Source organism: Oncorhynchus clarkii, chromosome 4, assembly GCF_045791955.1.
Source record: "Oncorhynchus clarkii lewisi isolate Uvic-CL-2024 chromosome 4, UVic_Ocla_1.0, whole genome shotgun sequence".
In the NCBI taxonomy this organism is placed as follows: Eukaryota; Metazoa; Chordata; class Actinopteri; order Salmoniformes; family Salmonidae; genus Oncorhynchus; species Oncorhynchus clarkii.
The window spans coordinates 65,124,545-65,375,042 of NC_092150.1; the positions used below are offsets into that span (position 1 = coordinate 65,124,545).

General features: G+C 43.9%; 5 protein-coding genes and 1 non-coding gene across 23 annotated transcripts; 1 reads left to right on the top strand and 5 right to left on the bottom strand.

The window, feature by feature from the left end:
* Positions 1-44,675: 44,675 nt before the first annotated feature.
* Positions 44,676-51,619, bottom strand: LOC139407781 (vestigial-like family member 2a). 2 transcript variants are annotated; one of them, XM_071151641.1, is made up of 4 exons: positions 51,368-51,619; positions 49,362-49,632; positions 48,167-48,640; positions 44,676-47,692 (listed from the first exon to the last, which is right to left on the bottom strand). In XM_071151641.1, the coding sequence occupies exons 1-4, from the start codon at positions 51,452-51,454 to the stop codon at positions 47,649-47,651; spliced, it is 876 nt and encodes a 291-aa protein (XP_071007742.1). In that variant the 5' UTR covers positions 51,455-51,619; the 3' UTR covers positions 44,676-47,648. The 2 variants fall into 2 exon arrangements, with proteins under 2 accessions (XP_071007742.1, XP_071007743.1); XM_071151642.1 differs by having other exon boundaries at positions 44,676-47,548; positions 51,368-51,583.
* A 6,854-nt stretch (positions 51,620-58,473) lies between these two features.
* Positions 58,474-61,290, bottom strand: LOC139408030 (mucin-2-like). The gene is made up of 2 exons (XM_071151860.1): positions 60,161-61,290; positions 58,474-59,863 (listed from the first exon to the last, which is right to left on the bottom strand). Exons 1-2 carry the CDS (start codon positions 61,288-61,290, stop codon positions 58,474-58,476), a joined length of 2,520 nt encoding a protein of 839 aa, XP_071007961.1.
* A 23,017-nt stretch (positions 61,291-84,307) lies between these two features.
* Positions 84,308-90,566, bottom strand: LOC139408031 (regulatory factor X, 6). Its single transcript, XM_071151861.1, has 19 exons — positions 90,377-90,566; positions 89,770-89,923; positions 89,494-89,617; positions 89,289-89,350; positions 89,113-89,190; positions 88,997-89,024; positions 88,712-88,819; positions 88,506-88,583; positions 88,311-88,424; positions 88,161-88,210; positions 87,850-88,009; positions 87,333-87,474; positions 87,133-87,242; positions 86,932-87,049; positions 86,183-86,305; positions 85,796-86,005; positions 85,082-85,600; positions 84,640-84,852; positions 84,308-84,480 (listed from the first exon to the last, which is right to left on the bottom strand). Exons 1-19 carry the CDS (start codon positions 90,564-90,566, stop codon positions 84,308-84,310), a joined length of 2,754 nt encoding a protein of 917 aa, XP_071007962.1.
* Positions 90,567-99,928: 9,362 nt separating this feature from the next.
* On the top strand, positions 99,929-107,707 carry LOC139407783 (tudor domain containing 15). The gene is made up of 4 exons (XM_071151643.1): positions 99,929-99,960; positions 100,926-106,996; positions 107,178-107,236; positions 107,571-107,707. The coding sequence occupies exons 1-3, from the start codon at positions 99,929-99,931 to the stop codon at positions 107,189-107,191; spliced, it is 6,117 nt and encodes a 2,038-aa protein (XP_071007744.1). The 3' UTR covers positions 107,192-107,236; positions 107,571-107,707.
* A 1,195-nt stretch (positions 107,708-108,902) lies between these two features.
* On the bottom strand, positions 108,903-108,985 carry trnal-cag (transfer RNA leucine (anticodon CAG)). The gene has a single exon. It is a non-coding gene; the product is annotated as a tRNA-Leu (tRNA).
* A 4,496-nt stretch (positions 108,986-113,481) lies between these two features.
* On the bottom strand, positions 113,482-238,201 carry LOC139407142 (afadin-like). Of its 17 annotated transcripts, none has more exons than XM_071150596.1 (35): positions 237,885-238,197; positions 184,044-184,239; positions 183,365-183,477; positions 181,813-181,967; positions 181,505-181,665; positions 177,734-177,891; positions 176,754-176,841; positions 176,359-176,517; positions 175,295-175,339; positions 174,341-174,435; positions 173,961-174,214; positions 169,849-169,918; positions 166,424-166,515; positions 166,140-166,201; positions 162,595-162,800; positions 160,921-160,941; positions 158,170-158,315; positions 156,520-156,614; positions 155,942-156,207; positions 155,519-155,662; positions 154,860-155,058; positions 154,440-154,543; positions 151,754-151,834; positions 133,420-133,485; positions 133,199-133,272; positions 131,903-132,021; positions 131,101-131,301; positions 127,783-127,874; positions 127,032-127,220; positions 125,694-126,854; positions 122,716-122,748; positions 121,122-121,256; positions 118,980-119,283; positions 115,399-115,483; positions 113,482-115,213 (listed from the first exon to the last, which is right to left on the bottom strand). In XM_071150596.1, exons 1-35 carry the CDS (start codon positions 237,984-237,986, stop codon positions 115,057-115,059), a joined length of 5,628 nt encoding a protein of 1,875 aa, XP_071006697.1. In that variant the 5' UTR covers positions 237,987-238,197; the 3' UTR covers positions 113,482-115,056. The 17 variants fall into 17 exon arrangements, with proteins under 17 accessions (XP_071006697.1, XP_071006708.1, XP_071006701.1 ...); XM_071150599.1 differs by having other exon boundaries at positions 114,843-115,213; positions 119,187-119,283; XM_071150592.1 differs by having other exon boundaries at positions 114,843-115,213; positions 118,761-119,283.
* Between the last annotated feature and the right edge of the window lie 12,297 nt (positions 238,202-250,498).

The following is a 250,498-nucleotide window of genomic DNA, read 5'->3' on the forward strand; positions in this document are numbered from 1 at the left end:
TCTTTACTGTAAAGTAGGACTACTTTACTGTAAGGGCCATCTCCAAATTGTCCCCCTGCTGCTCTCTTGCCAAAGACAGAGAAGTTATACGCTGTCACACTACCACACAGTCACAGTACTGGCCTCTCAGGGGAGATGGTGAGGAGAGGCTGTGGGACTCCCCTAGGCCTGGGCCTGCTGCTAGCTGCAACAAACACATGTTAACACGTCCCCATTAAACACTTCCACAATCACATGGGCTCATATCACACATGTCCTGAACCATAAACTTTTATGGGTTTGATAATGGCAAATGCAGCTGGAGCTTAGGCTTACTACCAGCATAGATCAAATCGAGCAGAGTTAATCACTAGCTAGGCTGGAACTAAGTGCTGAGACCACAGGCACATAATGTGGTACAGTTACCAGATTATGCAATAATGAGTTAAAAAGGGAGGAAGCATCAAGATAGGCAGACTCATAAGGCTCTGGTCCGACTGCCTTAATGCTGTGGTCTATTGTTTATTAGTCATGTAGTTTATCACCTTGCTGTATCTTCCTTTTCTTTTTTTCACTTTTTTTTCCTTTTGCTTAAACAGCAGGCGATCTTACATATTGTGTCTTTAATGTTGATCTTTGGTCCATAAATTGAATAGTGGAACTATAGCTCATCCGAGTGGAATTTCTGTGCACTGCAGGTTAGTCACATTGCACAGTAGGCACAGTAGAGACACAGATGAAAAGGGGTCGTGTCATAATATTTGGTGGAGATGCAGAGTGATCGACAGCAAATCGGTCATTTTTTTAATGTCCCTATTACAGCACTGGGCCTGAAAATAGTTTGTGTTTATTTTGAGGTCACTCTGGAGTAGGCCTATGTGACTTTCCGTATTGAAAGGCATAGACTTTCCCTTTTTCTTTACAGAACCATTTCAAGTGTCACCCATTACAATTGCTGTGTAAATCAAACAGACTTCTGAAAGCGGTATCTGGAAATTCACTATCTGCAATTGATTGAATCCCTTTGGATAAAATAATCAAATGGCCTTCTAAGCTGAACAAAAATATGGATAGAATATAGCAGCCTGCAGATGGCACTGTTGATTAGGAAGGGATCGCATGCTCTTTTTTTATACAGGGACTAAGACCCATTGGCGACTACACTGAGTGTACAAAACATTAGGACCACCGGAAATTGCTGCTGACATTGACAATAGCTTATATTGAACCTCAATGATATATTAATCCAAGGTTAGAAACAAGTTTTTATAAAAGGGAGAAACCTGGAAAAATAGCAAGTAATCATTGGTGCACTAGAACAGACTCAAGGACAGAGATAATAGATCTGGCTATAATGTACAGCACATCTTATGAAAGAAAGGCCATCAGGCTTATGGTTCCTTTCCTTTGGCCTCAAAGTTTTCATTTTATTTCCAAATGACACGGACCTACAATATACAGTGAATGTGTTCACAGGGCACAGGCGAGATCTTGACCATTCCGCATGCACCTAAGTGAAGCTTCAATGTTGACATTTTTCCACAAACATTGTCCTCTAACAAGCAGCAGGTATTTCCATGACTTGATCGTTGTGGACAAGCTCCCTGCGCTTGGTACATAGCAAACATATAAAAGGGCAGGGACACAGAGAACAGCTTGGAGATGCTTCCCACCGGGCACAGACGTCAGATCAAGGTTTCATTTTGATTCACATTTGGTTGAGTTGTCAACTGCCGTGAATTTAATGAGAAATACAAAAATAATTTCACCACGTCATTGGATTTAGGTGAAAAGTTGGGTGGGAAAAAATGACGAAATTCCCTTACGTTGATTACTTTTTTCAAATCCGTTCAGTTTTTCACGTTCATTCAACGTCATCACATTGATTTTCTTTGTTGAAATGACGTGTAAACAACATTGATTCAACCAGTTTTTGCCCAGTGGGTTTGCATTAAAATGTCACACCCTTCCCGCAACTTAACTTATTTACATACCAGCTCATGTTACACTTACTGCCTATCAGGCAGTGTGTTGTAGAGCCATTGCCAATAAGGCTTTCGTTCAACTTAAAAATTGTGATTTTCTATCACTGATGATCTAAATAGTGTATTTCCACATACAAAAGGAAAGAGGGACTCAAATATTCTTTAGATTATATCCCTGCAATTACAGATGAATGGTCCTCACTCCACTCCAATTTACACCAAGCCACAAGCAATAGCTTACTGCATATTCACCATTGTCCTAAAACTATTGCCAGCTGCATGCAAATTCACAAATAAATATAAATACTGTGACTTTTCCTTTACATTAGATTAAATCAAGGTTGGTTATCTTTTCATGTGTGAGATTTTGTTTTACATGTCTTGTGCACTCTAATCTATTCTTAATGTTATGACTCAGAGCAGAAATGGTGGGTGAAATGAAGAACGTACAATTATTATTTTATTTCACTATTCTAACACTAGATCTTCATAGGCCTTGTTTAAACTCCATACAATTTTAGAGAATACACAAGTCTGTATTGTTGTAGTTTGTAAAGTTCAAGGTCACCAATGTCTATCTCATAAGGACAAATGTACAATAGTACTTTTTTCCAAGGTTTCAGTAGAGAGGAGAGTGCACTTCACCATTCAAGACTTGTGCTAAATCAATATCCAATTTTCAGACCACAATTTAAAATATCTCTTTTAATAAAAAATAAAGGTTGATGCTTTCTTTGCAAAGGTCTCGCTAAAGGTTCCATTTAATTTTGATAATACAATTCCACAACACAAAATGAATTGTATGCAACGGTCTGTTGTTTTATTTGTTTGGACAGATTGTTAGAATTTGTTTATATATTAAGATGTTGACCCAGGAGAAACTGATTGACTTGTTCACTTGTAAAGTTGTTTACAAATCTCTTCCCCGACATTTTGACCTGTTTTTGTGTGGCTTAATTCGTGTGAAAAGACAAACATTTTTGTGCAACTTCAGTCATGTGAAAATACATTTTTGGGGGGCAAACTTTGGAACTATCTCTTTAAAGTTATTAGAGCTGTTCTAGGATTAAGGTATTTCATTCATTTCAGACACACTTTTTTGTGTGTCCCACAATGTGTCCCACATTGATTTATATATAGATTTTAGAAAATGTGTTAACAACCCAATATTGTTCATCAACCAGGTTGTCACCAAAATAATTACACATAGTTATATATTTTTCTTATTTAATATGTTTTTTAAATGTTTTTATTTTTTACATTTAACCTTTATTTAACTAGGCAAGTCAGTTAAGAACAAATTCTTATTTACAATGACGGCCTACTAGGGAACAGTGGGTTAACTGCCTTGTTCAGGGGCAGAACGACAGATTTTTACTTTGTCAGCTCGAGAATTCCATCCAGCAACCTTTCGGTTACTGGCCCAACTCTCTAACCACTAGGCTACCTGCCGCCCCAAATTAATGGGTTGGGTGTTATTAATGCTTATAATGTTTTCTATGCTTGTTTTCACTTAACACTTTGGGATACAGGTATTTTTTAGTGTAGGCAACAGTAGGCCTACACAATTTTCTTCATAATGCATTTAATACAAGGCTCCACTTTTTCGTGTGCATTACACCATTTCTTTCATAATGCATTTAAAACAAGGCTATGTCAGATTTTATGAGGGTTGCCAGATTGGAGAAAAAAGCTTTATTTGTCTGTTTTTTTTGTGGTATCGATGAAGGTATTTGATTGGCGAATGGGGATACATTTTTATGATGGGAAATTATAATACACACACACAGACACAAACACTTACACACACTCACTTTGTTTGTACTCATGTTGTCATATATTCATTAACTCACTAAATGTTTGTAGTTTGCATGTCTCAGTAATGATTAAATAGATTTAGCTTTTGGATATATTTGGCATTTTTATACATATTCTGTATTTCCACTGAAGAAATAATTACTTAATCAACACACTACTGTAAATAAATGGACACTACCTGTTATAAAATGGGATTTGCTCTCCATAAATAAATGGTGAGAATTACTCAGTCTGAAGCCATTCAGCCATGGGTTTCACAGCCCTATAATAATGTTAATAATAACAAAGTTATATCAGCTTAAAAATTGTTTATTTACAACCTATGGGGTATAACATGTTGGGAATAGTGGGATAGGAGAGTCTGAAATTAATTCAATACCGTAATACTAAACTATTTTCAATATCAGCAGCAATTTTCAGTGAGAAATGCTCAGTCTGAAGCCATTCGGCTGTGTGTTTCACAGCCCTATAACCCCTAACGTGAGTACAGTCTTCGCCAATGAGAACCAAGAGGGGTCCTGACTGGGAAAATCCTACATCCATCTCATTAGATCAGAACAGGTTGGTTCAACAGTGATTCATATTACTGGTTTGCATCCTAAAAAAAGGGATAGTTGTGTTTTGCTGCATAACACTTACATTATTTGTCTACTCATATGATGTGGATCAGTCAGTTTATTAGATATTTAAGCTTCTGTAACAAAATAACACCATGGTTATAATAACACTTTAAACAGGTAGTTTGTAAATGTGTAGAATGTGTTTCCTTTGGGTCCACATTGGTAAATTAACTTGTGTAAATTAGACAGTCACAGGGGATTTTCTTCGGAATAACTGGTCAGAGCATAGCACTTTCCATTCACCTTCAGGCAACTTTGATGTAAGGCTTGATCACACCTGTAGTGACAACTTCTAACCATTACGCCCATTGTTGCTTATCCATTGTTCACTAGATATCTCCATGTAATTACACCCAACACAATGTTGAAAAACAGAATGCTTCCCACCACTAGATCACAGAACTAGACTTGGGCTGGATGTGATCCCAATGCTGCCACCAATGTAGCAAAAGAAAGTGAATGCTGCAACAGGGACTCTAACCAGGGCTCATACGTGGCAAAGTAAACTCTAATGGCCGTTGCCGTGAAAACCTAGTAGGCCTATGGGCAGAGGCAGTAGGCCTAAAATGCTGGCTATGCCTTGTTAGTTGTTACAATAGCCTAAGTATAGACTAAGTATGATTGACACAACATAATAATCATCATGAAACGGCCTTGGAAGTGCCATACTGTAGGTGGAAGCCAACATAAGTTATTTTACATGAGCCTGTTTAACTGGATTGATATGGCTTAATTGATCATAGTTCAGACTCGTGATAGTTGCAAATACCATTCAGTTGCACCGGGGGAAATGAAACCAAACAGATCTTCTGTTTCCCCACATGTATTGATGAATTAATTTCCCATCATGAAAATGTATCCCCATTCCCCAATCAAATACCTTCATCGATACCACAAAAAAAACATACAAATACAGCATTTTATTCCAATCTGGCAACCCTCATAAAATCTGACATAGGACCAGTATCCCAAAGTATTAAGTGAAAAAAAGCATAAAAAAACAGCATTAGCCCATTATCAGAAACCATCACTCCTGTGTTCCAAAGGCACGTTGTAACGCTCGTCCTCTTCTTCTGACGAGGAGTAAGAGATATCGGACCAATACGCAGCGTGGTAAGTGTCCATAACGTTACTTTATTTACAAGAACACTAAACTACAAAATAACAACGTGAAATACCGAAACAAACTAAACAGTCCCGTGTGGCACAAACACTAACACGGAAAACAATCACCCACAACTCGAAAGTGAAACCAGGCTACCTAAGTGTGGTTCTCAATCAGGGACAATGATTGACAGCTGCCTCTGATTGAGTAACATACCAGGCCAAACACAGAAAACATAGAAAAAGGAACATAGACAACCCACCCAACTCACGCCCTGACCATACTAAAACAAAGACATAACAACAGAACTAAGGTCAGAATGTGACAGTACCCCCCCCCCCCCCCCCCCCCAAAGGTGCGGATTCCGGCCGCAAAACCTGAACCTATAGGGGAGGGTCTGGGTGGGTGTCTGTCCGTGGTGGCGGCTCTGGCGCGGGACGTGGACCCCACTCCACCATAGTCTTTCTCTGCCTCTTTAACCGCCTCCGTGGTCTCTTTAGAGCGGTGACGCTCGCTGCCGACCTCGGACTGGAGACCCAAGCCACGGGTCCCGAATGGACGGGAGAGTCCGGCAGCACCGGACGGACGGGAGATTCCGGCAGCACCGGACGGACGGGAGATTCCGGCAGCACCGGACGGGCGGGTGACTCTGGCAGCTCAGGACAGACGGGCGACTCTGGCAGCACAGGACAGACGGGCGACTCTGGCAGCACAGGACAGACGGGCGACTCTGGCAGCACAGGACAGACGGGCGACTCTGGCAGCACAGGACAGACGGGCGACTCTGGCAGCACAGGACAGACGGGCGACTCTGGCAGCACAGGACAGACGGGCGACTCTGGCAGCACAGGACAGACGGGCGACTCTGGCAGCTCAGGACAGACGGGAGACTCTGGCAGCTCAGGACAGACGGGAGACTCTGGCAGCTCAGGACAGACGGGAGACTCTGGCAGCTCAGGACAGACGGGAGACTCTGGCAGCTCAGGACAGACGGGAGACTCTGGCAGCTCAGGACAGACGGGAGACTCTGGCAGCTCAGGACAGACGGGAGACTCTGGCAGCTCAGGACTGACGGGAGACTCTGGAAGCTCAGGACAGACGGGAGAATCTGTAGGGAGGAGACGGAGAGACAGCCTGGTGCGGGGGGCTACCACTGGAGGGCTGGTGCGTGGAGGTGGCACCGGAAAGACCGGACCGTGAAGGCGCACTGGAGGTCTCGAGCACCGAGCCTGCCCAACCCTACCTGGCTGAATGCTCCCCGTAGCCAGGCCAGTGCGGTGAGGTGGAATAGCCCGTACTGGGCTGTGCTGGCGAACCTGGGGACACCATGCGTAGGGCTGGTGCCATGTACCCTGGCCCGAGGAGACGCACTGGAGACCAGATGCGCTGAGCCGGCTTCATGGCACCTGGCTCGATGCCCACTCTAGCCCGGCCGATACGAGGCGCTGCTATGTACCGCACCGGGCTATGCCTGCGCACCGGGGACACTGTACGCCTCACAGCATCACGGTGCTTGCCCAGTCCCTCTCTCTCCATGGTAAGCACTCCCCGTTTGCCTCCCCCCCCCGGACATTTTTGGGCTGCCTCTCGGGCTTCCAACCACGCTGCCGTACTGCCTCCTCATAGCACCGCCTCTGGGGCGGCGATACTCTCCAGCCTGTGCCCAGGGTCCCTTTCCGTACAGAATCTCCTCCCATGTCCAGGAGTCCTGAGATCGCTGCTGCTGCCCGTTACCACGCTGCTTGGTCCTTTGGTGGTGGGTGATTCTGTACCGGCTTTCCTCTTCTAAAGAGGAGTAGCAAGGATCGGACCAATACGCAGCGTGGTAAGTGTCCATAACGTTACTTTATTTACAAGAACACTAAACTACAAAATAACAACGTGAAATTCCGAAACAAACGAAACAGTCCCGTGTGGCACAAACACTAACACGGAAAACAATCACCCACAACTCGAAAGTGAAATCAGGCTACCTAAGTGTGGTTCTCAATCAGGGACAATGATTGACAGCTGTCTCTGATTGAGAACCATACCAGGCCAAACACAGAAATTCCAAAACATAGAAAAAGGAACATAGACAACCCTCAACTCACACCCTGACCATACTAAAACAAAGACATAACAACAGAACTAAGGTCAGAACGTGACACACGTTGTATTACCTAATCCAAGTTTCTAATTTTAAAAGGCTAATTGATCATTAGAAAACCCTCTTGCAATTATGTTAGCACAGCTAAAAACTGTTGTCCTGATTAAAGAAGCAATAAAACTGGCCTTCTTTAGACTAGTTGAGTATCTGGAGCATCAGCATTTGTGGATTTGATTACAGGCTCAAAATGGCCAGAAACAAAGAACTTTCTTCTGAAACTCGTCAGTCTATTCTTGTTCCGAGAAATGAAGGCTATTCCATGCAAGAAATTGCCAAAAACTGAAGATCTCGTACAGCGCTGTGTATTACTCCCTTCACAGAACAGCACAAACTGGCTCTAACCAGAATAGAAAGAGGAGTGGGAGGCCCCAATGCACAACTGAGCAAGAGAACAAGTACATTAGAGTGTCTAGTTTGAGAAACAGACTCCTCACAAGTCCTTAACTGGAAGCTTCATTAAATGGTACCCGCAAAACACCAGTCTCAACGTCAACAGTTAAGAGGTGACTTTGGGATGCTGGCCTTCTAGGCAGAGTTGCAAAGAAAAAGCCATATCTCAGACTGGCCAATACAAATAAAGGATTAAGATGGGCAAAAGAACACAGACACTGGACAGAGGAAGATTGGAAAAAAGTGTTATGGACAGACAAATCCAAGTTTGAGGTGTTCGGATCACAAAGAAGAACATTTGTGAGATGCAGAAAAAATGAAGATGCCTGAGGAGTGTTTCATGTCATCTGTCAAGCCTGGTGGAGGCGATGTGATGGTCTGGGGGTGCTTTGGTGGTGGTAAAGTGTGATATTTGTACAGGGTAAAAGGGGTCTTGAAGAAAGAAGGCTAACACTCCATTTTGCAACACCATGCCATACCCTGTGGACGGCGCTTAATTGGAGCCAGTTTCCCCCTACAATGCGACAATGACCAGAAGCACAGCTCCAAACTATTCAAGAACTGTTTAAGGAAGAAGCAATCAGCTGGTATTCTGTCGATAATGGAATGGCCAGCACAGTCACCGGATCTCAACCCTATTGAGCTGTTGTGGGAGCAGTTTGACCGTGTGGTACGTACCAATCCAACTGGTCGGAGGTATTTCAGGAAGCATGGGGGGAAATCTCTTCAGATTACCTCAACAAATTAACAACTAGAATGCCAAAGGTCTGCAAGGCTGTAATTGCTGCAAGTGGATGATTCTTTGACGAAAGCAAAGTTTGAAGGACAAAATGATTATTTCAATTATAAATCATTATTTATAATCTTGTCAACGTCTTGACTATATTTCCTATTCATTTTGCAACTAATTTCATGGAAGTTTTCATGGAAAACAAGAACAAGTGACCCCAAACTTTTGTGGGACACAAAAAAAGACAATGTAGAACACCTTTGCCCAAAATGCATTGTTCAAATAACTTTCATAAGATTGTTCCGAAGTTTGCCCCCAAAAATGTATTTTCGTAGGAATTAAGTCGCACAGAAATGTGTGTATTTTTACACAAATTAAGCCACACAAAAACTCACAAAATCTGCTAAAATACTTTTTGTACATATTTGCACAAATTGTGTGAGAATGTGTTGGTCATTCCTATAGGAATGATGAGAACCATGATGAGATACAGCATACTGAATGTTCTTGACTTGTGGGTACCTTTGTGTCTAAGATTTTACACTAGGCTGAGCTTTTTCTTACCCTTGGGTACAGTCCACACCCAGTGCTTGGTAGGTGAAATATATTTTTGTTACATAAAGAAATCCCCATCTTTTGAAATCTTAGAAGAAATATCGTCAAATCTAATTACAGTATAATTGTATTCATACTGCTAAACTAACTTTAGCTACCTATAAATCCCAAATCCAAACTATTTGATAGCAAACGGTTTATCTCACATTCCACTTGGGAATAGCGAAAGGCTATTTGCCCTATAAATGGTATGCCATGGAAAAATATTATGGCACAAAACATGCAAGGCAGAAACATGCATTGACAAACAAACCATGAATAAAGACCAGAATACTACGTCATATCACAAACCACTTGCCCGTCAAGAAGAGAACTGTCCAGTGCCTCTGAATTCGTATTTTTCCATGTACTTGGTACATTGTTACATTGAGCACATTTTCCCCTTAATTAACAAGAAGATTGCAGACATAGCTGCAATATATCAGTTCTCTGAAAACAAAGATGGAATGCTGTTGAGACCTTGGTTGTTATGTCTCTTTCTACCACAGATGTGACTGGCAGTGGTTGAAACACAAAGGCTGGCTATAACATAACATAGCTTCTTGACAGGAGGATTTATGGTGTGACTCGCTGGTTTTGAGCTACAGTCATTTCCCCCAGTCTTTGCTGGACCTGGCTGAGCGGGGCTCACGTCTCTGATAGGGTAATTGGTTTAGCCTTGCCATTATTCCTGTAGTCACAGAGTTCTCTCATAAACCTAACTCCCACATTATCTCTGTTTTAGACACAGATGAGTTGAGTGGGCATGCAAAAGCTGGGTGGCAGAAGAAATATTTTACATCTTGGGGTCCCCAATTTGTCATAAATTTTTTTTTTTTTTAATTGTCATATCATACTATTGAAGCATCACACACTCACCTTGATTTCAAAATCTGCAGAAAAATGTACCCATGCAGCATAGGAGGCTGGTGGGAGTAGCTATAGGAAGAGGGGCTCATTGTAAATGGCTAGAATGGAATAAATGGAACTGTATCAAACATATAAAAAATATGGAAACCCTGCTTGTCTCCGTTCTATCAATTCCATCCCAGACATTACAATGAGCTCGTCCTCCTATAGCTCTTCCCACCAGCCTCCACTGCCATGCAGCTATTTGACCAGATCATAGCAGCAGTGGTGTGTATTCATGGATGCCAAGGAAAGCCAGGCTTCACCAAAAATTGTAAAAATAAAAAAAAGTAAAACAATTTATCTTTCGCCTCTGTGTTTCATAATTTTCCTTCAATTCGCAAGAGTCTGAATGTATACTGAACAAAAAGATGGTCCCATGTTTCATAAGCTGAAATAAAACTTACCAGACATTTTCCATATGCACAAAAATCGCATTTCTCTCAAATTTTCTTAACACATATCATTGTTAGTGAGCTTTTTCCTTTGCCAAGATAATCCATCCACCTGACAGGTCTAGCATATCAAGAAGCTGATAAAACAGCATGATAATTACACAGGCTCACCTTGTGCAGGGGACAACAAAAGGCCACTCTAAAATGTGCAGTTTTCTCACACAACACAATGCCACAGATGTCTTATGGTTTGAAGGAGAGTGCAATTGGCATACTAATTGCATGAATGTCCACCAGAGTTGTTGCCAGATAATTGAATGTTAATTTCTCTATCATAAGCCACCTCCGTCTTGTTAGAGAATTTGGCAGCATGTCTAACCGGCCTCACAACCACAGACCATGTGTAACCACGCCAGCCCAGGACCTCCACATCCAGCTTCTTCACCTGCGGGATCATCTGAGACCAACCACCCGAACAGCTGATGAAACTGTGGGTTTGCACAACCGAGAAATTTCTGCAAAAACTAAGAAACCGTCCCAGGGAAGCTATTCTACGTGCTTGTCGTCCTTACCAAGGTGTTGACCGACTTCAGTGGGCAAATGCTCACTTTTGATGTCCACGTTGGAGAAATGCAGTGGTGGAAAAACAACTCAATTGACATTCTTGAGTAAAAGCAAAGATACCTTAATAGAAAATGACTAAAATAAAAGTCATCCAGTAAAATACTACTTGAGTAAAAGTCTAAAAGTATTGGTTTTAAATATACTTAAGTATCAAAAGAAAATGTATAAATCGTTTCAAATTCCTTATATTAAGCAAACCAGGCGGCACCATTTTCTTTTTTAAATTTAGCCAGGGTCACACTTCAACACAAATATAATTTACAAACAAAGCATGTGTTTAGTGAGTCCGCCAGTAGTGATGACCAGGGACATTCTCTTGATAAGTGTGTGAATTGGACCATTTTCCTGTCCTGCTAAGCAATGAAAACATAACAAATACTTTTGGGTGTCAGGGAAAATGTATGGCGTAAAAATAACATTATTTTCTTTAAGAATGTAGTGAAGTAAAAGTCAAAATTGTCAAACATATAAATAGCAAAGTAAAGTACAGATACCCAAAACAACTACTTAAGTAGTACTTTCAAGTATTTTTACTTAAGTACAGTACACCACTGGAAAATTGTGCTTTTTATGGATTAATCCCGGTTTCAACTGTACCAAGAAGTCGACGAACGTTGTGAACAGAGTGCCCCATGGTGGCGGTACGGATATGGTATGGGCAGGCATAAGCTATGGACAACGAAACACAATTACATTTTATTGATGGCAATTTGAATGCACAAAGATACCGTGACGAGATCCTGAGACTGTTCTGACCTGTATTTCCTTTGTTTTGTATTTATTTAGTATGGTCAGGGCGTGAGTTGGGTGGGCAGTCTGTTTGTTTTTCTATGTTTTGGGTTATTTCTATGTTTCGGCCTAGTATGGTTCTCAATCAGAGGCAGGTGTCATTAGTTGTCTCTGATTGAGAATCATACTTAGGTAGCCTGGGTTTCACTGTGTGTTTGTGGGTGATTGTTCCTGTCTCTGTGTTTGCACCAGATAGGACTGTTTTGGGTTTTCACGTTGCTTGTTTTTGTAGTGTTTATCCTTTTTGTCATTAAACATGAATCAACATAATCACACTGCTTTTTGGTCCGCCTCTACTTCACCCGAAGAGAACCGTTACAGAGACTCATTGTCGTGCCATTCATCCGCCGCCATCACCTCATGTTTCAGCATGGTAATGCAGGGCCCCATGTCACAAGGATCTATACACAATTCCTGGAAGCTGAAAATCTCACCCATTGAGCATGTTTGGCATGCTCTGGATCAATGTATATGACAGCGTGTTCCAGTTCCAGCCAATATCCAGCAACTTCTCAAAGCCATTGAAGAGGAATGGGACAACATCCACAGGCCAAAATCAACAGCTTTATCAACTCTATTCAAAGGAGATGCGTCATGCTGCATGAGGCAAATGGTGGTCTCACCAGATACTGACTGGTTTTCTGATCCACGTCCCTACCTTATTTTAAGGTATCTGTGGCCAACAAATGCATATCTGTATTCCCAGTCATATGAACTAACAGGATTATAGGGCATACAACACAATTATCACAACACATAGGTTGTAATGTGGCTTTTATTTTTGCTAGATTGGCTTCCCCAGTGATTTTACCCACACACCGCTACTGCATAGCAGGGATCTGTGAACAATCGCACACTACCCGCTAAGTCCCCTTGACTGAAAATGAAAATATTTCCACTTGGTAAGTGCTTGTTACATAAACCACCATACTGTGGAATTCAAGTCAGAACTGTAAGCTAAATCTTTCATTTGGATTTAGACTCACAGAATGAATACTGTTAAAGTATCTATTCTATCATCAAGACTGTGCTTGTCCTGTGTTTTGTTAGGTTTGGAATCAAACAGGATAGTAAAATTACACAATGAAGAAAAGGTACATTTTTACAAAGTACAAGACACATGTAAGTGATGTAATACATACAGCATCACATGGGTGATTAGGAATAACCCACTGGATATAGACGTCGGTTAAACTAATGTGAATTCAATGTGAAATCAACAAAAAAGGTCACCATGTCATTGGATTTAGGTTAAAGGTTTGGTGGGGAAAAAAACGAAATGCCCTTACATTGATGACTTTTTGCAAATCCAATCAGTTTTCCACGTTGATTCAACATCATCACATAGATTTTTGGGGTTGAAATAACGTGGAAACAATGTTGATTCATGTCACGCCCTAGCCATAGAGAGGCTTTTTATTCTCTATTTTGGTTAGGCCAGGGTGTGGCTAGGGTGGGCATTCTATGTTCTTTTTTCTATGTTTTGTATTTCTTTGTCTTTGCCTCGTATGGTTCTCAATCAGGGACAGCTGTCTATCGTTGTCTCTGATCGAGAACCATACTTAGGTACCCTTTTCCCCCACCTGTTTTGTGGGAAGTTAACTTTGTAGTTGTTCAGGGCACATAGCCATGCTGCACCTTGGTCCAGTCCTTCAGCCAGCTGTGACAATTCAACCAGTTTTTGCACAGTGGGAAGGTACTGATTGTCAGTATTATTGGTGCTGTTCTGTCGTGCAACTTTCCTCTCTGTTTGGACTTTCAGATGGGGGCTTTTTAAAAGCCTATAGGAGGAGAGGACACTGTCTTCTAGGGATGAAAGGGATGCAGGGAACAATGCTACTGTATGCTTTCATGCACTCCCGCTTCCATCTTTGAACTCAGCCTTTTACTGAAGCAATAGATTTTATACCATTTCTATGGTTGAATGTGGAAAAGACGAAGGAAAGATTTTGTGTTAACCACTAAAAGGATTGAGATGAGGACGAGTGAGCTGACAGAGACAGACTGAGGGTAGTCTGTCCCATTCTTAGCAGCAGCTATTCATGGCATATTGTAGCCCCTAAAATCAGTGTTCCAACAATGCTATATTGGCTTGTGCGATATGGATGTGAGATATAAGTAAACTTCTGACTTGTATTATTGCATGATCAAGACAATATACTAAAGAAATATGTTGAATCCATGTAGTTGTAGATCAATAAACTCTTCAGAAATTCATTCTCTGTTCATTTCCAGCATCAATCTGTGTAGAGATTGCCAGATGCTCCATCCCAAATGGCATCCTATTCCCTATGTAATGTACTGGTCAAAAGTAGTGCTCCACATAGGGAATAGGGCTCCATTTGGGAGTAGCCACCAAAGAGAGGTATTACTGCAGCCGAATACTGCTCAGGTTTCAGATTTCTTGAATGTTTTAATTTCAGACTGAAAACGGGCAAAGGCCTCTACTGGCAACAAAGACATTCCATAAAGAAGCTATTGCTTCTTTAATTACAGTGATGCTAACGTCGCTCACATGGATTCCATTGGTAAAAATAAGTGGATTTTTTATTTATCCCAGACCTGTGTATAGCCTGTATTATGTGCCACAATAAAGTGCATCCTCCTTTAGAGACATTGTTGTTCAGATGGGACCATCGGAGAGTTTATAAACTGCTAGCCCCAGCACACCTGCACTGCATTCCACCAATTGAGTACCTTTTGGGTAGTGTAACTTTGTCCAAATAAACATTTTATCTCACCAAATTCTTACATTCAGTCATAAAGATCACATGTTCACAAACCCAATCTCAAAATAAAATGCCAACCCATGGCGTAACTACAGCAATGGCTTGACGTTTTAATTACGCCATGTGGTGCCATATCTTAGCTGTCAGTCAAACTCTGCAAAAGTAAAACTAAAACTTATGGTTGAAGTTAGGGTTAAACTTAAGTTTAGGCATCAATTCCAATTGGTTAAGTTCAGGGTTAAGGTTTGGGAAAAGCTTTTAAAAAAAGAGTATCTAGCACTGGGATTGAGCACACAACACTCAGATTGTCACAAGGGGAACTTAAATGCAAATCCCCCATCCTCCATATACAACATCCTTCGAAGCCGCAAGCCTACTAGATGGTAATAGGTGCAAACTTGCCCCTAATGAACAGTATTTATAGGTTGCACCTCCATCATTTGATCGTGTCATTGTTATGAATGTTCTCCAAGCCGCCCACTTCCGCCAGCGCAATAGTGCCCTAAAGTCATGATAAGCCCAGTCATTCTTGTTGGAGACTAACAACTGTTTAGTCTAAATTACACCACAGTGCCTGGAAGTAGTAGTCAAATGGTAGGGATGTCCTTGTCTCATCGCACTCCTGTTGCGGGCCGGGCGCAGTGCACACTAACCAAGGTTGCCAGGTGCACAGTGTTTCCTCCGACACATTGGTGCGGCTGGCTTCCGGGTTGGATGCGCGCTGTGTTAAGAAGCAGTGTGGCTTGGTTGGGTTGTGTTTCGGAGGATGCATGACTTTCAACCTTCGTCTCTCCCGAGCACGTACGGGAGTTGTAGCGATGAGACAAGATAGTAGCAACTAAACAATTGGATACCACGAAATTGGGGAGAAAAAAGGGGTACATGTATTTATTTTTTAACCATGTTGTAAAATTTACTTAGACAGATGGCAATTGGCTAGCAAAGTTCATAAAAAATTGCATTTCTAGCTAACGTTAGCTTGTCCTCCCCTCAAGCTAAGCTAACTAACTAATGTTATACTGCATCTAAAAATCAATCTGGCGACATCAAAATTATGACACAAGGTTTTCCTTCTAATTATGTGCTTCCTTTTGAACAGCAATAGTAATGCACTTTTGCATAAATCTTAATCAGCGCTTATTGACAATGCATTAAGTAGAATTCTCAGATGGGCATCAGTCCAAAATTAACGTTCAAAACAATATTGTGATAAAACATGCAAACCATGAATAGCTTCCACATTTCGCCAGGTCCAAATGTAATCATTTACCTTCAGAATCTGCAACTCCAGGCGTATTCCATAAGAGAATGGGCTTCATGTTCAACTTAATAAAAAACATGTTTTCCCATCGCAAGAGGTCAAATACAAATACAACTATAGTAAGTGCCTATTAAGTGTTGAATAAAGTAACAGAGTTGACCGAAACAGGGTTGATGATTTCATCTTAAATCCCCTTGTGACCGGGGTAATGCATTCAGTTGTCCAACTGACTAGGTATTCCCCTTTCCCTTAATGGAAGCTGCTTGTGTTTAATAGTCTGGCTATCTATGGGTAACAGGTTTGACTTGTTATGCTCGACACGCTCAGTTTTCCACCACAAAACACCAGGAAATGGCCAAAAAGAGTAGAACGAGCTCACCTACTTGTACACTATGATTCAGCTATTAGGTGTTCAATGTTTCTTTAGATAAAAAATACTTGGAAAATGAATAGTTTGACCATATTAAAATTGGTTCAGAGTTCAGTTCACTATCAGGTATGAATCACTTATCACATGAAATAAATGATCTTCTGATATGACTTCGTCAAAGCTTCAGAATAACTACGTACTTACAATGATGGAGAAAACTTGAAGAAATGTGAGATAAGTGGGTTAAAATCTTACTAGAAGTCACAGAGGGTGTACAGAGAAACATGGCACTTGTCTTTATTCATATTAAAAAAAATCAAATTCATTCAATTTTTCATGGGGTCTATACAAAAGGCACTTTATTTAATATACAGGCTTTTAAAATTCAATACTGGTGTGCAAAAGGCACTCTTTTCGTGGATTGACCGAGTAGCACTCCGAGACAGGAGGCAATAAGCGACTAGAAGTTTGAGGGATATGGAACTTTTACTCACCCAAGAGTACAAACCCACACACTGGACATGAAGGCATGTTGATCATTACCGTCTAGCCACACAGATCCACTTGTTCAGGTTTCTTAATTACAAAGCTATGATTGAAGAGAAAAACTCAAAAGAGAACATATTTTCACTTGTTGGACTGAGCAGCAGTTTTTTCTTTGACCCAAGGCCTGACATTATCTAACCAAAATGGTGTTTCTGATGCCAGTTCATGACGGAAAATAGTTTAAATACTTTTCCATCTCCTCTTTAAAAGCCATTATATTTCACAATGATAAAAAAAACTGTTTTCAGAGGGTTCCCATGTATACTGTAATTGCTTTACTGTCAAATGAGACCATTCATTCTAAGAATGTTGCCCTCCCAACAGACAAAATCAATTACCCTCTACTAGCTCTGACTTTGCTGATAGCTACTTTAATGAAAAATGTAATAGCTATGACTGATATGTGTTTGTCCCACCTAGTTATTTTAAAAGGTGCACTATACAGAAATCGCTCCACCATTTCCTGGTTGTTAAATTCTAATAGTTGGCCTAATTTCAGTTTACGTAACAAAACAAGTAGGTATAGTGTACAGAATTATTGTGTCATCTAAACCGCTGTGTAGTATATTTTCCATAACCAAAAATAGATATTTCTGCTGTTTTAAGCTGGTGTACAAAGCCAAAAGTAAAAGACGCAAAAAACAAAGCTTAGGAACGGGATGCATAGAAATAGCACACATAGAACAGATCTACAGCTTCTTAGACTTGATTTCAAAGTGAATGACAGATCTAGAACTCACATTTCTATGTGAATTTGGTTGGGTCGCCCAAAAAGTTACATATTGCAGCTTTAAGACTAATGTACTAACTTTAAGTAGCTATGGAAAAGAGTGTCTGCTAAATGACTAAAATGTCAATGTAAATAGCAGACGAAGGTAGAAGGGCAGCCCTGTTGTTTGATGTTGTGGATCTGTTTGGGATAGAATACTTCATACAATCAAAATATACTTCTGGAACTACTGAACGTTTTCATAAATTGCCCTTGATTGGAGCCAATAAAGCCTGATCACTCAAAATATCTTCAGGACCAATCTAAGGCAGATACGTGATTACATCCCACTGGGCACACCACATCATTTCAACGTGGATAGTTGGGTAATATTTGGTTGAGACGTTGAACCTTTATTCACCCACTCAAAAATAATTCCCAATGTGTTATCACTGTGCTTTCAACCATCTAAAAGCACATCCAAATTCCAATGGAAAAATAATGTCTGATTTTTGGTTTAGTCGTCACCCAAATGTCTATCATTGTGCTTTCAACCATTTAAAACCACAGCAAAGTTCAAATGGGCATGCAAATGTCAGATATTTTGTTTATTAATACAACAGATTTGTTATAACTGTGCTTTAGAACCAAATGACCTGGATTGCAGTTGAGATTATATTAAAAGTACACGGTGTAAATGATCAATGCCGTTCGAGATTCTGCACAGATTATTACAGCAATTGTGAAGATGTCCACAGACCTGCAACGACCTATCCTATGCACTCTGTCATTTTTTTAATTGAATATTAAAACATACAATCTACTTGCAGTGAAGCCGCTAGACATTTACATTACATTTAGTCATCTAACAGACTCCCATCCAGAGCGACCCACAGAAGCAACCAGGGTCAAAGCCCTGCCCAAGGGCACATGGACAGATCTCTCACAAGCTCAAAAACGGGGAACTGAACCAGCCACCAGCCCAAGCTCCCAACCGCCAGGCCACCAGTCCTCAAAGATCCCTTCCACAATTATCTGAGAGCTGCCCCTCAACCATCCGAGATTCCTCCCAATGCTATCATGAACATGCACGCTATATATGATTAGATAAGAAGAAATTGATAGTTACCGTAACCTCAAAATGTGGCCAAGGATGCTACTAATTTTAAGGTTAAAGTAACATTGAATTGTGTTTGGTTGACAATGCAACAAAATATTAACATTTAAAGGAGATGTATCTACTGCTTGGATAGTTCCTTCTGAGCCACTGGCTTAATCCAATTCTATAACATATACTTTTGGTTGAGTTGGAATCCAACATTTAATTAGTTAACTTGTCTACGATTTAATAGGCTATTTATTGTATGTCAAAAGTGATACTGAATTATGTTTGGGTGTCAACGCAACCAAATATCAACAGTATCTTCTGCTTGGATCATCTATTCCACTGACTTAGTCTGGACATAATTACAGTTTGTCTACAAATTAATAATTGATTTGTTAAATTCAAATTTCCATCTCATACATAAATCTAAGTTAAAGAATAAATTAACTAAATCAAATCAAACTTTAAATACCTGTCATCTGCGTGAGACAATAAAGTGTATTCTCCTTCAGAGACATTGTTCTTTTGATGGGACCATGGGAGTTTAAATACTGCTAGCCCAAGCACACCTGTACACATCACTTCCTGTTGAATGCAGAATGAGGTAGAACTTGGTTTGTTGTTTTGGAAAGTTTGAAAGTCTATTGACAAGTTTCTTAGTAGCTAGCTACCTTTTGAGTTTGGATCCAGCGACGCAATTGGCATCAGTTGCTGGGCCTGCTACGATCTGTCCAGTGATCCTGCCGACCAAGGCCGGGTCTGAGGAGTTGTTTGGCGTAGCAGCTAGCCTAGCTGCCTATCAAGCTAGCAAGGTTTTCTTGAGTGCTTGAACACAACCCACGACCAGGTTAGCCATTGTGGCTGGGATATTCCCTGCGACCTGCCCTGTCTGGAACTGCGCGGAGTAACAGAGTAACCTATGTTACTACCGTGACAAAGACAAGTGGTGTCGCTCCATCACAGATGAAGGATCTTTTAAACTAACAATGTGTTTTGTCCAAATACTGGTGGAGTCAACTAATACAATAATGTACCTGAAGAACAGTCTTCAGTTCTCCCAGGGTCAGCTCTGTGAGTTTAAACAGGAGAATGGCAAGATGAGTCATTGAGAGAGGACTTCAGTTCTGTATGTGAATCCATGATAACAATGACGGAGAAATCTGATTACCTGAGGGACAGTCAAGGCGGAAGAACATAGTTGTGGACGGAATTGCAGAACCGTGCTTCTACACCTGCATTGCTTGCTGTTTGGGGTTTTAGGCTGGGTTTCTGTACAGCACTTTGTGATATCAGCTGATGTAAGAAGGGCTATATAAATACATTTGATTTAAATCTCCACATGAGACCTGGATGGAGTTGGAGGACATAGTGAGGGAAATGACCTCGGAGAAACTGAAGATGGACCACAGGAAGACTGAGTTGGAGTGCGCCCACAGAACTGGAAAACCCACAGCCGGGCCCACGTGACAGGCCCAGGCCAATAGTGATCAAGTTCCTAAGGTTCAAGGACAAGTTAACTGGAAAGAGACAATAACTTGAGAGGAACATATATATTCCTCAACGAGAACTATCTGGAAGCTGTGCACCAGAAGAGGAAAGAATTTATCCCAGCCATGAAAGCTGCCAGAGCGCATTGGGACATTACTTACATCCGCTATGACAGGTTCATTATCCACCCTCCCTCCCAAAAGCCTGGAAAAGATGAGAGAGCTAAACCCAGGGTTGAGTAGTAACAGATTAAATGTAAGGGATTACAAAAAAACGGTAGCTGTAATCTGTTACATTACCAGCTAAAATATTGTAATCAGATTACAGATACTTTTGAAAAAAGGTGCAAGTTTAAGTTTGTTCCACGTGAGTGAGTCTGACCACAAGTTAGAGACCATTATGATGACACACCAAATGAGTTTGATGGATCGCGGGAAAAGAGCAGGATGAGGCCTGTGTAGGCTACAGTCCAATATATATCTTTCAATAGTGTGACTGCTGTCGGCATCTAAAGATTATCCAACTTGAATAAATTCTTGGAGGTAAGGATGACAGCAGTGGTGTAGTCTACGGCGATACGGATATAACTTATTATTGATACCTACATAGCGCATTGATGTGAGTCTGTCACGACTCCCACCGAAGGTGGCTCCCCTGCCTGTTCGGGCGGCGCTCGGCGGTCGTCGTCGCCGGTCTACTGGCCGCCACCGATCCCCTTTTCCTTTTCTGTTTTTTTGGTCTTATTGGTTGCACCTGTCTCTTATTTTGTTTCTTGATTTATGTCTATTTAAGCCTGTTAGGCCTGCCTATTTTTGTGCGGGATTGTTTTTCTGTCAGTCAGGTTGCGCGTGCTGTGTTCCTGCCCGTTTGTGCCCTGTGTTGGGTTGGGTTGGGCTGGGCTGGGCTGGGCTATTTTCTGTCGATTTTTCGCCCTTTGTTTTGGGTATCCTAATAAAGTTGGTTTCCCCAGTAACCTCTGCTCTCTGCATTTGACTCTGCACCCACCACTCCAGGCGTTTGTGACCAAATCACACTGCTGCTCTCTCATTTAGCTAATTGTGCCTTACGGATTGTGGTTGTTGTGGATGGCTGTTCACAAATCTAAATATGTATTTGAACCCAATAATGGTTGAATTCAATAAGTTTAAGCTGCCTATCAATCATTGTTTTTGAAACCAGTGGACAGCCAGTGAAAAATGTGCTCTTCCAACAGCTGCATAATGTGGATCCCAGCCTATGGAATAAAAGTGGGGCTTTAATTGACCATGCAAATTCATTCTCCTAAAAAATAAAATCAATGGACACAATCAAACTCACACACTTTTGATAAACAAAGGGGCAATCTGTAGCTGCTACATCAATTTTTGGACTTACAAATTATATACAGTGCCTTCGGGAAAGTATTCAGACCCCTTGACTTTTTCCACATTTTGTTACGTTACAGCCTTATTCTATAATGGCTTAAAATAATGCTTCATAATGACAAAGCGAAACACATTTATAGACATTTTTGCTAATTTAAAAATAAAATAAAAAACAGAAATACATTATTTACATATGTATTCAGACCATTTTCTATGAGACTCGAAATTGAGCTCAGGTGCATCCTGTTTCTATTGACCATCCTTGAGATGTTTCTACAACTTGATTGGAGTCCACCTGGGGTAAATGTAATTGATTGGACATGATTTGGAAAGGCACACACCTGTCTGCTTAAGGTCCCACAGTTGACAGCGCATGTCAGAGCAAAAACAAGCCATGAGGTCGAAGGAATTGTCCGTAGAGCTCCAAGACAGGATTTTGTCGAGGCACAGACCTAGGGAAGGGTATCAAAACATGTCTGCAGCATTGAAGATCCCCAACACAGTGGCCTCCATCACCACCAAGACTCTTCCTAGAGCTGGCCGCCCAGGCAAACTGAGCAATCGTGGGAGAAACTCTTTGGCCTGAATGCCAAGTGTCACGTCTGGAGGAAACCTGGCACCATCCCTACGGTGAAGCATGGTGGTGGCAGCATCAGGGGCTGGGAGACTAATAAGGAACGAGGCAAAGATGAACAGAGAAAAGTACAGAGAGATCCTTGATGAAAACCTGCTCCAGAGCGCTCAGGACCTCAGACTTGGGTTGAATGTTCACCTTCCAACAGTACAATGACACAGTCAAGACAATGCAGGACTGGCTTCGGGACAAGTTTCTGAATGTCCTTGAGTAGCCCGAACTTGAACCTGATTGAACAACTCTGGAGAGACCTGAAAATAGCGGTGCAGCAATGCTCCCCATCTAGCCTGACAGTGCTTGAAAGGATCTGCAGAGAGGAATGTGAGAAAATACAGGTGTGCCAAGCTTGTAGCGTCATACCCAAGAAGACTCAATGCTATAATCGCTGCCAAAGGTGCTTCAACAAAAAAAGGGTCTGAATACTTATGTAAATGTGTTTTTTTATTTGTAATAAATTAGCCAAAATGTTTTTTTAAATGGTTTTGCTTTGTCATTATGGGGTATTGTGTGTAGATTGATGAGGGGAAAAAAACAAATGTAATACATTTTAGAATAAGGCTGTAAAGTAACAAAATCTGGAATACAGTGGGGCAAAAAGTATTTAGTCAGCCACCAATTGTGCAAGTTCTCCCACTTAAAAATATGAGAGAGGCCTGTCATTTCCATCATAGGTACACTTCAACTATGACAGACAAAATTAGAAGAAAAAAAATCCAGAAAATCACATTGTAGGATTTTTTATGAATTTATTTGCAAATTATGGTGGAAAATAAGTATTTGGTCATCTACAAACAAGCAAGATTTCTGGCTCTCACAGACCTGTAACTTCTTCTTTAAGAGGCTCCTCTGTCCTCCACTCGTTACCTGTATTAATGGCACCTGTTTGAACTTGTTATCAGTATAAAAGACACCTGTCCACAACCTCAAACAGTCACACTCCAAACTCCACTATGGCCAAGACCAAAGAGCTGTCAAAGGACACCAGAAACAAAATTGTAGACCTGCACCAGGCTGGGAAGACTGAATCTGCAATAGGTAAGCAGCTTGGTTTGAAGAAATCAACTGTGGGAGCAATTGTTAGGAAATGGAAGACATACAAGACCACTGATAATCTCCCTCGATCTGAGGCTCTACGCAAGATCTCACCCCGTGGGGTCAAAATGATCACAAGAACGGTGAGCAAAAATCCCAGAACCACACGGGGGGACCTAGTGAATGACCTGCAGAGAGCTGGGACCAAAGTAATTGAAGATGAAACGTGGCTGGGTCTTTCAGCATGACAATGATCCCAAACACACCGCCCGGGCAACGAAGGAGTGGCTTCGTAAGAAGCATTTCAAGGTCCTGGAGTGGCCTAGCTAGTCTCCAGATCTCAACCCCATAGAAAATCTTTGGAGGGAGTTGAAAGTCTGTGTTGCCCAGCAACAGCCACAAAACATCACTGCTCTGAATACTTTCCAAAGTTTTCTGTATATATCCATTGATTCTTGAAGAATATAATTTATAAATGCCTCATGAGCTTAGTTCCATTGTCACACTCCATGAGAACCCAAAATATAAGCTTGTTTTTCTCCAATGTTTGTAAAAAGTGCAAATGTAAACAAACACTATATGGCTATATGGCCTCATAACATGGTTAAAATGTTGATATCATGGATGGTCAGTCCATTGAGAGCTCTGTCTATTAATCTGAGAGTGGTTACATTTCTCCAGTCCCATCCCTCAGCTTTTTTACCAACACAGATGTGGGCGACCGTTTTCTTTTTGTTTCATCTGTAGATTTGCCCTTTAAACAGCTGCATATTATCAAGATATCAAAGTGTCACCAACTAAAAGGTAAACAATAGGCCTATGGCAAATACAGCATGTGGCATACATTTCTTACATGTACTGTAAATATCACTTTACAGTAGTGCTCAAAGCACGCCATTCCATGAGAGCAGCATTTGTTTTTCAACTGGAATCAATGAGCCCAATCAGTCCTCCATGACAACAGAATCATAAACAACAGAGTAGGGCTGGCTAATAAGTCTTTAGTTTTAGGCTCAGGTAAAACAATTTGGTTAATCTACACTTTCATGTTTCCAAGTTGTATTCTTGAAGATCGAGGAGATAAAATTTATTGGAATGACTGGAATTCTGATAGATTTGGTTTTTAACGTAAAGATATAATATTTTACTCATGTATGACAGTTGGGTACTTTTTCCACCACTCCCTACCAGGGTGTTTACAAAAACTACAGGAACAAGATCATCCACATGTATTGATCACCATTCCCATTGGATGCAGTGATCGCAATATAGTGGCTAGATCCAGGAAAGCCAAACTTCCGAAGGCTGGGCCCAAAATAATGTGTAAGAGATCATACAAAGGATTTTGCTGGGACTCTGATGTGGACGATGTTAAAAATATTTGTTGGTCTGATGTGATTAATAAGGAGCGTCCACACGCTGCACTTGACTCATTTATGAAGTTGCTTCTTCAAATTATTGATAAACATGCACCTGTTAAGAAATTGACTGTTAGAACTGTCACACCCTGATCTGTTTCACCTGTATTTGTGATTGTCTCCACCTCCTCCAGGTGTCGCACATCTTCCCCATTATCCCCTGTGTATTTATACCTGTGTTCTCTGTTTGTCTGTTGCCAGTTAATTTAGTTTGTCAAGCCTACCAGCATTTTCCCCTTGCTCCTGTCTGTTTCTAGTTCCTGCTTTCTAGCTTTCCTGGCTTTGACCATTCTGCCTGCCCTGACCCTGAGCCTGCCTGCCGTTCTGTACCTTTTGGACTCTGATCTGGATTACTGACCTCTGCCTGCCCTTGACCTGTCGTTTTGCCTGCCCCCTGTTCTATTAATAAACTTGTGTTACTTCGGCACTGTCTGCATCTGGGTCTTCCCTAAAACGTGATAAGAACTGTTAAGGCTCCGTGGATTGATAAGGAATTGCAAAAACGTATGGCTGAAAGAGATTGGGCAAAAGGAGTGGCTAATAAGTCTGACTGGCTGACTTTGAGAAACGATATGACTGAACTCAACAAAAAGAAGAAGCAACTGAATTATGAAGCCAAGATCAATTATATAAACTTTGGAGTACATTAAATGAAATTATGGGCAGAAAGACATTCTACTACATCTTTCAACGAATCAGATTACTTATCCATCCCAAAACCATTTGATGTCGCATATTATTTTAATGATTACTTCATTGGCAAAGTGGGCAAACCTAGGCAGGAAATGGCAACAACGAACAGTGAGCCATCGTACGCATGGATAAAAAAACTAATTATGAAAGAAAAACATTGCAAGTTTGAGTTTTGTAAAGTTAGTGTGGGAGAGGTGGATTTTGTAAATCAATCAATAATGACAAACCTCCTGGCATTGACAATTTAGATGGAAATCTACTGAGGATGGTAGCTGACTCTATAGCCACTCCTATCTGTCATATATTTAATGTGAGCCTAGAGGAAAGTCTTTGTCCTCGGGCCTGGAGGGAAGCCAAAGTCATTCCGCTACCCAAGAGTGGTAAAGGGGCCTTTACTGGTTCTAACAGCAGACTAGAGATGAAACGGTATGAACATTTCATATCACGATTATAGTGACCGAAATTATCACTGTTATCAGTATTATCGCGGTATTGTTAAAATGTGTGGAAATGTTCAAAAAGTACTGATAGACACACTGAAATCATTTCACCAAGTTTTATATTGAAAACAACAAATAAAATTAGCAGCACTATGCACTTTTTGTGTGAATAAACATTAAAATAATAATAACCTTGAAGATGGCACCATGTGGCCATGAGAGGTAAAAGTTTCCCCAGTGCAGGTTTAAATGAACACAACCTTAAGTAAGCAAATCAAATAAACAAACAACCAATACAATTAGCAGCACTCACTTTGTAGTGAGGCACGGCAACCTTCATCAGCCTCAGACAGCCAGGCCTCTCAACAAATTGAAATGGCATCATGTCCTTTGCCATGTAATATGAAAGGGCTGCAGTGAGATTTTGATGTGGGTGCATCAGCAGCCTGCCTTTTAAATGCTTGCTCGAGTGTCTATGTCACAACTGTAGATGAGTAGGGACAAGCACGCTCACTCTGTAAACAAAGGGATAGCAAATGTATTATTATTATTATTAGTGTTGTTACATTATAATTATTCTTATTCACTTAGACTGTGTGTGTATCTTCAGTGTTGCATTTAAGTATATGCAATGCAATACTTCATACAATCAAAATATACTTCTGGAACTACCGAAAGTTTTCAGAAATTCCCCCTGATAAATATTTGTATGAGACATTGAAACTTTATTCACCCACTCAGAAAGACAGGCAAAAGTTGAATTTCCAATGTGTTATCACTATTCTTTCAACCATCTAAAAGCGCATCCATATTTCAATGGAAAAACAATGTCTGGTTTTTGGTTTAGTTGTCAGCCAAATGTTTATCACTGCCCTTTCAACCATTTAAAAGTACAGCAAAGTTCAAATGGGCATACAATGTCAGATATTTTGTTTATTTATACAACAGATTTGTAACGACTCTCGTGGGTTGAAGAAGGAGACCAAGGTGCAGCGTTGTAGGCGTTCATGATTTTTAATAAACAGAACACCGCAACAAAATAACAAAGTAGAAAAAATGAAAGCGCACAGTTCTGTCAGGCAACAAAACAGCTAAACAGAAAATAACTACCCACAAAACACAGGTGGGAAAAAGGCTGCCTAAGTATGATTCCCAATCAGAGACAACGATAGACAGCTGTCCCTGATTGAGAACCAAACCCGGCCAAAACGTATAAATAAAGAAACTAGAATGCCCACCCTGTGACAAGATTCATGTGTTATCACTATGCTTCATCAGAACCAAATCACCTGGATTTCAGTTGAGATTACATGAAAAGTACATGGTTCAAGTGATCAATGTCGTTCAAGATTCTGCACAGATTATTACAGCAATTGCGAAGATCTCCACAGATCTGCAACCAGTGGTGTAAAGTAGTTAAGTAAAAAATACTTAAGTACTACTCGTTTTTTGGGTACTTTACTATCTATACTTTTGACAACTTTTACTTTACTACATTCCTAAAGAAAATTATGTACTTTTTACTTCATACATTTTCCTTGACACCCAAAAGTACTCGTTACATTTTGAATGCTTAGCAGGACAGGGAAATTGTCTAATTCACACACTTACTGTATCAAGAGAACATCGCTGGTCATCCCTACTGCCTCTGATCTGGCCAACTCACTAAACAGAGGCTTTGTTTGTAAATGATGTCTGAGTGTTGGAGTGTGCCCCTGGCTATCTGTAAATAAACATAGAAAGCAAGAAGATGGTGCCATCTATATTGCTTAATATAAGGAATTTGAAATTAGCTCATACTTTTACTTGATACTTAAGTATATTTTAGCAATTACATTTACTTTTGATACTTAAGTATACTTAAAACCAAATACTTTTACTCAAGTAGAATTTTACTGGGTGACTTTCATTTTTACTTGAGTCATTTTCCATTAAGGTATCTTTACTTTTACTCAAGTATGACAATTGGGTACTTTTCCCACCATTGCCTGCAATGACCTATGCATGCTACAGTATCTTGAACATGCATGCTTTATATGATTACATACGAAGTAATGTATAGTTACAGTAACCTCAAAATGTGGCCATGCATGTGTTACTAATTTTAAGGTTGAATATTACATTCGTTTGTAAGATAGCCTTAACTTTAGTCTATATACTGTATTACAAAAGTAATTTTGAATTGTGTTTGGTTGACAATGCAACCAAATATTAACATTTAAAGGAGATGTATCTACTGCTTGGATAGTTCCATCTGAGCCACTGGCTTAATCCCATTATTTTATTTGTTATTGAATTGGAGACTTGACTCCAACATATCATTTGTTCACTTGTTGACAAGTTGATAGGCTATTTATTGTGTCAAAAAAGTATATAGAATTATTTTGGGGTGTCAACGCAACCAAATATCAACATTTGAATGAGCTGTATCTTCTCCATCGATCTTCTGTTCCACTGACTTAGTCTGGATTTAATTCCAGTTTGTCTACAAATGAATCATTTATATTTTAAAACGTCTTAGATGTAATAGCAAAATGTAGATTTCCGCCTAAATAGACAAGCCCAAAAGTAACTGCTATTCATGTGTAATTACATGATTCTGACATTCCAAAACGTGGTATATTTAGAAAGAAGACACCGGAGGAAATGAACAGGAGATAGAGGTTATAGTTCAGAATACACAAGATCAAGCACACACAGTTTTTTTATTTTTTTATTTTGAAAGTATTCTTTCATTGACAAGCTATAACTGAATTATTGATGCCCAGAGCTGGAAACACATCAGATCGCTTCCACAACATGTGAACAATATCAGAAAAAAATGGGATTGATGGACCTAACAACTAGAAATGGACAGATGTTTTAGTAAGTGGTGTCAGGTATGGTCACCCAACGTTTCCAAGTGTCCCGAAACCTGTCAAAAGTGGCATAAATTAGATAATTCTAGTGCTAATACATATTTGCAATCCCTAAATGCTATTTTTTCAGTATAAAAACAATTTCTACCATATCATCCTCACTCAAACATTGTGGTGGTGTTATGGGGTAGACACCCTCATGATCTGTGGAGTCCCGGCTTTCGGTGTGAATCAACGTCTTCCGTGTTAATTTCATTTATGCTTCACAACGCTAAAAGAAATGGAGCTAAAAGCCTTCTTGAAATGAAGTCATTGGCTCGGCCTGCTGTTATACATTCGTATGCCCATAAATGGTAGTAAATCACACTGAAGTTTTTAGGGCACAGATCAATAGCCAAGATACTCAGCTTTCCGCAAACACTCTGCTTTTGCAGATATGGGCTACCGTTCTCATACCAGACTGAATTTAATAAAAATCTAATAGGGTCCCCAAATATGGGGACTTTACATTTAAGAGGTTTTAAATTCACGTCTCCATCTCAACCACACATCTAAGTTAAAGAATAGGACTAAGTCAAAACTTTAAATGTACTTTAAATAAAGTTTGACTTGATTTAGTCCTATTCAAATAATATATAGACATTAATAGCATCATTGATGATAAATGAGTGATAAATATGGTCATTTAATTTGCTCTGTTAAACCTTCCCTTTGGAATGACTTTGATATCAACAGTGAATCTATTTCATTTTTAAGTGGAGATCTCTCAACAATCATTCTCACTATAGCACATTGGCCGAAGTCAGTGACAAATATCCTATATCAGCAGATTTGGGATTGGTTAAAACCCTGGACGGGAGACCAAAGGCTAGCTGTAGATAGATCAGTTCTCCACTAGGAGGTGCTGCCCAAACTATTGTTTTTTTTCTGATAGTGGCTATAACTTTAAAGATCTGATGTTGTTTTAAAGTTAGAAATTCAACATGTTTTATACAAGGTTTGTCTGTTGAAATGTGGTTACTATTATGACATAATCCTGTGATTGGAAGTTATTTACTTTTTCTGATAGTGGCTATAACTTTAAAGATCTGATGTTGTTTTAAAGTTAGAAATTCAACATGTTTTATACAAGGTTTGTCTGTTGAAATGTGGTTACTATTATGACATAATCCTGTGATTGAAAGTTATTTACTTTTTCTGATAGTGGCTATAACTTTAAAGATCTGATGTTGTTTTAAAGTTAGAAATTCAACATGTTTTATACAAGGTTTGTCTGTTGAACTGTGGTTACTATTATGACATAATCCTGTGATTGGAAGTTATTTACTTTTTCTGATAGTGGCTATAACTTTAAAGATCTGATGTTGTTTTAAAGTTAGAAATTCAACATGTTTTATACAAGGTTTGTCTGTTGAACTGTGGTTACTATTATGATATAATCCTGTGATTGGAAGTTATTTACTTTTTCTGAAGCCAATGTATTTTCCTCGTAAATTCCGAGTCACAATACGTTGACAAATTAAGTTGAAACAACGTCGATTCAACCAGTTTGTGCCCAGTGGAATAGTACTTACTTCTGATAAATTAATTTTTATAAGTAAGTACAAACAACTGAAAGCAAACTTGCTCAGTACCCCATATATAAATGTTTTAGTAAGTACAGTGACAACTATCCCCTTCACACTGTATATCAACCTTCAGACAATCAAATAAACTGCGAGAGAGAGGGATCAACAATCTGTCCCTGGCTCAGAAGGCCCTCAGAGTTCAACTGCCCCATTACCCAAGGCTCCAGAGTGTCCCATTGTTGCAAAAGACAACACATCGTGGCAGAGCCCAGCACAGCTGTCCAAGCTGTAAGAGAATACCCGGCCACACTAAAACACAGCATCAATCTCCAGGAAGCTGACAAGCGCTATGCCCACCTGTTCATCAGAGCTGACCGCGGCCCAGCAGTGTCCTGGCCAGCATCGAGCCTGTGTGTGTCACAACCAGTAGCATGTCAGCGTCAACCCTGGTCCCTGTGTTGTCATCCCCCTTCACCACGTTTGCCCCGTCGCTATAGTGCCAACCTGCACGGCTCTGTCACAGAAGTTGTTGCAGATAACAGCCAACATAGCTCACACAGGATATCCTTTGTCTTACATGAGATATGACCCCACCGGATCATGTTTTTGATATGTTATGTGTCACTTATAAAAATGTTCATTTATAAATCTTAACTTGGAATGAAAAGTTTAGCAGGCTGTTGATATAGTTCCTGAACTAGAAATTCACAGCTAATCGAGTCCCATGTTTGTAGCTAAGATGGTAAGATGGTTTTCCTGAATGGGCCCAACAGCAAGACTTAAAATCCCTATGGAGTATGAATGAAGACTATAAATCCAGTAGCATACAATACCAGGGAGCTGCCCAGTAACAGCTGACAGAGTGGGGAGTGACTGTGCTGCATGGTTTAGGTTGACATTAAAAATCACATTGAATCAGCGTCCCTGATCCCCCTGCCCATAAACCATAAACTCTGTGTACAAGACGTAACATCACGTATATGTTTCCTATGTACCACAGGAGGTACTGTATGTGCAACACTGATATTGAGTTACACATGCAGGATCTTAATTTGATCACTCTTTTGTTGGTGAGAATTTTCTTGTAAAGCAGGAAACTTGTAGTGTATTGGAGTTTGAAAAAGGCTTCTAAAGTTTGCAGTTTCCACTTTGAAATGTCATACTTTATTTGCCCTAATGAAAAAATGTATCAACCCCAACAAAAATGTCCATTAATTGTAATCCACATAATAATTAACATTTCATGTTGCCGCAGGATTATTTTTCTTCTGTAGTAAAATGGTTCAAATTAACATCCTACATCTCTTGTCTTTACATCATATACCATACATGTGTTCAAGAGCTTGGGACTAGAAGGTTTTTTATCTGCATTTTTAACGAACGTGCCATTCGTAGTGCACATAGGCACTAAACAAAACAATATCCCACAATGCAGGTGGGAAAAGGAACACACTAAGTATGATCCCCAATTAGAGGCAACGATAATCAGCTGCCTCCAATTGGGAACCATACTCACACACCAACATAGAACTATAATCACTAGAAAAAAAACCTAGTCACGCTCTGACCTATTACACCATAGAGAACCCTGAGGGCTCTCTATGGTCAGGGCGTGCCAGTTATTGACATAGCCTTGACCTGTTCAATGTTCTCTACCTACATAGTACTCTAAATACCCCAATTCATGTTGTTAAGTTCTAAAAAATACTATATAAAAATTGCTGACACCATTCAAACCAATGAGGATTCTGAACGTTGAAGACATTTATCTCAGAATCATCTTTTTGCAGATATAACCTTATAGTCCCAAGCTCTTAAATCTTTCTTGCACTAAACAAACGTGTCAGTTGTTTTTATGCTCTTTACTCTACATATCAAATCTATGTAATAATTTGCTCTTCTGACTATTACTGCTCTCATATTGAGGGCAATCATCTACATCTGTAATTTTGGCATTCAGATATGTTCTCCTCAAATAAACCCCTAACAAACAAAGACAAATCCACTTTAAACTACTCTATTCTAGTCTAACATCCCAGACCTTCTCTGTTCTACTTGTTTCTATCAGTCACCTGTCAGGCTCTATCCTTGCTCTCAGCACACCTCACCTTCACACCTCACCTTCATACCTCACTTTCACGCCTCACCTTCACACCACACTTTCACACCTCACCTTCACACCTCATTGTCACACCTCACTTTCACACCTCGCCTTCACACCTCACCTTCACACCTCACCTTCACACCTCACCTTCACACCTCACTTTCACACCTCACCTTCACACCTCACTTTCACATCTCACCTTCACACCTCACCTTCACACCTCACCTTCACACCTCACCTTCACACCTCACCAATCTCTTCTCATCCCCTACTCTTTCTGCCCCGTCTCTGCTCTTTTGTTCCCCCTCCCTCTTTTTCGCTCTGACTGTTGAGCTCCCCGCCCCAACCCCCCATCCCTTCCCAAAGCCCCCCACCCCAGGGGCACAACACTAATGGTAGAGGGGCTTGGACCTAGGCTCTTAAGGGTGCCAGAGCAGGAAGTTGGGGGGTTTCATGTTACCTGGCCAGGTAAGACCATGTTTGTTTACCATTATCACAGCAAGTCCGGAGGTCATGGGACATGAAAAAGTGCGGTGACTTTGGAGAGTGAAGAATTGTTGACATTTGGAATAGCTGATACCTAATCCTGGCATTGTGTGGGATCCAGCACTCTAGCTCCCCGGCTCTCAACATTCCTCACCCACCATGGACAGACAGTGCAAGTCTAAAGGTGTGGCAGAGGCCCTTTTTTCTGTCTGTGTTCCGCTATGGTTCTCACACCTACAACAACACCAACATGCATGCACACACTTACACACGCACACAAACACATGGTTTGTTTCTTGAACATGACTTAATTACAGCAACAAACAGAAATCAACATGTTGTTCCTCACATATCTATGTCGGAGTGCTCCAGTAGCATGGCAAACTTCCATTCCCATCATGTGTTCAGTTCAAAGTCAATTGTTGCACACAGTTTATTCCTAAATGGAACCATGTCTGTCTGACAAGGTCTACCTCTTTAAGAAGGGAGATGTACCACTACTCTCAAGACGCATAGTTCAAAGAAAATGGTGCCCTGTGCAGACGCAGGGTCCATCATCTTAAAAATAAAGTGATTGAAATTGATGGGAACAATTTATCCTACAGATATGACTTGACACAGACATTTTGGCGGAGGGAGCCCTTCCAGAGGCCAAGCTTTCACTGCCCCTGAGAGTTTCTGGAACAGCTGGGCCGGAGGACGTGGTGGCTGCTCCCCTGTAGCATGGCACACTGGACGGATGGGGCCACAGAGTCTCGTAAATCAGGCCGACCAAGAGGGTACTGTAGTGCCGGCCATCTTGGACCCTCTCACGCCATCTGAACTGCTGCCCTGTTTGTGCCTGATGTCACCGAACTAACAGAGCGAGGTACAAGTGTGTTATTTCGGGGCTCCATCCCTTGATGTGCTAAGTATGGTAGTGTGTGCTTCTCTGTCCTTGGAGGCGGTGAGTATAAGTAGAGATGGTCAGAATGCACCGAGGGGGTGTATGAAATAGGAGCACTGCACAGTATAAGCTCAACTCTGCACATATGAGTATGATTTATGTAACCAGCTGCTTCTCTATGAAAACCAGAGTTTTCCATCTCAATCTGCCATCTTCATTTGCAGGAATGAAGTGGCCCTTTAATCCCGGGGCTCAATGAGTGGCACATCACTTTGAAAGCTGCCTCAAACGTTATCCCACTGGGCAGTTGTCCTCTGTATACATACATTTTAAAAGGGAAGTAATCTCACCAAGCAGGGGAATTCAATCTGAGCTCTAGGAATAGTGAAAAACTGAGTTTAAATGTAGTTGGCTAAGGTGTATGTAAACTTCCGACTTCAACTGTACATAAATACATTTATACAGTACACACATTCAAACATAACATACACAGATAAATAAATACAAAAAAAAGAACAAAAACAAAGAAACAGGAGGCATTTGAACCCAGTCTGGCACAAAGAGAAGATTATACACAATCTATATACACATGTACCATTTACCACATAGAGGCTAAATATTTGTGCAATTTAATTATAGGTAGCCCTTTGTCTTTTATTCCAGGCTTTATCGAAATATTCTGCAAACAGATATACACAATGGAAACATATCAGTTTCTCCTCATCGCTCAGCCACGTAATGGGAGGTTATATCTGGTGTGCTTTCTGGAATAAGAGCAAGCGTATGTCGTTGTAGAAAGGGCAACAGAGGACAAAATGAGTTTCATTCTCCATTTCTTTGAGGTGACAATAGTTACATAGGCTTTTCCTCTTGCATTTCACCTCAATACCGACTTGTTTCAATATGCAGAGGCAAGATCCCTGATCTTACCTGTTTCAAACAGCAGAGGCAATATCCCTGATCTTACCTGTTTCAAACAGCAGAGGCAATATCCCTGATCTCAAATCAAATCAAAATGCATTAGTCACACGCGCCAAATACAACAGGTGTATTTCACCTTACCGTGAAATTCTTACCGTGAAATGCTTTCTAACGAGCCCCTAACTAACAACACAGTTAAAACAAATGGATAAGAATAAGAAACAAAAGTAACAAGTAATTAAATAGCAGCAGTAAAATAACAATAGCGAGACTATATACAGGGGGGTACCGGCACAGAGTCAATGTGCTTAGAAGCCTCTTGGACCTAGACTTGGCGCTCCGGTACCGCTTGCCGTGCAGGAGCAGAGAGAACAGTCTATGACTAGGGTGGCTGGAGTCTTTGACAATTTTTAGGGCCTTCCTCTGACACCACCTGGTATAGAGGTCCTGGATGACAGGAAGCTTGGCCCCAGTGATGTACTGGGCCATTCACACTACCCTCTGTAGTGCCTTGCGGTCGGCGGCCGAGCAGTTGCTATACCAGGCAGTGATGCAACCAGTCTGGATACTCTCGATGGTGCAGCTGTAGAACCTTTTGAGGATCTGAGGACCCATGCCAAATCCTTTCAGTCTCCCGAGAGGGAATAGATTTTGTCGTGCCCTCTTCACGACTGTCTTGGTGTGCTTGGACCATGTTAGTTTGTTGGTGATGTGGACTGTTGGTGATGTGGCCTGTTCCTGAGAAAGCAGTATATCGTTCGAGTCGGGCAAAAAAATTGATTCTGCCAGTCCGTGGTGAGTGATCACAGTCCTGATGTCCAGAAGTTATTTTCGGTCATAAGAGACGGTAGCGGCAACATTATGTACAAAATAAGTAAAAAAATAAGTTACAAAAAATGCGAATAAACGAACAAAAAACACAATCTGGTGAAGACACGTAAAACGTCTGCCTTCTTCTCCGGCGCCATCTTATCTGAGCACACAGCGATCTCTTGCTTTTAGGTAGGTTATACATAATATGTCTCTCACACACAAATTCACCCTTATTCAAACAAAAGGTTCTCAATTTGGGGGCCTCCCGGGTGGCGCAGTGGTTAAGGGCTGTGCCATCAGAGTCCCTGGGTTCGCGCCCAGGCTCTGTCGTAACCGTCCGCGACCGGGAGGTCCGTGGGGTTAGGGAGGGCTTGCTCGGTAGGGGTGTCCTTGTCTCATCGTGCACCAGCGACTCCTGTGGCGGGCTGGGCGCAGTGTACGCTAACCAAGGTGGCCAGGTGCACGGTGTTTCCTCCGGCGCATTGGTGCGGCTGGCTTCCGGTTTGGATGTGCGCTGTGTTAAGAAGCAGTGCGGCTTGGTTGGGTTGTGTATCAGAGGACGCATGACTTTCAACCTTCGTCTCTCCCGAGCCCGTACGGGAGTTGTAGCGATGAGACAAGATACAACAATTGGATACCATGAAATTGGGGAGAAAAAGGGGTAAAATAAAAAAAAAAGGTTCTCAATTTGGGTTTATGAATAATCTCCTCCACCCATTTTCTTCATATTGCATCCACAGTTATGATCAGTTATGTCTCCCTTAATTTGGTTTTCGTACAGATGTTGCTGGATAAATGAACAAGACATGACGATTCCTTCCCATTGTTAGGACTGTTAAACAATTCAGACATTCCTGCTGAATAGTCCAGAACAGGACACGTCTGATACAGTTTGGAATACATAGCATAACTAATATCTCTTGAGTGTTTTTGTTTTCCATAAGAGCTCTACTTGCTGATTCGGCCAGGGCAGATGGTCCGTATAGAAAGGCAATATGTTCATCAATAAAGAGACCCAAATATTTATAATTGCTAGTAAATTCAAGAATGTCTTCACCAAAACACAACGGAAAAACACTTCTCTTAGTACCTGCTTTTCTAAAATACATTATCTGTGTTTTTGTCTGGTCGATCATGAGTCTCCATCTTTAACACCAATTGACTGTATGTTTTCCAAGAACATTTAATTTATCAAGCAACAGACAGCTTTGGCTGTAAAGTATTGGCCAGCGATCACCACAGATATTTTTCAACTCTCCCTCCTTTCTCTTCTCTCCTTTAATGTCCCGCATTTCTGGTCAGTAATTGCAGATTTGTATTTATTGTGGATGCCCATTAGCTGCTGCCTTGGCTCTTCCTGAGGTCCAGCAAAATGAAGGTAGTTACACATTTTAAAAACATTACAATACATTACAATAAATTCAGAACAGATTTCACAACATATTGTGTGACAACATGACCATACATTTTGTGATTTGCTAATGTAGGTCGGTCAATTACTTTGTTGATGCATGTATTTCACCAAGGGGCTCCAGTTCCAGAGAAACTCTTTGTGTTTATGTGTAAATTCACATTTAGTTAGTCTCTCTTACGGTATACACTCCACGGGGGACGGTGACAGTCGTTGTTGGCTAAAGTGGGAAGTTATGGAGAGGAGACGATGGAAAAGCTAAATAAAGCTATGGAACAAAACCAGTGACTTCTTCCTCTGGCGACGGGTGGAAAGTGGATAACTTTGTGGCTGAAGTTCACAGCTCTGAAGTTTTTACTCTGCCATTGGCTGTTGGACTTGAAAGTGTGTTTTCTCTTTTCCCCCGTCCATTGTTTTAGACTCGTGTGTCCATCAAAACTCTTACACAAAGGTGCGTTAACAAATACTCTCTCCAATGTCAACAATTTCTCGTTGAGGCCTCATTCATGGTACAAGATCTTCTCTTACCTTCCAGTGACATTTTTTTCAGTCGTTTGTAACCACAGACTTTGTTTCTCCCACCCAGAGGACTGTAGCAAGCGTATTAGATATGCGAAGAATTCCCAGAACAAGACATGACGATTCCTTCCCATTGTTAGGAGTGTTCCAGCCCAGTTAACATGCAAACAGTGAGTGCTGCAGTGAAATAGGATATTCTCACTTAACACAGGTTTACTCCAAACTTCATAAATCAGTGCTGAGACGGAAGTGAAGTTCACTGGCTGAAAAGTAAAAGTAAACACTTCTCTCCCACAGATTTTGAGTTCTTCAGTCTGTTTTTTCAAGTCCATCTAGAAATGTAACTTCTATATTGATGAAATATATGCGTTGTGTGTAGGCACGACAGAGTGGGCAAAAGCTTCTGTACGCACTCTAAAACAAATCTTTATTGGGTCTTCGATAATAAAAACATGTGTAATGTTTAGAAATGTAATTCCACTGTGATGTTCTAGAGTTAGTAGGTTGTACATGATGAAATACATGCCTTCAGATCTACGTGAGTTCAAAATGGCATCAGCTCCTACACTCTGAAAAGAAACGTTTCCTGGAGTTTGCTTTAGGCCTTCTTAAAATTGAAGCTGTGGAGTAACTCCCCTATAATGGATCCTCGAAGAACCTTTTGTGGTTCATTTTTTTAACTACCCCCTACCTTCCCGTTATTATTATTATTAATAATATGCATAACAACAATAACACTATTTTAGTTGTCAGTGTTTATTATGATTTTAGTGGCAAAGCAGAATTTAAAAAAAATCTCAATATGAAGTAAACTCCCAGCAGAGCCCCAAGTCCAATGGGTTTATCCTCTGGCGTGTTGATGTTAATGTGATGATGTTCTCCGTATCCACAGCCAGAATGATTTTCATCAGAGGTGGAAGAAGGTGGAAGTCTGTGAATCTCAAAAATATTAATTATACAGATGTTTATACAGATGTTTAACAAATTATACAGATGTTTAACATGCTCACAACAGTATTCATACCTTTGTTTTTGTGGTGAATGTGAATGAAAAAAACTGTTTGAAGATTGGTATTTAAAACTATACACCTACCTCGTCCGTAATGTAGAGGCCTATGTGATTTTCATTGAAGAGGTAAGGGAGGAGGATGGTACATGTGATTTGCATAACATACCAACACTAATTGAAATACCTTTGTGTACCTCCTTGTCTCTCTCCCTGCAGACACAAACAAGAAAAGTGAGCAGTTCAGTCATCTGCACCCAATACATCTAGCCTTCAACATGTTCTTATAGCATGCATATTCTTACCTCTTTGTTGATTGATATCCATTGAATTGTGTCCAGTAGTCCCCCACAGACCAGTTGACTAAAATGGTTTGGATGCTGTTATTTCAGAAACATCCTCTATCCACCCTGAGACATGGAATGTCAGTTTGAGGTCAAACTTAAGACAATACAGATCATCCAGAGTCTTGGTATCATCGTGCACCAGCGACTCCTGTGGCGGGCTGGGCGCAGTGTACGCTAACCAAGGTGGCCAGGTGCACGGTGTTTCCTCCGGCGCATTGGTGCGGCTGGCTTCCGGTTTGGATGTGCGCTGTGTTAAGAAGCAGTGCGGCTTGGTTGGGTTGTGTATCAGAGGACGCATGACTTTCAACCTTCGTCTCTCCCGAGCCCGTACGGGAGTTGTAGCGATGAGACAAGATACAACAATTGGATACCATGAAATTGGGGAGAAAAAGGGGTAAAATAAAAAAAAAAGGTTCTCAATTTGGGTTTATGAATAATCTCCTCCACCCATTTTCTTCATATTGCATCCACAGTTATGATCAGTTATGTCTCCCTTAATTTGGTTTTCGTACAGATGTTGCTGGATAAATGAACAAGACATGACGATTCCTTCCCATTGTTAGGACTGTTAAACAATTCAGACATTCCTGCTGAATAGTCCAGAACAGGACACGTCTGATACAGTTTGGAATACATAGCATAACTAATATCTCTTGAGTGTTTTTGTTTTCCATAAGAGCTCTACTTGCTGATTCGGCCAGGGCAGATGGTCCGTATAGAAAGGCAATATGTTCATCAATAAAGAGACCCAAATATTTATAATTGCTAGTAAATTCAAGAATGTCTTCACCAAAACACAACGGAAAAACACTTCTCTTAGTACCTGCTTTTCTAAAATACATTATCTGTGTTTTTGTCTGGTCGATCATGAGTCTCCATCTTTAACACCAATTGACTGTATGTTTTCCAAGAACATTTAATTTATCAAGCAACAGACAGCTTTGGCTGTAAAGTATTGGCCAGCGATCACCACAGATATTTTTCAACTCTCCCTCCTTTCTCTTCTCTCCTTTAATGTCCCGCATTTCTGGTCAGTAATTGCAGATTTGTATTTATTGTGGATGCCCATTAGCTGCTGCCTTGGCTCTTCCTGAGGTCCAGCAAAATGAAGGTAGTTACACATTTTAAAAACATTACAATACATTACAATAAATTCAGAACAGATTTCACAACATATTGTGTGACAACATGACCATACATTTTGTGATTTGCTAATGTAGGTCGGTCAATTACTTTGTTGATGCATGTATTTCACCAAGGGGCTCCAGTTCCAGAGAAACTCTTTGTGTTTATGTGTAAATTCACATTTAGTTAGTCTCTCTTACGGTATACACTCCACGGGGGACGGTGACAGTCGTTGTTGGCTAAAGTGGGAAGTTATGGAGAGGAGACGATGGAAAAGCTAAATAAAGCTATGGAACAAAACCAGTGACTTCTTCCTCTGGCGACGGGTGGAAAGTGGATAACTTTGTGGCTGAAGTTCACAGCTCTGAAGTTTTTACTCTGCCATTGGCTGTTGGACTTGAAAGTGTGTTTTCTCTTTTCCCCCGTCCATTGTTTTAGACTCGTGTGTCCATCAAAACTCTTACACAAAGGTGCGTTAACAAATACTCTCTCCAATGTCAACAATTTCTCGTTGAGGCCTCATTCATGGTACAAGATCTTCTCTTACCTTCCAGTGACATTTTTTTCAGTCGTTTGTAACCACAGACTTTGTTTCTCCCACCCAGAGGACTGTAGCAAGCGTATTAGATATGCGAAGAATTCCCAGAACAAGACATGACGATTCCTTCCCATTGTTAGGAGTGTTCCAGCCCAGTTAACATGCAAACAGTGAGTGCTGCAGTGAAATAGGATATTCTCACTTAACACAGGTTTACTCCAAACTTCATAAATCAGTGCTGAGACGGAAGTGAAGTTCACTGGCTGAAAAGTAAAAGTAAACACTTCTCTCCCACAGATTTTGAGTTCTTCAGTCTGTTTTTTCAAGTCCATCTAGAAATGTAACTTCTATATTGATGAAATATATGCGTTGTGTGTAGGCACGACAGAGTGGGCAAAAGCTTCTGTACGCACTCTAAAACAAATCTTTATTGGGTCTTCGATAATAAAAACATGTGTAATGTTTAGAAATGTAATTCCACTGTGATGTTCTAGAGTTAGTAGGTTGTACATGATGAAATACATGCCTTCAGATCTACGTGAGTTCAAAATGGCATCAGCTCCTACACTCTGAAAAGAAACGTTTCCTGGAGTTTGCTTTAGGCCTTCTTAAAATTGAAGCTGTGGAGTAACTCCCCTATAATGGATCCTCGAAGAACCTTTTGTGGTTCATTTTTTTAACTACCCCCTACCTTCCCGTTATTATTATTATTAATAATATGCATAACAACAATAACACTATTTTAGTTGTCAGTGTTTATTATGATTTTAGTGGCAAAGCAGAATTTAAAAAAAATCTCAATATGAAGTAAACTCCCAGCAGAGCCCCAAGTCCAATGGGTTTATCCTCTGGCGTGTTGATGTTAATGTGATGATGTTCTCCGTATCCACAGCCAGAATGATTTTCATCAGAGGTGGAAGAAGGTGGAAGTCTGTGAATCTCAAAAATATTAATTATACAGATGTTTATACAGATGTTTAACAAATTATACAGATGTTTAACATGCTCACAACAGTATTCATACCTTTGTTTTTGTGGTGAATGTGAATGAAAAAAACTGTTTGAAGATTGGTATTTAAAACTATACACCTACCTCGTCCGTAATGTAGAGGCCTATGTGATTTTCATTGAAGAGGTAAGGGAGGAGGATGGTACATGTGATTTGCATAACATACCAACACTAATTGAAATACCTTTGTGTACCTCCTTGTCTCTCTCCCTGCAGACACAAACAAGAAAAGTGAGCAGTTCAGTCATCTGCACCCAATACATCTAGCCTTCAACATGTTCTTATAGCATGCATATTCTTACCTCTTTGTTGATTGATATCCATTGAATTGTGTCCAGTAGTCCCCCACAGACCAGTTGACTAAAATGGTTTGGATGATCTTTTATTTGCTGTTATTTCAGAAACATCCTCTATCCACCCTGAGACATGGAATGTCAGTTTGAGGTCAAACTTAAGACAATACAGATCATCCAGAGTCTTGGTAACCACTCTAGCTATGTGGTACGTAGGTGGATATGCTGAATTGCTGGCTTTAAAATACATTCCAAATCAATAGCAGCCTAAATTAAATATTCACCTAAAAGCATGTTTTAAAAACAGTTTGCTCCATAGCACCATCAGGGGGTTTGTCCTTTTTCAGCATGATGCTCCTGTGTTGACATGGTTCCAAGTTCGCATTTGTAGCGCTTATGTTGACTAATGAGAAAAATGCCAATGGCCATGGTGTGAGAATCGCCAGCCATGTGGCACATGTGGATGGTCTGAATGTCATCCAGAGCTGCTCTACAGCTCCAGCATTCGTGTGGTTGGCATTCCTCTACAACTAGGGAGAGGCGGTATCACACAAACTCCAACATCCGACTCCTTTGTTCAATGGTGGTGAGAGGGCCAAGTAGCAGGCATTACAACAGTGATGCTATGACAGAGGCCCCAGGGTAATAACTGGCCCACCAGGAGGTTTTGTCTGGCCCTTGACATTAATTAATTTCATGAGCAAATCATCCTCCCTAGCAATTTGTATCATCAACGTTTTTTAATACAAAAGTGAGCTCACAGACACAGATGAAGACGTACTGTAGAAATCATCAACCTTGTTAATTATTGAGATATATTGTTTCTCATGTTGTCAATAGTTGTCTTTTGGCCTGTGACCTTTTCAACGGCCCACTAATTCATATGGTTGACCATCAGTGCATTACAGAGGTCCATGATTGATTTTTCCTTTCTTTCATAAACAGCCTCCATGAATTAATTTGAACCGTTGACAGCAGCTCGTCCATCAATTTTTTATTTATTTCACCTTTATTTGATGGATTCCTGAGCCATGAAGAAAGACAAAGAAAGAAACAGAGGCTAAAGAGATGACATGCTATAACGGTGGTCATGAGGGCTCCTCGCAAAACAAGATGAACGGAGTTGAAAATAAAACATTACTGCGCGTAGCACATTACCAGTATCTCAGGTGGTACATGTAAGTGATCCTGTCTTGAGTTTGGGGAGAGACCGAGCCATAAACTCTACCCAAGGCTGAATGTGACTTGATTAACATTAGTCTGGAACGCTGCCGCTGCAAAGAGAGAACTGACTGTGGCAATGCGAGCATGGCATTGCGTGTGATGGTGAAGCTGAGGCTGTGTGATAGACAGTACTTGACTTGGGCAGGAGCTCACCGGAGCTGAGTACCGGCACCTCCAATGCTTGAGCTCCTGTTCCCCTTACGGAATATTAGCTCAAAAGTATTGCGGAGCTCCTGCATCTAAATATAAACAGTAGCTGCACTCAAAATGAGTACATGCACCAATTTCAGTAAAAGTCAAGCATTGGCGATAGATCACACTATGCCTAATTCATGGACTAAATAAAAAACATAATGCCTTCTGCCATTTAGCCTGGCATGTGTTTAGAATCATATTTCAACTCTCGGAGGTTATATTACAAGGCAAGCCTCGCTCCAACTGTGGAGGATGGAATATCCCAGATGCACTTTTTAATTCTGAGGGTAATGATATTCTCAAACAAATGTAAATAGTGACAATGGTTTATTTGCATGGTTGTGACAAACCACTACAGGTTTATGTAATTTTAAGCACACAGGCTAAACTGATATGTGTTGATGTATACCTTCTATATTGGCAAGCACAAGTAAACTGTCCACAGTGTAGGTGCACATTTTATGAGACCATAGTGAGAAGGCCAGTGTAGGAACATTTTCTTACTTGAGTATGTATGCATATGATAGCCTATCAATCACTGTAGAAGTGATGTACTTATTTGCATATTGAAGAAGCCTAAAGTAATTAATATGCACAGTGATCCAAATGTCTTATGGTAGGCAGTGGCGAGTTTTCATGGACGCCAAGGGAAGCTAGGCTTCCCCAAATACTTGACCTAGAAGAAAAAAAAATAATAATAATTTTAATCTCTCTGTGTTTTCATAATTGTCGGTCAATTCGCAAGTGGCTGAATCTCACCGGAGAAATCATCCGAGAGAGGGAAACTGCGCAGTTCTGTCTCAGTATGTGTAGATCATGTATCTGATTCTGTTTGGAACAAAAGAGTATGACATGTTGCCGCACTAGCATTTGATTGATTGATGCCAGTAAGCAGTTGGCCTCCCTTGATAATTAAAAAATATATATATTAGCCAATCAGCTTTGAACTGAGCTCAACTGTGGGTTGTCCTGGCACTGCAAAATGCCCCCCAAGGGAGGCCAGTTCGGATTTGGCTTCACACCAATCAAATCACATCCTAAGCTAAACATCTTCATTGTCAGAAAAACGTGTCTGTTTCTGGTCTGCTTGTGTTGATGTCCTGCAGTAGCTAGCTTGCTAAATTGTCGCTTTTCCTAAGCCATGGGTGGAGATGGGGATTTGGACTGGTGGTTTTGACTAAATTCTCTGTACAGGCCAATGATTATGATGGCAATTCTGATCTAACCATAAATTAATATATTTTGTCACTGGCCTGAGACGATTGAAGTTCAATATGTAGTCTAGTAGGCTCACATTAACTAGCTAGCTAACTTAGCTGGTTCATTTTTGACTATGCGAGGAAGTTAGGCTAGCAAACATTTTAGCTAGGTAGCCTATGAAAACTAAAAGCATACTGTATGACAGAGCCATAGACCGTTCAACCAGTCTACAAGTAGTATGAGTCAACTTTTCTTTTTTCTTTTTTTAAACTTGGACACGCACACAGACAGAAATTAGTACCATGGACATAATATTTAGCAACATTGATTGGATTAAATTGTTTTTGGTATCTTTAAGTTTGTTTTCAGTGTACTAAACTAAGCATATATAGCTTTGCTGATTTGATGTTTAAATGCTTAAATTGAGATGATGCTGGAATAGCGGAGGCAGTGCTCCTGTTGTCTTTGTGCTGACTTGCGGTAACTCCGTGGTAGCTCATTGTCCCGCAGAGGCTGAAGGTCACGCACAGTGACAACTGGAGCCAGATCACACACTCCATAAATGGTGTTTTTAGGATAATGTTAATGACAGCTCCGCTCGATCTCTATAGCAACCAACAATTTCCGAGTTCTTGCCTTCAGTTTATGCGTTAACCTCACAAATATACCTAATAGAGACACGAAAGGCTATCGAGTGTCCCGTCGCATGTTCCGAGAACCAGCCTGCTCGCACGCTTTGCAACAGGTCCGAGTCAGACACGTGGTGCCGACGGCATGGGAACAAGACTCGCGTTTTCCATATGAACAGTTCTGGGTGGCACACTCAAACAAAACATTGGTCTGTTATTGCCTACACACCAATCTGTTATGCTATGCCCTTTTTTCATAGTAGGTTATATATCCCATTTAAACAAGCAATTGTTTTTACCCATGATGTCGCTGAATAGCCCACACTTTGATGTTAGGCTACCAATAACAATTATGTTATAAGAACACACACACTAATAGATTTAAAATGCATCAATCATTTTCCACTTAGCCTAGATGCAGTAATGAATTGACCCAAACACTGCATGTGGCCTATTTTTACCTGCCAATTGCACGGTGTCCCCATTAACTGCTAAAAACAAAAATGTCTCTGAGAATATTCCTTTGTTAGAGGTTCTCCGGGGAGTGAGAGACCCTCCACCTCTCTCTTGTCATTCATCACTTTTGTCAGAAGCTGATATTAATCTACAGCTGTCCAGTGCTAAACTGAAACACAACCAAGAAAGGGAACACATGACGGCAGCCTCACACATTATTTTTGTTTGAATTTGTTGGAAAGGTCTTTTCTTTCCCCTATGTCCTTTTCAGCCCCCTGATTCTTATGACCGTTCCATTGCCTTTTCTCCCTCCGATCATTAAGTTCTGTGTTAATTGTGGCCTGTTTGTATGTAGCCTTTTGTATGTCTTCGAGGAGAAAAGTATGTCCTTGGAGAAAATAGAGACGGTGTTGAATATAGTGAAAGAAATATCCCTGGCCTCTTACATTTGAATATTTCAGTCATTTAGCGGACACTCTTATTTAGTGACGCACAGTTGGAGCATTCATCTTAAGATAGCTAGGTGGGACAACCACATATCACAATCACAGTCCATTTTTCCTTAATAAAGTAGCTCTTCTCATGAACATCTTAGTTGAATGTTCTTGAATAGTACTCTTCCAGACAAGGTCAAATACTATTCTGTACAAATACTTCATAGACTTTTGCTGGTGTTCGGTATTGAATGCCCTTTAGAAATATGTCTTTACATTGACAAGTTGAAGCATCAGCATTCAGTATCTTCAAGAGAATGATTTAAGGTTAATGCAAACCCCAGTACACTGACAATGCATTAGTGGAAGTTAAAAATGGAACACCTAAAGGAAAAGTCCACCCCAAAACTATCTTTTGGAATTTGTTTCATTAGTCCATTGTTGTCATATGATGCAAAACACAGCATCACATGATGCAAGTTACATCATAGGGGATGATTTCTGTATTTTGAAGGTTACGTATCTTGAGAACTTGATTGCTGACAAGTAAAACATTTTTTGTCAACAATGGACTAATGAAACAAATAGCAAAAGTTTGGGGGTGGCATTTTCCTTTAAGTTGTGCTTGCAGATGGCTGAACAATATCTATTTTGTACACATTATATCATTGACGAGATTAACCAGAACTCACATCATCAAACAGGATAGTTTTCAAATGAACTGTCTATGAAATTGTGTATTCTATAGACTACGCATTTTATCTCTAAAGTTGAGTTTTAATCACATTGTCCCATTGCTTTATAATTACAGGCTGAGGCATACAACACATTGACATTACATTACAACTGTATCAAGAAAAAATACTTTAAAAAGGTCAATATATTAATATGTTCACAATACAATATACCATGGATAATGACTGTTTGATTTTGACTTTGCTTTATACCTGGGATGACTGAAAACCAATGGGGAATAAGTACATAAAGATCACATATACTGTAGCACTGCCCAGATATGGCACACAGACATACATAGCACAGTTGTGCGTGTCCACTTCTGCTACCTCCTGTCCACCCCGCACCTCAAAATCACCAGTCAAACCAGTTGTTCCCTGTGGGTCGAGGTCCAGATTTGACAAAATGCTCAATTTCTGAAGTCCAGAGCCCCTGGTCAAACACTGTGCAGTGACACTACAGTTGTGTGTGTCCGTTGAGTACTGAAACAGTTGTCGTTGACAGCTGCTGGGGAGCAAGACAGAGTCAAATGGCTTCAAATAGCCGCTGCTCACTTCAGTCATGTTAGAGAATGCTCCTCTTTCTTGCTCCTCACCTTTCATATATATATATATATAAAAAAAACACAATAGCAAATAGTGTTTTTCCAGTCTTCGAGTATGCTCTCGTCAAATCTATTTTTTTACTTTCCAGTTTCACTCTTTTTTTCTTTTTCAACAAGTGTCCTCTTTGGAGGAAAGTGTTCAGTCTTGGCCAGATAACATTTTGTCAGTCACACCACAGAGCATTTCTGGCAAGCTGTCCAGCAAGTCCTGCATGGTTTTGATTCTCTCCCTTGTCCACTGCATTTCCAGCAGAGAGTATCCGAGTAATTTCAGCTGAGGATGTTTCCGCCACTGAAGGTGTAGCGTCGAGCTGCAAGTGAGATTAGAATCTGTTACAGAAAATGTCTGTCAATATCATACAGTGCAGAGAAACACAGAGGCCAGCTCGGGCCTGGGAGGGCAGCAGAGCTTTAAAACCAGTACAAGTCCTTGCTCTTATCCTGGACCTGCAGACCTGAGAGGAAAGAGAGAAAAAAGAGAGAAAAGAAAAGGGAGGGCAAGAGAAGGATTAGGAAGAGGGAGACCAAATGGCTTATATGTAGAAGCAGGAAGCCCTTAAAGCAGAAAAGTGTAAAAGCATATTGCCTCCCAGGAGAAAGAAGAGACAGAGAACTCGACCTGTTAAACCCATAAATACGTTGTCTTTCTTAGTGTTGGAGAGTGGCCTTGACAAGACAACTGTTTCCCCCCGGGGAGAACAAAACCCTGCATAATGTTATGAATGTAAGCATAACCCCGGGGTAAAGCGTCACACCGTTCCTGAACTTTTGCATTGAATTAATTGTAGAGCGTACAATAGTAGTCATGAATGTTTGAGGAAAATGAAATTATGCAGGCTACTCTGAAGTGCACTTGGAATAGCTAGTCCTTTATGAAGAGTTTAACAATGCATATTGTGTGCTGTTGTTGTTATCGCTATTGTTAATACCTGCATCCACATTGAGGCCGATGCTCTGGCTGATATCTGCCCCTGCCCCTGTGAACGCCCCAGTCCAGGCCGAGCTGGCTGATTCGCTCTTCCCAATGTCACACGGTGAGGCACTGGGTCCGGGGACAGTGGATGGAGGGAGCCGGTGCGGCCGGACAGAGGGCACCAGCAGAGAACTGTAGCGGGGGTCAAAGTGCGTGCCGTAGACTTCGTGCATGCTGGGTCGAGGGTAGGGGGAGCCCTGGGTGCCGATGGCCCCACCGAGTGAGTAAGAATGGTGGTGGTGTGAGTGGTGCCAGGGCTCTGGGGTGGCCTGGTGGAGGTGGCTGTGTAGCGAGGCAGAGGAGTAGGGGTCCCCAGGGAAGGGTATGTCTGAGTAGGAGGATCCTAAGGCACTGCTCAGGGACGAGGGCTGGTACGCACTGTTCCAGAAGGATGGGGGGAAACTCCTCTGGCTCATCGGGAATAATCCATCTGGGAATCCACAGACACATTGAAATGCTCAATCACAGATCAATGAATGTATCTGTGGGTGAGGATCAATAAGCCAGTTCTGAGAATATGGCTACATAAAAAGCGACTAGGATCATTCAATTATCAATTCATTTGAAAGGATGAAATAAAGGAAAACATTATGAAAAAAAGATGCATGGATAAATATTGTTGTTGTCAGTTATTCCTGAAGGTTGATTAAAATTGGAGAATGGTTGGCTATATAATATTGGTCATATAATTACATTTTAAATTAATTCATTAAGGGAGTAATATGCAACAGAACAAATTATAGTTTACCAAACCCTCACTACAAATTCTCCTACAATATAGTGAGTAAGTCTGAGCCCTACATTACACAGAACAGCGTGTTATTATTTTCAACTGCCTTTCCATCAATGTTGTTTTACTTTGTGATTCCGTTGCGATTTTGATCCAACACAAATGAGAGTGAATGACTGCAGACTGAAACTGAAAATATGGGAGAAAAACAGAGGATTCGTTGATTTGTTCCAAAAATCCAGTTTAAAATTAAGTGTATTTGAGTAAGATGTGAACACAATAATATTTTTTTTTTAATAATAATTTTAAAACGAACTTGCATGCAAGACATACATACAAGTCATTGTGATGAAATGAAACCGCGTGGACAGGTGTTTGGAGTGGTTCCGTGATCCTCTCCTTGAGGTGGATGTAGACCTACCTCGTGCAGACTTGTTGCTAGCCGACCCGTGGACGTAGCTGGTTGGCTGGCTGAGGGCCCGGCTGAAGTGCTCGTCCACCACGGAGCTGATGTCCCCGTGGAAGTAGGTGAAAAGCACGCATCGCGAGTTCAGGTACTCGGCCTCCGGAGGGTGATCCTTCTCTCGCGCGCAGTCTTCCTCCTTTATCGTCGGCCCAGGGAGATTTGAGAACGAGCTGCCCCCGCTGATGCTCTCTTGCGCTTCTTGCATTTTGGAATAAAATGCCAATTTCTGAAACATCCGATAAAAACGTCAGAATTGAATAGCCTTGACACGCATTTGATACGAATTCCTATCAAGGCATCAAGTTACCAATTATCAATTTGAATTTCACCTGCACATAATCATTTGGTGGGTCACGGCCAGGCATTACCAAAGGCTACCCTGGAGAAATTAGGGTTAAGTACCTTGCTCAAGGGCACATCAACATATTTTTCAACTTGTCGGCTCAGGGATTGTCCAACAGTCATGCAATCGCGTTATATTGTGGCATCTGTGCGCTTTTTAGGCTATATTCAAAATGGCAGGTACTTAATAAGTTTATTATCCTCTCCTCATTCATAGGCCTACTCAAAGAGGAGGCAGTGGTTGGATTCAAGAACAAAGCTATTCAATTTAAATAATTAATTTCTTAATTATGAACCTTCAAATCAAATCAAATTGTATTTGTCACATACAACACGTTAATGCTTACTTACGAGCCCTTTCCCAACATTGCAGAGTAAGAACAGTTAGATGTATTTTTTAAATGAAATAGTAACACAATAAAACCACAATAACGGGACTATATACAATGAGTATAGTTGAGGTAATTGAGGTAATATGTACATGTAGGTAGGGGTAAAAGTGACTTAGGCAATCAGGAGAGATAATTAACAGAGTAGCACCAACATATGTGAGCTTTGGAGCGTGCCGAAGTGAATCCCAGTATTCCCTTTTCTCTCTGCACACTACATTTAAAGAAGACGTTCGCACTATTTGACATTTGAAAACCAGCTCTCTGTGCAAACAAAGATCTGAATTTGTATATTGACTGTGAGAGGTTTTAAGAAAGTGGCACAGCTTTAAGAGGGCCTTAGCACCAATGCACGTCTGGAAACCGAATATCCCAAACGCCTTACAGGTTCTTGTGCATGCACAAGCAGCATTCATTTAATTTACAGATATGTATCACAGGACGTGCGCCAACGATATCGTTACCAGAGCAATAATTAAATTTTATGTAGAAAAGTGGACACGTCCAGACAAAATCATTATTATGAATGTAAAAAGTCATAAATTACAGCCTACAGATTACAACAATAAAATAATAATAATTGTACTTGACGAACGATTAATAAAAGTTGCGAACATAGCCTAAGCCTAAACTCTATTAATGACCCATAAGTATTTTGTATTGATTGGTTAATAAAGTTAATAAAGGCCTTGGCCTTTTCAATCTACATATTTGAATAAGCCTATCTAACCCATAACCTACAGATTGCAAAATATCCTAATTGAAATAGCAATAGATGACGCAATCAAATTCAGTAGCCTAAACGGAAAAGTATGCAATAGCCTGAGTGATTCGATTTTGCAGGACAAGACGGAGGGAGAGCGATAGCCTAAGCAACTAAAACAAAACAAAAATATATATGTTATCAACTAAAAATATTATCACGCAAATTAGGTAGGCTTCTGAATAACAATGCAAGGAGGAATGGCTATCATTATTCATTAAGGAAACGTCAATCAAAAGTAAGGCTAAGTTCCTCTTAAATAGGTGTAACTGTAGGTAAGGAGGACTATTGTTTCCACAATCGACTGAAGGCTGTCATGCAGAATCATTTTGTGAGTGGACAATGCCAAAATACAGATAAATCAAATGATTTATTATAATGCGCAATTCAAGTTTTTCATCAAAGTCTGACAAAACTTTCCCTGAACCAAATCTGCCAGTAGTTTAAACAACACATCAATAACGTACCTGGTGATGATATGGGCTATACGCTGCGGCAAAATAAGGCTGGGGTGGTGGACCATACACTTGATACATAACATCCAAGCAGCTCATGGCTAAAAAAGCGAATTCTCACGGATAGTAACTTGACGGAATAAGCAAAATCTTCATTGGAGATTGTAGACGGGGAGAGGTTAAAGTAACTTGGAACGTTGGAGAGCGGCGTTTCTATCCCAATTGCGCTGCGCGTCCTGCCTTCGGTCTTTACGCACCGTCAGTGCCACAGGAACGCGTGGCGGCAAAAGTAAAGACATTACACAGCCAGCCGTTTTGACGTGTCTCTGGACGAGCCTGCATCCGACCAATGAGGGAACAAAAGCACTTCACAACCAGGTGTATTTTATCCAAAGTCTGCAATAAACCTTTCGTTACTGCCATGAGCTGCGTGATGCTAAATTAAGAACAATGGAGCCCTGCCAGATAGGTCACTTACTGGAGAGTTTAGTAACACCCAAAATGTTGACTGTAGTCTAATGTCATCCTGATATCAACTGTTACCTGTAATTCATTCCTTTGATATGCACCTGCATGTTACCTGTATATAATCTTTATTACAGACCAATATGTTCATTTCATACATGTTATGTTTCATTTGTAGTCCAAGTACATTGTCCACATTTTGGTAAATAACATGCACTTGATGTCAATCATTTCGAAACCTAAACCTTTTGAAAAGTACATTTTCGAATACTTTTACAGTTTGATGGGCCCTGGATAGGAAACCTTGAAGCATCAAGCTTCATGGGTCTGTGGTATGCCGTATAGGTCTATTAATAACACTATTTTATGTCCTTTGCAAATGGAGACTTTAAAGATAATCCCTCAGTGTATATCAGGACATGCATCCTATACAACACCTGTAGTCAATTGGGACAGTAAATTGATTCACCCAAATTCCACCCCCGAGTACAATAAGACTCTGAAATGTCAATATAAGGAATGTAACATAATTATGTTTTGTAGTGTTAATTAATTATGTAAACAGATTAAATACATGAAGGAGAGGAATGCAGGACTCCAACCCCGCACTGTGCCACAATCCCTAGGTGGCCTGCCAGATTCCAAGGCCAGAGGTCAAACAGTTTGGTCACAATTTGTGTCGGGGTCGGAGTGCATTACATAGTTTGAATGATAAGAATCAACAACCACCTGTTTCTCATCAAATATTGGGAGGTAGACATTTTTATCTAACTTAAAGTACAAATTAACTCTATCCATTTCCAATGACAGTTATTGCCAGGCACATCCTTGATTTTATTAGGAATCTGTCTGGAATGTTTGGTATTCCTGTCCTCTGTAAACGCTTGGTGGATTCAGGTTCCTTCAACCAGCTCTAGCCAGAGAGATGGAGGAGGTCACACATTTAGATCATTTCACAACAAACAATAATGGCACTGGATTGAAGGCGCTAACATTATAGAAATGCTGCTCTGGTCTATTGTGAGACAGGTAATGACAATTCATATGCAAATACTCTCTCTGCTTTCATGGTCATTGTGGGCGTGGACAAATGTTTTCCCCACCCTAATTATTTATTTAACCTTTTCAACAATTGAAGGGACACAAACCTATTTAAAAATTCCTACAAAATTGTCTGATGCTGGACAAATCCCATAAAGGAAATACAAGGTAAAGATGATTCTAGCCCTTTGATGGCTAGTTGGATAAGAGAGCGTCTTTGCACCCAATTATCCTTGTTGGCTGTGGCAGAAATATGACCATGGGGGAAACTCAGCCCTGTGCTGTGACAGGGAGAACCAGGCCCCTTACACATCAGCCCTCTTTAACACACAATTAACAGCTCAGCTCTGATTTCAGATGAAATCTGGCTCCCAGCATCACTGCATGGTTGGAAGTAACACTCTGGTTACAGCAGTGGAATGAATGCATGCAACACATGCTGACTTTACACTTCGTTCAGACCCGCAGCGTCATTGCATTTTGGTAAACCAGAAATACATTCATTTCCAAAGGAATTCTGTGTTTGCCTTGCAGCAGTGCGTTCTGTGTGGTGCATTAGTTCCTATTTATCCAATGCATAAAATGGTATGCATAGACTTGTCCGAAATAGTAGCAAAAGGTGAATGTTGAACTTTTGTTGCGCACATATCCACACATTTTTGGGGATTACATCATGAAACAAGTTTGATTGCAGAATGTATTACATTGTTAGCATTGTCTCAGGTCTACAAACAAAGTACTCTGCATTTTTAGAAGGGCTGATTATTCCAGCACTTATTTAACTTATTCATACGCTCATCATCTTTGTTGGTATCATAGTCGTCATCATCTTCATCAATATTTCAAATCTTTAACAGTTCACCAATTTTATTACATTCAAATGTCCTCGCTGGATTTTGTGAGAGGGCCTATAATTAAGCAATAATGCACGACGCAACACAGAGTGCCTGGATACATCCCTTAGCCGTGGTATAATGACAAAGGCCGACCACAGACCCCTGAGGTGCCTTATTGCTATTATAAACTAGTTACCAACGTAATTAGAGCAGTAAAAATAAATGTTTTGTAATACCCGTGGTATATGGTCTGATATACCACGGCTGTCAGCCAGTCAGAATTCAGGGCTCGAACCACCTACTTAATAATGTGATTTTTAGTGAGCTAAATGATTGACTTGAGAATTCACTGGCGGTAGTGAAATGGTCAGTAAAGACAGACAGGCATATTGTAAAGGGAACATTTAGGTGAAAGGGGAACATAAAGGTCTTCGACCATGATAAATGTATCTCCTTTCCTGCGCATTATACTCACTCAGAGCTCAGCGCAACCACACCTGTCAGTCAGATAACATTACCATTTGCAATAACTCTCCATTTCGGATGTAACAGCTCAGAAACAATGAGGTGGTTTTATTTAGTGTAACTCGACATGGTTTGTATTTCAACACAAATCGTTTTTTAGACAAGAAACGGGAGGTAAGTGTAAACTCCAGGCTAATAGGAGCTAACTCGCCAAGACAACAGCACATTCAACACATCTAATGGTGGTAGAGAAGGGGTGGAAAGGAGGGGAGGTGGAGTGCACTTCACAGACTGCTTTTATTTCTTGTTGTGTTCAACACGGGAGCTGCCTAGACCAAGACTCAAGTCTAAAATCATTATTTGGTCCCCTGATGGAGAGGAATCATTGGCCCTGGCCTTCCATTTAGGCCAGAGGTAATCTGCCTGGGTCCTGCCAAGGCTACTGCCAGGAGGGGTGTGGGTGAGGGAATGAACGGGGTGGCACACAAAGGCATTACCAGAGCAAGTCTGAAGTGATGGAGGAACGCAAACGTGCTTAACGTAGTGGCTGAATGAGGGTGGGGTAGGAGGCATTCTGCAAAATGATGACTGAATATATTGGTAGGATAGGCTTTTTCAGGTGTTTACAGTGTTAACCTAATGTCCAGTGTGTCCAATGTTTTAGTCCCAGCAATTAAACATTCATTATGAATTTTAAAAGTATTATTGTCACTACCTAGCTATTTCAGGAGCTCTACAAAAACATTTGCATACTTACAAATCAATAAACATGTTAACGCCTCCTCAAACTGCTAATATAGCTGTTTTCATATTTGACAACTGACTCCTTAAACCGAATGAAGAGGAAGGTCATTGGTAACAAACCGCTGTCATGACATGACTTCCATGTTGTCTATGAGGAAGGATCATTGATCATCATTGAGTTTGTGGTCTTCTGTTCAGTGTGAACCCCTGCACACCATGTGACTACAGCAACTGTTTTAGAGGTGGGAGTTCCAGTGTGAAATGTGAAACAGAGAGTGTCTGTTTCAGGAGGGATATTGTGACACCTGTCCCCAGCCACACAGCCACACAAGGCCCAGCAGCGCATGAGCATAGAACAGGCACAGATTCCTCCAAGAGGTCACTAAAACCAGAAGGGAAATAGGTCCTGCACTCATTATGGGGGTGCTTCGAAAATTACACAAGGTTCAGGGGTCATAGGTCAAATCCTAGGTGGTATACCATGGCTCTTTTGTTTGAGCTAATGATCATTTAAAATGTAATGGTCAAGAAGAAAAGAAACCCCACTGCCGTTTCTAATTACAGCACTTCATCTTCTTAACATGAGGCCTGCTACATCAGGGCCGGCAATATTATGACAATTAGGAAGCAGTGGGCCTGCAGTGTGTCTGATTGATTTGGCAGGGCTGTGACTATGTAGCACGACATGGCATAAGATAAGCGTGATACGCACAGTAGAGCCCCAGCAGCCCCTTCTCGTGGCAGAGACACCTGTTGCTAGTATTACTGCGATGAAGTCGTGGTTCGGCCTTGGGAGGAAATGTGGATATCCAAACACTCTTTAATGGCGGGAGCAGGGAGCATCAGCTGTGGAGCTTACATTTACACTGACTCCATTCATCCACCCCATTCATTCCTTTGGACACGCCTGACATGAGTCTAATAGAATTTATTGAAAAACTACCAGGGGTGACTGAGCCAAGCCAATGCAAGCTATGAGAGGAAATGGTATGGAAACAATGTTGATTCAACCAATGTGTGCCCAGTGGGTTGCATGTAAACAAAAATAATTAAAAAAAACTATGTTTTGTTAAAGGAACTGTAAATAGAAAGTCCAAATTAATAAATATTTATCAAATAATAATTGTTATTTCATGATCAGCCTTTCATTAGACTTTCACCAGGGACTCGATTAAATCAGATCTGCTTTAGCATTGCATTTGTTTTGGTGGTGTGGTGTCTGAGGTGGAACTGAGTTCGAGCTGTCAAATCCACAAGCGGCTCCTTGCATTACCTTATCGCGGACATTATTCCATTGGACCACTTGCTTTAATAATCCTACAAATCCCATGTAACCGCGTTAGAAGTAGGCAATTCTGAAAATCTTTCCTCATTTATGCTTTTCGACAGCAGAAATAAGGACCAGCTGGCTATGATGGTCTATATTTTGTTTAGGTTAATGGTTTTACATTTGAGAGTCATTAGTCTATTTCTATCATTGACAGGGCCTACACTTTCTATCACCATTTTGAATGCAGTAGGGATAATGAGGAGGGGAGTGGTTTGTGACACACAACAGGAGCCACTCACCGATTTTTCAGCGCATACCTCAGTCACACCTCCAACACTGCCAAAACATCTGCTATGTGGATGTCAGCCAATGCGGTTTAATGCTCTATCTGATTGAATCGAGCCCTAGATTGCTAATTATTATTTTCAACTACATTTTTACAATCAACTAATCATAGAGAAACTATGATTTCACATTGGTCATTATGTAAAAATGTCCAAACAAGAAAACCCCTGTACTTCATTTCTTGAAGCCAAAAGGTACTTTCAGTGTTATTCAAACTTCCAAAAACTCCATTTAGAATTCAATAGAAATGATTATCAAACCAGGGAAAGCAAGGCCAGCCATTTCAATTAATATTTGAATAACTGTTCTGGGCAGTGATGTTTGGTTCTGAAAGGACCCTGTCCATGCCTATCTAGCAGAAAACCTTGACAATACAGGGACTGTTTACTTACTGGTTTAGTGTTAAAATGGGTCTCTTATGTGAGGCATGATGACAATACGCCACCGTAGACACTGATTGAAAAATGCAATAGAGAAATAATTTTATCCGAGATTCATATGATACGACTGATTCTCAATTTTAGAGAATACAATTTGTTCCATAACTGTTTCATAAGGTAAAGCTAAAGGGCGTATTACTATTAAAGGGATAGTTCACCCAAATTACAAAAAAAAAAAAAATTCAACTTTGTTGAGCCACACAATCAATTTGAGATAATTTAGGAAGACGTGATGCATGACAAATTCCTAATATAGGTACCATGACTTGCATTGAATTTGTGCCACAATTGCTAAAGCATTTGAAAAATATATATATGTCTCTGGGATACAAAACAGGGTAAGGAAACCAATATGTAATTTTGTATTTTGAGTGAAATATTCCTTTAACCCTCTGTACTGTGTGTGTGTGTGTGTCTGATGGCTCACGGAAGCCCCCTCTGCAAGTTCGCCACTTGAACTTGTTTGCCACTCGAAAGGTAAATAGGATAAAAATATTTCCTGGCCATCCAAGTGGTGCCATGCCAAGTTGGCGAGGGTTCAGCCTAGTGGTGGGGAAGGGAGGGGAGGGGCGTGGCAAATGTGTAAAATTGCCCCTTCCACAGAAACTCGCCTAACAACAACCAAATATCACGTCACATCACCCGGCTCCTGTTGCATATTGAAGTTGTATATTTTCCTGCCAGTTTTATGGGTGAGGTACATTTATAACCCAGGGTGAGGATGAGGTTGAAAGAGGTGGTGTGCGGGTGACCAGGGGGCATTTGGGGAGTAGTCTGGAAGAAATCGAGGAGAAAGATATTAGAGCCACATTTTCACAAGGGCAAGAAATTCCCCTCGCCTCAAATGTGTTTTGTTTTGGCTCCGGGCCCTGCCCCTTGTCATAACCCTGGCAGTCACTGCACATCCTATTTCTGGCAGGGACCTGGATACAGAGAGGGGAGAGCCCATTAGCAGTTAAAATTAGGACGGCCTGGTTGTAACAACACACACTCACCTCTAACAAAGACGTGGCTGGGATGGAGGAGTGCTGGGGCCGAGTGTCATGGTCATGTGCCATCCATCAGTACTGAGTCCTGTGATTCAAGAGACAGCTGGAGGCACCGGGCTGGGAATGGGAGGGGCAGAGGGAGTGTGAGGTGGAGGGTGTGCGTGTGTGTATATGGGTGTGCGGGGTAGGGGGGGGGGGGGGGGGGGTAGTGAGTGTTTGAGTTTGTGGTATCGGGGAGTAGTGAGTGTGGGTGTGAGGGGTAGGGGGGTGTTGTGAGTGTGAGGGGTAGCAGGGTGTAGTGAGTGTGGGTGTGAGGGGTAGCGGGGTGTAGTGAGTGTGGGTGTGAGGGGTAGCGGGGTGTAGTGAGTGTGGGTGTGAGGGGTAGCGGGGTGTAGTGAGTGTGAGTCTGAGTCTGAGGGGTAGCGGGGTGTAGTGAGTGTGAGTGTGAGGGGTAGCGGGGTGTAGTGAGTGTGGGTGTGAGGGGTAGCGGGGTGTAGTGAGTGTGAGGGGTAGCGGGGTGTAGTCAGTGTGGGTGTGTGGGGTAGCGGGGTGTAGTGAGTGTGGGTGTGAGGGGTAGCGGGGTGTAGTGAGTGTGAGTGTGAGGGGTAGCGGGGTGTAGTGAGTGTGGGTGTGAGGGGTAGCTGGGTGTAGTGAGTGTGGGTGTGTGGGGTAGCAGGGTGTAGTGAGTGTGGGTGTGAGGGGTAGCGGGGTGTAGTGAGTGTGGGTGTGAGGGGTAGCTGGGTGTAGTGAGTGTGAGGGGTAGCGGGGTGTAGTGAGTGTGGGTGTGAGGGGTAGCGGGATGTAGTGAGTGTGAGTCTGAGTCTGAGGGGTAGCGGGGTGTAGTGAGTGTGAGTGTGAGGGGTAGCGGGGTGTAGTGAGTGTGGGTGTGAGGGGTAGCGGGTGTAGTGAGTGTGAGTGTGAGGGGTAGCGGGGTGTATTGAGTGTGGGTGTGTGGGGTAGCGGGGTGTAGTGAGTGTGGGTGTGAGGGGTAGCGGGGTGTAGTGAGTGTGGGTGTGAGGGGTAGCTGGGTGTAGTGAGTGTGGGTGTGAGGGGTAGCGGGGTGTAGTGAGTGTGAGTCTGAGTCTGAGGGGTAGCGGGGTGTAGTGAGTGTGAGTGTGAGGGGTAGCGGGGTGTAGTGAGTGTGGGTGTGAGGGGTAGCGGGGTGTAGTGAGTGTGAGTCTGAGTCTGGGGTAAGCGGGGTGTAGTGAGTGTGAGTGTGAGGGGTAGCGGGGTGTAGTGAGTGTGGGTGTGAGGGGTAGCGGGGTGTAGTGAGTGTGAGTGTGAGGGGTAGCGGGGTGTAGTGAGTGTGGGTGTGTGGGGTAGCGGGGTGTAGTGAGTGTGGGTGTGAGGGGTAGCGGGGTGTAGTGAGTGTGAGTGTGAGGGGTAGCGTGGTGTAGTGAGTGTGGGTGTGAGGGGTAGCTGGGTGTAGTGAGTGTGGGTGTTTGGGGTAGCGGGGTGTAGTGAGTGTGGGTGTGAGGGGTAGCGGGGTGTAGTGAGTGTGGGTGTGAGGGGTAGCTGGGTGTAGTGAGTGTGGGTGTGAGGGGTAGCAGGGTGTAGTGAGTGTGAGTGTGAGGGGTAGCGGGGTGTAGTGAGTGTGGGTGTGAGGGGTAGCTGGGTGTAGTGAGTGTGGGTGTGAGGGGTAGCGGGTTGTAGTGAGTGTGGGTGTGAGGGGTAGCTGGGTGTAGTGAGTGTGGGTGTGAGGGGTAGCGGGGTGTAGCGAGTGTGGGTGTGAGGGGTAGCGAGGTGTAGTGAGTGAGGGTGTGAGGGGTAACAGGGTGTAGTGAGTGTGGGTGTGAGGGGTAGCAGGGTGTAGTGAGGGGTAGCGGGGTGTAGTGAGTGTGAGTGTGAGGGGTAGCGGGGTGTAGTGAGTGTGAGGGTTAGCGGGGTGTAGTGAGTGTGAGTGTGAGGGGTAGCTGGGTGTATTGAGTGTGGGTGTGAGGGTGTGAGGGGTAGCAGGGTGCCGTGAGTGTGGGTGTGAGGGGTAGCGGGGTGTAGTGAGGGTGGGTGTGAGGGGTAGCGGGGTGTAGTGAGTGTGGGTGTGAGGGGTAGCGGGGTGTAGTGAGTGTGGGTGTGAGGGGTAGCGGGGTGTAGTGAGGGTGGGTGTGAGGGGTAGCGGGGTGTAGTGAGTGTGGGTGTGAGGGGTAGCGGGGTGTAGTGAGTGTGAGTGTGAGGGTTAGCGGGGTGTAGTGAGTGTGGGTGTGAGGGGTAGCGGGGTGTAGTGAGTGTGGGTGTGAGGGGTAGCTGGGTGTAGTGGGTGTGAGGGTGTGAGGGGTAGCGGGGTGTAGTGAGTGTGGGTGTGTGGGGTAGCGGGGTGTAGTGAGGGTGGGTGTGAGGGGTAGCGGGGTGTAGTGAGTTTGGGTGTGAGGGGTGTAGTGAGTGTGAGTGTGAGGGTTAGCGGGGTGTAGTGAGTGTGGCTGTGAGGGGTAGCGGGGTGTAGTGAGTGTGGGTGTGAGGGATAGCTGGGTGTAGTGAGTGTGGGTGTGAGGGTGTGAGGGGTAGCGAGGTGTAGTGGGTGTGGGTGTGAGGGGTAGCGGGGTGTAGTGAGCGTGGGTGTGAGGGTGTGAGGGGTAGCAGGGTGTAGTGGGTGTGAGGGTGTGAGGGGTAACAGGGTGTAGTGAGTGTGGGTGTGAGGGGTAGCAGGGTGTAGTGAGGGGTAGCGGGGTGTAGTGAGTGTGGGTGTGAGGGGTAGCGGGGTGTAGTGAGTGTGAGGGTTAGCGGGGTGTAGTGAGTGTGGGTGTGAGGGGTAGTGGGATGTAGTGAGTGTGAGTCTGAGTCTGAGGGGTAGCGGGGTGTAGTGAGTGTGAGTGTGAGGGGTAGCGGGGTGTAGTGAGTGTGGGTGTGAGGGGTAGCGGGGTGTAGTGAGTGTGAGTGTGAGGGGTAGCGGGGTGTATTGAGTGTGGGTGTGTGGAGTAGCGGGGTGTAGTGAGTGTGGGTGTGAGGGGTAGCGGGGTGTAGTGAGTGTGGGTGTGAGGGGTAGCTGGGTGTAGTGAGTGTGGGTGTGAGGGTGTGAGGGGTAGCGGGGTGTAGTGGGTGTGAGGGGTAGTGAGTGTGGGTGTGGGGTAGCGGGGTGTAGTGAGTGTGGGTGTGAGGGTGTGAGGGATAGCGGGGTGTAGTGGGTGTGAGGGGTAGTGAGTGTGGGTGTGGGGTAGCGGGGTGTAGTGAGTGTGGGTGTGAGGGGTAGCGGGGTGAAGTGAGTGTGGGTGTGAGGGGTAGCGGGGTGTAGTGAGCGTGGGTGTGAGGTTGTGAGGGGTAGCGGGGTGTAGTGGGTGTGAGGGGTAGTGAGTGTGGGGTAGCGGGGTGTAGTGAGTGTGGGTGTGAGGGGTAGCGGGGTGTAGTGCATGTGGGTGTGAGGAGTAGCGGGGTGTAGTTAGTGTGGTTGTGAGGGTAGCACGGTGTAGTGAATGTGGGTGCGTGCAGGATGCAGCAGGGTCTTTCTGTGTGTAGTACTTGTGGTCGGGGAGCTCTTTGTAGTGGTTTGCTGAGTCAATTGGATAACATTGGGTACTTTGTAGGCGTCTGGCTATGGCCCTCTGGCCTCTCTGGACTCTGAAACACAGCCATGGCCAATCAGATATGACTTGGCCCAAATGGCACGGTATACCAGTGGACCCCACATCACTGACTGATTACACCATGACTGCTAGTGTCAGTGTCTCAGAGTGGATACAGTTATCTGTGTGTCAATCGTTACATGCTTTGCCTTTCCTATGACAGATTTCATTCATTGCAAAATCATTAGGAATTTTGGCTGCCGTTTATGCCGTTCATGCCTTCATAAGCACAATACAGCTACAGTTGTAGGATCTTAATTCGATCACTATTTTGTTGCACTAAACATGGTTATATTAACAGTATTGCACTTTTCATTTAGCCTACACTGTAATAACAAATCCTGTTGTTTTTACAGCAACTTACTGGCAGCCAGTTACGTGTGGTTTAACAGTACATTTATTTTGAATTGATCCTTTTTTCATAGGTCTCTGGCTGCCATTGGAAAAACAACATGATTTCTTTACAGGGTACCTTCGGCCAGCTAATAGCCTAACCACCAATCAAGCAACATTGTGGACTAAATGTTCAAATCCTGTTGCTGCAGGATTATTTTGGTCAAATTAGCATCCTACACCTGTACCAGCAAATGTTCATCTTTTTGTGAGGAAAATATCTGCATGGACAAGGATAGATGGAGAGATCTTTCCTCTCTGGCTTCAGAGACGAAATACTAACAATTAAACACAATACAACAGGACTGATTTGATTGGTTGTGCGTACCAAACGGGCAGGCTTGTCCTTGCACTCTGAACCCTCCATTGTGGCCCTCATTTCAACACCTCTTTTATCCTGGGCCATTAGGAGCAGAAGACAGCATACCTAGATGGAAGGAGAAGAGAATCGCTCTCTCTTCAATGTGTCCCTAGGTTAGCATTCAGGGATAACTTTTAAAAAGCACTTATTATTAAAAGGTCCAATTTCAATATCAAATCATTTCTGGGTAACAATGAAGTATCCTACTGTGATTGTTTTGAATTAAAATGGTCATAAAGAAACAAAAAAAGAGCAATTTCTCAAACAAACATTTTGCTAGGGCTGTCTGGGAGTGGTTTGAGTGGGGAGGGGAAAACTGAAAATTAGCTGTTATTGCTGTTGGTATATTAAGTCATTTATAGCATGGTGATGTCAACATGGAAGGCCAAAACTCCCTCCCACCAAAACAGGCTCAAATTTCAGGCAGTCTTTTCAGACAGCTTTTACGTTAAAAGGGCATTATCATATTTTTCACAATTTCACGGTATTATTCCAATCTCTCATAGTGTGGAATGTACATATAAAACACAGGAAATTATGTTTTTGACTGTACAGGCCTTTAAGTGGAATCTAACTTAAGTTGAAACCCATTTATAAAACTATTATTTACCAGTTGAAGGGAAAGTCCTCGGACACAATATTATTATGATGATGTGTCTGGGAAATAGACAGGTTTTCAAATAATGCTGCAAATCCTACAAAAGTGGTTAATTTAATAACAAATTGGTATGAGCTTACTTGCATGGTAAAAAATAAAAGGTTATTCAACTGATCCCCCAAAAAACGTTTTCAGAATTAGAGTAGTTGTTTGACCTTTGTTATGATTCTGTAGATGTTCATATGATATGGGACTGTATGGTCTGACAACAGATTTATAAATGGGTGTCTTAATGCCCATAGAATTGAAGAAGGCCACTGGTAATCCATGTACTGGAATGTGGGCTGGGCTCCATCAGTTCGGTCACACTTGTGACTTATTTATAGGGGCCATCGTGGACTGATGAGGCAAGCCCACTTCTGACTGATCCCTCTAGAGAGCTGAAGGACTGAAGAGCCATATACATTTATTCACTGTTATGTGAAGATACAAGGATATACAGTAAGTAAAACATGGAACATACTGTATTATATTATAACACTCTGTTTTCCAGCCCTGACCCGAACTGGGTTCAGATCAAACCCCAGGCCTGCGTGGGACAGACAGGGATGATAATGAACACAGCCAGGGGAAAAAATGGGAAAATATGAAAGACAGCTGTTGACAGCGAAATCAGATGAACAAAAAAGCAAGTGTAAGGGACGTTGCACCAGAGCGTTGCACACTGGGCCCTTTTCACAGCCGCCCTGGTCTGGGTGGTGACAGAAGCAGCTGGCGCGTCTTTCTTGCCCTTCTCTGTCGGTCATTCATTTCCCACAAAGGCCCCCAGTGACAGCTCCCTCATAGTGACCATACTTGGAAACGAGGTGCAAGAAAGACATGGGGAGAATGGAATACACAACTTGGGTTCACAACAACATGTGCATAACAGCTACTCCCCTTGTACAGCATGGCACCATCTAAGCCCACAATCTACACGGAGCAAAAATAAGTCAACTTTGTTCAAATATTAAACTATTATACATTTGAATGTGAAGGGTAATTATGTAGTGTAACGGTCTCATTCATCAAACTGTACATGTTATTGCCTACTTTTAGTAGGCCTGCATGTTCACTGAAATGTTTGCTCAATTAATTTGATAATTCATTCTTTACTTGAATTATGAATTTCATATGAATAGTGAGGACACTGTCCAAGGATTTAAATAATCAAGGTTTTACTTTCACCATGAACTCATATATTTTGGAAAATTTGATCTATGTATAATACTTTTGTATGTACATTTCAGATTAAATGCATATTTTAATATACTAACAGTTAGAGAAATATTGCACTGACCTAATGTTGAGAATATTCTGACATTCTATTTGCATTAGGCTATACTCTAAGACTAAGAAGAAATATCCATCATTCATAAGCTCGTCTCCCAGCTATGTAAATTAGATATGTTAATGTATGGTTTCTTTCATCACATTAAGTGCAAACCAAGCATGTCATCTATGTCTACCTAGGTCTCTGTTTACGATGAGAGTGTGCCAGGCATTCAGACGATATGAAAATATACACTACAGGAAGCATCCCAGGCATCTCTCATAACAAGCTGCAGAAACTCTCTAAAGCATCGCTGCTATGTTCTGGGGAATTTTGAGAATCTTAAGCTTAAACCACCATGCCTCCCAGCCTTCAGCAGGACCTACGGGGTTACGGGGATCAGATCCGCCTAGCAGTCCACTCTCACAATTAGAATTTTACTCTATCAGTACAGTAGCTGCTTGTGTGTGGTCTCTCTCCCCCTGTAGAGGGGCAAATCTCCCCCATCTCCCTGTTCCACTTAACACTCCCCATATGGGTCCTGAAGGGTGGACGGGTGGCTTAAGATTCCCTTAAATGATGGGTTGGAGGAATGGGTTAGCAAAATGGTAATGATTGTCAAATCTGTGTTTTACTGTGGGAAATGCTTAAGAATAATGGTCCGGTATGGCTCCCCTCTAAGAAATGTTAGCAGTAGTTATGCCTTGAGTATTAAACAGTGCTGCATTTGCAGGATGATGTTCTGAAATTACACACATTCCTGACTCCTGTGGTGGACACAGCTTGTAAACAAGGAATTTAAGTAGTGTGTTTTAATTCAGGGACGACAGGGAAAATTGACGATGTATTTCAGTTGCGTTAAGGAATGGATCTAGATAACCTTGTTCTTTAAAGAGTGATTGGATCTATGCTGCTACTTCTATAATTATCAGGCATGTCAGTTTATGTAACCAACTGGAGAATCCTCATGTTACCACTTCATTTCATACAGTACTTAGTAAATAAATAAGCCACATCCATACTTATGGAAAACGAATCACCAAACCACCAGGGCTTATCATCCATCACCTTTAAGTGCTAAAGCGACTGGAAATCAGAGAGAAATGTGGCAACAAACTATCCCCCCTATATGTCACAATGACAAGTCGTAACTCTTGATATGATTCCTCGGACTTGATCGGGTTTCGTTTCAATATTTAGAAAATCCCTTTTATGCCAGTGCCTTGGGTCCTGTGACGAGCAGGGCCATCATCTTGCAGTTTTTCAGGATGAGGTCAGTCTTTTTCTTTGTGCAGGCGGTCTGCCAATTTCTCGACACCTGCCTTAAAAGTGACAGCTCTATGGGGCAGCCCCATGAATCAACGGTCATGTGGCCTCCTCTCAGTGGTCCTGGACAGTTACCAAGTTAGAAACAGCCCTGTAACCCTATTAGGACAGCTGACAAAGAGCATGAAGAAACAGACTGAAGGCTGAAGGGGGACACAGTGTATGTGTTTTGAGGAGGGGGGTGTTGGTGGGTGGACGGTTATTTGGAGGTCGAGGTCAGAAAAGGGCTTGAAGGGGCGCATGGAGATTGTGAAATAAGAACGAGGGATGTGCTGACCTTTTGGGAACAAATGAGTAGCCTGTCCTCATGAGCGAAAAAATTACTTTTTGATGACTGCTTATTCTGTAGTGCTTGCAGGATTGTGCTTTTCCAGACATGTAATTGAAAATTAAAGACTCATTTCCCCCCAATAGAACCCTATTAAAACATACCAAGTTAATTTGCTGTGGCCCAGAATATAGGTTACTGGGATTCTGGTGCAATGTCATTGCAAATATTTACATAAAATAATGAGAACAACCCTTAATACACTCATAATTACATACAGCTTTTTTTAGATTATCAAGGACCGTCAACATTCCATTTACAGTGGCCCAAACTGTCCTTGATTAGCAGGATGGTTACCTCAGATAAAAAGATAAAGAGAGATGGGCCAATACATTCCAGTTGCCTGGGGAAAGGCAGACAGGACTTGTTGAAGAATATATTACAGTTGCTCTGGGGGCAGTCTGAAGTATTCATCTATTAGAAGTCACACAGGTCATTCATCCTGGCGCTATAAAACATGTCATTATGCAGGCCAAAATACAGCGATTGAAACACATTGTTCACATTTTTAGCTTTGCTCCTTTTTAAATACTGGAGTTTTTTGTTATTAGCCAGCGTCTCAGTATCGTTGCCCCAGCATCTCCTTAATTAAACATACTCTCATATCTGCTAATTAAGAATCATTCAGCCTCTTTCAGTGTCCAGGTGGAAAGAAAGGGACTCTTTTCCTATTTTCTTTTGCAGCGCTACATTTTTCCACCATCACCAAAGACTTAATTGAATGCTCATATAATGCTAGCGCCTTGAGGTGACACAAGGACCCGGGGAGGGAGGGCATGCTTAGTGATGAAAAGATCCACACAGGTCCTAGGAGACATTTCATAAATTGGCTCGTTAAAGAGGAGAAAGATCAGCATGTTACATATTCCTCTTATTCACATAGAAACACAGGCAGGTGCAAATAGAAAACAATCAAATCCCTCGGCTGTTTGTACACAGACTAGGCACTCAATGGACTTCTGTCATGTTCAATTGTCAATTGGTGGAGAAAAAAAAAAATCCCTGTAGCTGGGAGGAGAATGTTCACCATGGATGGAGAAAACGATGTACTCCTCAGTCCCCAAGGCCATTGGCTCATTTTCTGGGAATGAGGGAGGAGAGGTGAGGTGCCAAACAATGTGAACCTTAGAAAATCAGGGGAGGGTAACGATGACAGACAAGAGCGTATGGGATTATTAAATATAATGCAGGAAGGAAACACTGACTAGGTCCCAATGTATGTGTAAAGGGAGGTGGACAAAAGAGAGACCTTAGAAATACAACACGGGGACACAAAAGGTTGGATGGAGCACCTTATTTTCTCCTGGCAGTCTCTAAGCAACTTATAATAGAAGGTCAGACCAAGAAAGGTGGAGGGAGAAGTCAATAAAGTAACATCTCTAAATACAATCAAACACAAACACAGGAAATAGGTAGATGCGAGGACAAGAATAATTCCCTCAGTGTGCCGAGGGTATAGAAATCCCAATTTCATCAACATTGAGCATAATTCAATTTAGATTGAATTAAATTCATGCCATGTTGAATGTGTGTATGTATAAACCAAACGACAAAGAATAGATTCAGCATATTACAAACCCATTCAACATAGTAGGAATGAAATGTACAATGGCATTGATATGCTATGCGATTTTACAGTATTTTGTCCCACAGAAGTAGTAGAACCATAATTCTTCAGGGTAAGACTGCAGAGATAGTTATTGTGCTGCATGCCTTACCTCTAGCCTCCAGGCTGGCCCTGAGAGTGTCATATAACTTCTCTACCCATTTGAAGGGGGCTGCATAAAGGAGGTTCTTGGTAGAACAACAAGGCTGTGTTTCTGTAAGAGAAGCACAGGGTTCTTCTTCTTTTTGGATGTTGTATAGAAATGTGTATTGTTTGCTCAAGGACAACCCCCCCCCCCAAATTTGTTTTACAAATAAATAAACAAATAAGTTACAAATTGAATTCTCCAATTTCATCGTTAAATTCCGTATGAGCCTTGATGTCAGTGTTACATTGAGTGTCTGCTCTGGTGGAGATACAAGTATGAATAAATTAGCCCAGTGAGCCCTCCTCCCTCATCCCCTCAACAAAGCCAGTCCACACCTGGCCATTTCTCCAGACACACATGTCCTAAAGCCACTGAACCTCATCTGGGCTGCCATAGAGACTGGGGGGTGTCCTCACAAAAGCATCACATTGAAATGGACCAGTCATGCTTTAGGCCTGTGTGAGGGAAGAGGAGCATAAAGGAAGCAAATTATTAATTTGACTTCAATGACGTCTCGGACAGACACGGATAAAGAGGATATAGGCAGACACTGAACATAAAACACAGGTCGGAAGGGATACATCATAATCGTTTACTAATATCAAATAGAGGCAGCTCTATTAATGTAATACTTTTGTTTGTAATAATTTCCAGTGTAGTAACGGTTGTACATTTATAGGAAAACAGCTGACAATAAATGTGCTATATTAACAATTATAATTTGTCCCTAAAACGTCTTTCAAGGTTGAAATTTAGCAGGAAAGAAAACGGTCAAAAACCCCTGATCTAAATAGCTTTTATATAGTGGTCGTTAATAAATAAGTCCGCTTGCAGTCTAATTAAATGTAGTGTCTCAATAAGTGTCTTTCACAACTCGCTGATAATAGACAAACACACGTAGACTTCATGTACAACATGAACATGAAGCCTCTGCTTTTCAGGATCACGAGGGAAATGAACACATGCCATGACAAGCAGGCACATAAGAAAGGGGTTTATATACACTCAATTGAACTCATATTTCCGTTTTAAATCGGCCCAGTAATTCCTTAAGAGCCACAATCTGTAAGATTGTAAGACCATCAAACAGTGGGCTTCCAACCACAACAATGGAGGAAATGCATGAAATGAAAATGTTTGTAGGTGTCCTCTGGAAATTCAGTGCATCAACGGGAGAACACTTTCGTACAGGAAGTGCATAGCAGCTCACAATAATTGAAAGCCTCCTCTGTTAAATCGCTGTCATAAAAAGTTTGAAATGGGTCAAACACGGGTCGGGTCGTTCACAATAAGAGAAAAATGGTGTCTTAATTCACTCCACCCTATAATCATTGTTGTTAAAGTTTAAAGTGAAGAGTAAGAGAAGAGTGAATGGGGAATAATAACTTTGGGGAATAATCAAGGCCGTGATGTACAGTACAGAACGCAGTGAGAAGATTTTAAAGCCACCTTTGTCATCTGGAATAGAACCATTGTAATCCACCCAACCCTGTTTTGACTTCTACTTGACCAGCAACTTCTTTAGAACACTCTCTCTCTGAGACGGAATATTTTGCACTGTACTTCACAAACCCTTCACTTGACCCATGGGGCTTTGAGCGTAGAAATATAATGATTTCTTTCTATTTCTACGGTTCTGAATGTGTAATGTACAGTATGCAATGTGTAGACACCAACCTGTAACCCATGGTCCACACATGTGATCTGTGTGTTTCACGTTATTCTACACTTAGAAAATAGAAAGACCTTTAAAACGCTTGCCACCATAGTAATAATACACATTTTACACTGAAGAGGTAAAAGGTATTTAGCAATACTGTGTTACAACAGAAATAGAATCCCTGCACATCTACAGAATGGTACAAGCTCAGCCGGTAGAAATGGAAATCAAAGATTGATGTATGTTTGTATACCATGCAACTGAAGAGTAGGAGAGCAGTGTTCATGTCCCTTCAGTGAGAGCCTGATACTTTCCTAATACCCAACAAGCTAGTGATCATTTACTGATCAGACAGGAAAGCTCACACATACACACACACACGCACACGCACACACACACACACACACACACACGCACACACGCACACACACACACACACACACACACACACACACACACACACACACACACACACACACACACACACACACACACACACACACACACACACACACACACACACACACACACACACACACACACACAGGTCCAGTACCATTTGCAACGGCCAAATCAGGTGTTTGCAAGCCAGCGCAAGACATAACATGGCACGACTCAAGACGTTTATCTATCCTAAAATGTAACTAATGTTGGTTACAACAAATAACTTAGAAAGAATAAATTGGATCAGTTGTACGATACAATAGCGCAGCAGAGCATATGACTCGGTCAGGCAAAGAAGTAAAGAGGAAGGTTTTAAAGAACCAACAACTGTGTTTGAGTTTCTAATAGACAATTTACCTTGAAATTCTGCTACATGTAAGCGTGCAATGTCGAAAGCGTCCATACAAAAAGCTATAATTAAAGTGTACGTTTACCGTACATTTTGGCCACTGCCTTTGAAAAAGAACAGAATGAGCGACTGACTGACAAGGCCCTACGCTATTCAGTTCAGACTGAGACTTATTTTCCCCTGATGGTATTCCAGCACCCTCTACTTGAAACATACAAGAGCATGACCGAATAAAGACACTATTCAAAAAGAGGGCACAAAGTGCGTCAATAAAATGTTTGTATTATAGGCTATACAACTCCAGCGATTGACAATGCCGCAGACGTTCGTTAACTTTGGTAAGTCTATGAGCCATGTTAAGTTAGTGCCTGTGCTGTTTAACCTGCGATTACAACATCAAGATCACATTCAGATGCAAATTTGTCATGTGCACCGAATACAACAGGTGTAGTAGACCTTACAGTGAAATACTTACTTACAGGCTCTAACCAACAGTGCAAAAAAAGGTATGAAGTGAACAATAGATAAGTAAATAAATAAAAACAAGAGGAATAAAACAGTGAAAAATAACAGTAGTGAGGCTATATACAGTAGTGAGGCTATATACAGTAGTGAGACTATATACAGTAGTGAGGCTATATACAGTAGTGAGACTATATACAGTAGTGAGGCTATATACAGTAGTGAGACTATATACAGTAGTGAGGCTATATACAGTAGTAAGGCTATATACAGTAGTGAGGCTATAACAGTAGTGAGGCTATATACAGTAGTGAGACTATATACAGTAGTGAGGCTAAATACAGTAGTGAGGCTATATACAGTAGTGAGGCTATATACAGTAGTGAGACTATATACAGTAGTGAAACTATATACAGTAGTGAGGCTATATACAGTAGTGAGACTATATACAGTAGTGAGACTAGAACAGTAGTGAGGCTATATACAGTAGTGAGGCTATAACAGTAGTGAGGCTATATACAGTATTGAGGCTATAACAGTTGTGAGGCTAAATACAGTAGTGAGGCTATAAGAGTAGTGAGGCTATATACAGTAGTGAGGCTATATACAGTAGTGAGGCTGTAACAGTAGTGAGGTTATAACAGTAGTGAGGCTAAATACAGTAGTGAGGCTAAATACAGTAGTGAGGCTATATATGGTAGTGAGACTATATACAGTAGTGAGGCTATATGCAGTAGTGAGACTATATACAGTAGTGAGACTATATACAGTAGTGAGACTATATACAGTAGTGAGGCTATATACAGTAGTGAGGCTAAATACAGTAGTGAGGCTATATACAGTAGTGAGGCTATATACAGTAGTGAGGCTATAACAGTAGTGAGGCTATAACAGTAATGAGGCTATATACAGTAGTGAGGCTATAACAGTAGTGAGGCTATAACAGTAGTGAGGCTATATACAGTAGTTAGGCTATAACAGTAGTGAGGCTATATACAGTAGTGAGGCTATAACAGTAGTGAGGCTATATACAGTAGTGAGGCTATAACAGTAGTGAGGCTATATACAGTATTGAGGCTATAACAGTAGTGAGGCTAAATACAGTAGTGAGGCTATAATAGTAGTGAGACTATATACAGTAGTGAGGCTATATACAGTAGTGAGGCTATAACCGTAGTGAGGTTATAAAAGTAGTGAGGCTAAATACAGTAGTGAGACTATATACAGTAGTGAGACTATATACAATAGTGAGACTATATACAGTAGTGAGGCTATAACAGTAGTGAGGCTATATACAGTAGTGAGACGATATACAGTAGTGGGGCTTTATACAGTAGTGAGACTATATACAGTAGTGAGGCTATAACAGTAGTGAGGTTATATACAGTAGTGAGGCTATATACAGTAGTGAGGCTATAACAGTAGTGAGGCTATATACAGTAGTGAGGCTATATACAGTAGTGAGGCCATATACAGTAGTGAGGCTATAACAGTAGTGGGGTTATATACAGTAGTGAGGCTATAACAGTAGTGAGGCTATATACAGTAGTGAACTATATACAGTAGTGAGGCTATATACAGTAGTGAGGCCATATACAGTAGTGAGGCTATAACAGTAGTGAGGTTATATACAGTAGTGAACTATATACAGTAGTGAGGCTATATACAGTAGTGAGGCTATAACAGTAGTGAGGTTATAACGGTAGTGAGGCTATAACGGTAGTTAGGCTATATACAGTAGTGAGGCTATAACAGTAGTGAGGCTATAACAGTAGTGAGGCTATAACAGTAGTGAGGCTATATACAGTAGTGAGGCTATAACAGTAGTGAGGCTATAACAGTAGTGAGGCTATATACAGTAGTGAGGCTATATACAGTAGAGAGGCTATATACAGTAGTGAGGCTATATACAGTACTGAGCCTATAACAGTAGTGAGGCTATAACAGTAGTGAGGCTATATACAGTAGTGAGGCTATAACAGTAGTGAGGCTATATACATTAGTGAGGCTATAACAGTAGTGAGGCTATAACAGTAGTGAGACTATAACAGTGGTGAAGCTATAACAGTAGTGAGACTATAACAGTGGTGAAGCTATAACAGTAGTGAGGCTATATACAGTAGTGAGGCTCTAACAGTAGTGAGGCTATAACAGTAGTGAGGCCATATACAGTAGTGAGGTTATAACAGTAGTGAGGCTATATACAGTAGTGAGGCTATATACAGTAGTGAGGCCATATACAGTAGTGAGGCTATAACAGTAGTGAGGCTATATACAGTAGTGAGGCTATAATAGTAGTGAGGCTATAACAGTAGTGAGACTATATACAGTAGTGAGGCTATATGCAGTAGTGAGACTATATACAGTAGTGAGACTATATACAGTAGTGAGACTATATACAGTAGTGAGGCTATATACAGTAGTGAGGCTAAATACAGTAGTGAGGCTATATACAGTAGTGAGGCTATATACAGTAGTGAGGCTATAACAGTAGTGAGGCTATAACAGTAATGAGGCTATATACAGTAGTGAGGCTATAACAGTAGTGAGGCTATAACAGTAGTGAGGCTATATACAGTAGTTAGGCTATAACAGTAGTGAGGCTATATACAGTAGTGAGGCTATAACAGTAGTGAGGCTATATACAGTAGTGAGGCTATAACAGTAGTGAGGCTATATACAGTATTGAGGCTATAACAGTAGTGAGGCTAAATACAGTAGTGAGGCTATAATAGTAGTGAGACTATATACAGTAGTGAGGCTATATACAGTAGTGAGGCTATAACCGTAGTGAGGTTATAAAAGTAGTGAGGCTAAATACAGTAGTGAGACTATATACAGTAGTGAGACTATATACAATAGTGAGACTATATACAGTAGTGAGGCTATAACAGTAGTGAGGCTATATACAGTAGTGAGACGATATACAGTAGTGGGGCTTTATACAGTAGTGAGACTATATACAGTAGTGAGGCTATAACAGTAGTGAGGTTATATACAGTAGTGAGGCTATATACAGTAGTGAGGCTATAACAGTAGTGAGGCTATATACAGTAGTGAGGCTATATACAGTAGTGAGGCCATATACAGTAGTGAGGCTATAACAGTAGTGGGGTTATATACAGTAGTGAGGCTATAACAGTAGTGAGGCTATATACAGTAGTGAACTATATACAGTAGTGAGGCTATATACAGTAGTGAGGCCATATACAGTAGTGAGGCTATAACAGTAGTGAGGTTATATACAGTAGTGAACTATATACAGTAGTGAGGCTATATACAGTAGTGAGGCTATAACAGTAGTGAGGTTATAACGGTAGTGAGGCTATAACGGTAGTTAGGCTATATACAGTAGTGAGGCTATAACAGTAGTGAGGCTATAACAGTAGTGAGGCTATAACAGTAGTGAGGCTATATACAGTAGTGAGGCTATAACAGTAGTGAGGCTATAACAGTAGTGAGGCTATATACAGTAGTGAGGCTATATACAGTAGAGAGGCTATATACAGTAGTGAGGCTATATACAGTACTGAGCCTATAACAGTAGTGAGGCTATAACAGTAGTGAGGCTATATACAGTAGTGAGGCTATAACAGTAGTGAGGCTATATACATTAGTGAGGCTATAACAGTAGTGAGGCTATAACAGTAGTGAGACTATAACAGTGGTGAAGCTATAACAGTAGTGAGACTATAACAGTGGTGAAGCTATAACAGTAGTGAGGCTATATACAGTAGTGAGGCTCTAACAGTAGTGAGGCTATAACAGTAGTGAGGCCATATACAGTAGTGAGGTTATAACAGTAGTGAGGCTATATACAGTAGTGAGGCTATATACAGTAGTGAGGCCATATACAGTAGTGAGGCTATAACAGTAGTGAGGCTATATACAGTAGTGAGGCTATAATAGTAGTGAGGCTATAACAGTAGTGAGACTATATACAGTAGTGAGGCTATATACAGTACTGAGCCTATAACAGTAGTGAGGCTATAACAGTAGTGAGGCTATATACAGTAGTGAGGCTATATACAGTAGTGAGGCTATAACAGTAGTGAGGCTATAACAGTAGTGAGGCTATATACAGTAGTGAGGCTATATACAGTAGAGAGGCTATATACAGTAGTGAGGCTATATACAGTACTGAGCCTATAACAGTAGTGAGGCTATAACAGTAGTGAGGCTATATACAGTAGTGAGGCTATAACAGTAGTGAGGCTATATACATTAGTGAGGCTATAACAGTAGTGAGGCTATAACAGTAGTGAGACTATAACAGTGGTGAAGCTATAACAGTAGTGAGACTATAACAGTGGTGAAGCTATAACAGTAGTGAGGCTATATACAGTAGTGAGGCTCTAACAGTAGTGAGGCTATAACAGTAGTGAGGCCATATACAGTAGTGAGGTTATAACAGTAGTGAGGCTATATACAGTAGTGAGGCTATATACAGTAGTGAGGCCATATACAGTAGTGAGGCTATAACAGTAGTGAGGCTATATACAGTAGTGAGGCTATAATAGTAGTGAGGCTATAACAGTAGTGAGACTATATACAGTAGTGAGGCTATATACAGTACTGAGCCTATAACAGTAGTGAGGCTATAACAGTAGTGAGGCTATATACAGTAGTGAGGCTATAACAGTAGTGAGGCTATATACATTAGTGAGGCTATAACAGTAGTGAGGCTATAACAGTAGTGAGGCTATATACAGTAGTGAGGCTATAACAGTAGTGAGACTATAACAGTGGTGAAGCTATAACAGTAGTGAGGCTATATACAGTAGTGAGGCTCTAACAGTAGTGAGGCTATAACAGTAGTGAGGCCATATACAGTAGTGAGGTTATAACAGTAGTGAGGCTATATACAGTAGTGAGGCTATATACAGTAGTGAGGCTATAACAGTAGTGAGGCTATATACAGTAGTGAGGCTATATACAGTAGTGAGGCTGTAATAGTAGTGAGGCTATAACAGTAGTGAGACTATATACAGTAGTGAGGCTATAACAGTAGTGAGGCTATAACAGTAGTAAGACTATATACAGTAGTGAGACTATAACAGTATTGAGCCTATAACAGTAGTGAGGCTATATACAGTAGTGAGGCTATAACAGTATTGAGGCTATAACAGTAGTGAGGCTATATACAGTAGTGAGGCTATAATAGTAGTGAGGCTATAACAGTAGTAAGACTATATACAGTAGTGAGGCTATAACAGTATTGAGGCTATAACAGTAGTGAGGCTATAACAGTAGTGAGGCTATATACATTAGTGAGGCTATAACAGTAGTGAGGCTATATACAGTAGTGAGGCTATATACAGTAGTGAGGCTATATACATTAGTGAGGCTATAACAGTAGTGAGGCTATATACAGTAGTGAGGCTATAACAGTAGTGAGGTTATAACAGTAGTGAGGCTATATACATTGGTGAGGCTATAACAGTAGTGAGGCTATATACAGTAGTGAGGCTATCTACAGTAGCGAGGCTATAACAGTAGTGAGGTTATAACAGTAGTGAGGCTATATACATTAGTGAGGCTATAACAGTAGTGAGGTTATATACAGTAGTGAGGCTATAACAGTTGTCAGGCTGTAACAGTAGTGAGGCTATAACAGTAGTGAGGCTATATATAGTAGTGAGGCTATATACAGTAGTGAGGCTATATACAGTAGTGAGGCTATATACAGTAGCGAGGCTACATACAGGCACCGGTTAGTCGGGCTGATTGAGGTAGTATGTACATGTAGATATGGTTAAAGTGACTATGCATATATGATAAACAGAGAGTAGCAGCAGCTACAAGAGGGGTTGGGGGGGGCACACAATGCAAATAGTCCGGCTAGCCATTTGATTACCTGTTCAGGAGTCTTATGGCTTGAGGGTAAATACTGTTGAGAATACTTTTTGTCCTAGACTTGGCACTCCGGTACCGCTTGCCATGCGGTAATAGAGAGAACAGTCTATGATTGGGGTGGCTGGGGTCTTTGACAATATTTAGGGCCTTCCTCTGACACCACCTAGTGTAGAGGTCCTGGATGGCAGGCAGCTTAGCCCCAGTGATGTACTGGGCCGTTCGCACTGCCCTCCTTAGTGCCTTGCGGTTGGAGGCCGAGGATCTGAGGACACCATGCCAAAACTTTTTCATTTCCTGAGGGGGATTAGGCTTTGTCGTGCCCTCTTCAAGATTGTCTTGGTGTGTTGTCGTGCCCTCTTCAAGACTGTCTTGGTGTGTTGTCGTGCCCTCTTCAAGACTGTCTTGGTGTGTTTGGACCATTCTAGTTTGTTGGTGATGTGGACACCAAGGAACTTGAAGCTCTCAACCTGCTCCACTACAGCCCCGTTGATGAGAATGGGGTGTGCTCGGTCATCCTTTTCCTGTAATCCACAATCATCTCCTTAGACTTGGTTACGTTGAGGGATAGGTTGTTATTCTGGCACCACCCGGCCAGGTCTCTGACTTCCTCCTTATAGGCTGTCTCGTCGTTGTCGGTGATCAGGCTGTTGTGTCATCTGCAAACTTAATGATGGTGTTGGAGTCGTACCTGGCCATGCAGTCGTGGATGAACAGGGAGAACGGGAGGGGACTGAGCACGCACCCCTGGTGGGCTCCAGTGTTGAGGATCAGCGTGGCAGATGTGTTGCTACCTACCCTCATCACCTGGGGGTGGCCCGTCATGAAGTCCAGGATCCAGTTGCAGAGGGAGAAGTTTAGTCCCAGGATCCTTAGCTTAGTGATGAGCTTTGAGGGCACTGTGGTGTTGAACGCTGAGCTGTAGTCAATGAATAGCATTCTCACATAGGTGTTCCTTTTGTCCATTTGGGAAAGGGCAGAGTGCAATAGAGATTGAAGTGTGGAGTGCAATAGAGATTGCATTATCTGTGGATCTGATTTCTTATAAGCTTCCGGAGAGTCCCGCACCTTGAAAGCGGCAACTCTACCCTGTAGCTCAGTGCGAATGTTGCCTGTAATCCATGGCTTCTGGTTGGGGTATGTATGTACAGTCACTGTGGGGACAACGTCCTCGATGCACTTATTGATAAAGCCAGTGACTGATGTGGTGTACTCCTCAATGCCATCGGAAGAATCCCGGAACATGTTCCAGTCTGTGATAGCAAAACAGTCCTGTAGTTTAGCATCTGACCACTTTTTTATAGACCGAGTCACTGGTGTTTCCTGCTTTAATTTTTGCTTGTAAGCAGGAATCAGGAGGATAGAGTTGTGGTTGGATTTACCAAATGGAGGGAGAGGGAGAGCTTTGTACGAGTCTCTGTGTGTGGAGTACAGGTGATCTCGATTTCTTTTCCCTCTGGTTGCACATTTAACATGTTGATAGAAATTAGGTAGAACCGAACACCAGCTTACTCTTAGTATTTCACAGCTCAATAATTCATACAACGTTGATTAACATTTGAATTGTGTCTGGGTGACAGAGAGGTGTAAAGGCATGCTTGAATGATGGATGTTAATGGCAGATGAGCACAGAAAAATACATGAAAAGGCTAGCCTCCATCATGACAACAAAAGACTGACAATAACAATATGCCAAGGGGCATATGGAAACCCACAGTCATTATACACTTGTTATCTTCTTCACTGCTTTGTATTCTCACATACAAAACAACGACAATCAGGCCCTATTTCATATAATCATAATGGACTGTTAAAGCTCAGTTCATTATATTGCACTTGGCAAGGAAAGCATAAATTATAGTCACAGGCTAACAATAGCAACGTCACTCCAGGGTCTTTTATGTTGGATTTTCTATGAGGGATAGGAGTCTGGTGTATTTAATGGTCTTTCCTTTCATGTGACTGACTGAATATAGGCAGACAAACCGTGTGTGTGTGTGTGTGTGTGTGTGTGTGTGTGTGTGTGTGTGTGTGTGTGTGTGTGTGTATATATGTGTCTGTCAGTGACAAAGAGGGATTGTGCTTCCTTTAAGATTGTCTGGGTTAGTTATAGGAAAGGAGCTCTCCATCACGCTCATATACAGTCAATTAAAATGTTGTGGTTAGGCATTTTGCCAGTCACATAGCTGCCAAACTCAAACACTGTACTGTATACATAACCATATCTGTTTTTTGGTTGCCAAACTTCATCATACACTTCATCTATCAATCCATTTAATAAAAAAATGATCATAATTTGCAATCATGTCACTATTGAGCCAAATTGGCACACACTGACACAACAGCCGCGGCTTTCAAAGGCCTTCAATGTTTGTCCTCTTGTTGTTGGAAACTCTCACTATTGCTTCGGAGATGAGCCGCAGTGATTCAGAGTTCCTGTGCCAGAATATGCAGCGAGATTCCCCCAGATATTTACCACCAATGAGAGAAATTCCTACAATATCTGATGCTGCTCTCCAGATACAGCCACACTGACCTGCTGCTCGCTCAGGGTTAAGACGCACACAGTTGTGGAATTCTTGGACCTCGCGTTAGTCAAAACCCATAAACTGATCGACAACATCTCACAGGACTGTGGGCAACAGTGAACAGAGAAAATGACACCGGTATCCATTCACATTCACTATGATGCACTTTCAAATCAAAGGGATTCCTTTTCGTACAAATCATTAGGTTCTTAAAAACATGACAAAATACTGATGGCTGGATAGGAAAATAAATAGGTAAATACAGTATACACACATGGTAGAATAGGAGCTCACTCGTGACAACACATGGCACAAAACCATGCATCAACCAAAGTTTCCAGAAAAGGTACTAATGCCACAAGGGGTTGGGGTGAAACAAACAAACAATTGCTTCCCATTTCCGTCACTACCAATTTAAGGTTCTAGGGTTATTGCTCTGTAATCTCGTCGTTCCCAGAGGTTAAATTCCAGCAGGGACCTGGGAGACCAGTGTATGGTTAATATATAGAGTAAGCAGGACCGGCTCCAGGCATAAGCGACATAAGTGGTCGCATAGGGCCGGTAGGGGGCTCCAACCCCCCAAAAAATGTATTTTTACTTTTAGGAACTCAGTCAGGGTCTCCTTACTGTTGAGAGTTAGAATGGTAGAATACACAAGGTGCAAGTTCGAATTTATTTTGTGCATCAGCAGTTTTTCTGTTTTGTCCGTCACTGAAAGTCACTCAATGTCAGCTAACAATTTTTAGATTGGTAAGTTCGTCTAGCCAGTTATCTAAACTTGCCGTAATCATGGCGGAATACCGACCAGGCACGCAGGGCACTTCCTAAGGGGCGCTGACCTCCAGGGGGCCCCCATTGATTTTGTTAGTTCCTCTCACTCAGATAGTATTAACATGGTATAAGCCTTGGCATAATTGATAGAATGCAGGAAAATCCCTTGAAAACTGGCAAAATTAGTAAAACTGCATGACATTTGTTATAAAATTGCCACATTTTCTCTCCACCCCATGGCAAAATGTGTAATACTGGAGAAAACGTGCTTCAAAATGGCAACATTTTCTCTATGCCACATGGCAAAATGTGTAATGTTGTTCTCCATAATGACTTAAACTAACAGCAGGCCGGGACTTTGGGAGGAAGGCCCTAAGAGTGTGACAGGAGGTTTAGACATCAAATCCCAGGACTATCTCTACATCGGTCAGGTTTTTAACTGATGACTTTGAAGTTCAGTTTCTCTCCCTGAGGATCAACATCACTGATGGTGTCTTTGTTCATCATTCAGTGTAATTACACACTGAGTGTACCAAACATTAGGAACACCGTCCTAATATCGAGGTGCTCTCCTTTTGCCTTCAGAACAGCCTCAGTTCATCGGGACATGGACTCTACAAGGTGTCGAAAGCGTACCAAAGGGAATGCTGGTCCATGTTGACTCCAATGCTTCCCACAGTCGTGTCAAGTTGGCTGGATGTCCTTTGGGTGGAGGACCATTACTTGACACACATGGGAAACTGTTGAGCATGAAAAACCCAGCAGCATTGCAGTTCTTGAGACACTCAAAGAAACTGGTGCGCCTGGCATCTACTACCATACCCCATTCAAAGGCACTTATTTTGTCTCGCCCATTCACCCTCTGAATGAGACATATCCACAATCCCTGTCTCAATTGTCTCAAGGCTTTAAAATCTTGCTTTAACCTGTCTCCACATCTACACTGATTGAAGTGGATTTAACTGGTGACATCAGTAAGGGATCACTGCTTTCACCTGGTCAGTCTGTCATGGAAAGAGCTGGTGTGTATAATCAAACAATCACATCAAGATAGAACAACATAACTGTTTTGGATTTATAGTAAGTGTGATCTATTTGATTTATTTGGTTATAGTGATAGTAAAAATATTGATAAGATATTTGGAAATCAATATCTGAAATGTGATCATTTTCAACAGCTAACTCGTTTGTTTACATGAAATCCATAAAGTACAGCAGATATTTTCCCACCCGTTATTTAGTAACATGTTAACAAAGCTGTTGGTTGGCATGCCTATTTAACCTCTGTTTATCCAGATACAGCACAGTTTAGTAATAACAGATTTAGTGGGGACAATGAAAACAGAAATGGATGTGAAAGGGGTATTTTTGACACTTTACTGCCATCATATGGACACTTCTGAACCTACACATAACTACTCAAGGAGATTCATCATTCAAGACAAACACCACATCATCATTTTCACAGACAGGGGAATAAGACAGTGGCAGAGATCTTGTTGAATGAAAGATTATTTTGTTTTTACTAATAGCAAAAAAAGGAGTAGCAGGTAAAAATGTAAGAAATGATTGTTTTGTGTTTAGCTGCAAATACAGATTGGTGAATGATCCCATTCAACAAAAGCTTAATCATTGGCAGTACAGGACACCTCTGAATATTGTTCTAACAGAGGCTCCAGCCGGCGGTTGTGTGCTTTGCACTCGCTACAGAAACACTCATTAAGGCACAACACAAAGACAAGATGCCAGTCAGAGTCCCATAGCGCTTTCCAATCTAACCTCCTACATTACAATGTTGCTAAAGGTGTCCGCTCACTGTTCTTCCCAACACTGACATCTCAAGTGGCTAAAACATATTAATGCTACCGGTACAGTTGATATTGTGATAAAACGGCAGCTTCCTGTTTGGCCGTTGTTTATCCTTTACTACTGATATCCTTATCTCCAACAATCACTTTACTGAGCTTGTGTGTCTGGGAAGATATGAGTAAAAAGCTCATTAAAGTACATAATAATCACTCTTCTGCATTGAAGGCAGAATGTAGAGGTGAACAGTACGAGGACGGAGATTATGTTTGGAATACATCCTAGTCAGACCCCTTTTTAAAATAAATATCCCGTAGAAATAAGCTTGCTTTTGTTGCACCATGATAGAATACCAACTGTCTGGATGAAGTCAGCAAAACAGACATTTGATTCGACAGTATGAATAACCTGTAGAGGTATAAAGTCACAAAAACACATTGCATACAAAATGATATCTGAGGTGACTTGGGGGACTATGGGGCCTGCAAGCAGCACTATGATGTCATGTTAGAGGAGTGTGACGACGTGACGCTCTGACGTACAACAGTAAATCCACCAGACAGAGTGATGCCTGGTGTGCCTTACACATCACTGGGTCTCTCAGTCTTTGGCTCACCTGGGCTACATATGGAGACTCACCGCCTAATGCAAAGTTCTGGTTAAACATTGTCCCAAAGTTTGCGTTCAACCTTCTGTTGTTTTTACACTAAAGGCCCCGCAACTGTTGGGAGGCATTATTGACTTTGTAATTAAACTGTGTTAACGTTGGGAATTTTGTAATCATTACATTTCAAGCCATCTGTTCCTGTCCATGGGCTGAAATGGATTTTCCCCCTGAGTAGCTAAAGGATAAGGCTGATAGGTGGGTAATGTTATCATTCATTTTGCTTTGTTTATTCATGTTGTGGAAACAAATGCTGAATAGTCTACATTAATCCATAGCCTGCGAGTGTACGTATCAACTCCATACATTTAAATAAAGTCTATCGCTTTGAAATGATGTCATTTCGCCACACAAATGCCCTGGTCAATCTAATGTTACTGATTATGGTTTTATTAGCTTCCATCTGCTCCAAGACTAACAAAGCTGAATTTGGACAACCTGCGGGTGAATAAAACAATCTCTGTTTCTCTAAAGGGTCACTATGTATAAACAGCTTGATCCTGCTGTGGGTCATACATGTCTATTGGTTCTAGTTTCTGGTCAACACCTTTATCCAACCATATCTCCCTCCATTGTACAATGGTGAAATCACATAATCACATAATCACAGATAAAGCTCAACTTTGATCCGCTGCTTTCTACAATTGTGTTTCCGGACTGTAATCTTTCTTTCCTCGCCTGGTGTGGGCCCAGTTTACCAATTAAAAGGACTGTTTATTCAGAGTTTTGACACTGGGGGCTTTGAATTGTGAGATAAGAGAGACTGTTCTGTTGGATGTATTGACGACCAGCCAAACTGCCTGAAGGAGCACATGAAAGCGACCTCACAAAGTGTCTCTTTCTGCCTCTCTCTCGACATGTTGATGTGTTAGTTAAACAATAAGTTCATGTTATTCAATACATTTGAATTGAAAACAACAATCATTTCTAAGTTCCTACCTCTCATTCGGCCATATACAGATAAGTACAAGTTTACATTTCAGACATTAATATTACACCGTAATAGGCTATAAAGGCAACTCAAATAAATAACATGTTTTTTTTATTTTTTACTTGTCATAATCAATCAAACCTGTCTTGCAGGTTTGACTGATTATGCCTCCAACAATTTCAAATTTGACATTACTCGCTTTATTCTACAGGTATTTATTTACATGTTAACTTACAAAGTCTCCTCTGGCCACATTAAGATGAACAGGAACAGATTGAATTATATTAAAATGGTTGAATTGCAAATTATTAATTAATTCAGTTCAATAAAATATTTCACTGAACATTGAACAGCTGAGGCCTTCATCAATTTACAAAATATATATTGGCTACACAGTGTGGGGGGAGTAGTGAACTATATGTAGTTCAACTAGAAATGTAACTACATTTTGCAGTAGCTTGGTGGTAGTTGAACTAAATTCTAATCGTGGTGTTTTTCATAGTTCATATGGGTGAGGTAGGCCATCATATGGGTGAAGTAGGCCATCATATGGGTGAGGTAGGCCATCATATGGGTGAAGTAGGCCATCATATGGGTGAGGTAGGCCATCATATGGGTGAAGTAGGCCATCATATGGGTGAAGTAGGCCATCATATGGGTGAAGTAAGCCATCATATGGGTGAAGTAGGCCATCATATGGGTGAGGTAGGCCATCATATGGGTGAAGTAGGCCATCATATGGGTGAGGTAGGCCATCATATGGGTGAAGTAGGCCATCATATGGGTGAAGTAGGCCATCATATGGGTGAAGTAGGCCATCATATGGGTGAAGTAGGCCATCATATGGGTGAAGTTTTTTGCCATCAGACCTTCCTAATTCTCACTTGAAACAGTTTTTGTGTTTAATAGGCTAAAATAAACATTATCTTAAAATCTTACTACAGAGTGATATGTCAAGCAATTTATAGTCTATGATATTTCAGAATTAGATATAACTATTGATCACAAAGTAGTCTGGATGTAGTGAACTACTTTTTGAAAGTAACATTTTCTTAAGGGTAGCTTTAGTGTATCTTCACTTCTTCCAGTATGAAGTAATTGGTAACTTGGTAAACTACATTTTCAGAGTAGTTTCCCCAACGCTAAGGCTACACAAGAGAGATACACTGAGCATATTTCTGTCTGTGATCTGCGTCACTGTTTACAGTGACTGAGTGGTGTGGGAGGAGCTTGAGGAGTGTTGGTGGTGGAAGGGACAGTCACGGCTCACGTTCCTCCTCCACTAGACCCCATGAACACAGTGTTGATGGGGGGCAGCGATGACATCATGTCCCGTACCTCAGATGGTGCCCGGTGAGGAAGCAGTGCATCCTGGGAGTGGAACTGGGCAGGACCTCCGTACATGCAGGGTGCAGAGACCGAGGAGGGGAGGGTAGGAGCTACAGCAGAGAGAAAACAAGTAAACGAAATAGTATCTTTAAAAAAAAAAAACATTTTCTGTCATTTACTACAATCATTCTTGTCTTGCATTCATTGTTTCATCCATTGCTACAGATTGAACATTGGAGTTCCCTATCAATCCATAATTTGTCACTGACCTCCAGGTGTGTGGGAGCCCAGTGAGTCAGACTCGGTGTAGTATGGCCCAGCCGTCTTCCTGCCCGTGTCATCCAGGATGTTGAGGGGGTCGTGTACTTCACCGTACACTGGGACTGAGCGGATACTGCTCACACTGCTGATAACTGACACATGCTGGTCTATCATGGAACCCAGCCTCTGGCTATCCAGGTAGTTACTGTTTCCGTAGTACCCTGAAAAACAGAGAGGTTCCTCTATGAGTAGAATACACATTTATGGTTCAACTTGTTTTTTTATTTACAATAATTCTTATTGTTAGGGCCCTTAATTATTTCTGACCAGGTGACGTGACCATGTGATCTAACCTTGATGAACTGACTAGTGAGGCCACGAAGTCTAGAAAAACTCAGGGCCCATTTTCTGATAATTCAATGGAGAAGACGTAGGTGTAGTCATTCATACCATTGTGTCCTGTTGCTGAGTAGGCAGACTCCTGACAGCCACTACTGTTTAACCCACTCCCATCAAAGTTGTATCCTACAGAGTCCAGTAGCTCAACCCCCTGAGTCTCCATCCCAGGATCAGGGACTGTGCTGTAATTGGAGGTGTGTCTGGAGCTGTAGGGGGACACTGCACAGCTGCTGTTGAAGTAGTCTTTGGCCAGGTGCTGTTCACTGAAGGACGGGTAGTGGCTGCTGTCAGAGCGGGTGAGGTAGGCAGTGGCCTGGGCGTGTGTCTGGGGCCTGAACACAGCCTGGTAGTTGGAGGTGGTGGGGTAGTAGCTGGGGCTGCTGGGAGGGAGGCTCTGGTACATGGTATCTGGGAAGGCTTGGCAGGAGATGTGGGGCTGGATGGTGGTGCAGGCGCTCTGGGGTCTGATGGCCATGGTGCCCTGGTTGATGACACTGCCCCTGTTCACCATGGCTGGGGAGATGGGAGGGGTCATCAGAGGGCCACTGTTCTGGGAAAAGTCCATTTGTCCTGGGGGCACAGAGGAAAGATTTTAGACAACACAATAGGTAGGATCCTTTACTACAAATGAGCAGTTGTCACACAAGTTTACATTTTATGTTAAACCAATGAAAGTATGAACAAAGCTAACATACAACGGGGATAAATTAAATTCAGAAACAAGTGACAAAATGAGTCATGTCACCCTTAAAAACATATTTGCACCTGATAGGCAGAATCCATCGGTTTCAGAGCCCTGGTAGATGGCCATGTTTGCTCCCGGAGCCTGCTGATGATTGGCTGACAGGGTCATGTATGCGTGTTCTGAGAGGGACTCGTTCTTCACAGACAGATCACTGGACACCGCACTGGGCTTGTTACGGTTGGCCAGGAAACAGGAGCTGGGGGAGGCAGTGAATGCCGCCTTGCTGGCATCTGAAAATAATCATAACAACGCACCTCAATGATCCTACTTCCTCCATTATTTCTCTGTACTGCTCCATAAAAACTGATAGTATTAATATGAAACGCAATAACAACTTACTAATGAAAAAGAACAATCAGAGTTATACATATAATTAGATAGTCTATGTATGTTATGTAATTGCTTACCTGCATTTCCCATGTACTTATCTAGGAGATTCTGAAGGTCTTGTTCTTTGTTGTTGTTGAATTGTGTCTCAATAGCCAGTAGGATATACTCATCCAGCAGCATGCGGATGAGATGGAACGAACCTGGGATAATAAAAAACACATCTCTTACTGTCCTAGTTCCCCACCAGAAATCTAATCTGGTTTTGATGTCACTATCATGACTTGATACTCAGCCAATCGCTAACAGCCTTCACCTTACAAACTGTGACAAGGCTCCAAAGGCTATTCTGTGCACAAATTTGCAGGTGCTGAGGGTTTGACCTGACCAGCTCCAGAGATCTGCTTTCCCGTAGGCTTTCATCTCACCAGGCATGCTGTTTGACTTGTAGGGTCATGTGATTCTCCCCCAGTCTGTTTGACTTGTGTTTGGTGATAGAGCCGCCAAATGGGGGTGAGGAAGGTGCATGGGAGAGGTCTGTCTTCAAACACAGTGCACGCAACCGATTGATAATGCTTTCTTTACTTGGGGCCAGGCCATTATAATTTATGGCTCATTGTAGCATTCTGTTCAGAGCCGGCCGAAAAGATACATGTGTTTGCGTCTGACGTAGTGACGGACCGTGTATCATTTAGACTCAGTAGTAATGGGAGAGTCTGAATTTAAAATACAAATAGAGAAGTTTGACAGCATTTCCTACATGTTGTAGTTGTTACATGGATATACAGGTTACCAGGGGAACTGTTAGAGGGACGTAGTAATTTCTTACCAAAACTGGTGGCGTTGTTCAATGTGAGGTTGTGCATAACACGTGCTCCAAAGAAACTCCACTTGAGGAGGAAGTCCTGAGCTCGCTTCTTTATGAACCGTCCGTTCTGCTTCCCAGGCTGGAGAGAAAGGAACAAACAGATTGGATGTCAACATCCAATCTGACAACCCCAATCTTAGATCTGAATTGGGGACAACGTACCTTAATGACCTTCTGCTCCACAACAGTGTCCAGCCACTCGATAAAGGATTCTACTGTGGCATTTTTCTTCAGTAGGTCTTTCAGCTCTTGGAACACTGTTATTGAGTCATCTAGCAAACATGATGAGAAAGCAAATTAACATTGTTTACAGGAATGAACCTGGCAGGGTTTTCCATGTACAATGCAAATGTTCTACTCACATTCAGAGTAGAGGTCAGAGTCTTGGTCTCCACTTGAGATGGTGAGAAGGGCTTGTGACCCTATGCTGTTCAAATCCACTTTATCTATATCCACCACCATTGAGTTCACCACATTCTGGTCAAAAAGAGCTGGTCTTGCAATCTGTTGTAAGAAAAGAAAATGACCAAAATAACCAAAATCAATCTGTTTCGTCGAAGTTCAGCGGTATAGTGTGCTTAAAATGTAAAGGTAATTTCAAATTGAGCCGACATATGCAGCGTTTACCGTAATTGCAGTCTCCGCAAGCGCGGAAACATTGCAACATTGCCTTTACATTTCTATCATGCCATAACGCCGACATTCAGTGCTACAGACTGAATCAAGCCCTAGGACGTCCAGTTTATATATACAATTTCAATTTCTTAAGAGTCATAATAAGATATGCGATATAGATACATTTGAGACACTTTTAAATGTCTTTGTAAAGTTAACACAATGATATTTATATTCCTCCCGTGCTGTAATACAGTGCTTTACCTGGGCAAGGTGTAAGAAGGAGGTCTGACGTTTTAGAGAGGACACAAATCTGCGTGCGATCTGGAGCTTCTTCTCTGAGAGGCATTCTGGGAGGTTTTCCAGAGAAGACACCATCCAGTGTTCCCAGTGCTTGGCAAAGTTACGGATGTCTGCCAGGAGACTGCAAACAGGACAATCTTTATACACAACAATACATCACCCGGAGAGACGGCAGCATCTTATTTCCGTTAATTTCATACACCATAAACCTTACAGCAAATCTGGTGTTTAGATGAGCAAAATACGAATGATGAAAGATGAAAATACTCTACCTTTCAGGCATCTCCTGCATCGTAGCAGGGATCAGGACATCTGTCAGAACCTGAAAAACACCAAATGGATAGTACAACCTGTCCAGTTGAGGTAGGAGTCCTTCAACAACTAATGAGGATGCTGCTCTATGATTCTGGAAAAACACCCACCTTATATAGTATAGAGTCACACACACAGAAGATGTCCACGATAATGGTGTTCTCCAGCAGGGGTAAGAGGTGGTCGGGCATTCCTTGCCAGAAATGCATCAGGAAATTCTGTATCTGAAACATTGTAAATAGAATCAGGAGACAATTCGTCAGATGTGGCTACAACATCTTATGTCTTGTTTTGGTATAGAATACCTCTTCGAAGTTGACATTGATGGCATTGTCCAGGATGCACTGACAATGTGTTTTGTACATCACGATGAGCGTGTCCACCTATTGGACATGTGAAGATAATCCATAATGGTTACAGGTGTTTTTGCAGAGGATACTGTACTGTATGTAATCAGCAAATCTTGATGGCAAAAGAAAGTTGAAATACTGATGAAAATAATACAACAAACCTTCTCTTTAGAGATGGAACTTTGAAGCACTAGATGCTGTGGACTTGGGAATTCTGGAAGCAAAGTTCCTGTTTTGGAACTGAGGGAGTATTTCCGAGTGAACCCTCCCTATTAAATAGAGGAATATCAAACTGTATCAATATTTTGACCTTGTAGTCATGACTAGTCATGTAGTCATGACTACAGTTTGAATGAATTAGATAACATGATTCATGTCTGTAATATCTCACATAAAAATGCATTAAAAAAAAATATATATATTTTAAATATATATGTCAATCTTACCTCATTGTTGAGTTTGCTCCCTGAAAATCTACAATCAGATATGAAATCAGACTGACATTAAATCCCATACTATCACAACAATTCCAAACATTTGACTTATTCTAGAATGATCTTACCTCGTCAAGCCTTTTCCTGAGTACACCAAGTTATAATAGGCACTGCTCTCTTTGATGCCAATCCCATAATAATGATATCTGTTAAATATCAACAAAATTAAGCATTTTATATTGAGACCGATCAGATCACTACAACAAGAAATCTTTTGAAAATAATATTTTCCACTATATCTTACTTTGAATGACCTCGGGTCCCAAGTCTTCTTGTTGTAAGAAGTGGAAATTTCTGCCTAATTGTCTAATATGCACAGAGAACGATACAAAAAAAACATAATAGCTTATTCCACCACAATTATTACTATGTTGTACTTACAGTATCTATAACATCTACCACGACCTATCCAGCCCACCACCTCAACTACAAGACATTACTCATCTCACCTTGCCAAATGTAGCAGCACAGGCTGGATCCAGTTTCTCCTTCCTACAGAAGTCTAGGTAGTGAGCATACAGGATGCAACGCGGCAGACAAACCCCTTCACAAACAGTGTAGTTTTCATCCAGCCTAGGGAACAAGCAGTCACAGAAATCCATGTAAAATCAATCACCAACAAGAAAAGAAACATTAACATTTGTAAGAAGGATTGTTATTATACAAGTGCATCACATCACAAGCTATATTATAGATTTCCATAGGTTGTGACTTTGGAACACTACCATTGAAGGGTCAAATGAGTCTGTTTCTTCTTGTCCTTGATGATCTGAGTGATGCTTTTCCTCGGGGTCGTCTGGTTGAAAGCCAAATCTTTAGAATACTCCAGGAGGTCCTGGTCCTCCTCAGAAGATGGGGTCTCATTGCTGTCATCTGCTTCTGACAGGGTTGTGGGGGAGAAAACTGTCATGAGGTGAAATATATATTTGAGTAGTTCAGGGCCATGACATCTTTCCAGATTGGTAGGTGGCTAAATTAACCATACAATTAGAAATAAGTACTCCCTATACAGGATTTTCAACACTCTTCAAAATTAACATAGCAGAGAAAATTGTATTTTTGTTCAACTGGGTCAGATTGAGTAGATTGTTTTTATGTGGTAAATAATACATTATTTTATTCTATCCTACCTATAAAAAAAATGAAAGAAGTATATTTTAGTGCAGGTATATTTAAAAAAAAAAAATCCTACAATTTAATGCAGCACAAACTGTATTAGTTGACATCGACAAATATGGCTCTTGTTTTGGATGTTATTCTTGTATGACTCTTGGGTGAAGAGGGAACCTCTCAGTCTATGTGTAGGCCTATTAATCTGACTTTATTCCTCACCTGATTTAATTCCCAAATCACCTTCCTCGTCAAACTTTGAGATTGAATGTCCATGGAAAGCACTGCGTAATTTTTCGTTAGATAAGGTGAGCTCCTCGGATGCACTGCAGAAATTATTGGTTGATGGTGAATGAACATGAAGAAATTGTCCATCCTGGATCGGGCTTCCTGTATTCCGTTTCATAGGCATGTTAAATGCAAAATAAAAAGTGAAAGTAAAAGAAAACAAATGAAAAATAGTTTAAATTAAACATTTAAATGCATGTGTTAGAAAATGTACACATTATCTTCAGGATGGGAACTATCCTATCCTCACAAATAAAATCCCCCAAATAAATTACTTTTCCCCCAATTTGATCCTCTCATAATAGGACAAGGAAACTGCCCACACTGCAAGGTCAAACGTTTTCTTTTGCCATTTTCTCTTGGAATAAGATAATAAAAAATATTTTCTTGTAATAGAAAAGGTAAAGTGCAGTTCTGTAGTCTCTCTTACTCTGATACTACCTTCCAGAGTCAATTAAACCTGTGCTGTGGTTTAACACCGACGTCACACTGGTGATTGCCTAGGTATTCATTTATCATATTTGCAGAGGACGGGGGGCTGATTCAGACGATCAATGATTAACTAAAAAAACATAATCTCTCCTTGGTCTGCTGTAGCCTAGGTTTGCACTCAGCCAGCCCAGCCTACCAGGGCGTCATGGCATAAGCAGATATGTTTTCTATAACTAGTAGGCCTCATTGAAAATGATAGAACGTACAGCAGTGTATTTGTCTACACATAATTATGATTTCCCATAGGCATATGCGAAATACCTAAATGCAACAGGTTCGGAGCAACAAGCAGGCCGCCCTAAACACATAAATTAGGCCTAGTTGTCCAAGGCAGGGTAATTATGGCAATTGCTACGCAGAAATGTCCCCCTCTAGTGTAGACAAGCCATTCGTTTTTCCTTTTGCGCTTAAATGATATCTGAACACAAGAAATATGTTTCTAATCTGAAATGTCATGAAATACCATAGAATTGTATCTACTATTTTCAAGGCAAAATCTCATCTCATTTCTCTAAGGGGAGAAAGTTCTAAATTGCTCGATGCAGCAGGTGGCAGGAAGTTAGATTTTTCTCCATCCTTTTTACGGTCACGGCTGTTGGCTGCTGCTCCGAAGTTGGATGTGTCTTCATTGAAATGAAGGTACAGTAATTTCTAACAACAAAAACGTGGCAGCCACGTGTTATTTGTCACTGAATTATCTTGTTTATTTTAGCTACCTGTCACCTTCCATGTGTAGTAGTTGTGTAATTTAGCTAGCTCGCTCATTTCCATGCGGAGAATGGCTAACGTTTGCTCGCTAGCTAGCTAGTGAATGAAATGGGAAGGTGTCTCAAGCACAGACAGAAATGTTTTACAGTAACTATAGTCTAAGCTTTTAATAGTAGCTAAATTCGTAGCCATATCTAAAGTAATGTTTGACTTTAGGAATTACATTCGATGTGTTAGTTGGTTAGTTCTACTGCTCATCATGACACGCATGTGAGGTCGATGTGTAGCACCAGCTAACGTTTACACTACATTACCAAAAGTATGTGGACACCTGCTCGTCGAACATCTCATTCCAAAATCATTGGCATTAATATGGAGTTTGTCCCCCGTTTGCTGCTATAACAGCCTCCACTCTTGTGGGGAGGCTTTCCACTAATGTTGGACACAGTAGACTATTTTCATTTTTTTTCTATTATAGTACATTGGATGCCTGTCATTCATATTCCATTCACCCAGTTCAATGTAACATCGATAGGTGTAGGGTACTTACTACATGATGCTCTAATTTTCCCTATACTCATATTGAGGTTCCTATAACCTAGCAGAGCACATAAGCGGAGTTGATTAAAATCCCCTCTCGGTGGTGCGCACTGCTCTGGTGCCCCATGTCCTTTCCTACAGCTCCGCTAAAAACTACTCCACACTTAGGGACGACAACTCCCGCTCCAAATTCGATCCATTCATTCAAATCACAATTTAACCAACAGCCATCTATTTGTTGTGACTACCTGGACCTAACAATTGTTTTACGTATTGAAACCAAACCATATGGATTTGAATGACGAGTATTTTGAATAAACATGAAAATGTGAATGTAAGAAGTGAACATAATTTCAAATAGGCTATATGTCATGTTTAACAGCATACAAACACTCTAAATAGGTCAGGCTCCCTGTCTGGCTCCTAAGTAGAAACATTTATTATTTAGGCTATATTATTTCAACAGGTCAAGACAGAAAGCCACAGCGTTTAAACGTTTTATTAAATCATTCTAGTTTATATATTGCGCATATAGGCTGTTTGCGCGTATAAACTGTGACTTAAAATTGCGCGTATAGGCTGTGACTTAAAATTGCGCATATAGGCTGTGACTTAGAATGAAATAAAAATGACTTATTAGTGCCTTTTGAATTCATTTTTAGAAACACGAGTTTGGGCAGTCTGCGGCTTCAGGCTCATGACAGTGCCTGGAGAACCAGCCAGCAGCAGAGAATGTCCTCTCCACATTTACAGAGCCTCTGGGAATGCTAAACACATTTTTGTCCACCCTAGCCAGGCTGGGCAGAGTTTTTTTGTTGTTGTTGTTGGTAGGCCTAAAGGTTTTTAGGCAAAATTACCTAATCAAAACAGAAAGTTCCCACATTCAAAGAACATGCCAGATCTATTGGGCCAACATCAATTGTATAGGTAATAGATCGAAAATGAAGAATGTTTGAGATCTGATTTTTAGTTTATAAATACTTTACTACAATGACACACTTAGTTATCTCTCATTCCTTTCTTTTAGCATGTGCAAGTAGTAAGTACACCATCATACTTTTGGGATCCTTGTCTTTTCAGATTCCACAATGATTCTTTAGTTGTGGACACTACATAACGGCACTCCATCTCTTGCTCTCTGGCCTCATCTTTGTAAGTTACCTTGATTTAGCACCTGTGTGTTTTATTAGTTTCTTAATAAAAATATATAGCGAACTCCATTACAGTAGCAAAAGCAAGGGGCTGTAGCAGCACACAAGTAGACTACAAATGCATGCTGGGGGTGGGCACTCCCTAAGCTCTTGAAGTGAATTCTACTGGAGCGAAATTGGAGTGGGCGAGAAGGCAACATAGGTACGCACAGGTCGAGATAAGACTTTGAGGTGACACATTCAATACCGCCTTGCACACTCTTGCCTGCATCTAGGTGATCTTGAGTGTAATCATTAGTCCAACAGTTGCAAACGAGAGTTACTATTGTACAAATTCAGATATGTTTATCCCCGTTTCGTTCTGTTTGCTTCCATTTAAGAAACATTTTTTAACAGAATCGGCGGAATGAATACACCCCTGATCACTCGTTAACACAGTTCACTTTCATAGCTGCCATGTTGTATTCCTTCTCATGTCTATGCACTCTCCTCTCACCTTTTCCCTTCGTTTGTGGACCTCAATGCACAACACATCAGCTGTATGTGACCAGGTGGAAAAAAACTTTCCAAACCATATCATAACCCCTACACACATAGTTGCCCTACATAGTTGTCACCATATTAGCTAAAGTAATGTCATAGTCAACATAGCTAATAGAACTAATGTGTTAGTAAACCCGCTGCAATCATGCAGTAACGTTAGTGTATAGTCAGTAGGCACTTTAACAGTTACACCGGCAGGCCCCGATGGCAAAAAAATAGTAAAGCCAAAGGCTTACCTTGGAAGAGTTGCACTGTTGTGTTGGATAGTCATAGCCAGCTAGCTAACATAGCATCCCTCTGTTTGAGCAGGCTAAACTAGCTAGCTGCATTTGCTAGCTACTGGTAAGTAAATTAAACTGGAAGTGAAACAAAATTAAATCTCTTGCTTCTCCATTTTTGAGTAAATACATTTGTTGAAAACTGTTAAACTATTGTCTTTCTCTCTTTGAGACAACTACTCACCACATTTTATGCACTGCAATGCTAGCTTTCTGTAGCTTATGCTTTAGTACTAGATTAATTCTCTGATCCTTTGATTGGGTGGACAACATGTCAGTTCATACTGCAAGTGCTCTGATAGGTTGGAGGATGTTCTCCGGAAGTTGTCATAATTATTGTATAAGTATGGAAGGGGGTGAGAACCTTGAGCCTCCTAGGTTATATATTGAAACCAATGTACCCAGAAGAAGATGGAAGCTAGCTGTCCCCCGGCTACACCATGGTGCTACCCTACAGAGTACTGTTGAGGCTACTGTCATGACGTTGGTCTTGGGGCTAGGTTTATGACAGTCATAAATACCTCTTTTCCCCTTTTTCCTCTCTCTACCCTACTGATGTTACATTTGCAAAACCCATGGTTAACATAGAGATTCTGGGAACATCAGAAGGTGGGGGGGGAAATTAACTATATTCTGGTAATCTGACCAGAATATAAAGCGTGAATGGTATGAACTTTGAACTCTTATTCACTACAGAAGTGATACCTCCTAGCCGTTGAGTTAGCAACAGCCGCTGCAAACGAGGGTTAGGAAGGAACAGATAGAGTATCCCGTCTACCACACAACGACGTTACTACAACGTATTCAATTTACCAGCAGAGACATTCTTCGAAGGACTCGGTCGGACAACACGGCCTTCCATCTACCACCAACTTACCGAATCGCAGCTGAGTAAATATTTATTGCATTTTCCTTTTCCAAATGGGCAGTAATTTAGAATACATAAGATGTTGTATTTACGATAGCACAGCTTCGCCCGTTGTACCTCAGTCTTCCAGCTCTTTCACTCAAACCCAGCCCCCTTTTTTTTGTGTAACCAGCTGTCATATCTGTTCCGCCCGCTAGGGACGTTTTCCTTTATGACGTAATTTGGAATCAAGTTATGATTTAAGTATGTGTAATTCTGTGTGATTAGTTAAGTATTTAGTAAATAAATAATTAAACCCAATTTTGTATTGCTGATTCAACTTGTTAGCCAGGGTTCGTGCAGATATCTGAAAGTTGTAAATTCTTGGTTGAGACTGAATTAAGATGCCGATTAATATTGATTGCTATTGATGTAAAATATTACTAGGTCTTTGAGAGTTTATTTGGAAGATAACAGCTCTATAAATATTATTTTTTTGGTGCCCGACTCTCTAGTTAATTACATTTACATGATTAGCTCAATCAGGTAATATTAATTACGGAGGAATTATTTTATAGAATAGCATGTCATATCACTTAATCCGGCATAGCCAAAGACACGACAGTACTGTAGACTTTAATTTCAAATTATTTGGTGACGTGAATATATTTAGTATAGCTTTACCTAAAAAGGATAACTTTTAAAATGTTTTACAGTTATGAAATTCACTGAGGATGGTCCTGCTCCTCTGAGGAGCCTCCACTGGTTGAAACATTGCTGCAGAGATTTGCTTCGATTCAGCCACGAGCATTAGTGAGGTTGGGAACTGATGTTGGGCGATTAGGCCTGGCTCGCAGTCGGCTTTCCAATTCATCCCAAAGGTGTTTGATGGAGTTGAGACCAGGGCTCTGTGCAGGCTAGAACAAGTTCTTCCACACCGATCTCGACAATCCATTTCTGCATGAATCTCGCTTTGTGCACGGGGGCATTGTCATGCGGAAACAGTAAAGGGCCTTCCCCAAACTGTTGCCACAAAGTTGGAAGCACAGAATTGTCTAGAATGTAATTGTATGCTGTAGCGTTAAGATTTCCCTTCACTGGAACTAAGGGTCTAACCCGAACCATGAAAAACAGCCCCAGACCATTATTCCTCCTCCACCAAACTTTATAGTTGGCACTATGCATTGGGGCAGGTAGTGTCTCCTGGCATCCGCCAAACCCAGATTTGTCTGTCGGACTGCCAGATGAAGTGTGATTCATCACTCCAAAAGAACGCATTTCCACTGCTTCAGTCCAATGGCGGCGAGCTTTACACCACTCCAACTGACGCTTGGCATTGCTTATGGTGATCTTAGGCTTGTGTGCGGCTGCTCGGCCATGGAAACTCATTCCATGAAGCTCCCGACGAACAGTGCTGACGTCGTTTCCAGAAGCAGTTTCGAACTTGATAGTGAGTGTTGCAACCGAGGACAGACGATCTTTACATGCAACGCACTCAGAGGTCCCATTCAGTGAGCTTGTGTGGCCTGCCACTTCGCGGCTGAGCCATTTTTGCTATTAGACATTTCCACTTCACATTTCCACTTTACAATAACAGCACTTACAGTTGACCGGGCAAGCTCTAGCAGGGCAGAAATTTGACGAACTGACTAATTGGAAATGTGGCATCCTATGATGGTGCCATGTTTGAAAGTCACTGAGCTCTTCAGTAAGACCATTCTACTTCCAGTGCGTGTCTATGGAGATTGCATGGCTGTGTTCTTGATTGTTTACACCTGTCAGCAATGGGTGTGGCTGAAATAGCCGAATCCACTCATTTGAAGAGGTGTCCATATACTTTTGTATACAGTGCACTCAAAGTATTTTCCACATTTTGTTACGTTACAGCCGTATTCTAAAATGGATTAAATAAAAACAATTCCTCAATCTACACACAATACCCCATAATGACGAAGCAAAAAATATATAGTACGGTACCAGTCAAGTTTGGACACACCTACTCATTCAAGGGTTTTTAATTTGTACTATTTTCTACATTGTAAAATAATAGTGAAGACATCAAAACTATGAAATAACACATGGAATCCTGTATTAACCAATTTTTTTTTATTTTAGATCCTTCAAAGTAGCAACCCTTTGCTTTGACCGCTTTGCACACAATTTATATCCTCTCAACCACCTTAACCTGGAATGCTTTTCCAACGGTCTTGAAGGAGTTCCCACATGCTGAGCACCCTTTGGATGCTTTTCCTTCACTCAGCGGTCCAACTCTTCCCAATCCATCTCAATTGGGTTGAGATCGGGTTATTGTGGAGGACAGATCATCTGATGCAGCACTCCATCACTCTCCTCCTTGGTCAAATCGCCCTTACACAGCCTGGAGGTGTGTTGGGTCATTGTCCTGTTGAAAAACAAATTATAGTCCCACTAAGCGCAAACCAGATGGGATGGTGTATCGCTGCAGAATGCTGTGGTAGCCACGCTGGTTAAGGGTGCCTTGAATTCTAAATAAATCAGTGTCACCAGCAAGGCACCATCACACCTCTTCCTCCATGCTTCACGTTGGGAACCACATATGCAGAGATCATCCATTCACCTACTCTGCATCTCATAAAGACACGCCGGTTGGAACCAAAAATCTCATATTTGGAATCATCAGACCAAAGGACAGATTTCCACCAGTCTATTGTCCATTGCTCGTGTTTCTTGGCCCAAGCAAGTCTCTTTTTATTGGTGTCTTTTTAGATGTGGTTTCTTTTCAGCAATTTGACCATGATGGCCTGATTTCATGCAGTCTCCTCTGAACAGTTGACGTTGAGATGTCTGTTACTTGAACTCTGTGTAGCATTTATTTGGGCTGCAATCTGAGGTGCAGTTAACTCTAATGAGCTTATCCTTTGCAGCAGAGGTAACTCTGGGTCTTCTTTTCCTGTGGCGGTCCTCATGAGAGCCAGTTTCATCATAGCGCTTGATGGTTTTTGCGACTACACTTGAAGAAACTTTCAAAGTTCTTGAAATGTTCCGGATTGACTGACCTTCATGTCTTAAAGTAATGATGGACTGTTTCTCTTTGCTTATTTGAGCTGTTCTTGCCATAATTTGGACTTGTTATTTTACCAAATAGGGCTATCTTCTGTATACCACCCCTACCATGTCACAACACAACTGATTAGCTCAAACGCATTAAGAAGGAAAGAAATTCCACAAATGAACTTTTACCAAGGTGCCGTAGGTGTCCTGGAGGGCAGGACACCCCAGGTGATGTTGTGCAGACAGCACCACCCTCTGGAGAACCCTGCGGTTGTGGGCGGTGCAGTTGCCGTAGCAGGCGATGATACAGCCCGACCCATGAAGGCTCTCAATTGTGCGTCTGTAAAAGTTTGAGGGTTTTAGGTGACAAGCCAAATGTTGTTGCGTCGTCTTCACCCCACTGTCTGTGTGGGTGGACTATTTCAGTTTGTCAGTGATGTGTACCTTGAGGAACTGAACTTTCCACCTTCTCCACTGTTGTCCCATTTGTGGATAGGGGGGGTGTGCTCCCTCAGCTGTTTCCTGAAGGCCACGATCATCTCTTTTGTTTTGTTGACGTTGAGATGTAATTTTCCTGACGCCACACTCCAAGAGCCCTCACCTCCTCCCTGTTATTCTGTCTCGTTATTGTGGGTAATCAAGCCTACTACTGTTGTTTGCAAACTTGGTGATTGAGTTGGAGGTGTGCATGGCCATGCAGTCATGGGTGAACAGGGAGTACAGGAGGGGCCTGAGCACCATTGTGGGGCCCCAGTGTTGAGGATCAGCGACGTGGAATGTTGTTTCCTACCTTCACCACCTGGGGGCGGCCTGAAAGGAAGGCCAGAACCTAATTGCACAGGGTGGGGTTGAGACCCAGAGAGATCCTTGATGAAAACCTACTCCAGAGCGCTCAGGACCTCGGACTGACGAAGGTTCACCTTCCAACAGGACAACGACCCTAAGTGCACAGCCAAGACAATGCAGGAGTGGCTTCGGGACAAGTCTCCGAATGTCCTTGAGTGGCCCAGCCAGAGCCCGGACTTGAAACCGATCGACCGTCTCTGGAGAATGGGAGAAACTCCCCAAATACATGTGTGCCAAGCATGTAGCGTCATACCCGAGAAGACTCGAGGCTAATCGCTGCCAAAGGTGCTTCAACAAAGTACTGAGTAAAGGGTCTGAATACTTGTGATATTTCATTTTTTAAATTTGCAAGCTTTTCTGAAAACCTGTTTTTGCATGGTCATTATGGGGTATTGTGTGTGTGTGTGTGGCTTGATGAGGGGAAAACATAATTTTATCAATTTTAGAATAAGGCTGTAACATAACACGTGGAAAAAAATCGAGGGGTCTGAATACTCTCCGAATGCACTGTGTATCGAACTAGCTAGATAATGGCAGCTATCTAAGTGGCTAAATCATTTGCTGTAAATGCATGCATCTTCGGGTCTGACTTGTTCATTCTAAGCACAATGCACCCCCTTAGTAGCTACACACATTTTGTAGACTTATTAGCTACATCATCCTAGACTAATTAACCAAACAGAAGTGTTATGCATTTTCTAAATAAAGTTTTTCCTCCTAGTCACTCGGGATATTGCTCCGCTTCATGATGAACCCCCTCTGTGATCAAGTGAATTTTAGCTAGCTGAAGACTTTAAGGTAAGATTACTATTTTTATTGAGAACCTGGTTAACTAAATGGTAGCATAATTTCAGGGTATATCTATGTTTGATGAGTTGAAGTGCATGCCTAGTTGTATTAGTATAAATTCTGGAATGGCATATTCAATATGCTATTTTTCCTCAAAGAAGGCTGACAGCCACATTTTAGCCTCTTCCTTGATTTGATATTATGTATAATAATTTAATGTTTTTGTTTGTTTTCTTTTAGGAAGGTTCCGCTCTCTGTCGCAATGTTGTTGAGAATGACTTCAGAAAATAGAAAGTATGTAGAAAGTGATTGAACAATACCCATATTAGCCTACATTATGATGTAGATGCAAATGCTGAGATATAGTTAATGATGCCAACCACCGTGGTATGACATAATATAACCAAGCACTGAATTTATATCATTAGGGCAAGAGCACGCGCATACACACACGCATGGGTTTTAGGTCACAAGCTTGTTGAAGTATAAAGAGGGTCGTGAAAGTGCATTCGTCTTTTCAATTCAAGCATATGCAGTCTTGACTCTGACCCTCTCAATACAGATGGGCTACATGTCCTGAACTTGCGATTTTTAAGCATTTGTGTAAAGATTGTCTTCCACAACTTATTGTGGTGATTGGTGACACCTTTGATGTGACATGAAAAAGATTAAAAGAGTTGTAAATAGACACAATGTCGAGTAAATGGTGTAGGGATGCAGTTTGAGTGTTTAAGGATTAGCGAGTTGGATTATAACGCTATCCAATAAAGTGTATTTGTAAGCACAACCCTAATTTCTTATGACTGGAGTAAATGTAATAATCATGGTTTAGAATGTAATAATTGTTCAAAGTGTCTCATTAAACGGCCCTGCACACACATTGTCATCATAGTAGAGTATTCATCAAAGCCATGGTATACATTAGTAAATCCATTGTAATATTTTACCTCATGTTAACTCGTTTCATTATGAATAGCTCAAACATCAACAACAAAAAAAGTAAGATTATGATTTATTATAGTTAACTCCTCAGGGATCCCCTTTCATCTCACCACCAGTTTTACCTACAACCATAATTCACATATTTACAGCTGAACTATAATACTCAAAATGTATGTGCTGTTGGTTATGTTTTGATATAGATGTAGGTCTTACATAAAATACTAGAATCAAGACCAGTTACAAAAAAAATCACAATTAGGCCTAAGCATCAATAAATATTCCAAACACGTAAGTAATAAAGGCTATTTTTGTTCCAGACCTCGGGATGATTCAAGTCTTCCTGCACCATGTGCTCTGTGGCCTGTGGACCTACAGTTAACGCATGTGAGCTGCAACCCAGGGGATACACTGGTGCACTTTCAGGGCCAATATCTCACAATATGTGAACTGGACTATAACATACTGCAAGTGGAAATACAGAATGCACAGAAAAAACAGATGGCGGTGGAAGTGGGGGAGTTCTGTTTGGTAGAGGATGTCCTATCTACCCGGTGGTACAGAGGAAGGGTTCAGAACAAACAGAAAGAATTGTTTGACGTGTTCCTCATAGACCATGGGAATGTTCTGAGTGTTGATGCCAGCCATTTGGCCACAGCTTTGGATGAGCTCTTCATGCTTCCTCCCAAAATCATCTGTGGTTTCTTTGCAAATGTGTTACCATTGAGAGAAAATTGGGATTCTTTTTCAGAGACGTATTTTGCTTCCTTGATTGGAAGTCATGTCAAAGGATACATCCAAGCCTTTCTTCCTCACAAAGTCCTCATACTAGAAGCCCCAGATATCAACAAGGATCTCTTTAGGCTGAACTTAGGGAAACACATGGACACAGACACATTCCTTCTCTTGGTGGAATTGTTGACAGAGGTACCACTCAAGCAGAGCATTGAACCTGTCCCAGATCTACTGATTGAAAAGCAAGGTGGACAAGAATTCTCATTCAAATCATCCAGCTTGAAGGGTTTTGAGGATATTCTGTCATTTTCAGGCCCTAAGTTGACCACTGGCAAAAAAGTGAGGGTTAGGGTAACCGCTGCAGTGAACCCTGTTACATTCTACTGTCAAATGACAAGTATGGCAAAAGATCTGAAACGGATGTCAGACAAATTGGCATTGTCCTGTGAGTCCAAGAGCAAAGACCCCAGTCTACAGCCAGCAGAAAATATGGGCTTGCTTTGCTCAGTCAAAGGAAAAGATGAGAAGTGGCATAGAGGCTTTGTGCAGTTTCTCCCTGTAAACTCTAAAGTAAGAGTATTGTTTGTTGATTACGGATTTTGTGAGTCTGTGAAAATTGAGAATGTCCTCCAGCTTCCACTAGATTTTCTCTCAACACCAATCATGGCATTCCCGTGCGCTCTTTCCTGCCTGAATGGACAAGATAAGGCAGTGAAGATCCAGCAGCTGACTTGCTTCAAGAAAGGATTGCTGGGTGGAGTATTAGATGTTGAAATCAATGGCTTTGACAAAGAGCAGAATCTCTATTCGGTCACAGTGCTCAGTGCTGAAGACTATGCAGCTGTTGAGGCAGGGCCAATTCAAGATGTCCCTGGACAAAGGGAGTGTGACTTTGTTCTTGAAAGTGAGCCTGCTTTCCCTCTAAATGGCTACCTGTATTATGAGACCGCAATAATCCAAGCAATGGATAATTCAGTCATTGTTGAGGAAATGCAAGAGGACTCTGTGTTTGAAGGATACGTGGAGCATGTCCTGAATCCAGGTGCGTTCTGGTTGAGAACACAGAAACGCAACAAAGACTTTGAAGAGATGATGGAGAACATGGCCAAGCACTTCAGCCAAGTCCAATTGGATGAAGAAATTCTGGAGAATCCAGAGCCTGGTGCACTTTGCTGTGCAATGTATGAGCTGGATATGCATTACTACAGAGCAATGGTGACAGACACTCTTGACAATGGAGCTGAAGTATTTTTCATTGATTTTGGAAATACAGAAAAGGTACCACGCATGTGCATCAAGCAGATCCCGGACAAGTTTGCTATTGAACCAGCATTTGCCCTGAGTTGTTCTCTGGTGAATGTCATGCCTTTCGACGATGTATGGACGATCTCTGCAACCGACTACTTCCGACGAGCAGTCTCCAGCAAAACTCTCCTTGTGCATGTTGTCCACATAAGGAAAGATCTATATGTGGTTGATTTGTATGAGCTTGAAAACAACTCATCACAAAGAGCATCAAAGAGCATCACAGAGCTCTTGACCACAACAAATCATGCAGAATTTTGGAAATACACTCCTTCGGCGCCTGTGATACCTAAGAGCGAGATGGAGAAGAAAATGATGAAACCGAAGACCGGTAAAAAAGGACAAGTTCATACAAATGGATCAAGCACAAGTGGAATTACAAGGAAACCTCCCAAAGAGACATGGGAAATTTCTGAATTGTTTGGCTGTGAAAAGAAACCTGAAAGCCCGAAGTCAAGCACCCTAAAAGACAAGGCACCAGCGGTGAAATTCAAAGCACAGACATTCAAGCCCGGAAGTGAGCTAGTTGTGCGATGCTCTCACGTCAACACACCCTCAGATTTTTGGTGCCAGCTGGAAAGCAAGATCCCCAACTTGGAGGACATGATGGAAGCGATTCAGCGGTATTACCAAGCACACACACTTCCTGTGCAGTTAAATGATTCCTGTTGTGTTACCAAATCTAAAGATGACGGCAGATGGTATAGGGCCTGCATTATAGGAGCACAGAGAGATGAAGTTGAAATTATATTTGTGGACTACGGGATTATATCAAAAGAGAGCGTGCACAATCTTCAAGCAATAGTGCCAGAATTCCTTGATCTTGAGGGGCAAGCATTTAGATGTAGCCTTTACAACTTGATTGAACCTGCAAAGGGCAGTGATAGTGATTGGGGCAGAGAGGCATGCGATTTACTGAAGTACTTCGCTCAAGGCCAGTCAGTGAAGTTGACATGCTATATACACGCTCAACTGTATGTGAAAAACAAGGGCCTGTGCAATGTTGTCGACCTCCACAACACTCAACAGAATGCAACAAAGAAGCTTGTGGAAAAAGGTCTTGCAAGAGAAGTGCAAACCCCTATGCAGCTTATGCCATCAGTATGCCCAGACTCTTTTGTCCATTCTTCCTTCAACTTGAGATGTGGAAGTGAAGAGCAAGTCTGTGTCACTCATGTGTGCAGTCCATGGGAGATGTATTGCCAGTTGGACAGAAATACTGAAATGATCGACAACTTGATGGAGAAAGTCGCCACAGAAAGTAAAGAAATACTGCGTGCCAACTCTGGGCCTGATATCGGAAAACTTTGCCTGGCAAAATATTACGGTGATGGCAAATGGTACAGGGGTGTGGCTTGCCCTGTTCAATCTACTACGCTGCTTCTAAATGTGTTTTTTGTGGACTATGGAAACATGCATATTGTTGAAAAAAACAATGCTGTATCTATTCCCAGACATTCAGCAGATTTACTGTTCACTCCCATGCAGGCATTAAGATGCAGTCTCTCTCAAATCCCGAAAGAGGACAACTTTGCAGATGTCAACAAATGGCTAGAGAAATCCATTCTCAACAAGCCACTTAGAGCTGTCGTTGCAGGAAAGAATGAGGATGGGACAGTCTTTTTCGATCTGTTTGATGGAGGCATAAACATCAATGAGAAAGTCAAGGAGCTCATTGCAAGTCAAAAACCAAAGGAGGAGAAAAGCAGTAGACCTGTGACTGGTCATGAAGGACACAAAGAACAAACGAAGAACAACATTGGAAAAACTCAAGCGGGACAGCATCTGAAACCCACACGCAAGGGCAGCCAACATCACCAACATCAAAATAAGAAGTCTTCAAATGCTCAAAAAGCAAACCCACCAAAGCGTCCTGATGCCCAGCAAGATTGGAAAGGGCAAAGTGAAAGAATCGCTCAGTTCAAATCTGAGGAAAGCACAGAAGGAAAAACGGATCAACATGTAGACCGTTCCTCCAAACTCACAGGAACCGTTTGCTCTGTCCAATTGCCAAAACTTTCACAACTACCCTCCAATCCCAAAATAAAGTCTGGATTCCGAGGTCTGGGGTTTGTTTCCCATATCAATACCTTCGACAGCTTTTTTATCCAAATGCAAGATGATGAACAATCCATTCTGAAAATGAGAGAAGACCTCAACACTGAGCTGTTTAAAGAAACCATGGGGAACAGCACATTGGACTTCAGAAGGAATAACCTTGTTGCTGCTGAATATGAAGAGGATGGTGCACTTTACCGTGCAGTTGTGACAGATAATGCGTCTAATGACCATTTCAAGGTGGAGTTTGTTGACTATGGAAATACAGCCACTGTGACTAAGGACAAAATGTACACTCTGACAAGTGTTTTTTTGTCGCAACATAGACTAAGCATACCCTGTTCATTGCTAAACAGTGGCTCTTATAAAAGTGATGCCTCTTTCACTGATGCAGTAATGGGAAAACCTCTCATGGTTGAAATTGTCAGTCGTTTTGGGACACAGTGGGAGGTTAACGTTGAGATCCAACAGGACAACCCAACACTTGACAATGATGTGACTGAAAATGAACAGGTCCAAGCTTTGTGTGCAAGCCTAGTTGACACAGTTAAAAAGCAAACAAGAGTAACCATCAAGGACAATAGCCGGTCCAATACACATTCTGAGAGGGTTATGTTCACTGCTCAAGGTGAAAAGGTCTTGCAGAATGTGTCCCTAAGGCCCTCGCCAACTAGGCACAAACATGACATTTGCAAACACCAGGACTCCAATCAACTCCAATCAACAACGTTTGGACCATCTATGGAGGCCGTGAAGGATATGGCCATTCCACCACAGGATATAAGAGCCGGACAGGCAGAGAGTGGGACATTGTTGTCCATCTTGGAGAATGGAGATCTATATCTAAGACTCCACAGCACCACAGAACAGTTTACTGTACTTGAGAATCTCATAGTTGAACATTTGTCTAAGTGCAAAGTCATGTCTGAGAAGAATGTCAAAGAAGGACTTCAATGTTTGGCAAAATCAACCAAAGATGACCAGTGGCACAGAGCAGTTGTACGGCATGCTTCTAATGACCAAGGAAAATGCGTTGTGTTCCTTGTGGATCATGGCACTGCAGAGGACGTCCCAATGGGCTGCATCAAAGACCTCTGTAATGACCTCAAGCAAACTCCTGTGCAAGCAGTCTTGTGCAAGTGGAATAGCCCGGGCCACCCTATCAGCGACGCTTATGAGATATTGAAGAAAACTCTGAAACAAATGGTAGGCAAGGATGTAAAACTGATGTTTGTGTCCTACTCTGAAGCTGATAACTTGTGGATGGTCGAAATCATGATAAATGGACTGTTCCTTGTTCAGCAAATGAAGACTGCAACTTCTGAATTTACTGAAGAAAGACCAATCCCCACAAAGACTCAAACTGTAACCCCAAAAGAGAAAAACTCCAACTTGGACAACAGTCCCCAGAGGTTCTTCCTTTCCCCAGTGAACATGGATCTGGGATACTCCGGCTTTGCAGCTGCAGTCACCACACCAAGTGAATTCTACATTGTTCTGGAAGATTTGCTTCTCATCATGAACAATGTGTCTACGATTCTTGAGGATCTTCCAAAGGAGCTGTTGCCATTGCATGAAGAACACCTAATTCCAGGGTCATGCTGCCTTGTGAGGTCTGATAGTAAGAACAAATGGTGCCGAGCTGAAATCGTCCATTCCGATAGCACAGTGGTTGTGATCAATTTGGTTGACTATGGCCATTGTGTGGACATGCCGTACAAAGATTGGTCTGAGCTGAGAAGACTTCCTGACCAGTTGACCAGGCTACCAAAGGTCACGTATCCATGCACTTTGAGAGGAGTAAAATCAGTCGAGGGGCAATGGACAGATGAAGCAGTTGTTTTCTTTCAAGAGTGCATCTGTAAGAAAAACCTTCAAATATACTTCAGGCAGTACATTTCTGAAGCACACTGGGAGGTGGACATTGTAGCAGATGGCGTTCACGTGGCTAAAGACCTGGTTGATGCTGGCCATGCAGAATACATCGACATCATGCTTGGACTGAGATTTCAAGAACAACGCCACATCAGAGCCCCTGAACAGAAAGAAGGCATGAGTCGTGCAGAGAGAACATCCAAAGTGGAACCGGAAATGACACCACTTAGGACGAACAAATTCCTGAGAAGACTGAATGAAGAACTAGAACTCGATGGACACACTTCAAGTGAGGCTGCCTTCCATGGGCAAGGATTTGAAAAAGCAAGCGAGAAGACAGCCCGTGCTACTGAGTACCCTGATGGCCAAGGAGCAGAGATGATGACACACTGTAGCACAATGACTGGAACAAGACATTGTAAGTACTTTCACCTGCTAATTTTTTTTGTTCTGCATGTTGGGTAAGACATTTTAAATGTAACTTGGTGTAGGCCTAATTACAATTGTATCTTTGAACCCTCTGTTTTACTATTAAATGCAAGGGAATACATTAAATATTATAATTAATCCCCCCCCCGCCTCCATTCTACATTTCACAGGTGCCCTGATGTGACTACTGGTTAGTTGTGACTACCAGTGAGACGCTACTCCATATCAGGTAATCACACTATAAATAAGATGTATTTTATGACAGGTCTTAACCAAAAACATGTATTAAGCTGGTGTATTTGCTTGATTAGTTCTACTAATTTCCAGAGTGGTGCAGTGGTCTAGGCACTGCATCTCAGTGCTAGAGGTGTCATAAAGACCCTGGTTCATTTCCAGGCTGTATCACAACCGGCCGTGATTGGGAGTCCCATAGGGCTGCGCACAATTGGCAAAGCGTTGTCCGGGGTAGGGTTTTACGGGGGTAGGTTAAATAAATAAAAAACATTTGACTGTTTAGGTCCATACCAACATTGACATTCCATAGTACTATTTTTATCACAAAGGTTGTGTGACAAGCGCGTGAAGAGGAGCAAAGGACTACAACACTATTCCAGACATTTTCGTTCAGAAAGACTAAATGCACGACAAGCCATCATGCTTCTGATGATTGGAATTTTCTCTTGGGTCAAGATTAATGCAGCAGTTATAATCCTCTATATTCTATTTTTCTACACATGGTTGTATTTATATCAGTGGTTCACATTTAAGGATGGCTTAAGTTATCTAAATTAAGATTTCAGTATGACATCTCCTTTTTGCAGTATATCTGAAAGAAAATCAAATGTGTTGCAACAGATTTGCTTTTGGACTGATACAGTTTAGGCCTAGATTCAACCAGATTAAATGTTAAACAGTGATAGATGATACCTTGCACAGCTGATGTTTTGGTGGTGTCAGAGGTGTAATTGAAATGGAGCTGTCAAATCGGTGAGCTGCTGCTCTTGTAATCTTTGTCATGAAGCTACACCCGTTCCACTCGCTTTAAAGTTCAACATGAGAAAGTGTAGACTATATAGAAATAATCACTCAAATTTGAAAATCATTAAACAAAATGAGGATTTCTATCAGCCTCATTGAGGTGTAGATTACACCTCACATCCCAGTGTTTGAAGTTGTGGACAAGGCTGCATGGGATTTCTCATAATGACTGTGTAGCCAATGGCAATGTCCGCTTTAAGTATAATGGCGGGAGCTGCTTGTGGATTTGACAGCTCTAGCGCAGTTCCACCTCCGACACTTCTGATAGAATCTGGCCCTTAGTCTTGATATTTGTGGATAATAAATAACTGAAGTGGAATGCCTGCCTTTTGCTTATGAAACAATATGGTTTGGATATTTGCATAGTTGTTGACAATGTTTTTAAAGGTTGAGTTGCATACCTTTTTCAAGCATTTTCCAGCAGTTATACATTATAAAATGTAGGCAACAATCTTCTAAAATGTTATGACTACTGACTAGTCAAGTTTGTGATTTGATAGGCCTACTTTTTTTTATTTGGTTTTGATGCCACATCTGTCTTTACAGTATAGTTTGTACTGTAATCGATGTTATTTCTGTGGCAAATAACATGTATGCCTTTGACAGAAGAACCTTACAAATTTAAATAATTGTTGCAAGTAACATGTTTGTCTTTGAGAAAGAACCTTACTCATTTAAATAATTGATACCATTTCATCTTATTTTAGTTATTTGTTAGAGATGACACAGTTGGTTGTGAATAATTCAATAAAGAATCCACACGTATAACAATCGTTCATTAAACAAATGCTTTGCACATTTAAAAGCCGTCATGTGAATGTTTTCAGGACACTACACTTGAACACATAAAAATATGCTGTCAGAAGTGGGATTCGAACCCACGCCTCCAGGGGAGACTGCGACCTGAACGCAGCGCCTTAGACCGCTCGGCCATCCTGACATGTAAGGAAATATTGACTTGAGACCACTAATATTGTAATAACAATATACACACGCTATAGCTTGTTGACATTTGTATGCTGTTTTTCATTTTTATGAGAGGCTAATAAATTGCTGTCTAAAAATTACGTGCAATCGTAAGATGTTCTCGTGCAGACTTCCTTGTTAGCATTACATTAGCAGACATTGACATCAGCAATTCGTGTTATCTGGATGTGGCTAATTTCAGCGCAGTTTGCCCATTTTAACTGCGCATTTGGTGGCCAGTTCATTTCAACCATAGATTGATCATTATGTGGGTGCAACGTAGCATCTCGTGCAAGGCATCTATTCTGTTTGCTAGTGCTAGCGCCGTCTACGTATTCGACTGCTACATTGTTTCTCTACTGCTGCTAGCCCGGGAAGGGTGTAATTGCAGCCCGCAATTCGGGGCGTTTTGTAAATGGGCGTTTCTTGATATCAAGTTATACCCATTGATGCTCGCTATTGTAGAGGGAGCTTCTCGGAGTTTGAGTGTTTGTGGAGAACCGAAACAAAATCAATAGTTTTGTATTATGGTTGGCGGACTGCGGTCCAAATGGATGATAGTTCTGATGGTATGGGTGGGTTTGTTGGGCTTCCAAATGGCACAGCTGTCTAAGGCACTGCAGCTCTGTGCTAGAGGCGTCACTATAAACCCTGGTTTGATCATGTGCTGTATCACAACTGGCCGTGATCGGGAGTCCGATAGGGCAGCGCACAATAGGCCCAGCGTCATTAGGGTTTGGCTGGGGTAGGCTGTCATTGGGCCTAGGTAAATAAAGGTTAAACGTGTTTAATTTAAACAAAATGTTGATAGTCAAGGACCTGGATGGTCTGTTGCAAAATGAAAAATAATGGCCCTGCTATAAGCGCTACTGACTGCAGTGGGACTTCTAGTGAAGAGGGCGAAGGTATTGAATAACAAAAGTAATGATGTGTCAGAGCGGAATGGTGTTGGATGCGACCACATGGTCTCATCTACACCATATTCTATTAACCAATGCTGTAAAGAGAGGTGAAGTAACATTAGCCAGTTCAACTGGACAGGGTGGTGGTTGTGCTACATTCACAAGGGAAAGTCTTGTATATCGTAATATACCTGTCCCATCTGAATACGAATGTGTGATGATGGAAATCTGCAGTGCAGGTAGTAATAATAGGTTGCAACATTTTTACAACCCTTGTCAACTATCTGTATCGATGTTTGATGAAATATCAGGAGGGTTGGACTTTCTTCAGCAAAGATGGCTGACAAAAATACTATGACGGAAGCAAATGTAAGGGATTATAACGTCATAACGAATCATGCAAAAAATGTACAGTTGACAGGTTTATATTAGTTACTGTAGAGACAAACAAATTATGCATTTTTTAAATCAAAGTTCATTTATGAAAATCGCGATTTAGCAAGCTAGCTGACTAGCTAACATTAGCCTGATAACGTTAGCTGACTAGCTTTATGCGTGTTGTGACATGTATGAAATTGTAATTCTGGTTATTTAATGTTTTAGGGACTCCTGAAATAACTAGCAAACTAGGCTGCCGTCTTGTGAAACAGTGGATGTAAAGAATCTAGCTAGTTAAAGCATTTACTGCTAATTGAATGTACACATTTGTAAGCTTGTCTTGCTGATATTTGCCATGCAGATAGATGAAATAACGTAGCTAGCTATGTTCTTGCTTATTGTGCAGTGGAGGATAAAATTACCTGTATGCCTATGGATCTAGCCGATCTGTGTATGGACCCAAACGTTTGGTATACAAATTAGTTCAGAACCTAGCTATGAACCACAGCTATCATAGCCAGTTGTATCAATTTAAAAACAGGCTGAATGAGTAGAATATAATAGCTTTGTGCCAAGGATGCAAGTCGTATATACATGTAGTTATTACCATGCATGAGATCCCCACATTGTAGCCTGTACATTTAACATATTCACTGATCATGTACTCTACCTTGGCAAATAAAGGTGCAGTTCAGGTATGAATGTCTGACATTATTTTTCAGTCATATTCAATACCAGGAGTATCAAATTCCAGTCTTTGAATGATGCTGTGTCTGCATGTATGTATTACAATTATACACTTCAACAGTGTTTACCAATCTTGGTCCTGGGACATCAATGGTTCCACATTGTAACTAATAGACTAGAAACAGGATTTAACTAGTTAAAGGCTGATTTGTAATTCACCTATTTTATTTAACTAAGCAAGTCAGTTAAGAACAAATTCTTATTTTCAATGACGGCCTAGGAACAGTGGGTTCACTGCCTGTTCAGGGGAAGAACAACAGATTTGTACCTTGTCAGCTCGGGGATCTGAACTTTCAAACTTTCGGTTATGAGTCCAACGCTCTAACCACTAGGCTACCCTAGTATAATTGTAAAAACAGTACACTACACTTCCTATGCATAGAGATTACTGGGAAGCTGTTATCAGATAGCTTAGCTAGCTAATTAATATTAACGTTTCTGAAGAGTACAAGCTTTCAAGATAGCATAACAAATGCCATGAGGCTCATTAGTAGTTGCTAGTTTAAAGGAAATCATTCTGCTTGCTTAGTGAGTACCACTGCCTCCCGATTTGCCTCATACCTGGCGTGAACTAGGGACCTCTGCCTCACAAATTCGTGACTGCCCTCTAGTGTCTTAGCCGATCGCACCATCTCAAAATTTAGCTGATGAGGGCCTCGTGAGTGACACAGCGTCACTACAGCCCCGGGTTCGATACCAAGCTGTGACCGGGAGACCCATGAGGTGCACAATTGGCCTAGCCTCGGCCGGGTTTTCCTTGCCCCATCGTACTTTAGCGACTCCTTGTGGCGGGCCCGGCACCTGCAAGCTGACCTTTGTCACCAGTTGGACGATGTTTCCTCCGATACATTGGTGCAGCTGGCTTCCGGGTTAAGCGAGCAGTGTTGTCAATGAGCAGTCCATCTTGCCAGGGTCATGTTTTGAAGGACGCATGGCTCTCTCCCGAGTCCGTAGGGGAGTTGCAGAAATGGGACAAGACTAACTATCAATTGGACACAATGCCACCTATGTGTCAAGCTGAGGGAGCGTGCAATTGGTATGCTGACTGCAAGAATGTCCAACAGAGCTGTTGCCAGATAATTTAATATTAATTTCTCTACCATACGCCACCTCCAATTTCTTTTTAGAGAATTTGGCAGTAAGTTCAACTGGCTTCACAACCATGCGTAACCACACCAGTCCAGGACTTCCACATCTGGCTCCTCCTGCAAGATCATCTGAGACCAGCCACCCAGACAGCTGGTGAAACTGTGGGTTTGCACAAAATGTCAGAAACTGTCTTGGGTGTACTCGTCGTCCTCACTCGGGTCTTGACCTGACTGCAGTTCAGCGTCGTAGCCGACTTCTGTGGGCAAATGCTCACCGATGGCTACCAGTATACTGAGGTCATCGTTGTGAACAGGGTGGTGGTGGGGTTATGCAGTGGTGGAAAAAGTACCATACTTGAGTAAAAGTAAAGATACCTTAATTTTAAATGACTCAAGTGAATGTCACACAACAAAATACTACTTGAGTGAAAGTCAAAAGTATTTGTTTTAAATATACATAAGTATCAAAAGTAAATGTAATTGCAAAAAAGTGATACTATGTAATTTCACATTCTTTATATTAAACATACCAGACAGCACATTTTTTTTAATTTACAGATGGCACACTCCAACACATTGTGTTTAGTGAGTCTGCCATATCAGAGGCACTAGGGGTGACCAGGGATGTTACCTTAGATGTGAGTGAATTTAACCATTTTCCTGTCATTCTAAGCATTCAAAATGCAACAAGTACTTTTGGGTGTCAGGGAAAATGTATGGAGTAAAAAGTACATTATTTTCTTTAGTAAAAACTACACCACTGGGGTTATGGTATGGGCAGGCATAAGCTACGGAGAACGAACCATTTCATTTTATCAATGGCAAAGTGTGGTGAGATCCTAAAGCCCATTGTCATGCAATTCATCCCCCACCATCACTTCGTTTCAGCATGAAAATGCACAGCCCCATGTTGCAAGGGTCTGTACACAATTCCTGGAAACTGAAATTATCCCAGTTCTTCCATTGTCTGCATACTCACCAGACATGTCACCCACGTGAGCATATTTGGGATGCTCTGGATCGATGTGTACTACAGCGTGTTCCAGTTTCCACCAATATCCAGTAATTTTGCACAGCCATTGAAGAGGAGTTTGAAAACATTCCACAGGCCACATTCAACAGCCTGATCATGTCTATGTGAAGATGTCGCACTGCACGAGGTAAATGGTGGTTCTTTGACCCACAGGCCTTCCTTTTTTTAAAGGTATTTGTGACCAACAGATGTGCATCCGTCTTCCCAGTCATGTGAAATCCATAGATTAGGGCCTAACACATTTAATTCCTGTAACTCAGTAAAATCTTGACATTTCTGTCACATTATTTATTTCTATACAGATTTGAACACAGTTCCAGCATTTTGTAAAATCTGTATTTATTCATGATTTACAAAAGGCTCAAGCAAAACAATTTAAATTATTAAAATGTGTAACCTAAAATGAGAAACAAAGTTGAATACAGTCTTCGAAGCTGAAACAGGATATTGCCACCGTTACTTTATGCACAATTAAAGTTAAGTGAAATCTGGCACATGTTCTCCTGAAAATAATATTTACACAAGATGGATCAAAAAGCTGTGAATGAAGAGATGTAGGGGTTTAAGACTGGAGAGATTTACTTCATGTAAATAGCATACTGCCCAAATCCTTCAAATAATAGTTTCCTACAGTAGCCTTATAGATCCAAATGTATTCCATGTTTTATAGATTTAACAGAAGGCTCAAACATTTTAAATAAACAAAATCTGTGCAAGTACATTACATAAGGTTCAAACAATGTTCCTACTTTTGATTTGAAATGACAGTGAAGTAATTTCCCTCATACTGGTGATGTATACAACTTGTCAAATTTCACAACTCTGCAAATGACTATTCAATTCAAAGAAAATCAATACTAAAAAGTGGGGGGAATAGAAAACATTAAAAAAACTGTTAACACCCCCATTGACAGCGAGAATCAAAAGATATGAGTTAATTGTTTTTTCATCACACTTCTATAAAGTCTGAACTGTCCATTTCTGAAGATGAACACCAAATGAGAGAGTTGCTACTATTACGAAGTATAACTTCTGTTTGGAACGAGAGAGATATTTACAGTGTGTGTGTGTGTGTGCACTCAAGTGGACCCCCAGTAGGACCCAGTAAACCAGTTTATATATGTGGAAGTCATAGTGAAGACATAGCATCTTCCAGTAATAGCTGGAGCAAAACTAAACCCACATTCTAAGGAATGAAGAACAGTGTATCACAAACAAGAATGGACAACATTACTCCATTTGAATCACTGAGTCACAGGAGGTTGGTGGCACCTTAATTGGGGAGGACGGGATCATGGTAATGGCTGGAGCGGAATTAGTATCAATATATCAAACAAGTTTTCCATGTGTTTGATGCCATTCCATTTGCTCAGTTCCAGCCATTTATGAGCCGTCCTCCCCTCAGCAGCCCACTGCGTATAAGAAGTTTAACTAAAATGATTAGTCTGGTATGGAAAGCCTGGGCCTTTATTTAAACAAGGAGAAATTAAAAGTGTGAAAAATGTAATGCAGAAGGAGCATAAAATACCATAAAATATTCCACATTACAGTAAGCTATTACATTTTTTTTTTAAATAAGCAAAACTTTTCATCCCTAACCCAATAATCATTTTACAAACAAAAATATATCCCCCCCTTCACATGACTTCAAATGTGTCTTACTAGTATAATTAAAACGTTTTACAGTGGTTTATTTTAATATATCTTCGACAGTTTAAGAGGGAAATTAAGCAAATAAATGTCTCTCCTATTGCAATGATACATTTAAATTGTACGTAATGGTCCAGTTATTAAATAAAAAAAACAAAAAAGGAGAGTCACTGGGAAACAAAACCTGTCTCTCTTTCTCGTTGCCGAGTTGGGGCTTGGCGGTCTGTCTTGCCAAGGCTCCAGTCTACTACTTTGTATTGAGTTCATTTTCCAGCTCCATGAGTTTCCGTGAGGCCTTGACTTTGTTAGACACCTCCTTCCCTTGGGAAAAGAGCCGCTGGCGCTCCTTGAAGGTCATACTCTCTGGCGCTTCTCCAGTTAAAGTGTTTTCCTGTTCTTGACCACTGCAACGAGAAAAATCACCACAATATGACTACCACATATACTGTACCACGTTGTGAGTTCTCAGAATTCCTACACGACAATGTCTCAAGTTTCTGATGGTCCTTCATTCAGGCGTTTCTTTTTTAGGAGGCTGACCCAGTTGAATGTTCTGTTTATGAAGAGAGAGATGCATGGCAGGCCTCACCCTTTTGTCCACTTCTCTCGCAGGTCCTTGTAACCTTCTTCTGATCCTACAACCCCGGTTGTGTTTCCAGTGTATGAATGAAATCCTGTATGAATTAATTCATTGGGGAAATAGAGCACATTAGTTAATAATTCATTTCGTTTTAGTACCATGTTGGCTGGTAAACCCAAAGCGTGATTTAAAAAGATGCCGGGTACAAACATGTGTATAGAACCGCTTTCCATGAACTATTTATTGACTGGGATTCATTTACCTGCGTCAGGACACAAAGAGTACTGCACGGCAATGTGAAGTTGTTGTGACGTAACACTGTCAACTGTAAATCGTTGCCAAGTCACAATCCAGGCTATAACTTGATTTATCTGTACCCAGCAACTTTTCAGTCAACTTCAAATTCTACAACAAACCAAGCTTTTTTCCACAGACCAAAACAAGCCGTTGGGACTAGATTAGCTGACTGAATAGCGTTAGTGCATTCCAAGGCACGCCTGAAGCAGCAGGGTCTGTGAAACAAGTGTGTGGGATCAAAGGTGGAGGTCAACCATTAAGGCATGTAGCACCCGAGGTAAACGGTCATCAAGCCTGTTATGCCAAAACCGACTTAAAAACCGCTGGATGATCGGTAGGAGCTCACCAAAGCCACAGGGGCCTGAATGAGGACCGATTTGATGTCCTAACTGGATTTCTTACTTCTAACCGAACATCACTGACCCACAGGTGACCTCTACCTCTGACCCACAGTAGGCATTAATCAGTAGGCTCACGTGTCCATGTGTCTGTCAGGGCCATGCCAGTGGCGGGTTGGGGCTGGCGTCTCACACTAACCCAGAACTCCCACCAATAGAATCTGACTGGTTGTGTTCCAACAAATGGTGTGTGTGTGTGTAAGCACAACCAGAATCCAAAAGCATGTTGATTATGTTTTCTTTAGTTTTAAATGGAATGAAACTGGGGATAACAGGGCAGACACAAACACATTGACTTGTGTGAACCGAGGCAGGACTCCACTGGCATGGTCAAGTTCTTCTGGTGCAGAACCGGCTCTCAGTCTACAGACTAGTTGATAAGTTAGTACTTATCCAAGGTCTGTCCCCTGAGCTAAAACAACACCTTATGAACCCTCCAATAACAAACACTAAAGAAAGGGCCTCTGATGGTTTGTGGATTTCATTCTTTTAGTAAGCCAAATGTAAGCTTATACAGAACAGTACTTTGGCATCAGATGTAATGTAAGTCAACCAAAGGTCTTTCTATATTCTAGAGCCATGGATAATGTGTTCCTTTCATTCAAAAAAGGCGAGCACAAATACCCTTAACTCCAACAATTCAGTTAGATTTTGCTGATATTCTTTTACGATAAAGTGGAGCAGGAGGTGGAATCTGAGCAGTCTCAAAACATCTAGATATCTTATCTATCAGAGAGCTGGGTTGCCCTTCACCTTGATGCTGCCAGTGGATTGTGGTAAACAGAGGGAGCCAGTGATTCAAGTGGAGACCGGTTACCTGAACCACGGCATGGCCTCGGAGGGAAGCAGCAGCATTAGACACTGACACACAGACAGAGACACGGCAGGCAGACAGACAGACAGAGACACGACAGACAGACAGAGACACGGCAGACAGACGGCAGACAGAGACACGGCAGACAGACGGCAGACAGACAGAGACACGGCAGACAGACGGCAGACAGACAGACACACGGCAGACAGACAGACACACGGCAGACAGACAGACACACGGCAGACAGACAGGAGGCCTGGCAGTCAGAGGCATGGCAGACAGACAGAGAGATAGAGAGACCGAGACAGGGCAGAATCAGGAACAGTCATAGCAGCCAAAAAGAGGAGTGAACAGAATACATGAGTGTTGAAAGGAGGAGAGCAAAGCAGCAGAGGCAGTAAATAGCAATGGATCTCATCAGGCCGATTGGAATGAAGCTAGGATTCAGCGGGGGCGGGTTGCAGGTTTTGTTGATGTGAGATTATAGCAAGGTTAGTGATTGGTCCCTCAATTTGAGTGAGGAATGCAACACATTAACAACAGGCCCACCACACATCATCCATACTGGGTAGGGCAGGGGCACTGGTGCTGTGACATGCAGGGTGACATTCACTGAGCCTCTTGACTAAGACTGTGTTGCATTACTGCCATCTTTTGTCCATGGCTGTTTAAAGTGTTCACATCGGAGGGCTTGCGTTCACATTTTCTTTAAGAACACTTATAAACATGGTCTCTAAAATAGAAAGGCATAATCCTGTGATTGTCAATGGTGGATATCATTAGTTACTAACAGCATTTCTACTTAAGAAATATCTTATTAGTTCCTCAAACTACAGTAGACTATGTTATGGCTCACAATGAAACACTGAAAATGTATTGTATTTAGAGTATGATAATACTAATAGACTTTTGAATGCCCTTCTCACCAAGAGACTTAAATTATTGTGGTTTGTTGACCAAAAATGCACAGACTATCCCTAAAATGTCAAGCAAAGTTTATCTTGAAAGAACTTTTGCCAGGTTCCAGCAATAGAAGACAATAACTGAAAGTTGACACTTCTGCCAGTAGGGGTCACTAAAGGCTTTAAAACAGAATATATTGTGCCACAGATTTAAACCATAGAACTAGATTATAGTGAAGTAGTACTACTGCTCAGTAATCTAATGAGTGATTGATTGGTTTGGAGCCCTGACAGACCTTTAAACAGCCACAGACAAATGCAATGGCTCACTCAACAGATCTTTTCCCCTTTGCCAAGTGAACCTGAGGAGAGTTGCTCCTCTCAGGTCCCATCACAGAGTCAATGTGATAAATAAGAAGCCAGTGGCTCAGTGTTCCTTAATGCCAATCCCACCCCCAAGCAGCTGTGGGGCCCGCGGCAGGGCTGGGCAGGCAGGTCACCACCACAGCAAAACCAAACACATGGGTGAGCGAGGGGCGGCAACACCAACAGTACTATGATTGGATATCTGGAGTGCGATCACGGCGAATCACGGGTTGGTTTATCGATTGCTTTTACTTGCTAGAAGGATGATTGGAGGTAGAGGAACGGGTGAGGACAGGAAATACAAACAAAACGGAATCTGATTTGCTAGTGGAGGAGTGGAATTTCCAACAACCTATAACAAACTGATGGGAGATGGCTGGAGAAATAACAAATTACAAGTTGATTGGCAACTACAATACAGATCTACTGGATTGTCGAGAGACAGAGAGGAAGGGAGAAGGGAAAAGGAAGCCAGAATGACTCTACTGAAAAAAACAGGAACACAAAAATATTTTTTTTAAAAACATGAGTGAATGAGAGATCTGGAGAGGGAGGCGTATGGGAGGGCGTGTCCTCTCTCCTCTCCGTGTCTACCTTTAGAGTTGCCTGTCGGGATGAAGCTGAGGCTGGGTTTGATGGGAGGGGGAGGGGGCTGCCCTGCAGTACTGTTGGCATTGACAGCCGGCGGCTGGAATGAGCTGGACAGAAAGATCCCATCAGACAGAGGGCGGGGCTTGCGCGCAGGCGGCTGCGGCTTGTGCGCGGGCGGGAGGTCACCATAGGACTTTCTGGTGGCGGAGAGCTTAACCTGACCTGCAGCGTCCTCCTCCTCCTCCTCGTCATTGTACGAGACAAACTTGGCAGTGTACAAGGCGTCAGGGGAGACGACCTGGGTTTTGAGGTAGGAAGTGTTTCTCTGAGGCGGGGGTGGTGGAGCGTTAGTGGCAGTGGTTGCGGGGGATGCAGTGGGAGGGGGGGGCTGAGGCTGGTAGTCCCTGGGGAGGGGAGGTCTGTACAGACCAGGCTCGTCAGGGGTCAGCAGCTTGCGCTCGGCCTCTTCGTGCTGCCGGCGCCGCCCTTCCTCCAGACGTGTGTAGTACTCCTCCTCCTGCCTCCTCTAAGGGAATGGGAAGAGCCTGTTAGTGTGGCCAAGGCATGGCTGACTGTCTTGGACTGACACATTCTGCTGGAGGGAGGATCCCATGGCCACAAGACAGCCAGAGAAGTCCGCCACTTCCTTATCTGTTCACTATGTGTTTGTGTATGTCTGTGTGTGTGTGTGTGTGTGTAATGTGCGGGGGAGGCTACTCTGTGTGTTGTGTTCTGGGTACTTCATGTGCTGTTTTTCATCTCCTCTACACGCTGTGTTGAGAACCGCCATCGGCGAGATAACAGGTACTTTTTTGACAGCTTGGGGCAGTTTGAAGCGGTTTGGGTTAGACTACAGTCAAGTGATTCGATAGGCTTGAACTCAAGGACTTTTAGAGGGGTTCTATGGTTTTAGCTCTGGAAAAGGGACCAGCTAGTAACAGAGATTGGTTGGCTCTGGTTTCTGTACATGGATCCCCTGGGTTAGTGTGTGGTATGGTGGGTAGGTAGGTATATGACGTCGATGAGAGGATGGTGATGTGTTGTACTCTGGTATGGCCACAGCGAGGGTGGGGCATTCCAACAGCAGTTCCAAAGCAGTGCCTGATGAAATGACAAATGGCTTCCAACAAACGTAGGATTCCATAAACAACCGGACATAGACAACAACAAGTGACTCCCATGCTTTTTGGGGGTAGGAGGGTTACATGCATCCATTCATAACATTACATAACACAGAGGAAGGGGACCATCTTGAGAACATGCCGTTAGGACATCGTTGTCATGATTACAGAGCTTTAGATTACCAGTGGTCTGAGGATGACTCACAGGAAAACAACTAAATCAATGGTCACACAGTGAAAACAAAATGGCGCTGGGATGTTGTAACATTGTCACACAAGGTCAGATGACTGGATGCTGATGCTCTCAGACCACTGGTGATTCAACATCCCCATTACTGACTGGGACTGAGGACAGGAAACACTCAGTGCTCCAAAACCACACTTGGCCCCTGACAGACCAAACACCACCAGGCATCATTAAGATAAGTGAGCATTCTGTCTGGCTGTGGGCTCTCTGACCCAATACTACTTCTCCTGTACACAGAACACTGAATACTACCTCCATCACTACTCGACTGGAGTCCTAAAAACCCAGCCAGACAGTCCCCTCCACAGTTCTCTGATTGGTTCATTGTAGTGTTCACAATTCTTCATACAGGATCACTTACAGCTCTGTGGAGAGTGACCAGGAACAGTAGAAACCTTGAAAAAGCTGGTAATGTTAGCAGATTATAAAAATGGCCGCCGCCTCAGTTGCCCCTCTACACCCCCTGAAGGGAAGTGGTCCCCACAGATGGGTCTTTACTTTCCACTGTATAATTGTTCTCTTATGCTGGTGGGCTGTTCTGTTTAGGCACGACTCCTTTTTCATGAGGTAAACTACAATTAGCTGGGCAGATCCCCACGGGGTAATACTTTAATTACAGTGCAGCTTAGTCTCTGAAGTCTCTCTCTGGGTTTACACTCCGTTACTCTGATGTCCTCTGCTTCCGATTTGGCTGTGGCTTTCTGCTTTAATCTGCTCTGCTGGCAATGACATCAATCCTTTACAAAAACTTAACTAGCGTCAAAATTGTTTTTACAAAAAACAATGAAACACAGCTGCATTGGGATTCCATTGAGATCTATCAGATTCATATAAAATATTAAACAATAATCTTATTACAGTCTGACTGAACAGAAATCACTTTCATAGAAATGTATCATATTTTGTCAGAACCCGTCTAACCAGCTGTGTGTTAGCGAACTGCTGAGAGGACTGTGTAGTGTACACGGTCCAATGGGTCCCGTCAGGGAGGTGTACCTTCTCATCGACCTCTCGTCTGGCCCTCTCCTCCTCTCTCCAGCGTCTCTCCTCCTCCTGCTTGGCCCGGTCCTCCGCCTCGCGCTTACGGATCTCCTCCAGCTGCTGCTTCCTCCGCCTCTCCTCATCCTGCAACTACACACACACACACACACACACACACACACACCATTCAGCACCGTGTGCACGGCCCGGGGAGTCGTCCTACAGTCTATGATCTCCTAAAAGGTGTGTTAAATCGAACCGTTTCATATAGTAGACCCAAATGTGTTATACATAAGTGTTATTCGAGGCCCTGCTCTCTAAGGTGAAAAGGTGGAAGTACAACTTAGTAACAAAAACTATCCTCAGATCTCCAACTGAAGCAAACCTACCGATGCGCTCGTCACACTGTCCTACCTTGAGTTCACGTTAATCCAGTCAGCTCGTGTTTCCTCAGTCCGTCACAGCTCAACGGTAAAGCTCTAATGTCTGCACCTACACACGTCTATACACAGGCTCATTCAGCAGATTGGCCCCCTGTCAGGGGCATCGGGTTTCCAGACAAGGGCCCGTTGTGTTGAAAACGTCTAGGTCTAGATATTGTGGGGGAATGCTCTGTATGCTTAGTTAAACGTCTAGTGGGGGGAGGGGGGGGATTTCCACTCTGCCACAGGATAGGTCGTCTGTGTTGAGAGAAGCAGTGTGCACTGCAGACAGGCACATGGCGACAGCTGGACATGCAGAATGAATGACAACAACGTGCAGCAACAACAAACAACAACGGCATGGCAGAGTGGAGCAGAGGAGTGTCCACTTTGTTTTCACTGATGTCATGATGGCCAAACAACAGACTGGAAGTCAATCACCAGATGAAACATGACTACAGACGGACAGAAGAAAACACTGTGCAACTTCCCCAATGAGAGAGGAGGAGAGATGCTACCGCATTCAGGCTGAGCACAAGCATTGTTCACACACAGTTGGATGACTGGAATGAAGTGGACTGACACCCAACACGGTGCAATGATGGTTATGCCCCACATGCAGGTGACCGCTGCTGGGGAGGGTCTTCCACCATGCACAGACAGCAGGCCAGGCAGCTCCCTGCTCTGAAACAACAGCTGCATGGTACTGAGCCTCCCTGGAACAAATACTTTATTTAACCATGCCCCAGTTAGTTTTACATTCATTTTTTTTATAGGTGAGATTAGTGTGTCCTACTGACTTTCTTTTTCTTTCTGGGAATTGTTTTAATCAATGATGATGATTTATCTTACGAGGCATTATTATTTGATATCGTCTTTAAATGAGCCCTGACCAAAATAATTAGTGTGGCTGTGTGGCCTTGGGCTCTCACAGAGACCAAGTTAGATCACTGTTCCACAGATCGACAGGGTCCCCAACAGCCAATGAGAATCGCAGGATGACTTCCCCGTGGCTACTCTAGAGCCAAGAGTGGCACCTCCAACTTCCCGAACCCGCCCCACGAGCACAGCAGCCGGCCCCCAGGCCTGATGAGGGAGGGCAGAGAATGAAGGAGAGGAAACACAGGTGGAGCCCAAGACAAGTAAGAAAGGAGAAAGGAGGGAGAATGCGTAAAGATAGAACGTACCAAGTCTAGAACAGAGATTGCTGGGACAGCAGTCTGCTGCGGAAGAAGAGGAAATCAAAGAGAGAGAAAACAGAGGAGGATAGGAACGTGGGATAAAGAGAGAAAACAGAGGAGGATAGGAACGTGGGATAAAGAGAGAAAACAGAGGAGGATAGGAACGTGGGATAAAGAGAGAGAAAACAGAGGAGGATAGGAACGTGGGATAAAGAGAGAGAAAACAGAGGAGGATAGGAACGTGGGATAAAGAGAGAGAAAACAGAGGAGGATAGGAACGTGGGATAAAGAGAGAGAAAACAGAGGAGGATAGGAACGTGGGATAAAGAGAGAGAAAACAGAGGAGGATAGGAACGTGGGATAAAGAGAGAGAAAACAGAGGAGGATAGGAACGTGGGATAAAGAGAGAGAAAACAGAGGAGGATAGGAACGTGGGATAAAGAGAGAGAAAACAGAGGAGGATAGGAACGTGGGATAAAGAGAGAGAAAACAGAGGAGGATAGGAACGTGGGATAAAGAGAGAGAAAACAGAGGAGGATAGGAACGTGGGATAAAGAGAGAGAAAACAGAGGAGGATAGGAACGTGGGATAAAGAGAGAGAAAACAGAGGAGGATAGGAACGTGGGATAAAGAGAGAGAAAACAGAGGAGGATAGGAACGTGGGATAAAGAGAGAAAACAGAGGAGGATAGGAACGTGGGATAAAGAGAGAAAACAGAGGAGGATAGGAACGTGGGATAAAGAGAGAAAACAGAGGAGGATAGGAACGTGGGATAAAGAGAGAAAACAGAGGAGGATAGGAACGTGGGATAAAGAGAGAGAAAACAGAGGAGGATAGGAACGTGGGATAAAGAGAGAAAACAGAGGAGGATAGGAAATGGGATAAAGAGAGAGAAAACAGAGGAGGATAGGAACGTGGGATAAAGAGAGAGAAAACAGAGGAGGATAGGAACGTGGGATAAAGAGAGAGAAAACAGAGGAGGATAGGAACGTGGGATAAAGAGAGAGAAAACAGAGGAGGATAGGAAATGGGATAAAGAGAGAAAACAGAGGAGGATAGGAACGTGGGATAAAGAGAGAAAACAGAGGAGGATAGGAACGTGGGATAAAGAGAGAGAAAACAGAGGAGGATAGGAACGTGGGATAAAGAGAGAGAAAACAGAGGAGGATAGGAAATGGGATAAAGAGAGAAAACAGAGGAGGATAGGAACGTGGGATAAAGAGAGAGAAAACAGAGGAGGATAGGAACGCGGGATAAAGAGAGAAAACAGAGGAGGATAGGAACGTGGGATAAAGAGAGAGAAAACAGAGGAGGATAGGAACGTGGGATAAAGAGAGAAAACAGAGGAGGATAGGAACGTGGGATAAAGAGAGAAAACAGAGGAGGATAGGAACGTGGGATAAAGAGAGAGAAAACAGAGGAGGATAGGAACGTGGGATAAAGAGAGAAAACAGAGGAGGATAGGAACGTGGGATAAAGAGAGAGAAAACAGAGGAGGATAGGAACGTGGGATAAAGAGAGAGAAAACAGAGGAGGATAGGAAATGGGATAAAGAGAGTGAGTAAATAGAGATTAAAAAAAGAGGAGGAGGGGGACATAGAAGAAGAAGGTGAAAACATTGCTAGGGGTTTTAGAGGCAGCAGTGATGTGGTGCCAGGAACATTCCTCCCCAGTATGGGGCTGATTACAGCCAGCGGTGAATGTACGGCACACTTCCCCTCAGACCGATAACGCTCCACATCGCTCCGTCCGATTCCTCGCATGGAGCCCCCCCACCCCCCCCCCCTGAGATGCCAGAGCCTAGATGGCAGGGACTCAGAAGAATGTTGCTCACTACTTAAGGAAACTTCCTGGAGTCTCACTAAACAGAGACAGTAATGTTGTAACAGTTACTAATGAGGAGTAATATACTAGAGGGGCCTCGCTGGTTTATGTTCATCTGTGCTGTTGTCTGAGGAGACCAGGGACATTAACCCTAGTTAGATGACGTTTTACTCGATTCAAGTCACTGTTTTCTTGCCGAATGTAACACTTTCTGATGGCCATCCTGTTAGACCAGGAGATGAATCATTTCCAAATGGCCATAATATTGAAAAAAACAAAAACAATTTCTACTTTTCCATGTAGGTTTGTTGTGTGTCCGGCATCCTGCCCCTCCCTCTCTTGCAGCCAGTTGAGAACAGCAGCTCAGCTTAGCATGTGGCAAAGCAATGAGCATAAGCATGTTGCAGGTGCACACTGCAAAACATTCATTGTAGCTAGCTACTTAATGGGAGTTCCTCAGGGGAATTCCATATCCTACTCTGTACCCATTGAAGGGATACTTTAGGATAATGGAAATGAAGCCCTTTCTCTACTTTACAGAGTCGGATGAACTCATGCATACTGTTTTTGTGATCTGCATCCAGTATGTTGGAAGTTCGAGGCAGTTTCGCAGGCTTATGCTAACTAGCGTTAGCGCAATGACTGGATGTCTATGGTATCTACTAGCATGCTGACAGTTACCATAGACTTCCAGTCATTGCGCTAACGCCAGTTAGAAATTGTTATCCATTGAGCTAACACTTGTTAGCAACTCCCTTCAAACTGCACGCAGAGACCACGAGTTCATCTGACGGTGGAGAAGTAGATAAAGGACTTCATTGCCAAAATTCTGAAGTATCCCTTTAAGACCAGTTCCATTTCCTATCTTCCCACTGCCCTGCTTGGCCCATGGCTGGCCCTTCCTTGGCATGAGAAATGTCATGCCCTGTGAGTCAAGTGGCTCAAAATGTTCAGAGAGCTCAGGAATTTATAAATGGGTCTACTGTAATCAATGATGAGTCTGTGAATCTAATGATCTCAGCACTGAACATCTTGGGCCACAAGTCTTCCTCCATACACCTTACCTCCCTGATGTTCTGTATGATTCTCTATAGCACAGCGTACCTTCTCCATGTTCTCCAGTGTGCTACACTAGACCCCTGCTCTCCAGGGCAGCTCACCCTTGCTCTCTTCTCCGCCTCCAGCCGCTGCATGATCATCATGGAGTCCACGTCCTCGTCGTCATCCTCCTCATCTTCCTCATCACTCTGTTTGGACTCCTGCAGTCTCTTCTGGAACTGCCACTCCAGCATCAGCTTCCTGAGCCGGTCGCTCTCCTCGGCCGTACGCTCCGGCTTAGCCTGCAGGTCCTGGATCTCCCTGTCCAGCAGGTCTACGATGTGCAGCTGCTGCTGCTTCTCCAGCTTCTCCCGGGCGTCTCTCTTCCAGGGGTCTGGGGACAGGCTGTCGCTGGAGGACAGCGCCGCCTTGCTGATGGTGATGTACTGTAGGTCCCGGCGCTCGATGGTGCGGGGCTGCTGCTGGGGGAGCAGCTCTCTGATCACTGTGTCCATTGGGTTACCCTGAGGGGGCAGGGTCGTCGCTCTGGGCAGAGTGGACAGTTTCTCGGGCCTGGGGGGCTGCTGCTGCTGGGCCTGCTGTTGGCCCTGGGGGGGGAAGTAGGGCAAGGGCACCTGCTGCATTGGCATGGGGGACTGGGGAGGGGGCATCTGATAGTGCTGTGTGGGAGGGGGGAGTGTTCCCCCATGTTGGTTGTTGTTGTTGTGGGCTACAGGCATGGATGGGTTACGGACCTGTCCCAGCTTCCTCTCCTGTTCCCTCCTCTTCCTCTCCCTCTCCTCCTCTAACCGAGCCTTCTCCTTCTCGTACCAGCGCTGCTGCTCCTCTCGCTTCTTGCGGTCGGCGGCTGCTGCCTGCTGCTGGGAGGCCGAGGGAGGGGGGGGTAGGGGCAGGTCGGGCTGGGAATCAAAGTCCTGGTAGTGTACAGGGGGCGGTGGAGGGGGTGGGAGGTCTGTGCGTGTGGCCTGAGCCACGGGGCCTGGGTGCGGGGCGATGGGGCCAGGGGTCTTCCAGCGTCCTGGGCCACTCTTGTGGTTGCTCTGGGTCTTGTTGGAGGAGTAGTTGAGGTGCTCCTGGCTGGAGGTGGAGGACTCCACGGAGGAGGAGACCTGGTGGTGGTTGACCCAGTGTTCCCCACTGCCCCGCTGGTAGTCAGCCTCTCTCTGCTGCTGCTGCAGGTGGACCAGGTCCTCAGGACGCAGGGGGGCTGGAGGGTAGCCCCCTGGGAGGTCACACAGCTCCTCCTGAGAGTGGCCCATCCGCTGAGAGGACAGACACAGCAATCACATACACAAACATTAACACAGTGCAAGAGCAGCACAGCACTTTTACACCTAGTACATGTATAAATTAGCAACATGCAGGTATAGTATGTCATATTATGAGAGATGCTATTCAGACAAAACATTTCTGCATGATTCCTTTGCTTGTGTGCCCACCTGTATGGCGATGCTGCTGTTGTGGTGGTCTTCCATGGAGCCAGGAGGGCCCCTGTCGTCAGTGTATAACTGCCCCGCAGCCGGGCCCATCCGGTCTGTAGACTTGGAGGCTGGGATGGTGAAGTATTCCCTGGGGTAGGTCTGAGTGGGGATTGGGTAGGCCTCGGGACGAGGTGGAGAGGGCTCGTCCTATAGAAAAAGGGGACTACGATTAGAACACGCACTACGGTTGGCTAAGAGACGTCGGATAAACTAGACCAAACGCTCGTGGCCACGGTGCAGATTTCCGGCATCAGTGTTATTAACGGTAGCATATGGCGGTGGGGTCCTGTGCTCAGGGAGACCATTGTTTGTTGACAGGATAAGAATGTTGGAGAGGCAGCACACGAACACCACAGCTGGGTAGCTCATCAGTGATAGTGGTTGGAGAGCTGATGAGGATTTATTACAGGGGGAACAATAGATAAAGCTATTTTCAGTTACACTGGAACGTTGTGATTTTACCACCGATAATGACTCTTAGTAATCTTGGTTATTGTTTTGATTGTGAGAGCTGAGAAGAACAGATCGAACACAGGGAACGCTGCAATAATGTCACTGTCCTGTCCTACTCTTGTGTGACATGTCCAGTTGTGTGACTGGTAATGTCTTGGTGTGGTCTGGTCTCATAACTGAGACCGAGTAGACCTTCCTCAGGGAGATATGTTACGGCGACATTCCTCTGACTGGTGGTGTTGCTGTGGTTACTCACATCAGCACACAGGTTGCCCGTGGAGACGGAGGTGATCTTTGTCCCAGGTCCTCCTGGGTAGACGGTATTTCCTCCTGGACTCTGACTCTGGTCTGGAGGAAAAACACCAGGTAGTCAGAGCTGAGCAGACACTAACTCAGTGGACACACACACGCACACACTACTCCAGTGATCACCCGTCACCAGCAAGTTGACATTTATTGTCATGAATCTTGCCATGGAGGCAGAACTTAGTGATTTCCGCTAGATGGGCCATTTGCTTTTTGGTCTTAATATAAGGTTAGGCATTAGGGTTATTAAGGTTAGGTTTAAAAATGAGATTATGACTTTGTGGCTGTGCTAGCTAGTGACCACTCTGCAGAGCTGCCTCCAGGGAAAGACATGACAATAAATGCCAACCTGACATTCGCCATCTCTTGCCCTGGAGCGCTATGGGGTTTGGAGGTTTTTGTTCCAACCCAGCACAAAAGGTCCATGTGTTGGAGTTTATTTGAAAAGTGTAAGTAGGAAATTGCATGCATTTTTATGATTACAGAGAAGGTGGCCAAGTTTCAATTAATACTTTCCAGTTAATCATATTTCATGGCTTTTAGAAAGGGCTCACAGAGCTTGTTTTTCCACTCACAGCTGTCCCCCAGTGTTAGCTATGACAAGATATTAATGAGACAGACAAATTTAAGTGCCTTGAGTTTTATTTGCGTGTTCTACAGTCCTGTAAAGATAGTGGCTGACTGGGACAGGCAATGTAACATCCAAAAAGATCCTTTTGAAACATTCTCTGTAAGGCTAACTTTCATCAAGGTTTTATATGGTTTATAATTGGATTCGCTTTTCTTTATCAGTATCAGTGTTATGATATCCGTAACATCCATAACAGATATGGATGTGATGGACATCGACGTATCATATCTTAAGCTCCAGAAGCTTGTGCATTCACCACGTCGTGTGCTCGTTCTGGGACGTAATTCATCAGACATTTACTGAAGCAATTGGTGATATCTTGAAAATGTGTTCTAGCTAAGATTATTTTGGAAAATGTATGCTGAAATGCATTTCTCACACATGGCAGTATAGTGTCTTCTTCCAATGAAATCCCCCAAAATACATAGACTTAATCCAGTGTCCAGAAAAGTCAATATACAGTACCAGTCAAAAGTTGGGTCACACCTACTCATTCCAGGGTTTTTCTTTATTTTGACTATTTTCTACATTGTAGAATAGAAGTGAAGACATCAAAACTATTAAACAACACATATGGAATCATGTAGTAACCAAAAAAAGTGTAATACAAATATATTTTAGATTCTTCAAAGTAGCCACTTTGCCTTGATGACAGCTTTGCACACTTGGCATTCTCTCAACCAGCTTCATGTGGTAGTCACCTGGAATGCATTTCAATTAACAGGTGTGCCTTGTTAAAAGTGAATATGTAGAATTTCTGTCCTTAATGCATTTGAGACAACCAGTTGTGTTGTGACAGGGTAGTATACAGAAGATGGCCCTATTTGGTAAAAATATTAAAGAGACTTGCTTGGGCCAAGAAACATGAGCAATGAACATTAGACCAGTGGAAATCTCTCCTTTGGTGTGATGTGTCCAAGTTTGAGATTTTTGGTTCTAACCGCCGTATCTTTGTAAGACGCAGAGTAGGTGAACGCATGTGTAGTTCCCACCGTGAAGCATGGAGGTGGTGGTGGGTGTGATGGTGCTTTGCTGGTGACACAGTCTGATTTATTTAGAATTCAAGGCACACTTAACCAGCATGGCTACCAGAGCATTCTACAGTGATACACCATCCAATCTGGTTTGCGCTTAGTGGGACTATATCATTTCCTTTTCAACAGGACAATGACCCAACACACCTCCGGGCTGTGTAAGGGTTATTTGACCAAGAAGGAGAGTGATGAGTGCTGCATTAGATCACCCGACCTCAACCCAATTGAGATTGTTTGGGATGAGTTGGACTGCAGACTGAAGGAAAAGCAGCCAACAAGCGCTCAGCATATATGGGAACTCCCTCAAGACTGTTGAAAAAGCATTCCAGGTTAATCTGGTTGAGAGAATTCTAAGAGTGCACAAAGCTGTCAAAGGAAAAGGGTGGCTACTTTGAAGAATCTAAAATCTACAATATATTTAGATTTGTTTACCACTTTTTGGGTTACTACCTGATTCCATGTGTTATTTCCTAGTTGTAATGTCTTCACTATTATTCTACAATGTAGAAAAAATCAAATAAAGAAAAACCTTGAATGAGTAGGTGTCCACACTTTTGACTGGTACTGTATATAAAGATAGAAAATGACCTGTTATGGTGTGGTGTCTGGCCTTGTATAAGGCTACCTGTAATTACTCAATCCTAAAGTACTATGCCAGGGGTGTCAAACATACGGATCCGGCCCGCTAGGGAGTCCAATCCAGCCCGAGGGGGGTTTGAGTAAAAATGTAAAACATTTAACTGAAACAAACTCAATATACTTTAAAATGACTAAACCAAATGGAAACTCTTTAGGATTGATAATGGACCTACATATACATACAGTTTCTTGACTGTCCAGCTCGCTAATAATCACAAAACAGCCAGGGAGCATCCACAATTCCAGAAATGATTGACAGAGGACTATGCATTGCAAATATTGACGACAAGGAAATACAACCAATTTTCAGTGCGGCCCTCCGGACCTCGTTGCCCCCCGGGGAAAGAAAAGAGTCGGACACCCCTGTACTATGCCTTTTGCGGACATTTTAAAGACGTTCCAAATGACAACACGTTATGATAGAGTCGGATCAAGAAATCTTGTAGATTTGAATGTCTATTTCAGACTCTTAATGTCCACAACGGAGGGTGTAACATCCATAAGGGCTGCTTTTCCTCTCTAAAGTAATAATAGAAATGACAATATTCATTTTATTGTTTTTGTGTTCAGCCAAGCCTTTCCTTCGAAATGGCAATCCATGATTTGACCTAAAACAAACAAAGACTTTAGCTAATATGTTCAGTCTCCCCAAAATGCCATTTCAAGTAACATCCATAATACTTCTTATTTGCTTAATTTCTCCAACACGTGATTATATATATATATATATATATATATATAATATATATTTTCTTCTTCTCCAAACCACAAAATATAAATAACACAAAGAAAAACATACAACAGGTCAATATTAACAAGTCCAGTTTTTGGGGTATGCACTCCTTCCAATGGGTGCTATACTCACACAGCAAAAGTTACAGTTCTATTTTGTGAGACAGAATGGACCCCTTAATTTAGCATGTAAATCTAATGTCCATAACGCTGGAATCGCCCATCTACTCACTGGCCACGTTGGGGCTGGAGCGGTGGTCGGCCCGGTTCTTCAGTAGTCTCTCCTCCCCGCTCAACTTCTTTGGTTCTGGGTAGGCCTGCCAGTCACCCTGGGGGCTCTCTGGAGAGCCGTTCTGGACTGAGTTGTTGTACAGTTCAAAGCCTTCACTCTTTGGTCTCAGTTTACCGTTCTTATCACGTCCTCCTTGTAACGCTGAGAGGAAAAGGAGGAAAATCATTTTTTATTTAACTAGGCAAGACAGTTAAGAACATATTCTTATTTACAATGACGGCTTAGGAACAGTGGGTTAACTGCCTTGTTCAGGGGCAGAACGACAGATTTTTACCTTGTCAGCTCGGGATTCGATCTAGATTCCAGCAACCTTTCGGTTACTGGCCCAATTTGTCTACCCGTCGCCCCTTAATGAGCCAACCATAGCAGACAGTACATGTACAATGGACATTGTTAACTATCAGTCACAGTCTCAGTACAAACACTAGCCAGCCAGCCAACGCCCCATAAACTACAACCGTCTCGCTCCAATACCACAGAAGTCTAGAGGCTGAATGTTGAAAACAAAACAAAGTAGACTTTTGCTTCTGACATTTCATGGAATCTGGAGCCCACAAACCCTCATTATCTACTTAGTCAAACCTCGGCTTTCCTCTGACTCTAGACCGTTACAGGGAACAAGGAGGGACATTGTCTGCACCCGAAATGGCCACCTATTCCCTATATAGTGAATTACTTTTTTACCTGCGCCCTATGGACCATAGTTACCAGCAGTGCCCCCGTTGTCCTAGCAGACCCTTACCTCTGGGCATCATAGGAGAAGGCTGGTTGAGGAGTGTGGCCAGGCCGTGGTAAATAGCACCCTGTTTGGCCACTTCCAGTGTCACCACAGAGCCTGTCCTCGTCATTAACTCTGCAGCCCTGAGAAGAGATATTAATGGGATTCAGAATTCATTGGACTGGGAAGATGATTGAATGCAACAGAACAAAGCAAATATGCCAAAGTTCTAGTTTTTCATCATGGCAGTACCAAGGACTGATGTTTATGAGACTTCCATTGTCCATTGGCAGACCAGGAGTTAACAGTACTGTATCAGGAATGGCATTCTCCATACGCAATAGTTATTTAGAAGAAGTTCATTTCCCAACAGTTTTCGACTGTCTGTTTGGTGCTCAAGCCTTGTGGTTAATCATTGGCAGACACACACACACAAACAAACTTCTCAAAGCAATCAATAAATCCAAGACTTGGACCAGATTCTGTTGTCAGTTTACAAGCAGATATAAAAGTGTGCTTTTAAATCAACGTGGCAATTCAATTTTAAAAGTCCCATTTTTCCCCCCTACGAGAATAGACAACAATGTTATAGATTGAGCACTGAGCCTCAACTGTTTTGGCATTTGGAAACCAAAATAAAATGTCCAAAAGGTTTGTGTGTGTTTGTCTGAAAGGGTATCGTTTCTATGGTGGGTGCTTATATTTATCCTATGTACAAGTATGTGTCACACTCATGTGTGAAATTGAATTTGGATTTTTTTTTTCATATCCCAACTCTCCCCGAGACACCCTCAGAGAGTGGGGTACCGGTCAGGGTCAGCCTTTACCAAGCAATTAGGGTTCAAGTGCCTTGCCCAAGGGCACAGACAGAGTTTTCCCCTTGTCGGCTCGGTGATTCGAACTAGCGACCTTTCAGTTACTGGGCCAAAGCGCTAACCCAACGCTCTAACTAATCTGAGAGAGGTGTGAACCAAGGATAAGCTATTCATTACTACTAGACCCAACATAAACATAGTGGAGGTCATTGTAAGTCAGTGCACTGTAGATAGTCTCTGCTTGTTCTACGTGATTGAGCTAATTTCCTTCTATGGTGTGACTGCTGCTACTGAAAGAGCTCTTTGTATCAAATTGGCCTTGATGTACCCTATCGGTTTCATCTTGGTTTCTCCACTCTTCAGAGCTTTATATGGATAACAACAGCAGGACATTACGTGTCCTGTTTCACTCCTAAACCCAGGTTGTTCTGTACACAAGGTCCAATTGGTGTTGTGTTGGGGAGTGACCCGGGGCGAGGTGGGTCAGGGAAGTTTGAGGCATTACCTCTCCTGGGAGAGGCCCACCAGGCTGCGGCCGTCCACACTCAGCAGCTGGTCCCCTGCAGCCAGACGACCGTCCTAAACACACAAAAACAAATGTAACACGCACACAGAAACACACAGAGTAGGGAGGGGGAAGGAGAGAGAAGTCATATTATAGCAACATTGTGAGTCAATCTAGATGAGGTCATTCTGTATGGAGTCGGCATGATCTAAAACCCTCACCACTTCAGCCGCACCTCCCTTCACAACAGACTTGATGTAGATCCCGAGCTTGTCCTGTCCAGCACCCTTGAGAAAGACAGACAGAAGGGAACACATCACTTTACAAGCCAGACAGTCTGAACACGTGGCCCATAGTGTTCTGTTGTAACGAACGTTACTGTGGAGCGGATGCTGATCAGCTGACCTGGTAGAACATTATTTACACTAAACAGAGACCATTTAGTGTTAACGTAGCAGCACAATTCCTCAATAAATCACACAGCTACTGTAGCTGTGGAGGCATCTGTCTGCAGTGAACTGCCAACTAAATTAAACTATTAATCTGGAGACTAGAGACCCTGAGCAGGACAATTTATATTAAAATCGACAAAAACAAACATGGTACTAATAATGAGGCAACATGAGACGAGGCCAAAGGTGGCTTGACATGATCCATACCATCTGCTGTTCTGACTAGCCCCTTCAACCAGTTCAGGTTCCCTTTCAGCGTCGCCACATTTATAACACAGGAAAACTACAAGGGGATCCCCCGAATCCCTCTGCCCAAACTAAAATAAATTACTTCCTACTAGTTACAACCGGTTAACCTAAATCATTTCACTAGCATCCAATTGAAAAATAATCCTAGAACACAGTCGTGGCCAAAAGTTTTGAGAATGACACAAATATTAATTTCCAAAGTTTTCTGCTTCAATGTCTTTAGATATTTTTGTCAGATGTTAATATGGAATTCTGAAGTATAATTACAAGCATTTCATAAGTGTCAAATGCTTTTATTGACAATTACATGAAGTTGATGCAAAGAGTCAATATTTTCAGTGTTGACCCTTCTTTTTCAAGACCTCTGCAATCCGCCCTGGCATGCTGTCAATTAACTTCTGGGTCACATCCTGACTGATGGCAGCCCATTCTTGCATAATCAATGCTTGGAGTTTGTCAGAATTTGTGGGTTTTTGTTTGCCCACCCGCCTCTTGAGGATTGACCACAAATTCAATGGGATTAAGGTCTGTGGGGTTTCCTGGCCATACCCAAAATATTGATGTTTTGTTCCCCGAGCCACTTAGTTATCACTTCTGCCTTATGGCGAGGTGCTCCATCATGATGGAAAGGGCGTTGTTCATCACCAAAATGTTCCTGGATGGTTGGGAGAAGTTGCTCTCGGAGGATGTGTTGGTACCATTTTTTATTCATGGCTGTGTGTGTTCTTAGGCAAAATTGTGAGTGAACTCACTCCCTTGGCTGAGAAGCAACCCCACACATGAATGGTCTCAGGATGCTTTACTGTTGGCATGACACAGGACTGATGGTAGCGCTCACCTTGTCTTCTCCGGACAAGCTTTTTTCCCGGATGCCCCAAACAATCAGAAAGGGGATTCAGAGAAAATTACTTTACCCCAGTCTTCAGGCAATCGAAAAGGGGATTCATCAGATAAAATTACTTTACCCAAGTCCTCAAGCAATCGGAAAGGGGATTCAGAGAAAATAACTTTACCCCAGTCCTCAGCAGTCCAATCCCTGTACCTTTTGCAGAATATCAGTCTGTCCCTGAATGTTTTTCCTGGAGAGAAGTGGCTTCTTTGCTGCCCTTCTTGACACCAGGCCATCCTCCAAAAGTCTTCGCCTCACTGTGCTTGCAGATGCACTCACACCTGCCTGCTGCCATTCCTGAGCAAGCTCTGTACTGGGGTTGCCCCGATCCCGCAGCTGAATCAACTTTAGGAGACGGTCCTGGCGCTTGCTGGACTTTCTTGGGCGTCCTGAAGCCTTCTCCACAACAATTGAACCGCTCTCCTTGAAGTTCTTGATGATCCGATAAATGGTTGATTTAGGTGCAATCTTACTGGTAGCAATATCCTTGCCTGTGAAGCCCTTTCTGTGCAAAGCAATGATGACGGCATGTGTTTCCTTGCAGATAACCATGGTTGACAGAGGAAGAACAATGACTCGAAGCACCACCCTCCTCTTGAAGCTTCCAGTCTGTTATTCAAACTCAATCAGCATGACAGAGTGATCTCCAGCCATGTCAGCTGGTCCTTTTGTGGCAGGGCTAAAATGCGGTGGAAATGTTTTTGGGGGAATTCAGTTAATTTGCATGGCAAAGAGGGACTTTGCAATTAATTGCAATTCATCTGATCACTCTTCATAACATTCTGGAGTATATGCAAATTTCCATCATACAAACTGAGTCAGCAGACTTTGTGAAAATGTACATTTGTGTCATTCTCAACACTTTTGGCCACGACTGTAGTGTGGAAGAACTCCTGAGAGTCAGTGTTTTATGAGAGTGGACTAAAACTGTATCTACCATGATGAAAAAGGTATTGTCCCATGGCTGAGCTCTCAAAAAGGTAACTAACTACCCAATATGGCATGCCCAGACGGGCAAGATTTCAGTTAGCCGGTAATAGCCAGCTTTTGTCCATAATTGTTTTGTTTTTTAAAGCTGATAAATAAAATTGCCATCGGCCAATTGTCCAGTAAATAACAAAAAAATCTCATTGCGTAATAATGCTTTTTAGGCTATTCCTTGATAGAAATACCAGTCGATGTAAATACATTTGACTATTCAAGCTTATCGGCCTATAGGTTAATTTTCATAATTTTGTGGAATTAAATTGGCACGTTTACAGTATATTCGTTATGCATCTCATTTATCACGCGTACAGCATACAGATACAGAGCCTTCGAATTGAAAATCTGCCAGACCGGGCAAGAGCTGCTGCAGCATTGTGGCGCTTTCAAGACAACTAGGAACTCGGAAAGGTCAAATCATGACGTCAGTGATCTTCAGGTCGGAAAGTCTGAGCTCTAGAAAGAGGCCCGAGTTAGAGTTCCAAGTTGGATGAACATTCAAGAGTTTTTTTCTCCAGTCGAAGCTAGTTTCTCCCCCCCCCCCCCAGTACCTCGTTGACTTGAACGCACTGAAGTCTGAGATTTCCGAGTTCCCAGTTGTTTTGAACGCGGCAATTACAAAATTAAGGCAGGCTTCATCAGCTGCAATGAGTTGGAGGCAGTATGAATTTAGTTAACTGTCTCCACCCGGCACAGCCAGAAGAGGACTGGCCATCCCACATATGCTCTCTCTAATTCTCTCTTTCTTTCTCTCTCTCGGAGGACCTGAGCCCTAGGATCATGCCCCAGGAATACCTGACATGATGACTCCTTGCTGTCCCCAGTCCACCTGACTGTGCTGCTGCTCCAGTTTCAACTGTTCTGCCTTATTATTATTCGACCATGCTGGTCATTTATGAACATTTGAACATCTTGACCATGTTTTGTTATAATCTCCACCCGGCACAGCCAGAAGAGGAATGGCCACCCCACATAGCCTGGTTCCTCTCTAGGTTTCTTCCTAGGTTTTGGCCTTTCTAGGGAGTTTTTCCTAGCCACCGTGCTTCTACACCTGCATTGCTTGCTGTTTGGGGTTTTAGGCTGGGTTTCTGTACAGCACTTTGAGATATCAGCTGATGTACGAAGGGCTATATAAATAAATTTGATTTGATTTGTTTCCCCGCTAATTGCATTACGGAATGAACATTTGTGCATCGCCTACTTACTGCCTTGTGCGCATTGCTGCGCTTAACATTTGAAGCTAAATGTTGTGATCGGTTGCATCAGGCCTTTTGGCTGGATACATTTGGGATCTATCGTCCCACAACTGTCCCAGAGTCTGTTTGGAATAGGCTATTTCGTTCTCGACAAGCTGACCAATAGAATAGGTAGCCTAAACTTTTCTACTATAGTAGATTGACATAAGCTAGTGATTTTGCTTTTTGTTACTCGTCTTGTTGGCTGAGGAAAAGTACATCTGGACAGTTATAACATATTTAAGCGCATGTTCAAAGTGCACATCAGAATTTTGTAAAAGGACCGCACATTGTTGCATCAGCGAAATGCATGTTCTGTTAATATGAATTACCACATTCTAAATGTGATTCCTGTCATTCTGAGCACGGTGGGTGGACGCCCTAATCAGGCCCAATGCTTACGGGTCTGGTAAATGTATCAAATGTCCAGTAAATTAAAATGTTGTCGGTCAAATGTCCGGCATCAAATTTTCCTAAAGGAAATCCTGGGCCAGAGCCAGCTGTAATATTGGGGGTATATCCGGTAGAGATCACATTGAGCTGCCTGGAACAGTACGGTCTTGTTCAATGTAATATCATCTCCAAATAACACGAGAGCCCTGTTCACATGGATCTACGGCCCAATAATACCAGACAATTGTAAAAAAAAAAGAGCTTTCACCTGTACAAACACAGCAGGCTAGATAATAGATACAAACACAGCAGGCTAGATAATAGATACAAACACAGCAGGCTAGATAATAGATACAGGCGGTGCTCTAACCCGAGAACCCCACCGAAAACAATTGCGCCTTACGAACTTTGTGTAACACAATTCAACAACACGCTTGTCGTCTGAAGGAACCTACGCAACAGATATCAAATGAGCTTGACTGAGAGAACTTGGGAGTGTGTGTTGAGAACAATGTTAGTCTCTGAAGTAAAACATTAACTCCTTCATTCAATTCAAGGGAACCAGTACCAGAGAGACAACAGCCAGACCAGGGAGGGCGATCACAGCACTGCTCTCCTCCATGGTCAACAACACATTCCTCTAGCTGCAGCAGATAGCCACCGCCACACAGCACAGCCTGCCAGGGGGTCCTGCTCTTCCACAGCACCAGTTCCACACTACCTTATTACTTCCTCCCCTATTCAAGTGTAGTGACTCACAACAAGACCCTCGACATTAGAGTCTGCGCAGTAACACCTCGACGCTGGTCAACATAAAGGATGTGTGGTGGGCCCTAGTGATCTCCTATCAGAGAGAATAGCATGGGATTGTGAGCAGAGATGACCTTCAGCGGGAGGTGCTAACAATACACATGTCAAACACGAGAACCAGGATTGGACCGGGATTGGACCAGTAAAAGCCACCCATGTGTGGGCCCATTGGCCGTCTCACACGAAGGCTGCTGTGGATGCGACACGCTGTTGTTTTAAGTATAATGTGTGGTGGTCAGCTGAGAAAGGCTGGCGGTCGACACTGAAGCTAGCTAGGAGAGAGGTTTGGACAGTCGCCTGCTGTCTGAACATCTGTTTATTCCTCAAAGCGTTTGATGGGCATTGTGAAGAGCTGCCAAAACAACCACTGAAATGTAAACCAGAGAGGATTTGACTGTCACACTCCTTAAATTGATGCCTTATTTGGATGCTAATGCAAAGAATGTAAAGACAGAGGATCTGAAGAGCAGAGAGAGAGAAAGAGGGAGCGAGATCTGTGGTTAAGGAAGCCTAGCACAGTATTCAGCCACAGTAGCGGTGAGGAAACGCAGAAACAGAATCCGCCTGAGAAAGCCTGGCTATTTACACCACAATAGACCATCAGAAGCACCCACCCAGCCCTCCACTACCCATTACCCCAACTGTTGTCTACGTCTTAATTGAAAGGAAAAAAACAAAAACCAGCAGACACTTATTGCAGGGGTGTCGAACTCATTCCATGGAGGGCCCTCCATGGAATGAGTTCGACACCCCTGCAATAAAAGAGATACCTTCAGATAGAGTAAATACGTCAATCTGTTCAGTCTTCAGTTCAGTCTGGCACTGTGGTGGAAGTCGCTAATCTGGCGTAGGTGTGTGTGTTTGATTATGAACAGTGCAGACACTGGAGCTGTGGCATGGACTCCTCCTAGAGGGATGTCACCTGAGCCAGGAGGGGGACATTCCAGAGGGCCACCCGTCCTCCTGGGGCACCCAATGGTCCCACTCAAACACAAGAGGGGGTCCCCTTACACAGGTCAGGACTACTGGCCCTCTGCCAGGCTGATACAGATTTCATGTTTATTGTCCTACAAGAGGAACATCTTACTACAGCTCACATTTGGAGGGGGACAGGAGACTGGGTTTAGTGCGAGAACCAGGGTGCCAGTCAGAAGTTACTGCCACAGGGGACAAACAAACCTGGGAATGTGTGTACGCGTGTGTCTGAATACTTTTGACCCCACTGCATTTCCCCATGAAACAATGCCACTTTTATATGTTTACATGCCCTACATTACTCATCTCATATGTATATTCTGTACTCTATACCATCCACTGCATCTTGCCTGTGCCGTTCTGTACCATCACTCATTCATATATTTTTTTTATGTACATATTCTTATTCATTCCTTCACACTTGTGTGCATACGGTAATTGTTGTGAAATTGTTAGGTTAGATTACTCGTTGGTTATTACTGCATTGTCGGAACTAGAAGCACAAGCATTTCGCTACACTCGCATTAACATCTGCTAACCATGTGTATGTGACCAATAACATGGATCCCACCTCTGTTCTCGATTAAGGCCTTTACATAAAGGAGTGATGTGAGGGAAATGGGAGTTCTAACCGACAGAGAGAGAGACAGATGGATTTCAAATGGCTATATTCAAACGGTTTAATTTGATCCTGAGTGTAGGTTATTTCCCTGACATCTGGAATCAAGGATTTATAGCCCCAATCTTTAAGAACGGAGATACATTTGACCTTAACAATTACAGAGGCATGTGTGTGAACAGTAACCCGGGGAAGGTTTTCTGTAGCATTATAAATGTAAGAGTTCACGCAGGGCAACCTATGCCATTAAAAACAAGTATTCAAATTTAATTAAAATGTGTCATTGAACCAATTGCACTTTATGACAGGTCCACTTGCAAAACAAGATTTCACCCAATGGGATAAACACCCCATTGAAACCCTGCATGCAGAGTTCTGTAAGATTATCCTACATGTCCAGAGGAAAACTACAAACAATGCATGTAGGGCAGAATTAGGCCAATAACCACGAATAATAATTTTTAAAAAGAGCAATTAAGGGGGGATCACGTGACCCTTGAACGAGATGGCCGCATGAACTAAGAGCTCCGCACAAGTAGTTTCCAATTCCTAATCTTACCTCCACTCCAAGTTCACACTCATTTAGCTTTAGTAAGAAAAAGTCATGGCGGCTACAAAAGGCGACACTACATGTGACATTTTTACCCGGACTCGAGTATTAGCGACGGAAAAAGCCTCCAAGAAGAAGCTAGCTTCAGAAAAAACTAGCGCCATTAGCCAGGAGCAAGAGAACCCGCTCCCCCACGAGGCACAACGAATGCCAACCTCGCACTCTGTCGAAGACATCCTTTCTGAGTTGAGATCCCAACGTACAGAACTAAACACCAAATTAGATGCCATTAACTCTCAGCTCAGTGCGATAGGGGGCAAGGTGACAATCCTGGAAAACGCTTTGCCTGACATCAACAACAAGAACCATAAACGCCTGGACGAGGCAGAGGGGCGAATCCTATCCATGGAAAACTTATTGACAGATGCCATGGAAACAATAGCATACGCTAAAAAGAAAATCGAGCATCTGGAAGAGAAAACAGAGGACCTGGAAAACAGGGGGCGAAGGAATAATTGTGTTCTATTCAATCTGGGCGAAAAAGAAGAGGGAAACATGCCACTGATCCGCTACCTGCAAGACAAACTTCCCGAGTGGCTCCACCTGCCCACCGACAGGCCCATAGAACTCGAGAGAGCTCACCGAGCACTGAGGCCCCCACCAGCAGCCGGACAACCAGCGCGCCCAATCACCATACGTTTCCTGAGACTCACCGACAAGGAACGAGTCCTACTGGCGGCGAAAAACAACACCATCACAGTGGGAAACACCAAACTCGCTTTACACCAGGACCTGTCAGCTGGAATACGCCGAAAGCGCCGAGAATTTGACGAAGTGAAGAAATACTCAATTGACCGAGGCATCTTCAGGGGATTCAAATACCCAAACGAGCTCAGGATTCTTCACCAAGGAGCCTTGCGACACTTCAAAACTCCCGAAGAGGCAAAACGTTTTTTGAAAGACAATCCTGGCCAATGAGAAACAGACCAATGACTAAATGCGATTAATGCCATTACTAAAGGAGGTAAGACGACATATAGCCGATATCCAGAGATCCACCCCCTAAATGTCATTATAGCCGTCCAATTTATATTTATTGTCCTTTAACTGAGAGGGATGGGCTGTATAGCCTAACCTAGGCCTACTAATGTTTCAGCCTACTTTTATTTCCCTGTTTTTTGTTGTTGTTGCTATTATTACCTGGGGTTCCCTATGTCCCTTGGGGGAGGTATATGTAGGCTGGGCTATTGATTTTTATTTTTCTCCCCTCTTTTACTGTGGTCTGGACGAGGGCAACTGTGTTATTTACTCAATGCGGGGTGGTGAGGATGAGGCATTTCTTTGGTGGGGAGAGGGAGACGTTGTGCGTTGCTAACTGTTCCCGGTTTTTGTTTTATTCGGAACACAGAATTGAGACTGAGCGGGGGGGTAATAGATCCAACGGGATGTGTCGAGTTGTTTGGGAACTCGGCTGGGGTGTTCAGAGATTATTATTTTATGTACACCATTTATTTTCCTTTTATGTGAACGCAGCTGTAATTACTATCCACTTTTACCCAGCGATGACTTGCACTAAAGTTCGATTACTGCTCGATGACGATGACTAGTACCTTAAATCTATTGACATGGAACTGCCATGGTCTAGGGCATGCAATAAAACGAAAAAAGATACTATGTGCTCTAAAAAAGGAAAAGGCAGACATTGCGCTATTACAAGAGACACACCTCTGTGATGCTGAACATGCCAAACTCCGCAGAGCTTGGGTGGGACAGGTGTATTTCTCATCTTTCAAATCAAACAGTAGAGGTACAGCCATACTTATCCATAAAAATGTTCCATTCATAATTGACAAAAACATATCTGATCCGGAGGGGAGATTTATTTTTATAACTGGGTCACTATATGGTCAACCAATTACTATATTAAACATATACGCCCCTAACACAGATACTCCTGCCTTCATGTCAAAAATCATAACCCTGTTCAATGAGCATTGTGTCTCCTTTGGCGTGGTGGCTGGAGATTTTAATTGTACCCTTAACCCAACCCTAGACAAATCATCTCAAGTCCCCACCACAAATCCTAGATCTGCAAAGATGTTGAACTCTCTTACTAAAGAGATGGGACTGATAGATATCTGGAGAGAGAATAATAGCTCATCTATGGACTATACATACTACTCTAATGTCCATAACACCTACTCCCGTATAGATTACATTTTTATCCCAAAGAGTTTCATAAATTCAGCCACATGTACAATCGGACCCATAGCACTTTCAGATCACGCCTTTGTCCACCTCCGCTTTGACCTCTGCAAAAACATCCCGAGGTCAAAGAGCTGGAAATTCAACACCTCCATGCTATCAAATGACGAGTTCCATACATTGGTAACTACATGGATAGACAACTACACACAAGACAACAAAGACTCTCCTGTTTCTCCGGCCACAATGTGGGACGCTGCTAAAGCCACACTAAGAGGTCATCTAATTGCATATGCTTCCTCTAAGAAAAAAGCAATGGAAGCACACAGGCTAGATCTTGAGAGGGAGCTGGAATGCTGTGAAAAAATACATAAACAATCCCTAGACAGCACTTCCTGGAGTCATCTTAAAGCAGCCAAAGCCAAACTGAATTTGGACTACACTCGGGAGATAAAAAAAAAAGTTTTCTTTACTAAACAGAAATACCATGAGTATAGCAATAGGCCCAGTAGATTGCTTGCTTACCAATTAAAAAAGGAGCAGTCAGAGCGTACAATCATGGCTATCCGAACAGCAGAGGACGAGGTCACATATGACCCAAAAAAGATCAATTTAACTTTTCATGATTTTTACTGCAAACTATATACCTCTGAGAAAAAACACACGGAGGCAGAACTCCACTCTTTCCTAGAGGGAATCTCGCTACCTAAACTATCAGAGACCGACCAGGAAGATCTCAACTCCCCCTTCACTCCTGAGGAGATCCTGGAGGCAATTACCTCCATGCCACCTAATAAGTCCCCAGGCCCAGATGGATTCCCCAGAGAGTTCTACAAAGCTTTTGGCCCCAGCTCAGCCCTATCTTCATGCCAATGCTGGAGGATTTTTGCAAAAACGGAGTTCTCCCAGACTCAATGCACACAGCTCGCATTACAGTGTTGCTAAAAAAGGACAAGGACCCCCTATCCTGCTCGTCCTTCCGGCCCATAAGCTTGTTGGATTTCGACTATAAAATAATTACCAAATTGCTCGCCAAAAGACTAAACACTCTTCTTCCCAAAATAATAAAAGCGGACCAAACTGGATTTATTAGAGACAGATACTCTTCTGATAACATTCGCCGTCTTTTTGATATTATTGATCAAGTAAACGCACAAAAGACCCCTGTCCTGCTAGCTTCACTGGATGCTGAGAAGGCGTTTGACAGAATGGAGTGGAGCTTTCTGTTTTCAGTCTTAGAAAAGTTCAATATGGGCCCAAATTTTATTAAATGGATCAAATCACTATACTCTCATCCAAATGCCATGGTGACTACTAATGGACTGAACTCTGACAGATTCCCTCTGGAACGGGGCACAAGACAAGGGTGCTCGCTGTCCCCGCTGCTCTACTTGTTGGGGGCGGAGCCTCTGGCAGAGCTGATAAGGAGCAATCCAAGTATTATGGGTGTTTCTGCAGGTGGCCTGCAGCACAAGATTTCGCTTTACGCGGATGATGTCTTGCTCTACATATCCAACCCTGAGAAATCCCTCCCTCTCATTTTAGACACAATTGCTCAGTATGGCAAGTTTTCAGGTTATAAGATCAATTTTAACAAATCCACTGTCTGCCCTCTCAATATTACACTCACCAGCTCTATGAAGACACTTTGTCCTTTCCAATGGAAAACACAGGGGTTTCAATATCTCGGGATCTTCATAACACCAGATCTGAATAGCCTTTTTAAGGAAAATTATCTTCCACTCCTGGATCGAATCAAGAACGATCTCCAAACCTGGATCTCCCTCCCAATTAGCTTAGTAGGAAGAATTAATGTAATCCGTATGAACGTCCTCCCTAGACTAAACTACTTATTTCAGATGCTCCCATGCTATCTCCCAGTTTCCTTCTTCAAAACAACTAACCAAAGCATCACCAAATTTATATGGGGCAATAAAAAACCTAGGATCAAGTTTTCCACTTTATCAAAACCTGAATCTAAAGGGGGTCTTGCCCTTCCCTCCCTTCAACTGTAATACTGGTCTGCCCAAATCCGCAACATGCTAACATGGATCACAAACAGACAAGAGTCAACGTGGATTCAGATAGAAGCCCAATCCTGTGGTTCATTGCCCTTAAGCTCAATTATATTCATTAATAACTTCAGTGAAGTGGGCAACATAGCCAAAACCTTTGCGATTTACAGCACCCTACTAGCGTGGAGGGACTGTAAGAAATACCTGGGCATTTCCTCCCAAATATGTTCTCACTTGCCTATAGTAGGCAACCCAGACTTGCCAAAAGCCCTGAGGGATGCCAACTTTAATCTTTGGCATACTCTAGGAATCAGGACCTTTTCAGACCTATTTCATCAGAAAACCACTACACTGAAATCCTTTCAAGAGCTCTGCAGTGAATTTGATGTGCCAAGATCCCATTTTTTTAAATATCTTCAAATTAGACATGTAATTTCCTCATTTACCTCCAATAGGAGGTTTAGAACTCAGTTGAATGAAGTTGAAACCCTTCTTGTCACAGCACAATCCATTAAAGGCAAAATATCATACATCTATAGACTCCTTTCTGAGAAAGGAAGCTCCTCCTTTACTCCTTTGAAAATAATCTGGGAAAAGGACCTTGGTCTGACTATCAGTGATGAGTTATGGGCGGAGGTTTGCGACAGGGTATACTGCTCCTCTACCAGTGTAAAAATGAAAGAATCTAATTACAAATTTTTGTACAAATTTTATTATACTCCTTTGAGACTCCATAGAATGAAAACAGATATGTCTCCTAACTGTAAAAGATGTACCTCTGAAAGCAGAACCTATATGCATGTATTTTGGAGCTGTAGGGAGATTGCCAGATTCTGGCAATCTGTACATACTGCTGCACAGAAAATACTAGAGGTACAGTTTGATATGACCCCGTGTATCTATCTTCTTAATGCCCAGCAGGACTTTGTCCTTGATCCTGACAGAGAAAATTTGCTTATGACTATTACATACTTTGCTAAGAAATGTATTCTTCTATTGTGGGCCTCTAATACCCCTCCTACATTTAAAATGTGGATTGACCAGATTGTTGACTTTCTTCCTCTTGAAAAGCTCACTTATGACCTCCACAAGAGACAGCCCAAGTTTGATAGACTCTGGTCTCCACTATTCAACTATATTTCAAACTGGACAGAGTGAACGGGGTGATTAGGGAAATGCGCAGACGCATGTTGTGTAAGGTACTGTAAAACCTAAAAACGAATTATTGGCCCGTCGTCTCAGCGAATGCTTAAAATAGCTGATAAGAACCTTGATAGTGCTGCTGCAAGTGTTATATGGTTTTTATTTTTTTTAATATTTTTTTTTAATTTAGCTTTTGAGTACGTGTACGTGTGTGTGTATGTATATGTGCGTATGTATGTACGTATGTATGTATGTATGTATGTATATATATATATATATGTACCAAGGAAAATATATAGATTAAGAAAAATAAATGCTTTTATTTGACTTTTTCATTCATTTTAATTGTATTTTTATTTTTTCAAAAGTATTATTATTATTATTATTATTTTTTTTTTAAAGCCTGTCACATCTGTGAATGTGGAATGTGTTTTGTTGGTTGAATGAAAAACAAGAAAACTTAATAAAACTTTAAATTGACAAAAAAAAAAAAACAATTAAGTTTTGGAAACATCTAAAATACCGTGACCCCCACTCATATCATTATCAAGCCCTGCAATGCCAAGAGCTGAGCAAAGAAAACTTATGCCAATAAACGTTATGCCAATAAAGCAAATTGAATTGAGCGGGAGAGCGAGAAGCATCAGGGCTCCCCTACCCCGCCTTGGCCTATCAGCCCGACACAAGTTCATAGGCTCAGCCTGGCAAAACACATGTAACAGAGGTCTATAAAGTCCATGAATAAAACTCTGCAGTGCTTTAACGAGAGCTCTAATTGCTACCGTTTTTAAGTACGAGGGCTGGCTAGTGTAGTAGAATACTGGGTAGTATTTATACCTGCTTAAAAGGTGGCATAATATCCATTCATCCAACATGTATCCCACCGCTCTCACTAAAACCTCCTTCCTCCTTACCTAAAACACCTAAAGACCCTAACATCGATTTTTAGCAAAGGAGAGGAAGCTGACGCACTGTAGCATTATGGTGAGCACGTGTAGCTAGCTACGATGCTGTTAACTGTCAGGATGTCGGAGGGTGTTGGACGTGTCGAGTTGAAGTCACGCTACACGCCTCGCCCGAAACTGAGGGGAGTTGTGTGTGGAGTCCGAGCGTGGCACACATCACACCTGGGGATTGGAGCCAGACAGCTGGGGCTGCGAGAGCCTCAAAAGGAGACTACTACAGACTGCTATACAGCTCTAACACGTCTAGTCACGTCTCAGAGACTGGAGACGGCATGTTCAGAGGAGAGATCCAAGCGCTTTACAATTGAAATGCATAATAGAAACGATCCAATAGAAACGATGCAAGAAGACGACTAGCAAGCTGCAGTATTCCAAAGAGCCTTAAATGCTTTCCATCTATTTCAATGTTATGGTTGAGCTTGGAAAGAGCTCCACAATTTCGCACACTGCAAGAGCTATTTTACAGACAGAAAATGTTGTCCTAAGTGTGTTGACTTGCACCACTAACAGCAGACCATATGGTAAACAGGGTGGGGCAGGGAAATGACCCCCTTACGAAGTAATAGCTGCTCAGTTCACCGGGTGTTATGAACTGAGGCTGATCACATTTCTAGTGTGGTGGTAGGGTCCAGTAAGGACACAGTCCTAGTACAATGCAGAGACATATCACTTCTGCACACACACACACACACACACACACACACACACACACACACACACCCACCCTTGTACAGTAGTGAATAAACTTTACTCCAGTCAGATGAATGTGTTGGCTGTAAGTCACAAACAGCTCTCCCGTCCCGCCCTGCCATGAGTGCACTGTAACCCAGTTCTGCTCTATAGGAATTTGGAGCCAAGGCATCAGACTCTGCCACACAACTGTCCTTTGCACTGAACCGGCAATCATACTGTGTTTGTGGATATGTCAGAGTTTCCGTTAGGAAAATGCCAATAGCGGCGGGTCCAATAGGGAAGTAAATGGAAACAAATTTGCCAAAATGATATAATTACTCCTGTCTACACAAAAAATAAAATACTTCCCCAGAAAGCATGACTTAGTCAAAAAGGAATCAAGGTTCATTAGCTATTAAAAGAAAATGACTGAATTGTTTCAAATCATAAGCTCGTACGCCTATGCCCATTTGGGCAGCACGCGTGGAAACAGGCCTAGGTCTTGAGTATAATTTCAAAACGAAGACAAGAGGTGTGTGGCAAAGATGCACTGTAGGAGAGCCTCTATCCAGAATGGCTCAACAGTCTTCCACAAATTATTGCACATTCATTGTTTAATTGTGTGAATTGTTTGCCCTTTTATTAAAAATGTGTATCAATTGCCCATTTCATACAGTGCCTTCGGAAAGTATTCAGACCGCTCGACTTCTTCCACATTTTGTTACGTTACAGCCTTATTCTAAAATGGATTACATTAAAACGTTAATGCATGTATTAGTCATTTACAGTTCTCATTCTCGGAGTGGAAACATAGTTTATGGAGTTCACAACCTGCTACACTTGTGAGAAACAACTTTTAGTTCATTTCATAACCATAAGAGAGTTGTCCATTTTTTCCCCCCATTGTCTTTTGTTTGGAGCACTTAATGTGAGCAATGAGCATGTTCCTGGTTTCTCGGTCCTGATAATGTTGTGCACCAAAACAGTTAAACACGCGAAAGCATATAGAATTGTTGCGCAATGAATGGGCTGACAAGAGCACAGAAACCAGCTGACGAGCTGCAGGGAGAAACCCCGCTGAAAATAGGCTCTGTATGCTGTGTGCGTATGCTGTGTGATAGCTGGGTTGAATAAATAAAATGCATTATGAGTAACGAAAATACACAACGGACAATTTAATTCCACTCAATTATGCTTATTAACCTATAGATCGATAAGGATGACGTCAAATATATTTCCATCTATGAATTTTTTAAAAAATAACTAAATGGGATTTTTTCCCCCTCAGTTATTTTGACCGACAACAGTTTTATTTACGTCAATTGCCGGCTAACGGATACCCTGGTGTATGTGTGTACATTCCTGCATAAAGCCATACTATGGTCTGCAGTTTCCTGCCACAGGGGTTTACCAGAGGAGACAATAGTTGGACTGGAGTCCTGAGGGAGTTTATAATATACACACACAGATCTCTGTCTCAAGTCAATTTGTCCACAGCTCAGAGGTGGTCAATCTGACCTCCATACCAAGAGGGAAATAGTTCCATCAATACACTTCATTCTTAAAGGCGAAGCAATCTGACTGGAGCATGGAACAAGTAGCAGCACAATCTCACACGACTGAGACGACATATTTTTCCCCTCGAGAAGAACGGCCCGTCTGTGATGACATTGAATTGAGCAAAGAGAATGTTTCCTTGGATCTGAGGTCAAGTGGGTCAGACAGTTCCATCATCAGAATGAGCTCTCAGCACACTGGGCCACCTCTGTGACAGACACTGTGTGACCCCATATTAAAAACACTTCACAGTACACAGTTCGGCACCACACTAATCTGATAATCAAGTAATAGCAGAGGGGAATGTCTTGACATGTGGCTGTGGTCTAAATGACTCCAGTGTGCTTCCCTCACTGTTGAGTCAGACGCCTGTGTCTGTGCGGCGAAAGGGGGTGGGGGTGGGGGGGCTCTGCCCTGCTTGCTTGGGTTCGTGGAGACCACACAGAGCCGTGTCTTCGCCCCTCTGTCTGGGGGTGTGTGGTGGTGATGGTTATAAGCCGCTAGGTGCTTTGTGTGCTTTTCTATTAAACAGGGTGTTGACAGACATGGTTCTGGGTCAGAAGGGGGTATTTTGTACAATCCATCTCTCGCTCATTCCTTCGATGCTATTCAAGTCTTTCATTTTGTCATTTAATAACATGCACCTCTCTTTGTCAGAAAGGATGCGTTTAAGTTGCAGGACACACACACAGCACTGCTCTAATTAAGTCATTTATAAAGCGTCGGGAACAAGGCTAAAACTAAAACATGCACCCAGGGGGAGTCCCCAGGACCGTGTTTGGGAAACCACAGGGTTTGTATTCAACCAGCTAGCCATTGTAAAGCAGCTTCTACGGTTCCGTCACTATTAGACCAGCATCTACAAAACAAACAAACAAAGACTAAAAACCAAGCTCTTGTCTTCGTGTTGAAGTTCTGGCCTGTGTGTGTGCGCATTGCAGCACCCCTAACTGGGGAAACAGCTCGTAGAGACGAGCGGTCTTAGGTCCCTTACATAGTGGGTCATATCAACGTGACGAACCGGTCCGCGCTGGACGTTTATTTACAGTCTCACACATTTGAAACGAGCAACTGTGAAAGATTGAACTCCCACAGAAGTAAACTTGAGAAAAAGAACACCAAGGTGTCAGATATGGAAGGTTACAGCGAGTAGAACAGGAGCATATACTGGAGTCCCCTTCTATTTCCTGTGTCTTCACACCCTCAACCTCCTCCTCTCCTGCTGCGGTCCTGCCCACACCTCTACACATTCACACCATACAAGGCATGCTTAAACCCTTGTTTCCAAGAGAAGTCAGGATCGAGACTTACCAACTTGGACTGGTCCTTCCTCCCAACCACAGAGAACCACATGGTGAAGGTAGTTCCCACTCGGCTAGCGCCGGCTGGAGCTCAGGCAACAAGGGGCAGATCACAGCCCAGATGTACTCACAGAGAACAAAACTAAGCAGCTAACGAAGGAGAGACTAGGTGTGGAGCAGCGAGTGAAAGATATCTCTACTCCACATCTTACTGTTGGACCCATATGGCAAATATCAGCAGCTAGCCGGAGTAGGAAATACCATATCCAGACGGTTACGTAACCAATCCACCAGCGCTAGCCCCCGCTACTCTGCAACAGTTTGGGTAAACTTCCCAGCTGTGTTCTGCACCAGGCAAATCTATCATTACTCTGTCTTTCTTTCTCATTCTGCCTTGTGCCTTCCTTCTACCCCTCCCATTTCTCTCCTTCCCTCCCGCCGCTCCCCCCATCCGTCCTTGTCTTACACACCACCTCAGGTTGAAAATAGCAGTAAAAACACAGGGGATGTGGCCACCTCAAACTCCAGAACTTTGCTTTGAAAATAAACAGTTCATGAAGGTCCCCCCTTTCCCTCCTCTATTCACAACCTCCTCTTCCTTTCATACGCCCAGTCTTCTGGCAGCCCAGTAAGACACTCACATATCCCACACAGACCAAACCGGGTCAGAACTGGGCTAAAGCTGGGCCAGCTGCAGGTTAGTACCCAGGCCAACACCGCCTGGGTAAAATGTTAACTAATTCCCCACTGCAAATGACGACGCTTTAGTTAAAGAACCTATTACGGTTAGTCGTTAGCAGTCGCACCAAAAGGTGAGGAAAACCACAATGTCTCCCCCCCGCCCCCGCCTGCTCCGCTTCCTCCAACACTGGGACATGATGGTTAAGACCAGGGACGGCTGAAACTGTCAGTCAGAAGACAAATTTGCTTACTGCTGTTTTGACTTCCAATTTGAATGTTTGCCATACAGACGGACAGAAACAAAGAGCGATCTGTTTCAGTAAAAAACATCCCTCAGAGTGCTGAGGTTAGAGAGAACAGTGAGCTAACTCTGCAGGTAGAGGAACCATGACAGTCGCTTAGTCACACACACACACTATCAACAAAAGGCTGCCTGCTCTGCCGATCTCTCTTCTGTCATCCCATCATTATCCAGAGTTAAAGCAGGAAAATGTAAGGCTCTTACATCCATCCACACGGCTAGAAACAGCATGTTCCACTGGCATTGTTGTGGACCCGAAAATGAGGACACACTCAAAAAACCTCGAGGCAACAGCAGGCAGGCCTCTTGACAACGGCTGAGATAAGGGCTTAATTTGGATTATTTATGTGTTCACTAGGCAGTAAGTCTGCTCAAGCATGGACGCAACAAATGTAATTCAATGTTTCTGGCTTGTTTCTGTAGAGTCTGTTTTTCACATCGCTCAGATAGCACTTCCCTTCCAGTAAGGAAGTCACAAACCTCTTCCAGGAGCACTAGTGTGTACCGACAAAAAACGTTTAGCCTAAATACTAAAGGACACGATTAAGAGATGTCTTACCTTGGCAGCCACAATGCTGAGGCCCATGCCATTGTGCTTCTTCAGGGTGACCGTCACAACTTCCGGTTCCTTCCGCATTTGCTGCAACGAGAAGAGAGAGCAATTTTAGCTCAGGAAAAATCTATCAACTGGGGTAGCTGGAGTGCAGTTGGTGTCAGCGGTGGGATCCGGTCAGCTGGTCAGTCAGGCTTCTAAAGGACTCTGAGCTGTCTCTCTGGGACGCTCCTCTGGCGGAATGAGGCTCTGGAGGAGGAAGCAGGGGGATAGAGAGCAGAGCAGGGTCGTCATACAGAGAGAGCGCCGGGTTGGGGTGACCGCAGCGAGAAACGGCGGGTGCTGGAGAGGAGTCAAGAATGAAAGCCATATGCGCTTGGCTCCAGAGGCTCTCAATGGGCTCATTTAAAAAGGAGGGCTGCCTGGAAGCAGGGCGGGAGAGGGAGGGAAAGAGAGTGAAAGCGAGAGAGCAGTGCTTCCCACACAAAGAGGCACACAGACAGACAGCCTCTCCTCCCTTTGGCACTGAACACATTGACACTCAAGAGCCCCAAAGACACAAAAAACTCTTCTCTCAGCTGAAGAGCTATGCTATACTGCCACATAGTTCAGAGACAACGAGAAAGGGAGAGTGGACACAAAGACACATTAAGTAACAGGGCTGTGGTTGCATTTCTCATCGTGTGATGTGGTGCAGAACAAGTCTTTCTGAATGCCATTGGAGTGATTCACCAAGTGCTAGAGGGGCAGGGAAATGGTGATGCAGGGGTCAGCTGCCAAAATGAGAAAACAATGCATTCATTCAGGCAATAGCAATTTTGCAGTTAAGAGACTAACTCATAAACACCTGCCAATTAAAGTTTTTCAGAGAGCGCGAGCGAGCTTCCTGGGTTTTAGGACCACAGCCGCTCTTCTAAAAAGTCTGACTGCACAAGGCTAGCAACAGTTACACCTCCTGTCTGGACTAGTGATCAGGGAAACCTACAGACACCTGGGGTGTATTCATAGTTGAATTACATTGAAAAACATTTTGTCTGTTGCAAAATGTTTTGGAATAAACCGTTTCTGCAGCAAAACGAGAAAACGTTTTGGAACTGACAACGGAATCCAACAAATGAATACACCCGATTGTTCTTCTCATCAGGGATCCCCTGTGTGTCTCTGGTGTGTCTGATTAACCCTGTGATGGCTGTTAATAGGAGAACATCATGGAACACTACAGTAGTGATTCTGGAGCAAGGCGGTGGTTCCTGGCACACAACCAAGAAGCCATTAATCAGAACCTCAGCGGTGTTTAAACGGTTTGGACGCCCTCCCTCTCCCTGGTCCCGTCACTACTGTGGGGGCTGACGCCCACCCTGAGCTGACCTGGGGTTTAAAGCATGAAAAAGGAGAGCGGGGGAAAAAAACAGGGCAATTATGTAGGAAGCGGTGGATTTTAGGGGGTTTTGTGAGATTAGTGTGAGGAGAAGGGTATCATTTGCTGCTGTTCCACAGCCCCCTGGTCACTAATTGGCCTCTGTGGGGTAATTGGTGTTGACTGAAATCGAGCAGGAGTGAGTGAGTGTTAGGGTAGAGTAGAGCAGTGATTACATGACTGCAGTATGGGACATTAAGGCTGTCCATACGGTCGTTACATAAAGCAGGAGCCGTGCCTAAACATCATCACAAACATACATGGTGAGTAACAAACATGTTTAAGTATCATAAAACAGTTCAAAGCAGCAGCCTATTCCCTCTGCACTTAGCACTATGACGACTAGCCACTACTCCCCGCATGGCCATGACGACTAGCCACTACTTTCCGCATGGCCATGACGACTAGCCACTACGCCGCATGGCCATGACGACTAGCCACTACGCCGCATGGCCATGACGACTAGCCACTACGCCGCATGGCCATGACGACTAGCCACTACTCCGCATGGCCATGACGACTAGCCACTACTCCGCATGGCCATGACGACTAGCCACTACTCCGCATGGCCATGACGACTAGCCACTACTCCGCATGGCCATGACGACTAGCCACTACTCCGCATGGCCATGACGACTAGCCACTACTCCGCATGGCCATGACGACTAGCCACTACTCCGCATGGCCATGACGACTAGCCACTACTCCGCATGGCCATGACGACTAGCCACTACTCCGCATGGCCATGACGACTAGCCACTACTCTGCATGGCCATGACGACTAGCCACTACTCCGCATGGCCATGACGACTAGCCACTACTCCGCATGGCCATGACGACTAGCCACTACGCCGCATGGCCATGACGTCTAGCCACTACGCCGCATGGCCATGACGTCTAGCCACTACTCCGCATGGCCATGACGACTAGCCACTACTCCGCATGGCCATGACGACTAGCCACTACTCCGCATGGCCATGACGACTAGCCACTACTCCGCATGGCCATGACGACTAGCCACTACTCCGCATGGCCATGACGACTAGCCACTACTCCGCATGGCCATGACGACTAGCCACTACTCCGCATGGCCATGACGACTAGCCACTACTCCGCATGGCCATGACGACTAGCCACTACTCCGCATGGCCATGACGACTAGCCACTACTCCGCATGGCCATGACGACTAGCCACTACTCCGCATGACCATACAGCAAGAAAATGGTCTTTGCCTTGCATAGTTCTACAGTTGTAACGTCCTGTGGGACACCTACCAGGTCGGAGTTGTCTGCAAAGAAGTGGCTGTCGCAGTCGGCTCCTTCAAAGTGGATGGTCCAGGTCCCAGGGGAGCGGGGGTGAGGGGTTAGCCGACAGAATCCTGCACAGGACAAGAGAAAATCACAGTCATCTTCTTCTACTACTTACGACATATCTGAGACTACAGTCACACGGTTGCACAAACTGCTCTTGGAATACACCTCCCTCTCTCTCATAAGCAAACACAATGAAAAGGACAGGCGCAAACAGCTCTCCAGTCTTCTAGACTCTTCTTACATACTACATTCCACTGCCGACAGAACAAACACGGGCCAGCTCAGCCTCTGATTGGCTCCCAACGACAGAACACAACCCGTGTGACATTCCGGCAATGGAACTCAATCGTGTTTTTTTTTCTCTCTCCTCGACACAAGTACCTCTCTGACAAAGGGGGTCCAGGAACTCCTGGAATCCGTTGGGAATGTTGCGCACGACGTCGCAGGAGTAGCCGTCCTCGGGCAGTAGGAAGGGCAGTTGCAGGTCGGGGTCCTCCTCCAGCTGGACCTCTCGGCCATCGCTACGGGCCAGCTCATCTGCCGTGTTCTCCGCCACAGCAACCACGTGGTCTATCAGCTCCTATTGGGAGACACCAGATAGACCAATGAGGGTCTGGTTAGAGACACCAGACGGACCACTGAGGGTCTAGTTAGAGACACGAGATAGACCAATGAGGGTTTCGTTCGAGCAGACGGTTAAGTGTCTAATAGTCCTCTGAATGTTTCCTCAAAAACCCTCTGTGTAGAATCAGCAACCTCACCTGGGGGGAGGAAAAAGCTATGAAGATCAGTCAAGTGGAGAGCTTAGCTAATGTTCCCCCAAAATGTACAGGACAAACTCCAACGCATTACAATGACGGGAGGAGATGTGTGTTAAGCAATGCTTCAAATCGCAACCCCCTATTTCTCATCTTCGGAGACATTCATTCATTGTCACGTACTGTAACTGTAGTGTCTGAATAGAGCAGTGTCTGTGTGTGTGTGTGTGTGTGTGTGTGTGTGTGTGTGTGTGAATGGAGATGCTTGTCCTCATTTCTTACGGGGGGGATGTAAGGCTCGTCGGGAGCACAGTGGTAGTTGGTCATGAGGGCGTTGAGCTGCAGGGAGTTCAGCTTGAAGCAGGTGTTGTGGATGTTCTGCACGTCCTGCATGGAGTACTTGTCCATGGTGAGGAGAGTCGTAGCCTGGGGAGGAACAGCAGGACAGAGTGCTATTAATGACTTGAATTACAGTGACCTGTGGTCCACACTGAATGGTTTCCCCTACAACTTTCCTTAGGCAGGGTCCCGAAGACCCCTTAAGCATCATACAGAGCTGCTGACAAGTGTTTTTCAACAGAAACCACTTGACAAGTAATCTTTGGTGGTGAAAGGGCATACAGTAAGTCATGGTATGGAAAACAGTGGGTATCTAACAGCCCTATCAGGATGTGCCTTCCTGGACAATGGTAGGATGGATCCTACCTGTACGATGCGACTGAGGTGGCAGTCGGCGGCCAGCTCCAGGCCCTGTTTCTCTGCCCAGGCCTCGATGTGGCTGAGCTGCTGGCGGAGGATGGCGCCCCAGTAGTGTGAACACAGCCCAGAGTCGGCCTCCATCGCCAGCTTGTTGAACAGCCACATGTTGATGAAGTGGAAGAGCTGGGAGAACAGCTGGATGGTCAGCGCCGCGTTGACACGGCAACGGCGCAGCAGCGACATGGCGCCCGTCAGGGTGTGCAGAACGTCCTCTGTGAGAGGAGGATAAGGAATTGGGGAGGTCGTCAGGACTAGTGAAGTCAGCATTGACCCTTGGGTCTAATACCAATAAAGTCCATAGGGAACATGAAGAAGTAGAAGAAATTCTATCAACGTTTCAGTTTCAGTATTAACACATTATACAGTACATCTCCACTAGAGGGCTCAGTCTTCAAAACCAAACTGAGTGACATTCTGTGTGGCTGTAAATGCACTGGTAACAGAACACCCCACCCACTGTGGCCTGGCTGACAGTAGTTGACGTACACAGTAAGAGTATCAGTGTATGAACAGAAGTGAGTCACCTATTTTGGGCCTCTGAGGGTTCTGTTCCTCTGGGTCATCCAAAAACGCAGGCATGTAATTATTCAGGTCAGACTGCAGACACTGGACCAGGTACCTGAGACGACAACAACACACAGTACATTGGTTCTGAATAGTCCACACGGATATGGACAAACAAAGACGCACACAATGCATATACGGCCAACTACGCGAACCAAACTTTGCACATGTTCACTTGCATAGAGAGACACACAAACACAAAAGACAGACACGAATGCAGAAACAAACTTCCCTTACTCTGCAGCCTTAAGGGGACTTCCTCTGCTCTGCAGCCTTAAGAGGACTTCCCCTGCTCTGCAGCCTTAAGGGGACTTCCCCTGCTCTGCAGCCTTAAGAGGACTTCCCCTGCTCTGCAGCCTTAAGGGGACTTCCCCTGCTCTGCAGCCTTAAGGGGACTTCCCCTGCTCTGCAGCCTTAAGGGGACTTCTCCTGCTCTGCAGCCTTAAGGGGACTTCCCCTGCTCTGCAGCCTTAAGAGGACTTCCCCTGCTCTGCAGCCTTAAGGGGACTTCCCCTGCTCTGCAGCCTTAAGGGGACTTCCCCTGCTCTGCAGCCTTAAGGGGACTTCCCCTGCTCTGCAGCCTTAAGGGGACTTCCCCTGCTCTGCAGCCTTAAGGGGACTTCCCCTGCTCTGCAGCCTTAAGGGGACTTCTCCTGGAATACCACCATAAACCTGCAGTCTGGCCAGCTCAGCCATCGCTCTGATCTACTCTGGGGACATCAAGCAGCAGTTTTCAGCTGACTATTCCAGGGAGTGACGAGCAGGGGAAACGGAGGACAGAGGGCCGTGGAGAGTCTAAAACCACTGTGTTTTTACTGGGACCTCTCCCCAGGCACATCCAGCCTGGCCAATACAAGCCAGGCCTGGGACATTCCACAAATTCACCGCTCTACTTCCTGCATCCACACAATGGCTCCAGAAATACCACTTTCTCCAGATTCTCACATGGTCTGAGATGAAGCAATATAAAACATGGCAACATGAATAAAACGCTAGATCAACAGCTCACGGTTGAGGTCAGGCAGAAGTTGGCACAGACAGCTATGCGCCATCTACAACACGGGCAGCAGACGCCTAGATTTTGATTTCTCTCGAAGGAAAATCAATGACAGCAGTGGCAGGGAAGGTCACATTTGGATCTATAATTTGCTTAATCATTTCCCAATTATCGCATTACCATGAATGGGAAGGTTTCCTGCGGCTCACATGTGGTTTGCGTTAGCCCTGATGGCGTACACAGCACGGTGTGGGACTGCTGCACCGCTTGGCCAGCACACACACAGCTGGGAGCAGGATAACCTAAAGCCTTGTGTTTAGGTCACGGACGGGATAATGAGGACAAGGAAAGGACCGGATGAGGGGCAGGAACAAGGAGGGAATCATAGCGCTATAGGGAGTGGTAAGAAGGGAGGGTATAAGGACAGGTCAGCTTGGACTAGGACAGGAAAAGAGGCAAGACATTAACAGGGTAAGGAGTACATAATGGGGCAGGAGCAGAGACAAGGCAGAGGTAGTATAAGGTTCGACAGGAGCACCAAACTAAACTAGAGAGGCCCAGGGTTAGGAAGGAGACAGGGGCCAGAGCGTAGGGAGGAAGTCTGGCCACTCACTTGAAGGCCATCTGGACGAGGTGTGCCAGCACGTCCTGGGCGTCCAGTGTGATGCGCGACAGGTCCTTGTCCTGTTTGATGAAGTTGAGCAGCTCTGAGGCATTGGCCATCCAGAAGGCCAGGGCCCCCGCAATGTTCTTCTGCTTCTGGAATACACCAATCACAGAGCAGGACAGGACAGAGAGAAAGAGCAGGGGTCAGAGGCAGGGTAGAACACAGAGAGGGGTCACTCTCTCAGACTCACAGGCATGAGCAGTAGCAGCACTCCAGGGATAGACTTGTGCCAGACACCCCACCCGAGACCCACAGAACCAGACACTGGCCCCAAGCTACAGCCTCTCCCAGAGGGGAACAGGTCCCTGACTTCAAGGTCAGTTTTGGAGGAAGGGCCCTTTGCAGAGTTGGCTACTGGATTAACAGGCTCTTTGGCATATTACAGTGGCAGTTTCTGTACCACTCCAGGTACAAGTGGCACGGAATAAGCACAGATCTAAGTTCAGTTTACCCTCCCCAATCCTAACCGTAACCATTTGGGGTAAACTGACCTTAGAATATCGTTTAGGGGGAATTTCATTCAACTGGTCTTTTCTAGCAGTTCTTTGCCAGTCCTCTGATATAAATAGACTCTACTTTACTCTAGCAGCATCCATCTCTGCACGGGCCCAAATATTCTACATCAACCAGTATACAAACTAATTTTGTTGGGATGGACATTCAGCTCAGTCCTCATGTACAGTGCCTTCAGAAAGTATTCACACCCCTTTACATTTTCCACATTTTGTGGTGTTACTGCCTCAATTTAAAATGGATTCAAATTGTGTGTCACTGGCCTACACACAATACCCCTTAATGTCAAAGTTTAATTATGTTTTTTATTTTATTTTATTACAAACTAATTAAAAATGAAATGCTGAAATGTCTTGAGTCAATAAGTATTCAACCCCTTTGTTATGGCAAGCCTAAATAAGTTCAGGAGTAAAAAATGTGCTTAACAAGTCGTATTGACTCACTCAGCGTGCAATAATAGTATTTAATGTTATTTTTGAATGACTGCCTCATCTTTGTACCCTACACATACAGATAGTAAGGTCCCTCTGTCGAGCAGTACTTCAGAGGAAGGAAATCGCTCAGGGATTTCACCATGAGGCCAATGGTGAATTTAAAACAGTTAGAGTTTAATGGCTGTGATAGGAGAAAACTGAGGATGGCGCAACAGCATTGTAGTTACTCCACAAAAGAAGTGAAAAGAAAGAAGCCTGTGACAAATAAAAATATTCCAAAACATGCATCCTGTTTGCAAAAAGGCACTAAAGTAAAATTGCAGAAAAATGTGGCAAAGAAATTAACTAGGTCCTGAATATAAAGCGTTGTTTGGGGGCAAATCCAACAACACATTACTGAGTACCACTTCATATTTTCAAGCATGGTGGTTGCTGCATCATGTTATGGGTATGCTCATCATCTTCAAGGCCTAGAGAGTTTTTTAGGATAAAAGAAAGAGAATAGAGCTAAGCACAGGTAAAATCCTAGAGGAAAACCTGGTTCGGCCTGCTTTTCAACAGACACATTCACCTTTCAGCAAGACAATAACCTAAAACACAAGGCCAAATATACAGTGATGTTGCTTACCAACACGACAGACTGTTCCTGAGTAGCATAGTTCGGTTTTACTTAAAATCGACTAAAAATTTAAAAGCAAGAATTGAAAATGTCTGTCGAGCAATGATCAACAACCAACATGGAAGTTAAAGAATTATGAAGAAAAAAAAAAAAGAGTTTGCAGGTTTGCAAAGCTCCGACTTTCCCAGAAAGACTCACAGCTGTAATCGCTACCAAAGGTGATTGTAATTTGTATTGACTCAGGGGTGTTAATATTTACATAAGATCTTTTTCTATTTAAATTTTAATACATTTGTAAAGATTTATAAAAACATGTTTTCATTTTGTTATTAGTAGTAGTGTGTGTAGATGGGTGAGAAAAATCACTTTAATCCATTTTGAATTCAGGCTGTAAGAACAAAATGTGGACTAAGTCAAGCAATATGAATAATTTCTGAAGGCACTGTATTTTACCCTGTAAAGCAGTTCTTGAACATCTCTAACATTTAGCAGAGATGATCAAGAGAAAACTATGAGGTGGCAGTAAGCGCTTCAGAGCCCAGTGTCTGGTCTGTGTGATGAGTTAATGTCCATGTCCCCTTGACAAAGAAAAAAGGGATACACAAGGTCCGCCCAACGTGTCTCGGCCGGCACTGGCCCCTGTGTATTCCACACTTGTCTATCCCCGCAACGAAACGACAACACCCTTTCAGAACGGCCACAGAACAGAACGCATCCAAAAGAACAACGTTAAACAGACGGAAAATTAAAAAAAATGTAAAGGGGAAAATTCAGCAAAAGAACAGCGGGGTTTGTCGCTCATCCACACTGAAGTGCAGTAAAGCAGGAGGTCACATGACATCAATTCATTAAAATGTTGCCACAATCAGAAAGATTTGTTGGGGTTGTTTTTAGTACGACATGTTCCAGGTTGCTGAATGAGGGTTGTTATGTTGGCGTTTTAGAGTCCAGCCGTCGGAGGAGGGATTATTTGGCAGTTTGGTTTGGTTGAGGGTTTTGGGGGCGTTTCTGCTATGGAGAAAAGAAGCATGGAGGACTGAGCAAAGCTGGACTGAGCCGATAGAGGGAGAGACGGCGTGAGAGAGGTAAGAGAGAGACTTCTCCCCCCGAGCAACGCGTTAGGTGTCCTACCTGGGCCCCTTCAGGAATCTCCTGTCACAGAGAGGGGAGGGGAAACAGACAGACACATCCCACAGGACAGAGAGAGACTGTCAACAACAGCCAAGGACAGAGATTGACACAGGCATGTCAACAAAACACACACAACAATAAATCTCTATAACTTAGGATGTTCCGTTAACAAAAAGTGATGAGCTCTTTTGATTAAATTAACTCCTGAGATTAAGTTATGAGCGTTTGCTGCTAAAAACTGGCAGCATATACTTTTGCATGTATCCAAAATGATGTATTCCTGTAGGAGGCAGAGGCTAGTGTGCAGATGTGATTATTTAAGGAACACAGCCTAAATATCCAATGTCCCTTACGGAGGTTTAAGACTTGGACTTCCAAAATCATCTGGATGAAAACCACCTTTAAAACAGGATTTAACGACCGTAATCCTGATTCATGTAGGACTCACGCAGAGCAGACATGGGGAGATTTCCCTAATGCTCCTGGTGTGTTCGTGTGTCTCAGACACTGTTAGTGTGTAGACAGATAATCATCTATTAATAAAACAGACTACACTCTACATGGAAGTTGAGACTGTGTCTTTAGGGTTGCATATCGAGATAGGATGAGGCATCCCATAAGGACTGACCAGACTAACCACACATCTTCGCTTCCTCGGAGATGGACGGCGTTATGTGGAGTCAGTCAAAACCTACTGGGTTTTATTGTTTTGGACTATTTTGGCCATTTGGGTTTTTCACAAAACTCCAGGGTTGGTGTCCCAGAGTATGGGTGTTCCTGCTACGCATTTGTGTTTTATGTGTTGGCAGAGAGGGCTTTTGGAACACCACAAGGACCCTGTATTTCAGTGTGTTCCAGTGAATTCATTTAAAGGGCAATGCCTTGTTTAAATCATTATGGAGGGGGACACAGAGACGCTGGACAGACAGACAAACACAACGTGGGATTTGCATCTATACAAAATATTCTCTGGAAAGGACCTGGATGAATAAATTGAGAGATTACTTTGCAAGAGAAACTCTACTACTACGAGTACCGGTACTACGACGACTACTACTACTACAACCGGTACTACGACTACCACCAGTACTACTACTACCACCAGTACTACTACTACCACCAGTACTACGACTACTACTACCACCAGTACTACTACTACTACCACCAGTACTACTACTACCACCACCAGTACTACGACTACTACTACCACCAGTACTACTACTACCACCAGTACTACTACTACCACCAGTACTACTACTACCACCAGTACTACTACTACCACCAGTACTACTACTACCACCAGTACTACTACTACCACCAGTACTACGACTACCACCAGTACTACGACTACTACTACCACCAGTACTACTACTACCACCAGTACTACTACCACCACCAGTACTACTACTACCACCAGTACTACTACTACCACCAGTACTACTACCACCACCAGTACTACTACTACCACCACCAGTACTACGACTACTAATACCAATACTACCTAGTCAGCTATACTGAGTTTTTCTTTGGGGTTTTGTTTTGGTCCTGGTACTCTGTATTTAGAGGGTAGTGGAATCAAGCATATATGATCCAAGCCCTGGCTTCCCATGAAGTTCCTGCTGATTTAAAAACAGGAGAAGAGAACGAGAGAGCGAGGCGGCAGGGTGGACTCACCTGGATGACTCCTTCCATCATGCTCACCATCTTGTTAACGATGGCTATGACCTTGTGAGTGCGTTCCGAGGGACTGACGTCGGGCCGGTAGTGGCTGGACATGACGTAGCGACAGGTCATATACAGTACATAGGTGGGGGACAACTTGAAGTGCACCGTGGAGCTGTTGGTGTAGTTGATGATAGCCGACAGAAAGGCATCTTCGGCTGGAGGGGGCAAGACAGGTGACATCCACACGGGCAGACACACAGACAGGCAGGCAGACAGGAGGGGATAAGGTGTGAGTTTACATGACATAGGTCACACAGTTTCTTTAAAGCCAGACTGATATCACCTAACTAGCTACAGGTTCACCCTGGAGTCTCAGTGTGTGAGCTTGTTACAGTAGGGACTCAGATGGGCTTTGTGATAACATTGTCCCCAAACCCCATCTTCCCGGTTCCCGGGTTGTTTGTAGTGCATTGTGACAGATGTGAGAGAGCAAACCCCCTCTATTGGAAATCAAAGGCCTCTGCTCTCTCTGCTCCCTAGCCAAACACATGAGCTCATAAAACTCCAAATATACGACTGGCTGAGCCGGGCCCAAGACTGCAGAGTCCACAAACAATGTTTGGCATATGAAAGAGCTTGAAAGGCAGTTAAAAATGGCTTAAATTAATAAAGATATGCCGAAGGCTGGAGAGAAAGCCCATCTAACATGAAGTTGTATCACATGGGAGAATCATTACATGTCATTCACAGAGCAAACTTGGGTTACGCTACCTATTGATTAGAAGGGGAGAGAGAGATGGGGGAGAGAGAGATGGGGGAGAGATGGGGGAGAGAGGGAGATGGAGGAGAGAGAGATGGAGGAGAAAGAGATGGAGGAGAAAGAGATGGAGGAGAGAGGGGGAGAAGAGAGATGGAGGAGAGAGATGGAAGAGAGAGAGATGGAGGAGAGAGGGGGAGAGAGAGATGGAGGAGAGAGGGGGAGAGAGAGATGGAGGAGAGAGGGGGAGAGAGAGATGGAGGAGAGAGGGGGAGAGAGAGATGGAGGAGAGAGGGGGAGAGAGAGAGGGAGGAGAGAGGGGGAGAGAGAGATGGAGGAGAGAGGGGGAGAGAGAGATGGAGGAGAGAGGGGGAGAGAGAGAGGGAGATAATAGATGGGGGAGAGAGGGGGAGAATAGATGGGGGAGAGAGGGGGAGAGAATAGATGGGGGAGAGAGGGGGAGAGAATAGATGGGGGAGAGAGGGGGAGAGAATAGATGGGGGAGAGAGGGGGAGAGAATAGATGGGGGAGAGAGGGGGAGAGAATAGATGGAGGAGAGAGGGGGAGAGATGGAGGAGAGAGGGGGAGAGAAATGGAGGAAGAGAGGAGGAAGAGAGGGGGAAGAGAGGGGGAGAGAGAGGGGGAGAGAGAGGAGGGGGAGAGAGATGGGGAAGAGAGATGGGGAAGAGAGATGGGGAAGAGAGATGGGGAAGAGAGATGGGGAAGAGAGATGGGGAAGAGAGATGGGGAAGAGAGATGGGGAAGAGAGATGGAGGAGAGAGAGAGAGAGGGGGAGGAGAGAGAGGGGGAGGAGAGAGATGGGGAGTAGAGAGATGGGGAGTAGAGAGGGGGAGGAGAGATGGAGGGAGATGGAGAGATGGAGGGAGATGGAGGAGAGAGGGGGAGATGGAGGAGAGAGGGGGAGAGATGGAGGAGAGAGGGGGAGAGAAATGGAGGAAGAGAGGAGGAAGAGAGGGGGAAGAGAGGGGGAGAGAGAGATGGGGAAGAGAGATGGGGAAGAGAGATGGGGAAGAGAGATGGGGAAGAGAGATGGGGAAGAGAGATGGGGAAGAGAGATGGGGAAGAGAGAGGGGGAGATAGAGGAGAGAGGGGGAGATGGAGGAGAGAGGGGGAGATGGAGGGAGATGGAGGAGATGGAGGGGAGGAGAGAGGGGGAGGAGAGAGGGGGAGGAGAGAGGGGGAGGAGAGAGGGGGAGATGGAGGAGAGAGGGGGAGATGGAGGAGAGAGGGGGAGATGGAGGAGAGAGGGGGAGATGGAGGAGAGAGGGGGAGATGGAGAGTATTATTTTGGAACTTTGTAATGTAATGGAGGAGAGAGGGGGAGGAGAGAGGGGGAGATGGAGGAGAGAGGGGGAGGAGAGAGGGGGAGATGGAGGAGAGAGGGGGAGGAGAGGAGGAAGAGAGGAGGAAGAGAGGGGGAAGAGAGGGGGAGAGAGAGGAGGGGGAGAGAGAGGAGGGGGAGAGAGAGGAGGGGGAGAGAGAGGAGGGGGAGAGAGAGGAGGGGGAGAGAGAGGGGGGGAGAGAGAGGGGGGGAGAGAGAGGAGGGGGAGAGAGAGATGGGGAAGAGAGATGGGGAAGAGAGATGGGGAAGAGAGATGGGGAAGAGAGATGGGGAAGAGAGATGGGGAAGAGAGATGGGGAAGAGAGATGGGGAAGAGAGATGGGGAAGAGAGATGGGGAAGAGAGATGGGGAAGAGAGATGGGGAAGAGAGATGGGGAAGAGAGATGGGGAAGAGAGATGGAGGAGAGAGATGGAGGAGAGAGATGGAGGAGAGAGATGGAGGAGAGAGAGAGAGGGGGAGGAGAGAGAGGGGGAGGAGAGAGATGGGGAGTAGAGAGGGGGAGGAGAGATGGAGAGATGGAGGGAGATGGAGGAGAGAGGGGGAGGAGAGAGGGGGAGATGGAGGAGAGAGGGGGAGGAGAGAGGGGGAGATGGAGGAGAGAGGGGGAGGAGAGAGGGGGAGATGGAGGAGAGAGGGGGAGGAGAGAGGGGGAGGAGAGAGGGGGAGATGGAGGAGAGAGGGGGAGGAGAGAGGGGGAGGAGAGAGGGGGAGGAGAGAGGGGGAGGAGAGAGGGGGAGGAGAGAGGGGGAGGAGAGAGGGGGAGATGGAGGAGAGGGGGAGATGGAGAGTGTTATTTTGGAACTTTGTAATGTTCATTTTTATTGTTTATTATCTAGTTCACTTGCCCTTAAATTGAATTGAGAGACAGAGAAAGCGAGAGACAGATGAGAGAGAGAGAGAGACAGATCCTTCCCAGAGGAAAAACTAAAAAAAACACGAATTGGCGAAGGCCCAACGGCCCCTTTTTCAGCTCGCTCTAACACTAGCATGCTACCGTTAGGGCTAGTTACGATAGCGCTAAGGCCAACAAGAGCGCTAGAGAGACCACATCAGTTGACAGCTCACAGTAGGCATTCATACAGATATAACCTCTATGGTACTAAGGTCTAACAATGTGCGTAGTTTTACATAATACCTTCTCACTCAATGTTAACATGACCGTGTTCAATAAAACAGTAGAAGCCAGTTAGCAGCAGCAGACGATGAATCAATACTTTCCACCCATTGATCTTTCAGACACTAGCTAAGTGCAGTTATGGTACGACCTCCAGTTTAAAATAGACAGTGAAAGCATCGCTCAGATGGAGTGTGGATGGGCCCATAGAGTTATGTTATCATGACCTTTACTACACACCAAGTATCAGAAAGAGAGGAAGGGGAAGAAGGGCACAAAGCGAGAGAAAGCCACAACAAAAGGTGGTTGCAGTACTCACAGTTGTCCCTGAACTCGATGCTGGCCGGCAGCGTCAGTTCTGGGCTCAGGATGTCCTGGGACCTGAGGGGAGGACAGAGGTGGTTCTCAGTGAACCAGCACAAGTCGGGCCCGTTCACCCCGCTGTCCACCGACACCCACCTCTCCAGGGGTGTGTGTGTTTCCGTAGATATCGTGGTGTGAGTGTATGTATCAGGCTCTGTGGTCTGTACAGCTCAGTGGTCTGTCTATTATTGATGATTCCAGATTTGTGTCTCTCACAGATTCCAGATTTGTGTCTCTCACCTGCCGTCCTGCTGCTCCCCGCGGATCATGGGTTTGACCATGCCTCTCTCGCTGCCGTTGGCTGAACGCTCCATATCCAGCTTACCTGAGCTCTGCAATGACACAGCAATACACAGTATGATGGAATGTTCTGCAGCCCAACAATGATGCTGATGGCACAATCATCCCTCTAACACACACACACACACGCCGCAACCACATCTTTAAAAAACACATGAGTCGTACAGACTAAAGTGGAATGGCGACCCCGACCCGGTGCATACAGTTGAAGTCAGAAGTTTACATACACTTAGGTTGGAGTCATTAAAACTTGTTTTTCAACCACTCCACAAATTTCTTGTTAACAAACTATAGTTTTGTGCATGACACAAGTAATTTTTCCAGCAATTGTTTACAGACAGATTATTTCACTTATAATTCACTGTATCACAATTCCAATGGGTCAGAAGTTTACCTACACTAAGTTGACTGTGCCTTTAAACAGATTGGAAAATTATGTCATGGCTTTAGAAGCTTCCGATAGCCTAATTGACATCATTTGAGTCAATTGGAGGTGTACCTGTGGATGTACAGTGGGGCAAAAAAGTATTTAGTCAGCCACCAATTGTGCAAGTTCTCCCACTTAAAAAGATGAGGCCTGTAATTTTCATCATAGGTACACTTCAACTATGACGGACAAAATGAGGGGAAAAAATCCAGAAAATCACATTGTAGGATTTTTAATTAATTTATTTGCAAATTATGGTGGAAAATAAGTATTTGGTCAATAACAAAAGTTGCTCAATACTTTGTTATATACCCTTTGTTGGCAATGACAGAGGTCAACATTTTCACACACTGTTGCTGGTATTTTGGCCCATTCCTCCATGCAGATCTCCTCTAGAGCAGTGATGTTTTGGGGCTGTTGCTGGGCAACACGGACTTTCAACTCCCTCCAAAGATTTTCTATGGGGTTGAGATCTGGAGACTGCCTAGGCCACTCCAGGACCTTGAAATGCTTCTTACGAAGCCACTCCTTCGTTGCCCGGGCGGTGTGTTTGGATCATTGTCATGCTGAAAGACCCAGCCACGTTTCATCTTCAATGCCCTTGCTGATGGAAGGAGGTTTTCATTCAAAATCTCACAATACATGGCCCCATTCATTCTTTCCTTTACACGGATCAGTCGTCCTGGTCCCTTTGCAGAAAAACAGCCCCAAAGCATGTTTCCACCCCCATGCTTCACAGTAGGTATGGTGTTCTTTGGATGCAACTCAGCATTCTTTGTCCTCCAAACACGACGAGTTGAGTTTAACAAAAAGCTATATTTTGGTTTCATCTGACCATATGACATTCTCCCAATCTTCTTCTGGATCATCCAAATGCTCTCTAGCAAACTTCAGACGGGCCTGGACATGTACTGGCTTAAGCAGGGGGACACATCTGGCACTGCAGGATTTGAGTCCCTGGCGGCGTAGTGTGTTACTTACTGATGGTAGGCTTTGTTACTTTGGTCCCAGCTCTCTGCAGGTCATTCACTAGGTCCCCCCGTGTGGTTCTGGTTTGCTCACCGTTCTTGTGATCATTTTGACCCCACGGGGTGAGATCTTTCGTGGAGCCCCAGATCGAGGGAGATTATCAGTGGTCTTGTATGTCTTCCATTTCCTAATAATTGCTCCCACAGTTGATTTCTTCAAACCAAGCTGCTTACCTATTGCAGATTGAGTCTTCCCAGCCTGGTGCAGGTCTACAATTTTGTTTCTGGTGTCCTTTGACAGATCTTTGGTCTTGGCCATAGTGGAGTTTGGAGTGTTAATTAACAAGTTCAAACAGGTGCCATTAATACAGGTAACGAGTGGATGACAGAGGAGCCTCTTAAAGAAGAAGTTACAGGTCTGTGAGAGCCAGAAATCTTGCTTGTTTGTAGGTGACCAAATATTTATTTTCCACCATAATTTGCAAATAAATTCATAAAAAATCCTACAATGTGATTTTCTGGATTTTTTTTCTCATTTTGTCTGTCATAGTTTAAGTGTACCTATGATGAAAATTACAGGGCTCTCATCTTTTTAAGTGGGAGAACTTGCACAATTGGTGGCTGACTAAATACTTTTTTTGCCCCACTGTATTTCAAGGCCTACCTTCAAACTCAGTGCCTCTTTACTTGACATCATGGGAAAATCAAAAGAAGCCAAGACCTCAGAAAAAATTGTAGACCTCCACAAGTCTGGTTCATCCTTGGGAGGAATTTCCAAATGCCTGAAAGTACCACGTTCATCTGTACAAACAATAGTGCGCAAGTATAACACCATGGGACTACGCAGCCGTCATACCTCTCGGGAGGGAGACGCGTTCTGTCTCCTAGAGATGAACGTACTTTGGTGCAAAAAGTAGAACAACAGCAAAGCACCTTGTGAAGATGCTGGAGGAAACAGGTACAAAGGTACCTATATCCACTGTAAAACGAGTCCTATATCGACATAACCTGAAATGCCGCTCATCAAGGAAGAAGCCACTGCTCCAAAACCGCCATAAAAAAGCCAGACTACGGTTTGAAACTGCACATGGGGACAAAGATCATACTTTTTGGAAAAATGTCCTCTCGTCTGATGAAACAAAAATATAACTGTTTGTCCATAATAACCATCGTTATGTTTGGAGGAAAAAGGGGGAGGCTTGCAAGTCAAAGAACACCATCCCAACCGTGAAGCAAGGGGGTGGTAGCACCATGTTGTGGGGGTGCTTTGCTGCACGAGGGACTGGTGCACTTCACAACATAGATGGCATCATGAGGTAGGAGATTATGTGGATATATTGAAGCAACATCTCAAGACATCAGTTAAAGCTTGGTAGCAAATGGGTCTTCCAAATGGACAATGACCCCAAGCATACTTCCAAAGTTGTAGCAAAATGGCTTAAGGACAACAAAGTCAAGGTATTGGAGTGGCCATCACGAAGCCCTGACCTCAATCCTTTAGAAAATTTGTGGGCAGAACTGAAAAAGCGTGTGTGAGAAAGGAGGCCTATAAACCTGACTCAGTTACACCAGCTCTTTCAGGAGGAATGGGCCAAAATTCCCACAACTTATTGTGGGAAGCTTGTGGAAGGCTACCCGAAACGTTTGACCCAAGTTAAACAATTTAAAGGCAATGCTACCAAATACACTCAATTGGTATGTACATTTCTGACCCACTGGGAATATTATGAAATAAATAAAAGCTGTGGGGGAGAAAAAAAACACAAAAAAAACACAATTATTCTGACATTTCACATTGTTAAAATAAAGTGGTGATCCTAACTGACCGAAGACAGGGACATTTTACTAGGATTAAATGTCAAGAATTGTGAAAAACTGAGTTTAAATGTATTTGGCTAAGATGTATGTAAACTTCTGAATTCAACTGTATGGACACACATTGATACAGAGGACCAGGGTAGTTAATGTACCTTGCTGGCGGGGAGGGCCGTCCCACTGTGAATGTCCCCTTGCAGGTCAAAGGTCGTCTCCGAAACACTCCTGCGTGAAAGGTGGACAGAGAGGGAGAGAATGAGAAGGAGAAATTGACAGAGACCGGGAGCGAGGGAAGGACAGGGGGGAGAGACGGACAGAGACGGTGGAGACGGACAGACAGGGGGGAGAGACGGAGGGGGAGACGGATGGACAGACAGGGGGGAGAGACGGACGGGGAGACGGACGGGAAAGACGGATGGACGGACAGGGGGGTGAGACGAACGGGGAGACGGATGGACGGACAGGGGGGTGAGACGGACGGGGAGACGGATGGACGGACAGGGGGGAGAGACGGATGGATGGCCGGCAAGGGGGGGGGACGGACGGGGAGACGGACGGATGGACGGACAGGGGGGGGGGACGGACGGGGAGACGGACGGGGAGACGGACGGGAGAGGCGGAAGGGGGGGAGACGGACGGAGGGAGGGACAGAGACGGACGGGGGGGCGGACGGACGAGGGGCGGACGGGGGACAGAGACGGATGGCGGGGACAGACGGACGACAGAGACGGACGGAGGACAGAGACGGACGGACGGAGGACAGAGACGGACGGACAGGGGACAGAGACGGACGGACAGGGGACAGAGACGGACGGACAGGGGACAGAGACGGACGGACAGGGGACAGAGACGGACGGACAGGGGACAGAGACGGACGGACGGGAGACAGAGACGGACGGACGGGAGACAGAGACGGACGGACGGGAGACGGACGGACGGGAGACAGATGAAGGAGACGGACGGGAGAGGCGGAAGGACGGACGACGAGACGGACGACGACGAGACGGACAGAGACGGACGGGGGAGAGGGACAGAGACGGGGAGAGGGAAGAACGGGGAGAGCGAGAGAGAGTGACAGAGAGTGTCAATAAGATCAGGAACAGAACTCCCACAAGGCGGTGGGAACTTCCATTACTGGGAAGAAATGACCTGAGTTGATATAAACATGCACACACACACAGTCACATGCTGTACGTACACACACACACTGCCATCCCAGGACTGGGACAATCAACAGAAAGCCAGAAATTCCCTTTCATTGGCCTTATCACTGCAAATGAATGACTAGAACACGTTTATCTAAATATACCCTTGCACTACACTTGAATTAAATCCAGCTAACCACATTAGTGGTGACATGCAATGACAGGCCGGGAGCCACACAGTGTGGCTGTGTGAGAGAGCTGTCTGTTCTTAAGAAAAGGTCTTAGAATTTCCCATGCTGCCCCATGATGAAACATAGCCATATTGTCTGCCCTGAGGGAAACGTGACAGTAGCCCTCACTGAAAGCTGTGTAATTGACCATAGGGCACTGATACAGGATAACTGTGTACCCACTTATTCAGTCAAAAGCCTTTTAAATCACAAACGTTCATACATCATGCAAACCACAGTCTGTGTTTGAACTACCTTGGTGTCATTTGATTTCCATTAGTGTTCAAAGCAATGGAATTATTGGATGCAAGCATGAGGTCCCATTGCAAACACACGTGGCCCAATGTACAACAAGCAAGAACCAGAACCATCAGAACTGTCACAAAAGCTGAAGTCCTTCAATTCTCGTTGCCACAATTCCTCCCACTCCCTCGTCTCCTCTCCCACCCAGACGTAATCCTCTCCAGCATCAGGCCACAGCATTAACGGCGGATTAAGGCCTCTGGCTACATCCACAACCGGAAATTCATTCACCAGCCAGCCTGTCGTTCAGTCCAAACGTTACACATCAAGTCAACGTGGCTGGTTAAATTAACATCATGGGGATTCTGTCATTCGACTAAAAGCCCAGATATACACCGACCTAATGACCCTCGAATTACTGTACAGCTAAAACCACATCTAATTCAACAACACGCCACAGCCAGTCTCCAACCGCCAAATGCACTCTAGAAGCCTAACGACTGATAACAACATGCTAATGTGGTCAATATTTTTGACGAGTCCTCATACAACTACTGTCAATGAGGGGCTAGAAAGTCCTTCTCCAGTCGTCTACTACAGTGTACAAGCCTCTGTGCTGGAGACCGACGCAGCTGAAGTCCACTTAAATCGACACATTCTCCTCCTCTGTGGGACGGAGCAGAGATCCCAGGCCCTTAACTTCCATTTTTACCATAAAAGCCTCTACTCTCACTCACCTGGCAAGTGAAGGACCCACCGGAGCTGTCCCCTTCCTGTACCCTCTGTGCTGGTCTCGCTGTCTGGGTGGAGTAGGGTGCATAGTGAGCACGGAGGCTGCATCAGTGATCGGTGTATATATGTGTGTGTGCGCATGTGTGTGTGTCAGGCTCCTGGTCATCCCTCCCTCTTCAATGACAAGGCACTTCAGGCCACACCCCAGCCAGCCAGCCAGATTAGAGTCCCTACAACAGCCCCGATGTACCAGTCCCTCGCCTGCAATAACTCCGCCCGTTACCCTTTTCTCCCTTCCCTTCCTCTAATACACTCTCCCTGCCTCCTCCTCTCTCTTCAGCTCCCTCTCTTTCCCCTTCTCTCTGCAGAGTTAAATTACAACTAGAGTTGCTGCGCTCAGATGGCTCCTCCCCCTCATGTCCATGTGGAATCTGTTTCCACGGCAGCGGTGTGGTCAACTCCAGGCCTCAAGTCAAATCCCACTCCCAGGCAATCTCTCTCACACACACACACACACACACACACACACAACCTTGAGAAGGGTCAGAACCCCAGAAATGGAATTCAGCAGCACTGACTTCTCTGATGCAGACAGAGACAGCAGTAAAGGCACAGCTAGAGAGAAGTTATACAGCGATGGCTAGGATACCTGACAGGATATAGGCTCTGATCAAAGCTTCAACTATTAGAGGAAATCCCATGCACCGAGGTGTACTGAGGCCACAGAGTTCTGGACCTGAATGACTAGCATGAAGGCCACGGGCTGGGTGACAAGGTTACAAGATGTCTGCATTCCAAATGGCACTAATCCCTTCACAGTGCACTCCTTTCGACAAACGCACAAAGCTCTAAAAAAACGAGATATAGGAAAGACACCGAAAGACAGCACAACTTACGCACTACCACTCATATCCACATTCATATAGCCAGTTAAATTAGATCTTTAGAAAAAGGAGTGGCGCTGTGATAATGTGTTTTAACTAGTTCTCTGTCTGAGTAACCTCTGGTGGCAGAGCCTACCACCATGACATGGCTCTACACGTAACTGAGCGAAGCATTCAATCTGTTGTTGGTTTGGGTCCCGTGAAGAAACCCCCAGTGTCTGGTGGAGTATGCATGTCAGACTCTGTTTGAAGTGTACGCAAACAGATGATACAAGTGGTGAGGCATTTTCAACACGCAGGTTTCTTAAAGAGACTAGGAGAAGAACAGCACATTTCTCCTCAATCAGGAAAGACGATCACGCGCGTCTTTGATGTTATTTCTGTGCGTGCAGCTTTGCTTTGAGCCAGCTGCAGCTTTGCTAGGTCGTTCTTTGCTGCACCAGACGATATTACCTGACATTAATCAAGATGAGACCAGCGCCTGAACAACTAGTACAGTTGATCTGTGTCAAAAACGCAGAACTGATTTTTTTAATAACAGACACACCCCTCCCCATCTTCACAACAACTTGATCAATATCACTTGGATAACTGACTTCCCAATGTTACTCCTGGCAGTTCAACTTCCTCAACAATCACACCTTTAATGCACGACTCCAGGTTGAGGTCTAAGAGAACGCTTTGAACCAAATACAATGATTTGTGATGCTTTTGCAATGCTAAGCACTATATAGGGAACAGGCTTCCGTTTAGGCTGCACCTGATATCATCTCTGGTGGCTGGCACGTGTAAATAGGAAGCTGTGCTGGTGTGTTCAGAGGACTGAGATGAGAGCCACCTTCGTGCTCCTCTGTCACCCAGCTGAGATACAGATCCTGAGTCTGATGACACTGGTTTCAGCAGGTCACTGCTTCCTGTCCCTGGGCCTATTCATTCAAAGCCATTCCTGCTATCACCACTGGGATGAGAGACCTAGCCTCCAAGTGAGTGAGTGTGTGTGCCCACCTGTGTCATCAGCCGTCACTCCACCTACCCTGACTTGTGCCTTCCCCTCATCATCGGTCCGGGACCTCCCTTGCCCATGCTGTGGTCGTAGCTGGGGTCGACAAACTTGAAGACGTGGGAGGCGCCGAACTGAAGTGTGGCTCCGCTTCGCAGCACAGTGGTCTCGGTGACACGCTGGCCGTCCACGTAGGTCTCAGCCTCCAGACTGTGTGGCGTCACTGTCACCAGACCCTCTGTGTGCATCAGTTTGCAGTGGTGGGGCAGGATACCTGGACCAAACAGCTGGAGACAAAATACACTTGGTATCACAACATCCTTGACCTCAGCTAACTTATAGTCCAGTCTAGGCTAGTAACTTACAGCTAGGTCAATGTAGCACGTGACCACACACAAAGGGCAGGTCCTTACCTGGATGGAGCCGTCGTCTGTCATGTCTGAGCCCACCTCAGTGACACTGTGCTGCAGACGGTAGAGCTTTGGTTTGTCCCTGGAGTCGGAGCCGTCTATGGTGGAGACCAGGAGATAGTCAGTACACACAATATGGAAAGACACACACACTCACTCACTACACAGACACACAAACACGCACTACAGAGCACAGCAGGAGACACACACTACAGTGCGGGGATTTGAGTCGTACACCTCACACACAATACATACAATACATACACACGAGGGGAAAGAGACATACAAGACCATGTATTCCTAACAACTACCAGTAGACCAGATCAGTTGTGCATTTTGATTAGTACACCACATATTTTAGTAAAAGCAAGCAGGAACTTAGTTAACATGTATTCGTCCTCTGAAAATTCTGTTAGTTTTGAAAATCCTCATTTTCAAAAAAGCACTTGCTATTGTTAAGCCAAACAATATTGGTCATGGGCCTTAAACGTGGCCTCGTGCAGAGGAGCTGCCTTCGCGCGGCTAGCCTTCCTTCACACAACCTCACCCTAGACAGTGAGGCCCTCCTCTGATTGGCTGAATCATGGCACAAAAAGAAATTCAGGAAAGTAGCATTCAGTTGCCCATAGACACTGATCTCAGGTCTGTTTTGTCCCATTTCCCCATAATAGTTATGGTCAGCATTTTGGGGGTGGAGAAGCTGATCAGAGATCTGTGTCAAAGGGCAACTTTTGAGAGTGGGTAGAAGTTGAACCTAACCACGGATACGATCAGATCGTTTTCCATCACTATAACGGTCAAAAATAGAATACTCAATCTTCAGGGTAATCTGATCCTAGATCTGTAGTTATGGGCAACTTCTACCACAAGCCAGCTTGTTTCCAGAGAAACACAGCAGTAGATGGGTTTGGTGATGAGAGTGGAGGAGAGGCATGTGTGGTGGGTAGGCAGGTTTACCTTCCAGGTGCTGATACGTGTAGTAGCCATAGTGATTTCCCCTCCCTAGGTGAGCAGACATGCAGAGGAGGCGGCCGCAGTAGGGACAGACAGAACAAACACCATGCCAGAGGAGGCCAGGAGAGAGGACACACACACACACAGAGCAGAGGGTGAAAATGTTGCAGCAGGGAGAAAATGCAGCACCATTCTTCACCTCACACACACAGGCCCCAAAGTCCACACACACACACAGGCCCCAGAGTCCACACAGGCCCCAGAGTCCACACAGGGCCCAGAGTCCACACAGGGCCCAGAGTCCACACAGGGCCCAGAGTCCACACAGGCCCCAGAGTCCACACACATACTTGTGCGAACATGCAGGGAAATAGTCCAAACACACACCCAATTCAGACTTCCACACACAGACACACAGCTTTCCCCCAAACACTCAACACACACCTTGAATCCCTCATGCGGAAAGAAGAAAACCCTAGCCTGGGAGACATGCTCTTTTGTTGCAATGCACTCAAACGGATCTCAACCCTTCAAACCGAATCTCTTAGATACCTGAATAACTTGTAACTACTAAATAAATCTCTGACGGGGTTAAGATGGTTCTGAGAGACAGGGTTAGTTAACTGTATGGGTGATAGGTTGGTAAGGGGAGCATGGAGGGCAACAAGCAGCTGTTAGGGCCAGCCCAGCAGTGAGGACTGGCCAAGTTACTGGACACAACATCTGAGGACTAGCTAACTTAGACCTGATGTATTCTCTTGGTGGAGGGGTACAATAAACTGGGCAGGAGATGCTTCTAAGGCCCACTCACTCACCTTGTTAGAAGAGACTACAGAGAGTTCTCAGGGCATCAGCAAGTCTGGTCCATTCAGTATATTTCCTACACTGCCGCTACAGGTGTGAGTAGAACAGCCATTACACGATTCTGTTGGCTATGTGAGTAGAACTGGGCCTTTCTTACAGAATGTCTGTGCTCTCTTGTGTTCAGCATCAGCTGGGAATGTGTGTGTCTACCTGTATCTATGTGTGTGTGTGTGTGTGTGTGTGTGTGAGAGAGAGAGATGCACCTGGGCTGAGCTCCACCAGGTAAGGCAGTTTCTCTGGGGGTAGAGAGCCGTACAGGGGCCCGTCCATGCCCTTCCCTCGGAGGCCCTTGTCCTCTGGTTTCCGGACCTTTTTAGGCACGTAGTCTGGAGGTCTCTTCTTCAGCTGGAACACGAGGGCTCCTGAAACAACACAAGGAGCTGCGTAATGACCCAGAGCTACCAGGAGAGGGCAGTACAGACGGGGGACGTCGGATAAAAACACAACGCATAAAGACAATGAACTAGTTCGGGGGGAAAAAAACGTATGAACAAAAACCTCAACAACCAAGTCGGTTAAAACTAGCTTTTGGTTGTTCTTGTAAGGTCAACTCCCTTTAGATCTGCACGTTTCATTGAGACTTTTGCGTCAACACTACCTCGGTCATTGGGCCAGTCTCTGAAGATCTGAAGAGGACACTCCGTATCGTCCAGGACGATCTCCTTCCCAGACTTGTCATCTGTGTGCTGCAGGACCACAAAACACAACCGTAAAACCACCACACGTTCAACTGGAAGAGTGACATATCAACATGCATCGACTTGTGACCATACAATCATGGCTTAAATATAGTGTAGCGTGTATGGGGTGTACATAGGATGTGTTCCAAACCATTTGATTATTGCCCATTAGAACATAAGCCAATAGGTGGCTGCTCTCCCTTTCCCTTGGTAGGTCTCCCCTCCATGTCTCCTGCACGCACCAGACATGACCTCTCCCTCTATTCCCGTCCAACCCTTTCTCCCTCCTCCACTCCCTAATAATGGTCTCTCCCTCACATCTCTGCTGTAGTAATGACTGACTGTCCAACACAAGACGCTGGTGAGAAACATGCGCTGTCCATGTCTGGTCACAGCAGTTTGATGTTGTATATATTAACGACAGATGTATAACGGAGAGGCGGATGGACGGCTGGAGAGAGGGGGAACTGAATGGGATTGTCTGTGACTGGAGCTGTCAGGCGGCAGGGATAGGAGGCGTGTGGCGGCGAAGGTCAGCGCTTTAGCGTGGAGATGTCGGTCACATGGTGACAGGAGAGATTAGGCCAGCCATTCTGCCGGGACTCCACACACACACACACACCCACACCCACACCCACACCCACACCTGCTGGCCTGGCACTTTGAAGAAATGCAATTAAATTACAACCAAACAGATGACTGTGCCAACAGTCCCTTTCCTGCTTTAATCTGACAGACGACTAGGAAGAGTGTGGATGGCTGGATGAGACTCAGAGTTGAAACAGGAGGGTTGGCGCTGGGTCGGAATGAAAGCTCTCCAGGACCACAGTTGGTTTCCAACGGGGGGGAGAGTAAGGTCTAGTTGTTCTTGGTAAGGGATGGGGGTGCTGACTCTTACCCTGGCGATGCAGTACTCCCGGGGGTTCTCCTTCTCCAGGCCGTACTTCTCCAGGGCCTCCACCACAGCAAAGTCTGCCATGTCTGTCGTGGACAGCAGGATGGTCTTATAAGGAATGTTGGGCTTCAGACTGTCTGCATAGATCCTCAACGTCCCCCCTAAGAGACAGAAGCAGGAGTTGGAGTTACACACACACACACACATTTTATTATGCCACATCTGTACTCAATATATTTTGTTTTCCTTTGGCAGGAATATTCCACATAGCAGCATACCTCACCATCAGCACTCTGTCACACACACTTTCTTTTCTCTCTCTATCAGACTACAGACTGGCTCGGAGTTAACAGACATGGATGTAGGTCTAGGACGCTTGCCCATTTCACACAGGGATTTACTCCTCTGGATTGGGACTAGAGAGAGAGAGAGAGAGAGACTGAGGAGGAACTGGGAAGGGGGTTTATGTCCGTGTCAGATAGATGGCATTTTAGCTGGGAGTGAACCAGCAGACCAGGCCAGAGGGCTTACGGTTCAGGCCTCCAGATTACATAACATCTGAGGTCTGGATATCACTCAATAGGAGAAAGTCTGATAAGTTGATGCTGGATAGTAAAAATAAATTTAAAAAAGTAAATGCAGAAAGAGCCTTTGTTCAAACATACTTCCAGAAGTAGTCAAGGCACTCAATGTAGTGAAGAAATGTAAAGGCCTTTAATGTTGGATATGACCGTGCCAGTAACCGCAGCACCAGTTAGCCCCTAACGCTCTAGATAACCAGCTCTGCTAGGGCGAGTAAAATGTAAAGGCCTTTAATGTTGGATATGACCGTGTCAGTAACCGCAGCACCAGTTAGCCCCTAACGCTCTAGATAACCAGCTCTGCTAGGGCGAGTAAAATGTAAAGGCCTTTAATGTTGGATATGACCGTGCCAGTAACCGCAGCACCAGTTAGCCCCTAACGCTCTAGATAACATGAAAACAGCCTAACCAGCTCTGCTAGGGCGAGTAAAATGGTCAGTGAGGTTCTCTCATTTGTGTCTGGAAGGAGATAGCAAGCTAGACAACTTTAGCCAGTTGGCTTGAGGTGCTCGACTGCCGTTGAGAGGTCAGAACTCCCAGATCAACCCTACTCCTCAGCCAGAGCGTCCAGTGTGCGAAAACTCTGAACTTATGAACAGACAATCTGACAACGCTCTGATTTTAGGAACGACCCAGAGCGCACTGACACACTGGAGGCAATTTACGTGACCCTAATATTACTTTCTTCTCCCTGCTCATCCTAAGTTTGCTTACTACATGTTACCAAGAAATCCACAAGGATCCTCATAACCCTCCTGGAAGGCCAATCACAAGCAACAATGATCCTACATATCAGAGCATGCCTCCATGCATGTTCATTTCTACATTAAGCCTAGTGTCCAAACTCGTCTCTTTCCTTCAAGACACCACTCACACTGAGCTCAAAGATGGACCTTCGTATCTGCTAACAATGGATGTTGAATCTCTTCACAACAATATTGTACACAATGACGGTCTGGAGGCTTTAAAGGACTATCTCCAACTGAGGCCAGAGGCAAGTACGCCCTCTGCTGACTTTCTCCTTCAATTAACACATTGTCCATTTTATTTTATTTTCTATTTTTTTACTGGAACCTCTAGGCAAGTCAGTTAACAACAAATTCGATAAACAACATTTCCCTTTTCCAGGACAAGCTCTTCAGACAACAGAAGAGGACTGCTATGGGGGTTTGAGTCGCTCCAAAACTATGCAACCTTATTTATGGGACTTCGGGAAGAGAAGTTTATTTTCTGTTCTGCTTACTATTTTATTTTACAAAATGGTACGGTTATGGCAAATACATTTTTTTGTGTTCTCTGGAACCCGAAAATGAGTTATTATTCCATAACTAGGGTAATTCCCTCAATGAGAATGTGAAACTGAGTTTAGAATACAGTCAAATACAAATTTACTTTCTGGATGTGAAAATCTTAACTCGGATGTCTCACTCCACACCAACATCTACAGGAAAAGTACGCACCGCAATACCATGGTCAGGGCGGAGAGGTCAGGGCGGACAGTTTTCACCCTGCTAAATCTGATTAAGGACATTCCCTTCAGACTATTTCAATTCAAAAGCTGCACCGTATTCGTTGACAGGGAGGAGGATTGAGGAAAAGGCTGTGGAAATGCATTCTAGGTTTCAGCAACAGGGATGCAAACCTAGCGTTAAACAAGTCTCTCACCAAAGCTAAATCTCTGGAACGAGAAAGACTTCTCAAAAACACACACCCACAGGATTCAAACCCCCCAAACCAATCTACTCTCCGAACCGCCACAGCAAGGAGGCAGCCAGGGTTCAGGATATCATTAAACACAATTGGAGTATCATTGAAAGTGATCATAAGTCGATGTGTTCTCTGAACCGGCAGCGTTTCCTTACAGAAGGGCCCCTACCTTCAAGGATACGTTGGTGCGCAGCGACCTCACCCCCTTTACTAAGCCAAGTTGGCTCCCCAAGCCCACAGGCAACTTCCCATGTGGCATCTGCAAATCACATTGTAAAAACAAATCCGTTCAGGGACCGAGAGTCTGTCAAGTGCAACACCACATGTGTGTGGAGTGGTTGGAGTGCCCGTGTGGGTGTTTTTACATAGGAGGACAGGGGATCTTTAAACTGGATCTTTAGAATAAGGGCCACTTCATTGCCAGATGTATATGAGGAAATGAAGTATTCTCCCTTCCTGTAAGACGTGTCAAATTTTTTTGTTCTTCATTTTGTTGTTCTCTATTCAGAAGTTTGCTAACATGAGCTCGTATCACAGTTTGTTTTTTTCCTTTTATGATATTGCATTTCATTTGTGGTGTTGCATTCTCCTTATCCCATGTTTATTCTGTTCCTCTTTGCATCTTGAAGGTGTTTTTTCCACTTGATCAATTACAATGAATTGAGTCACGTCCTGTGAGAGTTGCGATATAAACCTGTTTTGTCCACCACTATTCTTTGTCACCCTGATGAAGGCTGTTGTCGCTGCGACGAGTCGTTGATTTATTTTTGCCCTGCCTAGCCGTAATACATTAAAGGCTTTTACATGGTTTCACTACATGAGAGCTCCTTGACTACTTCTGGAAGTTGGTTTGCTCAACAGCAGTTTACTATCCAGCATCAACTTCTGTTTGTTCCATAGTATTTTACCCCATGATCAAAGAGCACCTCGTGGATTAACGATAAATCAAAGAAGCCCTCCCCTCATGTGCCTCTAAGAAGCTAGTCTAAGTAAAGAAGTGGCCAGAGGTAGAAAGTTGCCCCTAACCTCAGATCTAGGGTCAGATTAAACTAGATTAAAAACAAATATTTGTACTTCTTCTAAACAACACTTGAGATTAACACATTTTTAAAACAGTTATGTCATAGTGTCACCACTTGACCAAAACAGATTTGGGATACAGAGTTCAGGCTTCAAAATAAAAAACTCCTGCGGACATTTTTGGTGTCCCTCCCATGGTTGGCAGAGGGCTGTAAAGCCATTGGGAACAAGATGTGAGGCCTGGCAGTGCCAGCCAGTGTGTGGTGTTCACTGAGGACATAGGCTAAAGCAGATTAGAGTGGCCCCCTGCTCTGTCTGGCCCAGGCCTTATGTAATTACAGTATGGAGACAGGGTGTTCTCTCCTGGACCGGGACAAGAGACAATGGATTTGGACTGGCCTATAGGCATATCTCGCTCAAAGGAACACATTTTAAATTGGTAGATCCAGGAGTCCCAGGACCCTACCCGAGTCGGGCCTGCCGTCGCTGCTGCGGAACTCCTGCATCCTCTTCTCCAGTTTCTGCTGCCGCCTCCTCTTCATCACCACCTCAGGGTTAGAGATGGTCCTGGTGAAGCTGTTCTCCGGCATGTCCTTGTACACCTCCGCCGCCAGTCTGGAGTTCTCTCTGGAGAAGCAGGAGAAACACAACACTCAGAAGTACTCCACTGCAATTCTACTCACAGAAATATATTTACTTTACCATGCAGGTTACTTCTTTATACACCATCTATATCTATATACACACACACACACGTGACATTGCCCTCCTTACCCATCTTCTCTGTTCAGTGCTTGCTCATCTCCGTCCGGAATGTGAGCCTCCTTCTCTCTCTTCTTCTCCTTCTTCTTCTCTTTCTTGGACAGTGTCCGTTTGAAGTTCTGGATTACTCCCTCCTTCTCCCTCTCCGGCCCGTTGCTCTGCATCTTCTGTTGTGAGAGAAAACAAGAGAAAGCGAGAGAGACAGACAAGGGGAAAGGTTACGATAGGTGAGAGGGTGTGAGGTTTGCTACTAAGTGTTTTATTAAGGCGATCAGTGGTATTAGGGGGCCCGAGAGGGGGACTGACTGGGCTGAGGTCTTAGGACTCAGTGACCCAAGGCCTCCACACAGAGTTGGAACGGGGCCAACTTTAACACCTAGAGCATGAGGCCTAGGGGTCTGGGCACCACTCTACCAGCCAGCCGAATAAAACCATCAGCTGACAGACAGAACAACAGGGTGAGAGTTCAATCAAAAGCCAAAATGTGAACTTCCTTGGCCAAAGAAAGCAGAGAGAGCGAGAGCCTTTTCAGAGGGGATCAGTTGGAGTCTAAATCCCCATAAAGCATTAGATGTGTTAAAGCCTTCCAGTGTTCCAGAACTGCCCTGTCAAATGGCTGAGCAGGGGACACTTCTGAGAAGACTCCATCTCTTTCCACTCCCCAAAAGCACTCCTGTTCTCCTATCACTCATTCACACACGCTCACACATTTCAGCCTAAAAGCCTTTTGGGGAGCCCTCTATGTACCTCTAGTAGCAGATGCTTTTAGGAGGCGAGGAGAGGTGCTGCCACTAAGAGGAGATAAGTGTAGTTTAAGATCTGCTTCCCCTGTGATGACTGGAGTGATGACTGGGTAGGAGAATTGTGTGTGTGTGTTTTATAGCTCTTTTACTGCTCCCCTGGGCAGAGGTGGTTGATTATCCTCACACTGGTCAGAGTGTAGCCACTCATCCCAAGAGATGAAACACACATAACTCATTCACATCTCACACACAAACACCCCCCCCACACACACTACTGCTTTTATATCCTGGGCCAGGGGGGAGAACATATTTGGCTGAGGAAATGGAAAGAGGTTCGGGGAGCCGAGCTACTCCAGGTCAAGTGGCCCAGTATAGAATAAAAACAGTTGCATCTCTCTAGGGTGCTAAAGAGCACTAAAGAAGTCTCGGAGCAGGAGGCACTTCATTGTATCAGAGCCAGGATGCACATCAACACATTGAGCAGTCAGTCTATATTTCATTAGAGGATCATAGGAACTAACAAGATCACAGCAGTGGACTTGACTGTTGGCTATTTAGTTACAGTTCTACAGAGGCAGAGCAATCTGATAGTGTTGTCATCGCCAGGGTCCTGCTGTGCAGCAGTTTTGAGTCATTTCACTGATGCCAAATCTAAGAATAGACTAGGTCCATTATTCTTTTCCAATGATGCAACGCACATTCACAGGAATCCCCAAATCACACCATATAGTCCAGTACTTGCTTTATGTCTAGCAGAAGCATACTGGAAGCCAGGCTTGCCTGAGACCACTCTGCTCCTTGTTGCTGCTGTCGTCACTAACCTTGGGGATGATGTCGTTCTCGTTCTTGAGGACGAAGCGTCCCTCGCGGTCGTCTTTGTTCCAGTTGAGCTGCACCACCAGTGGCTTCTCATCCAGGTCCAGCTTCCGTTCTTCTGCCAGAGAGAGAAGGGGGGAGTCAACCGCTTAACACACTGCTTTACACCCTGCTAGCCCACACCAGTTAACCCACACCCCTATACAGCCAGCTTAGCTAGCTCTGGGCTATATACTCTCATTTAACATAAATAAACAGAATAAGCTTAGGATAAAGTATTGGATGCGCTTAGGATATAGCATTAATGATTGACACAGACAAATGTGGTAGGACTGCAGAGATTTAAAATATGACTATATAAAAGCACAACTGTACTATGCAGGCACACGTACAGTACACGCTACTCCTCTCTCAATATGAAGAGATACCAAAGCCTGGACTGAGGGCTGCTGATCTCAAGGTCCCATTAGGCACCATGGGAGCTGGACCCTGCTCTCCTGGCTTTTCTGTAGAGCAGGCTAACAGTCTTTGTCTCGTGACCCAAACAGAGTGGCTCACTCAAACCACATATCCAAACAAATAAGCAACCCGATGTTGAATGTTAGCAGTCTACTGCTCGGTGTGGTCGACCATAATACCCTTACAAAACAACCCACCGAAACACACACCCATCCTTCCACTCACCCCCGCTGACGTGGACCTCGTAGAGGGAGTATTTTGGCGAGGAGAGCATTCTCATGTCGGGCCGGAACTTCTCGGCCAGCGTCTCGATGACGTCCTGAGTGGTGGCCGTGGAGGACACGCGGATGCACTTGGTGGCAAAGTTCCCTGCCACGCGGTCCTGGAAGTAGAAACGCATCACGCCATGGAACTCCAAGTCCTGAAAGAGAGGGAAGATGAGAAGAGAGAGGGGTGAGGGGTCATTAGTTTCCTTCACAGCTGAAGACCTGAAGGGCCAAGTTTGGCTTTTTCCTTCCTTTCTCACACTTCCATAATAAACATTTCATGCTACACCAACACTGAGCGTCTTGAAAAATCACATTTATCACCGGAGTAAAAATATATATTATTTTGTTGAACGCAGCCTTATTTTGACAACAGTAACCTCATAACCAACCTGCAGCTGAAATTTGAGCGAGGAGATATTTCTTGGACAAGATAAGAAGTAACAGGAAGAGGAGAGGACGGTAGTCGGGGGATAGCTGTTCCTGTTTCTAACTCACCACGGAGAGAGAAGGATAGAAGGAAGGAGATGGAGGGAAGAGAGAGGGGAAGACGCTGGAGGAACCTGCTCTCCTTATTTGTCTGTACAATAGAGAAGCAGACGCTCCGTAGCTACAGTGACTCAGCAATAGCCAGGAAATGTACACAGACATGGAATCACTTTAATGTTCACATGCTGTTCCACTAGTCAAGGCCATCCTATTTAACCATTTCTGTACATTTACTATTATATCCACGTATTCGTCAGGTATACAACAAATATTCTATCCACATACTGTCCACAATGTCTATAAAAATCACACACACACAGTATATACATATATATTTATACTCTGGACTCTGACATTGCTCATCCTACTATTTATATATTTCTTAATTACATTATTTTATTTATAGATTGTGTATTGTTGTGAATTGCTAGATACTACCTCACTGCTGGGGCTAGGAACACAAGCATTTCGCTTGTGTATGGGAGCAAGAAAATTAGACTTCGCTATAAGTGTCGCGTCTAATAGCAGAGCACACTTCCACTATAATATCATACAGAGCTCATTTCCCACCACACCTAGACCCCTGACCACGTCAAGCTCGGAGACCGCCTTTGGTCAAGTGGCAACGATCAACATCTATAGGCGCCTGTCATTTCTAGCTAAACCGGCCTTTTGTGGACAGTTTAGACAGGATGTAGAATGGTGGTAACACGTGTGATCATTATAAAAAAGGGCCTTAGGAGAGAGTCTTAGGAGAGAGTCAGGGGCAGGAGGACAGACAGGCCTACTAATACTCATCATATGACCTAAAAGGAAGGGAGGTGTGCAGGTAGCAGTCAGTGTGTGTGGGTGTGTGTGAAACAGCCAGCTCAGCCTATCTGCTCCTCTCCCAGGCAGACTACACTCCAGCGCTCCTCTCAGAGTCCGTTCAGCTAAGAAGAGAAAAATAGCCCTACATGATCACATATGACCTTGTCGTGACAACTGCACTCCACACAGGTGAAGCCAGGGACAACATACACAGCACTCACAGGTCACATGATGTTTATACCCAAACAATAAAAAGCCATGTGATCATCTTCCACTGGGCAGTCGACTGGTCCAGTATGATCTGGTCCTCCACTGGGCAGGCCACTGGTCCAGTATGATCTGGTCTTCCACTGGGCAGGCCACTGGTCCAGTATGATCTGGTCTTCCACTGGGCAGGCCACTGGTCCAGTATGATCTGGTCTTCCACTGGGCAGGCCACTGGTCCAGTATGATCTGGTCTTCCATTGGGCAGGCCACTGGTCCAGTATGATCTGGTCTTCCATTGGGCAGTCCACTGGTCCAGTATGATCTGGTCTTCCATTGGGCAGTCCACTGGTCCAGTATGATCTGGTCTTCCATTGGGCAGTCCACTGGTCCAGTATGATCTGGTCTTCCACTGGGCAGGCCACAGGTCCAGTATGATCTGGTCTTCCACTGGGCAGGCCACAGGTCCAGTATGATCTGGTCTTCCACTGGGCAGGCCACAGGTCCAGTATGATCTGGTCTTCCACTGGGCAGGCCACTGGTCCAGTATGATCTGGTCTTCCACTGGGCAGGCCACTGGTCCAGTATGATCTGGTCTTCCACTGGGCAGGCCACTGGTCCAGTATGATCTGGTCTTCCACTGGGCAGTCCACTGGTCCAGTATGATCTGGATTTTCCATGTCAGCTGTGTCCAATCCCTCAGCATGTGACATCACATCAGCCTCACCCCACAGGCTCATGGGCCACAGACACTCATTCTTGGCCAATGAGAGCGGGAGGAATGAGTGATGTCAGGCCAACCAGAACAATGGATGTCAGGAGAGTCACCGTGTGTTTCCTCACCTCTGAGAAAACTTCCCAAAACCCCCTGCTCAATATGGTGTGTGTGTGTGTGTGTGTGTGTGTGTGTGTGTGTGTGTGTGTGTGTGTGTGTGTGTGTGTGTGCGTTGTGTGTGAGTGAGGGGAATATACAGAAAGAGTCGCACAAAGATATCTATATGACCTCATTCCTAACCTGTGACTAGGTGTTCATCTATTGGGTTATTTACAGACCCAGAATGCACCTGGGAGAGCTCAGCTCACACACACCCTCCTATTACAAGAAACACAGCCCTGAGTCATGAGTCTCATCCCCACTCACTGACCATGCAAAATCAAGACATACACAGGCAGCAATGTCCTTGAAGTTAAAGGAGTGGACTTGACAGAAAGGCAGAAAGGCGAGAGAGCTGTGGTGAGGCCCTCTGCATGCTGACTGTATATAGTCATGGACTTAACCAGCTAACTCACCCACCTCAGCCCTGCCTCCACTGACAGACGGAGACAGACCGACAGTCTACTCTTTGCTCCGAGGGGCCCAGACTGACTAGTCTCTCTCTGACAGTGGCCTGACCCGAGCCTCATAGCAGAGGTGATAAATCAGCTTCACTCCATTATAGCTCCTTTCATCCCTCGACTCGCTTCACATTCCCAAAATCTCCCTGCCTCCTCAAGCGCAGCGTTAATCTGCTGATTTATGGCCCCCACACTCCTCCTCTGTCCCTGGGCAGAAATATGGCTGCTTTCATCCTCACCCGGCCTTCTGGAAAACCATGTGGAGGAGAGATATTAAAGAGTGGGATGGGGGATATTAGAAGGGAACTTAAACTATAGCTGATCAGGCCAGGGAGGCTCTATGGACCTGGCTGGTGATTGAATATAACAAGAGAGACTTGTCTTGGGTCCAGGACTGCAGAGCAGACTGATGGGTTTGAGAGACCGTGCTGAAGTTATGATGACGGCCAGTATACTGCACGTACAGTGCGATTCACATCAATCAACTGACATCAATGCAGACAACAATATGCTAGAGCTTGAAAGAAAAGCTCCATTCGTACACACCACAGTAAAGCATCTGAAGAAATAATTTCAAGTCTTTTGAAATGAAGAATGAGAATTGCAACAAGCAAAAAGAGTTACATGACTAATTCAATAATACTAGATTGCTTTTCACCACATCACTGTTGTCATCTTTCCCATTTAAATATACACCCTGCAGTTCCCCATCAGCCCAACAGGTGGCACTGCCAAGTCAATGTACACTGGCAGGTCATTTGAACAGTAACAAAGCAGGACTGTAATCAACGAAGGCTTGTTAGCCACTGCATGATGAGGTCTGGATGTTAACAATCCCATAGGGAATTCAGCCCACCCTGACTCAATATGCCTGTACAGTTCAGCTCCCCATAAGACGAGAGCAGAGGAGGAAAGGCACTTTCATCAGCACAGGAATATGTCAGAGGTAAAAATATATATATAAAATTAAAAAGGTTAAATCCCATCTCCCCCGCCGTCCGTCTATCTCAAGTTACAAACAACGTAGACAGAGACCAGTTTTAAATACAGTGTACAAAACATTAGGACCACCTTTTGCCCTCAGAACAGTCTCAATTCGTCAGGACATGGACTCCACAAGGTGTTGAAAGCGTTCCACAGGGATGCTGGCCCATGTTGACTACAATGAGTTCCGCAGTTGTGTCAGGTTGGCTGGTAGTAGATCTCTACTCTGAATAAGTTGTTCCATCTCAACTGGATTGAGATCTGGTGACTGGACAGTAAAGCAAGTAGCTCCAGTAAGCTGAATTCCCTGTCGTGTTCGTGGAACCATTCCTGGACAATCCTAGCCTTGTGGCATGGGACTTTATCCTGCTGATAAAAAACTATTTGCAGATGGATACACTGCTGCCATGAAGGGATGAACCTGATTGGCGATGTTCAGATATCCTGTGGCGTTCAAACGTTGCTGCACTTTTATCAAGGGGCCCAATGTGTGCCATGAATAACACACCCAACACCACCACCAACCAGCCTGCAATGTTGACCAGCCTGCATGCCTCCCATCCGCATGAAACATACAACTCTCCTTCCGTGGCCTCCAACTGCTTTTAAATGCTAGTAAAACTAAATGCATGCTCTTCAACTTATCACTGCCTGCACCCGCCCGCCCGACTAGCATCACTACTCTGGACGGTTCTGACTTAGAATAGGTGGACAAATACCTAGGTGTCTGGCTAGACTGTACTCTCCTTCCAGACTCACATTAAGCATCTCCAATCCAATATTAAATCTAGAATCGGCTTCCTATTTCGCAACAAAGTCTCCTTCACTCATGCTGCCAAACATACCCTCGTAAAACTGACCATCTTACCGATCCTTGACTTTGGCGATGTCTTTTTCAAAATAGCCCCCAGCACTCTACTCAGCAAACTGCATGTAGTCCATCACAGCGGCATTCATTTTGTCACCAAAGCCCCATATACTACCCACCACTGCGACCTGTATGCTCTCGTTGGCAACACCCACCCGTAGCACACGCTCCAGCAGGTATATTTCACTGGTCATCCCCAAAGCCAACACTTCCTTTGGCCAACACTTCCTTTTATATCTCCTTCTCTAACTTTGAGCAGCATAAAGATTGCTGCAGCTGTACACAGCCCATCTGTAAATAGCACACCCAACTACCTCAATTCCATATTGTTATTTATCTCCTTGCTATATTGCACCCCAGTATCTCTACTTGCACATCATCATCTGCATAGCTATCACTCCAGTGTTAACGCTAAATTGTAATTATTTCCCCTCTATGGCCTATTTATTGCCTTACCTCCCTAATCTTCTACATTTGCACACACTGTACAATTTTTTTCATTCTATTGTGTTATTGACTGTACGTTTGTTTATGTGTAACTCTGTTGTTTTTGGTCACACTGCTTGGCTTGATCTTGGCCATGTCGCAGTTGTAAATGAGAACTTATTCTCAACTGGCCTACCTGGTTGAATAAAGGAAGAATATATATATATATTTTTTTAAACATCAGGAACCGTGATTCATCGGACAAGGCAATGTTTTTCCAATTCCCCAGTGTCTAGTGTTTTCGTTCCTTAGCCCACTGCAACCGAAGTTGCTTGATTTTTGCTGGAAGAAGTGGCACTAAGGTCATCGACGACTACCATACACCACGTGTCAAGTTACGATGAGTTGTGCATTCGGTTATGGGTCTTTGGGCAGCAATGTTGTACTGGACGGTCAGTTTAACTGTAGCCCGTCTATGGCTCTGCACAATGTGTCAGTCTCCTTTGTCCTCTTTCATCAATGACCCGTTTTCTACCACTGGCCTGCCGTTGGCTGGATGTCCTTTGGGCGGTGGGGCATTCTTGATATACACAGGAAACTGTTGAGCTTGAAAAACCCAGCCGCGTTGCAGTTCTTCCCACACTCAAACCGGTGCACCTGGCACTTACTGCCATACCCTCTTCAAAAGGCACTTAAATATTTTTGTCTTGCCAATTCACCCTCTGAATGGCACACATACACAATCCATGTCTCAATTGTCAAGGTTTAGAAATCCACCGATTGAAGTGGATCAATAAGGGATCATAGCTTTCACTTCGACTCAACCTGGTCAGTCTGTCATGGAAAGAGCAGGTGTTCCTAATGTTTTGTACACTCAGTGTATATGACCACAATAGAATCTGTTCGATGCCAGATGTGGCCTTTTTTAAATCCTACATGATCTGAATGATTGCAATCCTAGTCAGACGATAAACCCACCGCCCTATAAAGCCCAGTGTAGCTTTACTATCTAAAGTAATGCTAGGTTAACACGACTTGCATTGACCCGATTCATCTGACATGAGAAACCTTCAGCAAATAGACAGGTAATACGGACCTATATGGATTAACCCCATTTAATATACATCCTCATTCCACTTTTCCCCAGCGGTGGGGAGAGAAGCAGGGGATGAGGAGAGGGTTGTGTGAGACTGAGCATGTGTGCGTGCGCGCTGGACTACAGCATGGGACTAACACACAGAGGGGCTTGACAGCATCCTGCCTGTGTCAGCATTAATATTCTAATCTGACTGGCTCCAGTCAGAACTGCACTGGGCCAGTGGGGAGAGGGATGGAGGAAGGCGCCATAGTAGGCTAACTGATTGGCAAACAACAGCCTGCCTAACTGGCTAACTGATGGGCAAACGAAACCACGCTCTGCCTGCCTAGGCGATCACTAACCACTGCCAAGCGAAGCACTGACCCTGGTCACATGACCAGACCACAGAGGGCCACAGGGGAGAAAGTGGAGAGAAAGAGAGAAACAGACAGGAGGGAGGGAGTGGTTGCCATGGTAACATGGTTAAACCAACACACCTGCTAAACCTGTATTTGGCTTAGTAACTGCGGTCAGGTTGGCCTTTGTCAAGACCAAGATTCAGGCCCTGGAGACAGACATACACAGTCATCCATTCTCAGCAGCACCTTTCTTCCTCTATCCTCTTCCTCAGCCTGAAGCATGCCAGGAGAAATCAAAGTCTCTTCTCTAGCAGTCAGGTCAGTGTCTAGGATTAACAGCACAGACTGTGTGGGTGTCAGCATGAGCCAAACCTCGAACATACACACAGAACAGCCTGACCTTGTCAGCAGAGTAATGGAGGGGTTCGAGAAAGCCACATTACCGCAGACCTAGAATCAGCTGAGACAACCTGATCCATCTACTGCTGTAATCATCACATAGACACATCATCCACCATACCACAGCCACATCCATCCAGCAAGCCCCACCCAGCTCCCTGCACACATATCATGACCACTGGTAACTCTAGATGGAGGCTGTCACTCTTCCTCTAGCCTCCTTTCTCTCTCCTCCACTCCTCTCAATTTCTCGTGAGAGACATGACGATTTCTGCCAAGTGGCTGGCTGCGAGGAGAGCAGGCAGGGGATTGGCTAGCTGGGAGGAGAGCAGGCAGGGGATTGGCTAGCTGGGAGGAGAGCAGGCAGGGGATTGGCTAGCTGGGAGGAGAGCAGGCAGAGGATTGGCTGGGAAAATCAAGCATTACATCAATCTCTCTGCTTTGCATGACACGGAAAGCATTTCATCAAGCTCCCCAAGGCTCTAACTGGACAGACTGGTGGATATACACATGGTCACAGCTACTGTAGGGCCAGGGACCCACATGGAGAAATATACTACTGTACATTCAACACAGACAGTGCTGCTTCTAACGCTAATAGTCCTGCTGTGACTTGGTTGAGAATGAGAGCGATATGCCGCAGCATATTTCACTCTGGCAATGAGGGGCTAGATTGGGTCTTAACTGAGTCCAGCACATGAAAGGGCCGATGCTCAGTCAGTGAGCTGGCTGAGGTTTAAAGGAGAAGGAAGATACCTCTGTGTCATCTCTGCAGCGAGGCCAGATTAGGCATTTCCCAGGTGTTCTCCATCAGATAGTGACGGAGGAGAGAGGGTAGAGAAGTCCCTGTGAAATGGAATTTAGGGCAGAGTTTACATTGCAGAGGTACCAGAAAAATTCTCTGTATAAACACAGCTCTTAAAGCCAGTACACCGGCTGGAGAGAGACAGGGCAGTGACCCAGTCAGAAACATACCTATAGGATGTGCAATTATGTGTATAGATCTAAGCAACCTTTACACTCCCGAGTGCGTTTTTTGCAACATTGCAATATGCCAGGCCTCTCCACACCAAGGAAGAGTTATCTAGCTACGAGCCATGCAGCTCCTCCTCCCGTCTCTATACAGAGATACGGGCCATCTGTCATAATAGTTGCCAGTCATAACAGGGAAACACAGATGAGGCCATGGGAGGGACATGCAAAACACATGATCTCATGAGGTGAGAGAACGAACAACGATGTAGTCATCATGAATGAATTCCGTATTTTTTTTTAAAAAAAAACAGGCCTGGAGCCTAGGGGGGAAAGTCATAAAAGCTTGGTAATGTCGTACAACAATTTTCAATTCCAGCACTAGAGCACTTTCAATTCCCTTCAATGTAGTAAAAAGGCAGAGAAAGCAGAGAGAAATCTATATTTGTCTCTAATGTTAAACCACTGGCCTTGTCCTTGGTGTTAAAACATGTGCTTTTTAAAAACCTAAAAGGGGAAAAATGAGGCTAATACACGACATGACCAAAAGTATATGGACACCTGCTCGTTGAACATGTCATTCCAAAATCATGGGCATTAAATGTGGAGTTGGTCCCCCCTTTGCTGCTATAACAGCCTCCACTCTTCTGGGAAGGCTTTCCACTAGATGTTGGAACATTGCTGCGGGGACTTGCTTCCATTCAGCCACAAGAGCATTAGTGAGGTCGGGCACTGATGTTGGGCGATTAGGCCTGGCTTGCAGTCGGTGTTCTAATTTATGTCAAAGGTGTTGGATGGGGGTGAGTTCAGGGCTCTGTGCAGACCAGTCAAGTTCTTACACACCAATCTGGATAAACCATTTCCTGTATGGACCTCACTTTGTGCACAGGGTATTGTCATGCTGTAACAGGAAAGCGCCTTCCCCAAACTGTTTCCACTAAGCTAGAAGCACAGAATTGTCTAGAATGCCATTGTATGGTGTAGCGTTAAGATTTCCCTTCACTGGAACTAAGGGGCCTAGCCTGCGCCATGATAAACAGCCCCGACCATTATTCCTCCTCCACCAAACTTTACAGTTGGCACGACGCATTGGGGCAGATAGCATTCTCATGGTATCCGGCAAACCCAGATTCATTTGTCGGACTGCCAGATGGTGACGAGTGAGCTCTTCAGTAAGGCCATTCTACTGCCAATGCTCGTCTATGGCTGTGTGCTCGATTTTATACACCTGTCAGCAACAGTGGTTGGCTGAAATAGCCAAATCCACACATTTTAAGGGGTGTCCACATACTTTTGTATGTCTAGTGTACCTGACCATAATCCCGTAGTGGATCAAGTATAGACAGCGTTGTCTTGTCCAGAAGTGCACAGAGAAGGAAGCACAGCTGCAGCAGGAGCAAAGCATCTGGTCCTCAAATAAACAGTCAACCCTCTTTTAGCTGTGGAGACGGAAGTGTGTGTGATGGAGGGAGCAGCCTGGACGCACACGCACTCACACGAGAGTGAGCTTGTGTTTATTACAGCCATACAGTAAACGTGATAACAGGACAGGCTGAGGCTGCAGAAGGACAGTGTAGTGGAGCGGACACACACATACACACCCCAGAAACACACAAGCCTCTCCCGTCAGTCCATGAGCAGTCAGAACCTCTCCCTGTATGAACCGCTTAGCTAGCATGCCGTCAATCCACCCCCCACACATTCTGCACTGTTACTGAGCCATTGGGACTCTGGTTGAACCCGATTCACCAGGAGTGGAGGCTTTTCTCTGCTCCAACTCCCACCACTGACGTAAAATAGCAGTCAGAGTTGTTCAAACTGCTCCAGATGTGCTCGTTGAATACTGACAACACACTGTTGGAGTGAACTTACTTTTCTAACGTCACCTATTCCAATGCCTAAAAAAAACGGTCTCGCTCAGAAGCCATCACAGCATGTTGCATGTAACTCGCATCATGTCATTTAATAAGAGGCCAGATAATCACTAAAGTTTCATTCAATTGGGATCCATATAACTACGAGCTAGTTTAATCTGGTATGAAAGCACTTCTTCCCTCATGTGTCCTCTGGGACCGAGGGGAGCAGCACATTATGCTTGGGGCAGTAGTAACACTTTGGGGCAGTAGTAACACATTCACAGTGTGACACTCGGACACAGTCCCATGCCCGCGAGGGGGAGAAGGGCTAGGGGATAGTGATCGAGGATGACGAGGCCTCTGAGGGACTGTGGACATGGGGCTACTGGGTCAGGCATGGATGGACAGTCAGTCCCCTTGACCAGAAGATGAGCTATAGGACCAGTGATTTAACACCCTACACAGTTGCTGCTGTATCCAGACCCAGAAGCTGTTAAGACCACACCGGATCCCACTTCAACACCAACTGTCATTTTGACAGAATTGAACTACAGTATTGTTCATCCAGCATATTAACAGCAGTGAGGAACAAACTAGTCATCACATTTGAGGAGGCAGGGCAGCATCCTTTATTGGCCTCGGCAAACCACAAGAAACCTAGCAACATTCAAACCCGCACTGATTGGTCAGTTGATCCCTGTGTTTTAAGAAAGAACAAACGCTAGAGACGGAATCCTCACCAAAACAAAACATTGCCATCCATAACTTGCATTTTTCCCGAATTAGGATATGAAGTTGCATTAAGCTATGTAGCTTTTTGGTGAGTGATTGCAGCCAGCATGACCGACCAGACAGATAGCATTGACATCCTAGGTAGTTGCATTGTTTTTGGAGGTAAGTAAAGCTGGAAACAGAGATGGAAAAAGTACTAAATCGTCATACTTGAGTAAAAGTAAAAGATACCTTAATATAAAATTACTCAAGTAAAAGTGAAAGTAACCCAGTAAAATACTACTCAAGTCTAAAAGTATCCGATTTTAAATGGTGGAAAAAGTACTCAATTGTCATACTTGAGTAAAAGTACAAAGTAAAAGCTATACATCAAATTCCTTATATTTAGCAAACCAGACGGCACAATTTCCTATTTTTTTTTGACAGCCAGGGGCACACTCCAACACTCAGACATCATTTACAAAGGAAGCATGTGGGTTTCGTGAGTCCACCAGATCAAAGGCAGTAGGGATGACCAGGGACGTTGTCTTGATAACTGTATGGATTTCGCCTTTTTCCAGTACTGCTAAGCATTCAAATTGTAACTAGTACTTTTGGGTGTCAGGGAAAATGTATGGAGTAAAAAGTACATCATTTTCATTAGGAATGTAGTGAAGTAAAAGTAGTCCAAAATATAGTCAAGTACAGACACCGCAAAAAAAATTACTTAAGTAGTACTTTAAAGTATATTTTAATTAGGTACTTTACGCCACTGAATATAAATTCTAGCAAGCGTTATCGCTAGCTTACAACGCTGATCGAGCTGAAGTAGCGTGCATCATCTAGCATTAGCTTAGTGTGGTCATCTAAGCTACATGACATTTGTGCCCGTTGGCAACTTAACTAGACGCTGCATAGCTAGCTCTAGCTGAAATGGGAAAAGCTAGCTCCATTGATTCACTATTACTGACAAATATGTAGTAATGTTAGCCATCTACATGCTGCTTGTCTTTCGTTTAGCTAATTTCAAACGAGTCCGCAAAACTGCGCATCTCCTGCGGTTCTTGGCATGGCAGGCACGAACCCTCTTTCGCACATTTTCTTCGTCACAGGGAATGTCCGTGACGACGTAATCAGCGCAGCTTTTAACTGTTGCTAGGTTACTCGCGGTCGTAGTTTTGCGCCAAGTTTGGCGTGGATAAAAAGTACGTGGCAGAGCATAGGACAACTAAGGGTGTAAATATACATCAAACAGCCCTGACACTCTGGATGATGGACTGGTGTGGTGACAGCCAGGCATTCAGAATAGACCGTCTCCCTCTGACAGACAGACCAGAATAGCATGGCAGCCGAGCCCAGCATCTGTAGCCCTGGCCTGTCAGCAGCTGTTAGCACAGGGTTGGAGACCTCTACAAAGTCAGTCTGCCTCACACACATGGCTTGGTAGCACATCCCTGGGCTCAGCCTAGTCTCCAAACACTGCACTTTGACACAGAGGGCACTAGCAGGTGAGAAAAGGGGTCAAGTAATCTTTTTCAGGTTTAGCCATTTTGTTCAATGTTCTGTCCTTGGTGGTGAGTGGAAGATTTATACCCCTGTGATTTGTCTGGGTTTCCCCTTTTGTCAGTGGTAGTGGTAAATAGGCCAGAGCAGAGGTATCTGATGAGGAGTCACACAGGAGGGAGATATGTCTGCCTGGCATCAGAGTCCCCCTGGGACAGGACTGAAGAGAGGACTAGCCTAGCAGCAGAGTCACACTGGGACAGGACTGAAGAGAGGACTAGCCTAGCAGCAGAGTCCCACTGGGACAGGACTGAAGAGAGGACTAGCCTAGCAGCAGAGTCCCACTGGGACAGGACTGAAGAGAGGACTAGCCTAGCAGCAGAGTCCCCCTGGGACAGGACTGGAGAGAGGACTAGCCTAGCAGCAGAGTCCCCCTGGGACAGGACTGAAGAGAGGACTAGCCTAGCAGCAGAGTCCCACTGGGACAGGACTGAAGAGAGGACTAGCCTAGCAGCAGAGTCCCACTGGGACAGGACTGAAGAGAGGACTAGCCTAGCATCAGAGCCACACTGGGACGGGACTGAAGAGAGGACTAGCCTAGCAGCAGAGCCACACTGGAATGAGGAGATGTGTGAAGGCTAATCCTTATGTCTGAGCTGAAATTCGCAGGAGAGGGAGGGAGGGAGCTCTCCCTCTCTGTAGTTCAATACCCCAGGCTGGCCCCAGCTCAAACACACTACGTAATAAGCAGGGTTGTTATCTCCAGCCGTGTGTATGGCCTAACTCATTTGACTTAATCTCAGAGCCTCTTAACTATCAAATCATCCCTTCAATGGCAACTCATCCATTGAAACCCCTCGGCCTGATATGACACTAGCAGGTGTCCTATGATCCATCCAAATGTGGCTCAGAGTGTGTGTTTCTCCGTAGTCTGTCTCTCCATTTTCTCTGGGCAGATGAGGCGTGTACAGCTGTAAAAATGTGTTACCACGGCTACCACATCTGGGGTCCCCAGCTGTCAAAACCACAGCTCCCACATGCAGCTTTGCCCCCGTCACTAAATCAGAGGGAGCAACTAATCAAATACAACCACAGACAAGGGGACCAATCCAGAAGCACCACTTAAATGAAGGGTCAAGCTCTTGAGGAGAAACTAGCTAGTATTAGGACTGTGAAGTTGGGAATCAAGGCAGCTTTGAGCCGACTGTTGTCCTACTCGTGTGACCTGTAGCGGGAAGGGCACTGGCTAGTGGAAATCACAATCTAATTAGCAAGCCTGTTCCGTTTGTGTACCCGCCCAGATTAGAGTTCCTGGAGTCAGGCTGGCCTGTGTCTCTTCGGTGTTCGAAGTTACTACTGGCCCACCACCCGAGCGAGCGAAAGAGTGCATCCACCTCGCTCCCTGTTTTTCATTTTCCGCGTCTCGCTCTCCCTTCATCTCACTCTCGTCTCTTTCTCCATCTCTCTCAGGGAAGGTGCCAGACGAGGAGTAGTGTTCAGTAAGTACATTCTCTCCACTGTGCTGCTCAGTGCTTGTTAGGACACAACTTTCCCCTCACACACCCTCATCTCTGCACACTGCACCCCCAAAATAGCAAAGGTGGCCTTTTACAGTCAGGAGTCAGAGAGAGGGAGAGAGACAGCAAGAGAACATGAAAAATAAAGAGCGAGAGAAATAGATCAAATAAAAGAACACAGAGAGAGAGCGAGAGAGAGAGAGCGAGAGAGAGAGAGCGAGAGAGAGAGAGCGAGAGAGAGAGCGAGAGAGAGAGAGAGCGAGAGAGAGAGAGAGAGAGCGAGAGAGAGAGCGCGAGAGAGAGAGAGCGAGAGAGAGAGCGAGAGAGAGAGCGAGAGAGAGCGAGAGGCCCCCAGGACAGCATCTTCAATCGGTGGCTTTATGGACTTTGAGGAGTCGATTCTTGGAGGGGGGTGGGGGAGGGAGGTGGGAGGACAGGAATCCAATAATGGCCCTGTGCCCTCATGTTGGATACAAGAGCAGCGCTTGCACAGCACTAAAGCTACAGGAGCACAGAACATACACAACAGGAGCCGTTGGCCCTGACCCCAGGCCTCATTAACAACGCCTGGAGAACTAACACACACACACACACACAGGAAGGTGGAAAAGAGACGGTAGAGGTGAAGTGGTGGCGACATAGAAAGACACTGGCAGAAAAGGGGAGAATAGGAGAGACACAGCACAGCAGCCCCTCCATATGACAAGGCTGTAGTGGACTGTGGTTGTCATCACCCTGCCATTAAAGTCTGTGTTGAGGGGCTACGGAGAGACAGGCACCAGAGAGAGAGAGGCCCAGTGTTCTCAACAGGCTAGGCTTTGGTAACCACGAACACACACACAAACAGCTAACACACACACACACACAGCTAACACACACACACACACACACAGCTAACACACACACACACACACACACAGCTAACACACACACACAGCTAACACACACACACACACACACACACAGCTAACACACACAGTGCTGGGGCCCAGAGACCAGTGTGGCATTAGCGACGCTGGGTGTGGACATGCTCTGGAGCAGACAGGATGGAAAGATACAGCAGACAGGATGGAAAGATACAGCAGGCCGGATGGCTGGACTTCCTCTGCCTCACACACCCTTTATTTTCCTTAAAACTCAACACTCCACAGTCTACATACGTTTGAATTTTAAAAATCCACATATTGAGTCAAGGAATTCAGGAGTCAAGGATTCTAGATCGCCTTATGTTTGCACTTCCTCCCAGAGCATGACACTAGTCTAAATGGTTTTTAATACGCTCTGCCTAGTTCATGGAGCCATCAGACAGGAGTCCCACTAAGGAGCAGAAGTTATGAGCTACCAGACTCCATGGAACAACACATCACATATCCTAACAGGCTCGCTAACTGGGAAAACAACGTGCTTTGTTACAGTCGAAACCACAAAGACATGCTCAGTCATCCCAAAGCATGACACAGCTACCAGAGACACAAAACAAGTCAGTGGCTCACAATTCCATAGGATTATACACCCAACCACACGGTACAGCCCACCTGTACCTCTCACAGCCCTGGCTACTTCCCACAGGCCCGTTATTATCAGCTGTGTTTATCAGACTCGGGGTTCGTACAAAACAGTGGCAAGTCAAATTCAAGAACTTTCAAGTACATTCTCAAGCGCTAATATTTATTATCAAGGGCCATCAGTTTGTAATAGTTCCTATTATGCAATTGTTTCTAGTCGCCACCAGGTGGCGGTATATCGCCGCAACCTCAAAATTAACTAACTTACTATTTATTCATCATTACCTTACAAGTTCTACTCAATAATACGTGTTTCACTACATACATGAGCGGTAAGTCAGTACTGATGATGTTGACCTTATATGAACTGTAACAAATCTTTGAAATTGTTGCATGTTGCGTTTATATTTTTTGGTTTGGAACCACTGTACTACTAAGCGCTCTCCCTGCTTGCTTCAATGCTTTCTCTGTGCATCTCCTTTGCAGCACGACTCACCACTGTCTCACTAAAGAAAGGGTATTTTGTTATGAGAACTTAAGAGTAGCCCATCTTTTGATAATTGCTAGCTTAATTTCAGTCAACTGCTCAAGCTGAGGTCAGGCTCCGTTCAACATTAGCTATAACTAGCTGGCTAGAAGGCTGTTAGAAGCTAGCTAGCTACCTGGCGAATAGCCAGAGCCATTGAGCTAGATAAAAATATCAGTGACTATTTACCAGTTGTACACTCATTCTGAGAGTCGGGGGGGGGATGTCTGTTGACACGGCAGGAGTCGAGGGATGTTAAAATAATTCCCACCGTCAGCGGCGTCTCTCTTGCCACTGTAGGTCTGGGCTGAGTCAGTTTGTGTCACCTACGTCGTGGGCGGAGGTACCCGTTGGACAGAGTGGTCAGTGAATCCACTGCTAACAAGCCAAATCCGTGGGAGCAGGTGAACATAACGAGCATACACAAATCATTCACAATTGCACTTGTTTACAGAGGTAGGCGCAATTAGAACTCGGATCAAGAAGCCTTCGGAGCGCTGATCAACACTGGGAACGCAATAATAATAAATAACAAAATCATAAAAAGGTGAGTAAATGCTATTTCACAAATAAAATCTACATTTGCCGGGCATTTTAGCTATCTGTGTAACGTTTGGCGGCACCTAAGTAGTCAGTTCTGTTACTGCCTGGATGAGTGGCAGCGTGTGTGGAATGAGCGAGCTCGTCTGGCAACCAGAGCACGAAACACAAGGAAATAACTCTGTAGTATGCCTGGAAATTAATTCGCAAAACCAATACTTTTTTAATTTTAACACATCATTTTCTGCTCTCCCCTCACTTTAATTCATGTCATTTTTATGTACCAACTTGAGAAAATGTCTGATTTTCAAGATATTCCAGTACTTGAACTTCAGAGTGCCAAATTTCAAGTACTTTAAGCACCTTGAGCGAACCCTGCAAACTGACTGGGGATCAGTTTGTGGCTGTGAATAGAGACGTCCCTGCTGGTCTACTGAGCTGACTGGATCTGACCTGGGGAGGGGGGAGAGAACAAAGCCCCTTTTCACTGAATACTTGCCGCCGCCGCCCCCCTCCCCTCCGACTCATGAGATGTTGAGCAGTTTCGAACAGTTCTCTCTGGGGACATGGGTGGTGAATGGGAGAACAAACAGGACCTACTGAATTCACAGTCTGCACAGTGGTGCATTATTAGCAGCAAGTTTCACACTATAGCGGTAGGAAGGGAGGATTTACAGCACTGCAGGCTGATTTACTGCTGGAATGTGGGTCACTAAGGGCTGTCATAGAGCAGTCAGATCTGTCTGATCGCTGCTGCAACCGTCTCCTAGGAGACAAGCGCAGCTATGGCCAAACAAAAAGTCCAAACCAACATGGACGGGACATGACAAAGACAGCAGTGTGGTGTTGAATTCGCCCTGTAGACCTTTATCAAATCAAACCAGTCCTGCAGGGAAAACAGGATTGAAACATGTGAGTGAGGAGTGATTGTGTAGCAGCTCATTCCTCATACGTGACAGAGGAGGCATGGAGGTTAATGGAGATTACAGCTCACCACCTCTGTTTCCTGGTTGGAGGGGCTGTTCTCTCCACCCTGTTCTCCTGGACACACACACACACACACACACCTGGGCCTTGGTAAGCACTGCAGACTGGACATCACTCCCTCTGAGATCTCATTTCCTCCTCAGCTCTCTTCCATTTCCTGTCCATTCCATGACTTATGATGCGTTTCTTGTAATATATCCATTTGGAAAAGCAACAAAGAGACAGGCTGACAGGGAGTGAGAGCACGTTGTCCCCCCTCTCCCCCAGTGCTACATTCTCCAGTCTCCATATTGTTGCTATAATCCCCTAAAGCAGAAGCCAAAGTCTCCTTTTCATTCATGGCCAGGGTTAACACAGAGAGAGAGAGACTACAGCTTCATATGCCAGTGATAAAATATGCTAATAGCAGCGTTTCCCACACAAAGAGAAGTGCTTCTTCAGATAAAGCCTGCCTCCCAGTTCCCGCTCCTGAACTGTTCACTAGAGTTGTCGCGATACTAAGGAATGAAGGAAAGGAAACCCAATCATGAAGCGGACTGAATTTCTTGAGGAAAATAGCCTGATGTCACCCAGAGTCACGTGTTTATTTTCCAAGCTATAGCACACAATATCTTCCAAAAGTAGGTTTAAAAAAAGACCAGACAGTTCAGTCTGCTTCGTGGTTTATTTTTTTGCCAAGGAAAACCTGCTATCGTGACAACACTACTGTTCACTAGCGGAGAAAGGGCGAGAGAGCTTTATTTAGAAAGCTTTTGAATATTGGATGGTCTGCAGGTTTGAGAACGTAAAACCATCTCTTTTTACAACTGCAGCTCCCACTCGCTCATACTTGAAGCTGAAAAGCAGAACAGTGAAATCCATGACTAAACTGATTCCAGTCCTCTACAGTAAGCAGAGATAACACAGAGAAGTAGTTAACACAGACCACAGTCACTTCCTGTAGTACTCCCACTTCCCCTCATTCAACACCACCTAAACAATGGCAGACCTGCCCAGGACCCTACATACAATGCACAGCTGGAGAGGCAGCAAAACCACAACACAATGACCAAATAAAATCTCAGTCTGACACATGAGAGATCAGACAACACAGTGTAGCCAGCAGCTAGCTCCCTGGTCACCGTCACAACGTTACAACCCTGTCCCAGTCCAATCCTACCGAGCTGACATCTTGATAGATGGGTGCCCTCTCGCAACCCATCCCATGATGCCCTTTTCTAGAGGGAGGGGCAACTTGACCCATCTCCTCCCCCCTAATCATCAAACAACCTCACCCGAACCCCCTGACACAGAGATCAGACCGCTGGGCCTGCTGCTTCTACCGAGCCTCATCCGCCAGACTGTCAGATGGCCTGCTGTTATTCGATTGGTCTTTCCTCTCCTCCACCCTCCATCCATCATAAGAAGAACAGCGGAGGAGAGGAAGGGAGGAAAAAGTGAGGCCATCTCTCCCGGGGTCTCTCCATCATTCAGGGTTGCGTGCGCGCGTGTGTATTGCTGGCGTCAGCATTCTTACAGGACACCTTTAGGGCCTGCTAAGCCCCTCTCTGCCCCAGGGGCCCGTTGTCCTTCAGTAGCATCACTTGAGGGGAATTTACAGTGGATCAGGGCCCTGGAAGCACACTGCCCTAGGAGCAGAAGCTCAGAACATAAGCCTACATGGATGACACACAACTTGCCTCAGCACATACATAGTCTACCGCTTAACGTGAAGTCTAGCCACAAACACATTTTCCACATGACATGATAGAAAAACCAACTGCCAGCCGTTTCAATAGGTTCTGTACGGACTGGAGTAACGGACGCTAAGCTTTATTAGTAGGATGCTCCAGCGTCTCACAGGGCTTCATCTGGCCTCAGGGTGTTGTGTAGTAGTACAGGTATGGTACAGAGGAAGGGACGGCGACGTCGAGGTCTGTAGAAGGTCCAGGAGCGAAGGTTTCTTGACCTAAATGATTACCGGACAGGAAACTTCTACTTCCTCTGCAGCTCATTAAAAATGGGAGTAGCGGGAAAGAGAAACCACCCACATCACCCTCTCACTCCCTCATAGCGTCCCCCCTTCCTAACCCCAAGGGCTCCCTGAGAGCCAACCTTCCCGAGGTTGAGAATACCTTGACCTAACTCACCACCTCGGAGGAGTCTGGCTACAGAGCAACACCCAGCCCCACACTTAGAACCTCACACAGCCAAAGCTAATACAAACACAGGCCCATCAAGACCCTGACCACAGAGACAGACCTAACCTGAGGGAAACCAGCCCCTTAAAATACCACCATCTCATTTCCAACACAAATACCCCGTTGTGCAACGTGAGCTACTGTAGGTTAGCCAGGAACACCGTCAGGTTCCGTTTCCACCCGTCAGCCAAACAAAACTCCTAAAGTACAGCCCAGCCTTCATCAGTCAAAAACGAACACTGCATAAACAACAGATTGGAACAGGAGCCCGGCTTGGTGGGTTGCAATGTGCCGTGGGTGTTGTTTCGGTGTCCGTGTGTACTGCAGGAAGGAACATGGAGGCACATTGTGATTGTTATTTAGCTGCTGGCTGGCCAGGCCTGGGACTCTTAAGTGGCCCAGAGTTGTCAGTCAGCCAGGCCTGTGGTATTTTCCCACCTAGTGAGAAGTAGGGGTAACACTTCCATGGGGAATGTGGCTGTGCCGTTTCATTATGAAGCTGTCAGTCAACCTCACTGGGTAGAAATGTTAACCCTGCTTCACAGATGATGTAACATCACATCCTAGCTAGCACTTACAGACATTCACTTGAAAACATCCACATGGAATGGCCCTAATGCAATGATTAAAGTGACAAATCTGAGAGGGACCACGTCTTGCTTTAGCACGCTGACACACAACTGCTATTGGCAAGTGTTGATGTGGGTTAGGCTTCGCAGTCACAAGCCAACGTAGACAACAAAAAAATGGCTCTGGAACTAAACGAAGAGGTAGTGAGTTCAGAGTGGGAATCAACTCTGTACAGTAACCTGAGCTGTAGCTCTTGACCGCAGCCCCTCTCCTCTTGCAGCTGCAGTGTGCATTTCCTCCTGACCCTACAGACACCAGGACTCATGGAGTGCATCGTGCACACACAAATCAAATTATATTTGTCACATACACATGGTTAGCAGATGTTAATGTGAGTGTAGCAAAATGCTTGTGCTTCTAGTTCAGACAATGCAGTAATAACCAACGAGTAATCTAACAATTTCACAACAACTACCTTATACAAACAAGTGTAAAGGGATGAAGAATATGTACATAAAAATATATGAATGAGTGATGGTACAGAACGGCATAGGCAAGATGCAGTAGATGGTATAAAGTACAATATACATATGAGAAGAGTAATGTAGGGTATGTAAACATTATATTAAGTAGCATTGTTTAAAGTGGCTAGTGATACATTTTTTACATCAACATTTCCATCATTAAAGTGGCTGGAGTTTAGTCAGTATGTTGGCAGCAGCCACTCAATGATAGTGATGGCTGTTTAACAGTCTGATAGCCTTGAGATTGAAAAACAGCTTCAGTCTCTCGGTCCCCGCTTTGATGCACCAGTACTGACCTCGCCTTCTGGATGATAGCGGGGTGAACAGGCAGTGGCTCTGGTGGTTGTTGTCCTTGATGATCTTCCTTTGACATCGGGTGGTGTAGGTGTCCAGGAGGGCAGGTAGTTTGCCCCCGGTGATGCGTTGTGCAGAACTCACTACCCTCTGGAGAGCCTTACGGTTGTGGGCGGAGCAGTTGCCGTACCAGGCGGTGATACAGCCCAACAGGATGCTCTCAATTGTGCATAAGTAAAAGTTTATGAGTGCTTTTGGTGACAAGCCGGATTTCTTCAGCCTCCTAAGGTTGAGGAGGCGCTGTTGCGCCTTCTTCCCAACGCTGTCTGTGTGGGTGGACCAATTCAGTTTGTCTGTGATGTGTACGCCGAGGAACTTAAAACGTACTACCCTCTCCACTACTGTTCCATCGATGTGGATAGGGGGGTGTTCCCTCTGCTGTTTCCTGAAGTCCACGATCATCTCCTTTGTTTTGTTGACGTTGAGTGTGAGGTTATTTTCCTGACACCACACTCCGAGGGCCCTCACCTCCTCCCTGTAGGCCGCAGGGAGTACAGGAGAGGGCTTAGAATGCACCCTTGTGGGGCCCCCGTGTTGAGGATCAGCGGGGTAGAGATGTTACCTACCCTCACCACCTGGGGGCGGCCTGTCAGGAAGTCCAGGCGGGTCTCGAGCTTGATGACGAGTTTGGAGGATACTATGGGGTTAAATGCTGCAAATTGGAGTGGGTCTAGGGTGTCAGGTAGGGTGGAGGTGACATGGTCCTTGACTAGTCTCTCAAAGCACTTCATGAAGTGAGTGCTACTGGGCGGTAGTCGTTTAGCTCAGTTACCTTAGCTTTCTTGGGAACAGGAACAATGGTGGCCCTCTTGAAGCATGTGGGAACAGCAGACTGGGATGAGGATTGATTGAATGAATATGTCCGTAAACACACCAGCCAGCTGGTCTGCGCATGCTCTGAGAACGCGGCTGGGGATGCCGTCTGGGCCTACAGCCTTGCGAGGGTTAACAAGTTCAAATGTTTTACTCACTTCGGCTGTAGTGAAGGAGAGTCTGCGGGTTGTGGTAGCAGGCCATGTCAGTAGCACTGTATTGCCTTCAAAGCGAGCAAAGAAGTTGTTTAGTCTGTCTGGGTGCAAGACGTCCTGGTCCGCGACGGGGCTGGTTTTCTTTTTATAATCTGTGATTGACTGTAGACCCTGCCACATCCCTCGTGTCTGAGCCGTTGAATTGCGAGGGAAGAGCAGACATGTAATACAAAAAACACACATGGCACTCAGCTCATCCATAGTCCTACAGCACTGACATCATCATCTCCAGCCCATAGCCCCCTGATGTCAGAGAGAGCCAATGGCTAGGGAAACAAGGCCAGGTTTGAGAGAGCGAGAGAGGGCGAGAGAGCGAGACCTGTGCTTTGAGGTAAGTGTCATTCTGGTTTGGCTGGTTCTGGGTGGTGTGTGAGTTGTCTTCCTGCTATTGACTAAGCAACAGGTTGCTCCGGGAGTAAAGTATGTGGAGTCAAACGAGGAAACAGATGAGAGATAGAGGAAGAGGGAGCAACACAGAAAGTTAGATAAACACAGCTGTCTCGGCACTGTTTTGTAGGGAAGTGTAATATTTCTCTACAAAAGGGGTTCTTCTTCCTGAGGACAAGTTTCTGATTGGGTTGCAAAGGGTCCGAAACTGTCCGGTAAATCCAGAATTTTTCCATGGGAAGTTAGGCATGGGGATTTTTGCTTAAAATAAGGGTGGGATGTCACAATGTGGGATACACAATGCAATTCTAGGTCTTGTGGTATATTTTGGTTAAACTTTCCCCAATTCAATGGAATTGCAACCCTCTGCATGCACAGTGCACTCTTCCATCACATGTACAGCTGATTCTCAAAATCTTCCACACTAATGAGATGCTATTGAGCCCACACTACTACACTGTCTGAGCCAAGGACTACATGCATGTAGGTTTTGATTACAATACTGGGTGGGGTGAATATATTTTATATGACATGATTTTTGTTAACTCGTAAGTAGTAGCCTACAGAAAAGTGTTTAAAACATTTCTAACTAGTTAACCATTTCTGCTGCCATGTGGGGTTTTGGCTTGCTTGGGCCTGCTAATTGAGTGTCAATTCACCTGTTTCCATGCATGTTTCATTTTAAAACATTTATCTTACAAAAATGAGTTTTTTAATCTAACTGCTTAACTATTTATCTGTATGTGGAATTGTATGTTGTTTTTCTACAAAATGTTTCCTAATCTTTACAGGAAAATGCCATGGGCACTATCTGATGTGTGGAGACATTTCACTGCAGCGAATGTAAAAAGAAAAGCGGTGTACATTTGCAAATAGAACTCACAACAAGCAACCTCTGACAAAAGTCCCTCTACTGCTATTCGAGGTGAAAATGATGAATCAGACACGTTATTGATAGCAACAGCTCACGGTCCTCCTGGGATCAGAAGTTTTTTTGACTCAATGGAGGAACGTAGTCAGAGAAACGCTGATGAATGTCTTGCTCGAGTAGTGTATGCAACTGGTTCACCTCTGTTGCTCACAGGCAATGTGTATTGGAAGAGGTTTCTGAATGTTCTTCGCCCAACATACACCCCTCCAACCAAACATGCTTTATCTACTAATTTGCTGGAAGCAGAGTTCAGAGCTTAAGTAAAGGTCAAGCAAATCATAGAGGAAGCAGACTATTGCAATCATCTCTGATGGGTGGTTGAATGTTCATGGGCAAGGAATAATTAACTACATCATCTCCACCCCTCAACCAGTATTCTAAAAGAGCACAGACACAAGGGACAACAGACACACCGGTCTCTACATTGCAGATGAGCTGAAGGAAGTCATCAATGACTTGGACCACAGAAGGTGTTTGCACAGGTGACAGACAATGCTGCGAACATGAAGGCTGCTTGGTCTAAAGTGGAGGAGTCCGACCCTCACATCACACCCATTGGCTGTGCTGCTCACGCATGGAATCTGCTCCTCAAGGACATTATGGCACTGAAAACAATGGATACACTCTAGAAGAGAGCCAAGGAAATGGTTAGGTATGTGAAGGGTCCTCAAGTTATAGTAGCAATCTACTTCACCAAGCAAAGTGAGAAGAATAAGCGCTCCACATTGAAGCTGCCCAGCAACACCTGGTGGGGCGGTGTCATCATGTTTGACAGTCACCTGGAGGGGTAAGAGTCTGATGTCTCATGTTCAGACTGCTTGCAGATGTAAGAGAATAAATCCGTACTGCCTTGCCCACTTCACTGTTGCTCCAAGCAGAGGAAACTGCAGTTCTGAAATACATCAAAAAGCATGAAGACTTCTGCCTGAAGCCCATACATGCTGCAGCGTTCATGTTGGACCCCAAGTATGCTGGCAAGAGCATCCTGTCTGGTGCAGAGATCAACAAGGCCTATGGTGTCATCACTACCGTGTTTCGCCACCTTGTCCTGGATGAGAGAAAGTTTATTGGCAGCCTGGCAAAGTACACTTCCAAGCAAGGGCTTTGGGATGGAGATGCAATATGGCAGTCGTGCCAACATATCTCATCAGCCACCTGCTGGAAGGGACTTTGTGGATCTGAGGCTCTTTCCCCTGTTGACTCCATCATCCTCCAAATCCCACCAACATCAGCCGCCTCAGAGCGCAACTGGGCCTTGTTTGGGAACACACACACACACGTCAAAGCATGCAACAGGCTGACCAATACAAGGGTTGAAAAAAAGTGGCCACCTGGGCGAATTTTAGGCTTTTTGAGCCTGACAACAAACCATCCTCAACTAGGTTGGAAAGTGACAGTGAAGATGAGGCCTCAGAGTCTGATGTTCAAGAGGTGGACATTGAGGAGGTCCAGGGAGAAGACATGGAAGCCTGAGAGGAAGACAATCAAAGCTTTAGTTTCTGGACTATCATTTTACAGATGTATTTTGAAAAGGTTTTTGAGAGATGCGATGGATCATTGGGGATCATTCAATATTCCCTTTTGTTGTTCAGTGAAATCATCCCATGTGAAGAGTCAACTCACTTAATTCGTAACAATATTTATTTTTTTCTATCGGAAGGATTTAATAATTTGCAATTACGTCTACTTATGAAAAGTTAAAAGGTTTATGTTTGTCTCCATATGATGTGGTAAATATATCCAGTGCAATTTCCTTGCAAAGCAAAAAGGCAGACGAACAGACCACTCAACCACTGCGCAGTAAATAGTTGGCCTGTCAAAAAGGTGTAACACAGGGAGGATCGTTAAGCTAAACGAGTCGACAGGCCTTTACATCAGAGCTGCCCAGTCAACGACAATAGGAAATCAATACTTCCGCAGAGGAGAGAGGAGCATCCTTCCAGCACAGACATGGAGGAATCTAACTCTGTGAGATGGGGCAATGGGCTCAGAGTGCCCTGCTATAAGCAAATCAGTTGTATTACATTTGTCACAGATCCCACCAAGCCTATAACTCATTTTTAAGTTTCTTACCTTACTGTGGGGAGATACTGTCCCCTGATAAAATGAGTAGACCAGCCAGACCATTTAATTATTAATCTACCTCTAGGGCCCCGCACAACTCAACAACCACTTTCTCACATTGGAAAAACAAGTCTGTAGCCATCTCCGTGCCTCTGTCTGTCTTATTCCCATCTACAGTTCCAAACGGGAGCCAAATATAGACCCGGTTAGTATAGCAACAGCACCACTGCAACCGCAGAGTCCCCGAAAAGGTAGCTGAGGAATGCTCGTTCTCTTATATCGAGGCGGAGTTGAGTTTTGATGTGGATGCAGGATTTGTTGGCAACAACATTGAGTCACCGTCAGTCGATTCTTGTAAAAATGTCAACTCTGAAAACGCTTACCTGTATCTCTGGTTATCCTGTACAACTACGGTCCTTCTGCGTTGTGCTGAAATTCATACTTTTAATAAAAAAATACTTTTTACTAATTTGTGTTTGAAACTCGGTCAGTGCTATCCGGGATCCTTGGAACAGCCCTAACTTTAACCCCAACCCTTTAAAATGTCTACTTCAATGGGAGTAGGGACATCCCAAGGAGCTTACATAGTACGAGCAATGAGGAAAAGGTCTGTTGTATATGAATTTCAACACCCCGCAGAAGGAGCACTGTTGTACAGGACAAGTTTTTCCCAAATTGACATTTTTACAAGAATCAATGTTGTTGCTAGCAAATTGCTAACTCAACTCCACATCGATATAAGAGAACGGAGTTGAGCGTTCTTCATCTACTTCGAAAGCCAATAGGAGGAGATGGGTCGAGACACGGTGTGTATCTAACAGGTTGCATGGATGGATGGGTGATGGCTGTCAGTCAGCTGCAGGCTAACTCATTGATCAGGGAGTGGGAGAGAAAAAGAGCCAGAAAGGGAGAGATCAAGAGAGAAAGAGAGCGCTGGACTAAAGACCTGAGTGCTGCTATTCAGCAGCAGCAACGTTAGAAGCTGTCCTGCACGGCACATCAGTATTCCATTACATGAGCTACTGGGCCTGGAGAAGAAGCCACGGTGTGCGTTGTGTTATGAACCACAGAATCAAAAGCGAGGAACTCTTTCATTCACTCTGACACGCGCACACAGAGATACGCAGAGCCAGTCACGCGCACAACTCACTAGTTTCACAGAGCGATATGAGGTTCTCTTGGGAATAAAATCGTTTTTTTTACTTTGAAAACACCAGACACGTAAACCTGCCTTTCACCTTCAATCTAGTGCAGAGCATCAAGCAAACATTCACTCAGGATTAGAATGATACTTTCGGTCCCAAACCCACAGTGACCGTTTGACCCCTGTACTGACACAGGGAGGGGAGGGCACTATGCCCAAGCAGACTCCCCCCCAGGCCATGCTAACAGGCCATTCTACACCATTAACCAGCATCCTCCATTGCTAGCCAGCACCTGGAAACACTTCGCTTCAAACAGCTAGCAGTGGCGGCTACGCTAGGATGACAAAATAATTTCCTTTCCTGCTTCCAATCCCCCAAGACACCTGACCCATCCAGAAACCTCCGGAGAGCAAGCCAAGCATTAAGTCATCTGGGATAAGCTCACTATTACCAGGGATAATGGGCCGGATTGTTCCTGTCTAATAAAGACGGGGGGAAATTAGTAGTGAGGTATGAGGTATAACAATTTTAGATGTCTGACAGTTGTCTTCAAGGTAATCTACTCACATTAGCATACGGCGATTCATGGACCGTCTATATCCGGGTTGCATCTGGTTTATACAGACCAACATCACTCGGAAGCGACGACATCAACCGAAGACATGGCAGACATTGGATGAATATAAAATGTAAACATCTTTGGCTGAGAGCGCGATGAAAAAATATTTTTATCTGCCTCAGTGACAATTATCTGAATAACTCAGACGTTTTGTGCATAAAGGTGACAACTAAAGTGTCTTATTAGGAATTTTCTAATCCGACTTCTCTATGTGGCCCTGTATGGAAAATGTCTTTCTGGGCTGGGCCTCTGCAGTACCGAAGAAAAACTGCAGGAGCAGTCGAAACCGTGCTTCTAGACCGGAACCCTGGCCCCTTGGGTAAAACTGACACCACTTTCAATCAGGCTCATGTAGAGAGGAGAAGGGGAGGAGAGGAGGAAGATTAGAGACTGGAAGAGGAGAGGGGGAGATTGGGAGCGAAGAGAGGCCGGGTATAAAGCGAGCACAGATTGTGAAGGTTTGCACTAAGCACATGACTCCAGTCATATCAGGGTTCAGGTAATCAGCGAGCCCATCAAAGCATAAAATCATTTGGCTTCCCTCAATCACAATAATTAATGAGGAAATAAAGCAGTCAGGCGTGATTAAAACCGGTTATGCGCTAACTTGATACACACACAGGAGAAAACACACGGTACAGACAAACCCTTTCCCTGTTTCAGTGTGTTAGGGACAGCGAACAGATGACCGTTAGCTCTGTCAGCTTACATCAGACTATGGACTCTGACCCCACCGCTAGCTCTTCACCAATGGCATGACAGGAATGTGGCAATGCCTTCACAATATCTAATGACTAACAACGGTTGTCACTGGAAATCCCTGGCAGCCTCCCCACCACAGACCAGAAGAGGCTGTCCACGGCAAGCTTGCGTTGGTTATAAACTCTTCTGCAAAATAGTGGAGTTGTTGTTGTAAGTGAATAAATACACTGGGGCAGTGCACTCCGGAGACCAAAAGCCACTTTTGTACAAGTCAAGACTGTATTCAGTGACTGTAAAGCATCTTTATTTGACACAGCGTTCAGACAACCGAGCAGCTGAATCAGAGTGTAATGCAGTGCTATAGGTCTGCCTGCAGCAGGAAGCTCCTCCGCCCTCTCTCTGCTCCATTATGGGCTCTGCCTTTGGGTCGTCACTAGCTGGCACAGCAACAAAGTCATAAACCTTGCCTATTTCTACTATTTATCTTCTTAAAATCAGATTTTAAGCCTAACCACACTGCTAACTTCACGCCTAAGAGCCAATTTATGCTTGATCTGACAACGTGGTCTGGGGTGTCGTATGGATGGTGTGACGCAATTGCGGAGCCTCTGGAGGCACTCAGAGGACAAATTGAGCTCCGTACCTCATCCCTGTGAGCCTCTCAAATTTTGTAACAATGTGCAAGGCTCCGTATAGCTGAACGGCCTGAATTCTGCAGAGGCCAGATCAACGTAGATGCTGCACAACCAACGCAGACGTCTTTAACCCTAAGCTAATTTTTTACTTTTTTGCCAAATCAGCTAGTGGAAACCCCACCTTTGACCTGTCACTGCAGGAGAGTGACAAAGAGAGAGATGGCCAGACCCCAGCTGCAGCAGAATCAATAGGTAGAGGAGAACAATGGTTTTCCCATAAACTCCACACAGTCAGCAGCACGGTGAACCAGAGAGAGAGAGAGCGCGAGAGCTGGTGACCCTCAGCTGTGGCTCTGGACGGCCCTAGCTCTATCCATCTACTGCACCCTTTTGATACAAGCGGCAGCAACCATGAGAGCCCTGGTTACTCCAGATGAGGTGATCCACACTAGATGTAGATAGGCCACATTCACAGGGTTGCAGGAACATTTTACCCTGGTAGCCAAAGGAGTTGGCAGAAACACAGTTACGGTCATCTACCAGTGGTTTCAATGAGTTAAGCTCTTAGCTCAGGCAGGCTGTAATGACATCCAGGCAAAGTAACTAACTAGATGACTGCAGCCTTAGAATAGAGAGAGCTGGTGGAGATGATTTCTCTCGGAGTAAAGCCAGTCTCTCTCTCCACAGCAGCAGCAGGCTGAGCTAAGAGCTGAGTCGTACCACACCATAGGATCAGTTGCTGGCATGCCGCTCGGGGGGGATCCAATGGAACGGGTTTCAGTCAACTGTCAGCCAACCATTTCTCACCCGTGGTAACACTTATCTGGATTAGTCATTGTTGACGGGTATTGAGATTATTGGGTGTATACAATGTTGCTGGATAAACACTGGGATTAAGTGACAATGCTCGTGTGCTGATTCCCAGTGGCTCAGTTTGGCAGAGGAGCGGCTGAGTGAAGAGCGTAGTGGTAGATATACATCCTTCTCTGAGCGGAGCCTAAGGCTGACTGGAGGGTAGTGAAATGATTTTCCTCCTTCAGAGAGGTAGGTGTGTGTGTGTCAAAGGCTGAGTTAATCCCTCTGCTCCAGGCCGAGACAGCAGTGGAACACCGAAGGAATGTACAGGCCAGCCCACTGAAGACCTGATGAACCCCCAACCCTAATTACTATAGTGAGAGAGATCTTACATCTTCATCAAACAGAACTGCAAATACAGGGCTGGAGGAGCAGATAACCCACCCCCCGTCTACACATTCCCACCCCTCTACAACAACTGCTCCCCGGTGTCAATGATGTGGACGTGGATTAATGCAGCCCCTGTACCTCTCTGAATCAGATGGGTTGGGTTAAATGCGGAAGACATTTCGGTTGAATGCATTCAGTTTTGAAACTTACGCGGTAACCCTGTCCCTAATGAAAAGGAACCAGCCGTCCAAACCCAATGGAATCTCTACATGAGGGGGAGGCTCAGTTAGACAAAAACAATGGCTGTTGGGACATGGGCTTTGATCGAGTGGAAAACAAATTCAGTGTGTGGGCTTGGCCTCTCCCTCTCATGGTATTTCTGCAGGGGAGTTGGGGTGTGACTGGGAGGTCGTGTGTGTGTGTGTGTGTGTGTGTGTGTGTGTGTGTGTGTGTGTGTGTGTGTGTGTGTGTGTGTATGCCCTGCCGGAGCCCAATCTCGCCTCATTTTGGCGACCTGTACCAATGTTCTGAGAGACCCGACATTGCTCGTTCCTCTTGTTAATAATAACACGCACTACGCCCATGCTCCTTTGAAGAGGGCTTTTGTGATGCGTAGCGTGTAGCAGCACAAGCAGAGAAAGATAGGGAGAGGGGGAGAACAGTATCTTTGGCATCAGAGAGTTCTCCTTTCCTTCTCCAAATCTCCCGACAGAGGAGATGTCAAAACAGCGCTGCTTTAAAAGCACCCCAGATTCCCTTCTACACCAGCAGTGCTTTCATCTCTCCAGTTTGACAGTCCAGCATTTCTGAGGATTAGCAGAGGGGAAAAATATGATAATTGCTCAAAGGAAGAATTATGACCACATATGGACAAATCATCAGTTCACGTGACTGTTGCTGAGAGGACTGGGTAGAGAGGAGACTCACTGGATAAGCTACAATGCTGACCGCCATCTTCCTCCACGTAACGCGAAAGCCCCTAACCCAGTGCTTCCCACACAGATATGAAAATGGGGTCGCGGTAGAATTTACAAATCCAAAAACAGAAAAGCAGGAGAGAAAAAAAAAGTATATTATCTTTGTATCTCAAAATCATTGTAATGTGGCTAACCTTCAAAATCTAAAATTATTCAAATCTAAAAGATGAAATTCAACCCTTAGATCATGGGAAAAGGCCGTGATTGACCCCTGTACTTGAATCATTCCCATGGTGAATGGCTAAGCCCGCTACGCTATGAAACCACACACTATTGCAGAAACTTTGATATTACCGCCCGCAATTGATATGGTGAAAACAATGTGTTGGGAGGCACAGAAACTCACATCAATACCTTTGTCAGATAACACTGATGAATAAAGAATTTATGCTATTGCTGACAATCAAGAGGAAACTGACTGAATGTCTCAAAAACTACATCTTATGGTCTCCAAATAGACGTTAGCTGTGAGGGCCGAGATGCCCATGCATTGATTTTTGCTCGCTCTAAATATCGGGGGATGTTATTCACGAGGACATATTATTCTTCCTCACGATTCCCGAGCATGAATCGTCACAAGGGATGTGCAGTGTGCCTGCGTGGCTATATTGATGAAAAGCTGATTCCACGGGATCGAATGGTGGACTTCTGTACAGATGGGGCTCCATCTATGGAAGGAACGGCAGGCATGACTCTGTACTCCAAGTGTCCCACACGAGTGATAACTGCTCACCTCCAGTGCTTGGAAGAGCACTTTGGGACCTACTTCCTAATCCGTTTGACTAAGATCCTGGCTCAGTTGACATGCTGGTAAGTGAAATTGAACAGCTGATTGAGCTGTAATGTGACTAAATGCATTTAGGGGTCACTAAGGAGGAGTTTTGGTTCCTGACTCAAAAGGAATACCCTGCCGTGTCCCTCTGAGCATTAATACCACATTCAAAACAAAAGGGAACTCGGAACTCTGAAATCTCTGACTTCCAACTTCAGTGCGTTCAAGACGAGACCGGAAAAAATCTTTTGAACGGTCAGCCAACTCAGATAACGGACGTAATGATTTGACTGTGTTTTTCAGAGTTCCCAGTTGTCTTGAAAGCACCATAAAACTCATGGTACCCTTTTCCAGCTGGATTCAGTGCTCTCGTCTGCATTAAAACCAAATATCCATACGGGTTGTATGTGACAGCAGAGAGCAGGTGCACTTTGTCGACCACGTCCCCCGAATTTGAGAAGCTCCGACGCGACATGTATCAAGCACACCCATCTCCTTAGTGGTGGTGAGAGAAGATACATCATGTCAGACTCATTTGTAATCGACTGTCATAGCCCCACATTAAAAAGTAAACATGACCTTTTAATTACATAATTTTTTTTCACATGGTTGGGGTCGCGAGAATTTATCAGATATCACTTTTTATTTGTTTTATTTTTTATTTAACCAGGTAGGCAAGTTGAGAACAAGTTCTCATTTACAACTTCGACCTGGCCAAGATAAAGCAAAGCAGATCAACACATAACAACAGAGTTACACATGGAGTAAAACAAACATACAGTCAATAATACAGTAGAAAAATAAGTCTATATACAATGTGAGCAAATGAGGTGAGATAAGGGAGGTAAAGGCAATAACTAGGCCATGGTGGTGAAGTAAATACAATATAGCAATTAAAACACTGGAATGGTAGATTTGACAGTAGATGAGTGTGCAAAGTATAAATACTGGGGTGCGAAGGAGCAAAATAAATAAATAAATACAGTAGGGGAAGAGGGAGTTGTTTGGGCTATTTATAAATGGGATATGTACAGGTGCAGTGATCTGTGAGCTGCTCTGACAGCTGGTGCTTAAAGCTAGTGAAGGAGATAAGTGTTTCCAGTTTCAGAGATTTGTGTAGTTCGTTCCAGTCATTGGCAGCAGAGAACTGGAAAGAGAGGCAGCCAAAGGAGGAATTGGCTTTGGGGGTGACAAGTGAGATATACCTGCTGGAACGCGTGCTACGGGTGGGTGCTGCTATGGTGACCAGCGTGCAGAGATAGGACTTTACTTAGCAGGGTCTTGTGGATGACCTGGAGCCAGTGGGTTTGGCGACGAGTATGAAGCGAGGGCCAGCCAACGAGAGCGTACAGGTCGCAGTGGTGGGTAGTATATGGGGCTTTGGTGACAAAACAGATGGCACTATGATAGACTGCATCCAATTTATTGAGTAGGGTATTGGAGGCTATTTTGTAAATGACATCACCGAAGTCGAGGATCGGTAAGATGGTCAGTTTTACGAGGGTATGTTTGGCAGCATGAGTGAAGGATGCCTTGCTGCGAAATAGGAAGCCAATTCTAGATTTAACTTTGGATTGGAGATGTTTTAAGCGAGTCTGGAATGAGAGTTTACAGTCTAACCAGACACCTGGGTATTTGTAGTTGTCCACATATTCTAAGTCAGAACCGTCCAGAGTAGTGATGCTGGACGGGCGGGCAGGTAGCGATCGGTTGAAGAGCATGCATTTAGTTTTACTTGTATTTAAGAGCAGTTGGAGGTCACGAAAGGAGAGTTGTATGGCATTAAAGCTTGTCTGGGCCCCCAAAAAAGTTTGCAACCCCTGCCCTAACCACAGATGTAGGTTCAGATATTTTTCAGAACCCTAAATGCTTATGGTAAATCAGATCATAGATCTGTGGTTAGGGGGTAACTTCTACATACTGCTGGGTATGTCAGCCCTTTGGTCGCCCAAAGGAAGTCGGTTTCCCTTTCCCAGGGGGCAGCTGGGGGAGAGAGGAAGGAGTGGCCGGTAGAGAGAGGAAGGGTGACCTCTGTGACTACAACGCACAGACGGAACCAGGGAATTTACAACACATACACTGGGTCACTCAGGGTAAGAGACAGGGACGGGTTGGGACTTGACATGCTGTCTGCAGTGTGGGAATGAAAGTGACAACCTCTCAGACAAAGGCTTGGCCTCTGCTGGGGTCTGACCCAAAGGATGTCGTACACCAGTCAGCTAGCTAGCAGTACAGTCAGGGAGAATCATCACTTCACATATGCAATGCATAAGCCAGACACCTAAATCATGCATTGATGTCATTGGAAGATTTGTATGGAGATTCTGTTCACGTATCTCAAGTTAGAATTTGGCTCTTCGATCTCAAAACTACTCACAGAAGTAGTTAAAACATTAAAACAAATCTAAAGGAATTACATTCACTAAGGCAGGCAGACAGTAATGCCTTCTCCCAGAGTGAGCTGCAGGATGACGATAATGTTGCCCGTCAGTGCTAACATCATCCCGGCAGTAACGCTTTAAATTAGAGGAGTTACCCCCACACACCCTCTCTGCCACCACCCTGAGAGGAACCACTGTACAAAAAGTCAGTCGAGCCCTCTCACGCTAGGATGAACGATACGCATCTTCTAGCAGTCTATTGATCGCAAAGGCGCCTGTGAGTCATGAAGTGAGCAATGGCAGGGAAACACTGCTGGTTTGACTGTCTGCCGTCTGTCCGGCCTCTCGGTACCTGGGTGTGTGTGTGTTGTGTACGCTGTGGTTGCAGTCACATTTAATGATGGTCCTTCATCGTCTACGCTAATAGATTTTCCCTTCCCATTTAATGTGAGCAAATTTTTACATCCCATATAATGTGGTAACGAAGTGTCGAAATGCACTTAGTGTTTTCTGGCACATTCAGTTATTTTCTTTCGCGTGTTTCATATGCAGCCACGAAATGCTGGCGCATAGACTTAGTGAGATTTGATTGACAAACAAACAGCAAGCTTTACTAGTTTATAAAGTGTTTTTTTTTTACCTTTATTTAACTAGGCAAGTCAGTTAAGAACAAATTCTTAGGAACAGTGGGTTAACTGCCTGTTAAGGGGCAGAACGACAGATTTGTACCTTGTCAGCTCGGGGGTTTGAACTTGCAACCTTCCGGTTACTAGTCCAACACTCTAACCAACTTGGCTACCCTGCCGCCCCATGAGAACTGACTGAATAAAGTCGATCTCGTATATCCTTCACATTCATAAATCATACAACTTAGTTATATATCCACGGTATTACATTGGGACAAGTACACTAAAAAATCTTGTTTGCATTTTCCATATTTAGTCCATAAGTCCATAAGGACTTGCCAGACAGTGACGTTAAAGTGAGTGACTCGTCAGCAGCCTACCAAATCGCATCAGTTAGAGAGAGTGGGCTTGTTGGCGATTATCTGCAGATAAATTATAAACACATTCGATGAAGATGGTGAATCCTCCTCACTGCAGGAACAACAGGCAGGCTAGTGGACAGAGAGCCTCACTGGTCCAAGATATGATAAAAGAAAGCGGATTGGATTGTTTTGAAAGCTAACGATACATCTAGATCCATATATTTGATATATATATTTGAAAATAACAGGTCTACTGATTTGATCAAAGTGTTGACAACGAGGGGCCTCCCGGGTGGCGCAGAGGTTAAGGGCGCTGTACTGCAGCGCCAGCTGTGCCATCAGAGTCCCTGGGTTCGCGCCCAGGCTCTGTCGTAACCGGCCGCGACCGGGAGGTCGCGGCCGGTTAGCGTCGCCCGGGTTAGGGAGGGCTTGGTCGGTAGGGCGCTGTACTTGTCTCATCGCGCACCAGCGACTCTAGTGGCGGGCTGGGCGCAGTGTGCGCTAACCAAGGTGGCCAGGTGCACGTGTTTCCTCCGGCGCATTGGTGCGGCTGGATTCCGGGTTGGATGCGCGCTGTGTTAAGAAGCAGTGCGGTTGGGTTGTGTATCGGAGGACGCATGACTTTCAACCGTAGTCTCTCCCGAGCCCGTACGGGAGTTGTAGCGATGAGACAAGATAGTAGCTACTACAACAATTGGATACCACGAAATTGGGGAGAAAAAGGGGTAAAATTCAAAAAAATATATATAATTTTTTTTTTTTTTTAAGTGTTGACAACGGAGTAGTCGACTGCTGTTCTCTGTGTAGCAATGCCCATGATTAACACCTGCTACATTCTTCAATCATTCCTGGATTGCAGATAGCTGAGAAAATGCCTCTTAAACAGAAGCTTGAAGCCTGTGGAAGTCAGCAGACTGATTCTTTAAGAATAAATACTTTGATCAGTTGTAAAAGATCATTTGGGCTATTTACTTCATTTTTCGGTTTTAATTAAAAAATATATATATAATTTGAGGAGCAAACATAATTATGGCAATGAATATGTTGCAGTAAAATACTTTAATCTCAAGAGAAGACAGTTTAAATGTAAAGTTGAATAAGCCTAGGCGATAACCCCAAAAAACTAACAATGCACTGAATTCATACATTTTCAGTCATTTAAATTGTAAACACATTTTCACAATCTGAGGGCTAAATTCAAAGTTTTCAATCATTTCGCTGTGTATTTCGGATAGAATCAAGGCATTAGAATGTTCCAGAGGCCACCAAAATAGAACTTGTTCGGGGACCTTAATTTAATATACTTGTACTTGACAGTGTTGATGAAATAAATACTTTCATCTCTTGTGACCGTTGCTCGTTTAGACCGCACAACTCTTGTATCTCTTCCATATTTGGCGTCGGGAGGTGGTACTCAATATCAGGGGACGTTTCTATGGAGATTTAAAGGGAAAGACTCAGAAACACAAAAGAAAAACAGGAACAGATTGTTTTCACGGAGGATGGATATTGAAAATCAGTCTTAGCTTTGTAAATAAAGATGTTTAGTCAAGCCTCGTGAGTGGCGCAATAAATGAGTATACATGTCAGTATTTTGTTTTCTATTCAGCGGATTTCACTTAGAAAAAGCCCATGTTTTCACTCACAAACTTGCAGCCACTTGTTAGCTTGTCAGTTGACGTTGGAAGTTAGCATCGTTCTCAGCGCCAGGGTTTTATTGAGCAGTGACCACTTTTTGATCATGCCCGTGACGACATTCCAGTCACACTAAACATGCTCAATTCTCAGAGTTAATCGTCTAACTTCAGAACCATATATGGTAGAGACATGGGGTTTGGACTATGGTCTTTCAGACACAATTCTCTATTGAGTTGACATTTGTATAAACCTTGAATGAATCATGGAAAGTTATAGAAAATTAGGGAGACAGAAATGGGGGAGGAAGGAGTGAGGGGAGGAAGGTCTGTAACTGAGGACAGCAGCAACATGTAAGACATAAGCCTGAGGAGCTTGCTTGGGTCACAGTCAGAACTCGAACCATGCAGTACCAACAACCATGACCAGACAAACCGTCTGTGTGCCTTTTCCTTCTCATTCAAAACAAAGAGGTAGGCCGACCACATTTTGACAAGGGGAAACATCGAGGGAGTAAATAACTATATGTGACCAATCAGCACAGAGTGAGAGATTGTCTTGGTTCATTAGAAGCTGCTGCTGTGTGATTACCATAACAGAGTTCCAGCAGGGTGGCACAGCAGGCTCCCAGGATGACCCCAATCAACCCAATGAGCCTTTCCATTAGCACCTGCCTGCTAGAGTCAAACTGAGGCCGGAATGGCCTGGTGTTCAGCAGGGCACAATGTTGTGCACCGATCAGACAAATATTTGATGTAGAACTCCGCCTTCATCAGTTCCATTTCTATCCGTAGTGTTTCATAACGTTGACTTACCGAATGTGGCCCAGCATCTCCACAGCATTCCCCAAGCCAGAACAACAAGGCAGCTCAGAGGGCATCCAGTCAGTCCAGTCAACATCTCCCCACACATTATCTACCCCAGGAAGGGCCCAGTGATAAGAGCGCTCACTCACTCTGGGACCAAGGTTAGGCTAAAGACAATCAGCAGCAGTTGCCCACTTCACCAATTCACAGCCAGTCAGCCCCCACCCCCAGTCAGCACCATAAAAGGCCCGGCCATGCCCTGTTCACTGACATGGCACTCTCACTCTGCAACACTTCACAAAGCTATGTGGCTGTGACTGACTTTGACCCAGTTACACTCCTACTACAATGTTAGTCAGTGTTTGAATTAATGCCCACTCTACGAAGTCTTTAACTATTTACACCACTATGATAAGAGCTGCCAAAACGAACTTACGGTTGTAGTCCATTCAAACATGGAGCCATCTTAAGGGTTGTTACAAAGGGATCTGAAAAGTAGCAGGTCAGGTGACTTACGGTCATTCATCTCGTTTTGTTGCCGTGTCATTTTAGTCCCGAAGCTGCCTCACAGTAAGTATGTCAAGCAAAGCTTCTAATCGTTATGACTTGACCGCCTCTAACCATATGGGGGGGGGTGGGGGGGGGACTGCAGAACGATCTGCATCTAGGATAAACTTAATTCAAGAGGACTTCAAGTGGCTAACTCTCCAATCGCCTCAAAAGAGATCAGAACCATGCTAGGAGGGAGAGATGGATCGACAGGGCCTCTGACATCATACCTCATTATATCCTTGCAGTCACGGTCTTAATCCAGGAAACAGGGCCAGTGGAATGGATGACTAAACCCTATGGTTAGAGAGGGGGGGAATGGATGACTAAACCCTATGGTTAGAGAGGGGGGGAATGGATGACTAAACCCTATGGTTAGAGAGGGGGGGAATGGATGACTAAACCCTATGGTTAGAGAGGGGGGGAATGGATGACTAAACCCTATGGTTAGAGAGGGGGGGAATGGATGACTAAACCCTATGGTTAGAGAGGGGGGAATGGATGACTAAACCCTATGGTTAGAGAGGGGGGGGATGGATGACTAAACCCTATGGTTAGAGAGGGGGGAATGGATGACTAAACCCTATGGTTAGAGAGGGGGGAATGGATGACTAAACCCTATGGTTAGAGAGGGGGGAATGGATGACTAAACCCTATGGTTAGAGAGGGGGGGAATGGATGACTAAACCCTATGGTTAGAGAGGGGGGAATGGATGACTAAACCCTATGGTTAGAGAGGGGGGGAATGGATGACTAAACCCTATGGTTAGAGGGGGGGGGGGGGGAGTGAAGCCCTCCCCCAGGCCACAGGTTAGAGGGCATAGGGGGGAGGTGAAAGAGAGGTTAATGATTGAGGAGTTCAGGACAGCCGACAAGCTTGGATGGTTGGGAGCCATCTCCTACTCTTTCAGTCTCTCTTACTCTTGCTCTCTACTCTCCTTCCCTACTTTTCTCTGGTCCCCCTTTCACCCTGATGCGCTCTCTCTGGTGAGGCAGCTCTGCTCTCTCTGAAACCGACTCAGGATTATGACAGTGTTCCTGTATAAAAAAATATAAAAAAATCATGCACTTAGCGAGTCTCAGGAGGCTTATTTTGACTTTAACAACAGAGGACTTAAATACAGAAGTTGGGCATAATAGACCATATTTAATTAATGGGTCCAAAATAACTTTTTGTTGTCATTTCCAAAGTTCAGCACATAGAACTGGCTTGTCTTTCTAGTCCAGTGCATTTACACCAAGGTAAGTGATAAAGCTCATTTTACACACATCTTTAAATCCAAGAAGGCAGGCCAACCCTGCTATTCCGGTATTTGAAGAGCCCTCCTCCCACGTCAGACTGATCTGAGAACAGTAATTATTGCTGAGCTAAAGCAGGGCTTTTAACTACCCAGCGAGTTGGCAGCCACATTCTCCAGACAGACAGAGAGGGGTGTAATACAGTGCATTCAGAAACTAGTCAGACCCCTTTACTTTTTCCATTGTTACTTTACAGCCTTATTCTAGAATATATTTTTTTTTAAACCCCCCATTCTCCAACTACACCAATACCCAATAATGACAAAGCAAAAAAGTTTTTTTTTTTTTATGTATTTACATTAGTATTCAGACCCTTTGCTATGAGACTCGAAATTGAGCTTGGGTGCATCCTGTTTCCATTGATCATCCTTGAGATGTTTCTCCAACTTGATTGGAGTCCACCTGTGGTAAATTCAACTGATTGGACATGACTTGGAAAGGCACACAAACCTGTCTATATAAGGTCCCACAGTTGACAGTGTAAGGCAGTGCAAAAACCAAGCCATGAGGTCGAAGGAATTGTCCGTAGAGCTCCGAGACAGGATTGTGTCGAGGAACAGATCTGGAGAATTGTACCAACAAACTTCTGTAGCATTGAAGGTCCCCAATAACACTGTGGTCATCATTCTTAAATGGAAGAAGTTTGGAACACTATTCTGTTGCACTCCACCAATCAGGCCTTTATGGTAGATTGGCCAGACAGAATCCACTCCTCAGTAAAAAGGTACATGACAGCCCGCTTGGAGTTTGCCAGAAGGCACCTGAAAAACATGAGAAACAAGATTCTCTGGTCTGATGAAACCAAGATTGAACTCTTTGGCCTGAATGCCAAGCATCACATCTGGAGGAAACATGGCAACATCCCTACGGTGAAGCATGGTGGTGTCAGCATCATACTGTGAGGATGTTTTTCAGTGGCAGGATCTGGGAGACTAGTCAGGATCGAGGGGGAAATTAATGAATGAAGCAAAGTACAGAGAGATCCTTTATGAAAACCTGCTCCAGAGTGCTCAGGACCTCAGACTTGGGCGAAGGTTCACCTTCCAACAGGACAACAACCCTAAGCACACAGCCAAGACAACGCAGAAGTGGCTTTGGGACAAGTCTCAATGTCCTTGAGTGACCCAGCCAGAACCCGGACTGGAACCGGATCAAACGCAGGACAAGTTAGATAAACTAGTAATATCAACCATGTGTAGTTAACTAGTGATTATGTTAAGATGTTTAAAGATACGTTTAATGCTAACTAGCACCCCAATGCTAGCTAACAACTCAACTGCAGGGTCTGTCAGGGAAAGTCTGGAACGAAAGGAGATAACACACTAGACACCATACGACAACATGTCACCGTGCGTCTGAGAACAGCGTCGCACAACCCACTATGAAGTCTGACAAAAGGTTGCGGTAATGTCACTCGACGGATTCTGTCACATAGCCCAGCTTGCACAAACAAGGTGCTGCCGAAAAACCGAAGCAAATTGGTGACAGTGAAACCGTTCCATGGCCTCCGTTTGACAGAACCAATCAGGAGATGAAGATTAGATTGCTAAAAAGGCAGTTCAAGTCCATTTGGAACCTTACAATCTAAAACAGAAACTGATCTATTAAAGCTTACAAGCAGGGGACACAGACACACTGGGGACAAAAACACACTGCTATCAGTCCAGGTCTGGGGGGGGGGGGGGGGGGGGGGGGGGGGGAGTAGGCTACAACCAACCCTCAATGGAGATGATGTAGCAACACAGGGGTCATGACCTCAGAGTAGCTCTTATCAGTCTGAGAACAGCAGACCCTGCAACACCTTCCCTAGACTGACCGTACATCCCCCTCCACTATCAGCTCTATAGACAACCAGTTAGGAACACAGACCAGGTGTCCTGAATACCTTCCCCCTCCAACTCACACAGGGACCAGGCAAAGATAAGATGTAATGGAGGACTGATAGGCTTGTCAGGTCTTCTCGAAAAGGTCCTCTCGGCCTTGTTCCCACAGCCAATAGGCTCGTTTTGGACGTGCCTAGTGGATTTACAGCCTCAGACGCAGCCAGACAGGAGTGTCTTACTAAATAACAACTCCTCTGGGAGGCTAGTGGTGGTTAGAGACACTAGGACTGGTCGTAACCACAGCAGCTGCGGTGGTGGTTGTGAAAGCCAAGAGGGGAGAGCTGAAAGCCACAAGTAACACCACCCGGCCAGTCAGTCCCCCTCCCAGTCCATGTTAAGACTCCACGTTACACTCTATGCCTCCTTAGCCTTCGACCTTCACTCCCACTTTCCTTTAACACCGTGAAGTCTGAAGGGGACCTACTTCCGCCGGAGTTAAGAGCAGGTCGTCACCATTAAGGCGAGAATAGCACATCACTCAAAAGACGGGCTGAAATGCCATTAGGCCCTCTGCAGTGCTTAGTTAAACAAAGAATCTCTCCCTCTCCGGTAATAAAAGACAGATTCCCAGCTGCAGCCTGCGCTGGACCACCGCCCCTGAAGGGCCGTAGAGAAAACACACGGCAGGGCAAGAGGCCAGAACACAGCCACATCCTCCTCTCCAGAGAGAGAGTGAATGAAGAAAGAGAGCGACTGCGAGAACAGCCTTTATTACGGATTCCATCTCTAGATCGGGGTGTGGTGCCATATTGAGTAAACATCCAGATACAAATCAAGCTTGGCTGATAAAAAAACCCTGGTATGCATTTTAAAATGAGCTCCATGGCCTATTTCTAAGAATACAGCGTCCATGTGTACCGGGTGGGGCTAGCTGAGATATGCACACCTGCACTGACTCTACCCCCTTAGCTATACAGTTAGAGGCCCACTGAGCTAGACTGACTGACATGTTCCAACAGCAAAAATACCAATACTTTTACTACCAAGAGGAATTCAAACTACTACAGTATTCCCATCATAAAGCATGGAGACAAGTATGAAGCCTAAACTCACAAAACCAGGAAAGACTAAATGTGAGATTAACTTTAATGCTTTCACCTCAAAGTTAATGTTGTTGACAGCTCTGCTGTATGAATTCTACAGCTAAAAAGCACATGCTCTCTTGAGGTTTTGAGAGGACTCCGTTGGGCATTAGACAACACTGCAGCTTTTGAGGTGGTCAGTAAAAACCAGAGCTTTGCAGCAGCTTGAGGATATGGCTCTCTGGCAGGTAAGGCGTCAAGTCAGGAGCGAAGCTCTGTCCTGGGACAAGATTCAAAGGAGACCTGGGTCTGGAGGTCTGCTGGCCCCATCAGCCAAACTTGGCAGGTGCCACCAATGTCAGTCACCCTTCGGTCGTCAGAGGGAAAGGTTCATTAAGATAGGAGACTTGGAGCTGGAGGTATTTTAAATAGTGCTTTGTGGCTGATGACAGCCCATCTGATAAGAGGGCCTTTCACAGGTGCCTGTTCAATATGGATTCCAGCAGCATTCTGTCATCTCCCCAGGACTCTGGGTTATTCATCTGACCTGCCGTATTAAACACGCTGTGAGGCATTACCACCTTATTGGAACAGCTCAGCCAGGAGCGGGCAAATTAGGATTCCCCTTTCTAAGTAAATATTTTTCAACTTAAGACCTGAAGGGGGATTTCAGAGGAACTGGAGGGGAAAATGACATCACACTACTTGAAGTTTATGTTTGTGGGCTTCTTCACATTCTCCTCTGTCGAAACTAATGCCACACCTAGACAACACCTAGCAGTCTATTAATACACACTTAAATCATAGAGCTTTAATAGCCTTCATTACACTGGAACGAATCCCCTCCTACACACCCACTTAACATGAGACAATGGTCTTCATTTCCAATTTCTCATCTCTTATGGATGTGGTGTGTCGTAAACTGCTGCTCTCCTTCCCCGCTATGGAGTGTATCTATGCCCCTCCTTTATACATACAGCATTAGGGCTGGGAATTCACGATATTACCACTAAACCCAAGTGCTGATACGATATGTATAGTGTTTCTCACGATTCTATATGTATTGTGATTCTCACGATTCTATATGTATTGCGATTTGATGTTCTAAACATATGGCTCACCGCCTGCTGCAGAGCGACGAGAGAGCCATGAGAAAAAGAGTTTTGAAACAAGTGCTGAAAACAGGTCGGCTCACTATTTGAGAAGAAGCTAAAGGAAGGAAACACCAGAGTTTTGTCGCAGGTACAGATGAATAGCGCTACAAATCCATACTTAGGAGTCAAATGTCAAAGTAACACAGGGGTCACATTAGCGTTCAGAAATCTGCATTTTCAAGACGCAGAACAATAAAATATATATTGTTTTATATTGAAAGTCAGTGCGTTTTGCTTCAATAGAGCGATCAGGGGCGTTGCAACTGTAGCTTTCCTTCACACAATACATTAGTGCAGTGATCACCAACCTCGGAGTCAAGGTCACTTTCGCAGTCAAAAAGCAAGCAGAGATCTAGCGCTCAGATTTAGTTTTGAACCTAATAAAAACAGTTCTGAAGGAATGAGGTTAGTGCAGTAGACCTAATACATTTTGCCCATCTTGACAATATTGGTCTTCTCCGACGATATTGTATTTCAAAACGCCAATTTTGAGAACAAATAGATCAGTTGGTGGAGCACTTGCAAGGCACAGCTGAGCAAAAATAAAAAATAAATATCTTGAAATAATTTGCTTTTTATTTTAGTGGACTGATAGTACCTGCATCTGATGGTCATGGTGCTTTCAAGGCAACTAGGAACTCTGGAGGGGGAAAAAATGAAGTGATCCGTGAGTGATCAGAGTGATCTTCAGGTCGGGAATTCCGACTTGGAATTCAGATTTGGATGACCATTCAAAATGATGCTATTTGCTGTATTCTTTGACAGTCTCGCTCTGGTCATGGTTTTAAAAGTTCTGAAATCTCATGTAGGCTAGTAGCCTGCCAAACATCGCTGTGGCCGGGGTCATGGAAGCGGTAGGCACAGTGATTTGAGCTATCAGATAGGCCAGTACTGAAGGCGCACTTGATTTAGCCACAGGATCCTGGTCCGCTGGGTAGGCAGAGTGTCTTTTCAGTCAAATTAAAATGGTTGAAATTGAGAACACTTTGCCTACCCGGTGTGCAGAGCTTCTGAATCAAGTGCACCTAGAACCTATTTTTTATTTTTTAAAGGAGCGCAAGCCTTTAACGTTGGCTTTTCTACAGAAATGCCTTGGAGATCGACCGGTTGGTGACCATTGCATTAGTAGAACACATTCGACACAAAATAGCTTCATTTTCATCAGATGACTACCGAAGTGCAATGCTATTTGGCTAACAGCCACACGTAAGTAAATGAGCTTACAATGAATAGGCATGGTCTTTTTTTCAAAAACTAAGTATGGCCATCATATTTCTGTGTATTATAGAAAAGTACACAGAAAAATGTCCTAATGTTTTGCTTGAAATTAAATCTTACATTTTAGCAGAGAGAAGTGTCTACACATCAGGTGGAGCGCTGTCTGCTGATATAATGCATGTTTGTGAATGAGGGAATTGTAACGCGCTTCCACTAAATAGCACATCCACAAAGTCAAAATTGTCAGGTGCAGAGCAGCAATTACATTAAGAAGCATTTTAGATATCCACGTTTACAATACACAGCTAAATATTTTAGGATATTTGTTTCTGCATTAACGCAACCCTGTAATATCAGCCAAAAATAATATTGCGACATGTAACTGTATAGAGTTATCCCCACATTACTATTAAGCAGCAGTATCCTTGTTAGTGCTGGACAGGAACATAGGTCCCCAGGAAACAGACTGAAGAACACTGCTCTATAGCAAATCTCTGACTCTCCAGATGAGTGCATCTCCTGTGTCCCAGGTGTGCCCAGTCTGTTCCGTTTGGAGCATTGTGGGAGGGGGATGGAGTGAGGACCTGGGGCATGACATAAATCCCCTGACGCCAGGCAACACTGCAAATCAATCGTGGCAAACACTTAACATCATTGATAAACAGCCAGATCAAGGTTATGCGATAGCCCAACTGTGGACGCATTGTTATGGGGGGGGTCCAGTATTTACAGTCCCCCAAGGGAGGTGGGTAATTTACTTCCTGGTTGTAAGGTCTTATCATCAGGCCCAGTGGCCTTGTGTAAAGTGTCCACGGCAGTAAATCGCAGGGGGAGATGGGCCCGTCTGCCGCTTCAATAACACAGACCGTTTAGGGAGGGATACTGCCTCTTAAAATGGCCCCGTCCTGGCTGAGGAGACAGCAGAACGACATTCCCTCTGTGGTACACAGAAACAGGGCTCCTCTCTGAAGGCACCACTGACTAAGCAGAGTTGGATGGGTGCAAACCCCAGACGTAAGAGCGGTGAAAGGGACTCCCACACACTGGGTGCTTGCAAAAAGCCATTGATTAGGTTTGGATGAATGGGGACAGGGTTCTGAGCCTGGCAGGTCACATGGTTGGATGTTGTGGCTGAGCGGGTATGTGCGTTATCCTATCCCTGGGAGCTCAAAACAGGCCCTGCTCATGAACCATGATGGCACGGGTTGAAGAAAACAGGTGAGGCTTTTTTTTGTTTCTCCTCCCTTGATAAATAGTGTTGTATCTGCCAAAAGAAGTTCCTGACTCTCCTAACGGAGCCCAGTGAGAATAGCAGGCGAGTATCAGGACAGGACTCAAGGTTGTTCCTCATAGGCGCGTTATTCAGTCTTCTTCGATGGCTCGCACACTGACGGGCTAGCGTACACAAACTCCCTTTTGACCAGAGTGAAACAAGGTGCTTCATTTTTATTTAAAAAAAACTGTAGTTCTGCACTGCAGTCCCATGGTTCATTATAGATGGAGGCTTCCACTTGTGTAACTCAATGTCTTACTGTTGCCCCCCCCCCACACACACACAAAAATCAATAGATGTTTAAAGCTGGATAATGGCTTTATGTAAACCCTCGCTGTGAAATATTGGCTGGTTGTGCAACACGGCACTGTATGATTACAATGTATAGATTTTCTCACACACGCAGGTTGCATGTCAGAGTGCTTTCCGCACAGTGTGTGTGTGTGTGTGTGTGACGTTAGTGTGCGTGTTCTGAAGGTCCTCCTCTGTGTGGAGACGAGAAATGTGACACACACAATGAAAAACAAGATGTTTTATGTCACATACACCAGATAGGTGCAGTGAAATGTGTTGTTTTACAGGGGCATACACTGAATTATGCAACAGAGCACCATCCACTTGGAGAGGTGACTTTGGTACAATGGAAAAAAATGTAAGAATGCGCTGACGAACATTATCCAATTATCAGAGTGGGAGAAAGCAATTCTCTACAAAATTCACCTCAACCTCACACTATGAAGTCAGAGGCCAGTCAGTCCTTAGAGAGTCAGGCCAATTTAGGGCACCTATGCAGGCTTCTGTGTCCATAGCAACCACAGCCAGGTGTAGTGTAACCATGAAGGCATGCCCAGTCCACCCAATTCCCAGCCCTACCAAATACTATCAACTCCCTCAAAGCGCGAGCCAGACCGCCTGCCTCATTTGGAACACATTTTCTGTCAGATGAGTATGTTAGTGTTAGTGTTAGTGTGTGTGTGTGTGTGTGTGTGTCAGGAGTCTCCACAGCCACCCACCACCACCACCAAACACGTGGGCCTGAGGGGAGACGTCTGGGAGCTGACCACATCCTTACACAGACTGGACCCCCCCCAGGTTCCTCATAACCACACACCACAGTGGCCAGCTAGATCACACATCTGGGCCCAACCTGCGTCAGGGAGTGGCGGAGAGGTCAGTCACTCAACGCCACCAGGCCTCTCCTCCCCTCTTTTCCTGGCCTCTATGTTCCAATCCTGGCACACAACACAGCCCCAGACTACTGCTAACTAGGGGTGTTCCAGTCCCACTGTTCAGAATTGGCCCGGCAATTCAAACAAGGGGGAAAGAAAACGTGTGTGCGAAGGAGGAAGTCTCTCTTGAAGGCATTTTTCTGACAGTTAAGTCAACAAACATGAGGGTGGAGCTGTGTTTAGGGAAGCCTCGGCCACAGCGGTCATCCTTCAGGCAGCCATTGTCTGCTTGGCAACAGTATTATTATTATTACAGTCGACCAGGCCCGGTCAGTCTGTGGTGTTCCCCTGCTTGAGGCCTACAGGGGTGTGGGTTGGAGAGGTGGGACACAGTGAAAGTGCTCCGGTAGTAGACTCCAAGAGAGGCCCCCCTCAGCCTGCCAAATCGTCCTCCTTGTCCAGCCCAGCCCCACCACACAGACAACAGCAAGGTGGGGTCAGGTCGAGCCGAGCGCTGAAATTATTAAAAATGAGGAGAGGGTACGCCAGGGACCCATATGAGAAGCAGCAGATGCTCCCAGTCTACATTTTTGGAGTTTCAGGGCGAGGCTGCTTCAGGCAGAGTATTCCCACACACACACAATTATCAACCGGCCAAACATTGTGAAATGGACATTTAAAGCCTGTAAGTTATTATATCCAAACTACTTCTCACTGAAAGATATTTAGACTTAGATTAGGGTTCACCAAATTTTTACAAAACAATCCTGAGTGACTTGTCTGCAGGATGCTACAGTGCTATTCATCCCAACCTCCCCCTCATTCCTCCCTAACCTCAGTCTGTGATCTAACAGGCCTTTACCAGCCAGAGGGACAGGAGGGCTAGTTTGGTCACCCAGGGGCCACAAGGGAGAGAGGAGATAGGAGGAGGGGGGGCAGACCCTTATTCCAGCTTTATCTCCAACCCAGCTTGCTGTCCGCACAAGGCACAAACACAGCCTCCCCCACCATTCCCCTCTCTGACCACCCCCTTAACCCCTCCCCCTCCCACAGGATGGCAGTGCTTTTCTTCCCTGTCCAAAGCAAACAGAGGGCCAACTTAGCAGACCCCCCATCTCAGCTCAAACCCCCCTCCAACAGTGTGCTAGAGTGAAGACTTTCCTGTGTCAGCGATTAGGCCCAGGGTAGTAGCAACAGAGGCCATGCTCAGGTTTTTCCCACATACAAAAATAGAGATGCTCACTAACCTGGGTCGGCCAGACAGACATGACAAAGAGCACGGCGCTTGGCTAAGCACTTGTGTAAGTATAATATGTGATGACACTGCACATGCTAACGCCTACTCCCCCCTTAATCTTCTGAGCCGGGCTCCACAAGACGGCTGGAGTTTCTGCCGCTTACAGAATGTAACATGCTTTTGTTGACTGATCAAAACTACAATATCTTGCTATAAAAAAATGTTTTTAAACTCTACTGGGATATGATGCCACCCACCATCATTAACATACTTGAATAGATGCCTTTGACGAGAGTTGGCTTGATCAGAGAAGGTCAGAGATGAGTCGCCGGCACTGCCAAAGGCAGCATCAAAGAGTCTGAGCAGGACATACAGTACCATCAGGCATACAAAAAGGGGTTTGATGATGTAATAGTTCCAGGAAGCTCTGAGATACAGGCATGCAGCATTCCTAATCCAAGGGAAACAACCTGAGAATAGATCATTATTCAGGAGGAAACGCAAAGCCAATCAGGAAGACAAAAGACAACCAGCTGAACATTCACTCATTGCTCGTCATACAGAGAAAGAAATTAAATAAATATATGTATGTATGTATGCGTACAAGTACCACAACAAGGTTAATGTATAGGCTACATTGTGCACAGTACCATGGCCATTCAACTGGGATATCTAGTTTATCAGTGAAGCACCACTTGGACATTAGGAAGTGAACAGCACGTGCATTAGGCTGGCTCTGCCAGGAAGGCGCTCTCCCAGCAGGTTGAAAATGAGAAGAGGAAGTCCTGCCGTCTCTAAAATCGCTCTCTCCTCCTGCCTTCTGTTCCTCATCATAGGAGAAAATGGAGGTTTAATGTGTCTTCACCTTTCACAGTTCTAGGGATTTGTGTGTGCTTTCAAAGCTAGAAGGTTGGTCCCTAATGTGACCATCACTCAAACTAAACGGGAGGGCAGCCACGTAATCATCTGGATAATGTGTGGACTGGACCAGAGTATTAGGCTACACCTAGCCCTGAAGATTGTGCTAATCTGTTTCAGTTACAATATTCTCCAGAAGTATTAAGGAGAATCCTGTACAAGGGATATGCATGTTTTCACTCAACTAGGCGATGATCACCAGACACCATTGAAGGGAGCAGCTAGGCAGGAGTCACCTACTGTAGGAGGTCTAAGTTCATGCCAGGGTCATTCTAAAAGCTTAATTGGCAGCGGCAGCAGCTCCCATGCTATTCTAGCATCGGACTGTTGTTCATAAACATGCATGAGAGACATTCCACACACCAAAACACCACCCCGGCCACTGACAGGCTGTACTAAACAAAAAGACAACATTCCGGGAATATGAAAGACGACCACAAACTATTTGGCAGACAGAAACATGAAGACATTTTGTTCAAATGGAAGGAGACATTCCCTGTAACTAAAGGACAAGGCACGGCTGAGGTAGGTTTCAATTACCCCTAGCTAAGCAGACTCAACGCAACACGATCAGATGATTATGTTTTTTCACATGAGAAAAGTCCTGCAACAATAAGCCTGATATCAGACACCGGGCCTGCAAATGTAAATTTCCTCCAGTCAGAAGAGAGAGTGGAAGAAAATACCAGGTTGTGGGGCAGATCTCTATTGATTGTAAATACCAAAACAGACAAGTCATCAGCCCAAAATGATCTGATCGTGTGAGGTCACAAAGGCCTACAGGCTTGAGTCTGGCTCTGAGTGACTCAAGGAACAACCATATCAGGGGGCTAGATGGGCTGTGTGATCGAGTGAGGAAAGGGCAGAGGCGGACTGGAACGACCGTCAGGCCTCTGAGGATTAATGGGACTGACAAGCCAAGGCCAGGCCTCTCCTACAGCAGAGACCACCACCACCTCTCTGCTGAGCCCACTAATCAGGGCACTTGTGTACGTGTGAGAGAGAGATCCACATATGATACCAGGTGTTTTCAATGTGCCCTGGAAGGGGGGGGAGAAAGTCACCATCCCCACATCCTGTGACCCATTAGTCAAAGAGCACCATTTGAGAATTATATCCATGAAAATGTGTTCTCATTTTTGTTATTCAGCCGATTTAGATCACCCAACATAATACAGCAGCAGGCAGTGTAGTTGATAGATTAGGATGTGTACTAGCCAGTGTGGAGATGAGACATAAGGGCCATAATTCCATTTGAAGCCAGTAAGTGACAAGATGTGGTTGTGATCTTTGGCCCACTTCTTAATGAACTGGGTGGGAGGCATTACTCTGACAGAGCTTTCTCAGCTACACACACACACACACATTAGGCCTTGAGCCATGACATGGAACACACTTACAGCTCCATTTTCCCAGTAGCAGAGAGTTGAACAGATTTGTTCATGGAGGAGGAGACAAGACACAGTAGTACACACACACACACACACACTGTAGGATGAACGATACGTGCAAGTCCAAACCTCAGCATCCCCTCAAGTCAAAAGCCAATAGCTCCAATAGCTCAGCAAATACCAGCCTAGTCATCTTGTGAACTGTTCAACAACACCGGCAGTGGTAATCAAATATTACAATGCATGTCGCCAACTTTAAGTGGATAATAAATTTGGCCCAATGAAGAGGAGCCAAGTGTTGGCCAGTATGAACAGCAACAAACAAAATCACAGAGGGAATGACTGAGCCAAATAGACAGTCAGGATGTGCTAATCCCAGGCAGCCCACTCCAAGGTCCCCACAGATTACCACTGTCTGGATTATAAAATCACAAATTACAGCTGTTGGAACTGTAAATCACCTCGTCTATTCTGTGTACGGTGTAATTACAGTACACAGCAAACGCCCACACAAGGATGCTTGTGTGTGCACATATTTAAATGCAGGGAAAGAATCTCCATGGAGATTGTAAACCTGAAATGACACAGTGTAAAGAAAATGGGTGTGTGACAAATCTAATAACACGTCGTCTTTGATCAATTTAATCTCAAGACTATGAAGCAAGACAGGCTCCATCTGCTGAAGTTGTGCTCTTTTATCTAGGTTGATAGATCCATTTTCCCTAAAACCACATACCAGTCAGCCCATGTGGAATGGATGGTCTACTAAAGTACTGGGAGCCACTCAGTAATGCAAACACACTAATGGCAGATGTAACAAAGAGGTCCATTTCCTCTGTGCTACATTTTTTATGTAGCCTACTCTACTCTGCATGGCGTGAAGACAACATTTTGTGGACAAACTATTTTCTATACAAACTGCAGCATATGCCAGCTGGGGAGTGTGTGTGTGGACTGTGTGTATTTATCTTGTTGACACATTCTCCTTTTCCAATTACAAACAACCCTGAGAATAACGATATCCAATACACTCAAAAATGAAGCATATCATAGGGCTTTGTATGAAACAATCCTTCACACGACCTCCAATGTATCAGTTAATATGAAAGCTTGTAGTGAATTGACACAGTAGAGATGAATGTATAATGCGCCGTTGGTATCGACTTTGTCCACTTTGCTGATAGGGCACAAAGCAAGAAGTCCTGTGTTGTGCTCATCACTAGTATGTTGTTGCCATGGCAATAGTGAGTCAAGTGGCAAGTCACATGCTGGAGAGGAGACCTGCAGGACCAGAAGCTCTCCACCGTCATACATGATGACCCGGAACAATAACAAACACGGCCACATGACATCACAGCCTTTTGCTGGTGGATGACGAAAGTAGATATGTTAACATGGGATTTCACAGCAGCATGGTTAAAAACAAACTAGGACTAAACATCAAAGGATCAGATGGTCAGTTAGGTTATACGTAATGTTGCTCTGATCACTGACTCAGTCCTCTTTCCATTCTGACACGACGCAGTGATGCACAGGGCGTTGATTTGGGCCTGTCAAAAGTTTCCATCCACCCTCTCTCAAGCCCCGCAGCTAATGAGGATCAATACTAAATTGGAGAAGAAAATGCTGCTTGGATTGTTTTAACATTCAAGCCCTTAATTTGTCCATACTCCAAAGGAGACAGACTTGGTCAGCAGTTACAACCAGTTGAATATCTTATAGCTTATTGAATATCTTATTTATCAAGAGTAAGGAGAACAAACATTGTTTTTCCCCCTGCTATCCACAAGCCACCAGTAAGCCCGAAAAGAAGCAGTTTCATACAAACTACAAACAAACCCAATTTGCTAATTTCTATATATGATTGTGTGGTAATGTAATGAGAGGAAGTGAATTCCACAGGACATAGTCAGAGGGAGGAAGAAAATAAACACTGGCCAACCTGCTTTAAAATAACCAGCCATGGGGTCATGCTATAAAACGATGTCATTAACAATACAAAAAAAAAATCTTGATTTGATTTAAGGACCTCTTGTCACACATGGCTAAAAATGGCAACATTTTCAGAAGGCCTCCATTATGGTAACGAAAACTGACAACATCCCTGACATTTTGTTGGCAAGCTCATAAGCAATAAACAAAATTCAAAATTGTCTGAAAATGGCCATGCATTATGGTTGAACTTGTGGGTGTGGGGAGCAATGGCTATAGGGGGAGGGGTGTGTATGTTACATGTGAGACATGTTAATCCAACCAACACTAAATACATTTTGCTCAAGCAAATGCAAAAATAATGCACCTAGAAATAAGAGGGGGCATACTGACTCAGGACTGCAGGATTCCCAGAACACCGCAGCAAGTTAGTTACGTCAGCCATAGGCCTGAAGCGGTCCTGCTGTCCAAAGCTAATTAATCGGATGAGAGGGGTCCCCCGTTACCCCCAATGCTTTGACTTGCAACTCAGAGGTGGGGGTGGCTGGCTTCTACCTGCGCGCGTAAAAACACTTGACTACGGGTGGCAAACAGCACACACACAGTCCACCAAATCTTAGCTAGACCTAAAACCCCATCAGACAAAAACCACGTGCAAGTTGGATGCAGAAATATCTGCACGAGACCCAAGTTAAATTTTAGTAGTTTGATTAGAACAGAGATTGGTAGCAAACCATAATCGATGGTCAGTATTTAGACCATTTTAAAACGGATTTAGCCTAGCTAACCATCTGGTTATATCGAGAGTAGGATAAGCCATAATCATTATTTTACTTTGCCCACTACAGTACTAGTATTGCCTAAACACTAGACATTATCTTAATAAACACGTATTTCGTATATAGTAGAAAACGGTTTATTGGACCAACCAAACGACCTGGTGGCATACAAAATGGCTTGATCGTCATCTCAACCATTGATAACGTTGGCTGATATCTAAGCTAGCTATCCAGCGAATCGCCGTTGTTTTATCTTTCTAGGTTTCTGTGGTTTTAGTTTGATGCCGGCTAATGATAGCCCTCATCACGGTGGTGAAATACAGAAAGCTTAGACGGAAATATAGCGATATGACGGGGTTGGTATCTAAGTGCGTGTTCCACGTGTAGGTATAACTATAATTTGAATGAATGTAGCTAAAATAGGCAAAATACAAAACTGAATTGTCTGTAACTAGCTTCGGAGTCTGTTTTCCAGCTAGCTAACTAACGCCGGTCGGATTGCGTTTAGATACTGTTAGCTAGATAGATACTGTTAGCTAGATACTGTTAGCTAGCTAGGTAACGTTAGCGATCTAATAATACAGTTAAGTGTGACTGACATGATTGTAGCAAGTTTACGCGATCTGTTGGATAAATTGTGTTGCAGCTCGTCGTGCATTGCATACACTCGCCACAACTAGAGCGTGCTGTTGTTAGTGCACCACCCACTGACGCAAGAAAACCCGGTTCGAGACGTCTTTCTAGCTAGCTAACGTTCACAAACATTAGGCTAGCTATCTGGTTGACAGGTTGGTTAGCTCTCGAGTTTGGTTTGCGATTAACTAAGGTGTGGGTTAGGCACTTTGTTGAGACTCATTTTTGCATTTCAACAGTACTCTACAGGTATGTTAACAAACGTGTTTGGTTGCCAGTTTTTAATAATTCATCAGGCGCGTTTCCCTCAGCTAGTTCCCACTGCACTGGGGAATTATCGTCTCTTTTCCGACTGGTGCGGCCTGTACTCGGGGAAGGTCCACGGTCTCACCTCGGTGGGTTGGCTGATCTCGAACAGGTCGAGCCGGTTGGCGTTCCAGTGGTTAATGATGTCAGCTAGTTTCCGCCGCTCCTCCTCCCTGCTCCCCGACATTCTGAATCCCGAAAGATACTCTCTATACAGAATAAAGATCCCCTTGTCCCTACAAAAAGCCTCTGATCCGACAACTTCACAAAAAAAAAAAAGACAAATGCAGCAATTATTTGGTCTCTATACGGTTCGAGTGAAAAGCTGTCACCGGTCGCTGCACCTCTCTCGCGGACCGCTCCTGCTGTTTCCGCGTCCCTCTCTCTCGTTTATCGCACTCCGTTCTCTCTCCCCGGGAACCAAATGGGACTACCTTGGTGCGCGTTCACATCCTTACAATTCGCCGTGCACGAGCACAATAGTGATTTGTGCCTGTCCCCGCTTAACTATTTCGACTCCAGTCCAGCTTCCATTTGAGTTTACAGTTGCTACACTTTAAACCCCATATGTTCTTTTAAGACCCCTCTTTCAAAGTCACTGAGATCTTTTCTACTAGTCACGGTAGCCAAAATAATGGGCTTCTGGGCATTTTGATACATGACCCTAAGCATGATGGGATGTTAATTGCTTAATTAACTCAGCAAAAAGCACCTGCTTTCAACATACTTTGTATCCCATATTTACTCAAGTGTTTCATTTAGTTTGTCAGTTACCTGTATGTTATCTAATATTTCATGACAGTAGGCCTATGTATGTTATCTGTTTCTCTCCTTGTCCCCAAAACAGATCTGAGTCAGCAGGTGTTGATTAGTCCTGTGTGGCTCAGTTGGTAGAGCATGGCACTAGGGTTGTGGGTTCAATTCCCATGGGGGACCAGTACAAATGACATTTTATGCACTCACTACTGTAAGTTGCTCTTGATAAGAGCGTCTGCTAAATGTAAATGTTGATTGTCATACTGCCATGGCAATGTCATCATCCTGTAACCACACCCACTGAGACATAGGTTTGTTTTGGATCTCAGAAAAACTCACTGTGACATGATATAGGCATGCCACTAACTGAAGGGTCAAACGGTGATCGCCTCATTATTTATACTCATTTTATTGCTACTGACAGATTTTGATTCTGACTCAAGACTAAATGCTTTGGAATTGTCAGCATATAAAACAACAACCTCTTGCAATAGTGTGTGCTGTAATTGTCAGTCAGACAGAAGAATGTTGTGTTGTATGGGATCATAAAAACAGGGCTGAACAGAGCATTTGCTCATATGGCTCTGTCTGTGTGGCCTATTTTGCGTAGCTTTCGCTCCTGTGCTCATGCAAAGATGGAAGGGCCATGCACAGTCTGACAGCATCACGTTAAACCTGACGAGCGCAGCTGTGCAGTCCAGTCCTGTGCAGCAGTCAAGTCAATGAGGCAGGCAGGGCTACTGTGGCCACTGGCGCAATATAAGCCCAATTGCGTCACTACATTACGTCACTACGTTGCTGCCTGCGTTCTATATGGGCATACGGGACTGGGCACTATATGGCTGAGTAGATTCTAGACCATCCTACAGAGCATAAAGACAAAGGATTCTTATACCAGGGCCAGGGGATAGTGTAGAAATCAGGATAAAGGGATATTTTCTGTCTACTAAGATAGTTTGTTATTGTTACTCAGAGAAAATCTGATTGCAGTCTTTGCACCAATCATTCCATCAGACACAACATAGTAAATAAAGACAAGATCACTCAGCAACATTTTGTTGGACATGTATTGTGAATGAAGATGACTTTGGTTTGGTCCATCTCTATCCATTTCTGTTTTTACCTGTTTTTGCTTCGTGCCATTTGACTAAGATGACGATTGCTTTTGTTAGCATTGCTCTGTTTGCAGAGGTGTGATTTCACCTCCCACCTTTTTATTCCTGTATCAGGGGAGACAGTTCACATCATAATGGAATTGAAATGTTCACAATTAAATCCGACTTATCCCTAACGTCCACATTTCACACCACTGCAGATGTTTCCTGTTTAGAAGGAAAGGGAAATGTAACTCTTGGACTGGCCAACAGAGGGATACATTTGTGGGGGGAAACTTGGAAAATTATACTGCCGCTATTACGGTAGATGAAAAGGACATGTTATGTCTGCAAAATATCTTCAAACGAATAGCTAACCTGAAATTGACAAAGGCAAAGAACATGTTTATCTATGTCACCATGGTACTGAACAGTGGCTAAATTAGGTGTCATCACGACAAGAGACATATTCTGCTGATTGAGTTGTGACTCCTCCATGTTCCCAAAGGTAGTGCAAATGTCTTGGAAAAATGTAACAGTGGCAAGATTTTTGTTATTTGAAAGCACAGTGTAAAATGAATTGCATCTCCGGAGAAGGAAACTCTCACAGTCATGCTGAATTTCACATTTGAGAACAGCCTAGCAAACAAACACACTCAAGGTTCAAGTGAGGCTGTCTTGACTTTATTCGAGTTCAACTGTACATACGATGACTAGAAGACAAATGTACACTGAGAGTCAGAGTCAAGAGGAAGGTGACAATCAAGGTGTGACCTTTTTTTTTTACTGTATTTTAATGTAACCTTTATTTAACTAGGAAAGTCAGTTAAGAACAAATTCTTATTCACAATGATGGCCTACCCCGGCCAAACCCTAACCTGGACGATGCTGGGCCAATTGTGCACCACCCTATGGGACTCCCAATCATGGCCGGGTTGTGATACAGCCTGGAATCAAACCAGGGTCTGTAGTGACACCTCTAGCACCGAGATTGTTTTTTTGTTGCATTTCAATTGAAATTTTATTTAACTAGGCAAGTCAGTTAAGAAAAAATCTTATTTACAATGACGGCCTACCGCGGAACAGTGAGTTAACTGTCCTGTTCAGGGGTAGGAGAGATTTTTACCTTGTTAGCTCGGGGATTCAATCCAGCAACCTTTCGGTTACTGGCCCAACGCTTTAACCACTAGGCTACCTGACGCCCCTTATGCAGTGGTTTTGACCGCTGTGCCACTCGGGAGCCCACCTTGGAGTGACCAATATATTCATCAGCTGCAGAACCATCAATATAACGGCATTTACAGTGTCAGTGTCCTTTGGGAACTCTCACTCAACCCTGTGCCATCAATCCTGTTATACACCAAAGTGGCTCAGTTGGATTGGCTCCAGGCAAAGTGTCCAGCCAGACAAAGCTGTATAAACATTTGCTCTGGCAGAGTTTGGTTTGGAGTTTGGAGTTTGATGATTCAAATGGTGACTGTTGACAAGGCTCTATAAATCTCTGCCTCTGTATTAACCTCTGTGTCACCAGGCCAACTGATGCCCTATAGGTCTCAGGAACAGAGTGGTATTTCAGAGGGGCTGTCACTGTACATGTAAGTACATAAAAACATATGTATGCCTCACATTCAAGCAAGGTACAGGTCAGTCAGGTCAATATATGCCTATGAGTTGTCGTTTTGACGAAGAAAATGTATAAAGTACACAACTATGCAATGAAAACCAACTCCAGCGTAATTAGACAGAGTATTCCAGTCAACCACACTTCCTCATAAACCTGCTGTAAGTGTGGGTATGCAATTGGAGTTTGTTATTGTTGCCATGGTGCAAGTGTTGTGCGGAGGAGTCAGGTAATTATGTCATGGTCCTTGAGAAATACAAATCATTGAAATAAGTTTTAAAAACTGGTAAGAAACATGGAGTGAGGAGAGGATTTTGGAGAAAAAAACTTGTGTTGAAGCAACTCTTTATACCACTATTTCAAGGTACAACAACATAGAAGCTCTTTAAAACATCAAAAATACTTATGTTCTAGGTGTACCTATTCCCACTGTCATCTTTTAAATGATGTTGAAACACTATACAGTAGCATTGACACGCTGTGCTGTATTCTGTGGCCACTGAGGTAGAAATAGTATCAACCCAGACAGGAAGAGAATGAGTTATCTGGTAACATGGTTTCCTGCTGTGGTTTTAACTCCTGTTCTGTGTCAGACAAAACTGATTCAGTTTAGCACATACAGTATTCAGTCCTTCTGAATTTACTGTAGGTTTATCATCAACAGCTGTTGATTATAGCCTGCGTTTTGGTTCATACTTTTACTAAATGACATGCCCAAGAATTGATATTTCAAAAGTGAAACCTAAAATAATTTATAATGTTTAAGAGATGAGGCTTGTGCTTTAAAAGACTCACCACATTTAAAGCCAGGTTCATGTTGCAGGAAGCTAGCCTTGCCATTAAAGGAAGCTTTGAGCCCAGAGGAAGGAAGATCTGTCTCCACAACTGCCACATAAAGATTGTCTCCTTGGCACCACACTGGACAATTTGATATCAATCAAGGACCACAAAGAATGAATCCATGGTGAAGCCAAACTGCTAATAAAGATAGATAAGACGGTACATATTGATGGAGCCGTCACAGGCCTCATTACTCCTATTGGTCCAGTAGGGAAGGCAACCAATGAGAGGCAATCTTGCTATACAGCTCTGTTCCTGCTCCATTGTGTAGATAGATACACAGCATCACACAGTACTATTGTTTCAGATTAAATCATTTGAATATGACAGATTAAATTAGAATCTAAAATGGTAAAGTGATTGGTAAAATGGATTATTTGGTTATTAATTTTCTGTCAGCAGGGGTGTTTTGCAGCTTCCCTCTGACACAACCAGAACATCTCAGTGACATTACTGCTGGTACAATAACTGAGCTTTATAATATTGAGATAAAATCTCCTTCAAGGTCCTAAGGACAGTAATTCCCACAGCCAGCTCTTGCATATGGCCTTTAGAATAGCAGATTGAGGCTACACTCTTTCATCTGTATTTCCATGGTGACGTCATATGAACATAACCCCCCAGCAATTTGTTATGAGAGCTTTACAAATTAGCTTCCACAGAGAATTTATTAATGGAAATGTTGTCCTCCACAGTAGTTAGTGTTTTTGTGAGCAGAAACATAAACCTAGAGTAGTGACTAAGGGACAATTGTAACACGGGCCCAAAGTAACAACTAAATAACTCAAATTAGAAATAACTTAGAAAAGTGTTCAATGTGTTAATGCTTAGTTAATGTATTTACATGCCAAGAAAGTTTATCTTGAATCCATTCATTATTTGGGGTTTTATTTACACTTTTTTTTGTTCAGGCCAAATAAATATTCTGTTTTTTTTATTATTGACCTGCAGAACATTCCCCATGTACTAGAGATACCGTGACGAGATCCTGAGTAAAATCTTTGAAATGGTTGCATGTTGCGATTATATTTTTGTTCAGTATACTGTATATAATTTTTATCAGCACGAAGAGGTCCTTTGATCGGTATAGTTGATGGCAATAATTATTGTTGTATTTCTTCATAAAACTCAGATTACTGATTAGACTCAGATTAGATTTAGATTTCTCAGATTAGACTCAGATTTGAATTGGGGGTTAACTGTAACATTTGTTACAATGAACCCCTTACCTAAAATTCAATGGTATTTTATATGGTATTTAGACACATTCACATAATTCAAATAAAATGTCACTTCTTTACATCAAATTTGCCAAAACAAGTAAAATAAAATCTTAGAACATTTTAGAAAGACACATTCATACTTTTGAATGATAAATTACATTTTGGGTACTCTGTTTTTGGTCAATATGACATATGTACTGTTTGTTTTGAAGTAGCTAACTATCTGATAAAGGCTGAGAACAATGTCTCTGTTCCTGTTCAGTGTACTAAACATCACTCTGTCATGGGAGAGGAAGAATGGAATTCATTACATTGCATAAAATGACATTGAAACAGCCATGTGATCCCATAACTCACAAGGTGAGGTCATAGGGAACATGGAGTGTACACACACACACACACACACACACACACACACACACACACACACACACACACACACACACACACACACACACACACACAATAACTCTAAAATGGGAAACAAAACAAGAAACGAAGTGAAACATCTTTGTTTTGTCTTGCTGAGCTACCCTTACCATCTGTAAGCCATAGAACAGAAACCCAAAGAGACTCATTAGCAGTGAGCTGTTTTCACCTCAGCGTCTGCCAGTGCTACCCACACATTTCACATTCTTTACAAGAGGAGGAGCAGAGGGACTGAGTATCACATGTGGTTTGTCGCATCCTGTTCCATTTGTAGAGTAAGGGAGGGCAGTCATCTGGAAGCGACATTACTATCCAGTACGCCCCATGTTTCATAAACTGAAATAAAAGATCCCAGAAACTTTCGAGCACAAATTTGTTTCCCCGTTAGTGAGCATATCTCCTTTGCCAAGATAATCCATCCACCTGACAGGTGTGGCATATCAAAAAGATGATTAACCTCTTGAGTGTAGGGGGCAGTATTTTGATGTGTGGATGAAAAACGTACCCAAATGACATTGCCTATTTCTCAGGCCCAGAATCTAGAATATGCATATAATTGTCAGATTAGGATAGAAAACACTCTAAAGTGAGGAAAATCCAACCAGGAATTGCTGTTTTTCCTGAAACCTCTCTGTTCCATTGCATGCCTTCCCTCCATTTAAAGGGATATGAACCAGATTCCTTTCTCTATGGCTTCCACATGGTGTGAACAGTCTTTAGACATAGTTTCAGGCTTTTATTTTGAAAAATGAGCGAGAACGATCACATCGCGTCAGTGGATGGCTGGGTGCCAGCAAAGTTTTGCATGCTTGGAGCAGACATTTTCTCTCTCTCTCCTATTGAAAAAGCTACGGTCCGGTTGAAATATTATTGATTATTCATTGTAAAAACAACCTGAGGATTGATTGTAAAAAATAGTTTGACATGTTTCTATGAACTTTACGGATACTATTTGGAATTTTCGTCTGCCCCGTCGTGACTGTTCGAGTCTGTGGATTTCTGAACAAAACGCGCCAACCAAATGGAGGTATTTTGGGAGTCTCGTGAGTGCAAACATCCAAAGATTATCAAAGGTAAGCGATTCATTTTATTGCTTTTCTGACTTTCGTGACCAATCTACCTTGCTGCTAGCTGTTTGTAATGTTTTGTCTGCTGAGAGAGATGTCCTAACATAAACGCTTGGATAGCTTTTGCTGTAAAGCTTTTTTGAAATCTGACAGGTGGATTAACAACAAGCTAAGCTGTGTTTTGCTATATTGCACTTGTGATTTAATGAAAATGTAATATTTTTAGTAATTTAATTTGAATTTGGCGCTTTGCAATGTTGACGAAAATGATCCCGCTAATGGGATGGGTGCGCCAAGAAGTTAAACATCAGGATCATTACACAGGTGCACCTTGTGCTTGGGACAATAAAAGGCCACTTTAAAATGTGCAGTTTTGTCACAGAACACAATGCAATAAATGTCTCAAGTTTTGAGAGAGAGTGCAATTGCCATGCTGAACGGAGGAGGAATGTCCACCTGAGCTGTTGCCAGAGACTTTAATGTTAATTTCTCTACCATAAGCTGCCTCTAATGTCGTTATTGAGAATTTGGCAGTATGTCTAACCAGCCTCACAACTGCAGACCACGTGTATGGCGTCGTGTGGGTGAGTGGTTAGCTGATGTCAATGTTGTGAAATGAGTGCCCCATGATGGCAGTGGAATTATGGCATGGGCAAGCATTAGCTACGGACAACAAATACAATTGCATTTTATAGATGGCCATTTGAATGCACAGAGATACCGTGATGAGATCCTCGGGCCCATTGTCATGCCATTCATCCGCTGCCATCACCTCATGTTTCAACATGATAATGCACAGCCCCATGTTGCAAGGATCTATACACAATTCCTTGAAGCTGAAAATAACCCAGTTCTTCCATGGCCTGCATACTCAGTTGACATGTCACCCATTGAGCATGTTTGGGATGCTCTGGATAGACGTGTACGACAGCATGTTCCTGTTCCCGCCAATAACCGGTAACTTCGCACAGCCATTGAAGAGGAGTGGGACAACATTCCAAAGGCCACAATCAACAGCCTGATCCACTCTATGTGAAGGAGATTTGTCACACTGCATGGGGCAAATGATGGTCACACCAGATACTGATCCACGCCCCTACCTTTTTTAAAGTATCTATGACTAACAGATGCATATTTGTACTCCCAGTTGTGTGAAATCCATAGATAAGGGCCTAATGAATTTATTTTCAATTTACCAGTTTCCTTATATGAACTTTAACTCAGTAAAATGTAAGAAATTGTTGCATGTTGCGTAATTATTTTTGTTCAGTATAGTAAAGGCTTATCTGACTTTAACTTCTTACTCCCCACAAATTGCAAATGGAGGGGATTAGTGCTCCCAATGATCATTAGCAGAATGTGAGCTGTTTAGCTCTATGAAATCGATTTAAAACATGTGATGGGAAACAATAACAACTGGACAAGGCAAAGAAGGCAATTACCTATTATTATAGTATGAGAAAATGTACAAATAATTATCCCTAAATGATATCAAGCAGGATATAAAAGTCAATGTCAGACCACTCCCACATAAAAAAAATACTATGGTATAATTATAATATACTATATTATTCACTGTAGTGTTTTTGCTGACTTTACTGTAGTATTCACTGTAGTATAATGTAATATACAGTAGCATTTACAGTTAACTATAGTATAAATACTGTAGTAAAAAACTGTAGTAAATACTATAGTAATTATTGTAGTGTTTTTGTGGATTTTAGTATACTGTAGTATTTAATGTAGTGTTTTTGCGGACTGTACAATACTGAAGGATTTACTGTAGTGTTTTTGCAGGCTGTAGTATACTGCAATACTTACTGTCGTGTTTTTGCATACATGACTGTAGTATTTACTATAGAGTTTAGTTTTATTTTCTTTCACATAGAAGCGGAGGCTTTCTCCTTCAGGAAACCTACTGGGGAAATACTAAAAGAGCAAGTTTTCCATAACCTGTAGATAGTACTAGCTTCTGAACACGTAGTTATACATTTTTGCTCTCTTCTATAACAAAATATATGGTGTTTTTGCAGACTGTAGTGTTTTGTGTGGATAACACTGTAATATTTATTATAGTATTCTACGGTATACTACAGCAATTTATAGTAAGTAATACACATGATTGAGGGATACTACAGTGTGTAGTATGGTATTCTACAGTATACTACAGTTTACTACAGAATTCTATAGTACTGTAGTATTCTGTAGTAAACTGTAATATTTCTCATGTGGACTGAAAGGACTTTCAGGGATTGGCTGTTGTAAAGTTGGTAAGACTTTGTCTTGTAGCCCTTTCCTGCATTAATACTTTTCATAATTTTGTCATTAATAAAGATTATTTTTTAAAAGCAGACAAAAATCCGGTGTTACTATGTCAAACAGTTTTAAATTTCCGTCTTCTGTGATGTACAGTATCAGTTAAAGGTTTGGACACACCTACTCATTCAAATGTTTTTCTTTATTTTTTACTATTTTCTACATTGTAGAATAACAGTGAAGACATTACAACTATGAAATAACACATATGGAATCATGTAGTAACCAAAAAAGTGTTGTCCTGTTGAAAAACAAATGATAGTCCCACTAAGCGCAAACCAGATGGGATGGCGTATCGCTGCAGAATGCTGTGGTAGCCACGCTGGTTAAGGGTGCCTTGAATTCTAAATAAATCACAGACCATGTCACCAGAAAAGCACCCCCACACCATCACACTTCCTCCTCCATGCTTCACGGTGGGAACGACACATGCGGAGATCATCCATTCACCTACTCTGCATTTCACAAAGACACGCCGGTTGGAACCAAAAATCGCACATTTGGACTCAACAGACCAAACAACAGATTTCCACCAGTCTAATGTCCATTGCTTTTGTTTCTTGGCCCAAGCAAGTCTCTTATTATTGGGGTCCTTTAGTAGTGGTTTCTTTGCAGCAATTTGACCATGAAGGCCTGATTCATGCAGTCTCCTTTGAACAGTTGATGTTGAGATGTGTCTGGGATGCGTTTATTTGGCCTGCAATATCTGAGGCTGGTAACTCTAATGAACATGTCCTCTGCAGCAGAGATAACTCTGGGTCTTCCTTTCCTGTGGCGATCCTCATGAGAGCCAGTTTCATCAAAGCGCTTGATGGTTTTTGCGACTGCACTTGGAGAAACTTTCAAAGTTTTTGGATTGACTGACCTGCATGTCTTAATGTAATGATGGACTGTCATTCTTCTTTGCTTATTTGAGCAGTTTTTTCAATAATATGGACTTGGTATTTTACCAAATAGGGCTATCTTCTGTATATCACCCTTTCCTTGTCACAACACAACTGATTGGCTCAAACACATTAAGAAGGAAAGAAATTACACAAATTAACTTTTAACAAGGCACACCTGTTATTAATTGAAATGCATTCCAGGTGACTACCTCATGAAGCTGGTTGAGAGAATGCCAAGAGTGTGCAAAGCTGTCATCAAGGCAAAGGGTGGCTCCGTTGAAGAATCTCAAATCTATTTTTTATTTGTTTAACACTTTTTTGCTTTTTACATGATTCCATGTGTGTTATTTTATAGTTTTGATGTCTCCACTATTATTCTACAATGTAGAAATAGTAAAAAATAAAGGAAAACTGTTGAATGAGAAGGTGTGTCCAAACTTTTGACTGGTACTCTATATAAAGTGTAATATTGGGATGCAAAATAAAAATGTAATACATTTCACCTCTGTATCTGACATGGTACAGGTGTCTTATTTTTTTAAACCCTTAACCATGTGTGTGAGGTGTATACTTTTGTTTCAACGTAGATTTGTTTAAGACTACCAAGAATCACTCTATGACCCTGATTTAACACACCACAATAAAAGGTTAAAGATCTCCAGTTGGTTCTTTTCCACTGACGGACCTGAGAGAGCGTACGCTGTTATTATGTAAAACAGACCTGGCAGGATCTCCAAACAGAACAGCTGCCTGGTTTCTTAAACCAGTGACTCAGTCAGGATGCAGAGGTGAAATGTGGGGAGAGTCACAGTCACAGCCTCAAACACTAATGTGATAAATCATTCCATTTTTCTAAGAGGCCTGGCTGTAGCAGACAAGGCGTTGAACGGTAGGTAAGTGCAAGTCTCAACCACTAGTACAGAGTGGGAGTGATGAATTCTTCATGAAATAGTGGAGGGTTATAATAAGGACAAATAGATGTTTAATATGTCTTCACCTTCGCCTTTCTGCTTGGTTCATTTGTTATTATAGGCTCTCATATTGCTTAATGTTGTTCACTGCCCCACTAAAGAGACAATTAGTAACCCCCCACCTTTTTGGTGTACAACATGGTTTATTAGCCAAATAAAGCACAGCTTGTGAGACTTTCTTCTCACACCATTTCTCCCATAAGGTCCTAGCCCATTTCCATTGGGCGGTAAGGCTTAATTTGAATACCTTTCCCACTCACTCAATGATTGAACACACTCCAGCAGTAAAACTATGCATCCTTCCTTAAGCTAGCAAACAAATGGGCTCTGAAGGGGAGCAGTGCTCTCCTAACCTCGACAAATTGCAGACGCTTGGCTCCTCATAACCCTCCTCCCTCACAGCTGGGCTTGATATTAGTGTGGTTTTACAGGCAGGCAATGCGTCAGGCAGCTCTCTCTCTTGTTCACTGACCCACAGGACGACTTCAGGGGGAAGTGTATTCTTTTAAGACCTCCTTTCTCCATGCTGATTAAATGGAGACAGAAGTGGTGGGCTATGGGTAGCCAGTGCCCACCTGCCTCTCCTCCCTGAGAAGCTTCACTGCCACAAAACGCTGTTTCCGTGGTAATGGCTTGAAATGGAGGAAGCTGCACCTCATTCGGCCCTAGAGATAATCAAAGAGCAGCCATAGCCCACTGACAAGATCAGAACAAAAGCTATTATCACACTAAGCACTGTGATTTATAGGGACACTCCTTATTTTCAGTGTAAAATCTTATGTAAGACATATATGAAACGTGTTTGACAGTGGTTTTTGTATTTATTATGGATCCCCATTAGCTGCTGCCAAAGCAGCAGCTACTCTTCCTGGGGTCCAGCAAAATTAAGACAGTTTATACCATTTTTAAAACATTACAATACATTCACAGATTTCACAACACACTGTGTGCCCTCAGCCCCCTACTCCACCACTACCACATATCTACAGTACTAAATCTATGTGTATGTATATTGTGTATTGTTATTGTGTGTGTGTGTGTGTGTGTGTATATGCACGTGTCTGTGCCAATGTTTGTTTTGCTTCACAGTCCCCACTGTACCATAAGGTGTTTTTTTTATCTGTCTTTAAAATCTAATTGTACTGCTTGCGTCAGTTACTTGATGTGGAATAGAGTTCCATGTAGTCATGGCTCTATGTAGTACTGTGTGCCTCCCATAGTCTGTTCTGGACTTGGGGACTGTGAAGAGACCTCTTGTGACATGTCTTGTGGGTTATGCATGGCTGTCCGAGCTGTGTGCCAGTAGTTTAGATAGACAGTTCGGTGCATTCAACATGTCACTACCGCTCATAAATTCAAGTAGTGATGAAGTCAATCTCTCCTCCACTTTCACCCAAGAGAGATTGACATGCATATTATTAATTTTAGCTCTCTGTGTACATCCAAGGGCTAGCCGTGCTGCCCTGTTCTGAGCCAATTGCAATTTTCCTTTTGC

Coding starts and splice junctions, on each gene's coding strand:
- LOC139407781 (XM_071151641.1), bottom strand. CDS start 51,454: ATGAGCTGCTTGGATGTTATGTATCAAGTGTATGGTCCACCACCCCAG. Junction 48,641..49,361: donor TAGCAACAAGTCTGCACGAG/GTAGGTCTACAT, acceptor GTGGATTCCCAG/ATGGATTATTCCCGATGAGC. Junction 47,693..48,166: donor CGGCCTCAATGTGGATGCAG/GTATTAACAATA, acceptor CTTTCCTCTCAG/GTCTGCAGGTCCAGGATAAG.
- LOC139407783 (XM_071151643.1), top strand. CDS start 99,929: ATGTTGTTGAGAATGACTTCAGAAAATAGAAA. Junction 99,961..100,925: donor ATGACTTCAGAAAATAGAAA/GTATGTAGAAAG, acceptor TTTTTGTTCCAG/ACCTCGGGATGATTCAAGTC.
- LOC139407142 (XM_071150592.1), bottom strand. CDS start 237,986: ATGTCGGGGAGCAGGGAGGAGGAGCGGCGGAAACTAGCTGACATCATT. Junction 176,518..176,753: donor AGACTGGCCCAATGACCGAG/GTAGTGTTGACG, acceptor GTGTTGTTTCAG/GAGCCCTCGTGTTCCAGCTG. Junction 162,801..166,139: donor CATCGAGTTCAGGGACAACT/GTGAGTACTGCA, acceptor TGCCCCCTCCAG/CCGAAGATGCCTTTCTGTCG.
- LOC139408031 (XM_071151861.1), bottom strand. CDS start 90,566: ATGCCTATGAAACGGAATACAGGAAGCCCGATCCAGGATGGACAATTT. Junction 88,211..88,310: donor GTGACTCTATACTATATAAG/GTGGGTGTTTTT, acceptor GGTGTTTTTCAG/GTTCTGACAGATGTCCTGAT. Junction 87,243..87,332: donor CTCTGACCTCTACTCTGAAT/GTGAGTAGAACA, acceptor CATGTTTGCTAG/ATGACTCAATAACAGTGTTC.
- LOC139408030 (XM_071151860.1), bottom strand. CDS start 61,290: ATGCACTACACCCCGCTACCCCTCACACCCACACTCACTACACCCCGC. Junction 59,864..60,160: donor ACCCACACTCACTACACCCC/GCTACCCCTCAC, acceptor CAATACACCCAG/CTACCCCTCACACTCACACT.